Source organism: Odontesthes bonariensis, chromosome 4 (genome assembly GCF_027942865.1).
Source record: "Odontesthes bonariensis isolate fOdoBon6 chromosome 4, fOdoBon6.hap1, whole genome shotgun sequence".
Classification (NCBI taxonomy): Eukaryota; Metazoa; Chordata; class Actinopteri; order Atheriniformes; family Atherinopsidae; genus Odontesthes; species Odontesthes bonariensis.
This window is the reverse complement of record NC_134509.1, coordinates 1,664,600-1,920,541: the sequence shown is the minus strand read 5'-3', so window position 1 is coordinate 1,920,541 and position 255,942 is coordinate 1,664,600. Positions and strand designations below refer to the sequence as shown.

Below are 255,942 nucleotides of genomic sequence, written 5' to 3'. Positions count from 1 at the left end.
ATCCTCAGCCTGCCCAACACCAGGCCAGACCCAGAAGGGGAAACCGGTACAGGCCCATCACACAACAGGCCTCAGCAACTTCATTTCAGCGCACACAGGGGACGCTCGGACGATAATTAGCGCTTTGATTGTCAGGCAAACACGATACAAAAAGCACAAAAGTGTGATTCACCTCTAAACGTCAGCTGGAAGCGAGCTGGTTGGGAGAGAAAGAAGGTGGGCAGCGCTCGGCCTAATGACTGCACGAAGAGCTTAGGGGAGAGGCGAGTCTACGAGACAAATTCCTCTTCTACACAATGACTGTTCTTGGTTTTCCTCCCTGATGATGCATCGCCACAGCAAAGGCCCGGCACACCGGCTGCACTACATGCCTTTATATAGACTCAGGAAATGAATCACTTTGTCAATAACTGACATCAAAATAAGCTGAAATTTATTCGAGGCTCTCTATCTGGAGCAGAGCGCTGTGAGATCTGGCATTTAGCGAGTTATAGACGTTCCTTCCCTCCACTGTGTCTCTCAGCCTCTCTGACGCTCACCACCTTCTCTCGTACTGTCGCCCACAGAGAGTGGGTGACCTGAAATGAGCTCCCCCACAGACAGCTCTGCTTCCAGCCAGAGAGGGGCAGTGTGCAGCGCCTGGATCGCCAACAAGTTTAGGGTGAGTCTCCACAGTCTCCCTCGTTAAAAAAAACAAACAATGTTTTTATTTCCAGAGCATAAAACAGTCAGTAGAAACTGAAAAAGCATTAAAAAAAAATCTGATATACATGAAAGATTTTCACCTGAAAAGGGTTTCAGCTTGGAGGGATAGTGTAAAATAAAAGAGTGAAAGTTTGCATAGATACAGGTGCAGTTAATAACACCAACAAAGGAAACATGCATACTTTCTTTTGTCTGTTAGGTATACATGAAGATTGTCACCAACTTTGCAGAAAACACATCTTCCCTCAATGAGTAACTTGGGAGCATCTTAAGGCGTTTCCACACTTCAGCCCTAATATTTTGGAAATATCATTTGTGGTAAATGTGTGTAAAATTGTTTGTCCGGACCAAAATAGATCTTACGTCTGGAGAATTTGCAGCGAGTCACTCAGTGGGGTCACATGGCTCTGAAAGGATCGGATTATTGGCTAAATTACAATCTGAGTGAGCTGAGCGAGGGTAATTCTCCTTGGATATATGGCAGTGAATGAATGGGATCAGAGGCACAAAGCGTGTCATACCCCGGTATGATAGGTGGCGCTGTACCCATTCCAGCTGTTGCTAATAGAGCCACTTCCTGTTGACCTCTTCACCACCAACAACAACAACAAACTCAGGCATTGGAGAAAGATGGAGAACGCAGAGCCAGATGAAGCTACGTCCCTCTACATTTGGTCTGTGATGAGCTGCTTGTTGCACAAACTCGATGCCCAACGGAGCATTCTCCATCGCGTTGTTTGTTTCTTTCTGACGCCGACAACAACAGGAATATCGTCTCCTTTGACTTCCAGGTCACGACCCCGGGAAAACATCTGGAGCATGCGTACTTTTCAATCAGCCTGTCCAGAGCAATGTTGCTCCGTCCAGCGATCACGCCGACCTCTTATAAAGTCGCCCGCTCTGTCTCTATCTGGACGACATTTGGCGGCGGCGTCCCGCCCCTAAACGCTTCTTATTGGCTGAAATGAACACGCTGCTTCCTGTTGACAAGCTAGTTAGCAACAGGTTAGCATCACTCAGGGAATAACGGAGGAGAAGCTGATCTTTACCGTGGAGCAGCACCCGATGGTTTATGACCCCAAACACCCGAACCACAAAGATCTGAGCCGAAGGGAGCCGGAGAACTCGGCGTTTCAGGTGAGCGCCTTCTGAACCGACAGAATCACTCCCGACAAAATCCTCACGCTGCATATCAGGACTCCCTCGCGTCAGTTTCACTGGCTTTCAGTCAGGATGAGGTGTGAGGTGTCTACATGCACTTAATAACTCAGTCTGATTGTAATTTAGCCAATAATCCGATCCTTTCAGTGCCATGTGACCCCACTGAGTGTGTGCACCATGGACTGGCTCGTTAAACGGGCTTAGCCTCCACCTGTCAGACACAAAGCCGACGCAGCTTTAAAGTGCAACACAGCTGACGACCCCCTAAGCCCCCGCCTCCAGTAGACGTTCAAAAAACATCAACTTCTTTCCAGAAATAAGTCAATGATATTTTTCCCATGGGTACTTGTTGTCTTTTTAGCTCGAGGCGGCGGTCTTTCTGGGCACAATTCTTTGATTTCAAAGATATTTGTCATCAAATACAAGTACCTTCCTTCGTCCATTCAACTTTGAAATAACACTAATGAGGCTCCACTTCATCCAAATATGGTCAATCCTCACTTTCAGAAAGACCACGACATCGATGACCTACTGCTGAACTCACGGATGGCTGATGCTGAAATGACTCTGTCCATCATATCCTTAAAGTCTTCGGTGTGTGCCGATAATATTTCTGTTTACTTTCTAACCCTAACCCATTACTGCGGACACGTCCAAATAGTATCGATATCTCCACAGTCAGATCTAAGTTTAATTACTGACCACTAAGACCAATATAATTGATAAACACGCTATGTTTAGTCTATGTATTAGAAAACCTGCCTTTAAGAGTGACATCTTGCAGTGTCTGCTGGTTGCTGGGCAACCAAACAGAGATGAGGAACTACCCCTCGAGCTTTATAAATGCTGGTCAGTGGGATTAGCCGTGTTTGGACAGCGACACGCGAGCTGATTGGTTTCCGCTTCAAGCAAACACCTGCATTCACCGAAAGTCAAACTGTTTCTGGGCTCGTTTAGAGCGAAACCTGCCGGAGTTTGTGAAGACTTCACCCCAGCTTCAGGAAGCAGCTACAGCTGGTGATGAGTTTACTTTTCCTCCTTCATGGAGCCCAGTGTTTCTCAATTCCAGTCCGTAACCCATCCCGAAACACACAAAAAATACGCAGAAAGTGACGCCACCCAGTTGATCTGAGGGATTCCAGCAGCGTTTATGGCTGCGGCATGCAGCCGTTTCATACAGTGTCATTCAAGTGCTCTGAGAGGAAACTGGACTTGTGCTCCTCCTTCTGGCTCATTTGTCAGGCTTTAGAAAATCTAGTATTGGATCATTTCATGGAGAGGCTGTTGGGTTTGGCTGAGCTGTAGCTGCAGATTTATTTGCTCCCTTCAGATGGAAGAAGGTTTGATTCAGTGGTTAAAACTCCTGCAGGAGAAGCTGCTGCTCCACCAACTGTGTGGAGGATGGACTCAGCTAAAAGCAACACTGCTTTAAAACATTGGACACATACAACTGGGTTACATCCAGTGAGTTCCCGATTTTGAGCCTGCCCCTCTGCTCTTGGAGCAGTCAGGTGCTGACTTTATTCTGCAGAGACATGAAAGACTTTTTCAAATGACACTGAAAGATTCTGCCAGATCACAGCTGCATTTCATTCATTTGTATTCTCTGTGTTGTGGATCAACAGTGTGATTATTACAGAGGCCACAGTCCTCGCTGCAGCTGGCCCTGGTTCGAGTCTGCCCTTTACTGCATGTCGTTCCCCCTCTCTCTGCCCCCTGCTTCCTGTCTCTCTTCAACTGTCCTGTCCATTAGGCATAAAAGCCCAAAAAAAAAAAAAGTGTGACTGTTTCCATACTCACCTGGTTGAAAGGACTTAAAGGGATAGTTCGCCTCTTTTGACATGAAGCTGTGTAACATCCCATATCAGCAACATCATTTCTGAACATCTTCTTACCCCCTGCTGCCTCCTGTGAGCAGAGTTCCAGCCTCGTTTTGGTGTTGATGAAGGTAGTCCAGCTAGTTGGCTGGGGTTTAAAAAATAAAGCGTTTTGCTTCTCAGAACAATATGCGTTCAACAGAGTAATACATTTGCATCACAAAATGGTTCTCCAGGAAAAAGTCAGACCTCACAATCTCTTGGCCCTATTTTCTCTCCCTTCGTATCACTGCCTGCTGCCGCCTGCCGACAGCCGCGCCTGTTACGGTGTTTGCTGCTCGGAAGCAGGGGACTGCTCGGTCTGCAGTTCGGTCTGCATAGCAGGTAAACAAAAGAAAAGGAAAGGAAACGAACGGAAAAAAAACTAAACAAAACGAAACGAAACGAAACGAAAGGAAACAATAGGAAAGGTCTGACTTTTTCTGGAGAACCATTTTGTGATGCAAATGTATTACTCTGTTGAACGCATATTGTTCTGAGAAGCAAAACGCTTTATTTTTTAAACCCCAGCCAACTAGCCGGACTACCTTCATCAACACCAAAACGAGGCTGGAACTCTGCTCACAGGACGCAGCAGGGGGTAAGAAGATGTTCATAAATGATGTTGCTGATATGGGATGTTACACAGCTTCATGTCAAAAGAGGCGAACTGTCCCTTTAAGAGTGAGAGGAGGAGGGGAGAGCGCTCTGATTTCTACCTTCTGTCCTTTCCAGGGCTATGCTGGCCCCAGTCTTAAAGCACCAGGGCACCCTGGTACAAAATGTGACAGCTGAGAAAGTCACCGAGCTTCAGGACGTCCCTTAAATTCTCCAGATTGGGTTGTCAGGACATTGTAACGAAGATTCAGTGTTACAGCATGTAGAAAGAACCAAAATAATTGGTCAAAACTGAAGCAGCTGTAGCTTTAGGCTTTGACTTTAAAATCTGAACAACATAACCAAAAGCCTGAGATGGAAGCACTAACGCAGGTGTATTGATAAAAAGTAAAAAGCACATTTTAAGTGGGCTGGGAAAATGTTGGGGAGGCTGTTTGTTCACATGCAGGATCTGCCTCAGAGAGATGAAACTGAGCATGTGGACCTGCGAATGTTTACAGCTGAACTATCCCACTCCAGAAATGTATTTTTAGGACCCCTTGAACACCTAAAAGCCACAAGCACACTCGTTTCTCCTGTTTTCCATTAACAACCAGTGAAAAAAGCGCATGAAATGATTTCAGTGAGGGGAGCAGCTTGAAAGTTTGCTGTTGCTGGATAAACAAAGACTGGCGAGCCTTTTTCTGCAGATAACTGCCGAGTTATGGAAGTTATTCACACAATAACACGAGCTCCCAGCTCGGCCATAATCCCACTGCTGATTCTTATCTTGATGGTTTAATGCTGGAATCAGCGTTAAAGGTTCATAAGGAGAAACCAATCAGTGGCTGATTTCTCTGGTGGTAATAAAAATGTTGGGCTTAAACGTTTGGAACCAGCGAGAGTAAACAGTGTTCTCAAACTTTTAGTGGAAGTCATGGGGGATTTTAAAGTTTAAACAAAGTGAAGAGAAGATCAATTTGTAGTCCTCCTGGTTGAAGAGTGAAAAGTTGGTGGAAGAAAGGAAACTAACAAACCTGAAATTAAGTGACAGATCCTGACAAATATTCTCATAAATGTGGCATATAGTCTTTGAGATTCATTTTGTCAAATGAGATCAACATTTCTTTATTATTTGTAGGGCTGGGCGAGTTAACTCGTTATTATCGCGTTAACTTGTTAATTATTTAACGCCGATTAATATTTTATCGCGCATTAACGCATGTTTTATTATTGTAAAAGTCTGTTGCTTTCTGCTGCGGATCCACGAAACATGGAGAAGGGTACGGAACGTTTACTCGGCCATTTTCATTTTAAAGTTGGACATCACCGCTTTAGGTGCTCCTCGGTCTCTGTGGCTGTGTTCGAAACCGCCTACTTCTCCCACTACTCCTACTAACTTTAACTTTTTTCAAGTTCCCGGATGCATACTAGATTCTCCTAAATGGTATGCATCATGAGGTTACTACTCATACTCAAACTACCCAAGATGCAACGTAACGTGACGTCGCCGATCGTCATTTCCTGTCAAAACGGCAGTTTCAAGCTAGCTACAACGAGGGTAGGTTCACTTCCTGTTTTCAAAACAAAAGCACCAATTGTATGGTAATGGCTTTCCCTATGATAAAAGGCAACGGGTGTTTTATTTTGTGAAAATAACCGGAAGTGCGTTGCTCACTGCGGCTAGCTTTAGTAGCGCCGAATTCGTGGGAACAAAATTGTAACTAGCCGGTATTTTGTCAGGTTTTCAACACGTTGGGGATCTAAACGACTACTTTCTCACCTGAAAATGTTTCAAATGTTGCTGAAGTTTAGAGCTTAAGGGAAATCAGCTTCAGGCCGGCTGATTTTGGCTCGGGCAGGAGCGAAATGCATTGTGGGTAAACGCTCTGCAGACTGTCTGATCGATCAGTATGTAGCACTGCACGAAAAGAGGGATTTGTGTCACTGTGGACGGCAGTGAACATCCGCGAATTTGCCTAGTTTTCGGACGCACCTGGGCGCTTGCAGGCAGACAAACTTTAAGTTTGTTGAGCGAGAAAATCGTCGGAAACGAACCCGGCGGGCTCTCACAGCGGGGTGCTAATGGCTCAGCGATTAGCACCCCGCTGTGAGAGTGCCTGGACCTCTCACTGGCCTCGCTGGTATTGGACGAAAAAGGCACGTGATTACATAAAAAAGCTCCTGCAAAGCTGACCGCCCATTGGCCAATAAGGTTAATATATACATACTTTATATGGGCATATCATTCAGCAATTATGATTAATAATTGTGATTATGATTACTAATATTCCTGGGATGTTTGTGTACTTCATATATTCACGTCATTCTTATAAGCTGCACTATGACTAGGCTAATGCAGGCATGAATGACGTGAATCTATTGAGAAAATGAAAAAGGAAACTTTTTTTTTTTTAAAGCGCTTTTATTGCCACACCACACAATGCACATAGCTAACATTGTAATAAGAACCATGTTGATAATAAAGAATTGAAAACTATATACACACACTGCTGTAGCCTACAATATACACAATAAGCCTAAACGCCGCCGTTTGGAATCCGCATTACTCCGGTCCCTGCAGGGTCTGCAGGAGTTGTCAGACGTCCTCATCCTGGATCAGAAGCTGGCTTCTGGGAGCTGTTGGAATAACCAATAAATAATCAAAACATAGTCTATCCATGCACAGCATATTGACAACTTGTCTATAAAGTAACAAAAGTCATATTGACAGCGTATATGTTCTTACTCTCTTTCACTCTTCTGTGGTGAGACTGTGAGTATTTCGGGTTGGCTTCAAGACGCGCCTGTAGCACAGCACACAGGTCCGTCACGCAGCTAAAAAAACAACAAGAGGAATGAATAAAATGACCAGTGCTTAAAAGTGTCAGTGCCAGCCGTGGTAAAAGTCAGCGCCGCTCACCCTCGATAGTGTCCCCGTCTGCCTCTCTGAAGTTCGGACTGTTTGACACCGCCTCCTTCAAGCGACTCGTTACATCCATATTGTGAGGTGACAGTAGCCTGTAAAAACAAAAGGCCTATGGTTAATAAAAAACTGCATTGACGTAACGTAACATCGGGTCCAACTCAACTAGATATTGGGAGAACATTCACTTATTCTTACCCTTGACCTGGATTATAATGCCACGGTGAGTTATGCAGGCGGCGAACTGCTTCCTATAAATTGAAAACACGAAATTCATTTTTTTAAATAAAGCAACTCACACTGGTTTTCACGTGATGGACACAATTAAGTTGAGTTTAGCCTAAAGCCACAGTCAATAACCTACTCTTACCGCGATTTTCGGATTCTACATCCGCCTTCTCTTGGGGGTGCGCTCTTCAACTTCTCTGGAATGTAACTCCAGTCCGTTCTCGACGGCCATCTTGCCTCCAACCTAGCGAATCTCTGGTCGATTCCCTCCAGAACCCTCTCCACGACCGTATCCACAGTGCTGGCCACCATACGAGACATCCCGGTCATAGCATTCAACAGGACTTTCATTTTATCTGCCTGTAAGCAAGTGAGTAAGTAAGTTTAATATACAGCACATTTAAAATCAGCGAGAACTGTCCCAAGTGCTGTACAGTGTCAACAAGACTAAAATTAAACAATAAAATGGTCATGTGCAAGTAGAAAAAAACACACAAACCTGTAGACCCGCAGAGAGTTGCTGGGGAGTTGAAAGCAAGTCGTCTTCCAGCCCATTGTATTCCGCAAACCAGGGCAGTTTTCACAGCACGGGACCTCAGCGATTTCTGTCTGCCTTTCTACCGCCAGATCTGCTCCTTAAACTTTTTGTTTACACTGCACGACACAATGTTTGTCATACGTGATTGAACGAGAGCTTATGCGAGCCGTTAAGCTCCACCAATCATATGCGTATACGTCATTACACGGAATACTCGCGAGACAACCTCCCGTCCTTTTGCTATTTAATGTTGTCTGACCACAGCTGGCAATTTGCACTGTTTTGACACAAAAATGGACTCTGCAAGGACAAAGAAAAGACCTCGGCGATATTGTGACCATTGTGACACCAAATTAAGCCATACACAATAAAACACTGAGCGCACTACTGCACATTATGTATACAGGCCAGATTTCTATATTTTTATTTCTATATTTCTATTTTATTTAAGAAACCTTTTAGAATATTGCTGTTGCATGCTTATTTTATCTTTATCTTATCTTTATTATTATACATTTGGACATCCAGTGCGGGCAACAAAGAAAATAATTTCATTGTTCAGGGAAACACGTTTCTAACTGCACACATGACAATAAACCTTTGAATCCTTGAATCCTTGAATTTTGCCCACAAAATGCGGTATTACAAAAGAGGTGTTTGGGAGAAAAAAAAAACAGATATGCATCACCTGTCACCAGCAGACAGCGTGCACCTCTTCTTTTTCAAGACAACACAGCAACAAACTTGGCTGGAGTTGGAGGTGATGGTCAGGAACGTGTAGAAACAGGCCTGCCCACCCCCCACCTCACCTCACCCCACCCCACTTGAAAATGACTGTGGCAGCTCCTGACCTGATCACTGGCATTTACATATTAAAGGCTCTCCTAAGTAGGTGTAGCGTTACCGGGTATTTATATATGTATTAAATATAAGGATTTATGAGATGTTCTTACAATCTCAAATAAACCTTACCTCGAATTCAGGGCACCACCTACCTAGGTTTTTACTTAATTTAAGTCACAGTCAGGTAGGAAAACTGTTCGAAATCTTACGATCCTGGTGTTAAATTAATTAATAATCAATTAATAATCAATTAATATTCAGTCTCATATCTCGCTACTTTCGTGAAGTTCTCGTTTGGTTGGACAGACATTACGTAAAGAAAGCATACGACACAATCTATGATTATAACATATATATATAGATATATGAACTGTTTATTACAATGATATGATCTTAGACATGAACCTTTAAACAAACAGGAGATGCATGGAATATGGGTGATTATATAAACACTTAGTGAATATAAAATAAAATATGGGAATGGAGAGTTACTGGATTTATTCAAATAGTTTGGGTTGGCTGACTATTTGAAGCTAAATACTGACATTTCGGATTAATTTATCATTCTGTGAAAGCCTCGAGACATCCATCAAACCCACTTTAAGGTGAAAACGGGTCGGTCTTACTGTGCTGAAGTTCTGTTCAGTCGGTTCGGACCACGGCAGCGGCCACGCGGGTCCGAGGGGATTTCTCTTCCGCTCTCTGGGCCTTCCTGGCTGTGGTGGCTGACTTTAGCGGACTTCTCAGTTGCTTCTTTGATGAAGTGAACTTAAGTTCACAGAAGATTAATAAAAGGTTGCTTGGAGTTGGCTTCTTGGTAGGAAAAGGTGATGATGGCGTGAAACAGCGGAGGTTAGGACGTGCGACGTAGAAGGACGTGGATGGCGAGGGACGAACAAAAACACGTAAAACGCGCATCTTCAGAGTATTTCAATCTGTTTCTTTGTTCGGGTCTTTCTTTCTCGTCTCCGGGGTCTCACTGGGTTCTGGAGGGTCTCCTCCGGTCGTCCGCTGCATCGTTATCCACACGTCCTTCCGCTCTCTCCTGAGATTATGGGAAAACTCCCAAACTCCGGCGAGCTCTTCTCTTCTGCTTAAACCATCTCTAAAACTCTCTGAGCAGCTGTTCTCTGCTCAAATCTCCTTCTGAAACTCTGGGTTGGAACCCTTCTGGAACAAGAGGCAAGAAGCAAGAGAGCAGACGCCTGAAGCGAGCCAGCAAACGAGAGAACTAGAGAGAACCAGAGAGCCTTTTTCGCGGGTTCCGGGTTTTGACTCTCGGAGGCGGGGCTTACACTACTTTTTCAGCCAATGACATGCTTGAACTGTGTGCATGTCTGTGTAAGGTGATCTGTGCTAAAGGGGATTTCTGGATGAGACAAAGAAAACTCTTATTTCTCCATTACTCCCATCTCATAGAACATTTGTCTCGGTGATTCTGAAAACACCACATCTTGTTAAGATATGCAGATTAAAGATATAACATAGACTTGTAATATAAAGACATCAAAATAACACACATGATAAAGACAATTATGACTTTCAAAATTCAGATGAATATCTATGAAATCGTGACATATGAATAGTGAACCACACAATGTTCATTTTCTGTGTTAACAATGGGGATACCAAACAAATACCAAATAGATACCGAAGGGACATCGTTAGAAGTTACTAGTTGCATATATTGTCCATTTTACTGAGTCCTCTGGGATTTAAATGTTCAACTAATCAACACTGCAGACCACTAGGGGGCAATGTGGTTCCATCAGGCAGGTTGGGCATTTTCCAACAAGTTTGTTTCTTTGTCAATATTTAAGCCAGAATCGTACAAATTGTCTCTATATGCGTCTTGTGATCAAGCTGGAAACCTGAAAGAAATTGTACACGGTTATCAAACACATTTAATATAGTTTTAAGATTCGACTAAAAGTGAGTCTTATGAAGTCTTCTCAGTTCGTATGTAGCCATCTGGTCTCTTTCTCTGGGGGAGAGGGTGTTAACATGTCAATTCGATTCATGGTGAAGATAAGATAGTGAGGTCTCCAACATCTCCAACAGAAAGGTTCTTTGTTCATTCGAGTTTTCCAATTTTTATGGCAAGTGTCTGTTGCTTATTTTTCACTCCCAAAAAGCTTTTAAGAGAGTAGAAGGTTGTCGTAAATTAGGCAGTTTCTGTCTCTTTTTTCCTTTGTGGAAAGAAAATGGAGATCTGTTTTTTATCCACATACGTAAACATCCCCCACAGGAATGTTGGTTTTGTCAAAGTTTGAAAAACTCTTAATCCACACGGCACTGTGACTGCTACATAGGGGAGGGGAGGGGGGCATGGGGGAGCAGTTGCCAGCTCAATTTGCGACAACTTGGGCCAAGTTTTCACTTTTACCACCGCAAATGCAGGGGCTTAACGTATGCGGACATGTAAGGGGCCACATACATCCACAAATCCCTCTTTTCATGCAGTGTAGTATGGAAGTATGTAATATGTAGTATGCAGTATGTGGTTTCGAACACAGCCCGAGTGTAGCTCACGGAGCTAACCGGCGCTACTTCCTGTTTTACGTTTTTCAACATAAAAGCACGTATTTCAAAATAAATTTAAAAAAAACTCCAGCATTTACAGCCAAGTTGAATTGTCTTCTCAGCGTAGTAGTTCCAGTCTAAAATATCACTTAAAGGCAAAACACACAACTGATAGCAGCAAGTCATTCAAGGAAACAGACAGTGGAGCGAGGCTTCTACATAAAAACTACAGAAAGATGCTGATGTTAAAAGTGTGTTTGCACAACAAATGTTATGGCACTTTCATTCATATGGCAGCACATTTAAAATAAAACTAAATGCTAAAAGCTATACACTACTTTTGGATTCATTTTTGGATTTTGCGTACAAATGCGATTAATCGTGATTAATCAGGGAAATCATGTGATTAATTAGATTAAACATTTTAATCGTTGCCCAGCCCTAATTATTTGATTTATTTCTATACTGACTGTGTCACAGAAAGAAGGTTGTGGATTCCAGCCATCTGGAGCTTTCACATGTGGAGCTTTCACATCTGGAGCGTGTAGGAGCTATTGGTATTAGTTTTTGTTTTTTTGGTTCTAGTTGTAAATTTAATTAGCTAATTATGAGTAACTTTATTTGATTTATTTCAGTGCTTTATTTAGATTAGATTTTTTTGCTAATATTCTTTAGTTATTTAGTTATTCGTTAGTTATTTGTTTAGAATATTTTGGTAATTGGGTCACACTGGGCACCTGGAGTCCCAGCATGCACCTAGGTGGGCCAATGGTTTTCTTTGTTCTTTTGTTTGTTTTAATGTTTTGAAATAAATCATCAGAAAACGCAAGAATTCATCTTCTTTTGCCTGCGTTAAACCCTATCCCCACGGTGCATCAGTGGCCTTTTGATTTTGTTTTGGTGTAAGTTGAATCTGTTTTTTACACTACAGAGTGTGTGCATGCTACTCCTGTGCCTGCATGTTTGTCTGATGGGTTTTATCCAACGAGCAGCTGAGTTACCTGCTCACTCTGAATTGGCTGGAGGGGTGAGTGTGTATGCTTTCCTGTTTCTCTGTGTTAGCGCTGTGATGGACCGGCAGTGGCTCTAAGGGTCTCTCACCCAGTGTCTGCCAGATTGGCTCCAGTGTGCATCTGATGGAATACACTTGTGCACACCTAAGCGTTCCTGTTTTGGACCTTTACGACCTGAACAAGGATATTTTCCATCTGCTGCATCACCTAAAGGACCCCAAAGGGAGAGTGAAGTGGCTGCATTATTCTCCTTCTCACACACTCACACACAGACCTAATAATGCAGCATTTTTGTGGCACATCGACATGTGTGAATGTTTGTTTCTGATGGTAATCAGCGCGTTTTGCTCTGCAGTCTCCTATTACTTTTTTATTGATAAATATTGAACAGCTCCAGCTCACTGTTATAGACGTTATTGCTCCGATATCGAGTTTTTTTTTTACGGATGATGGCTGAAAACAGCAGAGGGTGGATGCACCGGCTATACATTAAACATGTGCAGTTAATGAATTATCTTTTGACAGCATTTGCTTGGATATACTGTCGCTACATAAAATGAACATAAAGATGTGCAAAAATGTGCAAAGTGCAAAGCTTCGTGTCCGTTTTTTAAGAGCACAGCAGCTGCTGACAGAGACACTCGCACTCATAAAACTCCTGTTTTATATATTTTAATTAATTAAATGTTCGGTGTCTGTTGTCATAAAAAAAATCTTTGTCGAAATCTTCGTAAATGCCATTTCAGCACATTTTCAACGTTCCCTTTCGGGCATGCCAAGCTTCAAGTGGACAGAAAAACTGGAACAGTTGTGCTATTACCCCTAAAAACATTAACACTATTTCCTGCACACAAACTACTTACATCACAGCTCATTAGGGACCGAGCAGTGAAACTGCAAGGACCCTGTTGTTTCTGTAGGAGTTATTATTCTTTCCGATTCTTTGCAAAAGGTGTTCGAAAACTCTTGAAATTTTGCGAGCGCCACCTGCCAGTCGACCACATGAAAAAATCTGGACTTTATATTTTTGGGAGTCGCTCATTGGCTCTGTAGCGCCCCCTACGATGCTTAAAAATGGTCCCCGCATTGAGGTTAGTTTCGCGTGGGATGACGAAATTCAGTACATTCATTCATCATGCCAACACGATGGCGGCCATTTTAGTGCCATTTTTGCCCGATTCCACGCCTCACATTTGATCAAACTACTCTTAAGACATGGAGGGAAATTCACTCTGAACGGTGTGGGCGTGGCCAGGCGGTGAAAATCATGTGATGGCGTTTGTGATTTGAAAGCCTTATCATCATCGCAAGGTCATGAAACTTTTCAAAAACGCCTCCGTATTGGGGTTATTATGTGCTCGTACGTATGCAGAGGGTATCGTGCGTGTGGGAAGAGCAACATGACTATGGTAAACAAAACATGACTATGGCGAAACAAAACATGACTATGGTGAAACAAAACATGACTATGGTAAAACAAAACATGACTATGGTAAACAAAACATGACTATGGTGAAACAAAACATGACTATGGTGAAACAAAACATGACTATGGCGAAACAAAACATGACTATGGCAAAACAAAACATGACTATGGCAAAACAAAACATGACTATGGCGAAACAAAACATGACTATGGCGAAACAAAACATGACTATGGCAAAACAAAACATGACTATGGCGAAACAAAACATGACTATGGCGAAACAAAACATGACTATGGCAAAACAAAACATGACTATGGCGAAACAAAACATGACTATGGCGAAACAAAACATGACTATGGCAAAACAAAACATGACTATGGCAAAACAAAACATGACTACGGCGAAACAAAACATGACTATAGTGAAACAAAACATGACTATGGTAAAACAAAACGTGACTATGGTGAAACAAAACATGACTATGGCGAAACAAAACATGACTATGGCGAAACAAAACATGACTATGGCGCAACAAAACATGACTGGCGCAACAAAACATGACTATGGTGAAACAAAACATGACTATGGTGAAACAAAACATGACTATGGTAAAACAAAACATGACTATGGTGAAACAAAACATGACTATGGTAAAAGAAAACATGACTATGGTAAAAGAAAACATGACTATGGTGAAACAAAACATGACTATGGTGAAACAAAACATGACTATGGCGAAACAAAACATGACTATGGTGAAACAAAACATGACTATGGTAAAACAAAACATGACTATGGTGAAACAAAACATGACTATGGTAAAAGAAAACATGACTATGGTAAAAGAAAACATGACTATGGTGAAACAAAACATGACTATGGTGAAACAAAACATGACTATGGCGAAACAAAACATGACTATGGCGAAACAAAACATGACCATGGTAAAACAAAACATGACTATGGTAAAACAAAACATGACTATGGCGCAACAAAACATGACTATGGTGAAACAAAACATGACTATGGCGCAACAAAACATGACTATGGTGAAACAAAACATGACTATGGCGAAACAAAACGTGACTATGGTAAAACAAAACATGACTATGGTAAAACAAAACATGACTATGGTAAAACAAAACATGACTATGGCGCAACAAAACATGACTATGGCGCAACAAAACATGACTATGGTGAAACAAAACATGACTATGGTGAAACAAAACATGACTATGGCGAAACAAAACGTGACTATGGCGAAACAAAACATGACTATGGCGAAACAAAACATGACTATGGTGAAACAAAACATGACTATGGTAAAACAAAACATGACTATGGTGCAACAAAACATGACTATGGTGAAACAAAACATGACTATGGCGCAACAAAACATGACTATGGTGAAACAAAACATGACTATGGTGAAACAAAACATGACTATGGCGAAACAAAACATGACTATGGTGAAACAAAACATGATTATGGTGAAACAAAACATGACTATGGCGAAACAAAACGTGACTATGGTAAAACAAAACATGACTATGGCGCAACAAAACATGACTATGGCGAAACAAAACATGACTATGGTAAAACAAAACATGACTATGGCGCAACAAAACATGACTATGGCGCAACAAAACATGACTATGGTGAAACAAAACATGACTATGGTGAAACAAAACATGACTATGGTAAAACAAAACATGACTATGGCGCAACAAAACATGACTATGGTGAAACAAAACGTGACTATGGTGAAACAAAACATGACTATGGCGCAACAAAACATGACTATGGTGAAACAAAACATGACTATGGTGAAACAAAACATGACTATGGCGCAACAAAACATGACTATGGTGAAACAAAACATGACTATGGCGCAACAAAACATGACTATGGTGAAACAAAACGTGACTATGGTGAAACAAAACATGACTATGGCGAAACAAAACATGACTATGGTAAAAAAAAACATGACTATGGCGCAACAAAACATGACTATGGTGAAACAAAACATGACTATGGAGCAACAAAACATGACTATGGCGCAACAAAACATGACTATGGCGAAACAAAACGTGACTATGGTGAAACAAAACATGACTATGGTGAAACAAAACATGACTATGGTAAAACAAAACATGACTATGGTAAAACAAAACATGACTATGGTGAAACAAAACATGACTATGGTAAAACAAAACATGACTATGGTAAAACAAAACATGACTATGGTGAAACAAAACATGACTATGCGAATAAAACATGACTATGGTGAAACAAAACATGACTATGGCGAAACAAAACATGACTATGGTGAAACAAAACATGACTATGGTGAAACAAAACATGACCATGGTAAAACAAAACATGACTATGGTGAAACAAAACATGACTATGGCGAAACAAAACATGACTATGGTAAAACAAAACATGATTATGGTGAAACAAAACATGACTATGGCGAAAAAAACATGACTATGGTAAAACAAAACATGACTATGGTGAAACAAAACATGACTATGGCGAAACAAAACATGACTATGGCGAAACAAAACATGACTATGGCGAAACAAAACATGACTATGGTGAAACAAAACATGACTATGGCGAAACAAAACATGACTATGGTGAAACAAAACATGACCATGGTAAAACAAAACATGACTATGGTAAAACAAAACATGACTATGGTAAAACAAAACATGACTATGGTAAAACAAAACATGACTATGGTGAAACAAAACATGACTATGGCGAAACAAAACATGACTATGGTAAAACAAAACATGATTATGGTGAAACAAAACATGACTATGGCGAAAAAAACATGACTATGGTAAAACAAAACATGACTATGGTGAAACAAAACATGACTATGGCGAAACAAAACATGACTATGGCGAAAAAAACATGACTATGGTAAAACAAAACATGACTATGGTGAAACAAAACATGACTATGGTAAAACAAAACATGACTATGGTGAAACAAAACATGACCATGGTAAAACAAAACATGACTATGGTGAAACAAAACATGACCATGGTAAAACAAAACATGACTATGGTGAAACAAAACATGACTATGGTAAACAAAACATGACTATGGCGAAACAAAACATGACTATGGTAAAACAAAACATGACTATGGTGAAACAAAACATGACTATGGTGAAACAAAACATGACTATGGTGAAACAAAACATGACTATGGCGAAAAAAACATGACTATGGTAAAACAAAACATGACTATGGTGAAACAAAACATGACCATGGTAAAACAAAACATGACTATGGTGAAACAAAACATGACCATGGTAAAACAAAACATGACTATGGTGAAACAAAACATGACTATGGTAAACAAAACATGACTATGGCGAAACAAAACATGACTATGGTAAAACAAAACATGACTATGGTGAAACAAAACATGACTATGGTGAAACAAAACATGACTATGGTGAAACAAAACATGACTATGGCGAAACAAAACATGACTATGGTAAACAAAACATGACTATGGCGAAACAAAACATGACTATGGTGAAACAAAACATGACTATGGCGAAACAAAACATGACTATGGCGAAACAAAACATGACTATGGTGAAACAAAACATGACTATGCGAAAAAAACATGACTATGCGAAAAAAAACATGACTATGGTAAAACAAAACATGATTATGGTAAAATGGTGGGGGTATGCAGAATTAGCTAAAGAAATACCTTTGGTTGCTGCATTTCCTCTGCAACCTGACTGTGATAGTCGCTGCCTGTGTGTTTCAGCATCTGGCGTGGGTGGGCTGACCATCATGAGTGGCCAACTGGGACCTCAAGGCCAGCAGAGAGCTGAGAGAGCCCTGCCCCCTCCATGTGGAGAAGGACTGGAGCGTGGGACGTGGGTGTTGAGGGCATCGCTTGATCACCTGTCCGTGGTTCTCCTTTTTAAACTTCTGTAAATAGAAATAAACAACTCATGAATATGAAACACCGGTGAACTGTGGAGTTCATACGTATCCTGCCACAAGAGTTGGAATAAATCCCACTAGTCAGTAAAATCCTTATAGGATGTGAGTTGATCTAGGTCAAGGTCAAGGTCACGTTTATTTATGTAGCACCTTATAAAAACCTGGGCTGACCAAAGTGCTTTACATAAATAAATAACAATAAAATCCAACAGATACATGTAACAAAGAAATTCAGCAAGAGATAAAAACTATTTACACACAGACAACATTTGTTTCACCCAGGTCTGAAAGCCTGGGAGAAAAGGTGGGTTTTAAGAGAAGTTTTAAAAATTTCCAGAGTTTCTGATGAATGAGTATGCAGTGGTAACCATGGTAACCCATTCCAAAGTTTAGGGGCAACCACTGCAAAAGCTCGATGGCCTTTAGTTTTTAGCCTGCCTTTAGGCACATCCAGGTAAAGTTTGTTAGCCGACCTCAGAGCTCTGATTGGTCTGTGAACATATTTGAGTTCAGCTAAATACTCAGGGGGGCCGGACCGTTTAAAATTTTAAAAACAAACATCTTAAAATCCATTCTGAAGCGGACAGGGAGAAAGTGCAGAGAGGCCAGAGGCATCACACTCACTGAATATTTTTTGTGTGCAACAAATTAAGCGCAATAATCATGATACCTGGTGCTTAGAATTCTGTATATAAATTAATTTTACTTACGCCTAATTTGTATTAGTATTCTGTGGTCATTCCAGCACCAAGCCACTTCTGTTCTATCTGTCAGTTTTCTTCTGCATTTTCACTTCTTCTTAGCAGCAGAATACAGGTGCAGAATGATTTTGCTGGTCTCAAACTGGCTTCTTGAATCCTCCTCCTGAACATTTTTATCCAACAATTTTTACTTAATTTATTAAAATATAATTAAATTTTTTTTTTTAATTTATTATTTTATTATTTAATTTAAATTCAATTTTTTTTATTTTTTTTATTTAATTTATTATCAAATTATTCATTTATTTAATTTCATTTAATTTTTCTGGTTGCAAAATGAAGATGTTTTTAAGCAGATTAATGAAATTATAACGTTAGCCGGAGTAGCAAGAAAATACCATACATCAGTTTACATTATAAACACTGATCCTCCACCTGTTTGCAAGCCCCAACCCCATTCCTTCATTACCCCATAATTTCCTGATAATAAAACCTGCCTGGACGTGTTAGTAACTTTGAAATGAACTACTTTTTGGACTTCTGGCTGCCTGCCTGCTTCCCTCTGGCCTTCTTTGCCTCTGCTGCCTGCCTACCTGTTTCTGACCAGCAGTGTCTCCTGTGTTTTGCCCACTAAAATGTTATTTTTCTCTAACTCAACTCCTACCTGCTCATCCTGCCTTACTAACAGTAATAACCCTGATTTTTTAAACTCAAAACGTGGGGACAGAGAACATCAAAAGCATGGCAGGAATAGTAGTGTAATCTCAGAGCGTTGTGGTATATTGATTTCCATCCATCTACGGTGGCAACAGCAGGCAAAGCATTGAAGTCTGCAGCCTGCGTCTCCACCTTTCTCCGCTGGGGATTGATTTTCAATCTTTATTTAACCTTTTGTTGTCAGAGACTACCTATGAAAAAACAACATCTGCTGGATGGTAAATAATTGAACTTAATATAAAATGCATGACAACATAAAACAACAAATAGTGACAGCTTTTTGTTTGAAGTATCTCCAAACTAGAATTGTACTCACCATAAGGTCAGAGCACCGGGAGGGTGACGGCATCATATGATGGTCACGCTGAAATTCACCACTTGTTTGGGTGAATGAAAGTTTCAGTTTTAAAGTAAACTATAGTATATCTTTCTAGGTCCAAAGTCAACCCTTCTGAATAGAAATGTGTGAACATGCCTGCTCAAATCAAATCAAATCAAGTTTATTTGTAGCACATTTCATGTACAGAACAGTTCAAAGTGCTTTACATAAAATAAAAGCATTGCAGCAGGGAGTGGAAGAAGCATTAAAATACATAAAAGAATATAAAGAGAAACAAATAAAATCATTTAAATTAATTTAAAAACCAGCAACAGTCCAGATAAGTTCAAAGACATCGTGCAGATTTCATGCATAGACACATGAGAAAAGAAATGTTTTTAACCTGGATTTAAAAACGTCTCCATTTGGTGAAAGTTTAATCTCCACTGGCAGTTTGTTCCACTTGTTTGCAGCATAACAGCTAAATGCAGCTTCTCCATGTTTAGTCTGGACTCTGGACTGGACCAGCTGACCTGAGTCCTTGGATCTAAGAGCTCTGCTGGCTTTATATTCTCTGAACAGATCACAGATGTAAACAATCAACAGGCTTTTAAAATCTATTCTGTGACTGACTGGAAGCCAGAGTAAAGATTTTAAAGCTGCTGTGATGTGTTCAGATCTCTTAGTCCGGGTTAAAACTCCAGCAGCAGCGTTCTGGATGAGCTGCAGATGTTTAATGCTCTTTGTGGGAAGTCCAGTTAAGGCAAGGCATCCTTATTTATACAGCGCATTTCATACCACGGGCAACTCAATGTGCTTTACATAAAGACAAGGCATTTAAAAGAACAGCATAAAGCAGCATAAAAACAAGCAATTTCAAGAGAATAAAAAAATAGAATAAAAATTAAAACACTGTTAAAAGCAATCAAAGAAGAGGGGAAAAAGAAGAATATAAACTCAACCATAAGCACACGGAAAGAGAAATGTTTTTAACCTGGATTTAAAAGTGCTTACAGTTGGGTCTGATTTCAGTTCTGCTGGTAGTTTGTTCCAGTTGTGTGCAGCATAACAGCTAAAAGCTGCTTCACCGGGTCCAGTTTGAACTCTGGGCTCCACTATCTGACCTGAGTCAGCAGATCTCAGAGCTCTGCTGGGTTTATACTCTGCTAGCATGTCATTCATGTGTTCTGGACCTAAACCATTCCAGAACTTTAAAATCTATTCTGTATCTGAGCGGGAGCCGATCTGATGTGATCTCTTTGTTCTGGTTAAAACTCGGGCTGCAGCGTTCTGAATGAGCTGCAGCTGTTTGAGACTCTTTTGGGGGAGTCCAGTCAGAACACCGTTAGCATTAGCATGTAGCATGAATCAGCTTCTGCTGATCTGTTTGGGACATGAAACCCTTAATTCTGGATATGTTCTTAAGTTGGTAAAAGGCTGATTTGGTGACTGATTTGATATGATTGTTGAAGGTCAGGTCTGAGTCTATCAGCACGCCGAGGTTCCGGACTTGGTCTTTAGTTTCTAGAGACTCGAGGTGTTTACTGGCAGCAAACCTCTTCTCTTTGTTGCCAAACACAATGACCTCAGTTTTTTCTTGATTTAACTGAAGGAAATTTAGGTTCATCCACTTTTTGACTTGCTCTAAGCAGTCGCACAATGACTCTATAGGACTGCAGTCACCTGGAGACAGTTCCAGATATATCTGTGTGTCATCTGCATAGCTGTGGTAGTTGACTTTAGAGTTCTTCAGAATTTGACCCAGAGGCAGCAAAGAGCGTTACAGTAATCTCACTAAGAATCTGAATGCAAAGAGACAGCTGAACGCCCTCCACACACAATCTATGATATGAACGTGAGTCTCACATTGTCAAAGCGTTGAGTGTTGTCAGGTCTCAGGCTACGGTATCCCCCTTTACCAATTGTCTCAGGCTGTGTTCCAAACCGCATACTTCTCCTACTTCTCCTACTATTCCTACTAACTTTTTTGAGTGAGTATGCCAGTTTGAGTAAGCGAGAAGTTCCCGGATGCATACTAGATTCTCCTAAATGTTGGGTATGCATCATGAGGTTACTACTCATACTCAAACTACCCAAGATGCAACGTAACGTGACGTCACCGATCGTCATTTCCTGTCAAAACGGCAGTTTCAAGCTAGCTACAACGAGGGTAGGTTCACTTCCTGTTTTCAAAACAAAAGCACCAATTGTATGGTAATGGCTTTCCCTGTGATAAAAGGCAACGGGTATTTTATTTTGTGAAAATAACAGGAAGTGCGTTGCTCACTGCGGCTAGCTTTAGTAGCGCCGAATTCGTGGGAACAAAATTGTAAATAGCCGGTATTTTGTCAGGTTTTCAACACGTTGGGGATCTAAACGACTACTTTCTCACCTGGAAATGTTTCAAATGTTGCTAAAGTTTACAGAGTTTAGAGCTTAAGGGAAATCAGCTTCAGGCCGGCTGATTTTGGCTCGGGCAGGAGCGAAATGCATTGTGGGTAAACGCTCTGCATACTGTGTGATCGATCAGTATGTAGTTTGTAGTATGTAGTATGTAGTATGTAGTATGTAGTATGTAGTACGTAGTATGTAGTACGTAGTATGTAGTATGTAGTATGTAGTACGTAGTATGCAGTATGCGGTTTCGAACACAGCCACAGTCTCTGTGGGAAATATCTACGGCTGGACCGCCCACTCGCCTCTAAAAAAGATCTGAAACTGTAATTTGGCTTCATATAACAGGCATATGAGACACATCGGCTTTAATAGAAATTCCATGTCTGTGCTTTTTAGTAGCTCGACAGGTGTTATCTGTGTTCCACAGCATCATCCCTACATGAAAGCATGATCTCAGATCCAAGAGGTTCCTGGTGATCAAATGATCCCCTGCTGTGCGGAAAACAACATGATAATTTCATCTGTTGCCCTTTCGCTTTCATATACCCCACAGTGGAGCAGATCAGAGGCTGCAGACAGCACGACCCTTTGATTGCTTTCCAAACACTAGAAGGTACAGGCTCCGAACCTGTGTCGCATTTAAAGGCAATTTAGAAGAAAAAAAATTACTTTTTTTTTTTACAAAAATTCAAATGTTTTCAAAGAGGATTAACACCACAATCAAATGGACGCTGCCAGTCTGTCCGAAACACAGCCAAAGTGTCACAGGAATATGAGATGAACACATTTACTTTGATTCCCTCTGCTCCGCTGATCATACTGCAGGTTTCCCGAAGCTCCGTGTCAAGACAATATGACTTATTAATGGGTTCCCCGGAGCCGACGGCATTTTAATAAGCCACCGCTTTGGATTGAATCTATACAAAGTTTTACAGATCTTTTGGAAATATTCTTAGTCTAGCTTCTTGTGGCCAGCTTTTATTTTTATTAATGCATAAATGTTTGATAACCAATTAAAAATAAAGGAAAAAAACTGGTCTGTGACAGGAAACAAAGCACAGATGTTGTGTTGAATTCATCTCCACACCTGCATATCATTTCTCCTAATTACTGTACTGTTAGCATGTAACAACCTGCTACTATTATTATTTTGTTTAAAGTAATCACGTCTGCAGAAGCTTTAATAACTAACACATCTACCTGTAAGTGGTCTCATCAGGTCTTCATTGTCTTGCTGTTGCATGTCCATTCACCCACACCGACCCGGCCTCGTACAGATACACATGAAATGATCATAAAGCAAAAACAATTTGTGAATTTACAAAAAATAAGAGGACTATCTTTCAGAGGGGAGGTTTTATCTGGTAGATGTTACACCAAAGTCTTTTTTAAGGCTCAAGGTTTTCCTGTTCCTGTCCACTAAAATTCTCAAGCCTTAAAGGGACAGTTCGCCTCTTCTGACATGAAGCTGTGTAACATCCCATATCAGCAACATCATTTCTGAACATCTTCTTACCCCCTGCTGCGTCCTGTGAGCAGAGTTCCAGCCTCGTTTTGGTGTTGATGAAGGTAGTCCGGCTAGTTGGCTGGGGTTTAAAAAATAAAGCGTTTTGCTTCTCAGAACAATATGCGTTCAACAGAGTAATACATTTGCATCACAAAATGGTTCTCCAGAAAAAGTCAGACCTTTCCTTTCCTTTTGTTTCCTTTCGTTTCGTTTCCTTCTCTTTCCTTTCCTTGTCTTTCCTTTCCTTTCCTTTCCTTTCCTTTCCTTTCCTTCTCTTTTCATTCTTTTTCCTTTCCTTTCCTTTCCTTTACCTGCTGTGCAGACTGAAGTGCAGAGCGAGCAGTCCCCTGCTTCCGAGCAGCAAACAGCGTAACAGGCGCGGCTGTCGGCAGGCGGCAGCAGGCAGTGATACGAAGGGAGAGAAAATAAGGCCAAGAGATTGTGAGCTCTGACTTTTTCCTGGAGAACCATTTTGTGATGCAAATGTATTACTCTGTTGTTCATAAATGATGTTGCTGATATGGGATGTTATACAGCTTCATGTCAGAAGAGGCGAACTGTCCCTTTAACATGACCTGACTCTAACTGAAAACAAGAGTAAACGGCAAACAAACGGAACTTTCCAAACTAAATCAGATCTTAAAAGTGTGAAACAAATCAGGGTTCCCTGGTCACAAAGCGCACCCACCTGACCTCTGAATGCTGGCTGATTTTCACTGTTAAAGCTGATAATTAGACAGTTTTTTTACAGCATACTGAGACTCTGTGCACCCGGGCCAACAGATTACAGAACTGATGTCGAACCAGAAAATTCCTCTTTTTCCCCAACTTAAAACGTTTAATTTGTCTTCTTACACAGAACATGGCAGACGTTCTTAACCATTAAATGAAAGCAGATGAAATGAAGGCGCATGTGGTGTATCCTGATGGCACGATATGTTTAGGGGACAGTTTGAGACGATACATCTTAGCCGTAAAAAAAGAAAGAAAAAGCAGCCAAGAATTTTAAGTGGGCACAGCAGACAGAATGAAACAATGTGCTGCTTTTTACCGCACATTCAGGTTTGGGTGGTGTTCCCAGATAAAAAATATTCCATTTTTCAATGCAAGACAAAGAACTATTACTTTTAAACATACCACTGACAACCTAATATTAAAAAATGACAGATTCTTCTCTGTAAGACTATTCATCACTGCTAACAATCCCGTATCTCTCAGAAACACACGGAACACTTACTCCATCCATCGTGAAGCGGGTGTGTTCAACGTGATCTGTTCAGTGGATGAAAGACAGTCTGTCAGCGGGGTCACATGGCACTGAGAGGATTGGATTATTGGCTAAATTACAATAAGACTGAGTTATTAAATGCATTAGATTAGATTAGATTAGATTGTACTTTATTTATCCCACAACGGGGAAATTCACTTGCCACAGCGGCAACAACAGACATGAACTAGAAATTAAAAAAAGAGAAATAAAAAAAAAAGAGAAAAAGCAAATACTAAAAAGTAAAGTGACCTAGTGTAAATAATATTGCACATTGTGAAGTTGAAATGAATAAAATATAAATAAATACAGATAAAGAAAAATCTCTATATGCGTGGTGGATTGTAGATGAGATGTAGACACCTTAATCTGACTAAGAACTGGATCGGATCGGATTCAGACCCCGAGATAACTGGGTTGAAAGTCACTCTAAACCTGCTTGTAGACGCTGAAGCACGTGGTGAATCAGACTTTGCGTTCTGCGCATGCTCCAGATGTTTTCCCGGGGTCGTGACCCGGAAGTCAAAGGAGACGATATTCCTGTTGTTGTCGCCGTCAGAAAGAAACAAACAACGCGATGGAGAATGCTCCGTTGGGCATCGAGTTTGTGCAACAAGCAGCTCATCACAGACCAAATGTAGAGGGACGTAGCTTCATCTGGCTCTGCGTTCTCCATCTTTCTCCAATGCCTGAGTTTGTTGTTGTTGTTGGTGGTGAAGAGGTCAACAGGAAGTGGCTCTATTAGCAACAGTTGGAATGGGTACAGCGCCACCTATCATACCGGGGTATGACACGCTTTGTGCCTCTGATCCCATTCATTCACCGCCATATATCCAAGGAGAATTACCCTTGCTCAGCTCATTCTGATTGTAATTTAGCCAATAATCTGATCCTTTCAGGGCCATGTGACCCCACTGAGGTTTGGAGTGACACGGCGATCAGGTGTGTCTCTGAACAGGAAGGGTTCATCAGATGGAAAACAGCGGGGACTTTCTGAAACTGATGGCCACTCAGCAGGACTCTGGGCACTCAGGAAGCCTCGTTATCTTCCACCGCTGTCCAGGAGGAGCCTCTGTTAACTTACTGCACTTCCCCCCCTCCATCCTTTGTTTCTCTCCCTCTCCATCTTTCTACCGTATCTACCTCTCATGCATCTGTTGCACACGGACACAGGCTTGTGTCCTCAGTCCCAGCGGGAGCTTTCAGACAGTTGACCTCTGACCCCCTGCGGAGTCGGGCTGTCAGCTGTTCCAGCTCAACACTCAGCCGACTCCCACAGAAGGAAGACTAATGTTGGGGATCCTCCCAAAGACATGTTCCCTACTGTCCAGCCGGACCAGGCGGCCAGCGAGAAAGCTCGCGATTACATAACATTTTCTTTTCTAGTACTTTTATCATTCAAAAAGCTGGAAATGATCTCTGATGTCCCCTCCCTCAGCAGCACTCTGATGGCTTTTTTTTCCCCTTCACCCTTCAATAACACAACTAATATGTCATGTGGCATGTTGATTTTTTCACCTCTAAAAGAGCTCAACAACCCGTCCAGCATTGTAGCTAATTTAATATTTCAGGACCCGTAACAAACTGCTGAGGCGGCACAATTTCTCTCAGCAACTCCTCGTTGCTATGTCATCAAAAACAGCCGAATGATCCCAGTGAGGTTTCCCTCCAGAGGCCGTTAAACAGCAGTGATGTCTGAAAGCGTTGCCACACTGTTGCTCTCCAGAAAGGGAGTGTGTGTCCCAATGTTTGGCTTTTTTAATCTTCAAGGAAGCGCGTCTGCTGTTTTATTATTTATTTATTATTGTAAAAGTCTGTTGCTCACAGGCTTTTATTCTGTAAAAGTCTGTTGCCCACAGGCTTTTATTTTGTAAAAGTCTGTTGCTCACAGGCTTTTATTTTGTAAAAGTCTGTTGCTCACAGGCTTTTATTCTGTAAAAGTCTGTTGCTCACAGGCTTTTATTTTGTAAAAGTCTGTTGCTCACAGGCTTTTATTCTGTAAAAGTCTGTTGCTCACAGGCTTTTATTTTGTAAAAGTCTGCTGCTGTCTGCTGTTGAACAGGAAAAGAAAGTAATCGGCGGAGCCACCAAACATGGAGAAGGGTACGGAACTTTTACTCGGCCATTTTCATGTTAAAGTTCTTCCAGACGGCGGAGTCGACAGAACCAAAGTCATCTGTAAACACTGCCAAGTTGAATTGTCTTCTCAGCGTAGTAGTTCCAGTCTAAAATATCACTTAAAGGCAAAACACACAACTGATAGCAGCAAGTCATTCAAGGAAACAGACAGTGGAGCGAGGCTTCTACATAAAAACTACAGAAAGATGCTGATGTTAAAAGTGTGTTTGCACAACAAATGTTATGGCACTTTCATTCATATGGCAGCACATTTAAAATAAAGCTAAATGCTAAAAGCTATACACTACTTTTGGATTCATTTTTGGATTCTGCGTACAAATGCGATTAATCGTGATTAATCAGGGAAATCATGTGATTAATTAGATTAAACATTTTAATCTTTGCCCAGCCCTACTAGAATCATTTCTTGGGAGTCCTGAAGTCCAACGCTTCTGTTCCCGCAGTCGGGCGACTCTTCCGGCACGGATCGATGCATCTCCTGCATCTTCTCCACGGGGAAAATCTCTGCGTGAAGGAAAACAAAACCAGCGTCACTTCAGAATACAAAGACAAACAAAGCATTAGAGATCATAGGCACTCTGTATGAAGTTTAAATATTTATTCAAAATGATCATCTAACGTCACCCCCGCTGTGGCTAATATACAGAGACATGATTTACTCTCGTTTGGGGAAGGAATCTCCCTGAATGTGACACCTATTCATGTCCATGAAGCGCTTTTTAATGATGCATCCATAGATTTTAATAGCAAATATCTAAATATTTCTTTAAGATTCGTGCTCAAGTTGACATTTTCTTCACATTCAAAACCTGTCACACGTGTCTGTGATTGGAGGAAGATTCTTACAAATGATCCAGATATCATGTTCAAACTGAACCAAGGCAACAGCAACCACATTGTTTTCTGGGCAAAAAAATGTTGATTATGTGACATTATTGTGGTCATTAACTCGTGTTTCCCTGTTCCAACAGATATCCTTTGAATGGTGTTACAGTGTTTGTTGTCTCCTCTTTTCTGTCCTCTCAAACCCCAGCTGGTGGAGGCGGATGGCCTTAGCTAGGAAATTGTTTTTGAATTGGCTCTATATGAATAAATTTGATTATTTTATAAATAATTATAATTACAATTACTTGCATTCCAATTGGCTTGAATTGGACTTTATTATTTAAGTGCCTTGAGATGACATTTGTTTTATTTGACGCTATATAAATAAAAATGAATTGAACTGAATTGAATTGAATTGATCAAAGGCTAAATTATTACATTGCAATTACAACACTTTCACATGTAAAGCTCATGGGTCTCAGCTTAGAAAGAAAAAACAGTTTCAACATCTTCCCCCACCCTAAAAAGAGCTGGGGAAAAAAATGGTGCCCCTATGATGATTAAATTATTGGGTTTTTCAAGACGGAAAAGGGTTGGATTGGTGGGACAAATGCACTTTTTTCTAAATAACATGATTATTGCATTCTCTGTATATCAATAGTTTCATTTAATTTCTGGGCTCAACAACGGAAATTGGCCAACACTAGAAGAGTTTGCCTTCACTTCGGCTGCAACACCGGGTTGATGCTGGGAAATGTTTGACTTCTGTGGTGGTTTGGTTTGCTGCTGCAGGAATGGTTTCTAAAAATAGCACGATGTTAAAGGGACAGTTCGCCTCTTTTGACATGAAGCTGTATAACATCCCATATCAGCAACATCATTTCTGAACATCTTCTTACCCCCTGCTGCGTCCTGTGAGCAGAGTTCCAGCCTCGTTTTGGTGTTGATGAAGGTAGTCCGGCTAGTTGGCTGGGGTTTAAAAAATAAAGCGTCTTGCTTCTCAAAACAATATGCGTTCAACAGAGTAATACATTTGCATCACAGAATCGTTCTCCAGGAAAAAGTCAGAGCTCACAATCTCTTGGCCCTATTTTCTCTCCCTTCGTATCACTGCCTGCTGCCGCCTGCCGACAGCCGCGCCTGTTAGGTGTTTGCTGCTCGGAAGCAGGGGACTGCTCGGCCTGCACTTCGGTCTGCACAGCAGGCAGTGATACGAAGGGAGAGAAAATAGGGCCAAGAGATTGTGAGGTCTGACTTTTTCCTGGAGAACCATTTTGTGATGCAAATGTATTACTCTGTTGAACGCATATTGTTCTGAGAAGCAAAACGCTTTATTTTTTAAACCCCAGCCAACTAGCCGGACTACCTTCATCAACACCAAAACGAGGCTGGAACTCTGCTCACAGGACGCAGCAGGGGGTAAGAAGATGTTCAGAAATGATGTTGCTGATATGGGATGTCATACAGCTTCATGTCAAAAGAGGCGAACTGTCCCTTTAACCCGAGGCTCGTTGCTTTACCACAGCCAGCGGGTGCAAAGCCAAAGCAAAAGCCAGGGACTGGGACCGGGCGCGCTGGTGATGCCGGCAGGCGGCCAGGTCGCCGGGGTTCGGGGATGAATCCGGCGGCTCTGCCCCGGCTGTCGGCGGCTCTGCCCCGGCTGTCGGTTTGTTGTCAGGCGGGTCCATCTGGCGGGCAGCAGCAGGACTGCTCACGCGGAGACGTTGACACTTCTCTCTGTGTTGCACTCTCACCTCCACCTGCTCCATTCACTCATGAAGCCGCGGCATGGCACGCTTTCTCACCACGTGCACAGTGTTAATGCTGAAAGCTTACTGTGGAGGAAACCATGAAGGTTTGCTTTACTGATCATGAATTTAACGCATCTGCCATGCTCATTTACCACTTTGTGTATCAGTGCGTCTCAACGTGCTTCTGAGCGCGCGGCCCACCCGCAGAGCTCATCAAGTCTCCCCGGAGTGTGTGGAACTCAAGCCCCCGGCCGGCCGCCGAAGAATAGCGGTCGTTAAATATTCATCCTCCATTCCCGGTGGCACACTTTCTCCTCCCTGCAGACCGACCCCTGCTGCTTCCAGCACAGCCACAGCAGCAGAAAGGGCGCGAGCCTGTGAGACTGCTTCACTTTTTCTGGGGTTTTTTCACCTGTGAGGGGATGGGGGATCGTGACTATGGAACACCAGTAACCTGAGGACCTCCAGAGCTGGGATGTGCCGACAGTGAGGTAGGTTTTGGGGGGAGTGCAGCTACCCTTCAGCCTTGTTCCCGCACACCCACGCGCAGGATGTCACCGGGCGGCACGCTGGGACTTAGGATTGTATTCATCTCTCCTGCAACATAACATCTTCTCCAGGAGTCTGATTGTACATTGTGGCTCATTGCCACTGGATATATAAATATATATATAAAATCAGAAAACGTAAAGCCTCTTGTTGCAGGCCTGCACACTCACCTGGCCACCCTAACCCAAACTCTGAGGAGTGCTGCAGGTGGAGTGCTGCTCCACTAGATAGCAGCAAATTGCTGTGAGTTTGTGTGTTTGTGCATCTCAGTGTGTGTGTTATGTGACAAAGATGATCTCTTGCTTCCCCCCAGGACCTGAAAGCTCGTTTGATGAGCCTCATCAAGTCCACCTCTGTTGTAATTGGGCTTTATTCTCCCAGGCATGTATCCCAGTCTTCCATCATAAGACGGGGGGCCGCCTGCCAGCAGCGCCTGCTTTGGCATGAGGCAGCCTGGCTGCGGCTCAGAGCTTTACACCTTTGATAGGGTCTTTTCATTATGGCTCAAAGGCACGTGTGCAGTTAGATATGAAGCGTGGGAAAGTAAGAAACACCCTTTCATCCTTTTAAATGTGCACACATGCAGCCCCTACATGTGCTCCTGGCTCGTCGGTAATGAGAGAGAGACTCACATTCCGAAAGATCAGGATCTGGCAACCAAACACCAGGACAGATCTGGCAATCTGACCCCTTCCCTTCTGGAAGAGGGACAATTTGGTTGATGGCACTAATAATCACAGCCCTGTTACTGATCCCTGGCTGGCAGTGGCTTTGTGTGCATGTGTTTGCTCCAGTCAATCCTGTGTCACTGATACCAAGAGGGAAGACGTCATATCTCTCACAAGTGGGTGTTCCTCCTGCCTCTGCCCATCTCCTGCTCTCAACTACGTGGGGCTTTATTCATCAATACAAGGCCGTTTGAATGTGTTACATTAAAGGAAACCTGTAAATACACAAAGAACAACCTCACTGAAAGAAGATCTGTGAACACATACAGGTGTTCACACGTGACTTCTTACTAAAATTTCTAAAGAAACCTACTTATTTAGGATGGCTTTAATACCCAGTAGTATGATGACACTTTTATCTTATTTGATTTTGTTGTATTTTATTGTTTTTATTGTTTTTACTTCTTCTCTTTATTTATTACCTGCTGTAAAGCACTTTGGCACACCGTAAGGATTGTCTGTAAAGGGCTGTAGAAATAAAGTCCATTTACATTTCTCTCATGCACACAAGGTCCATTTTAGGTAGTTAATTACTGGCTATTTCTATCAATCAGGCTGTTCTTCTGCATCCCTCGTCGGTCTTCCTTTCTTTCTCTCTCTCTCTCTGGAGCTTTTGTATTATTTATGCCCCGCCCCCTCAGCCACTCAGAGATCTCAGGTTTCACCTGTAGGGCCAGATGACAAATTAAGACTCCTTCTACAACCCGACACAAGGAACTGTCCACACACACACACACACACACACACACACACTTACACGTATGTGCGCACATGCAAACGCACACAACAGGTCTCTTTTTGCTTCACACACACTTATACACAGCAGCTCCCGCACAGTGGTGAGCCGGGTGTCGTAGTGAGCAACAGAAGACGGGTCAGAGGAAGAGGCTCGCTGTGACCTCAAGACTTTGGCTTGAATTAAAAAAAAAAAAAAAACAACAACAAACCAAAAGGTTTTTGAGTTTCTTTTCTGACGACCAAAGAAAGAAGAGCTTTGCCATCAGGACACAACCGACCTGAAGACCGGACGCCCCGGACTCCTTCTGCAGTGTAGCTTGTTACTGAAGCAGAGGTGACTGTGATGGAAGGATGTTTTGGTGGATGAAGTTTGCTTTAGCTGCTGGAGTAGGACTGAACCACAGAGGGTTTAGAGCTTCAGCTGGAGCCACAGCAGCATGTTTTGTGTGTCATTATCAATGCTCGGATCCACTTCTGCAGAAAGCTATTGCCGCAGGGATCACACTGAGTGGAAATTAATAAAACCAACACAGTAATAATCTCTTTGTAAGAGTTTGCAGCGGGGTTGATTTTGGATCGTACTCCCCTCGTGCTGTGAATGCAAAAGCAGATTCAGATTTATAGAGAGTGTTCAGAGCTCTGACTCACTGAACCCACCAAACGTAAAACATGCTGACACAGGGCTTTTTAAGCTCCTGAGAAGGGTTGAACATCTTTTTAATGGAGCGGTCGGTACTCTTTAGGGAGAGCTGCCTTCAAATGTGATATTTATGGGTAATGTGCACCCATTCCAAGATGTTGGAAAGTGAAACAGTCAGAACTCTAAGACAGTTGTGACTTTGTGGTAAATCAACCCTTTTCTTACTAATGTCAGCATGGTTCCTGAACGGGTTAATGATTAAAATCTCAGAGTTAACTGAGCAAAATTCTTGAGCCACCCCTGATTTCTGTATATATTGCCAAGTAAACAGCAAATGGGTGCAGCAGTTTATTAAAATGTGCTAACATGAATGGAAAAATGGGCAAAATCATTGTTTTTTCATCCTGAACACAGTCTGAATTCTCTTAGACGAGCTGTCTTGTAATTTCTTTAAGTATTCTTCAGGAGGAGTTCTCCAGGCTTCTTGAGGGACATTTCAGATCTCTTTATTTGGATCTTGGCTGCCTTTCATTCCGTTCTCTGTCAATATGACCCCACGCTGCTTAAGTAATGTTGTAGTCTGGGCTCCGGGGAGGATTTCTCACCCTGTAAAGTCTGTTGCAACTGATTTTCAGTTTAGTTCTCGTGTCTTTTCGCATACCTCAGTCTTATCTCCCAGTTTGGCTGCTTGACAGCCACCCTTCCATGCAAATAATATCTTATGAGTTGCCAGAAAAAGGGCCAGATGCGTCTCTTTCTCTCTCTCATCTTTCTCAAGCTTGGCTGGTTTTTCTTCAGATGGCGTTTTTTAGACCTGCCACTTCTTATTCTGTACTCAAGTATTCAGCTAAGGTTCTTTGCGAATCACCTTGTTGGTAAAAAAAATACTATTTTATGTCTGTCAAACTGTGTTATCTATTTTTTGTAAATGTAACAAAAGAAATGGGAACAACAATTTAGTGCCTAAATATACAATTTAGAATAGTTTATTACTCAGTTGTCAGTTGTCTGTGTTGATACCATACTGGTTCACCCTATGAGTTTCTTTTATTTTCTCCTTTCTTTGAATGGGCTGAGGTGGGTAGAGCAGCCAAAAATTGTACTCAAGTAAAAGTAAAAAGTAGTCATCCCAATAACTACTTGAGTAAGAGTGAAAAAGTGCTCGGTGAAAAAACTACTCAAGTACTGAGTAACTGTTGAGTAACGTCTGATTTATTTGTTAACACAAGCATTCAATCAGACAGACAAAGATACTAAATAATCATCTTTAGGCCAATTAGAGTTCATCCAATTGATAAAATAAATTAAAATTAATTAATTAATTACAAAATAGCTTAAATTAAAATAATCCAGGTAAATTCAAGAACTTCAATAAAAAATAAAAGAGACTTAGGAAATGTTTAAAACATATGTAACCCTTATGTAACCTAAAAAACTAACATTCACCTATCCATGGGGGAAAAAACGAGTTTAGGAAACTTAGCGCTACATGTTTCCTCAAGTTAGATGTTGAGTTTCTGCTGAAATGTGCGTTTGTTTTGGTTGACACAGAAGACACATAATGTAGCTGCTGTTTCTCACTCTTTGTAAGGTGAACATGCTTTCAGTATGAGGCCTCGTCTGCGTCTTCATTTCCCACCGTTGGTTCTGACATTTTTCATCTGTTTCTTTGTTTGTTTGCTACGACTGCTAATGCTAAAGCTAACCCGTCCCGCCGCTGAGATTGAGTATGGTCACGTGACCAGACCGCACGGCTGCGTCTGATTGGTGGAAGGTGGTAGAGTCTTTGGTGGAAGTCTCTCTCTCTGTCAGAATAAAACATTAAAATGAGGCGTACGCGGGGGGATAAAAATAATGAGGCGTAGAATACCAAAGAGGTAAGAAGAAAAGTAACCAGCTCATTGTAGCCTAATGTAGCGGAGTAAGAGGACAGTTTCTGCTGCACACATCTACTCAAGTAAAAGTAAAAAGTATAGAGATTTAAAACTACTCCTAGAAGAATCATTTTTTTCAAAAACTTACTCAAGTAAATGTAACTCGTTACTACCCACCTCTGTGAATGGGTCACAGGTCAGTGTTTGATGGTTTTTACGAACAAATATACACATTCGGCTACAAATGCTCATGTTAAGGATTGGAGGGAAAATCAGTGAAAAAGCACCCAATGTCCCCAAAAAAAGAACTTTGAAAGACCTTCAGAAAGCCTGAAAAAAATGCTCAAGACCACTTCAAAAGATTTCAAGAAAGTGTGTCTCCTGGGAAGTAAAATATAAAAAGGGTTCAAGACTTTTTGCATAGTTCTGTATTTCAGTGGCTGTGTGAAAATATCTGTGGATGAATGATTGCTAACTCTAAGCAATGTCTATCTGGACAGGAGCCTTCATGGGGACCAGATTCGGGCAGTGCACAGCTGCGTTGGCTTGGTGGACCTGTCCTCACACTGATTCTGAGCTAATGTGTAGTGCCTTTAGCACAAAGTCAAAAAGGCATATCTAAAACAAGATATCTTTTAAAGGTTTGTCCCTCATTTTGATTTTGAAAACATCAGATTTTCTTGATGTTTATTTTTTACTTACTCTCACATTGTTACCTTAAATATATTATAAATGTCATTCTCTGTGTTTGTGCATATCAAGGTCAGCTGCATTGCATCCTGTACTGAGGGCATGGTGTACTCCTAGCCTTTTGTCAAAATGCCCAGTAAGAAGGACCCTAAAAAGGATGCAAAAAAGGGTGGAAAACCTGAACCAGAGAAAAAGAAAGCCGAGGAAAAGAAAGGAAAGGATGACAAAAAGGGAGGAAAAGATGACAAAAAAGCCATCAAGGATGATAAGAAAGGTGGGAAGAAGGGAAAGGAGGAGCCACCCAAAGGGAAGGCTGATGGGAAGAAAGGAAAAGACAAAGGGAAAAGTAAGAAAGTGGAGTCTGAGGAGGAAGAAGAGGAACTAATAAGTGATGAGGAAGAGGAGGAAGACTTAAGTGAGGAAGAAGACGAGGAGGACTCAGAGGATGACATGAGGGGCAGGGGGCGAGGAGGCCGGGGGGGTAAAGCAAAGAAAGGGGGGAAGTCTAGACGGGGGGAAGACTCTGAAGAGGACGACGAATATGATGAAGAGGAGGACAACGAGGATGAAGAGGTTCTCAGCAAATCCAAAAAAAAGTCTAAGGATGACCGACACCATAAAGGAGGGAAATCCGACGCCGATGCAAAGAAGAAAAAAGGCAAAAAGAAAGAGGAAACTCTGCAAGCTCCTGCAAAGGAAATCCCAAAGAAAGGTCTGAAAAACATGTCCACGATGTTCATGAAGTTTTCTGGTTTCAAGAGGCGCAGGAGCAGCATCAAGAAGCTTAAGAGTACGTCGCGTTTGTTCCTTCGTTTGGGGAAGAGAAAGAGCCGGATGGCTAAGAAGAAACGTCGCAAGTCTATGTTAAAGAATACCTCTCGATTCATGATGAAGTTTAAGGGCAGCAAAAAGAGAAAAAGTGAGAAGGAGGCCAAAGAAAAGGCAGCAGCAGCAGCAAATGATGGGAAGAAACCAAGCTACATGCTGCTTCGTCTTGGAGGGGGAGCATCAAATGAGAAGAGGGGGGGCTTCTTCAAAGGTTTATTTAAAAAAAAGAATGGCGTCGTATCACCTGAGAACTTCAAAAACAGTGGTGTGTTACTGGGTAAGGTTGCAGCGGCGACTAACTGGCTGACCAAACGATTCCTATCGACCAAAATGCGAGGACATCCAGGGCATCGCGGCTCGGATTGTCATAGAACAAAAAGCCGGCAATCCAGTTCCAGACAGTATATTCATGGTAATCATAATGATGGTTATGAGCATGGGGAGGAGACGTATGGATACAACCACCAACGTTCAGTTTACCCGACAGGTTATGGAGGGCATGATGATGGTTATGAGGACGAGGCAGCTGCATATGGAGGCCAGGACCACTTTGGTTACTATGAGGATGGAGTGGGGGGAACTGACTATCAAGACTTGGGGTACTATGAGGAAGAGGGGCTTTATGATCCAAATGCAGAATATTACGAGGATGGTCTTTACGATGATGGTATGGGAGATTACGACAACCCTTATTCCTCCACCCAAGACTACTATGATATCCAGGAAGCTGACTACTATGGGTACCAGCAATATGAGGCAATATATGATGATGAGGCTTTGGACTACTATGCACCAATGGGTGAAGGGCATATGTATGGAGGGGAGGTAGATAGATTGCTTGACCCTCAAACTCAGATTTATTACGATGAAAATGGTCAGGGAGTTTACTATGAAGTTGGACAAATGGGTTACTATGACCATGTGCAAGAAGGTTATCATGAGAACCCCTATGCTGCCACTATGGGAATGCAAGGGGGGTTTTCACCAGACTTTCAGCTTAGTTACAGTGATGCTGGCATTCCCTATCATGACTTCAGCTCCCAACAGATGTCTGGATTCCCACCAGGGAGCCATCATGTCTTTGGCTTTGGAGGAAAAGGTAGTGATCAGGTACAGGGCTTGTATGTAGACCAGTATGTAGGCCAAGCAAATCAATATGGAGATGATACTGGTGGAGTCCAGCAGGGGGATGTTACATTTAGAGTTCCTAGACCTCAAGTGCGGCTGTTTGGGAAAGAGCGTCTTGATGTTCCTTTACCTCCTCCGCCTACTTTGCCACCTGATCCAGAATTTGAAGACATGTCAGATATTCAATATGAAGATCAGATTCCTTTTGCCCCAGGAGGCGTTATGTCACTACGGCAGGATACATCAGTGTCACCACAACAACAAATGATGATGTCTTCTCAACTACAACCTATGTTTCCCTCTCAAATACTATACCCCCAACAAATGATGTCACCACAGCAACAAATGATGTCACCACAGCAGCAGATGATGTCACCACAGCAACAAATGATGTCACCACAGCAGCAGATGATGTCACCACAGCAACAAATGATGTCACCACAGCAACAGACAATGTTTCAACACGAACAAAGTATGTCTCCTCAGATGATGCCGACACAGATGTTGCCACAGCAGCATATGATGCCACAGCAAATGATGTCTCCACAAGAGGTGACGCTGTCTCATCAAATGATGTCACCACAAGAGCAGATGATGTCACAGCAAATTATGTTTCAACAACAACAGATGACTCCCCAACTGATTTCCCCACAGGTAATTCCAGCTCCATTGTCTCAGTGCATGTGACAGTATCTCTAAGTACATTGCATTGTAAGCCTTTAAGTGACAAATTTTAAAAAGAACAATAATATGATAGAATGGCAGTTGTGGAGTATAACAAAATATTTCTATAATATGATCCTATCAGTGTATGTTTTTTTTCAGATTAGAGGTGTAATTTAATTTTTTTTCATGGTAAAATCCTAGCTATCATGAGCTGATGAACTTTTACTGAATACATTCTAATTCTTATTGGCTTTTGGCTCTTACTTTGAATTTATTTTTTGCGCAAAACCACCAACATCCAGGTCTCTGTAGCAATCATCTGCTACCCAGGTGTAGCTGATGGCCAATGACTCAGCTTGCTTAGGAAACATTTGTATTACAACATTAATACAGTCAATGCTAATGTCTCTAATTTGCTAACTTTTTCCATTTTTCTTTGAATTCTATTAACACTTTTTTTGCCAACAGCAGATGATGACTGACCCAATGATGATATCACAGCAGCAAGGTTTCGGGCCCCCTTCCATCCCAACACCATCTGCCATGATTATTAAGCAAGCAAGCATGTCTCCCCTTGCTGCCCGCCGCATAAATCCATCTCCAACTCCATCCCGCCGCTCTGTCATCATGGCCTCCCCACAAATGCAACGGCATCCCTCTGCAATGCCTTCTGCATTACCCTCTCCTATGGTTACCCAGAGGCGCAGCCCTTCACCACAACCATCCATGAGGAGTGGGTTTATAAATGCCCAAAGACCACCATCTGTTATGTCCAGAAGGATCTCACCTCCTGCCTCCCCTATGATGTCCCCACTTTCTCATCGTAGAATGCAACCACAGAGATCACTGTCTCCTCTGGCTCGAGCCCCCTCGCCTCTGGCTCAAGCCCCCTCGCCTCCCCACTCTCCCCGTGCCTCCATGATTCGGCATAGTCCTCCAGCCTCACCAAGAGCATCAATGAGGCAACGTTCTCGACCCTCATCACCCCACGTTTCCATGAGAAGGCGAGTTCCCCCACGATCTCCCACTCCTACTCATAGTCCATTCGGAGGAGGACATATGCGAAAGTCAACCTCACCTCCCCTCTCCCCTGGTCACACATCTCCTACTCTCTCTCCACGTCTCAGCAGAAGACCTTCCCCGCCCCCATCCCCATCTCGTCGAAGTTTATCCCCTGCAGCACATCTGCCCGCCCAAACATCTCCAACTCTTTCTCGTCGCTCAACTCGGCTTCTTAGAGACCCCACACCATTGGCCAGGCCTAGGATGGGGGGGAATATACCTTTAGGTACTGTCAGACCCTCTCCCATGGGTCTCAGAGGCCGTCCAGTGCCCCCTCCCACCCAGAATGTGCGTCCATTTCGTGCCTCGTCCATAAGGAGCAATAGATCTTCTGTTCTTACAATAGACTCCTCCCTCCACTCATCCCCTTTTCAATCTCCTCATATGGTCCATCGTACTCCCCTGGGAAGGAGAAAATCTGGACGACTTCCTTTTCGTCCCATTCCTCGAGGGCGACCTCTCATGGTCCAGCAGTCCATAAGAAGGATGCCTCCTGCTTCCCCACAGCTCTCTGTTAAGCACATGCCACACCCTGCATCCCCACGCCTCTCTCCTCGGCTTTCTTATCAGTCTTCCCCCCTCCCACCCTATGCTGTCCGTCCCCCTTCTTATGCATCAGAAACTTACATGTCAGTCCCAATTGCTGATCCTTACGCTGACCAGTCACATCAGTTTGTTGCCCCTCCTTCTCCCATGTTATCTGGTGCTTTGCAGAACCAGGCTATCCGACAGGCTTCACTCTCGTCCCCCTTTGGACCAGATCCAGGCCAAATGGTGGGCATGGGTGAAACGGCTGCACAATTTGTTCATGCATCCCCTATGCTGTCTGATGCAATGCAAAACCAGGTCATACGGGATGCATCTTATGCTCCCTCACAGCAGAGACCAATGTCACCTTATGAGCAGCCTATGCCCCCTTCATCTCCTCTGATGTCTGGGGCACTGCAGAATCAAGCTTTCCGAGATGCGTCCTATGTGTCTCCATTGCAAAGGCCAATGTCACCTTATGACCAGCCTATGACCCCTTCATCTCCTCTGATGTCTGGGGCACTGCAGAATCAAGCTTTCCGGGATGCGTCCTATGTGTCTCCATTGCAAAGGCCAATGTCACCTTATGAGCAGCCTATGACCCCTTCATCTCCTCTGATGTCTGGGGCACTGCAGAATCAAGCTTTCCGGGATGCGTCCTTTGTGTCTCCATTGCAAAGGCCAATGTCACCTTATGAACAGCCTCTGCCTCCCTCTTCCCCGGTATTGTCTGGAGCTTTGCAAAACCAGGCAGTGAGAGAAGCCTCCTACATGTCCCCACTTCATAGACCTCAGTCTCCATATGCCCCATCTGCACCCTCATCTCCAATCCTCTCCGGAGCAATGAGACATGGTCAGGCACTAAGAGGCGTGGCTTCGTATAGCACTCCACAGTTACGTTCGCCATACGGACGAACTGTTGTTACTCCATATGATTATATCTCTGAGCCTGGCCCAGCACCACTGCTCCAAAATGCGCTGCAAAACCGATCTGATTTACGGAATGTCTCAATTTTAAGATCACCTGTAATGCACCATCGTAATCCTTATGCGCCAGCTGTACCTCAGCTCAATAGCGCTCTTCAGCAGAACCCAAACCTACGCCAAGCGGCTTATAGGACCCCTGTGCAACTTAGACGGCCCTCCCATGGACCTCAACCACCATCTTCACCAGTGTTGGGACGTGCCCTGCAAAATCCACAGCTGATGCAGGCATCATATCGGTTGCCAGATGGAACCCTGGCGTCACATTATGTAAATCCACGCTCCTCCCCTTTACTTGGTCATGCACTGCAGAACCAACAAGTCCTTGGAGCCTCGTATGTTTTGCCTGATGGATCAGTTATTCGGGTATGTATAAAAGTATGTTGAGTATATTGAAAGAATTTTCCCAGGTTTGATTGATTGATTGTCATAAGTAATAACAACTCTATAACTACAATTTTGCTTTTTTTGTGTGACTCCATCCCTGCTCAGGACCCTCGTGCACTTCAGAGGCCAATGTCGCCGAACCTTTATGGAGCTCTTCAAAACCAGAATCTCAAGTCTGCTTTATACACTCTCCCTGATGGGACCATTATAGATCCTACACAGCAAGTAACCAATAACTTGTAGAACTTTATTTTGAATTGACCTCTCATTGGGCCTCATTCAAGAACATTTTCGTATTTTTATTCTAAATTTCTCTCACTTTTTTCGTAAGAAGGTCTCGTACGAACACGCCACGTCAGATTCAACAAACGCTCTTAACTTGGGAAAAAGTGTGTAAACAAACTGCGTAAATGATGAATCCCACCCGTGCGTATTTAAGTGCACGTGCACGAGGATAGGAGATTTGCATACTCCACGCCCAAAATGATACCATATAAGGCTGTGCTTCCACTCTCCTGTGCCAGGAAGTGTTGAGTGTTGAGTCATGAGAATGGCATCAAGGCGCAAAAAGAACAACTTTTGGGGCTCTGAGACTGAAGTTCTGCTTTCAGAGATCCAAAAAGGAAAATCTGTCATTTTTAGCAGTGTCAGCAGTGGAATTACGGGACCTGCTAAAGCGAAGAAATGGGAAGTTATTACGAGTGCTGTTAATTCCGTGTCACCTGTAGTTCATAATGTCACCGAAATAAAGAAGAAATGGTTTGATGGTCCATGAGGGGGGTCTTCTGGCACCACACCTTCTGGTCTGCCTGGGCTGGTTCAGGTGGAGACCCTCGTTCTTGGCAATATTGTGCAAATCTGGCATGCCTTCTCTGGGCTATAGAGCAGTTTGCCGCTCGCTGTATCGAGACACACCCACCTGGCCTTCAGCTCAGTGCGCTCCACGACAGCACAGGTGCTTTGATGCGTATATGTGTGCAGTATATTGCTCCAATTATGTTATGCTGCATCGCCGAGGTCCAAGCATGCTATTAAAATGCCACAGATGGTATTATCTAATTTTCTGGTTTACCATTTTGATTCAGTGGAATATTTGGTACAGTCAGGCATGAAAGTCCCTCTTAATTTGTACTTGTTGGACAGCGGTGTATGGGAATTTGATGACCAAGGGGAGCGCACGACTCACAGAGGACTGTTTCCAATCTCCCTCTGAAAGGTTCCAGTGGCCAAAAATCCAAGGGTGGTGAGGACCTGGACATGTGGCGGAATTGGGTTTGATCGGCGTGTTTCTCTGGAGTTGTGGCTCTAGCAAGCTGCATATTTACAGCAGGACAGTCCTTGGTGATCTTAATCGCGATGTTAGCCATTCGTCTGTCTCTGCAGGATATCTACTCGGTCTCGGAACACACGCTCTCTCCCAAGAGCCTAAGGCTTCCAAAAGTAGCAAGTCAGCCGCTGGTTACGCTTCCCATTGACCTTGTTATATACAGTCAAATTAACCTTCAATTAGTGCATAATTTAAGTCAAAGAGAATAATGTCAGCATCATTATGGGGTATAATGTATATATTTATTTATGTTTGCTTCAAAGTAATTAAATATACAATCCATTAGTCAAGCAAACTTGATTGGAATAACAGCGGACTATTTTAGGAAACTCCTACGACAGGTCTGGATCACTCATAAATTCTGTTCGTACCTGAAAGAAACTTAAAATACGAAAAGATTGGTGAGTGCGCAAATCTCTTAAATCACTCGTACGCACGACTTAAGAACAAATCTGTTCGTACAAACGGTTGTTGCATGAGGCCCATTGTTTTGTTTTACAATGGCACCCTCCCTAGTTACATTTGTTGACTGTGTAGTTATTGCTAATTCATGTTTTTTCTTGTTTTGCTTGTTAAGCAACCTATTTCCCCAAACCTCAACAAGGCCCTAAACAACCCAGCGCTGCGTAAAGCCTCCTTCTCTCTCCCGGATGGGACCATCGTGATCAACTCCAAAAAACCGCATTCCCCAGACCTAACTGCAGCGTTGCAGAATCCTTACCTGAAGATTGCTTCTTACACCTTACCAGATGGCACTATCATCATTGATCCACGCAAACCCGTCTCTCCAAACCTGTCCAGTGCCATTCAAAGCTCACTGCTTAATGTCTCCTCCTTTGCACTACCGGACGGGGTTCGAGACCCCGGTACCCCGATATCACCAAATCTGGCTAAGGTTTATGATGTCTTCAGATCTATTAAGTGTTTTTCTCATGTTTCTCCATTATTTCCTCCTGTCTGTTATAGTAGGTGCCTGATGTCTATTACACTCTATTTTCTTTTTCAAGTAGGACTTGTGTACAAGGGCTCAAGTATAAGGATTTGAAAAGTCTTCACAAATTAATATTGTTCTAGTATTGCTTATTATAACTAGTAATCTAATCTGCTACTTTGATTCACATAAGACTAAACAACTGAATTGCACTTGTTTAATGTCTTAGGGTCACATTAACTGAAACCAGCTGTTCTAACACTCAGGCTCTTAGTAACCCAGCCTTGAAAGGAGCTTCATTTAGCCTCCCAGATGGAAGTGTTATAGTGGACCCAAGGAAACCAAAAAGCCCCAGTCTAGCAGCTGCTCTGCAGAATCCTTATCTAAAGGAAGTGTCCTACACCCTTGCTGATGGAACCATCATCATTGATCCACGGAAACCACATGGCCCCGACCTGTCTAAAGTGTGTACCTGTTAGAATTGTTTAACTTTGCTAACTTTGCACTAATCTAGTCCCTTTGTTTGTCTTTAGTAAAACAAAATATACATGTAGTAGTAGCTACAGTCTATCGCAATGTACAGCAATTATATAGTATAGTGAATTTTAGCAGGTGTAGTCTTGAAGGGACAGTGACTTGGCATCTTTCTTCAACCACCTGTAGGCTCTGATGGTGAACAATAACCTTCGTAGTGCATCATACCATCTTCCTGACGGTTCTCTGGTTATGCCTGGCCAGAGGACCTCTTCCCCAAACCTGGCTGCTGCTCTAAGGCAAAACAGAGACCTCCGTTCGGCAGGTCTCTTTCATCTCTCTGAAAATTCGGTACTGTCTGGTGCCCCCAAACCCACCAGTCCAAACATTTCCTCTGCAATGCTGAATGAAGGACTGGATAGCGTCCGATACAGGTAGGAAACTACACTATCAACAGAAACTGAGAGAGATGCCCACATAGGCTTGTCCAGGTGTTGCACAGAATCAGAGGTGGGTAGAGCAGCCAAAAATTATACTCAAGTAAAAGTACTGTTACTTCAGAATAATATGACTCAAGTAAAAGTAAAAAGTAGTCATCCAAATAATTACTTGAGTTAGAGTAAAAAAGTGCTACTACTACTCAAGTACTGAGTAACTGTTGAGTAGCATACCTCAGTCTTATCTCCCAGTTTGGCTGCTTGACAGCCACCCTTCCATGCAAATAATATCTTATGAGTTGCCAGAAAAATGGCCAGATGCGTCTCTTTCTCTCTCTCATCTTTCTCAAGCTTGGCTGGTTTTTCTTCAGATGGCGTTTTTTAGACCTGCCACTTCTTATTCTGTACTCAAGTATTCAGCTAAGGTTCTTTGCGAATCACTTTGTTGGTACAAAAATACTGTCTGTCAAACTGTGTTATCTATTTTTTATAAATGTAACGAAAGAAATGGGAACAACAAGTGCCTAAATATACAATTTAGAATAGTTTATTACTCAGTTGTCAGTTGTCTGTGTTGATACCATACTGGTTCACCCCATGAGTTTCTTTTATTTTCTCCTTTCTTTGAATGAGCTGAGGTGGGTAGAGCAGCCAAAAATTGTACTCAAGTAAAAGTAAAAAGTAGTCATCCAAATAGTTACTTGAGTAATAGTAAAAAAGTGCTCGGTAAAAAAACTACTCAAGTACTGAGTAACTGTTGAGTAACGTCTGATTTATTTGTTAACACAAGCATTCAATCAGACAGACAAAGATACTAAATAATCATCTTTAGGCAAATTAGAGTTCATCCAATTAATAAAATAAATTAAAATGAATGAATTAATTACAAAATAGCTTAAATTAAAATAATCCAGGTAAATTCAAGAACTTCAATAAAAAATAAAAGAGACTTAGGAAATGTTTAAAACATATGTAACCCATATGTAACCTAAAAAACAAACATTCACCTATCCATGGGGGGAAAAAACGAGTTTAGGAAACTTACCGCTACATGTTTCCTCAAGTTAGATGTTGAGTTTCTGCTGAAATGTGCGTTTGTTTTGGTTGACACAGAAGACACATAATGTAGCTGCTGTTTCTCACTCTTTGTAAGGTAAACATGCTTTCAGTATGAGGCCTCGTCTGCGTCTTCATTTCCCACCGTTGGTTCTGACATTTTTCATCTGTTTCTTTGTTTGTTTGCTACGACTGTAAACTGTAAAGCTAACCCGTCCCGCCGCTGAGATTGAGCTCATTGTAGCCTAATGTAGCGGAATAAGAGGACAGTTTCTGCTGCACTAATCTACTCAAGTAAAAGTAAAAAGTATAGAGATTTAAAACTACTCCTAGAAGTACAATTTTTTTCAAAAACTTACTCAAGTAAATGTAACTCGTTACTACCCACCTCTGCACAGAATGACCTTTTCAAAAAGACAAGTGTTAAGCGAGGAAATGTGACTTCATGTTTTATGTTAATTTATTTCTGCTTTGGAAACAATGCAGGCTTCATCCAGTGGGGAAAGGGAGTTCTTTTATAGTGTCCTCATAAATGTAAATGTATTTTATTTATACAGCCCTTTACAGACAATCCTTACGGTGTTCCAAAGTGCTTTACAGCAGGTAATAAATAAAGAGAAGAAGAAGTAAAAACATTCAAAGAACAGTGAAAGCAATAAAATACAACAAAATCGATTAAGATAAAAGTGTCATCATAATACTGGGTATTAAAAACAATCCTAAATAAGTAGGCTTTTAGCCTAGAAGAGGCCATAAGAATATTATAACGTAAGAATAGTATAATGTTGAAAGTGCAGTTTTAGTTCATGAATTCCTAAAAATGTTCGTGAAAACTCGTGAAAAAAGGCCACAGAGATTCCTCACACACTACCATTATCATATTTTACCACTGTAGTATAACACTGTGTTGTGTACTTTGTTGGTACCCATTGCTCTACAGGCTACCGGATGGCTCTCTTCTTACACGTCGGTTCCACAACCCAAGCTTGTCTGATTCCATCCAAAACCAGCACCTTCGTTATGCCTCATACAGTGTGCCAACAGGACTGCAGGGAGAAGACAATCGTTACGCCGTGATACCTCCGTACGGCCCACGTTCTGGGCATTGGGCCAAGAATGCTCAGGGAGGAGGTGAAGGTGGGGAGGACGTCTGGGCAGCTGAGAGGGTTTTACCACATGGGACAGTCCAGAATCTGTCTAAGTGGTCTATGTACAGAGAAGATGGGGTGTTGGAAGGATATTCACCATCTCACCGAGATGTGGATGGAAAGCCCCTGGACGTAGACTGGACTCCCGATAGAGACAGAGTACCAGGTCAAAGCTGGTATGACAAGGTACCTAAATGTATGAATTCATGTGTACACCGTATATACATTATTCAAGCAATACCTTAAAGAGCCTAACAAAAAAACATGTTGAAATTGTGTGTGTCCAGATCTACTCTGTCATAAGTATGCCCACAACAAGCCACAGAGTTAAACGGTGGGCAGAGGGGATGGAGGACATGACACAGCTCCCGTAAGTGTAGACACCCTCACTGCTCAGTCTCTTTCAAGCATTTTGATCTCTTGATGCTTATCCTTCCAATTTCCTCAAGCAGCAAATTGCTGCTGGGCCATGTCAAATCGTAATTTTTTCGATTAGAAAGTTTCCCAACTCAGTGAAATGACCTGGAAGTATCTAAGTGGCAGCTACGAGAAGAGCTGCTCAAATTGCCCGATTGCTAAGGAAAGGCTGTTTAGCGCTTCCTTTGTCTCCTTTAGCATAGTTTACATTACTGAACCATCCTTTTATGAGAGGAAAGGAGATCATTCCCTCCCATTATTCCCCATAAGCCGCAACTTTATACTTTATATAGTCATTAGGGCTGGGCAACGATTAAAATGTTTAATCTAATTAATCACATGATTTCCCTGATTAATCACGATTAATCGCATTTGTACGCAAAATCCAAAAATTAATCCAAAAGTAGTGTATATCTTTTAGCATTTAGTTTTATTTTAAATGTGCTACCATATGAATGAAAGTGCCATAACATTTGTTGTAAAAACACACTTTTAACATCAGCATCTTTCTGTAGTTTTTAAAACTGGCGTCCTGTAAAGAACTTCTGCTGCAACAATACGACTCATATGAAAAGCTACAGTCTTCATAAGGACGCCATGTTTATCCTCATGTGCAGTTACTCTCACCACAGCAGGTCATATATTCTGTTTAATCATGTAAATTTAGGTAATTGTCAGTTTCTATGCAGATGACACTGACTTGTGTTCCCATCCTGTCAGGAGGTCTGAATAATAAACCAAAACTGTGTGAAACTATAAACCCGTCGTTCCCTCAGCTGCTACAAACCTGCTTTTTTATGTGTTTATTGTCATTTATCCCACCGGCTCAAACTTTTTTGTTCATATTTACTAGGGCTGGGCAACGATTAAAATGTTTAATCTAATTAATCACATGATTTCCCTGATTAATCACGATTAATCGCATTTGTACGCAAAATCCGAAAGTAGTGTATAGCTTTTAGCATTTAGTTTTATTTTAAATGTGCTGCCATATGAATGAAAGTGCCATAACATTTGTTGTGCAAACACACTTTTAACATCAGCATCTTTCTGTAGTTTTTATGTAGAAGCCTCGCTCCACTGTCTGTTTCCTTGAATGACTTGCTGCTATCAGTTGTGTGTTTTGCCTTTAAGTGATATTTTAGACTGGAACTACTACGCTGAGAAGACAATTCAACTTGGCTGTAAATGCAGGAGGTTTTTTTTGTATTTTGAAATATTTGCTTTTATGTTGAAACAAGTAAAACAGGAAGTAGCGCCGGTTAGCTCCGTGAGCGATGTTTGCTGCTAGTTTATCTTTATTTTATTCCTCCATGCTTCGTGGTGTTTGCTGTAACTGTGTGAATGTGATGCATTCAACAGATTTTTACAATAATAAAACCTGCGTTAATGCACGATAAAATATTTATCGGCGTTAAATAATTAACAAGTTAACGCGATAATAACGAGTTCACGCGCCCAGCTCTAATAGAATAGAATAGAATATCAAAAATAGTCATACAAATTGGAATCAATGTATATTGATATGAGGAAAGAAGAGTGAGGGTGAGCAGCCTGTGACATGATACTGGAAAAGTATCTAAATTGCTCTTTGTGGAACATTATTTGAGCAGCTGTAGACCCACATTGCAGCTCGGTTGTATTCTCATGTGTCCCCGTTCTCGTCCACATTAAATCCCTTCACATTGCAAGAAAACCTAGGATTAGATATGTGCGTCACTTCGACTGCAGGCTTTTAAGAAATCCAAGAGATTTTGATTGCCTTTGAAGAGTAATTAATACTCGATGTGAAATAGAGTTTGGGAATGCTACTCTCAGTGCTAATTTCCTCCGTTTGATTTCAGTGAGCTTAATGAAACCACAGTCCTGATGAACCTGAAGAAGCGTTTCGACCAGGAACTCATATATGTATGCTTGTTATGTTGCAAATTAAGTAACTGATACTATCAAAAATACTGCCCTATGTGTGAATCCACTGACTCTTTGTTTCTTCTTCATAGACGTACATAGGAAGCATTCTTGTGTCTGTGAATCCCTACAAGTTGCTCAACATTTACGGCACAGACACGGTGCTTCAGTATGAAGGCCACGGTCTAAGTGACAACCCTCCGTAAGACCTTTGAGTGTGTTTCTGACATGTTAGATCCTGAACTCTTTCTCTAATCTGTGTGATTATGCTTTCAGTCTGTGTCTATTTGTTGGTAAACTGGGTATTTCAAAAACTGCTGAAAGGCTTTTTCTGTGACTGCACTCTTGCACTACATGTGTCGTAAGCAGAGGTGGGTAGAGCAGCCAAAAATTGTACTCAAGTAAAAGTACTGTTACTTCAGAATAATATGACTCAAGTAAAAGTAAGAAATAGTCATCCAAATAATTACTTGAGTAAGAGTAAAAAAGTGCTTGGTGAAAAAACTACTCAAGTACTGAGTAACTGTTGAGTAACGTCTGATTTATTTGTTAACACAAGCATTCAATCAGACAGACAAAAATACTAAATAATCATCTTTAGGCCAATTAGAGTTCATCCAATTGATAAAATAAATTAAAATGAATTAATTTATTACAAAATAGCTTAAATTAAAATAATCCAGGTAAATTCAAGAACTTCAATAAAAAATAAAAGAGACTTAGGAAATGTTTAAAACATATGTAACCCATATGTAACCTAAAAAACCAACATTCACCTATCCATGGGGGAAAAACGAGTTTAGGAAACTTACCGCTACATGTTTCCTCAAGTTAGATGTTGAGTTTCTGCTGAAATGTGCGTTTGTTTTGGTTGACACAGAAGACACATAATGTAGCTGCTGTTTCTCACTCTTTGTAAGGTAAACATGCTTTCAGTATGAGGCCTCGTCTGCGTCTTCATTTCCCACCGTTGGTTCTGACATTTTTCATCTGTTTCTTTGTTTGTTTGCTACGACTGCTAATGCTAAAGCTAACCCATCCCGCCGCTGAGATTGAGTATGGTCACGTGACCAGACTGCACGGCTGCGTCTGATTGGTGGAACACAGTCAGGTGGTAGAGCCTTTGGTGGAAGTCTCTCTCTCTGTCAGAATAAAACATTAAAATGAGGCGTACGCGGGGGGATAAAAATAATGAGGCGTAGAATACCAAAGAGGTAAGAAGAAAAGTAACCAGCTCATTGTAGCCTAATGTAGCGGAGTAAGAGGACAGTTTCTGCTGCACACATCTACTCAAGGAAAAGTAAAAAGTATAGAGATTTAAAACTACTCCTAGAAGTATCATTTATTTCAAAAACATACTCAAGTAAATATAACTCGTTACTACCCACCTCTGGCTGTAACCTCCACTCAGGGATGCAACTTGATGGTAAACAGTGGCGTAAATGCCACCACTCTCAGGTGTTGCTAAGAGGCTACTGTTACACTGTTATTGATTGGTTGCCAAGGGAGAGTTTAGTTATAGTTTTCACTGCCACTTCTTCACACAACAGGCGTGTAGAGTGCGTGCAACTGATTGCCCTGAAGCTTTAAAGATGTTTCACTGTGTTGCAGTCATCTTTTTGCCATTGCTAATCTCTCATATACGACCATGATGGATGCCAAAAAGGACCAGTGCATTGTGATCAGGTATGAAATACCGTCAGTGTTAATATATATTTTTTTATTTTTCGCTGAATAAGACCACGAATAAGCTGATCATTGAAATAAATACTGCATTTTGGCAAAAATGAAAGTAAATAATGACAGACTTTTTTTTTTTTATAAAAAAATCATGTTTTTGCTGTATTGATTGATGTCACAAATGACCAGTAATGATAATAGCCATGACTATTTGAAATACAGACATGTCAAAATATCAAGTGATAAAACAATTGGAAAGGTATGTTTTTCTACCTCGCCACAATTGCAGTTTGAGTGTAAATTAGCTTGCCGAAAAAGCGCTCGTAAAGTTACCTGCTGTGTGAGATATATTGATGATTTATGTTATTCCAGTGGAGAAAGTGGGTCAGGGAAGACAGAAGCCACTAAACTGATCCTGCGTTATCTAACAGCCATACATCACAAACGAAACGTCACACAGCAGGTAGATATCTGCTGCCTTCATTACCTCGTGTATGTCTACAAACAGATTTAAGTTCATGCTATTTTAGACTTGTTCTTTCTCTTTTCCTCTTCTACACGTGCGCCACCGTCCCTCAGATAGAGGTAAATTGTTTTTACTCTCATCACAACCGACAGTCCTGTTTAAAGTAGCCGCGGTAACAGAATCTTTGTGTTACGACTGAGCAGATCCTAGAGGCCACGCCCCTGTTGGAGTCTTTTGGGAATGCCAAAACGGTGCGCAATGACAACTCTTCACGCTTTGGCAAATATACGCAGATCTACATGGAAGGGTGAGAAGTAACTTCCACATGTGTTGGGAAAGAATAAGTTAAAAAAAAAATGACAACCTTTTTGGGGCTTTTAGATGAAGTATTGCCCCTCTTTTGCTCTTATAGTGTTAAACTTCACACTTTCAAACAGAACCGAGCTCTGTCACTTGAGTTTGTGTGAAGAAACTGACCTTCATCTTCTGCCTGGAGAAGCTCCAAAAATGGCGACAGTGTATTAATGATTTGGTTTTACTAATTTGAGGATTTAACACCAGCCTGAGACACTTTAATGGCTTGGTTTGAAGTAGGGCTGAGCAATTTTATCGATACTGCGATATATATCGATATTTCATTTCCCGATAAAGTATAGATTTTTCAGCCACGAGTATTGTTTCTTTTTTTTTAATTAATTTTATTTTTTTTTAAGCAAACTTTATTAAAAAGTCAGACGTTACAATGAGTGAAAACACAGAACATTAAGGTAATACAATACAATGCCAGGGGGTCACATTCTACAAAACAGTGATAAATTAGTTGATAAAAATGTTGTATAAAGTGCACAGCTCTCACGTTTGTGACATGTTCGTTTGTTTCTGTTTGTCTGGCGGTGTTGTCCTTCCGGTTCAAAGGTCGGACCACCGGTCCAATCAGCGACGATTCATGTCAAATCACACTGTCCCTTTTTTCCCCAGAAAATGATGTAAGTGTATCGAATCGAATTGTATCGTATCGTATGGAATGGAGTCGTATCGAATCGAATCGTATCGTATCGTATCGTATCGTATCGTATCGTATCGTATCGGAATGGAATGGTATCGTATCGTATCGTATCATATCGTATCGTATCGTATTGAATCGTATCATATGGAATGGAATGGAATGGTATCGTATCAAATGGTATCGTATTGTGTCATATGGAATGGAATCGTATCGTATGGAATCGTATGGAATCATATGGAATGGAATGGTATCGTATCAAATCGCATTGAATGGAATCGTATCGTATCGTATGGAAGCGTATGGAATCATATGGAATGGAATGGTATCGTATCAAATCGCATTGAATGGAATCGTATCGTATGGAAGCGTATGGAATCGTATCAAATGGAATCTTATCGAATGGAATCGTATCAAATCGAATCGTATCGTATCAAATCGCATTGAATGGAATCGTATCAAATGGAATCGTATCGTATGGAATCGTATCAAATCGAATCGCGTGGAATCATATTGAATCGTATCGAATGGAAATGTAGCGTTGGCTGAATATCGTGTATCGTATCGTATCGTGAGATTAGTGTATTGCTACAGCCCTAGTTTGAAGGGAAAAACATTTAACAGAATACTCGAAAAGAAATTAAAAGAAAAACTATTCAGGAAATGTTAGCTTTTCCTTAGCAACCTACGATACCAAAATACAATTGATTGTTGCTTTGGTGATGCGTTACCATGGTTACTGTTTTCCGCAGATTTAAACAAAATTTTAAAAATCTTGGAGGATCAGTCATATATCGTCGACATTATTTTGTTGTACTCTATCTGGATAAACACACAGTGAGCTCAGTGGAGAAGATGCTAACATGCCCCAGTATCACAGTTAGATAAGTATTTTCTTCTGTTAGGACTGTGACATAGAAGATCCACACACATTACACATGCATGACCTGTTAATTAACTCAGTCTCACTGTGTTTAAATGTGTGTGCCATTCACCAGAGGTGTAATCAGCGGTGCCATAACGTCTCAATACCTGTTGGAGAAGTCCCGCATTGTCTTTCAGGTGAAAAGCACAAGAACATACATGTTGACACGCAGCAGGTCAGGTGGAGTCCTCTTACAACTGAGTCATCGTGAGAAAGAGGAGACCGTAGAGGCTCAGAGCATATGCAGTGTCTTTAGTTAATTCTGCCTTTGGGCCAGTCCAGTTACTTTCCATCCATCGAGCCAATCATCCATTTATTTTAATTACTTTGTATTTCATTTTAGCAAAACCACAAACATAGCTCTAAATTACTTTCAGTTTTCTATTTAATGTTCGAGTGTGTTTGAATGTTTGTCCACATGTTTGTGTCTGTCTGTTTTTTTTTCATCCACAGGCCAAATCTGAGAGGAACTACCACATCTTCTATGAGATGTTGGCAGGTCTTCCGCCTAATGAGAAGCACTCACTGTATCTGCAGGAGGCGGAGACTTACTACTATCTGAATCAGGTGCAAAAAAAAAAAAGAGCCACTCATACAAGAAAAACATGACAGTGACTCGGTTTAGATTAACGAAAACGTAGCCGAACCACGTCCTGTTTAAACATTTGAAGGTCCCCGCCAGGTAAATATTTTTACTTTTTTACAGAAAAAGTGATTATCTTGTCAGAAAAACTTCCAATAACATTCGTGCCTCCCTCTCTCGTCCAGTTTTTCATCCCAAATACTGGATGCAGCGTGTCTGAGAGGCATTTCTCAGTGTTTGTTTCAGTGTTGGTGTCATACGTTCCTAACCTCTGGTTAAGCTTCCTGTCACCTCGATGCTGTCCGACACAGATCAACAGCCTATGAGCGCGTTGCTAATTTCACAGTTTCTAACCGTAGACTGTGACATTGGGTCCTCTATATCAGATCACCATGATGACATTCAAACCCCTGGAAGTTTGCCAAAGCCAGACTGAGAGCTGCTGATAAGTTGCTCCTTAATCAGAGTGAAATTATGTGAGAATAATTATGACAGTGATAACAGTGCATGTGTGTGTGTGTGTGCAGGGAGGAAACTGTATCATAGAGGGGAAGGACGATAGGGAGGACTTCAGGCGTTTGCTGAGTGCCGTGGACATCCTGTGTTTCACCCCAGAGGAGCTGAACGCCATCTATAGACTTCTGTCCTCTGTCCTTCATCTGGGGAACGTCTACTTCCAGCCGCACCAGGTCTCCGGCACACTCTCATAAATATGATGTCCAATCAGTTTCACGGCTGAATGGTAATGATCATGGCTGATTGTTCTGATGTGTGGGCAGGCTGAAGGCCAGCAGGTGGCGGCGGTGGTGAGTGCGCAGGAGATCAGGACAGTCGCTGAGCTGCTGCAGGTCTCACCTGAGAGCCTGCAGAAATCTGTCACCTTCAAAATGACAGTGAGCACACAGCTACTGCTATAAAAACCTCACTTACATCACACATCAGAATAACATTTCAGGATCATTCTTACAACAGTGATAAATAAATGTTGTTAGAAATAAGCTGTGTTTAACCCCCCCAGGATACAGTAAGAGAGAAGATTTACACTCCGCTGACGGTGGAGAGTGCCGTGGATGCCAGGTGAGGGACTGAAAAGATGCTCAACGCGGTCCTATATACAATTTACCGACTTGCTCTTGGAATAACTCGGCCCAGAAGCCTGTTTGACTGTCGTGTTTGAAGCCTTTTAATCTTTCCGTTCCTTTTTCTTCTTAAAAATCGTGCAACGAGACTACAGAGACTCTTTGATATTCTCTTCCAATCTTTGGTGGAGGCATGTGAGGACAACGGCTGGGGGAGAGATTTTTCAGATGTCCTCTGTTTCCATAGGAACCGTTTTTTCTGTTTCCATAGAAACCTCATTGTGTGTTTCTCATAGAGATGCTGTTGCCAAGATCCTGTACTCGCTGCTGTTTGGCTGGCTGACAGAGCGCATCAACGGGCGGGTCTACCCTCGCAACGAAGCCCTCTCCATCTCCATATTGGACATCTACGGATTCGAGGTCACACTGTGAAACAGTCGCTTCTATCAGTGTTACTGAAGTGATGCATCTGAGCTGACTGATGTAACTGATCCACACAACCCCCAATGTCTCCTCTTTTTCTTTTTTTTTTACCCCTCAGGAGCTGCTAGTAAACAGTTTTGAGCAGCTGTGCATCAACTACGCCAATGAAACTTTGCAGTTCTACTTCAACAGGGTGATCTTCCAGGAAGAGCAGGTCAGGGAAACCTCAACTTAAGACTGTCATACATGTTTTGGTTGAGGTCATATAAATAACACGATATATTTGGTACCTCTCCAAAGTCGGGTGATGTGTGCACCTTGTCCTTCAAAAGAAATTAGTAGTTGTGTCCAAATGTCAGCTGGGGGTGGGTGCGATGCGTAGAAGGACACGGACTTTCAAAAACAAGGTTAACATAAATCGCGGCTGAGCCGGAAGACATTGGCTGCGTTCGAAACCGCATACTTCTACTACTACTCCTGCTAACTGTTTGAGTTAGTATGCGATCCCGGATGCATACTAGATTCTCTGAAATGTTGGGTATGCATCATGAGGTTACTACTCATACTCAAACTACCCAAGATGCAACGTAACGTGATGTCGCCGATCGTCATTTCCTGTCAAAACGGCAGTTTCAAGCTAGCTACAACGAGGGTAAATATATATATTTTTTAAATATATATCATCATCGTACAAGATTTAGACTAATTTAGACAGGGTTAGTAGCATCTAATCTGTGTAACGTGTAGCAGCTCATCCTGCTCTACTCTGTAGATGAGGGTCAGACAGTAGCTCCACACGGCGAGGACAGAAAGTGACTTAATATTACAAATTTGGTCCAAATATTTTTGAATTAATTTTATCTTTGCAGTCTTAAATCCCTATCCTAACGTTTGTGATTCTAACCACGAGGTTCACAAGTGAAATGTTTCCTAAGTACTAAAGATCAAGAGTGTAAACGGTAAAAAAAAATGTATAAGAAATCCCATTAAAGTGTGCCTCTAAAACATTTTCTCTCACATATAACCTGGGCTGCACAGCGGATTCTTTTTCCATCTGGCACAAAGCTGTTTGTATGCAACCAGGATGCTGACTGGGGTCCTGTGATGGACCACCTCACATCCACTTTTATATGACTTCATATTCTGCTTCCTAAATGTTCCAGTTAATAAGGTACTGATCAGATCATCAGGAAACGGGATTTCTGGACAGACAGACGCCCTTTTTTGGCAGACTGAGCGTTATCAGAAACAACAGAGAGTTATCAGAGCTCTATGGAAGTCATGCACCTGATTGTTCTCTGCAGGAGGAGTACATGCGGGAGCAGATCGAGTGGCAGCAGCAGCCCTTCAGCAGCAACCAGGCGTGTCTGGACCTCATTGCTGCGAAGCCTCACGGGATACTGCGCATCCTGGATGACCAGTGCGGCTTCCCACAGGTGCGCCCTCACTCGTTACACTGGAATCCTCGTTCCCAGCCTCGCAGTATGTGGGGATATGGGATGGGAGCCATGCGAAGTGCGGATTAAGGCTGACATGGTGCGACTGTGGAATAGACTCATCAACATGGCTGACAACAGACTTGTCAAACTAATTTTTTTGTGGAACCTATCAAAAAATAGTCGTTGGACAAAAGGAACTTTCCAGAATATTTCATGAAGTAGGTCTCCAATACATATATAGAAATAAATTATCCTGTAGAGTTAAACAAATTAAGATAACATTATTTGAAAATTATAAACAAAATTGGACAAAAGAAATTCTGTACAAACCTAAACTGAGAATGTATTGTTTGATAAAGTCTGTCTACCAAGCAGAGGTGTGAGCAGAATGGCATGTGTGGGGGGGCAGTTAGCTCATCTGGGGGGGCAGAGAACAATACCTGAAAAAATCAGTGGAAAACCACAACTACAACTTCAAGCATAATAATAATAATAATAATAATAATAATAATAATAATAATAATAATAATAATAATAATGATGATGATGATGATGATGATGATGATAATAATAATAGTAATAATTCAATTCGGTAATGAAAATATGGTCACACTAGCATAAATCATGACCGTCAATTTTGTTAACAGTGTGGAATTTTTTAATGAAATTTTTATTTTCATTTTTTTTGTAAACAAATGTAGAACTTGTATGATGCATGCAAACGCACCATTACAACGCTTACATTAGCTTTTGTTTAACATGCTCCACGTTCTCCATTGAGGGTTTAAATTCAAGTAGATACTTGGGGCAAGACATTTTTATTACCTTCATTAAGTCTACATTTCAGATCATTATATACAAAAAAACATCCGAAAATGTGAAAATCACCTTTTTTTTTTCAGCAGCAAGGGGTTAAGGTTACAGAGGGGGGAAAACACGATAACAAAAAAATAAATAAAGCTATAAACTTTGCAGATATATGCTTTTTTAAAATCACCACCTGCATTTATTCTATTAATACAAGACACAAACAGAGATAATGAATCGTGGCCTTTTTTCTGGCCAGTTTTCTTTGGATGGACAGGGCATTTCTAAGAGGGGCAGGACTTGTCCCAGCCCCCCCGTAGCCACGCCCCTGCTACCAACCAGAGCGTTATGTCACCCTGAACCTTAGCAGAGCGCAGAGGTCTGTTTGTGCCCAATAGAGAAGTGGCATCTTGCCTCTGGCGGTTGAAACTGGATGTTTTCATGCAATCCCAGAGGAGAACAGAAAGTGTCACCTGTGTGACTTAAATGAGGTGGAAAATTAGATGCATTTTGTGTTTTATTGTCCTTTTTACCATGAAATTAGACTCAAGCTCTTCCTTAAATTAACCTTGGAATGTCATGATTTGTTTTCTATGTCCGATGAGTGCAGACTTACATAATTGTTTAGTGAAAAAGTGTTTTATTTAGCCCAATATGTGTTGGAAGCTTACCAACAGCGCAGGGGCGCGCTTTATGTCTGAGTGGGGTTGTTGTCTACTGAGGACCTCATATGTTGGATTAGCAATAATAGAGATGTTTTTTGACTATTGCTTTTTATTACTTATGGTGTGTCTTGTAAGCTCATGCGGGCCGGGCACCTTTTTGGTGTTTGACACTGTTTAACAAAATAAACCAAAAAAAAGAAAAAAAAAAAAACCTAGCCTCAGAGGACGGACAGCACGGATGTGAGCAAACTGAAAACAACAGCTTTCAGTTTCAGTCGATTCAGCCGGCTGAGACAGAAGTTAAAATTCCTCTCAGGAAACTGCTGCACTGTGAAGTAAAGGCAGCTTCCAACCATCACTTCGATTCCTCTGTTTTGCAATTATGTTGAATAAAAAGAAAATATCTCACTGTAGGATTTGAACCGAGAGAAGCAGCCTGAATCAATACAGAAGCATTATCCACGCTGGCTGGATTCAGACCTGCCGCTGCCGTTGTTCCCCTGATATAAGAAGCTGTCTGACCTCATGTTCAGATAAATTCATTATGAAGCGATCAGTGGGAAACACTGTGAATATTCAATTCAATTCAATTAATTTTTATTTATATAGCGCCAAATACAACAAATGTCATCTCAAGGCACTTAAATATTAAAGTCCAATTCAAGCCAATTGGAATTCAATTCATTGTAATCATAATTATTCATAAAATAATCCAATTAATTTATATAGAGCCAATTCAAAAACAGTTTCCTAGCTAAGGAAACCAACAGATTGCACCGAAACACCGAATATGAACTGAGAGAATCACACATGCATCACCTGTTTGTGCTGTAGAGATTTAGCTTGAATGGCTCACCAACCGTTACCCATTTCCAATTATCGCTAGGCAACGGACCACACCTTCCTCCAGAAGTGCCACTATCACCATGGAAACAGCCCGCTATATGCCAGGCCAAAGATGCCACTGCCAGAGTTCACCCTGAAACACTACGCAGGGAAGGTCACCTACCAGGTATTTTCTGTTTCTCTTCCTTTTTCTCCTCCCTCTTGTCTTCTTTCCTTTCAGTTACACTTTTTCCCTCATTATTTTCTGCTCTTTTCCTTCTGTCTGCCGCTGTGTTCCTGTTTACATTTTTTGCACACTAACCCCATTAATTTCTCTCTTTTTGTTTTTGTTTCTTTGCTTATAATGATTCAAACGATATGCTGTGAATGACGAGCAGTGGAACCAAGTGGGATATAACTCTGACTGGTGGTGGTTACTTTCCTTTACTTTGTCAAGCCAAGTCCTCACAACCTGGCAAACAAAAAGCAGTAAAAGTTTAATATTTTACAAAGTTTAACGTTTACTTAAAAAGGACTTTTGGGGGATTTTAGTTTAGCTGACCCGTTGATCAGCAGCTCCAGAAACAATCAGTTTTTAGCATTCATCTGAGTTTAGAATGCATTATTAAATCATGTCATTAAGAAGTTATTGTTCCACGCGCATCCAGAAAGTTTTCAGCCTGCTCCTGCTTTGTGCCGACGCAGCTGCAGCTTGAGAATAATTGAGAATAATTCTGCAAGACTGACACAGTTTTACTTTTCAAGTTTCCCGTATTTTCCTCTCGGCACAAACCGAGTGCGGCTGCACAGAACGACATCAAGGCGCCGCCGCCATCAGGTCTCTATGGAAACACTCCAAAGTGGATGCACTGATTAGTGACTCGCTGTGTGGCTCTCTCATCTCCATGAAACATCATTAGCTTGTTGGTCAGCAGACTCAGGATTACTGGCCGGGCAGCAGCCGGCAGACATCGTCCATTTGGGCGTGATGGAGTCTGCCATCCTCTGGAGCTCCTTTGAAATTACAGAAGTTTTCTTTCTTTCTTTTTCTTTCTTTCTTTCTTTTTCTTTCCCTTTTCAGATCTGTACCTTGTCACGATCTCTTTTCGCAGGCAAACAGACGGGTCTTTGAATCTCGGGACTTGGGTTTGACTCTGACTTACACTCCACACAAAGGGGGGCAGCTACAAGTCAATAAAGCGTCTAAACGCTTGAGTTAGTCACCTAATTAAAGGACAGTTTGTCTTGTGTGTCTGGAGTTTAAAATGTGGAAAAGATTTAAGTTTCCCTGTAAAATGTCTGCTGCTGTGAAGCGCCAAAGAGGACTCTGACACACAAAGGTTTGGTTTGATTGAACTTTTGACGTTTTCTCTCATGATGTGTGTTGCAGGTGCACAAATTCTTGGATAAAAATTTTGACATGGTCCGCCAGGATGTTTTAGACCTCTTCATCCAGAGCGAGAACAAAGTGAGCCCCGCAGATAAGCTCCTCCCCTTACGCACCACTCTGTTTTTTTTGTTTCTCTGCATCTCTTCAGTTTGTGTCATGAAAATGCTTTTATGTTTCAATCATAGACACGTTCCGTTAAGGTCCTGCGTGTGATATTTAGGGCTTTTGGCAGAAATGTAACACAGCTAATTGTTTGTCTATTTGTATCCATCCATCCATTTTCTATACCCGCTGAATCCGTCCATCGGGTCGCGGGGGGGCTGGAGCCTATCCAGAGGCGGGGTACACCCTGGACAGGCTGCCAGTCTGTTTAATTGTATCATTTAGTGAAAAATACAAAAATACTTTAGAATTAGGATTTTTCACAGACACTGTGTGAGCTTGGGGGGCAGGGGGGGCCTTGGTTTGGTGGTTATTTAGCTAATTAAGCAGGTAGATCAAACTAAAAAACATCGGGATTCTTACTTTTACTTTGACCTTTATTTTATTGCAAACCATATAAAGCCCATGGATTTTTTTTTCTCCTCATCAGCTACATTTGATTTGTTTCTTTACGTCCAGGCAACACTTGCTAAAAAACGTGCTGGTAAGGAGGTAAAAGATGACAACAGTCACGTTATTTCAAACAGGGGATGACAAAAAGTGATCTGGTAAAAAAACAAAGGTTTCCAGCGTGTCAGCAAATATGAGAAAAACATTTAACTGCTAAAAACTGATTCCCAAAGAGCTGAAGAAAGGGTGGAAAGGGTTCGCATATTTCCCCCCTTTATATATCATTAAACCATCCAAACAATCCATTTAAAACTTCTCCGGGCTCGGAGGCATCTGGGATGGACCGTGACTCAGTGGAAGTGCGTATTGTGGTCGTAACAATCAGTATTCCAGACCTTATTTTGAATAAATGACTCTGAATGTAAAATCTAACAGACTCTGATGGTGTAGGGTTGGATTCTTGTCTGTGATGGCAGCATTAATGCAGAAGAGTTCAACATGTGCTGGCTTCAGGAGGAGCTCGTTTCCACAGACACATCCATGTAGCACATTCTGCACACACTGAGGAATGTGCGGACAACTTTGAAACAAAAAAAAAAAACAACCTGCTGTTGCACAACACAAACAAAATGTTAGGGCTGGGCAACGATTAAAATGTTTAATCTAATTAATCACATGATTTCCCTGATTAATCACGATTAATCGCATTTGTACGCAGAATCCAAAAATGAATCCAAAAGTAGTGTATAGCTTTTAGCGTTTAGTTTTATTTTAAATGTGCTGCCATATGAATGAAAGTGCCATAACATTTGTTGTGCAAACACACTCAGCATCTTTCTGTAGTTTTTATGTAGAAGCCTCGCTCCACTGTCTGTTTCCTTGAATGACTTGCTGCTATCAGTTGTGTGTTTTGCCTTTAAGTGATATTTTAGACTGGAACTACTACGCTGAGAAGACAATTCAACTTGGCAGTGTTTACAGATGACTTTGGTTCTGTCGACTCCGCCGTCTGGAAGAACTTTAAAATAAAATGGCCGAGTAAAAGTTCCGTACCCTTCTCCATGTTTGGTGGATCCGCCGATTACTTTCTTTTCCTGTTCCACAGCAGACAGCAACAGACTTTTACAAAATAAAAGCCTGTGAGCGACAGACTTTTACAGAATAAAAGCCTGTGAGCAACAGACTTTTACAAAATAAAAGCCTGTGAGCAACAGAATTTTACAAAAATAAAACCTGCGTTAATGCGCGATAAAATATTTGTCGGTGTTAAATAAATAACGAGTTAACTCACCCAGTCCTAAAAAAAAAAAACCTCATTACTTGGTAACCTTGATGCTGAAACATCCTACATTTAGGGAGAAGCAATGGCAACATTACAGGTGAAAGCTTTACTGCCCCAGCTGTTTTTTAATGCACTGATGTAAGATAAAGGTAAAAATGTTCTGTACGTCTTGTTGCTCTCTGTGTTCATGTCTGTGCGTCTCGTTGCTCTCTGTGTTCATGTCTGTGCGTCTCGTTGCTCTCTGTGTTCATGTCTGTACGTCTCGTTGCTCTCTGTGTTCATGTCTGTACGTCTCGTTGCTCTCTGTGTTCATGTCTGTACGTCTCGTTGCTCTCTGTGTTCATGTCTGTACGTCTCGTTGCTCTCTGTGTTCATGTCTGTACGTCTCGTTGCTCTCTGTGTTCATGTCTGTACGTCTCGTTGCTCTCTGTGTTCATGTCTGTGTGTCTTGTTGCTCTCTGTGTTCATGTCTGTACGTCTTGTTGCTCTCTGTGTTCATGTCTGTGCGTCTTGTTGCTCTCTGTGTTCATGTCTGTACGTCTTGTTGCTCTCTGTGTTCATGTCTGTACGTCTTGTTGCTCTCTGTGTTCATGTCTGTACGTCTCGTTGCTCTCTGTGTTCATGTCTGTACGTCTCGTTGTTCTCTGTGTTCATGTCTGTGCGTCTCGTTGCTCTCGGTCTTCATGTTTTACGTCTTGTTGCTCTCTGTGTTCATGTCTGTGCGTCTCGTTGCTCTCTGTCTTCATGTCTGTGCGTCTCGTTGCTCTCTGTGTTCATGTCTGTGCGTCTCGTTGCTCTCTGTGTTCATGTCTGTGCGTCTCGTTGTTCTCTGTGTTCATGTCTGTACGTCTTGTTGCTCTCTGTCTTCATGTTTTACGTCTTGTTGCTCTCTGTCTTCATGTTTTACGTCTTGTTGCTCTCTGTCTTCATGTTTTACGTCTTGTTGCTCTTTGTATTCATGTTTTACGTCTTGTTGCTCTCTGTGTTCATGTCTGTGCGTCTCGTTGCTCTCTGTGTTCATGTCTGTGCGTCTCGTTGCTCTCTGTGTTCATGTCTGTACGTCTCGTTGTTCTCTGTGTTCATGTCTGTACGTCTTGTTGCTCTCTGTCTTCATGTTTTACGTCTTGTTGCTCTTTGTATTCATGTTTTACGTCTTGTTGCTCTCTGAGTGCAGATGGTGTCGCGTCTCTTCCTGAAGCACTCAGAGCTCGTGTCGCAGCAGCGGTCAAACCTGCAGCGCCACAGCGCGGCTCGGCGTCATCCAGCCAACACTGTCAGCTCAAAGTTTCAGACCAGCCTGCAGGAGCTGCTGGACAAGATGGAAAGGTTTTTAGCAAATCACCCATTTAACTTGTTGAAACCTGAGATATGCACTCAGATGCATGAGAATGTCTTCATATTTTCTACATTAACTGTAAGCTCTTGGCTCTCTTGGATCTCTTGGAGCTCTTGGAGCTCTTGGATCTCTTGGAGCTCTTGGGGCTCTTGGGGCTCTTGGGGCTCTTGGGGCTCTTGGGGCTCTTGGGGCTCTTGGGGCTCTTGGGGCTCTTGGGGCTCTTGGGGCTCTTGGGGCTCTTGGAACTATTGGAGCTCTTGGAGCTCTTGGAGCTCTTGGATCTCTTGGATCTCTTGGAGCTCTTGGATCTCTTGGAGCTCTTGGGGCTCTTGGAGCTCTTGGAGATCTTGGAGCTCTTTGAGATCTTGGAGCTCTTTGAGATCTTGGAGCTCTTTGAGATCTTGGAGCTCTTGGAGCTCTTGGGGCTCTTGGGGCTCTTGGGGCTCTTGGAGCTCTTGGAGCTCTTGGATCTCTTGGAGCTCTTGGAGCTGCTCTTGGAGCTGCTCTTGGAGCTCTTGGTGCTCTTGGAGCTCTCGGGGCTCTTGGATCTCTTGGAGCTCTCGGAGCTCTCGGAGCTCTCGGAGCTCTTGGATCTCTTGGATCTCTTGGAGCTCTTGGAGCTCTTGGGGCTCTTGGGGCTCTTGGAGCTTTTGGGGCTCTTGGGGCTCTTGGGGCTCTTGGGGCTCTTGGATCTCTTGGAGCTCTTGGAGCTCTTGGATCTCTTGGATCTCTTGGGGCTCTTGGAGCTCTTGGAGATCTTGGAGCTCTTTGAGATCTTGGAGCTCTTGGAGCTCTTGGAGCTGCTCTTGGAGCTCTTGGTGCTCTTGGAGCTTTTGGGGCTCTTGGATCTCTTGGAGCTCTCGGATCTCTTGGGGCTCTTGGAGCTCTTGGATCTCTTGGGGCTCTTGGAGCTCTTGGGGCTCTTGGAGCTCTTGGAGCTGCTCTTGGAGCTCTTGGTGCTCTTGGAGCTCTTGGGGCTCTTGGATCTCTTGGAGCTCTCGGAGCTCTTGGGGCTCTCGGATCTCTTGGAGCTCTTGGAGCTCTCGGGGCTCTTAATTCAGGAAGTGTGCACAATGTGCGGAATAGAGATTGATTAGAAGAGGAAGGGATTCTTTATTAGTCCGAATCAATAACACATTCTGTGACCTTTTTTTCCTGAAAAGATTGAGTTCTGGTTTGTTTCACTCTGGTAGAATAATGTGATCAATGCCTCAAATGTGTCTCTAAAAGAAAAACTGAGATATTAGCAGCCCTTTCAGTCTAATACTGTTGACATGTAGCCTCGGCTCGTGCACGTTCTGCAGGTAAAGCTGATTCTCCTTAGTTCCCTTTCGGGTGAAAACAGGCGCAGGACAAATCCACTGAGCCCCTCTAAAATCATTCATTTGCTCATCAACTCTCATCCATTTGTGACAGGTGTAACCCTTATTTTGTTCGCTGCATCAAGCCAAACCATCACAAGGTACATATGCACGTTGGGTGATGTGTGCAGGCTTGCGGTGTGTGTTTTTGCATTTTGTTGGCTGTGATAGCAGCTCCACAGCTCATGTGTGTTTGTGTGCGTGAGCAGGAGCCAGGAGCCTTCAACACGGAGCTGATCAAAACCCAGCTGCACTACTCTGGAGTTATGGAGACCATCCGTATCAGGAAGGAGGGTTATCCAAACAGAATGCACTTCCACAGCTTCCTGTCGAGGTTGGTTCCCAACTCATCCTGATGCTGAGCACGTCAACTCGGGCCTGTGCTGTTTATGTGGTGCATTCAGAAACCTCAGAGCATTAAAGGGACAGTTCGCCTCTTTTGACATGAAGCTGTGTAACATCCCATATCAGCAGCATCATTTCTGAACATCTTCTTACCCCCTGCTGCGTCCTGTGAGCAGAGTTCCAGCCTCGTTTTGGTGTTGATGAAGGTAGTCCGGCTAGTTGGCTGGGGTTTAAAAAATAAAGCGTTTTGCTTCTCAGAACAATATGCGTTCAACAGAGTAATACATTTGCATCACAAAATTGTTCTCCAGGAAAAAGTCAGACCTCACAATCGCTTGGCCCTATTTTCTCTCCCTTCGTATCACTGCCTGCTGCAGACCGTGCAGACCAAGCAGTCCCCTGCTTCCGAGCAGCAAACACCGTAACAGGCGCGGCTGATATGATATTGAATGAATGAATGATGTTGCTAATATGGGATGTCATACAGCTTCATGTCAAAAGAGGCGAACTATCCCTTTAAAGAGCAAAGTCTGAAGCAGAATAGTTCAAAATATGAGCTCTATTAATCTAGAAACCTGAAAAAGCTTTTTAAATACAATGAATCAATAAATCAATGTCATGAATGTGATTAAGCTGTGAGAAAGGAGATGTTTTCGTTGAGATTTTCTTTATCAAATCAAATCAAATCAAATTTATTTATATAGCTCATTTCATGTACAAACAATTCAAAGTGCTTCACATAAAATAAAAGCATTGCAGCAGGGAGTGGACGAAGCATTAAAAATACATAAAATAATATAAAGAGAAACAAATCAAATGATTTAAATGAATTTAAAAACAAGCAACAGTCCAGATAAGTTCAAAGATAGCATGCAGATTTCTTGCATAGACACATGAGAAAAGAAATGTTTTTAACCTGGATTTAAAAATGTCTCCATTTGGTGAAAGTTTAATCTCCACTGGCAGTTTGTTCCACTTGTTTGCAGCATAACAGCTAAATGCTGCTTCTCCATGTTTAGTCTGGACTCTGGACTGGACCAGCTGACCTGAGTCCTTGGATCTAAGAGCTCTGCTGGCTTTATATTCTCTGAACACATCACAGATGTAAACCATCAGCAGGCTTTTAAAATCTATTCTGTGACTGACTGGAAGCCAGAGTAAAGATTGTAAAGCTGCTGTGATGTGTTCAGATCTCTTAGTCCGGGTTAAAACTCCAGCAGCAGCGTTCTGGATGAGCTGCAGATGTTTAATGCTCTTTTTGGGAAGTCCAGAAAGGATTTTACTGAATAGTTAACCAATGTCAGAATGCGTCGGTTGCTAAAATGTACATGCATATTTTAACCTTTGATGGAATTATGTAAACTAAAATTGCCATGACAGATATTTTTTGAGTTCTCTGCCACTTTGTCAAAACAGCAATAGTTATTAACTTAACTTTGAAGGTGATACATTTCACACACACCACTATCTCCAGGCTGAAATAACCATCTGGCATTTATCAGCTCCTGCCGTACGAAGGCAGATTAAATCAATTGATCTCTCAGCACCTCTCACAACCTGCCGCCCACATCATCTGACTTACAGCAGCATTCACAGCCAACGGCGTCCGTAGCAGTCTAACACCCAGAAAAGCAATCAGCCTCATGCCAGAGTTCTGATTCACAACATTTAGACGCACAGGTGGGACACGCGCTCTGCAGCTGCGGAGTCCATCGATGCTCGTTGACATTTGCTTCAGGATAGAGATGGAAGTGTCGTGTGTGACCGCAGGTATAAAGCGCTGCTCTGCCTGAAGGATTCGCCTCCCGCAGATGGAGAAAATTGTGTCATTCTGCTTCACAAACTCTGTCCAGTCCAGAGGAGCTCGTATCAGGTGGGAGTCAGCAAGGTGAGCGTTCCCACTAACACACACACGCTCATGTGCACGCTCACATGCACGCTCACATGCACGCTCACGTGTAGGACAAACAGATGCTACTGAACTGAAATGTGTTTTCCATGTGTGCCAGATCTTCCTGAAGGAGGAGTTGTATCAGCTGCTGGAGGGGAAGCGCGACCGTGTGCTGGACATAGCTGCCATGACGCTGCAGAGATACACTCGCATGCACTTTGTCCGGCAGAACTTCATCAAGTTCAAGCGCCGCGTCACTCTGTTTGAAGCCCGCAGCAGAGGCTACCTGGCCAGGTAACGTGCTCATCCGAGTGCTGCTGCTGCTGGTGAACCTTTAGTAGCTGTAATAACACCTGTGAAAGAATGTTTTTCTCATCAGCTCGTTTTATTTTAAAATAAAATAAAAACTAGGGCTGGGCGAGTTAACTCGTTATTATCGCGTTGACTCGTTAATTATTTAACGCTGATAAATATTTTATCGCGCATTAACGCAGGTTTTATTATTTATTTTATTATTGTAAAAGTCTTTTGCTCACTGGCTTTTATTTTGTAAAAGTCTGTTGCTCAGATGCTGATGTTAAAAGTGTGTTTGCACAACAAATGTTATGGCACTTTGATTCATATGGCAGCACATTTAAAATAAAACTAAATGCTAAAAGCTATACACTACTTTTGGATTAATTTTTGGATTCTGCGTACAAATGCGATTAATCACGATTAATCAGGGAAATCATGTGATTAATTAGATTAAACATTTTAATCATTGCCCAGCCCTAAAAAAAAAACGGAAAACAGACACTTTTGTTACCCAGCTCTTAAAAACCCAGCAGTAGAGAATCCCCGGTAACATCCGTCTCTCCCTGGAAGTTGTCTCATCTAAGCTGAGTCTCAGTCCCCAGATCAGCTTTATAGGCTTTAGTGTCTGGTTTCGCTGAGCCGAACAGGGCCGACCTTATCACAGAACGCCTGCTTCTTTGTCCTTGATGTGAGGAGACAAGGCCAAAGGATTCAGGCTGTGCTCATCCATCAAAGGTGATGGATTTCTCATTCCCTGCCTGGCAAAGCCCACAGGGTGACACAAATTTGCATTATAATTGCAGTTTGTAAAGAACTTTAGTCCGAGTTAAACACAGAGATAGCTGGTTACTATTAGAAGACACATTAACAGACGCATGCACGGAAACTTTAGGTTGCACCTTTTTAACTAATGGAAAATACTTGTTTTATGACAGCAAATGTAAATGTACTTTATTTCTACAGCCCTTTACAGACAATCCTTATGGTGTACCAAAGTGCTTTACAGCAGGTAATACATAAAGAGAAGAAGAAGTAAAAACATTCAAAGAACAGTGAAAGCAATAAAATACAACAAAATCGAATAAGATAAAATAAGATAAAAGTGTCATCATACTACTGGGTATTAAAGCCATCCTAAATAAGCAGGTTTTTAGCCTGGATGTGAAGAGGCCCAGGTCAGAAATAAGACGCAGCTGGACGGGGGGCTTATTCCAGAGCCTGGGGGCAGCTTTGGGAAAAGGCTCGCTCACCCCAGGGTTTGTATTCTGACCTGGGCACTTCCAGCAGAAACTGATCTGTTGACCTCAGAGCTCTACCAGGACTGTTAAAAGCTCAGATAAATACGACGGGGCGAGGCCGTTAGGAGCTTTAAAGGTCCTATGGCCTGAAAATAAATGGAGGCTTTTATGTATTTTTATAGGCTTTAGTGGTCCCCTAATACTGTATCTGAGTTTTTTTCCCCAAAATTCTCCCTTGGTGCAGAATTACAGCCAGTCCCAAAAATGAGCTTTCCTTAGGATCCTCAGAATGAGCTGTTTAGTGGGGGTGTGGCCTTACTTACGCCCGTGGTACCTTGCGCAAATGTTTTGTAAATCGCAATGGCACGTAGATGGCGCGGCAGCCCTATGCCGTAAAACTAGCGAAACCTGTTGATATGAGCTTACTTTGACAATATGGTGAACCAGTTACTGAACAACTCTCCTAACACAGTCAAACATCAAGCAAGTGCTACAGAAGACACAGCAAAAAAGGTGTGCGTGAAGGGGAAAGCAGGAGTGAGGATTTTGACATTCTCAGCTGATTGCTCTGGTTTGCAAAGATGCACGTAGCACGAGTCATTTCAAGCAGGGGAAAGGCAGATATCGCGCGCGCCATAACACCAACAGCAGGACGGCTATGAAAACAACAAATAAGTACACAACACTCGCGTTACAGTAAATGATAAGAGCTTGCAGATGCTATTAGCTGCATAGCTAACCGTTAGCTAACGTTAGCTGCTAACGATACAAACCCTTTCCTGTGGTAACAAGCTATGTAACTATACTGTACATACAGGAAAGCAACACAATAATAGAGTGTTAAATGACTTACTCGGGAATGAGATCCTTCCCCAAGTGAGAGACGAATGGAGCAGGAGATTGACAGTCGGATCGGTGCGGTGTCTGCAGTGGTCTCTGGACCGGCCAGTCGTAGTGAAAAATCAGCTGAGCCAGAAGGCTAAGCTCTCGATTTACTTGTCAGTCTATGTTCCTACCCTCACCTATGGTCACGAGCTGTGGGTAGTGACCGAGAAAATGAGATCGCGAATACAAGCGGCCGAAATGAGTTTCCTCCGCAGGGTGTCTGGGATCTCCCTTGGGCTCGGTATTAGCCCAAGTTCTGGAAACATTCGTCGGTGAAATATTTGGCGCACACATACACAAATTTCTTCGGTTCTGTCGTCACTTTCCCAGAAAAAACAAAATCTGTCCACTGGCTCTTTAGAGGTTCTGATGCAGGAGCTCTAAACAGATTTTTTACACCCATGTACAGCGCAATGAGCTGGCCAAAGAGCTGTGGGCGGGGAAAGGCAGTTTATTGGCTCTGGGTGGAAACAACCTCCACGTCATAAGCGGCGGCAATAATGAACCGGAATAATTTCCAGTGCATGGTTTAGGTCTATCGTCATTTTTAGCCACTGGGGGACCGCAGGCAGGCTAGAGGAACTCATATTAATGTTAAACAACCTTAAAAAGTGAAAATTTCATGCCATAGGACCTTTAACAACAAACATTAAAAGTTTCAAATCAGTTCTATAAAGGACAGGAAGCCGAGGGAGGGAGTTAAGAACAGGTATGATGTGTACACGTCTGTTGGTGTTGTTAGCAAATGAACATGTTATAATAATAATAATAAAGATAATCCATGGAACACTTTTCTCTGTGCAGAAAGAGATTTGCTCTGCGGAGGAAACACCTCATCAGGCTCCGTTCTGCCGTGCTGCTCATCGTCAACCGCCAGCGCAACATGAGGGTATGAACGCAGAGTTTGAGCGCACGGGGGGGTTTATCTGAGGGGAAAGAATGGAAAAGGAGCAAAAATGTGTTAAGTATGATACTTTTGTCTTTCTGTCAGACAGTGGTGGAGCCTGCGAGGAGGGCGGAGGAGGTGGGTAGAGATGGAAATGCTGTGAAAGTGTCAGGCGGAGGAGCAGAGAAGGTGGAGATGTGGCGTTAGCTGATTGTTTGCGTGTGCGTGTGCAGGATCGCATCAACCGAGAAGTAGTGAACGTGACGGCGCTGCCTATCCCTGCAGAGCTGGCTGGCCTTCTGCAGGCTGCTTCAGGTTTGCACACACACAGGAGCTCATGTGGCATCCAGAAAATACAGCAGAGCAGAGAGTGTGTGTGTGTGTGTGTGTGTGTCGTACAGGTGGTGAGGAGCTGCATGCTGACTGCCTGGCAGTGGTCCAGGCACCAAAGGTTCAGGTGGACCCTCAGCTGACTCTGCCTCTGGATGTCAACAACTACCTCATGACTCACTACGTCCGAGCCATCTTTAGGGTACCAACACACACTGACCTCACACGGTCCTGTCTTATATTCAGTTTCTCAGTACTCTAACCTGGGTAACTACTCATCTAACCTTAAAGGGACAGTTCGCCTCTTTTGACATGAAGCTGTATGACATCCCATATCAGCAACATCATTTCTGAACATCTTCTTACCCCCTGCTGCGTCCTGTGAGCAGAGTTCCAGCCTCGTTTTGGTGTTGATGAAGGTAGTCCGGCTAGTTGGCTGGGGTTTAAAAAATAAAGCGTTTTGCTTCTCAGAACAATATGCGTTCAACAGAGTAATACATTTGTATCCCAAAATGGTTTTCCAGGAAAAAGTCAGACCTCACAATCTCTTGGCCCTATTTTCTCTCCCTTCGTATCACTGCCTGCTGCCGCCTGCCGACAGCCGCGCCTGTTACGCTGTTTGCTGCTCGGAAGCAGGGGACTGCTCGCTCTGCACTTCGGTCTGCACAGCAGGTAAACAAAAGGAAAGGAAACGAAACAAAAGGAAAAGAAAGGAAAAGAGAAGGAAAGGAAAGGAAAGGAAAGGAAAGGAAAAGAGAAGGAAAGGAAAGGAAAAGAGAAGGAAAGGAAAGGAAAGGAAACAAAACAAAAGGAAAGGAAAGGAAAAGAGAAGAAAAGGAAAGGAAAGGAAAAGAGAAGGAAAGGAAAGGAAAGGAAAGGAAAGGAAAGGAAAGGAAAGGAAAGGAAAGGAAAGGAAAGGAAAGGAAAAGAGAAGGAAAGGAAAGGAAACAAAACAAAAGGAAAGGAAAGGAAAAGAGAAGGAAAGGAAAGGAAAGGAAACAAAACGAAAGGAAAGAAAGGAAACAACAGGAAAGGAAAGGACACAAAAGGAAAGGAAAGTTAACAAAAGGAAAGGAAAGGAAACTAAACGAAACAAAACAAAACGAAATGAAATGAAATGAAAGGAAACAAAAGGAAGGGAAAGGTCTGACTTTTTCCTGGAGAACCATTTTGTGATGCAAATGTATTACTCTGCTGAACGCATATTGTTTTGAGAAGCAAAACGCTTTATTTTTTAAACCCCAGCCAACTAGCCGGACTACCTTCATCAACACCAAAACGAGGCTGGAACTCTGCTCACAGGACGCAGCAGGGGGTAAGAAGATGTTCAGAAATGATGTTGCTGATATGGGATGTCATACAGCTTCATGTCAAAAGAGGCGAACTGTCCCTTTAACTGATTTTCTTACTTTAAATGAAGTCACCTGCATAGTTTGCATCGTTTCGGACCCCAGAGGAGACGTGGGTCCCCACAGTGTTTGAACACATCCGTGTCAGCTACAACGAGTGCACAAGAGTTGCTGTATCAGCACATTCTACGGTTCAAGTGTGGAAACAGGAAGTGCAGAGATGATAGATGTCAGCCTCTGTAGAACGTTTGTCATCACTGCATGTGTTTGTGTTACAGGAGCCATTGTTCGGGATGCTTACTGCTCCTTTGGAGAGTTCCCTGATTCGACTTGATGAGGAGCTAAAAGAAGGAGCCCTGAACGTTTTCATTCTGGTAGATGCTGCAATTTCACACTGCCGGAAAACTCAAGAAAAGATTCAGTGAAGAAGAAGGAGGAAGTTAAAGCATCTAAACATATCCTGCAGTTACAGGAAGATTCAACTAAATTAATTTAAACATTTCAGAAGTGTACACTGATTTTTACCATCAAATTAGGATGATCCACGCCTCTTAAAAATAAGCATTTTCAAGCCAGTCTCATGAATTTGTAGATTTAGCTTTTATCTGTAAAGTTATTGTATGTATTATAACCAACTCTCTGTGTTTTGATAGATACTCCGGTTCATGGGTGACCCAGACTTGAATGGGGCTCAGGAGAATCTGTTTGGGAATTATATTATCCAGAGAGGACTTGCCAATCCCAGCCTCAGAGATGAGATCCTGGCTCAGATAGCTAATCAGGTAAAAGAAGTTTACCTGACTGAGCTACCTAAAAGAAACTATAATGACACACTCATCTCAGTTTTTCTCCATTTACGTCTGTGCTGGTTTTTTTCTGTAGGTGTGGAGAAACCCTAACATCCTGAATTCAGAGCGTGGCTGGCTCCTCCTCTCCTCCTGTCTGTCGGCCTTCCTGCCCTCTCAAAGGCTGGCTAAGTACCTGCTGAAGTAAGACACGAGGGCTGAGCAATTTTATTCATACTGCGATATATACCGATATTTCGTTTCCTGATAAAATGTCAATTTTTCACCCGCTGAATCGATTTTTTTTAAAAGCAAACTTTATTTAAAAGTCAGACGTTCCAATGAGTGAAAACACAGAACATTAAGGTAATACAATACAATGCCAGGGGGTCACATTCTACAAAACAGTGATAAATTAGTTGATAAAAATGTTGTATAAAGTGCACAGCTCTCACGTTTTTGACATGTTCGTTTGTTTCCGTTTGTCTGGCGGTGTTGTCCTTCCAGTTCAAAGGTCGGACCACCGGTCCAATCAGAGACGATTCATGTCAAATCACACTGTCCCTTTTTTTCCCAGAAAATGATGCAAGTGTATCGAATCAAATCGTAACGAATCAAATCGAATCGTATCGTATTGAATCATATCGAATAGAATCGTATCGTATCGTATCGTATCATATCGAATTGAATCGTATAGAATCGTTGGCCAAATATCGTGCATCGTATCAAATCGTGTCGAATTGTATCGAATCGTATAGAATCAAATCGAATCGTATCGTATCGTATCGTATCATTGGCCGAATATCGTGTATCGTATCGCATCGTATCGCATCGTATCAAATCGTATCGAATCGTATCGAATCGTATCGAATCGTATCGAATCGAATCGCATCGAATCGTATCGAATCGTATCGTATTGAATCATACCGAATCGTATCGAATCGCTGGCCGAATATCGTGTATCGTATCGAATCGTATCGAATCGTATCGAACCGTATCGAATCGTATCGAATCGTATCGAATCGTATAGAATCGTATAGAATCGTATCATATCGAATCGTTTCGTATCGTATGGAATCGTATCGTATCGAATCGTATCGTATCATATCGAATTGTATCGAATCGAATCGTATCGTATCGTATCGTTTCGTTTCGTATCAAATCAAATCGTATCGTATGGAATCGTTTCGTATCGAATCGTATCGTTTCGTATCGTATCGTATCAAATCGTATCGTATCAAATCGTATCGTATCAAATCGTATCGTATGGAATTGTTTCGTATCGTATGGAATCGTTTCGTATCGTATCGTATGGAATCGTTTCGTATCGTATGGAATCATTTCGTATCGTTGCACACCTTTGCTCCTCTGAACGTGTTTGCAGTAATGACTCCACACTCATCGAGTCATTTTTTTTGTTCTCGAAGGCTCGTGTCGGACTATGGCCCAGAGGGCTACAACTGTGTCTGTCAGCACCGCCTGCTTCAGGCTTTGCAGCGGCTCGGCGTCGGGCCAGAGTACGTCCGGACTTACCCGCCTTGTCTGCTGGAGTGGACAGCCAATCGCAAGAGGGCTCAAACTGTCCTGCACATACACTGCTTTGATGGTGAGGAAGCAAACAGAAACGCATACGGCCCATGATCACAGCGGTGATTTTTAATTCCCTGAACTCGTATGAAAAAAATAGTTGGATGACATGAGCTTATATTAGTTGTGAATTTAGAGAGTTTTGTGCATCTTGTCCCTCCTCGTTTACAGTCTCTGCAGCTTTTTCCCACTCATAGTTATACAGTACATGCTGGTTTTATCATTCCAAGACGGCGCAGATAGAAAATGAGGCAAAAAGACAAAAACAAATCCTATATAACTCTTAAAAAAAGGCATCCTGTTTAGATTCCATTCACTGTCTGTATCAGCTACTTCATTTAGTTGTTTCTGACCTCTTGGTTTTGTTGTTTTGCCCATTTTATTCCTTCCTTTCTTTCTTTCTTTTTTTATTTACCTGAGCCTAGTCTGTGTGTACACCATTAAGCATTAAATAGTTATCTGTCTTTTTTTCGTTTCCTCCTTTCATCCAGCTAATCTGTCCTCTGGCCTTTTGGCAAGCCCACTGAGGATTAGACAACACCTGATACTCGCTCTGCTTCGCTGCTTCTGTTTGTGTCTGTCTGTGGTGCTCTTTGTCTTCATGGGCTTCTTTTAAAGTTTTTTATTATTATATTATTATTATTACTATTATTATTATTATTATTATTATTTGCTGTGGTGACTTTTCTCCTTCAGGTGTGTCCTTCCTGTGCCCGCTACATTCATGGACGACTGGAGAAGAGATAGCTAAAGACATATTGCAACACAGGTATCACCTTACTGAGAAGCAGAAGCACTGCATGGATTGGATTACAGAGAAAGATTAAAGGAAACTGAAGGAAACGTGGGTGGAAAATGGAGTTTCTGTTTGGGTTTTAGGGGCGTTGTGGAGGGCCGTCGAGGCTGGTCAGTGTTACTAAAGGAACCGGCTCAGTGGGTCGAACTTGAGGGCTCGGACTACATCCTGGACTTGATGTCAGACCTGGAGCTTCCTGCTGACTTCCCCAAACACAACAGTTACTTTATCATCTCTGCACTGCAGCCAAGCCGAGTGCGGCCCAACGCCAGCATGTGAGACCTCACACAGCACACGTGTTGCTGAGATTTGAATCAAGCCTGCCAGTTACCACAAGAATGAGTCTGTGTTTCAGTGATGGAGCCATACAAAGTGCCTTTATTTACAGCTTTAATGTGTAATAAACTTTAATACAGCAGCAAACAGATCATTTCTGTGTGAAGCTACAGCGGTGCATTCTTTCCCTCTTTCTTTTCCTCATATTTCCTGCTAATTATTGATTTTTTGTCATCTGAAGGTCCTACCCCGTAGAAAGAAAACACGCAAGCCCCCTTTTTTTTGAGGACAAGTGAAGTTCTGGCTTTTCCTCAGTTGAATAATACACTCACTTCAGTGAAAAAGACCCCCACATAGAGACTGATCTGATCTGTATCCTGTTATATCAAAGATGGAGACGTTTACCGGCTGTTTGAAAGGCTGCATCTTCGCTGTCTGTTGTGTCTGGTTTTATCTTAGTTGCTGCTGCTCACAGTTGTTATCTAAAGTCACGTATTACACCTTTAAGTGCTGTGCTCATATTTTATTTCACTATTTTTTCTAAATGAATCCCTTTGTTCTGTTACATTACCCAGGAATATGTGTGTTTTAGTCCACTTAAACCCTAAGCCTAAGCCTACTGGTCTTAAAGTGAGTTAAGAGGCCCAAAATTCAATGGGAAAATGTATTGAAAAGCACTTAACAAGGCCATTTTGAAAATGCCATAAAAGCTGTATTTTAAACTGGACCTTGATAAAAATGACATAACTGTCTTCAGCAGACCTGTCTTCTCCATTTTGGGCCTCACAGTGGCCCAATATTCAATGGGAAAATCGATTGAAAAGCACTTAACGAGCCAAAAATGCCAAAAACTGCCTTGTTTTGGAGGCCTCATAACTCAGCCATACGGCATCACAGAGACCTCATTCAAAGTTTATATGTGACAGGAGACTCTCAACTTCAACTGAACTAAAGGGTTTGTTGATAGGGCGGGCAGTAGATTGGCACCCATCAAAATTTCTTCAGAAATTTTCTCGTTGCATTTCTTCCTCCAGTGCTAAACTTAAGGTCTGCTTTTTTCCTGTTGTTTCATAGAAGCCTGTTGGGCGGTGGATTTGACATGAACGATGCTGTCATTTCTTCAGCCAGAACTGGCTCTGATTCACTCAGCCAAGGTAAATCATTTTGGTAAAAATAAAAGCACAGACCCTCACTCCTATGGGAACAGACAGCAACATCCTCTCCTCTGCTCTCTGCCTGCAGACTTGGAGCCTCAGAGAGGGATGGATCGTTATCTTGACAGCCTGTTTGACCCCGTGCTGTCGGACGGAGCCGGAGTAAGTTACATTATACATTCAATCCTTTATGAACCACTCTTGTTCTTAGAGTTGGCTTAAAGCGAACTTACTCGGTGACAGACAAGACTTGTTGTTTTTTTTAACCCCTTGTCCTGTCCAGCATTATGGCAGCAGAATTGTAATCTGAATACCGTTTATGCCAAACACATTTGCTATGCCAAGGGAAGCTTTATGAATGTAATGCTCCCCTTGATGCCCATCAACTGCTTATTTATTTATTTATTTTTGTTACAATACTTAACATGATGTGATAGTGTGATAGTGCCGAACCGGACCGGGGGATAGAGAGAGGGTCGAGAGCGAAGAAGGGAAAAAAAGGAACAGAAACATGAAGAGACAAACATAAAAAACAATGAAAAATCAGACAACCAGCTGCTACACCTGTAAAAACAAAACTGAAGACAATCCACAGCTTTTGTGGGGAATCCAGTCTTAGAGACACCAGGAGCACCTGTAAGCAGACAAGCAGAGAACAAACACACAAACAAACAAACAAAAAAGCACAAGCCCCGCCCAACACCTGAGAGGGCCAGGCGCCCCAGACAGCCAACCGCAGTGGGCCAGCGCACGCCCCAGTGCCCTGGGCAAGAGCCCCGGGAGTCAAGACGTGCCCACAGGTGGGGAGAGGCAATGCCCCCCCCCCCCCCATCAGGTACAGCACAAGTAGGCCAGAGGACAGCAAGACCCTAGACCCAGTTTTTATTATTAAAAACTAATACTAAAAAACACAATAAATAAATAAATACACAACCACACACACTCCCCAACACCGCTGGGGTGTGGAGCAGTGGGCACATCTGGGGGCCAGCAGCCCCCCAGCCACCACAGACCCCGAACCAGCAGGACAACTCCTCCTCCTTGGGCTCTGATCTTGGGCTCTGATCTTGGACTCTGATCTTGGACTCTGATCTTGGGCTCTGACCTTGGACTCTGATCTTGGGCTCTGACCTTGGGCTCTGACCTTGGACTGAACTTGGGCTCTGATCTTGGACTGAACTTGGGCTCTGATCTTGGACTGAACTTGGGCTCTGACCTTGACTTGATTGACAAATGTCTCGAATGTTTTCCACTTGTGAATAATCTCTCTCTCTGTATAATGCCAGAAAAGTAAAGCTTTGATTGTGTGTTTTTCAGTATCGAGCAGGTGATGTTTGCTCGTTGCACCTGAAATACAGATCGTATTTGCTTCCTTGTCTCTCTTTTATAAAGTCTTAACTGTCAAGGTGCCATATATTGAAAAATAGGGAGATATGTTGTTTTTTTTACCTGCATGATTGCTCACACTACAAACAATACACGCCACTGTTCTAAAGAATCATGAATGAATGAATGAATGGTGGCGATTATTAGATCAGAATTTACCCATTTAATTTGGGCAGTGTTGCGGTGAATGTTGGCCATGTTGGATCTATCAATCTCCCGCTGGGACAGTGATGTGCTTAATCCTGCTATCGGATGCGGCTGACAAGAATTTGCATGTATCAGATGTGGTTTACAGACCGCTCCTGCCCAGCAACCTATTACGTTACCCAGTTACCGTAACTGTCACAGCCACCGGATCGCCACGGTGATTTCCCAACCCGGCAACGTGGGGATCTGCTTACGAGGAACTGACACTCTAGCAAATGAAGAGCTTACTATTTAATGAGACATGGCCCTCAGACACACACACTCCTGAGGATTTATGGGTCGGCGGCTGATTTCTGACGGTCACACGTTTCATTGACGGCTCGTTGTAAAATAAAAGATATTTAAAAACAATTATTTACATCCTTTAGGAATTCTTAGCTGGAATGTTTTGACATTAGTGGTGAAATACCAGCTGATCTTTAGAAAGCAAAACCAAACCATTTATTTTTTCAATTAACTGCATTTTAACATTTAGAAGTGCAGCCAAGCAACTGCACAGAAACAAAGACTTTCAGACGTTTCACGCTGCCTTTAGAGCCTTTAACGCTCAACCAAAGCACTGATTTAACTAGAGTTTGCTTTGATATGTCGTCATTTTTCCCTTCATACCATGATCAGAAGTCTGTCTCTCCTCACAGGATGTAGAATCAGCTAAAGGACTATCCAGCAGGATGAAGGGGGCCGGGGGAGTTGGTGGGAGGTGGCAAGAGCAGGGACAGTCTTCCGGACCCCCACCTCCACCTGGAGGTCAGTCACATGCAAAGATGCACTCGCTAAATGTTCAAGGAATTAAATTGAATTTACAAGCAGAATCTGAAAAACAAGTACATGTAGTAGAGTCGGCCTCAAGTGTCCTCAGTTTGGATTTGAAGGCGCTCAAAGAGCTTCTTCACAAGTTTCTCTATATGCGGCTTGAAAGTGAGGGAGTCATCAATTAACACTTTGATGCGCAACATGGGTCAAAAGTGACCCGGCTGAGTTTTCATTTTCCATATCTTTGCAATAAATTAACTTAATCATTCAATATTCAAGGTTTTCCTCAATTAACTTGTTTTTAATCATCATGTGTCCTTATTTTATTTTTTCCTTTTGTTACTTTTTGAATAAAAACCCTTTTTGTATCACTACCCCTCTAATGACCCGCATTCATTTCCCAGGTCATTTCATGAGTTTCTCTTTGTTCTATTTTTTTTTTTTAAATCAATTTATTTTATGATCGAATATTCCAAGTATTCTTTAAATATCTTGTTTTTGATCATTATTTTCATTTTTTTACATTCATACTTTATAAACAAAAGTAGTTTTTATATTACTGTGCATATGTTGCGCATCAAAGGGTTAAGACACCCGAGTATTTATACCTGTGAACCACCTCTATTTCATTTCCCTCCAGGGATCTTTGCACATGCGTGCCCCCGCAGATAATCAGTGAATGCAGCAGACAGACGTGCTTTAAATCATGTTTGATGCATGTGTGTGTGTCCACAGCTGTGAGGGTCCTTCCTGTGGGGGGCGTGATGTCGCCACCTGTGGCTGCAGTGGCACCTGTAACACCTGGTGTGTATCAAGTGTGATGAGACAGAAATGCTGAACGACCAAATGTGACTTTGCACCCGTCCATCCTGTTTACTGTGTTCCTTCTGCAGGGAACCAGCAGGCTGCTTTGGCCCAGCAGCAGCAGGTGATTGTGAACCAGCAGGCCGTCATCATGGTAACTCCTCAGTTTGGATCTGCGCGTGTTTATCTGTCAGAAACGCTCAGTGGGGTCACATGGCTCTGAAAGGATCGGATTATTGGCTAAATCACAATCAGACTGAGTTATTAAGTGCATGTAGACACCTTAATCTGACTAAGAACTGGATCGGATGGGATTCAGACCCTGAGATAACTGGGTTGAAAGTCACTCTAAACCTGCTTGTAGACGCTGAAGCACGTGGTGAATCAGACTTTGCGTTCTGCGCATGCTCCAGATGTTTTCCCGGGGTCGTGACCCGGAAGTCAAAGGAGACGATATTCCTGTTGTTGTCGCCGTCAGAAAGAAACAAACAATGCGATGGAGAATGCTCCGTTGGGCATCGAGTTTGTGCAACAAGCAGCTCATCACAGACCAAATGTAGAGGGACGTAGCTTCATCTGGCTCTGCGTTCTCCATCTTTCTCCAATGCCTGAGTTTGTTGTTGTTGTTGGTGGTGAAGAGGTCAACAGGAAGTGGCTCTATTAGCAACAGCTGGAATGGGTACAGCGCCACCTATCATACCGGGGTATGACACGCTTTGTGCCTCTGATCCCATTCATTCACCGCCATATATCCAAGGAGAATTACCCTTGCTCAGCTCATTCTGATTGTAATTTAGCCAATTATCTGTGTAATTTCCCCTTGGGGATTAATAAAGTATAACTGACATGAATGCGGACTTCAAAAAACAAGACATGATTTATTAATCAAAAACAAGGTTAAAGCAAAACGCGGCTGAACCGGATGACAAGACGAGAACTATGAAAACAAAACATGACTGAGACAAAACAAAGAACATGACTTGGAAAAAGAAAAGACTTTCCTTAACTTAACTTAACTTGGCGTGAAAGGTAAATGTGCAAGGATCTCACCCTGACTGTGAGAAAACAGGGAACCTAAATACTGTGGGGAAACTAATGACCTGAACATGGGGAGTGAGGGAGAAACAATGGCAAAACTGAAACTAAACATGAGCAGGAAAACTAAAGACTAAACACCAAGGCATGAGAAACTAAAACATGATAAAACACAAAACCAAGAACTAAAAACATGGCGTAAAATCTGATTCTTGTTCTGTTTCTTAGGCTCAGCAGATGACCATGCAAGCCATGTCTATGGTTGGCAGTCCGGTGTCGACCCCTCCCACATCCCCCATAACAAGCCCTCCCATGAGTCCTCTGCTCATTCATCCTCCGAGCCCGTACGCCCCTGCCAGCCCGTATGTCATCATACCTCCAAGCCCATATGCGAACATCCCGCCAAGCCCCTACGCCAACTTCACTCCAACTCCGTATGCTGCAGCCGACATCCTGCCCAGCCCCTACCATCCTTCTGCCATCCTACCAGCTCCATCCCAGCCACATGCTCGGCCTCCTGCCGATCCTCAGACTGAGCCCGAGGCCCGTCCTCAGCTCCGGGGCCCACGACCCGACGCTCAGCTGAGCTCCACCAAAGCTGGCAAAGCTAAGCCAGCTCAGCCTAAAGCTGGTCCTGCTGCTCAGGTCAGTAACTCTGAGACACTGGCAGTGACAGTTCATGCTGACATATTCATTTCACATTTCTATCAGCTATTCTAGGGCTGGGCGATTTTTTCGGTTTAAATATTAAACCGCAATTTTATTTTCCTACGGTTTTTGAAATAGCTAAACCGAAAAATCGCGATTTAAAAACATAGTAGTTTAAAAAACTCTGCACTGCAAATTATTTGGTTCTTACCAAGAAAAAAAACCTTACATTTAGAAGTGCTAGATATTTTTTCTTGTTTTAAGAATTCATTTCTTATTTTAAGTCTTCAACTTAACAGTATAATCTTATATCAAGCAAAACTTAACTTTTTTGTCTCAAACAGGCAGGGAATCATAAAATGACACAATTAACACTTAAAAAACACTTTTTTGTGGTAGGTGTGCCAGAAAGCAAGTCAAAGTACTTCCGCTCAGCTCCCGGGCCGCTCCAGCAAAGTTACATAGCGCAGTTATTCCAACTCAGACCCCCGAAGGGCATAGGAGACAGGCCCATCGTAATATTAAAACTCATTCTAGCCGCACAATTTTTTTCAAGCTGTTATTTTAAGGTAGAAATGTTACATAGTATTGCTTTAAAATAAGATGTATTACGTTTCTCCTCCAAAGTCTCATCAAAATAAATCTTGTTTTAAGATTCAATAACAAACTCAACATGCTTGATTCAAGAGTCACACAGAAAATATCTGAAAACACACTTTATTCCTTGGATTTTAAGCATATGACAAATGTTTGTTCACAAAACTGCCTTTGTTAAATCTAGAAACAAGACTCCTACAATCTTAATTTAAGAAATCTTGCCAAGTCAAATTATCTTGCTGCATGGAAAGATTTTTTCACTTGTTTTGAGTACCTTTCCCTTAGTTTTAGTGTTTTTTATCTTGTTTGAAGAGCCCTATTTTTTGCAGTGTTTAGTAGCCAACTCTCTCACTTTGCCTAATAATACGATCAGATTCCCCGCGGCACCGACAGACGTAGCGTGCAATAAAAATGTCAACAAACAGAGATGAAGAAGAACTCCTTCCTAAAAATGGTTCTACTTCAGGTGTATGGAGGTGGTCCGGGTACAAGCGGTCAGACACGGAACAAACAACTGTTCTGTGGAAAGTTTGTAGAAAGTCGATCACTGCAAAACATGCAAGAAGGGGCCCCGTGGCAGGCGATCACAGATGCGGAGACATATTACATAGCGAAAGATATGGTCCCCATCTATACCGTAGGAAAAACGGGTTCATTAAGATGCTGCAAACGGTAGACCCGAAGTATCAACTGCCCAGGCGCAAGCATTTCGCCACAGATGCCCAATTTATATAACAAAGCAAGAGCTACAGTCGCAGAACAGCTGCAAAACACATTTTATTATTCCACCACTACCGACCTACGGTCCAGCCGAACCACACACCCATATCTGAGTCTGACCGTGCATTTTACTGACGGAGAACTGGCCCTGCGAGGCATGTGCCTGCAGACGTCGTACTTCCCCGACGACCATACTGGCGAAGTAATAGAAAGTAATAGAAAATAATAGAAATAGAAAGTAATAGAAAATATGTATTTCAATTTTGCCTTGGTCTGGTTTGTTTAGAGAAAAACTGAAAAAAACTGAAAAAAATTTAGGTTTAAATCGAAAATCGTCCATTAGTTAGAAAAAAAATCGAGATTTTATTTTTAGGCCAAATTGCCCTAATCGTTCAGGAGCTTCAAAAGTCTCAGTGAAACAGGACAGAGGGATGCTGCTTTATTTCAGTAATGTTACTCAGAGATTTCATGTCTGAAATAATTACTCTCTGTTAGAGCAATAATTCAAATTTGATTGTTTTCAGTCATAAAGCTTAATGTGAAAATCCAACCTGTAATCATTTAGATTAAAAGCAACGGCATCGTCCTTCTCTTTGCTCTGACGCTGAAGAAAATCCAGCAAAATCTCAGGAAATGGTGTTTAATGTCTGCAAAACATCGAGTACAAACTGTCTGTGTTTGTCCCTGCTTAGGTTTCTCAGTCCGGTGAGGACGGTATCCCTCGGAGAAAGGCCCCGGCCGTCCCCAGGAACAAGGAGCCAGCCCGGAAATTTGGTATGAGAATGTGAGGGACACGATGTTCATTCAGTCCCTTCAAATAAAACTTTTATTCAGCAGATTGTCGCACGACAGAGAAAAGATCATCAGTTGAGTTATTTTGTGTGCATTTTAGCCCCAGTGGTCACGTCTCCACTGCCCCCTGCTGGAGAAGTGGTGAAGTATTCAGATCGGCCTTCGGATCACGTCGTCCCCAGCCGAGACATCCAAGGTAACGACTTCTGGTTAAAGTCAAAATCATCATTTATTGAACAAGTTTATGTGTCAGAACTGAACAATCCTTGGCTGTTTACAGAGTTAGAAAAAGAGAAAGAAAGAAGTTAAATAGACTCTATGGTAAGCTGACATGCTTCTTATCATTTTTAAAGAAATCATCCAAAGGTACAACTCCCCCCCACCACCACCGTCAGACCCTCTACCACCCGGAAAGAGGTCAGTTCTCTTAATTAATGCTCGTAATGTCGACTCCATCTGCAGTGCAACCCTGGTTTAAACAAACCACCGATAAACACTCACTGTGCGTTCTTTGTGTCGCTTTCCATGCAAATGAACACAAAGACAGATCACACAGTAGGGGAGAAATCCTGAAAGCTGTAGGGGGGCACATGTTGAAAACTTTCTGCATGTATTCAGGGCACCGGAGGGGAAGTTCAGGAGGAAGCAGACGCCTCGTGATGAAGCTCTACAGATCCTCAGACCTCAGATGGACAGCCCGCCCGCTCCACAGGTAAAGACGTGTGAACGCGGGGGTCGTAGATGCGTGTCAGCAGCACACGGTGACATGAACACATGATGTTTTCGTCTCTCTCCAGCCCAGACGTCCTGACGCACTCTCACCCTCTGCGTCTGCCATGAAAGAAGCAGGTTTTAAACCCACCAAGAGCACAAAGACGAGAGCGTCCGACCGTCCCCTGCCCGCACCTCCACCAGGTGAGGACGAGATCAGTTTGGGAATTATTCTGCTTTATTTAGATTTACTTCTTTATGTAAATTCCCAATGTACCTATGGCATAATTCACAGAAAAAACCTCTTCATCCTTTTCTGGAATATTTAGAACTGAGCCCCACATTTTTCATGTATGGAACAGTTTTTCTCTGTTATGTTCTAATAACCGGACCAACACAGATGCATTACAGACAGGAAACTTCTGGCTCGTCTTTACCTTTTAACTCAGAGATTGGACGATGGGGACAGCTGCAGACAGTTGAAAGGCCTCAGTTTACGTCTTTTGTCACCCACACCGAGCTCTAAAATCAAATATTTCATCAATTTGGATTCTTTATTTCTGTCTTTCTAACATAACGTGTTGAAACTACAGTTTGAATAAAGCTATCAGTGAGACTGAGAGATCTGAAACATGTTCCATGAATTTAAATTTCCCATTCTAAGTGCTTATATTGAAGGGAACTGGACCTTTTTCTCAAATGCCAAGCAGATAAATCATCTAAGTGCAGCTTTTAATAAAGCATTAAGAATTACCGTGACCTGGATAACCAAGGCTAATAATTAAAAAGTGTAGATTTACTGAAGTCTGGTTTGTTTCCCACAGCTGGAGCTCGCTCAGAGCGCTGTGTGTGACACCTGTTGTTGCCAGGTTTGAGCAGGGCCTTGGATCCTTTAACTGGTTTCATCAGTCAGGGCCCCACAGCTCTGAAACTCCATCCTGAATAACTTAAAGGGACAGTTCGCCTCTTTTGACATGAAGCTGTGTAACATCCCATATCAGCAACATCATTTCTGAACATCTTCTTACCCCCTGCTGCGTCCTGTGAGCAGAGTTCTATCCTCGTTTTGGTGCTGATGAAGGTAGTCCGGCTAGTTGGCTGGGGTTTAAAAAATAAAGCGTTTTGCTTCTCAAAACAATATGCGTTCAACAGAGTAATACATTTGCATCACAAAATGGTTCTCCAGGACAAAGTCAGACCTCACAATCGCTCGGTGCTATGTCACGGCCATCTAAGAAAGGCTGTGGGCGGCAACAGGTGGTTTGATTCCTGAACGCAATTCTGACTTGATTGTTTAAAATATATATGTAGTTTATTTCCAACAAAAAATATGAACAAAATGTCAGGGTTTTAGGGGTGAGGGTGGAGAGGAAGGTAGGACACGGATACGGACTTCAAAAAGGAAAACTTGGTTTATTTAACAAAACAATGATCAAACAAAAAGCGCGGCTGAGCCGGAATCAAAAACGTAGCTGTGAAACAAACAAAAGGACTTGGCATGGGAATGAATGAATGAATGAATGAATGAATGAATGCCTAGCTTGGAAACCGAGGAACATGGAACAAACAGGTATCATGACAAGTAGGGCATGTAAAGATCCGGCAACAAGACAGGGGAGACTGGAAACTAAATCGAGGGCTGGGAGTGATTGGAGATTGAGTGCAGCTGAGGGGAAAAACACAGGTGAAGTGAGTGAAACTAATGAACTGGTAAGTGAAGGGAAACTAAGACATGAATTTAAACCAAAATGTAACCTAAAACATAAAACTTAAAACATGGTCCCATGGGCGTGACACAAAACAGTAACTAAAAATCTCTTACAACTTAGATGAAAAACGAAAGTTAACTTAATCTGATTTTACAAGCTCAAAAAATCATTTTACCAAAACCTCCCGTCTTCACAGCGGACATTTGATCAACAAAGAGCTCCTCCAACACGCCCCCCCCCCCCCCCCCATGTGTTCTTAATCTCTCTAATTATTGGGAGGGTCTAAAAGTTACCGAAATAATCAAAACAACTTCAAATATAAAAATTAATTATTCCAAACTAACTAAAGTATATTCTAACTGCCCAAAGAAAACTAAATTGATACAACTTAAGATCTACAAACATAAATGGCCACAACGCACTATTTTCTCTCCCTTCGTATCACTGCCTGCTGCCGCCTGCCGACAGCTGCACCTGTTACGGTGTTTGCTGCTCGGTCTGCACTTCGGTCTGCACTTCGGTCTGCTCAGCAGGCAGTGATACGAAGGGAGAGAAAATAGGGCCAAGCGATCGTGAGGTCTGACTTCTTCCTGGAGACGATTCTGTGATGCAAATGTATTACTCTGTTGAACACATATTGTTTTGAGAAGCAAGACGCTTTATTTTTTAAACTCCAGCCAACTAGCCGGACTACCTTCATCAACACCAAAACGAGGCTGGAACTCTCCTCACAGGACGCAGCAGGGAGTAAGAAGATGTTCATAAATGATGTTGCTGATATGGGATGTCATACAGCTTCATGTCAGAAGAGGCGAACTATCCCTTTAAACCTGCACATTCACATCTTTTTCATGCGAACTTCATCATTTCTTGTTTGGCTTTATTTGCTGTCTGTACCTTCAGAGCTTGCCTGTAATTACAAAAGAAGTGAATCGTTATTTTAAAGACTTATTTGCCTCCTCCATGAGACGCCAATTATCTCATACTCATCAGCCATATAATCTGTTTGCCGTCACAAATTAGCGTCCTCATTTTCACGTTGACATTTTGACGTAATTACGATACTCTAATTCATCTCGAATGGCACGTTTAGGGTGAGATTAGTAGGGCAGAAAACAGGCAGGCACAAAGACGGCGTAGGATCTTGCTAGTTTACATTATTTCATTTAACCTTTATGCAACCAGGAAAATTGAACCTTTGACATTTAAAAGATCTTTTACGAGGCCATAAAACAGAAATACAGAATGTTCGTATCCTACGGGATGAATTACAGAGACAGTCAGAAGCAAACTGAAGGACGTAAGAGTGTTAGTAGATTAGAGCATCCTCATCAGCAATTGTAGGTCAAACGGGATGATTATCATCATCCATAACATTTGCAGCATGATTTCCCCTCCTCCAAACTGTGAATAACTTCTTTGAAAGCGACCAGCTCTCTCAGGTTAAGTTGTTTCTACAGAAGAGGGAGCAGCGTACTTTAATCTGAACACTAACTATTAAAGGTTTTCTATAAATTAAGCTACCACCTGTTCCAGAGTAACAACAAAGCACCGAACATGCTTTCCCATCAGCCTCGGTTAAATGACTTCCCTGCCAATATGCTGAACTAAAACAGGGTTTACCCTCATTGGGGTGTCACTCTGAGCATGCCATCGTGCTGAAGCAGCATTCATCTCGAACAGTCTCCCAGGGCCGTCTGTCCCATCTCGTTTCTGGCTGACGAAGTAACACGAAAGCTTGTTTGATGCAGTTTCTCGAGAGCTTCCAGTCGAGCCGGAGCGCATCCAGACGCAGCTTCATCAAAGCAGCAACGAGGAGCACTACACCTACACCAATGTGCCGTGGAGGCTGTATCTGAGAAAGGAGGTGAGCCTGTGCACAACTACTCCAACGGAAACATTTCATGAGATGTCAGCACAGGTGGGTAGAGCAGCCAAAAAATGTACTCAAGTAAAAGTAAAAAGTAGTCATCCAAATAATTACTTGAGTAAGAGTAAAAAACTACTCAAGTACTGAGTAACTGTTGAGCAACGTCTGATTTATTTGTTAACACAAGCATTCAATCAGACAGACAAACATACTAAATAATCATCTTTAGGCAAATTAGAGTTCATCCAATTGATCAAATAAATTAAAATGAATTAATTAATTACAAAATAGCTTAAATTAAAATAATCCAGGTAAATTCAAGAACTTCAATAAAAAATAAAAGAGCCTTAGGAAATGTGTAAAACATATGTAACCCATATGTAACCTAAAAAACAAACATTCACCTATCCATGGGGAAAAACGAGTTTAGGAAACTTAGCGCTACATGTTTCCTCAAGTTAGATGTTGAGTTTCTGCTGAAATGTGCGTTTGTTTTGGTTGACACAGAAGACACATAATGTAGCTGCTGTTTCTCACTCTTTGTAAGGTAAACATGCTTTCAGTATGAGGCCTCGTCTGCGTCTTCATTTCCCACCGTTGGTTCTGACATTTTTCATCTGTTTCTTTGTTTGTTTGCTACGACTGCTAATGCTAAAGCTAACCCGTCCCGCCGCTGAGATCGAGTACGGTCACGTGACCAGACTGCACGGCTGCGTCTGATTGGTGGAACACAGTCAGGTGGTAGAGCCTTTGGCGGAAGTCTCTCTCTCTGTCAGAATAAAACACTAAAATGAGGCGTACGCGGGGGGATAAAAATAATGAGGCGTAGAATACCAAAGAGGTAAGAAGAAAAGTAACCAGCTCATTGTAGCCTAATGTAGCGGAGTAAGAGGACAGTTTCTGCTGCACACATCTACTCAAGGAAAAGTAAAAAGTATAGAGATTTAAAACTACTCCTAGAAGTAGAATGTTTTCAAAAACTTACTCAAGTAAATGTAACTGGTTACTACCCACCTCTGGATGTCATGGCTGCTTGAGAGCTTCAGTAACTACTACATTTCCTGGCCTGCGTGTCCGTGATTACAATCAAATGCAGACGAAACAGTTCTGATATAAAAGCGATCGTCTCCTTTTGCAGGTGTTCTATCCCAAAGACGGCCTCAACAGTCCTCTGGTGCTCGATCTTATCTTCAAACAGGTGACTGTTGTCCTTATGAGTTTTGCTGATGAAAGAAAGATCACAGGAGGATCCAGTGAAATGACTCCTGAACATTCCCGTCCTGTCCGTCTCCCTCTCCTGCAGATCGTGAACGACACCCTGTCAGAGGCGTGCGTTCGCATCGCCCGGGATGAAAGGCAGAAAATGAAAGCCCTTTTCGGTAGTCTCTCTGTTCTTCCTCTGGGGTATTTCTTGTGACCGTATGCTCATATTCCAACACATCTTTCTGACATCCATGACTGTGTGTTTGCACGTGTGACTCGCAGCTCAGCACGGCGTTGAGCAGAACATGGATCCGGTGGAGGAGCATGTGAAGAAAACAGTTGTGACAGCAGCCAGGGAAACCTGGGAGATTTACTTTTCCCGACTCTTCCCCGCCTCGGTGAGAGTGGGGGGGCATTCACAGAGACTGTGACTGCTCAGTGTGTCGTTCCAGCTGTTAAGCCTCTGTTTGTGGATGTGTCTGTGTGAGTGCAGGGCGGTGTAGGAACAGGTGTGCAGGTGCTGTCGGTGTCACACAGCGGCATCAAATTGTTGAAGACCGTGAAAAGCAGCAACGCAGCTCCAGACTACTTCAGAGTCCTGCGACCGTACACGTACGCGCTGCTTTATCCTTATCATGCTGGTAGCCACTAAAGCACTGTGACTCAGTGGGGTCACATGGCACTGAAAGGATCGGATTATTGGCTAAATTACAATCAGACTGAGTTATTAAGTGCATGTAGACACCTTAATCTGACTATGAATCGGATCGGATCGTATTCAGACCCCGAGATAACTGGGTTGAAAGTCACTCTAAACCTGCTTGTAGACGCTGAAGCACGTGGTGAATCAGACTTTGCGTTCTGCGCATGCTCCAGATGTTTTCCCGGGGTCGTGACCCGGAAGTCAAAGGACATTACATTACATTACATTACGGTCATTTTGCAGACGCTTTTAACCAAAGTGACTTACAATAAGTGTGTTCTACATCGGTAGGCAAAAGAACTTCAGGTCACAAGAAATCATAAGTGCATTTCCTTCCAAAACCAAACAGCTAAGAGCAAAACTAGTGCTAGAGTAAGTGCGATAAGTTAGGTACCTAGACAGATGGGAAGACAATTTAGAAAACAAAGACAATTTAGGATTCAATATAAACACAAGAAACTTGTGCTAAAGAAAATAAAAAATTAAAATAAAATAAAGGACCAGACTCAGTGAATAATTCCCTACACTCCCTATTATATAGATCAGTGAGCAGTGCTGACCAACATATCATTGGGGTCATCAGGTGGGAACCTCCTTCCATCAGTGTTTCGTCTAGTTGGGCCCACGACACCTCCAGGAGGTTAGACAATGACCACTGGCGTCCCAGAGTCACCCCCCTAATGCCAGCCAACACTGCCCCTCACACCACAACCACCATAATCTACCTCAGCCTCTCACCAACTGCACACCAGTCACAGCGGGGTGGGGATGCAAACCCTGGTCCGGGTAGGGGAAGAAATAAAAGAGGTAAGAAAAGCAGAAATGGGATTCAAACCCTGGTTCGGGTAGGGGGTAATGAAAATATAGAGGGTGCCAGTAGTGAGACGATGACTGTGTTCGAAACCGCATACTACATACTACATACTTCCATACTGAATACTGCATACTGCATTCTGCATTCTGCATACTCCATACTACATACTTCCATACTTCCATACTACATACTGCATACTGCATACTACATACTACATACTTCCATACTACATACTTCCATACTGAATACTGCATACTGCATACTACATACTTCCATACTACATACTTCCATACTGCATACTACATACTTCCATACTGCATACTGCATACTGCATACTACATACTACATACTTCCATACTACATACTTCCATACTGCATACTACATACTACATACTTCCATACTGCATACTACATACTACATACTACATACTTCCATACTACATACTTCCATACTGAATACTGCATACTGCATACTACATACTACATACTTCCATACTACATACTTCCATACTGCATACTACATACTTCCATACTGCATACTGCATACTACATACTACATACTACATACTTCCATACTACATACTAAATACTACATACTTCCATACTGCATACTGCATACTACATACTGCATACTACATACTACATACTTCCATACTGCATACTACATACTTCCATACTGCATACTACATACTACATACTTCCATACTGCATACTGCATACTGCATACTACATACTACATACTGCATACTACATACTACATACTACATACTTCCATACTGCATACTGCATACTACATACTACATACTACATACTACATACTACATACTTCCATACTGCATACAACATACTACATATTTCCATACTGCATACTGCATACTACATACTGAATACTACATACTACATACTACATACTTCCATACTGCATACTGCATACTACATACTACATACTACATACTGCATACTGCATACTATATACTACATACTTCCATACTACATACTGCATACTACATACTACATACTTCCATACTGAATACTGCATACTGCATACTACATACTACATACTTCCATACTACATACTTCCATACTGCATACTACATACTTCCATACTACATACTGAATACTACATACTACATACTACATACTTCCATACTGCATACTGCATACTGCATACTACATACTACATACTTCCATACTACATACTTCCATACTGCATACTACATACTTCCATACTACATACTACATACTGAATACTACATACTACATACTACATACTTCCATACTGCATACAACATACTGCATACTGCATACTACATACTGAATACTACATACTTCCATACTGCATACTGCATACTACATACTACATACTTCCATACTGAATACTACATACTACATACTACATACTTCCATACTACATACTACATACTACATACTGCATACTACATACTACATACTACATACTTCCATACTACATACTACATACTACATACTATATACTTCCATACTGTATACTGCATACTACATACTGCATACTACATACTACATACTACATACTTCCATACTACATACTTCCATACTGAATACTGCATACTGCATACTACATACTTCCATACTACATACTACATACTACATACTATATACTTCCATACTGCATACTGCATACTACATACTGCATACTACATACTACATACTTCCATACTACATACTTCCATACTGAATACTACATACTACATACTACATACTTCCATACTGCATACAACATACTGCATACTGCATACTACATACTGAATACTACATACTACATACTTCCATACTTCCATACTGCATACTGCATACTACATACTACATACTACATACTTCCATACTGAATACTACATACTACATACTACATACTTCCATACTACATACTACATACTACATACTGCATACTACATACTACATACTACATACTACATACTTCCATACTACATACTACATACTACATACTATATACTTCCATACTGCATACTGCATACTACATACTGCATACTACATACTACATACTACATACTTCCATACTACATACTTCCATACTGCATACTGCATACTACATACTACATACTTCCATACTACATACTACATACTACATACTATATACTTCCATACTGCATACTGCATACTACATACTGCATACTACATACTACATACTACATACTTCCATACTACATACTTCCATACTGAATACTGCATACTGCATACTACATACTACATACTTCCATACTACATACTTCCATACTGCATACTACATACTTCCATACTTCCATACTGCATACTGCATACCGCATACTACATACTACATACTACATACTTCCATACTACATACTACATACTACATACTACATACTTCATACTACATACTGCATACTACATACTTCCATACTGCATACTGCATACTACATACTACATACTACATACTTCCATACTACATACTACATACTACATACTTCCATACTGCATACTGCATACTACATACTGCATACTACATACTACATACTTCCATACTGCATACTACATACTTCCATACTGCATACTACATACTACATACTTCCATACTGCATACTGCATACTGCATACTACATACTACATACTGCATACTACATACTACATACTACATACTTCCATACTGCATACTGCATACTACATACTACATACTACATACTACATACTACATACTTCCATACTGCATACAACATACTACATATTTCCATACTGCATACTGCATACTACATACTGAATACTACATACTACATACTACATACTTCCATACTGCATACTGCATACTACATACTACATACTACATACTGCATACTGCATACTATATACTACATACTTCCATACTACATACTGCATACTACATACTACATACTTCCATACTGAATACTGCATACTGCATACTACATACTACATACTTCCATACTACATACTTCCATACTGCATACTACATACTTCCATACTACATACTGAATACTACATACTACATACTACATACTTCCATACTGCATACTGCATACTGCATACTACATACTACATACTTCCATACTACATACTTCCATACTGCATACTACATACTTCCATACTACATACTACATACTGAATACTACATACTACATACTACATACTTCCATACTGCATACAACATACTGCATACTGCATACTACATACTGAATACTACATACTACATACTTCCATACTGCATACTGCATACTACATACTACATACTTCCATACTGAATACTACATACTACATACTACATACTTCCATACTACATACTACATACTACATACTGCATACTACATACTACATACTACATACTTCCATACTACATACTACATACTACATACTATATACTTCCATACTGCATACTGCATACTACATACTGCATACTACATACTACATACTACATACTTCCATACTACATACTTCCATACTGAATACTGCATACTGCATACTACATACTTCCATACTACATACTACATACTACATACTATATACTTCCATACTGCATACTGCATACTACATACTGCATACTACATACTACATACTTCCATACTACATACTTCCATACTGAATACTACATACTACATACTACATACTTCCATACTGCATACAACATACTGCATACTGCATACTACATACTGAATACTACATACTACATACTTCCATACTTCCATACTGCATACTGCATACTACATACTACATACTACATACTTCCATACTGAATACTACATACTACATACTACATACTTCCATACTACATACTACATACTACATACTGCATACTACATACTACATACTACATACTACATACTTCCATACTACATACTACATACTACATACTATATACTTCCATACTGCATACTGCATACTACATACTGCATACTACATACTACATACTACATACTTCCATACTACATACTTCCATACTGCATACTGCATACTACATACTACATACTTCCATACTACATACTACATACTACATACTATATACTTCCATACTGCATACTGCATACTACATACTGCATACTACATACTACATACTACATACTTCCATACTACATACTTCCATACTGAATACTGCATACTGCATACTACATACTACATACTTCCATACTACATACTTCCATACTGCATACTACATACTTCCATACTTCCATACTGCATACTGCATACTGCATACTACATACTACATACTACATACTTCCATACTACATACTACATACTACATACTACATACTTCATACTACATACTACATACTACATACTTCCATACTGCATACTGCATACTACATACTACATACTTCCATACTGCATACTACATACTACATACTTCCATACTGCATACTACATACTACATACTTCCATACTGCATACTACATACTACACACTTCCATACTGCATACTGCATACTACATACTACATACTGCATACTACATACTTCATTCACCGCCATATATCCAAGGAGAATTACCCTTGCTCAGCTCATTCTGATTGTAATTTAGCCAATAATCCAATTCTTTCAGTGCCATGTGACCCCACTGAGTGATGCTTAACCTGTGTAATCTCACATTTCTGCACCTTCTCAGTTACGCAGACATCCTGTTTGTGACCATCCCATCAGAGAACATGTTAGAGTTCAATCTGGCCAACGAGAAGCTGATCCTGTTCTCAGCCAAGGCATCGCAAGTCAAACATCTCGTAGACACGTTCATCAACGAGATCAAAAAGGTCAAACGCCCACAGGAGACGTGCAAAGATAAACAGCTCATCTGGGGTTTCTGGACCGGTTCAGCTCCATAATACTGTGGGGTCTTTCTCTTTGTTCCATAGGACTCAGACTATGTAGTCGCAGAACGTAACTTTGTGACAGACGACCGATCGATGCTCAGTTTTCATAAAGGTGACATCATCAGGCTGCAGGTTATGGACGGGCTGCAGAAAGGTGAGGCGCTGCTGTGGAGTGAGTGTTGATAGAGGGAGAATCTGTGCTCTGACACCGATAAATACTGTGTCCTCAGGTCACAGCTATGGCTGCGTGGTGAGGAAGAAGGTTGTGTTTCTGGAGGAACTTAAAAGAGACACTCAAGACTTCGGTGAGTTTTCAGATTCCTGGACTTTAATTACAAACGGACTGTGATTTTTGGTGACAGACGTGAACACGACAGCTTTGAAATGTAAGCCGGACTGTTTCTGTGCACCCTGGAGATGTTACGGTATTTTAAAGCCAAGGAAAAAAGCAGCCGTGACACTGACAGCGCCCACGGCGCTCTTTAAACACAATATTGAATCAGAAAATTATTTCCCAGATGGAAGGTGGCGAAGCAATTTGAAAAATATTGATTGATGTTCTTTCTTGAGGTCATAAAAGATGAAACAGGATCACAGATGTCACGTCAAACAGACCCTACAGAGAAAGCAAATCTGCACATACATTAGTGAGTTATTGTTCATGTGTTTGTTTGTTTTTCTTTGATCGCTGAAATGTGGAAATCCTCCATAAATGGATTCCAATGGGCACTCCCTGCTCAGCCTTTCATTTTGAATCCAACCTGCACCATTTAAAGGGACAGTTCGCCTCTTTTAACATGAAGCTGTATAACATCCCATATCAGCAACATCATTTCTGAACATCTTCTTACCCCCTGCTGCGTCCTGTGAGCAGAGTTCCAGCCTCGTTTTGGTGTTGATGAAGGTAGTCCGGCTAGTTGGCTGGGGTTTAAAAAATAAAGCGTTTTGCTTCTCAAAACAATATGCGTTCAACAGAGTAATACATTTGCATCACAAAATGGTTCTCCAGGAAAAAGTCAGAGCTCACAATCGCTTCGCCCTATTTTCTCTCCCTTCGTATCACTGCCTGCTGTGCAGACCGAAGTGCAGAGCGAGCAGTCCCCTGCTTCCGAGCAGCAAACACCGTAACAGGCGCGGCTGTCGGCAGGCGGCAGCAGGCAGTGATACGAAGGGAGAGAAAATAGGGCCAAGAGATTGTGAGGTCTGACTTTTTCCTGGAGAACCATTTTGTGATGCAAATGTATTAAGCCTGATTTAGACTCGGAAACCAGGTCGTCTGCGTGTGTGTCGCAGTTAACGCAGACACTACGCAGACACTACGCAGACACTCTGGTGCACCTCCTCAAAATTGTAACTCACCGCAGACAGTGCCGCAGACATCGCCGCAGGGAGGAGAGAAAGGAGGCCTCTGATTGGCTCCAGTAGTAGCAATATTTCTTCTATTTCTAGATCGATCAGCTGCATCTCAATCAAAGTGCGCATTCGTCCAGTCGCCATTGTTGTTGAATGACCTCCATAACCGTAACACCCACAATCCTAGCTTGTTCGTGATTGTCCCTCTTGCTTTGTTTGCGTGGGATTAACATAGCGCAGACAGCGCTTCAAGGCATAAATCAAAAATAACTGCGTCGTGTCTGCGACAAGCTCACTGCGACACACTGCTGCGAAGTATACACGAGCCTTTACTCTGTTGAACGCATATTGTTTGTTTTGAGAAGCAAGACGCTTTATTTTCTAAACCCCAGCCAACTAGCCGGACTACCTTCATCAACACCAAAACGAGGCTGGAACTCTGCTCACAGGACGCAGCAGGGGGTAAGAAGATGTTCAGAAATGATGTTGCTGATATGGGATGTCATACAGCTTCATGTCAGAAGAGGCGAACTGTCCCTTTAAGTCATTTAGCTCTGGCTGCCTCTCTAGTCGGTAACATTGAAACTTCTACTGGTCAACGAACATCTGAAGGTGTCCTGGAGTCTCTTTGACCTTACCAGAGGATCCTTTGGGCCCTGTGGGCTGTGGAGAGGCTCTCCTTGGATCGGGCTTGCGTCCCACAGATCAGATCCCATCAGATTGGTATCTGCAGAGTTTAGAGATCAGGGGAACACCTCAGGCTCTATGACATGCTTTTTAGCCCCTCCTGTGCAGTTTCTGCCAGGCTCAGTGCTGTCTGAGCCTGGCAGAAACTGCTCATTAGGGGAGACAGCTGTGGGCTGTGGTTGGTCTGCAGAAATGTTTAGGTAGATGTCAAAGTGAGTCTCAGGATGCAGGTTTTCCCAGCAGAACGTTTCAATGGACCAAGATGAAAAGTGTTGCTCACTGTAAGTGGTTTTAATGTTACGGCTGATTGGTGCATACCTCAGTATGAATGGACGATGTCAGCTGGATGAGACATCAAACATTTCCCATAAAACCCACGGCTTTTGGGAAAGTTGGTTCATAGGTAACGATGCGAGGACTTAAAGCCTGCTGGAGGACAAAAAGCTGGAAAGCTACTTAAATAGCCTGAGGCTGCCCAGCAGAACAAGCTGAGAATAAGAGGTGAGTTTTCTCTGTGCTGACAGCAGTATCTGTAGCTGCGTAATGTGCCGGGTTATCTGTGCAGCAGCAGAGGACTGCTCAGTCTTTCACATGAGAAGAGGTGTGCAGATAATGATCTCACCTCCTGTTATAATAATAATAATAATGATAATAATAATTATTTATATAGCACCTTTCATACACAAAATGTAGCTCAAAGTGCTTTACAAATAAGATCAATATACAAAGTAAAATAAGTACAAGAATAACAAAATAGAGTACAATAGAACATGTTACTCGGGGGGGATATAAATTAAAGATAAAGTACTAAAAATAGAAAAATGAATTTACCAGTAAAATAGAGAAACAATTAATGTAATATATAAATAGTAATAATAATAATAATAATATAATTTATAAAACTAGTAGAAGGCGAGAGTGTATAAATGTGTTTTTAGCTGCTTTTTAAAGTTTGTAATATTTTAAAGTTTGTAATATCTGTTGACTGACAAATATACACTGGTAGAGAGCTCCAGATTTTTGGTGCATAAAAACAGAAAGCAGCTTCACCCGTCTTTTTATATTTTGTTAGAGGAGAGGCACACAGTGATGGGAAAGGTGGTTCAGTCAGCTGGTGTGTAACTACCGGTCGTAATCCCTCAGTTCTGTTTGTTCTGCACCAGGTTGGAAGTTTGGTGCCGTGTTCGGCCGCTCGGGGGCGTTCCCGGGCGAGTGCGTCCGTCCCGTCGCTCCTCCGGACTTCCTGTCGCTGCCGTTGGATCGAAAGGCCGAGCCTCGTGGTGGAGCGGGACAGTTCGCCGTGCCGTCAGCTGTCGCTGTCGCCGTGGCGTCCACCATGGCTGCACACGAGATAGATCAAACCATTGAGGTTCACACTCACACTCACTCAGTCTGTCATAATCACTTCTTTTTTTTTGTTTTTTTTATCATCACTGTTTGCCTTTCAGAGAGTTTCCCTTGATGGATTTTCTGATGGAGAACTGGATGAGAGGGCCCTGCAGGACACTAAATATGACATGTTGGAGTTTGCCAAGAAGTTCTTCAGACAAGCACCCAGCGGGAAGGGGTGAGACCCAAACACATGTTTTACATCCTGTGGTAGAGAATAATCAACTACATTTATCCAACTTCTGTATTAAAGTACGGTTTACGGATACCCCTTCACTTACTTTTATTTTAGTCCCATTCATTTCCCCATTCCAAATCTTTATACCTTATTATCACTGCAGCAGTAACCACAGCCTCCCAAATATTGTTCAAGGACTTGTATCATCTTTCCTTACTGTAAAGAGAAGAGCCCACAAGTCCCAGATAGAAATGAACACCGGTGAGGAAGGAATCGGCTCTTATTCGGTCACCTCAATGCCTGTTAGGCTTCTTATTAGTCCGTTTTGGTTGGATGCCTGTGATGGAGAATCCTCCTGCATAAAGACTGCAAAAGAACAGAATTACTCCCAGAAACTGTAAGCGGGTTAGAAAGTCGATTTTCAGTCCGTCAACTAGGGCTGTAGCGGTACACGAATCTCACGATACGATACGATACACGATATTCAGCCAACGATACAATTCAATACGATTCAATACAATTCGATATGATTTGATATGATTCTATACGATTTGATACGATACACGATATTCAGCCAACGATTCGATTCGATATGATATTCAGCCAACAATTCGATGCGATTCGATACGATATTCAGCCAACAATTCGATACGATACACGATATTCAGCCAACGATACAATTCAATACGATTCAATACAATTCGATATGATTTGATATGATTCTATACGATTTGATACGATACACGATATTCAGCCAACGATTCGATTCGATATGATATTCAGCCAACAATTCGATGCGATTCGATACGATATTCAGCCAACGATTTGATACGATTCGATACAATTCGATGTGATTAGATACGATTCGATACACGATATTCAGCCAACGATTTGATACGATTCGATACAATTCGATGCGATTCGATACGATTCAATACGATTCGATATGATTCGATACACGATATTCAGCCAACGATACGATTCGATACGATACGATTCGATATGATACACGCTATACAGCCAACGATTCGATACGATTCTATACGATGCGATACGATTCGATACAATACGATTCTATACGATACGATTCGATCCGATGCGATACGATTCGACACGATATTCAGCCAACGATACGATACAATGCGATACGATACGATTCGATACGATTCGATACACTTGCGTCATTTTCTGGGGGGAAAAATTGACAGCGTGATTTGACATGAATCGTCGCTGATTGGACCGGTGGTCCGACCTTTGAACCGGAAGGACAACACCGCCAGACAAACGGAAAGAAACGAACATGTCACAAACGTGAGAGCTGTGTACTTTATACAACATTTTTATCAACTAATTTATCACTGTTTTGTAGAATGCGACCCCCTGGCATTGTATTGTATTACCTTAATGTTCTGTGTTTTCACTTATTGGAACGTCTGACTTTTCAAGAAAGTTTGCTTTAAAATAAATTTAAAAATTTAAAAATGTATCAGGTAGTTCATATTAAAAGTTCAGCTGTTTCAGGCTTGTTTCACCCGTGTGGACAGATGTTTCACAGTGTTTGACTTTCAGTTTCATATCTTTCTTCCTGCTTGAGGTAACGAAGCTTCCTCACACTTATTGCACTCGTTGATCTCAGGTGTGAATAATTCAGGTCACCTCTTCCTTCGTTACACAGATACACATCACTCGTAAATGATTAAATCCAGTTTCAAGTTGAAATATGTGCACATAAACTGATATTGGGACAGAATACAAACTTCTCACTGCATAGTTTACTTGTTTCACAGATTCTAACCTTCCATTCAAAACATTTATCACCAGTAGGCTGCAGTACAGCGTCTTAAAGTCCTAAAGTACAATAATATGTCAAAGCATAAATTATAAAGACTGTGAGGGACCGAGCTGGTCAAACACGAGGACACAGAAATAATTTTCAAGAAAAATGGGTTTATAACCCAAAAAAAAAAACTTTAAACAATAATTGCAGGGCCCTTAAAAGAGGTCAAATGAGGAAACTAAACTCAAAGCCAAAAATCAAGGTTTTAACATAAATTAACCTCAAGCTAACGGTTCAAAAGCAAACAAAACTGACCTGACACACAACAAACAAAGGGGACTTAAATATTGGCTGATCAGACCATAGTGACACCAAGGAAGAGGGAAGGGAAACATCAACACAAATTTAACTAACAAAAGTAACTAAACACAGTTAGCTTAAGAATCAGCTTAAATGCCTAATAACTAAACAAAGTTAAAAAAATAAGCAAATCACAAAAGCAAAGAGAACTGATACAAAAATTAAAATGAAGACTCCATAGTCTTCCCCCCTCTAGATGGTATCACCCAATCAATCTGGGATTGGAGGGTGCCAGCCAGAGTCCGAGGTACTCCCCCACAGCACCAACAAAAGAAAGAACAACAAATGAAATATTTGACTAAATTAAACATACAAAAGCTAACTAAATGTGTGCGCTACAAATAGAACTAATGCATTTTAATATCAAATGAAAATAAACAACCTACCATAAACGTGTATCTGTAAACTCAAAATGAAAAAGTGTTGGTGTGTGAGGTTACCGACCGTGTGGCTGCAGGTGTGGCCATCACAAAGACACTGACGGGTGCCAATCTGCACATAATACAGTCCAAAGTACTTCTTTACCTCCATTAAACTGTCATTTTAATGCAGGATGTTCACTTATAAGTTATATTGTTCCATAATCAAATCATTTACGACATAAATCTACTGATTCTGTTCTCAGGGATTCTTTGAAGGGCAAAAGCAAGAACAGAGACCCCAGGGAGCCCACTGAAATGATCAAGTTTTCCAAGGTGCCTCCTCCTTGGCTTCATCTTCTCAGAGCAGTGTGAGTGCAGCGACTTGTTCAGATTACCTTTATCCTAAAGGATTTCGTCCTCTGCAGACTCCTCTGACCGAGTCTCTGATAGAGTTCACGGACCCGGCCATGAACAGAGTGGCAGCTGATCTCTTCCTGTGTAAGTTCTTACCTTTTCTCATCTCTCCTCCATCTTCTTTATCCTCTAGTTCAACTTGGACTCAGCTTCATGCTCTTTGATCACAGTATTTTACCTCGAGCCTTTATCTCTCTTAAGCCCCTGGAGAAAATGGTATCTTTATTTTTGTGATATGGAGCCGTATAAATAAAATTGACTTCAGCCAATAGATTTAAAGCAATCAAAGGATTTATTTCTTTGTATTTCTGTATGTGTTGTTAACATGTGTGTGCATATGTCCTGGTTGTGCATACTGTGTAGCCATCATGCGCTTCATGGGTGACTCTCCACCGAGGGCTCTGGCAGAACACGAAATGGTCGGCACGTTCCTCAAGGTAAACGTGCTCCTTCATATTTCTTTAACTATCATTTTATTCCAGCAGTTTGCTAATTTACTGTATATGTACACTAATAGATTGTAAGTATAACGCCGCATTTTACTGCTGTCACTATGCCGATGAATGTCTTGGTATTTTGAAGTCAGACGTAAACATATTTAGTGATTATTTGGAGATAGAGAATGATACGTGAAACTGGACTGGACTAGATTATTTATATCTGAAGCATTTGAAGTTTCTCAGAAGATCAGACGGCCTCTTCTCATTGGATAAATCATCTCACTCTTTTCAACAGGTAGATTTGATTGGTACAGGACTGGTAGCACCATGCTGCTGCACTCCTTAAAGAAGAAGTCAGGATGTGTAATCACGTTATTCAAAGTCAGCCTTTAAGTGATGAATATGACTGAAGCAACAAAGCCACTCTTGGTGAAATTGGTGAACCTTAAACTAACTTAACTTTTGTAGCTGCTAACGTACAAAAGCTCAGACAGTTTAATTGGTTTAACTAGTTTTGTTCGTTTGTTTACCAGCTAGCTATTGATAGCAGTAAAAGAGGAAAGTGGATTGTAGTACACAATAAATCCCAAAATAGTGTGTATTGTTTAAACTGTGTAGACCTAACAGAAATTAGAGCTGCTTCCAACTCAAAGCAGATTTAAACTCCTCTCAGCTACACAGTTAATTCAAATTCTGTGATTTTCCTGACTATTTGGAATGTTAACATTGTGTAAATATGTACCACCACATGAAACTGCATGTTTTATAGCCATCTGACAGGAGATGAGCAGGTCAGTGACAAAGGGGAGAGGTCAAATGAAAGATACGTCAGCACTTACTCCTCTTTTTCTGCTGTTTCTCCTGAATTATTTTCCCCGGTTTCATTTTCGCCATAGATGTCGCAGATTACATGTGTGTGCCTGACGTTCATCAAACAGTGCAGCAACCTTTGGTGCAGTTCCTGATCCACCGCCTGCCGAACTGATAGTATTTTAGAGAATCGAGTGTTAAGCAGAAGTTTGTCTCTATTTTATTGCACATTTGGCCTCGTGATTTTCATATAATATAATGGGGTACTTACAAGGTAATGCCATATGTTGCTGAGAGCCCATTAAGTGTGATAAGATGCCTCTGGTCATTTTGGAGTTCCACTGAGACCCTCGAGAGTTTTTATAGGCTCTCTATAACTAGACTGTATAGGTTTTATAGTTACAGTCTAAAATTTACACCTTCTGGCAAAACACGGAGGACCTCCAAGGAAAATCTGTGGTGCTGTGATATGTGATACTGAACATATTTGTGTTCATCAGCTGATAGGAGAGTTCACCTTAATGAGGGATGAGGCTTACTGCCAGCTCCTCAAGCAGCTTACTGCCAACACCAGCTCCAGACCGTAAGTCTGCCGGCTGCACACTAACCCTGTGCACATCACACATGTGCACATCACGCATGTGCACATCCCACACTAACCATGTGCACATCACACACTAACCATGTGCACATCACACACTAACCCTGTGCACATCACACACTAACCCTGTGCACATCACACATGTGCACATCCCACACTAACCATGTGCACATCACACACTAACCATGTGCACATCACACACTAACCCTGTGCACATCACACACTAACCCTGTGCACATCACACACTAACCATGTGCACATCACACACTAACCATATGCACATCACACACTAACCATGTGCACATCACACACTAACCCTGTGCACATCACACACTAACCATGTGCACATCACACACTAACCCTGTGCACATCACACACTAACCCTGTGCACATCACACACTAACCCTGTGCACATCACACACTAACCATGTGCACATCACACACTAACCATGTGCACATCACACACTAACCCTGTGCACATCATACACTAACCATGTGCACATCACACACTAACCATGTGCACATCACACACTAACCATGTGCACATCACACACTAACCATGTGCACTTTACACACTAACCATGTGCACATCACACACTAACCATGTGCACATCACACACTAACCATGTGCACATTACACACTAACCATGTGCACATCACACACTAACCATGTGCACATCACACTCTAACCATGTGCACATCACACACTAACCCTGTGCACATCACACACTAACCCTGTGCACATCACACACTAACCCTGTGCACATCACACACTAACCATGTGCACATTACACACTAACCATGTGCACATTACACACTAACCATGTGCACATCACACACTAACCATGTGCACATCACACACTAACCATGTGCACATCACACACTAACCATGTGCACATCACACACTAACCATGTGCACATCACACACTAACCCTGTGCACATCACACACTAACCCTGTGCACATCACACACTAACCCTGTGCACATCACACACTAACCCTGTGCACATCACACACTAACTCTGTGCACATTACACACTAACCCTGTGCACATCACACACTAACCCTGTGCACATCACACACTAACCCTGTGGACATCACACACTAACCCTGTGGACATCACACACTAACCCTGTGCACATTACACACTAACCATGTGCACATCACACACTAACTCTGTGCACATTACACACTAACCCTGTGCACATCACACACTAACCCTGTGGACATCACACACTAACCCTGTGCACATCACACACTAACCCTGTGGACATCACACACTAACCATGTGCACATCACACACTAACTCTGTGCACATTACACACTAACCATGTGCACTTTACACACTAACCATGTGCACATCACACACTAACCATGTGCACATCACACACTAACCATGTGCACATTACACACTAACCATGTGCACATCACACACTAACCATGTGCACATCACACACTAACCATGTGCACATCACACACTAACCCTGTGCACATCACACACTAACCATGTGCACATTACACACTAACCATGTGCACATCACACACTAACCATGTGCACATTACACACTAACCATGTGCACATCACACACTAACCATGTGCACATCACACACTAATCCTGTGCACATTACACACTAACTATGTGCACATCACACTCTAACCATGTGCACATCACACACTAACCATGTGCACATCACACACTAATCCTGTGCACATTACACACTAACTATGTGCACATCACACTCTAACCATGTGCACATCAATCACACTAACTATGTGCACATTACACACTAACCATGTGCACATCACACACTAACCATGTGCACATCACACACTAATCCTGTGCACATTACACACTAACCATGTGCACATCACACTCTAACCATGTGCACATCACACACTAACCCTGTGCACATCACACACTAACCATGTGCACATCACACACTAACCCTGTGCACATCACACACTAACCATGTGCACATTACACACTAACCCTGTGCACATCACACACTAACCATGTGCACGTCACACACTAACCATGTGCACATCACACACTAACCATGTGCACATCACACACTAACCCTGTGCACATCACACACTAACTCTGTGCACATTACACACTAACAATGTGCACATCACACACTAACCATGTGCACATCACACACTAACCCTGTGCACATCACACACTAACCATGAGCACATCACACACTAACCCTGTGCACATCACAAACTAACCATGTGCACATCACACACTAACCATGTGCACATCACACACTAACCATGTGCACATCACACACTAACCGTGTGCACATCACACACTAACCATGTGCACATCACACACTAACCATGTGCACATCACACACTAACCATGTGCACATCACACACTAACCCTGTGCACATCACACACTAACCATGTGCACATCACACACTAACCATGTGCACATCACACACTAACCATGTGCACATTACACACTAACCCTGTGCACATCACACACTAACCATGTGCACATCACACACTAACCATATGCACATCACACACTAACCATGTGCACATCACACACTAACCCTGTGCACATCACACACTAACCATGTGCACATCACACACTAACCATGTGCACATCACACACTAACCATGTGCACATCACACACTAACCATGTGCACATCACACACTAACCATGTGCACATCACACACTAACCATGTGCACTTTACACACTAACCATGTGCACATCACACACTAACCATGTGCACATCACACACTAACCATGTGCACATTACACACTAACCATGTGCACATCACACACTAACCATGTGCACATCACACTCTAACCATGTGCACATCACACACTAACCCTGTGCACATCACACACTAACCCTGTGCACATCACACACTAACCATGTGCACATCACACACTAACCATGTGCACATCACACACTAACCCTGTGCACATCACACTCTAACTCTGTGCACATCACACACTAACCCTGTGGACATCACACACTAACCCTGTGGACATCACACACTAACCATGTGCACATTACACACTAACCATGTGCACATTACACACTAACCATGTGCACATCACACACTAACTCTGTGCACATTACACACTAACTCTGTGCACATTACACACTAACCATGTGCACATCACACACTAACCATATGCACATCACACACTAACCATGTGCACATCACACACTAACCCTGTGCACATCACACACTAACCCTGTGCACATCACACACTAACCCTGTGGACATCACACACTAACCATGTGCACATCACACACTAACCCTGTGCACATCACACACTAACCCTGTGCACATCACACACTAACCCTGTGCACATCACACACTAACCCTGTGCACATCACACACTAACCATGTGCACATCACACACTAACTCTGTGCACATCACACACTAACCCTGTGCACATCACACACTAACCCTGTGCACATTACACACTAACCATGTGCACATCACACACTAACCATGTGCACATCACACACTAACCCTGTGCACATCACACACTAACCCTGTGCACATCACACACTAACCCTGTGCACATCACACACTAACCATGTGCACATCACACACTAACTCTGTGCACATCACACACTAACCCTGTGCACATCACACACTAACCCTGTGGACATCACACACTAACCATGTGCACATCACACACTAACCATGTGCACATCACACACTAACCCTGTGGACATCACACACTAACCATGTGCACATCACACACTAACCATGTGCACATCACACACTAACCCTGTGCACATCACACACTAACCATGTGCACATCACACACTAACCCTGTGGACATCACACACTAACCATGTGCACATCACACACTAACCCTGTGCACATCACACACTAACCATGTGCACATCACACACTAACCCTGTGCACATCACACACTAACCCTGTGGACATCACACACTAACCATGTGCACATCACACACTAACCCTGTGCACATCACACACTAACCATGTGCACATCACACACTAACCCTGTGGACATCACACACTAACCATGTGCACATCACACACTAACCCTGTGCACATCACACACTAACCATGTGCACATCACACACTAACCCTGTGGACATCACACACTAACCATGTGCACATCACACACTAACCATGTGCACATCACACACTAACCCTGTGGACATCACACACTAACCCTGTGCACATCACACACTAACCCTGTGGACATCACACACTAACCATGTGCACATCACACACTAACCATGTGCACATCACACACTAACCCTGTGGACATCACACACTAACCATGTGCACATCACACACTAACCATGTGCACATCACACACTAACCCTGTGGACATCACACACTAACCCTGTGCACATCACACACTAACCCTGTGGACATCACACACTAACCCTGTGCACATCACACACTAACCCTGTGGACATCACACACTAACCATGTGCACATCACACACTAACCATGTGCACATCACACACTAACCATGTGCACATCACACACTAACCATGTGCACATCACACACTAACCATGTGCACATCACACACTAACCATGTGCACATCACACACTAACCATGTGCACTTTACACACTAACCATGTGCACATCACACACTAACCATGTGCACATCACACACTAACCATGTGCACATTACACACTAACCATGTGCACATCACACACTAACCATGTGCACATCACACTCTAACCATGTGCACATCACACACTAACCCTGTGCACATCACACACTAACCCTGTGCACATCACACACTAACCATGTGCACATCACACACTAACCATGTGCACATCACACACTAACCCTGTGCACATCACACTCTAACTCTGTGCACATCACACACTAACCCTGTGGACATCACACACTAACCCTGTGCACATTACACACTAACCATGTGCACATCACACACTAACTCTGTGCACATTACACACTAACTCTGTGCACATTACACACTAACCATGTGCACATCACACACTAACCATATGCACATCACACACTAACCATGTGCACATCACACACTAACCCTGTGCACATCACACACTAACCCTGTGCACATCACACACTAACCCTGTGGACATCACACACTAACCATGTGCACATCACACACTAACCCTGTGCACATCACACACTAACCCTGTGCACATCACACACTAACCCTGTGCACATCACACACTAACCCTGTGCACATCACACACTAACCATGTGCACATCACACACTAACTCTGTGCACATCACACACTAACCCTGTGCACATCACACACTAACCCTGTGCACATTACACACTAACCATGTGCACATCACACACTAACCATGTGCACATCACACACTAACCCTGTGCACATCACACACTAACCCTGTGCACATCACACACTAACCCTGTGCACATCACACACTAACCATGTGCACATCACACACTAACTCTGTGCACATCACACACTAACCCTGTGCACATCACACACTAACCCTGTGGACATCACACACTAACCATGTGCACATCACACACTAACCATGTGCACATCACACACTAACCCTGTGGACATCACACACTAACCATGTGCACATCACACACTAACCATGTGCACATCACACACTAACCCTGTGCACATCACACACTAACCATGTGCACATCACACACTAACCCTGTGGACATCACACACTAACCATGTGCACATCACACACTAACCATGTGCACATCACACACTAACCATGTGGACATCACACACTAACCATGTGCACATCACACACTAACCCTGTGCACATCACACACTAACCATGTGCACATCACACACTAACCCTGTGGACATCACACACTAACCATGTGCACATCACACACTAACCATGTGCACATCACACACTAACCCTGTGGACATCACACACTAACCCTGTGCACATCACACACTAACCCTGTGGACATCACACACTAACCATGTGCACATCACACACTAACTCTGTGCACATTACACACTAACCATGTGCACTTTACACACTAACCATGTGCACATCACACACTAACCATGTGCACATTACACACTAACCATGTGCACATCACACACTAACCATGTGCACATCACACACTAACCATGTGCACTTTACACACTAACCCTGTGCACATCACACACTAATCCTGTGCACATTACACACTAACCATGTGCACATCACACACTAACCATGTGCACATCACACACTAATCCTGTGCACATCACACACTAACCATGTGCACATCACACACTAACCATGTGCACATCACACACTAACCCTGTGCACATCACACACTAACCCTGTGCACATCACACACTAACCATGTGCACATTACACACTAACCCTGTGCACATCACACACTAACCATGTGCACATCACACACTAACCCTGTGGACATCACACACTAACCCTGTGCACATCACACACTAACCATGTGCACATCACACACTAACCATGTGCACATCACACACTAACCATGTGTACATCGCACACTAACCATGTGCACATCACACTCTAACCATGTGCACATCACACACTAACCATGTGCACATCACACTCTAACCATGTGCACATCACACACTAACCATGTGCACATCACACTCTAACCATGTGCACATCACACACTAGCCATGTGCACATCACACACTAACCATGTGCACATCACACACTAACCCTGTGCACATCACACACTAACCATGTGCACATCACACACTAACCCTGTGCACATCACACACTAACCATGTGCACATCACACACTAACTCTGTGCACATTTCACACTAACCCTGTGCACATCACACACTAACCCTGTGCACATCACACACTAACCATGTGTACATCACACTCTAACCATGTGCACATTACACACTAACCCTGTGCACATCACACACTAACCCTGTGCACATCACACACTAACCCTGTGTACATCACACTCTAACCATGTGCACATTACACACTAACCCTGTGCACATCACACACTAACCCTGTGCACATCACACACTAACCCTGTGCACATCACACACTAACCCTGTGCACATCACACACTAACCCTGTGCACATCACACACTAACCCTTTGCACATCACACACTAACCCTGTGCACATCACAAACTAACCTTTTGCACATCACACACTAACCATGTGTACATCGCACACTAACCATGTGCACATCACACTCTAACCATGTGCACATCACACACTAACCCTGTGCACATCACACACTAACCATGTGCACATCACACACTAACCCTGTGCACATCACACACTAACCCTGGGCACTCTTGGCGTCCCTCTTGTGCTCGGCAGCGACAGTTGCCAGCGAGGCTGGAGGCTGCTCTACATCCTGACTGCCTTCCATCGCTGTTCTGAGGTTCTCAAACCTTTCCTGCTGAAATGCCTGCAGCAGGCCTCTCGCAGCGCAGGTCCGCAGTATCAGGGTAAGAATATACTCAACATTACCCGAACCCCGGTGGAACATTACCCCAGTAATATTTCTTTTGAATCCGCAGGCATCGCTAAAGCATGTGAGCAGAATCTAAAGAAGACGTTCCAGTTTGGTGGGCGCATTGTTCCACCCAACAGCATGGAGCTGAAAGCAATGATGGTCAGTGCCTCCTTTTATGTGTCTGCAGTGGTGCAAGAAATACCCAAATCCTTCAGAAAAATGGAGCTATCAACGGCCACAGTCTAAGGATCCTCTATTAGAAAAATACAGAAAAATACACAAACTGTAAATATCAAATGTAAAGATATTCATTGTGCAGGAAAGCCACATTAAGAATGATTGTGTTGCATTCATATTTACTAAGTACTGCTACACTTTTGTCATTGTTTACTTTCAGTTATATGTGAAATAAGCGCATGCTGTAGAAAATATAGACTTCATATAACATCTTTAAACAAGCAAACACCCGATCCTCTTTGAAAATGCGTTCATAAAAGTAAAGAATTACGGCAGAAAAGGTACCTGTTCTACTCAATTTTAATGTTTAAGCAAAGAAAAAAGCAAAACAAACACGTCACATGTGTAAAATAATTGCATCTTTCACACCTTCAGACCCGTGAGGAGTTAGGTAATGCTTAAGTTGCATCATTTAAACTTTCTGATGTACAGCACGCGGTGTTTCTTTTTGAGTTTTTTGCAATTTCTCTGGAGGCATCCGAAGGAAGGTTGGGTATGTGTCTTAGTTGGGCAAGAAAGTTTTTAAAAAAAAAATCTCGAAATGAACTGAAACAAATCGTTTGGCTGCACAGAAAATCATCGATGAGTGGAGCAGATTTCACACAACAGAGAGTCTCTGGATAACAAAAAGCATTTGTTGTTAAAAAAAAAAGAAGGTTTTGAGCAAATCTAGGGTCTGCCAGTCAACATAAAGGCAAAGACCTGGAAAATTGTGCTCCGAACAAATAAACCAAAGACCGAGTTGTTCGGTTACTGTAACTGTATGCGTCAGTGGTGCAGAATAAAATCGCCTTCAGGAAAATAACCTCATGCCAGCTGTGATGCACGGTGGTGGAAAGGTTATGCTGTGTGGTTCCTCCACTCTTTCAGGTTGCTGCTTGAAGATAATGAGAGGTCATCTGTCTGAAAGGTGAAGTTGATCAGGAAGTTCAGCTGGATAATGTTTCATCAAACTTCTTGCAGCTCAGGGAACTGTGCATAGAAGCAGGGAAACAAAAAAAAGACAAAAAACCTACAAGATATTTGAGCAATATCTTGTTAGCCCTTGTGCGGTCTTAACATTGTGTTTACTCCCCTCGACCCGCCCTACCAAAGCCCAAAATAAAGCAACTTAATTGAATTTTAAATCCAAAATCTATTTAGTATGACGAAACCACCTGTTATTTATCTATTCAACTCAATTCAATACATTTTTTATCATGTATTTTTTGTTACACAATACAAAAAGACAATCACCAGTTTTCAGGATTACACTTTTTTTTTTTTTACCACAAACGAACTGTCAGTTGGACCAACAGTTTTCTTTTACATAATAAAGGTTTATTATTGCTATTATATAAAAGTGAAGTAATTACTTCTGAATTAATTATATTGAAAGGGAAAAAAACAGTGAACTTTTTTCTGCTGTTTAAATGTTTTTATAATTCACGGGTCAAAAATGACCCATAAGACAATCTTTGTCCCCTAGTGGTGAACAGCCCACATGGAAACATAAACAAAAATAAAGTGTGACTTTTTCTAATGATGGGGTCCCTTTAGGAAAAGTCATGAAATTTCAAGTTGGAAAAAGATAGTTTAAGGTATTTTTTCTGCAGCTAAACATGGTGGTGGCTCACTTTGGACCCGCAAGACAACAGGAGGGTTACAGAAAAACATTTTTTCAGACCAAGGGTGTGCTGCTCTTTACTCAGAAGAGTAAGACAATCTATTCCTATTTGTGTTGGATCAGCGGCTGATAATGCAAAGTGTTCAGCCACACTGCCTTCATCTGTAGACACACTTTTCAAAGAGGATCCAGCGTTTTCTTGTTTAAATAGGTTGAAAGGTCCACAGTTTCACTGTCAACATGTAGAAATGAAAAGACCAACACAGATTGGATTAAACCAGCAAGTATCGGGAGTGTGTCCAAGTCTCAGAGCTTCTTTGGTTTTCAAAACTTATTACAAAACACACAAATGAGCTCTTGTGTTCAAGTAGATGGCACGCACTGGGGGAACGTAGTCCGGAGATAATCCGGCAAACACACAGCTTTCTACTGTTTCAGCAGTCCTGGGCAGAAGGTGCTGTGCCAAACTATTTTAGCATCTTAACCACAGACTCACAAGCGATTCGGGAACAATTATTTATGAGCTTGGGGCTGAATGACACAAACACTGCAGGGAGGGGAAACCTTAAAGGGATAGTTCGCCTCTTCTGACATGAAGCTGTATGACATCCCATATCAGCAACATCATTTATGAACATCTTCTTACCCCCTGCTGCGTCCTGTGAGCAGAGTTCCAGCCTCGTTTTGGTGTTGATGAAGGTAGTCCGGCTAGTTGGCTGGGGTTTAAAAAATAAAGCGTTTTGCTTCTCAAAACAATATGCGTTCAACAGAGTAATACATTTGCATCACAAAATGGTTCTCCAGGAAAAAGTCAGACCTCACAATCGCTTGGCCCTATTTTCTCTCCCTTCGTATCACTGCCTGCTGTGCAGACCGAAGTGCAGACCGAGCAGCCCCCTGCTTCCGAGCAGCAAACACCGTAACAGGCGCGGCTGTCGGCAGGCGGCAGCAGGCAGTGATACGAAGGGAGAGAAAATAGGGCCAAGAGATTGTGAGCTCTGACTTTTTCCTGGAGAACCATTTTGTGATGCAAATGTATTACTCTGTTGAACGCATGTTGTTCTGAGAAGCAAAACGCTTTATTTTTTAAACCCCAGCCAACTAGCCGGACTACCTTCATCAACACCAAAACGAGGCTGGAACTCTGCTCACAGGACGCAGCAGGGGGTAAGAAGATGTTCAGAAATGATGTTGCTGATATGGGATGTCATACAGCTTCATGTCAAAGAGGCGAACTATCCCTTTAATGAGAGGCAAACGTATAGAGTTTGGTCCTTTCATGGTGTTTCTTGGCAATAAGAACTACTGAGTATGAGCATCCTTGACATTGGGCTGTGTATTTAGTGTAGTTTTTACCTGTAACAGTGTTGCTTTGAGAGTCTGAAAGTTGCAGAGCACTTTGTGTGTAACCCCATCATGTCTGTAGGTTTGTTTCAGCCCTCTAAGTGAGTCATATTTCAGTGCATGTGCAGCATGACACCACATAAGTATGTGACTGTGCTTCCTCAGGCGGGACGCAGTTCAAAACGTCAGCTGTTTCTCTTCCCTGGAGGCATTGAACGTCATGTGAAAATCAAAACCTGTTCTGTAAGTGTTCACCCCCTGCTGGCAGTTCACCGTCCCTGCAGAAAAGACTTGTGTATCTCAGCTGGTGACGCCATGTTTTTCAGGTTGCCCTGGAGGTGATAGAGGAGCTGTGTTATGAGATGGGTTTACATAGACCGGACGCCATGGAAGAATACGCCGTGTTTTTAGTGACCAACAGAGGTGGGCCCACAGGCGTCACACATACGCATGCACCTTAAACTTTGCACTTCTGCATGGAGACAAGTCTCCCTGCTGTTGGTGGTGAAACAGATCCATGCAGAAATAAATGTAATTTCAGCATCTTTTAAGATGCAGAAGTCACATTCAGTGTATTGCAACACTTTAAAAGTGTGTAGAAAAGCAAGAGTACAGGGATCTACAAATAACACCATTTTTATAGGAAATAGTGCTTGATGTTTGCAAGGTATGTCAATAGAAGGTAGTCAGAGGCAAGTGGTTCACCACTCTGTGAGAGAAGAGAGCTGAACAAGTTAAGAACCATGTTTTCATGCACAAAACTGCAAATCACTGCAGAGTTCCATTCCCTACGAGGCATAATACACATTAAAAGGTCCAGAAAATCCAAAGAAATCTCTCCACACATGAAAACCTGTACGGTGAACAATCTTCAGGCCCCTCAGATGCCAGTGAAGGCCTGAAGATCTCTCCTGTTCATTTACAGGTGAGTTAGGACTTCATTATCAAATCAAATCAAGTTTATTTGTAGCACATTTCATGTACGGAACAGTTCAAAGTGCTTCACATAAAATAAAAGCATTGCAGCAGGGAGTGGAAGAAGCATTAAAAATACATAAAAGAATATAAAGAGAAACAAATAATATAATTTAAATGAATTTAAAAACAAGCAACAGTCCAGATAAGTTCAGAGATAGCGTGCAGATTTCATGCATAGACACATGAGAACAGAAATGTTTTTAACCTGGATTTAAAAATGTCTCCATTTGGTGAAAGTTTAATCTCCACTGGCAGTTTGTTCCACTTGTTTGCAGCATAACAGCTAAATGCTGCTTCTCCATGTTTAGTCTGGACTCTGGACTGGACCAGCTGACCTGAGTCCTTGGATCTAAGAGCTCTGCTGGCTTTATATTCTCTGAACAGTTCACAGATGTAAACCATCAGCAGGCTTTTAAAATCTATTCTGTGACTGACTGGAAGCCAGAGTAAAGATTTTAAAGCTGCTGTGATGTGTTCAGATCTCTTAGTCCGGGTTAAAACTCCAGCAGCAGCGTTCTGGATGAGCTGCAGATGTGCAAAGGAAGAGATTCCTCAGCTTCTCTGGGCCCTGACTCATTTATGATTGACTGAAGCAAAGTTAATGAAAAATCTCTTTCCTCTTCCTCTTTGTCATCAGCTCACAGTTCAAAAACCAGCATTAGTGATAGTAGAGGGGGGGGGGGGGGGGGGGGGGATTAGTGATCGATAACTTTCACATCTGCAAAGGCGCCATTAGTGCTGAAAGAGAAGTCAAATAAAGGTGGAGCAACATATTTTAGAATTCTGATGACACCTTTATGAGTGAGGGTCGTACTTATTCCAGCAGATTGCATTCTGTTCATCTTCCAACAGTTTGGCTCTGAAGTAAAAGAGCTCAGGTACTACAGGAGCGGCCCATCTACACCTTTCACAAGAGGAGGCCCTGAACTGTTGAGAAGCTGAAATCAAGCAAAAACAAGAGAATATTTCACTTTAAAACTGCAGCAGCTTCTCTCCTCTGATAAGAAACCCTCACAGTGGTGATAAGAGAGGAGGTGATGCAACACAGGGGTAAGCACGGCCCTGTCCCACCCCGTCAAAAATGTGTTGCTGGCATCAAATTCAAAAGGAATATTTATTCATCAAGCAAAAAAAAAATCAATTTCTCTGTTTCTCTGAGTTACCTTATTTGCAAATCAATGCATCCATAAAGGGGCAAGTAAAGGTAGCTCGTTTTTTTATGTAGCCCGGTTCAACAACGAGGGGAATCAGAGTGCTTTGCATTGAACTTAGAAGCAATAAAAAGGTAAAACAGAGGTATGTCGCAGTGAAAGTTAACCATCAGAGTCCTTCAGTCCAGTTACAGAGTTGATGCAGACCTGCAGTTATCTGAGAGTTTGTTCCACAAAGGTGCTGCATGAAAAACTGACCATGTGGGGACGTACAGCCCACCCGTTCCTGACCACTTAAAGCTTTATGAACCAACAGCTGCCTTTTAAAATGGACCCTTTGATGAATGTGCAGACCTCAGGACTGAAGGTCTCCTTCGCTGGTCTCAGCAGCGTTCTGAATCAGCTTCAGCTGTCTGATGGAGCTTCTTTAAAGGCAGACCAGGAAATACTCTGTAACTGTAATCAAGTCTACTGACCAGAAATGCACCAAACACATTAGCTCTTTAATCTTTGATATGTTCTTTGGGCGACAGTAGGCTGGTTGTTAAAGGGACAGTTCGCCTCTTTTGACATGAAGCTGTATGACATCCCATATCAGCAACATCATTTCTGAACATCTTCTTACCCCCTGCTGCGTCCTGTGAGCAGAGTTCCAGCCTCGTTTTGGTGTTGATGAAGGTAGTCCGGCTAGTTGGCTGGGGTTTAAAAAATAAAGCGTTTTGCTTCTCAAAACAATATGCGTTCAACAGAGTAATACATTTGCATCACAAAATGGTTCTTCAGGAAAAAGTCAGACCTCACAATCTCTTGGCCCTATTTTCTCTCCCTTCGTATCACTGCCTGCTGCCGCCTGCCGACAGCCGCGCCTGTTACGGTGTTTGCTGCTCGGAAGCAGGGGACTGCTCGGTCTGCACTTCGGTCTACACAGCAGGCAGTGATACGAAGGGAGAGAAAATAGGGCCAAGAAATTGTGAGGTCTGACTTTTATGGGATGTCATACAGCTTCATGTCAAAAGAGGCGAACTATCCCTTTAAGATACGAACGCCGTGGCAAATATAGTCAAAGTGTCTTTTGTTTCTATTTTGTCTCATTAACTAAATGCTTCCAAGCTTTTAATCTGTTTGAATAAAACAGATTTTTTTTTAAAGTTTGTTTTAATGTTAAACATCTCCCTGTGACATCTGGCAGCTTCTCCCACGCATGTGAAGCGCAGCAGGTCACGCAGCATGCGACTATAAGAAAGGAAGAAGCAGAAAGCAGCATTTCAGAGCATGTGTCTGTGGACTGAACCAGTTTTTAGGTTGTAGTTACTGACAAACCCCTTGTGACAGAAACGTACACGTCTGCGTGCGTTAAGGACATGTGCATTGATTTCAGAAAAAAAGCCCCATAACACCAATCAAAAAACAGGAATCAAATATCAGACAGCAGACATCGTCGAAAATTACAAATATCTTGGGACTATTCTGGATCATTTCAGTTAAATTTCACTTGAGAACCTGCAAACAAAGGGCCAGCAGCGACTGTCCTGCCTGAGAAAACTCTCCAGCTTTCAGATGGATCAGTCCCCGATGATCTTATTCTACAGATCACACACTGAATCTGTGCTGACCTTCTCTCCTCTGCTGGTTCGGCAACCTGAACACAAGGTCCAAAACTGCTCCGAGCAGAGAGATAAAGACGAGCAACAGGATTCTGGGAGTTGAACACTTACGGATCTGTTCAACAGACAGATAATCAGGAGGGCTGATGCCGTTCTGTCTGACAGCTCCCATCCTTTCCATTCTGAGCTCCAGTTTCTGCCTTCTTGCCCCCGGCTCAGACTTCCTGGTGTGAAGAGCAACAGGTACGAGCACTCCTTCGTCCCTACGGCTGTTTTCCTTTTGAACTCAGGACAGGGCAGGAGGAGTCGTACCTGATTGGTTGATATTGTCAGAGGCGCACCTTGTCAACAGGCAACTGCTTGGAGCCCTGAGCCACTAGGGGGCCCCCGAGAGCTGAGGTGCATTCAATCAAAGATTGTCTAGTTACTTTATAAACGGTCTCAAACAGTGGCAAACGTTTGTGGTGAACATGTTTTCTTTGAACAGTTAAATTTAAATGATTTAGTCAAAGATTGTCTAGTTAACATGCCATTCTATAATTCCATAATTGCATTGTTGACTTCGTCAAACTCACGTCAAGTTCCACTGTAGGCTATGTTCGCGGAGAACTAGCCATACTTATGAAATCGACATGAACAGCTTTACTTGTCACAAAGAATCTTTAAATTAATACAATTATTATTGGATGGCCAGCTCCACCTGGTAGATAAATAGCAACAGGCGAATATCAAGTGCCAACGTAGTCTTTTTTAGTTATTTATTTATTCTTTACATGTATATTTTAAAAATAACAATGTTTTTCATGTTTGGAACATGTTTGGAATAAAAAGAGGTTTTATTTTATACATTTTTCGTTGGTGTCAGATGTTTTGGTGACGAACACTGGTCGGTAGGGCCCCCTAGGATTTTTTTGCTTGGGGCCCCCACAGACTCTAGAATCGCCACTGGATATTGTTTCTGTTTCTTGTCTCCACGGGGACACAAATAAATCTGAATCTGAATCTAACATCCGCTCCCTGTGCACGATGCAGGTCAGAGTGTGCGTCCTCTGAACAAACACGAGTACATCCTGGACGTGGCCACCGAGGCGGAGGCGGTGGACAGCAGCTACAGCCTCTGGTTCAGACGGGTGGTCTGGACTCAGCCGCTCAGGTTTGAGAACGAGCTCTGTGTGGCCATGCAGTATAACCAGGTAAGGATGTCTCCCATGCTGCACCGTGCCCGTTCATTTCCACGCGTCTGCATGCATAACTCCTGTTTCTGTGGTTATTTAGATCCTTCCGGACTATCGGAAAGGTCTGCTGAACGTTCTTCCACATGAAAAAGTGAGCGATCAGCAGTTCCACCAGATCTCCAAACTGGCAGCTTTACAGCACAGAGCCAAAGACGCCATCTTCATCCCCAGCATGTGAGAGAACTGTGGCAACAAGGAAGTGGTGGAAGCTTAAAGGGACAGTTCGCCTCTTTTGACATGAAGCTGTATAACATCCCATATCTGCATCACTAAATCGTTCTCCAGGAAAAAGTCAGACCTCACAATCTCTTGGCCCTATTTTCTCTCACAAAAGGAAACAAAAGGAAAGGAAACTAAGGAAACAAAGGAAACAAAAGGAAAGGTCTGACTTTTTCCTGGAGAACCATTTTGTGATGCAAATGTATTACTCTTTTGAACGCATATTGTTCTGAGAAGCAAAACGCTTTATTTTTTAAACCCCAGCCAACTAGCCGGACTACCTTCATCAACACCAAAACGAGGCTGGAACTCTGCTCACAGGACGCAGCAGGGGGTAAGAAGATGTTCAGAAATGATGTTGCTGATATGGGATGTTACACAGCTTCATGTCAGAAGAGGCGAACTATCCCTTTAATTCCAGTCATCCTCTTACTGTACCGTCTGCAACTTCTAGTTCAGTTTGTTTATCTTGGTTTATTTTTTCTTCTGTGCTCGCTGGGTTCATAGTTCATCTGGAATTCATCCAATTCTTAAGCAAATAGTAATAAATAAAAAAAGCAAAGCAATAGAAGAAGAATTTAGGGAAAAATACATGTTCCATCGATCAACAGAAACATGGTTACATTCTCCATTGTGGATGTCCACCGCAGTTTGGTTTTCCGGCTAAGGCAACTACTTCTTCTCTTGAATTAGAACCATTACAACATAGCTTGTACCCCCACCCTCAAGTTTAGTTTAGTTTCAAACCGGTCTATAGAAACTTGCAGATTAACGTTTGCTTTTTTCTAGGGCTGGGCGAGTTAACTCATTATTGTCGCGTTAACTCGCTAATTATTTAACGCCGGTAAATATTTTATCGTGCATTAATGCAGTTTTTTTTAAAAATGATTATTTATTTATTTATTATTTTTTGGGGCTTTTGTGCCTTTAATGGAAAGTTCAGAGAGACAGGAAGCAGGGGGCAGAGAGAGGGGGAACAACATGCAGCACAGGGCCGTCCGATGCGGGACTCGAACCAGCTGCAGTGAGGACTATAGCCTCTGTACATGGGGCGCCTGCTCAACCCACTACGCCACGGACCCCCCCTGTTTTATTATTTATTTTATCATTGTAAAAGTCTGTTGCTCACGTGCTTTTATTTTGTAAAAGTCTGTCGCTCACAGGCTTTTATTTTGTAAAAGTCTGTTGCTGTCTGCTGCGGAACAGGAAAAGAAAGTAATCGGCGGATCCACCAAACATGGAGAAGGGTACGGAACTTTTACTCGGCCATTTTCATGTTAAAGTTCTTCCAGACGGCGGAGTCGACAGAACCAAAGTCATCTGTAAACTCTGCCAAGTTGAATTGTCTTCTCAGCGTAGTAGTTCCAGTCTAAAATATCACTTAAAGGCAAAACACACAACTGATAGCAGCAAGTCATTCAAGGAAACAGACAGTGGAGCGAGGCTTCTACATAAAAACTACAGAAAGATGCTGATGTTAAAAGTGTGTTTGCACAACAAATGTTATGGCACTTTCATTCATATGGCAGCACATTTAAAATAAAGCTAAATGCTAAAAGCTATACACTACTTTTGGATTCATTTTTGGATTCTGCGTACAAATGCGATTAATCGTGATTAATCAGGGAAATCATGTGATTAATTAGATTAAACATTTTAATCGGTGCCCAGCCCTAATTTTTTCATCAGATCTGTTTCACTTTTGAATGGAAACCTGGTGCTGGCACATGTACAGCCAATATTTCAAGTAATTTCCTCAGCATGTCTGGATAGATTTTTCACAACGACCACTAAAACCCATTTATAAATAAATGCTTTGAACAGAATCAGCCTATCAGATAAAAAGTAATTACTGGAACATCTGAACTGCCGATTCTTTGCTTTTTTTTAAATCCTTATATCTGAGTCAGCTGTACGTCTGTCTTCATACGTGTATTTGAGCAGAATCGGTAACTTCTCCGGTTATTATGTGCAATTAACAGCAGTTCAAATGACATTTTAGGAAGTATTGGAAGGAAATTCAGCTGCAGGTATATTATAGAGAATTTAATGCTACAGAATCATCTTTCGGATACAAAACGTTCACCATGTCATGAATTACTCATCAATTACATGTAATTGTCTTTGAAGCCAAAGAGAAACGATTAAAGGTCACCGCAGAGCTTCAATCTATACACCTAGAAACTACCAACCAGGCCAGAAACCTGGGTGTAGTGATGGACTCAGACCTAAATTTGGAAAAAAACATTAAGGCAGTAACAAAGTCAGCCTACTGTCACCTTAAGAATATATCAAGGTTAAAGGATCTGATCAGGGGGCTTGCTCTTTTTCCAAATTAAAATTCCAGACTTTTTCCAGACTTTTTTAAAACTGATACTTTTTTTCTCCAAGACCTTAACTTTATGTACTTGTAACTTGTACTGTTTTACTGTCTCTGTAAAGCACTTTGAATCGCCCTGTAGTTGCCTGCCTTGCTCGGTTCGTGCAGAGTAATTCATGACATGGCTGAAGGTTTTTGACTTTATTCTCAGGAGCTCACAGTGCAGTCGTCGCTCGTTGTGTTCGAAGGGCGAGACCGTTTTTTTGCACTTTCTCAGCTGTGAAAACTCTCCATTTCGCCGCCGTTATCCCCCCCGCAGGGAGGAAGGAGCCGAGCAGAACAGTTCACTGAGTTGTGCAAAGTGGTTTTAAAAATGTTGGAAATCACAGAGTGAAGCGGACTTCTGTTTATCTGGGTTTTTCTGCTCCTCTCTCCTCAAGACACGAGTTATCGGAGTACATCGCCACGCCTCTCTTCAAAAAGCAGCAACCGCAGCGGTGGGTTACCATGGTGACGCAGCACATCCAGCAAGCTCAGGCCCTGAACCCACACCAGGCCAGAGCCCAGTTTCTGGGTAAGATCGCTGCTCGTATTCTCCTTTCTGGCTGAGACGTGTTAGATAATCAGAAGAAGGAGAGGTTCCGCAGGTCTTTCATCCCGGCTGCTGTCAGACTTTTCAACACATGCACCCACTGATCATGTTGTTGCCTTTCCATGACAATCCACCACTCATATAGCGATTTCCCTTTATCTGTATTTATTTATATTTTATTAATTTCAAATTCATAATGTGCAATATTATTTAGACTAGGTCACTTTACTTTTTAGTACTTGCTTTTTCTCTTTTTTTAAATTTCTTGTTCATATCTGTTGTTGCTGCTGTGGCAAGTGAATTTCCCCGTTGTGGGATAAATAAAGTACAATCTAATCTAAGATGATTGAATCAACTGGACATTCATGTGTGAGCTTAGCAAACACAGCAGAGAAAATATGAAGTAACTGCGAATGCATTGAGCAGTCAGACCGTGAAGAAGAATTTCAGTAACTTTCTGCTGATAAAAGAGAAATTTATGCCAGAATGATGAAAAAGGTTGTGATGTCTGGACATTTCTCAACTTTTATTATCCGTGCTTTGTTGTCAAACTTCTACTTCCAGAAGTTTTATTCCTTTTCAGTTTTTCTTGAGTAAAAAGGTGTGCTCAGTGAATGTATATTTATTTATTTAGTTTTAGAAAAGATTGTTTACTGTCAGTTCATGGACTTTCTAAATGAACACAATGTGCTTGAAATTTTCCAATCTGGTTTTAAAACATTGCACAGCACTGAATCAGCGCTTTTAAGAGTTTTTAACAATATCTTTTTAGCCACTGACTCTGGTCACTGTGTTATTCTTGTACTGCTGGATTTAACTGCAGCATTTGACACAGTAGATCACGACATTCTGATCTCTCGCCTGGAGCACTGGGTGGGCATCAGGGGCCCGGCGCTGGCATGGCTCAGGTCTTACCTGTCTCATCGGACGTTCTGTGTCAGCCTTGGTGACTCTGTGTCCTCTACTGCTCCTCTCTCTTACGGGGGTCCCTCAGGGTTCAGTGCTCGGCCCTCTTTTGTTTTCATTATATCTTCTCCCGCTGGGTTCCATTCTCAGGAAACATGGTATTTCATTCCACTGTTACGCTGATGACACTCAGATTTATGTCCCCCTTAAAAAAGCTGACTCCTTCTCCCTTAAGCCACTGGTAAATTGTTTAGATGAAGTCAAGGCTTGGATGGCTCTAAACTTTTTAAATTTTAATGAAAAGAAGACCGAAGTGATGTTCTTTGTTGGCACCTCTGAGTCCCCCTCAATCGATCTCGGTTCCTTGGCGCAGTACGCCAAACCTGTTATAAGTGATCTGGGGGTAAAAGTGGACGCGTACCTCAAGTTTGACAGCCAGATTAAAGCTGTGGTTAAAACGAGCTTCTTCCAGTTGAGACAGTTGGCAAAAATAAAACCCTTTCTTCCAAGACAGCACTTAGAAACAGTAATCCACGCCTTTGTAATGACTAGGCTTGATTACCGTAATGCACTTTTTATGGGGGTTAGTGGGTCCTCCATCGCACGCCTTCAACTGGTACAAAACGCAGCTGCACGACTTTTAACTGGCACTAGGAAATTTGAGCACATTACGCCGATTTTAGCATCTCTCCATTGGCTTCCTGTCCATTTTAGAATTAATTTTAAAATTCTTTTATTTGCTTTTAAAGCCATGAATGGCCTTGCACCAGTGTACCTCTCTGAGCTTCTGCAGCCCTACGCACCCAGTCGATCCCTCGGGTCAGCTGATCAGCTGCTCCTGAGGGTTCCTAAAACAAGGCGGAAGCTCAGGGGGGACCGAGCATTTTCTGTTGCTGCCCCTAGGCTCTGGAATGAGCTGCCGCTGCACATTAGGCAGGCCCCTTCCTTTTCCTGTTTTAAAAGTCGTCTTAAAACTCACCTCTTTTCTTTGGCTTTTACCACCGTCTAGGTTGTTTATTTTATGTGCACAGTTTTGTTTTATGATGTTTTTATTGTGTTTATTTTAATGTACAGCACTTTGGTAACCTTTGCGTTTATTTAAAATGTGCTTTATAAATAAAATTGATTGATTGATTGATATTAGGATTCGACTCCCTGTGATGAGTAAACTGAATGTCTCTGTGTGAATGCTGTTTAACAAAATATGTAACAGAGGAAGAAAACGCGACAGTTTGCGTTAAATGTTGCTGAACTCTGTGCCTGCAGGGCTGGTCAGCGCGTTCCCCATGTTCGGCTGCTCCTTCTTCTACATCCACAGCAGTAGCTCCACCACCTTCTACGCTCCCTGCATACTCGCCGTCAGTCAGCACGGCCTCCACTTCCTGCACAAAACCACACACGTAAGGAACCGCACACACACATGCACAGTCACGGTTAGTGGGTAGAGCAGCCAAAAATTAAAGTAAAAGTACTGTTACTTCAGAATAATATGACTCAAGTAAAAGTAAAAAGTAGTCATCCAAATAATTACTTGAGTAAGAGTAAAAAAGTGCTCGGTGAAAAAACTACTCAAGTACTGAGTAACTGTTGAGTAACGTCTGATTTATTTGTTAACACAAGCATTCAATCAGACAGACAAAGATACTAAATAATCATCTTTAGGCCAATTAGAGTTCATCCAATTGATAAAATAAATTAAAATGAATTCATTCATTACAAAATAGCTTAAATTAAAATAATCCAGGTAAATTCAAGAACTTCAATAAAAAATAAAAGAGACTTAGGAAATGTTTAAAACATATGTAACCCATATGTAACCTAAAAAACAAACATTCACCTATCCATGGGGGAAAAACGAGTTTAGGAAACTTAGCGCTACATGTTTCCTCAAGTTAGATGTTGAGTTTCTGCTGAAATGTGCGTTTGTTTTGGTTGACACAGAAGACACATAATGTAGCTGCTGTTTCTCACTCTTTGTAAGGTAAACATGCTTTCAGTATGAGGCCTCGTCTGCGTCTTCATTTCCCACCGTTGGTTCTGACATTTTTCATCTGTTTCTTTCTTTGTTTGCTACGACTGCTAATGCTAAAGCTAACCCGTCCCGCCGCTGAGATCGAGTATGGTCACGTGACCAGACTGCACGGCTGCGTCTGATTGGTGGAACACAGTCAGGTGGTAGAGCCTTTGGCGGAAGTCTCTCTCTCTGTCAGAATAAAACATTAAAATGAGGCGTACGCGGGGGGATAAAAATAATGAGGCGTAGAATACCAAAGAGGTAAGAAGAAAAGTAACCAGCTCATTGTAGCCTAATGTAGCGGAGTAAGAGGACAGTTTCTGCTGCACACATCTACTCAAGAAAAAGGAAAAAGTATAGAGATTTAAAACTACTCCTAGAAGTAGAATTTAAATAAATGTAACTGGTTACTAGCCACCGCTGCTCCGTTCACAGCGACAGGAGCTCTGAGGTGGAGTTCTGGTTTCACCTGTGTGCTCTAAAGTTCGGTCCCTGTGGTGCAGGAGCTGATGGCGATGGTCCCCCTGGCGGAGGTTCAGTCCAGCCGCACCCAGAGGCCCACTGCTGGCACCAGCTACCCGTATGTGGACCTCACCTTGGGAGACGTGAACACACAACGGGTCATCCAGCTGCAGCTGGAGCAGGTATCCTGCAAACAGCACAGAAATACCGACGGGAACACGTGATCACATTTACAGGAAGTGTTGTGACTCTTTTTCTTTCTCCACAAGGGCCTCGAGCTGTGTCGAGTTATTGCCATGCAGGTGGAAAACATGATGTCTGTGCGGGAGAAGAGGCTCACGCTGCCACCCAGTGAAATCACGATGTTATAACACTGTGCAGCTTTTCTGCACACGTCCTGTTGGTGAAACCTGAACAATCAGCCCATCTCTACTCCCTTTCCAGTGTTTGTTGTTTGTAGCTCACCAACAGTCACATGTAAAAGAACACATTATGAAGTCAGTCCAACTTTCTTTGGATTATTGTTGTGGACTCTTAAAGTAAGTTTTGGTTGCTTTTTGGCTCCCCTACAGTAGTGGGATGTAACACTGCTGTCGTTAAAACAAATCTCCTTCTGAACCCTGCACACGTGCAGCTGTACAGGAGACTTCTGTCATGTTGAAGAGGCCACAAGGACGCCACGGAAAGCTCACAATAAGGTGAGCGTGAAGCTAAAGGCTGTGGTGTGGTGCAGTGCTGGAGACCAAAAAGTTCTGGAGTGCAACATCTCCGACCCCCAGCGCTCCAGAGCGGCTTTAGGTCTGAGGATGTATAAAACAAAGGTCGGAGTATGTCAGAACGGGTCAGAGGCACAAAGTTTTAGGGCTCAGAAACTTTTACAGTGTTGCTTTAAGGGTTTGATCGCTCCGCTCACTGCTGATCTCACATGTTTAATCTGCACACAAGCTGTTGAACACTGTCAATAACGAGTTTTATAACTGATTCGTACCATGTTTTTTTTAACCGTCATTTTTATCCCTTTGGTTAACTGTAAAGCAATTGTATTTTTTAAACAATGTTTTGTCAAAATAAAGTAAGGGAATTGCAAGCAGTTGTGCAATTATTAAAATGGTAACAATACCTGAAAAGACAAAAAACAAGTAGGGCTGGGCACCGATTCAAATGTTTAATCTAATTAATCACATGATTTCCCTGATTAATCACATTTGTACGCAGAATCCAAAAATGAATCCAAAAGTAGCGTATAGCTTTTAGCATTTAGCTTTATTTTAAATGTGCTGCCATATGAATGAAAGTGCCATAACATTTGTTGTGCAAACACACTTTTAACATCAGCATCTTTCTGTAGTTTTTATGTAGAAGCCTCGCTCCACTGTCTGTTTCCTTGAATGACTTGCTGCTATCAGTTGTGTGTTTTGCCTTTAAGTGATATTTTAGACTGGAACTACTACGCTGAGAAGACAATTCAACTTGGCAGTGTTTACAGATGACTTTGGTTCTGTCGACTCCGCCGTCTGGAAGAACTTTAAAATGAAAATGGCCGAGTAAAAGTTCCGTACCCTTCTCCATGTTTGGTGGATCCGCCGATTACTTTCTTTTCCTGTTCCACAGCAGACAGGAACAGACTTTTACTAAATAAAAGCCAAAATAAAAACCCGGTTCGAGTCCCGCATCGGATGGCCCTGTGCTGCATGTTGTCCCCCCTCTCTCTGCCCCCTGCTTCCTGTCTCTCTGAACTTTCCATTAAAGGCACAAAAGCGCCCTCCAAAAAATAAAAAAAAATAAATAATAATAAAAAATTAAAAAACTGCATTAATGCGCGATAAAATATTTATCGAGCTAACGCGATAATAACGAGTTAACTCGCCCAGCCCTAGTAACAAGTAAATCTTACAATGCATTTTATTTAGTAAAATATCAACTGTTTACCACACAGAAAAATGTGGAGTTTTTAGCACAACTTTTTGTTTCTTTGTCAGTTTCTCCTAATGTACATATATTTGAAAAAAACAACAGGTTGTAATGTCTCTTTCTGCAAATGAATTTGCACAGTTTGTGCTCTGTTCAGTAGGTTTAATTTCCTGTACAACTATGCCTTGCACTTAATGCACTCACTCATATGCAACAGCTTCTGCCAGATAAATGTTGTGGGATTTAAAGTATTAACATTTCCATAGAATATGATTAAAAAGCTCATATGCAAGCACTAATGAAAAAGTAACAGTGCATTTTCACTCAAAGTACTTGTATTTGATAAATTACCATCGTCCTCTTCTTTGTATTTCAACTATGAAATGATAAAAGTGACACAAAAAGAAGAAATCAGCACAATCAATAACTACAGTTCCATAAAAGTCTGGACCGTGTAAGAGCAAATGAGAGGTTACTGGAACAAAATGATCAGATGTGTTCTGAATCCCGTCTTTACTGAGAGTCCCAAAATGGATTTAGTCACGCCCACAAACTGACAAATCACCACGGAGCATGCGCAGGTCCCCGGCAGTTTACACGAGTTTATTTTCAGGTTTGTTCTTGGAGACTGGTTCGTTGCGAAGGTGTAAAACTAACCCGGGCCCGGCTTTGTGCCGATATAACAATGTACGTATTGAAATTTTTTAATTAAAACGTGAGTAGAAACGTCTCCGGAGCGTCCAGGCCCGGAATTTGGCGGTGACATGTGAAATGTTGCTGCGTGGTTTGTCAGTATTTCCAGTCGGGGACAGACTGGCCAAGCCAGGCTAGCCGAGCTAACTAGCTAGCTGGTAGCCGAGCAGCTCAGCTAACAGCATTAGCCTCTTCGCTGGTTTAGCATAGCGCGGTGTGGTGCCGACGCAGTGATTATTTACAGCTCTGTTTTTTTGTTTTTTTTATCTAAGTGTTGGATAATGTCTGCAAATCGCTAAGTGTTGCACCACTGTGTGCCGCTTCAATGCAGAGTCCGGGCGGCGCAACTTAGCTAATATTAGCTACTTGTGTGCGCTTGACGCTGCTGTGTGAGAGTGAGCGGCCACTTGAGTAGAACTCATCCATTTAGGACGTTTCGTCTGTTCATATTAATCAGACTCTGGAGAATCGGTGCTGAAATGCAGCGCTGATGCATGCTATCTGTTAGCTAGGAGCCCACCCCACAGCACAGCGGTCACATTGTTCCGGCTGACATGGCAGCCAGCGGATACTCTGACCTGAGGGAGAAGCTGAAGTCCATGACTCCGCACAGAGACGAATACAAAAATAAATACGTGGACGGGACGAGCAACGGCAGCGGGAAAGGCCAAAAGCGAAAACATCGGGAGTCCGATGACGACGAGTGCGGGCACAGCGACGACAGCGCGGAGCTCCGGGAGCAGGAGGCCCGCCGGGTGAAGAGCAGCATCCAGCAGAGGAGCGCCTTCACCCCGGAGGAGTGCGCCCTCATCGAGGAGAAGATCGACGAGGTGGTCGCCCAAGGGGAGGCCGGGCTTTACCGGGAGCACACCGTGGACAGGGCGCCCCTCCGCAACAAGTACTTCTTCGGGGAGGGGTACACATACGGAGCCCAGCTGGAGAAGCGTGGACCCGGCCAGGAGCGGCTCTACCGCAAGGGAGAGGTGGACGACATCCCGGGCTGGGTGCACGAGCTGGTGATCAAACGGCTGGTGTCCAGCGGGGTGATCCCGGAGGGGTTCGTCAACAGTGCGGTGATCAATGACTACCAGCCGGGGGGCTGCATCGTGTCGCACGTGGACCCCCTGCACATCTTCGCCCGGCCCATCGTCTCGGTGTCCTTCTTCAGCGACAGCGCGCTCTGCTTCGGGTGCCGCTTCCAGTTCAAACCCATCCGGGTGTCGGAGCCGGTGTTCGTGCTGCCTGTGAGGAGGGGCAGCGTCACGGTGCTCAGGTGACTCCCACCATCATGTTTTCTGTCTGCATGTGGCCGCTCAGGCCTGAAGCTGCGGCCCTAAAAGCTTTCTGTCCTCCTCAGTGGCTACGCTGCAGATGACATTACCCACTGCATCCGGCCCCAGGATATCAAGGAGCGGCGTGCCGTAATCATCCTCAGAAAGTGAGTTGGCCCGGTGGTTTTCAGCTGAAGTCTCCCTTCAGGTGAAGCAGCGTTTTTACCTGTGCTTCTTTCTGCCAGGACCAGACCTGATGCCCCCCGAGTGGACTCCGAAGGGCCTTTAACCTCTTTTCCCGCAGTGAGGCCGGCTCCCCTGAAAGCCAAGCGCTCCCGTCGCAAAGCAGATCCTGATGCGGCTCACAGGTAACCTGCCCATCTTATAGGATACACAAGGTGTCCGAACTTATAAAGAAACAGAGCCGAAGGTCTTATCCAGAAACAAACAGATGCAAACAAAGCAGGAGGCGGAGTTATAGTGCAACATTATCTGTTTTCAGTTGGCTTTCATGCCAATTTGAATTAAACTTAATAAATGTTCTAAAGCAGAAAATGTCAAGAGGTTCAGAGTTAATTAACCAGGTTGCCTGTTTTAATTAGTGGCTGCAGAGGCTGAAGTGATGCCTCGAATCAAAATCTTTCAGATGAAACAAATGAACTGAAAACTGTCGCTTTGGAAATATCCTGAAGCGAGAATGAAGAGAGCTCAGAGAGATTCAGCATTTTGGGATTCTTATTCTTTCCCATCAGCAGATATCGACCTCTGTCTGAGATGGCCGATCCGTTGCTTTAAATGTACTTAACATCACAACCTGCCAGCTTGGTGCTGCCAAAGTCTCTTTTTTTTAATGTAAAATCATTCAAACAATTATGCTAAATTGAGCTCATTTGTAATTTTGCAGTTTTACCAGGTAACTTGGAAACTTTGACATTTCTTCTTTAAGAATGTAGATCAAACCTGAAGTTCTGTGAGTTATTGTGATGTCAAAGATGACTTAATTTCAGATGTTTTGAAAGATAATAAAGATGTTAACCTCTGAGCTTAAAGGGACAGTTCGCCTCTTTTTACATGAAGTTGTGTAACATCCCATATCAGCAGCATCATTTCTGAACATCTTCTTACCCCCTGCTGCGTCCTGTGAGCAGAGTTCCAGCCTCGTTTTGGTGTTGATGAAGGTAGTCCGGCTAGTTGGCTGGGGTTTAAAAAATAAAGCGTCTTGCTTCTCAGAACAATATGCGTTCAACAGAGTAATACATTTGCATCACAAAATGGTTCTCCAGGAAAAAGTCAGACCTCACAATCTCTTGGCCCTATTTTCTCTAAGGAAAGGAGAGGAAACAAGGAAACAAAGGAAAAGAGAAGGAAAGGAAACGGAACGAAACGAAAGGTCTGACTTTTTCCTGGAGAACCATTTTGTGATGCAAATGTATTACTCTGTTGAACGCATATTGTTTTGAGAAGCAAAACGCTTTATTTTTTAAACCCCAGCCAACTAGCCGGACTACCTTCATCAACACCAAAACGAGGCTGGAACTCTGCTCACAGGACGCAGCAGGGGGTAAGAAGATGTTCAGAAATGATGTTGCTGATATGGGATGTTACACAGCTTCATGTCAAAAGAGGAGAACTGTCCCTTTAAAGGAGTGACGGGCTTAACGATGAACGTTTCCCTCCGCCAGGCCGAGGGTTCTGGAGATGGACAAAGAGGAGAACAGACATCCTTCGCTCTCCGGTCATCACCGTCACAGCATCAGCTCAGAGAACTACTGGAAACGCGGTCAAGACTCCGACAAACACCGAGAGAGTGCAGGGCGCAAAGTCAAGATGAGACGCCACTGAGTTGTTTTTGTTTTGTTTGGTTTTTCCTCTCGCACCCACACAGCCACATAGATACGTGTATGTCAACGTTGTAACTTTCTTTGATCGCTCATCACTTTTGTCGGCCTACTTTTTAAGCCTGGCACGAGGAGCAAAGTGGTCTCTTTGTTTTGGTTTGAGTCTGGATCAGCTTGAGTGTACATTTGTCTCTGGCAGAGGAAACTCTTCTGCATATTAAACAACCTCCAGTTACCCACTACAGTAAGGTTCTCCTCCAGCTGTTCAGTTCCGTTAAATGAAACCTTTCTCTTTCCTTTGTTCATAGCTACTCCAGAATGGCATGTATTTTTTGTACCCAAGATGTACAGACCTTAAGAACTAAGAGGAACATGTATGTATGGACTTGTACAAAGGCAACCTTGAGCTATAATCTAACTTGTTATAATGTACAATATGTTTGTATAGTCTTTGATTCGGGGGACTTTGATGAAGAATGATCCTTTTTTCCTCCCCTCTCGTCTCTCTGCACCTACATTTCAGACCCCAACCATCGCCAAGCCGTTACAGATCTCCACCTTTTGTTCCTAACGACCTCCAGCTTGTAGTTTAAGTTGCAGCAGCCTTGCTCCTCTGTGCTATGATTTGACCCGTCTCTGCGGGGGTCACAGTTGGTGTATAAACTGAACTGATGCTTTAAAGGAGTGAGGAGAAACTCAGGTCTTGTTTTACACTCCCGGTTCAGTCTAAAGCTGTTTTCACTTTACGACGAGGGCCACGTCATTTGCTCTTCTGAATTAAATTCAAATTTTCCTCACATCGGGTGAAAGTGGAGTCTTTGATTGAAACCAGTGTTTATTACCTCGTGTTTAGCTTGGATCCAAACACGTGGCTGAGAAGAAACCTAACTTTCACAAGTGTTCTCTGCTGTGTAAACACCGTCGGCCATGTTTGGCTGTCGGACGGCGAGGCTGGTCTGGAGTTACACCAACAAAAATAACCTCGCTTCAGAGCAGAAATTGCTTTCTAAAAACGGGACGAGTGAAGCTCTGCTTCGCTTGTGAGCTTGGACAAAATAAGCTGTCTGCGCATGGAAAATGCAGGGTAGTAAACGGGAGGGGGGGGGTAACGTATGGCAGCGGCATGGCTTTTTGAGATCGTGTTTGTTTTGACTTAAAAAGGAATTTTACTGAAGAGCGAAGTCTTCCAAATAAACTTAATAAATCCAGCGGCTTCACCTGGGCAGTGTAGTTTAAATGTGGTATGAAACATTTTTCTATACTTCATGAACTCTTTTCAGTTGTTCATATGGTAACTGTTCTTGGTAATCTGTTTTGGAATAATCTATCTTTAGATTTTTAATAACTCCTTTTGGGTTTGAGCGTGCATCAAGTATTGTTATGTATAAACCTAGATTATCTCTGGCCTAAACCAGGTTTTCAGTCTGCTTATAGTTCCCTGAATCTTTTGAAGTATTTGCAAAGAGTTGAATATTAACTTAAAGGGGGGGGGAAGCTGAATAAAGTCTAAAGGTTTTCTCAGCAGACCTTTTTAAACAGGAATGTATGTGATGAAACGTATTAGACTAGCAAGGCTATCAACTTCTGAAGTGATATTTGACAAATATTTACCTAATTTGTCAATAGGTTTGACTATTCAGTAGCCAGACCTCACAAGGTTTTTTAGAATTGATAAAATACATATAAATAACCGTATTTGCGAAGATTCTTCAAAAAGCCAAATTAAATCGGTCGTCATTTGCTGTGATAGAAGGATTAAAATAATACATTTATTTACTAATTTTTCAAAACAACTTTTTTATAGCAAATGTATAAATAAGTTTTCTGTCATTATTTCTAAATTGGCTTTTTGCCGCCAACGAAAAGAGAGACTGTCAAAAAATGGACACCAGGGGGCGCTACTGCTTTTCGACGCGGAAGAATATAACAGACGAAGAAGAAATTTAACAGCTGTTAGCTAGCTGGTTGTGACAGTTAGCGACAGAAAGACGGCTTCGTCGTCAAATAAAAACACTGAAAGGCATTCTTTCACAAACGCCAATGGTTTGTGATCAGATTTTTATACATCTCTGTGTAACAAGTGGTGAGTATATTTCACAGAAATATAACTTAGCTGTCACCTAGAGCTAATGTTGCTAAATCGCGAGCCAACCAGCTGGTTAGCTCATCAACTGACGTTAGCAGCTAGCAAGAGTTGGTGGTTGTTGTTGTTGATAACTTACTGTTGGTGCTGGTTAGGTGAACAGCAAAGGGAAATAATCGATCATTTTAAAGTTCTAAAGATATTCCAGAGACTTGGCAGAACCATTTGTTTGAAATCTTTTGCATTTGATTGTTTTTTTTTATCGACATCTTGATTGTTCGCAACCGAGATGCGCTCATGTCTGAAAGTGGCAAAGAAATGGACCGTAATTCGATTGTTTTTAAAAGGAGAAAACCTCAATTAAGCTGCATAACGGGGGCAAATCACTGCTCAGCTCAGTTTTTCAGGGACAGGGTGAAGCCTGCAGACCTGGTGAAACTGAGCAGAGGATGAATGCGTCAGCTCAGAACTGAACCTGGCAAAGTCATTTAATGCTTTAAGAGGTCTTGTGAGGAGTGGTCTTTTTTGGAAGACCAACAGCTGTTCCCTTAGCTGTGAAAACAAAGTGAGTAAAAATGTTTGTCTATAACAGACGGCAGTTCACTCAAGAAACCAAGAGTCCAACAAGCTCGAACAAAAGTGAAGCATTAGTGAAGCTTCCTCTGTTTTTATTTTTTTTTAAGCTGCAGTTTTGACAATGAAACCATTTGAGTTGGGACCAACGGTGGAGTCATCCAGGGATCACATGAAGGAGAAGACACAGGATACCGTGAGAGAGTAAAGAAGAAAGGCTGAGACATGTTCTCCTGGATGGCTGAATTAAAATTTGTCCAAGATGTGATGGAAGCTGTTATGTTGCCTGTCATCACAGCTGCTATCGTAAGATGCCAATCAGTGAAACCTTTTACATGTTGGCCACACATGGATTGCTTGGAGCCTGATGAGGCTGATTCTCTCCTGACTTTTGCCTCTGATAACTTGTGGTTAAATGAATTGGTACGATCCTCCGTTATTTTTAAAGCAAGCTGTCTTCACTGTATCTTGTACAAGAGTTAGCAACAGTCCATCAGGCAGGAGGATGTATCATTATATTGCAACTTAGTGGAAGAAGTCGAGGTGCTCTCTGTGCTGCGCCACCTTTTCCAGTTTGGGTCTTGTTTCATGGAGAAACTGGTTATCATTCTGCCCGCGGGGGAAACTGCAGACTGCCCTCCGAAAAGATTAAGTGCTTAACTTTGTGTGATCTTAATGTAACCTCCATGAAACAAAAATGTGACTTAAGTTCAAAGGGCCTGGCTGTACCTAACAAAGAAGGTTGTAACACATTTGATCCTGCTGGTATGACTCGGGGTGGCATGTAGTGGAGCTATAAATAGTGCGTGCCCCCAGCGTTGGTGCCCTCTACCTCTCACAGAGATCATAGATGGTTGACGTGGTCTAAAATAGTGTGTTGTGGCTATTTGTGGCTCTTGGGATGAGATTTTTGTACAATCTAAAAAAAAAAACTGTCAACAAGAAGCCCAGATACAGACGAACTCCACTCATTTAAAAGTGTGTGATCCGATTTCCAGCGTTGCTCTTTTTGATTGGTTCCCCTGTTTGAACTTTCACCAGCTCCACCAGTCAAATGAGAGAATCTTAGTGCGTGTAATCGGCCTCCGTCTGACTGTGGCACGCCAACCGTTCCAGGGCGGGTGGCCAAACCAGAGCCTGTCGGTGCGGAACAAAGGCTCCGAGCATTGTTGGGAATTGGCAGAATGTAATTCCTGTAGCATGTGGAGCCTGATTTACCAGCAGTGGGGATGTTGTTAATGTCTAAATGCTCCTGGTTAAATCTGAGGAAAACTGTCAGGGTGGCGGTTTGCAGCTTTATTGTTAATTCACTTGAAAATTAGTAAAAAAAAAAAATTGGAGCCAAATTAAAACCATGGACTGAATATTTACTTTTAAAAGAAAAAGAAGAATTGCTTAAGTGTGAGAGTTCTGATTCTGTTTCCCCCCCCCCCCCCCCCCCCAAGGCTAACCCCAGAAAGGAAGCTATGTATTTCCAGAGCAACCGGAGGAGAGGAGAAGATGGCATCACCATTGTTATCGACTTCCTGCTGACGAACGCCCGGCTGGTTCTGGGAGTTGGAGGAGCTGCTCTGCTTGGCATTGCTACATTGGCAGTGAAACGGGTGAGTTTTAAAGGGATAGTTCGCCTCTTCTGACATGAAGCTGTACGACATCCCATATCAGCAGCATCATTTCTGAACATCTTCTTACCCCCTGCTGCGTCCTGTGAGCAGAGTTCCAGCCTCGTTTTGGTGTTGATGAAGGTAGTCCGGCTAGTTGGCTGGGGTTTAAAAAATAAAGCGTTTTGCTTCTCAAAACAATATGCGTTCAACAGAGTAATACATTTGCATCACAAAATGGTTCTCCAGGAAAAAGTCAGACCTCACAATATCTTGGCCCTATTTTCTCTCCCTTCGTATCACTGCCTGCTGTGCAGAGCGAGCAGTCCCCTGCTTCCGAGCAGTAAACACCGTAACAGGCGCGGCTGTCGGCAGGCGGCAGCAGGCAGTGATACGAAGGGAGAGAAAATAGGGCCAAGATATTGTGAGGTCTGACTTTTTCCTGGAGAACCATTTTGTGATCCAAATGTATTACTCTGTTGAACGCATATTGTTCTGAGAAGCAAAACACTTTATTTTTTAAACCCCAGCCAACTAGCCGGACTACCTTCATCAACACCAAAACGAGGCTGGAACTCTGCTCACAGGACGCAGCAGGGGGTAAGAAGATGTTCAGAAATGATGTTGCTGATATGGGATGTGATACAGCTTCATGTCAGAAGAGGCGAACTGTCCCTTTAAGTTGTTAGTCTGGCTGTCTATTGTACACATATTAATGTATCTGAAGCATGGAAGAAATGATCAGATTCATCTTTAAAAGCAGTAATTCCACATCAAGTCCCAGAAAAATGCTCATGATTTATTTATTTATTTTTTTTTATGGTTGTGAAATGGAATAGAAATCTATGGCTTCCTTTGCCAGGCAGGAAGTCAGTATAACTGTTGAAAATGTGTTGAAAACGTGTTAAACGGCGCGTGCTTGACTTTTGTTCAGCTGATCGAGCGTGCAGGCCGAGCGGCAGAAGATGAAAAGGTGGAACAGAAGATGGCCGAGAGCTGGGAAGAGTTGAGTTTAGTTTCTGCTTCTCCGACGCTGCTCAAGAAGGGCATCGAGGGCGTGGTGATGAAGCACGTTGCCAAGGCAACCAAACAGCAGAAAGGTATGGCTGACGGCTGTAGAGCTAAGAACCTGTGCTGCATGCGCTCTGATTCTGATTCTCTCTCAATCAGCTGACCTCAGCCAAAAAGCAGAGACGTCCCGTCCAGAGCTGCAGCCTAAAGCTGAGTCCAAGTCCAAGAGGACGCAGCTGTGCGCGCTCACGTTGCAGGTAAACGCACTCCCACTTTGACCAGCTGCACAAAGCTCTCCTTCCGCCCGTCTGACTGTTATAACGCGCAGTGCTTAGGAGAAATGCATGTTTCTGAAGCCTGAAGCCTTCTCAACATGCAGCGTTTGTCTGAAGCCGGTGGAGGAAGTTAAATGAGCCCGACGCAGCATGCAGAGCTTAAGCAAACAGATGATGCACCGCTGTTAAAGATGATCTTTCATCTGATGCTGATCACTTATTTCCCCCTAAATGCCATGGAAACAATGAGATCTGCACTCCAGCCCTTCATCACACTCTTTGAATGAGTACAAAGAGCATCAAATGTACCAAAAACGTATGAAAGTTAGTCAATAAAGGTCATTTAAAAGTACAGCATTATTGACTATGTTTTATCTTTCAGCTCTTATTTGTTTTGTGTTTAAAGTTGTCCTTTAGGAACACGGGTTATTACAGGAACAACACCTGACTACAGTGGGCATCTTAAGGCTTTGTGTAGAAGGGAATCGGATGTCCGATTGAGTGATCTGATTGTGATCCGTTTAAACTGCACAGGAGCGTCTGCAGCAGTTCTATCACACAAGAGCAGCACTGGCTCCACGAGAGATCCAAAGGGCTCAGTCTCTGGCTCTGGACATCTGCACTGAGATCCAAGGCTTTCTCCGCAGCCGGCACCCGGACATGCCTTTGGGAGAAATGAACCTCGGCGGTTCTCTGCTGGATGACCTGCAGGTATACGTGCAGAATGAGCATGTTCACCACATCCTGCAGCTACGCTCGTACGGCAGCGGGATGCATGAGCCCCAGCAGGGTCTATTTTCTAATCCAATCAAATTTATTTGTATAGCACATTTCATGTACAGAACAGTTCAAAGTGCTTTACATAAAATAAAAGCATTGCAGCAGGGAGTGGAAGAAGCATTAAAAATACATAAAAGAATATAAAGAGAAACAAATAAAATCATTTAAATTAATTTAAAAACAAGCAACAGTCCAGATAAGTTCAAAGATAGCGTGCAGATTTCATGCATAGACACATGAGAACAGAAATGTTTTTAACCTGGATTTAAAAATGTCTCCATTTGGTGAAAGTTTAATCTCCACTGGCAGTTTGTTCCACTTGTTTGCAGCAGAACAGCTAAATGCTGCTTCTCCATGTTTAGTCTGGACTCTGGACTGGACCAGCTGACCTGAGTCTTGGATCTAAGAGCTCTGCTGGCTTTATATTCTCTGAACAGATCACAGATGTATTTAATGCTCTTTTTGGGAAGTCCAGTTAAAAGAGCGTTACAGTAATGGAGTCTGCTGGAGATGAATGCATGGAGGAGTTTCTCCTGGTCTGTTTGGGAGAGGAAACCTTTAATTCTGCTGATGTTTCTGAGATGGTAAAAAGCTGCCTTGGTGACAGCTTTGATGTGGCTGCTGAAAGTCAGATCTGAGTCTAATGTGTGTGTGTGTGTGTGTGTGTGTGTGTGTGTGTGTGTGTGTGTGTGTGTGTGTGTGTGTGTGTGTGTGTGTGTGTGTGTGTAGGTGGTCAGCGCAGACCATGCCAGTCTGCTGGTGCCTCTACAGCTGGAAGCCTCTCTGTGGCACCTCGTCCCCGGTGAGGAGACGCTGCTCACGCACCCGCTCCACTGGATGGTCCGACGGGTCAATCTGGAATATTTCCCCCGAGGACACAGTTACTGGGACAGGTAACGACTAACACCTCATCCTGACTGAATGCGAGCGATAAAAAGTGATCAGAATGCGTACTTTTCAATCAGCCTGTCCTGACATTTAAATGTAAATGTACTTTATTTCTACAGCCCTTTACAGACAATCCTTACGGTGTACCAAAGTGCTTTACAGCAGGTAATAAATAAAGAGAAGAAGAAGTAAAAACAATAAAAGAACAGTGAAAGCAATAAAATACAACAAAATAAATAAGATAAAAGTGTCATCATACTACTGGGTATTAAAGCCATCCTAAATAAGCAGGTTTTTAGCCTGGATCTGAAGAGGCCCAGGTCAGAAATAAGACGCAGCTGGACGGGGGGCTTATTCCAGAGCCTGGGGGCAGCTTTGGGAAAAGGCTCGCTCACCCCAGGGTTTGTATTCTGACCTGGGCACTTCCAGCAGAAACTGATCTGTTGGCCTCAGAGCTCTACCAGGACTGTTAAAAGCTCAGATAAATACGATGGGGCGAGGCCGTTAAGAGCTTTAAAAACAAACATTAAAAGTTTAAAATCAGTTCTGTAAAGGACAGGAAGCCGATGGAGGGAGTTCAGAACAGGACTGATGTGCACACGTCTGTTGGTGTTGGTTAAAGACGGGCAGCAGCGTTCTGCACCAGCTGAAGGCGGCTGAGAGAAGACTGGGAGACGCCCACATAAAGAGCATTAAAATAGTCTGACCGTGAACTTATTAGGGCATGGATGGCTTTCTCAAGGTCATGACCACTTAAAAACATTTTAACTTTGGCCAGGAGACGCAGCTGGAAAAAACTAGTTTAGTTAGAAAAAACTAAAAACTACGACATGCCGCGAGCGATGTCGCTCCGTCCAGCGATCCCGCCGACCTCTTATGAAGTCGCCCGCTCTGTCTCTATCTAAACGCTTCTTATTGGCTGAAATGAACATGCTGCTTCCTGTTGACAAGCTAGTTAGCAACAGGCAGTGGTGTCAAAAGTACGCACATTTGTTACTTAAGTAGAAGTATAGATACTGCAGTTTAAAAACACTCTGGTAAAAGTTGAAGTATCAACTTGACCTCTTTACTCAAGTAAAAGTGAAAAAGTATGTGCTCCAAAACCTACTTAAAGTATAAAAGTATAAAGTAACCTTTAAATAATTTTTTTTTTTTTTAATTTAAAAAAAAACCCACACACAAAAAGGTAGATGACACTATATGAATTGCAAGCTTAATTTGAAAACTGGTTAGTTCTACATGTGGCCCAAGACAACAATCATAAAACCATTACTGTCAAAGACAAAGTCACTCAAGGAGCATGTTCTTTCTCAAACTTGGAATTGGAATTTAATTACACGTGAAGTAGTATTCAAGTGGTAGGTCGTGAGGTATTCATGTTCGTCCCATCAAAAAGACAAAAAGAAAGTCTTACTGCCTGAAAATTTCAAAGAAAAAAGATGTACACACGCACGTTCCCCCCTTTGTCATAGCTGACGGTCAATTAGCTCTTTAACACTACATACAGAGCACCTAAAACGGTCTGAAAATGGCACGGAGTAGGAGAGTGCAACAATTTTGCATACACACTAAGATTATGTTAGACGCTTCGTGCAGCTTTGCGTTTGCAGTTTGTAGAACACCTGCTTGCTTCTGAGGAATGACGATTTCCTTGTGTGTCAGCACAAAATTGACGAATAGCCTAACCGATGAGTGTTTGCGTTATATGATTCATCCAATTACACTCGTTCTCACTAGGTGTGGATGGCGCCACTGATCTGTATTGGATGGCGCACATGACGTGAAATACATAAACATTAAACTGAAGCCAAGAGTTAAAAAAAAAAAAACTGAAGCCAAGAGTAATGAGGTTGTTTGTTTTGAAAATGTAAGGAATAGAAAGTACAGATACTTGTGTGAAAATGTAATGAGTAGAAGTCAGAAGTAGGCAGAAAAATAAGTAATGGAGTAAAGTACAGATACCTAAAAAGTGTACTTAAGTACAGTAACAAAGTATTTGTACTTTGTTACTTGACACCTCTGGCAACAGGTTAGCATCTCTCAGGGAATAACGGACGAGGAGAAGCTGATCTTTCAGAGTCTGGAATCGATCAGTGAATCGATACGGATGATAAACGTGCTGATGGAAGCATTAGTCATGCAGGAGATGTGTGAGGGAAATGAGATAATAACCATGATTCATGTTAGGAACTGTCTGCCTGACTTTGAAAGGACTTAACAGATAAAGGAGTTGGGCTGTCCAGAGTTGTTTACAGCCACAAGTGATGGTTCTGTCAGGTCAGTCCACTCTGCAGAGGTTCCACATCATGTAATGGAACAGTTCCTCCTGTGTCCTGCAGGTACCTGGTGGGCGGTTACCTGTCTGCAGAATCTGTGGTGAACATGTTCAGTAAAGCGGTCATGGAAACCGTCAACTGGCCGTCTATCAGCAGCACTTTGGACTGTCTCGTTAGGCCGATACTGGGAAGGCCGGACCTGAAGCTGGAGATCCGGTACATTTCACTCCGTGTTCAAATACTATAGGCGGGAGAAAATGGTTAAAGTGGGTGAGGTTTGATTAAAGGGACAGTTCGCCTCTTCTGACATGAAGCTGTATGACATCCCATATCAGCAACATCATTTCTGAACATCTTCTTACCCCCTGCTGCGTCCTGTGAGCAGAGTTCCAGCCTCGTTTTGGTGTTGATGAAGTTAGTCCGGCTAGTTGGCTGGGGTTTAAAAAATAAAGCGTTTTGCTTCTCAAAACAATATGCGTTCAACAGAGTAATACATTTGCATCACAAAATGGTTCTCCAGGAAAAAGTCAGACCTCACGATCTCTTGGCCCTATTTTCTCTCCCTTCGTATCACTGCCTGCTGCTGACAGCTGCGCCTGTTACGGTGTTTGCTACTCGGAAGCAGCGGACTGCTCGGTCTGCACAGCAGGTAAACAAAAGGAAACAAAAAGGAAAGAAAATAAACAAAAGGAAAGGAAAGGTCTGACTTTTCCTGGAGAACGATTCTGTGATGCAAATGTATTACTCTGTTGAACGCATATTGTTTTGAGAAGCAAAACGCTTTATTTCTTAAACCCCAGCCAACTAGCCGGACTACCTTCATCAACACCAAAACGAGGCTGGAACTCTGCTCACAGGACGCAGCAGGGGGTAAGAAGATGTTCAGAAATGATGCTGCTGATATGGGATGTTACACAGCTTCATGTCAAAAGAGGCGAACTGTCCCTTTAAGGTGCTTTGTTGTCCCGTGTAACGAACGTTTCTCCTGCTGTGTGAAGGGTGACAGAAGGAGCAGAGGGCAGCGATCAGCCCCAGTTCCTCTCCATGCTGCCGGTGCTCAGGGAGGGGGACGTGGTCCTGACCGCCCAGCCTGAGCTCACCTCTCCCTGGGTCAACGCCTGGCACCTCTCCTTATATCCCTGGGAGACTCGGCGTCTGACTCAGCTCGACACGGCCGACGATGGCTGCCGCAGACGCGCGCTGAAAATCCTCAAGGCGGCGTGCAGGCTGAACCCGGCGCTGCGCCCGCTGGCGGCCGCCCCTCTGGCCAACCTCATCCTTCACCTCAGCGACGGCGAGAGCGACTGGTCCGAGAAGAGCTTGGACGTCAGGTTTCAGCAGTGCATCACGGAGCTGATCGGCTACCTCGAGCAGGGGGCGTTGCACAGCTTCTTCAAGCCAGCCGTCAACCTGCTGAGCGGTTTGTCAGAGGACCAGGTGGACCAGATGGGCTTCATGCTGTACTGCGCCGTGTCAGAGCCTGAAATACTGCTCATCTGACCTCCCATCCACAGCTACCCGCATACTGCTGCGATGCACCGGGGACATGTACTGTTGCAGTGACACAGGGCGAACGCCAGGGACTGAGGCGTGGCAGGAGGCCGCAGATCCAACTATAAATGGGACTGAAAGCCAGAGTTCAGGAAGAGTTCCACGGAAAGTCTGACGCAGTATTTCAGGATGAGCTTCTGGGTCTGCATTTATGTTTGCGTGAATATATTTCAGAATTAGTGCTGGTGGACAGCCGCACACGGTTCTCTATATCCATCAATAACAGAAGAAGAGGTGCGGTGTGCGTCTGGAAGGCTGATGCTCTTTATGATCCTCCAGAATCAGTCCTTTCATCAGAAAACCACGATGTTGATCTGAGCAGGACTTCTCTCAGCACGTGTTTTATCACATCGAAGGTCAACTTGTTTGTGTGTCTTGTTCAGTGTTTGTTGCCAATCTTATTGGGCAACCAGCCCTTTCAATCATGATTAAAGTTTCCTAATAATTTTATGCAGTTGCTTTTAAATGCAGTGTGAATACCGAGGGGATAATTCAGTTGTGTTTCTGGATGGATGTAAGTTTGAACGGCACTTTAAATAAAACTTGAAAAACCTTTTTGAGTTTGTCGCTGTTTGTAGGTTGGAGGCGATCAGGGAACTCGTGTCATCGTTTCCTGTGACTTTCTTCTGGGTGATCAGGCCCGATGATGCCATCCTCAGCCTGAGCAACTACTGCTGGATTACCTTTGTTTCATCCTAACGTGCACACACGACCACATAGGTCCCACATATTAACCATACTTAATTGTGTATCAATTCATTTTTATTTATATAGCGCCAAATACAACAAATGTCATCTCAAGGCACTTAGATAATAAAGTCCAATTCAAGCCAATTGGAATTCAATTCATTGTAATCATAATTATTTACAAAATAATCCAATTCATTCATATAGAGCCAATTCAAAAACAGTTTCCCAGCTAAGGAAACCAACAGATTGCACTGAAACTTGTCTTCAGTCCAATCTCCCGTCCTGAGCGTGCCTGAGGCGACTGTGGAGAGGAACGACTCCCTTTGAACAGGAAGAAACCTCTGGTAGAACCAGAACCAGGAAGGGTGGCCATCAGAACCAGAACCAGCTGGGGTTTGAGAGAACAGAAAAGAGGGGACAACAAACACTGTAACACCATTCAAAGGATATCTGTTGGAACAGGGAAACACAAGTTAATGACCACAATAATGTCACATATACATAAAGAGAGTAAAGTGAGGAAAGGTATGACAGATGAGGCCCCCCAGCAGTCTGGGCCTATAGCAGCTTAACTATGGGATGTTTCAGGATCACCTGAGCCATCCCTAACTATAAGCTTTATCAGAAAGGAAAGTTTTAAGCCTGGTCTTAAAAGTGGAAAGGGTGTCTGCTTCCCGGACATTTACTGGCAGCCTATTCCACAAGAGAGAGGGGCCTGATAACTGAAGGCTCTGCCTCCCAAACTGCCAGCTGGTTCCACAGAGAGGGGCCTGATAACTGAAGGCTCTGCCTCCCAAACTGCCAGCTGGTTCCACAGAGAGGGGCCTGATAACTGAAGGCTCTGTTGGGAAAATATCTTACAATGAGATCTTTAAGATATGATGGAGCTCGGTCATTAAGAGCTTTATATGTGAGGAGAAGAATCTTAAATTCTATTCTGAATTTAACAGGGAGCCAATGAAGAGAAGCTAAAACTGGAGAAATATGATCTCTGCTGTTAGTTCTCATCAGAACTCTGGCTGCAGCATTTTGGATCAGCTGGAGGCTTTTCAGAGAATATGTGGGACAGCCCAATAATAAAGAATTACAGCAGTCCAATCCTGAAGCAACAGATGCATGGACTAGTTTTTCTGCATCACTCTGAGACAAGATGTTCCTGATTTTAACAATATTATGTGAGTCAGAGGACAGATTCTGGTCAAAAATAACTCCAAGGTTCCTCCCTGCAGGACCAGAAGCCGAGGAAATACCATCTAGAGTAACTATATAACTATAGGCAGCTTCAACTTCTAGCAGCAGATTTATTAGAGAAAAAATTATTCAAATGTTTCTTTGTGGAACAAATCACCCCAAAAAAAACATTATATTTGGGAACAGTAAAAAGGAAACAGGTGGTGGTTATAGTTCCTCTTTTCCCACATGTCTGTTGACTGTACAGCCTGTAATAGACCTTTAATTTCCACCACTCGTTACTTCCCTTTTTCTCGCTGCAGAGATGCTGCTTTACCTTCTCCTGGTCGGACGCTTCTGTCACGTCTCAGGTAACAAAATCTGCTTCGTCCATCTTTGAAAAGAACTCAACTTAATAAGAAGCTGATCAATATTATAAGAGAGCAGTGAACGTCTTTTTTTAAACTTTTGAATTAGCCTTTTTATGGTTTTCAGGATCTCTGATTTATTTAAATCTTCTGTATTTAAAGTTTGTGCTTTTAATTTTAAACTCCTCGTCAAACTTGGAGCTTGCTGGTCCAATAACCTGATCAGTGAGAAACTATTAGACTGAGGGCTAATAAACGGTTAAAATCACCCGTTTTACCCAGAACAGCTGGGTTAGATTTCAGAGTCAAAGTTTGGGAGATTCCTTCGACTTCTTGGGTAGTTCCAGTTCATTTTTCCCTACTGGAAGCTCAGAAATGTTAAGTTTTTAGCTCAAATAACCCCTTCAGACCCTGCGTCCATTGGAATGGACATTACATATTTCTGTCTCTAAACCAATAAATACTCTGTAATTGAATGATGCCAGCAGTGCACGTTACTGACTGGATCCTGATCATCCAATCACAATCATTTCATGACTTTGAGCTCTGAGAGAGTGACGGACATCAGACTGCTGGGAGGGAAGAGGAAGTGTCCATTTTCAATCAAAAATATCCATTTATGTTCATGCTGGCCAAATAAATTTGCTCTCAGTAGAACTGTAAGTGTTTGAAGTGATAATATTTGAAGTTATTTTGAATATATATCATAGGATTTTTTTCAATGTCTGATGTCCATTGCAATGGACATCAGGAGGTGGGCGGGTTCAGCTAACAGTCACATGTTTAGTTACAGTATATAAAGAAACAACATACCTGTAAGCTTTTCATTTTCATACAGTTTACTGAAGGAAAAACAGATTTTTCAGCTAATCTTATCTACAGTCACACATCTATTGTGATCATGTGTCAGATTGCATAATTTCTGTATCTTCTTGCAGGCTCCGGGTTTTCCTGGTGATGACCTCACTGCTGTTCCCTGCCCACGCTGTGACACACCATCAAGTTCACGTGCACGTTCAAAACTGTGCACAGACTCAGAACCATGCAAACATCCAGTTCCAGATGTGTAGGTCATACCTGATTGGTTACTATGTGGAAAACACTCAGCATTATCATTATTTTCCTTATGTTTTTATGACATTTTACGCCCATTTTGTCATGGCGTCCATTGGAGTGGACGTGAAAAAAATACTATTAAAAACACGAGTTACCAAAAATGTGTTTTTTGCACTTTGTTTTTATGTTGGAGAGGAGTCAGAATCAGTTTGAAAAAAAGTTTTTTGCTCAGCCAAAAAAGTGCAGGTCTGAAGGGGTTGCAAAAGAAGAAGAAAAATGGTCAGAAATGTTTAACTGACCAACTTCTTCCTTTTCAGGGATCCTCCAACAGACCGTGATGCTGCTGTAGGTGCTGTGTTCCTAGACCTTCGAAAGGCTTTCGACACAGTCAAACACCCAGTACTCCTCTCAAAGTTGGAGTGCTTTGAGTTGGCCCCTAGTGTACTAAAATGGATTGAGTCTTATCTATTAAACCGTGCCCAGTGTGTTAAGATAAATGGCAAAACATCTTCCTTAAAAGCATGCTCCATGGGGGTACCACAAGGTTCCATTTTGGGACCTTTGTTGTTCAGCACATACATCAATGATCTCCCATCTGTATGTGATGGTGTGGAGATACTGATGTATGCTGACGACACTGTACTTTTCACACACGGCAAAGATCCAGTACAGGTGGCCAACAAACTGACTCAAACACTCACAAAAGTCTCACTCTAAATATTGAAAAAACTGTAACAATGTTTTTTCACAATAGATTTAAACTAAATATTATTCCAGACATATATGTTGATGGAACAAGGTTAAAGCATGTTGAAGAATTTAAATATTTAGGTGTGATCTTAGATTCTACTCTTAGTTTTAAAAAACACATTAAAAAGCTGGGAAATACTGTGAAGTATAGCATAGCTAATTTTAGACATATTCGTAATTCACTGACTGTTGATGCTGCTGTGACTTATGTCAATGCTATGATTATGTCCCACTTGCATTATTGTTTGTCAAGCTGGTCCCAGGCAAACAAGACTGTCTTAAGATCCATTGATTCACTATACAAGCAGGCCCTGAAGGTCTTAGACAGAAGATCATTTCAGTACCACCATTGTCCCATACTGGGCAAGTATAACATGCTCAGCCTTGAAAACATCATATGATTTGCTGATCTGAGGCTAATTCACAAAATCATTCATAATACAGCACCTCCACCTTTAAAAACATTTGTCCAACCCTGCTCTGAACACATGAGCAGAACCTCAAGATCCACCAGTAGGGGAGATTGTAGTCTCCCAAACCGACAAACTGCCTTTGCTCAATCAGCTCTCTCATTCAGGGCAACCAAAACTTGGAACAGTCTACCAAGGGACCTAAAAAGTATTTCTGATTATCAGGCCTTCTCTCGGGGTGTGAAAAAAATGGATATTAACCAACCAGTCTTGTCAACACTAATATTATGGTATTCAAATCAACATTTCATAACCATATGCCATTTTTAAGTATGTGTGTGGGGGCATGTGTGTGTGTGTGTGTGTGTGTGTGTGTGTGTCGCTACTCTTCCCTGTCCACGTGCAAAGGGAGACATCTCCTGGAGCAGATTAAGGGAAAATGGTGAAAAGATACTTCTTGTCAGCATCATAAACGGCCAGGAGAGCAGGGGCCTCATGTACAAAGGGTGAAAGCGAAAAGACTGTGGAAATGTACGGTGCCACACGCCAACTTCAGGGCTGGCGTACGCACTTTTCTACAGCTGTTGATTCTTTGGTGACACTTAGAGGTGATGTTGGGAAACTGTTATAATAAATAAATGTGAAAACAATTAGTCCTCAGACAGTGATGTGCACATTTGAGACACATGAACAGTTAACACACCCATCTGTCTGCAGTTACACGAGTGGATATAAAAGCAGCGCAAAGTGGTGCAATGCATTCCATTAAAAACAATGGCTGCTTTAGCAGTATTATAAGACTTTGCAAATGGTGAAATTCGAAGAGAGCGTGTGTTCAGAGACAGAGAGGATTAGCTGGCATATGATGGCGACTGATTACTCATTAGCCGTTTTGAGGGAAATCCTCCTAGAACTGTGCGCAGAGCTGCGGCCAGCGTTGGAGCGCAACACAGCGAGGAGCCGTGCGCTGCCTGTGCTCACAGGTGATGTGCACACTGGGGTTCCTATAGCAACCGGGGCATTGCTGGCCAACCGATTGGGACTGTGCCAGTCTACCCTGAGCCGAGCCATGCCAGCCGTGAGGGACAGAATTATCCGCATCTCAGCCACGTATATCAAATTCCCAACAGGCCAACATTAAAGCTCAATTTGAAGCGAGAGCCTGTTTTGTAATCTGAGCTATCGACTGCACACACATTGCTATAAAAGCGCCATCACATGATGAATTTGTATGTTAACAGGAAACATTTTTATTCGATCGATGTACAGATCATATGTGATGCGTAAATGCAATTAACCAACATTGTGGCGAGGTGGCCTGGTTCAACGCACGATTCATATATTCTGAGTAACAGCATTGTTGGGAACAGACTACAGGGTGGCACTGTGCGTGATGGGTGGCTTCTTGGTGAGTAACTTTATTCTTGCAATTGTCCTAATATTATTCCCCGTGACATGCATTGAGCATGTGCGCCCCCAGTTTCTATCCCGTCTTCACAGCATCAGTCGGTGGTTAAAGTTAGTTTCTTGCTGTTTTTTGCTGGTTAAACTTCAGTTTAAGATCTTTCTAACAAGCCCCTGATTGTCTCTGTGGGCAAATGTTAATAACCCCGTGCGTAAAGTGTGAAATGTTTCAATCAGCCTCGACTTTTCCCCGGTGCACTTCTGCACGTTACTGTATGAACACGTTGTTGTGAGTTACACAAAAACATCGGTATTTAGCTTGGGGGTAATCAGAGTCACCCACATGTGCTCCCACCACCCCAGAGAGAGCAGTGTCACCCATAGTTGCCCCGACTCTCTGTTCAAACAGAATCGTCCCCCCCCCCCCGTCTGTTTTGGCAACACTGCAGCGGTGGCTTCTCAGACCCCACAGCATTGACAGCATTGACAGCATTAACAGCCTCAGGCTCTCCCACCCACTCCTCTTAGTTTGCTGCTTATGCCGGAGGACAGCGTGCCAAAGAACACATTTTTTCGGACCTCCACTTCAGAAAGTAGCACCGACATCTCGCTTTACGTGAAGTTCTTCTTTTTTCCCGTCTTAGCTCACATGTCGGGTGCTCCGACATGTGAGCTCAATTCCACGTTGATTGGGATGTACAAACGAAATGTGCTTGGATTGATGCGTGCGCACAGATTCGTACATCCGACGTTGGAGGTCATTTGGGTTTGAGCGTACGCCATGTTTCAGTAGGAAATCCACGCAAGTCTTTGTACATGAGGCCCCTGGTCTGTAACACCTGGTCTGTAACACCTGGTCTGTAACACCTGGACTGTAACACCTGGACTGTAACACCTGGACTGTAACACCTGGACTGTAACACCTGGTCTGTAACACCTGGACTGTAACACCTGGTCTGTAACACCTGGTCTATAACACCTGGTCTGTAACACCTGGTCTGTAACACCTGGTCTGTAACACCTGGACTGTAACACCTGGTCTGTAACACCTGGACTGTAACACCTGGTCTGTAACACCTGGTCTGTAACACCTGGTCTGTAACACCTGGACTGTAACACCTGGTCTGTAACACCTGGTCTGTAACACCTGGTCTGTAACACCTGGACTGTAACACCTGGTCTTTAACACCTGGACTGTAACACCTGGACTGTAACACTATTGACGGCTCATATTTTATTCTCAGGCTTTTCTGTAACAGAGACGACGGTTACTTCTTCATTTCAGCCTTCCTCCACTTCTGCTTTCATGAGGAAACGTGAGCATCGTTGTTGTTTGGTTCACTGCAGAGTTCCCACCAGGAGCTCAGAGAGGAGCCGACTGTTTCTGGGTGAGTCTTTAAAACATTTCTGCTGCTCGCTCACTGAAGCAGACTGACGTGTTAACAATGAGCTTTTAAATTAAATTCTAGATTCATAGAATCGTAGAGTCCTGTCCGGTTAATTATAACTAATCTGTTTGTTCTTATCATTACTTTTATGTACCGCTTGGGTCCTGTGACCCTTCAAGCTCTACGAACTGTAACACCTGGTCTGTAACACCTGGTCTGTAACACCTGGACTGTAACACCTGGACTGTAACACCTGGACTGTAACACCTGGTCTGTAACACCTGGTCTGTAACACCTGGACTGTAACACCTGGTCTGTAACACCTGGACTGTAACACCTGGACTGTAACACCTGGACTTTAACACTATCGACGGCTCAGATTTCGTTCTCAGGCTTTTCTGTAACAGAAATGTCAGAAATGTCGGTTATTTCTTCATTTCAGCCATCCTCCACTTCTGCTTTCACATGAGGAAACGTGAGCGTCGTCGTTGTTTGGTTCACAGCAGAGTTCCTGTTTCCCACCAGGAGCTCAGAGAGGAGCCGACTGTTTCTGGGTGAGTCTTTAAAACATTTCTGCTGCTCGCTCTCTGAAGCAGACTGACGTGTTAGCAATGAGCTTTTAAATTAAATTCAAGATTTATAGAATCACGGAGTCCTGTCCGGTTAATTATAACTAATCTGTTTGTTCTTATCATCACTTTTATGTACCGCTTGGGGCCTGTGACCCTTAAAGCTCTACGAAGTGAACGATCTCGGCAGATTTTGTTTGGAGAAGATATGTGAGCTGTAGCTTGGAGCTCCTGCTTATCCCAACAAGTCATCCTGTCACTGGTTTTAAGTCCTGTCACTGGTTTTTAGTCCTGTCACTGGTTTTTAGTCCTGACACTGGTTTTTAGTCCTGACACTGGTTTTTAGTCCTGTCACTGGTTTTTAGTCCTGTCACTGGTTTTTAGTCCTGACACTGGTTTTTAGTCCTGTCACTGGTTTTAAGTCTTGTTACTGGTTTTTAGTCCTGTCACTGGTTTTTAGTCCTGTCACTGGTTTTTAGTCCTGACACTGGTTTTTAGTCCTGTCACTGGTTTTAAGTCTTGTCACTGGTTTTTAGTCCCGTCACTGGTTTTAAGTCACTGGTTTTAAGTCACTGGTTTTTAGTCCTGACACTGGTTTTTAGTCCTGTCACTGGTTTTAAGTCCTGTCACTGGTTTTTAGTCCCGTCACTGGTTTTAAGTCACTGGTTTTAAGTCACTGGTTTTTAGTCCTGTCACTGGTTTTAAGTCACTGGTGTTTAGTCCTGTCACTGGTTTTTAGTCCTGTCACTGGTTTTAAGTCACTGGTGTTTAGTCCTGTCACTGGTTTTTAGTCCTGTCACTGGTTTTAAGTCACTGGTGTTTAGTCCTGTTACTGGTGTTTAGTCCTGTCACTGGTTTTAAGTCCTGTCACTGGTTTTAAGTCCTGTCACTGGTTTTTAGTCCTGTCACTGGTTTTAAGTCCTGTCACTGGTTTTTAGTCCTGTCACTGGTTTTAAGTCCTGTCACTGGTTTTAAGTCCTGTCACTGGTTTTTAGTCCTGTCACTGGTTTTAAGTCCTGTCACTGGTTTTAAGTAGGGATGTTAACCGATGACCGTATGACCGATGGTTGACCGAATCAACGTCGTCCGGTTAGAATTTTTCTGCCGTCGGTTTAAAAAAGAAAAGAAAAAAAAAAACCCACTATATCTTTAGAAATGTTATGTGAGCATGAGCCATCCCACGATAGAAGAACAACTGCAGCAGAGCTCACGTAGCGCCCTCCTCAGAGGTTCTCTCTTGCACCGGTTGCAACTTGTACGCCGTACGGGTCCTGTCTGCGCAGTTAAAAAAAAAAAAAAAAAAAATTCGCCACTATTAACCTAAATAAAGCCAGTATGGCTGCGTGTGGACTACGACATAATAATAATTGTAACACTGTAATGGCAAAAGACACAAGACTAACTTAGCCTACTTGTTGTGATATATTCATCTGTACTTAAATGGCATCACGACAGGAACTTATTGCAAAGGATTTTGTGCAGCATAGGCTACGCCACAGAGGATGTTGGCATTCGGTAAGTTTTTTTTTTTAACAAAGTCATTGGTTAACCTACTTTCCTGTAACACCGCCAAATGCACCGGTCTCTATTTGTGACTTTGTAACGGGGGCTTTTAACAGCCCGAGTTCGGTGCCGCGTTTGATTCGTGTTTAAAAAGTACCGTGACTGGAAGGGCGCCGTTGCGCGTAATGTGTGGCTGTGCGTGTCTGCGCAGGCACAGCAATTATTTTTCTACCCAAAACCCTTATTCCTCCACAAGTACGCCTAGAACTAGTGGTCAATGATTGGGGAAAATGTATAATACCAAGGGCACGAACTAACATTGATTGTGTGATGGGAGCCTAACCAGTCTAAAATGGGGGCATAACTTGTTCCACGAGGCAGAGAAAGACGCGCGACAGGACACGGATATCATAAATGGCACTTATAGAATTTTCGGTGACCGACTTTAATCGACTAATGGTCGGTCAAGACTTTTTTTAAATTTCAACATCCCTAGTTTTAAGTCCCGTCACTGGTTTTAAAGCAATACAATGTAACTTCTAAAAAAAAGCCCACTATGGAGCTCCCCCTACAGGCTTGGAGGTAATGTGCGGTTACACTGTCGTAAATACAACACCCTTTCGCTTTCACGTTTCACGTTTGTTGACGAACCGGCGAGGAGTCAGAAGGTGCAAGCTATGTCGACCGAGAAGGTAAGAGTAATCAAATGTACCTGGGAGCGTGAGAGGGGTCTATTTGTTTTTGCGGTAGGTTTGCCAGAAAGCAAGTCGAAGTACTTCCGCTCAGCTCCCGGGCCGCTCCAGCAAAGTTACATAGCGCAGTTATTCCAACTCAGACCCCCGAAGGGCATAGGAGACAGGCCAATCGTAATATTAAAACTCATTCTTGTCGCACAATTTTTTTCAAGCTGTTATTTTAAGGTATAAATGTTACATAGTATTGCTTTAAGTCCTGTCACTGGTTTTAAGTCAGTGATTTTAAGTCACTGGTTTTAAGTCCCGTCACTGGTTTTAAGTTCTGTCACTGGTTTTAAGTCACTGGTTTTAAGTCCTGTCACTGGTTTCAAGTCCTGTCACTGGTTTTAAGTCACTGGTTTTAAGTCTTGTCACTGGTTTTAAGTCACTGGTTTTAAGTCCTGTCACTGGTTTTAAGTCACTGGTTTTAAGTCCCGTCACTGGTTTTAAGTCCCGTCACTGGTTTTAAGTCACTGGTTTTAAGTCCCGTCCTGTCACTGGTTTTAAGTCCTGTCACTGGTTTTAAGTCACTGGTTTTAAGTCCCGTCCTGTCACTGGTTTTAAGTCCTGTCACTGGTTTTAAGTCACTGGTTTTAAGTCCCGTCCTGTCACTGGTTTTAAGTCCTGTCACTGGTTTTAAGTCACTGGTTTTAAGTCCCGTCCTGTCACTGGTTTTAAGTCACTGGTTTTAAGTCACTGGTTTTAAGTCCCGTCCTGTCACTGGTTTTAAGTCCTGTCACTGGTTTTAAGTCACTGGTTTTAAGTCCCGTCCTGTCACTGGTTTTAAGTCCTGTCACTGGTTTTAAGTCACTGGTTTTAAGTCCCGTCCTGTCACTGGTTTTAAGTCCTGTCACTGGTTTTAAGTCCTGTCACTGGTTTTAAGTCACTGGTTTTAAGTCCCGTCCTGTCACTGGTTTTAAGTCCTGTTACTGGTTTTAAGTAACTGGTTTTAAGTCCCGTCCTGTCACTGGTTTTAAGTCACTGGTTTTAAGTCCCTGGTTTTATGTCCTGTCACTGGTTTTGTAGTGGAGAAAAAGGAGTCGGAACCGCGCAGTCAGCCTCTCATGGGGAATTTATTGAACAAACCGTCACAGAGACATGTGCATTTCAGAATGTCCGGAAATTCCCTTTGACCTCAGTTTGTGCCAACCCTTTATACCGTCCTGTATCATAAAATGCGTACGTGGCTCAAGCCCAATCTCTCTAAGGCGCCTGGCTTTCGCCATTATCGTAAACCAGCTCATTCTAACCTTAAACAATATTCATATGAACCGGACAACAAGGCACACGGTGTAATTAGGCCATGCCATGACATTTCTCTCCCACAGCTGATGACTCAGTGGTGTTTAGTCCAAGTTCAGCCGGTCTTCAGAAGTTGCTTAATGTGTGTTCGGTATGCGGTGAACTTCGTGATGTTAAATTCAACCCATCAGAAAGCGTCATTCTGATATGTCGCACTACATTTTAAGCTGTCTGGGTTCTTACTGAACATCTCAAATTAAGTAAAATATCTCGGTCATGTGCAGATCAGATGATGAGGACATTTACAGTCAGGTTCCAACGTTATACGCTCAAGCTGATGTTCCAGTTGGGAAATGTGAATATCGCTCTGCTGAAGCTAAACTGAACTTGTTTAGATCATATTGTAGCTCACTGTGTACGGCACACTTATGGTGCAATTCTAAAAAAGCCAGCCTTCAGAGATGGAAGGTGGCTTATAAAGATGCATTCAGACTTTAGTTAAAGAAGCCCAGATGGAGCAGAGCCGGTGAACTGTTTGTGTCGGAGAATGTCAGCTCTTTGATGGCTGCTTTAAGGAAGCTTATGTATGAATTTATTTACCGGCTAAATGAGTCTAATAATAGAATTATCCTACTGTTGACTAACATTAAATATAGTGCAGTAAGATATACTTCTGTATATTGGAAACATTGGTATGATTGCCTCCCAAAAGATTAGGAGTGTTTTTATTATTGTTTTAATTTTTTTTATGAATGTTCTTTTTATGTACTTTTATAATTGATTGTTTTTCTATGTGATCTGGACTACGAGTCTTTAATAAATCCATCTGTGTAATGACTTCAGTAAATCCTGTTCTGGAGGAGCCGACAGGGAGTGTAGTGACTATTTGTCTATGAAAATAATAAGAAAAGAAAAGAAAAAACTTTTGTCTTAAAGGTTATCAAACTAAAGTTAAACAGAACTCAGATAGTTACTTGAGGCACTGCGGGTTTCTGGTTTAGCAGTAAGAAGGTCCAAAAACGTCAAAATGCAGTTCATGGTGGGTTTTATTCCGACTTTGCAGGCAGAACAGAACATGAGGAGCTTTATGAGATCCCTTCCTGCCTCTCCGGCTCTGATTCCCATGGCTTGCTTCTGCTTGCCTCACCTGTTCACCCACTGACTGACCAACTGACAACTGAAACTGCTGACTGGTAAAAAAAAAACATGTGACCACCCAAGTGCGCCCAGAGCTCCCTAAAACCCAAGTATTTATGTGAAACGCCCATTTCCCAAACAAAACATTAATTAGATTAATTACAAACCAATTTATCCTAAACAACTCAAATTAAGCAAAAATGCTAATTATCAACCAAAAACTAAGCAAATAATATAAACTAAATCTAAATCCTCTGGCTTCGCTATAAATAAAGAAATAGCTGCTACAGGGAGAATAAAGTGGAGATCAGTGAACAGAGAGCCTCATTAGTGGCTGTAATGAGCCAGTTAAAGTCCAGCTGAACCGTGTGTGACGCACTGATCTCTCACTGGATCAGAACTCCCTCTCTGGGTGTCTCCTCTCACTTTACTTTCACTTTCCGTCCCGTTGTGGCGCAGCTGCTTTTCTCCGCGTCTGAAGGTCATTTCAGCTGTTTTTAACGCGTTAACATCAGCTGTGGGCGGCTCAGTTCCGGCACAAACCTCCAAACTTCCCGGTACCGGACTCACAGCTGGAACCGTGAAGTCGGGACGGAGGAGGCAGCGGCTCGGCTCGGCTCGGCTCGGCTCGGCTCGGCAGTTCCGGTGTCAGTAAGTGGTGAACGAAGCTGTTAAAGTTGCCATAAGTTTGGGCCTTCAGTAGTTGGATTGCTCAGATCGGGACAGAATTGTTCTGAGAGGCTGTAGATGCATTAATACCCGGATGATGGGCAGCAGGACAGGAAGGACTATGGGATGTCTAATGTGAGCTTTTAGAGGGGAAACAGGCGGAGGCCTGCGTTCAGTTTCTACAGTCATGAGCAGGGGCGGCTCCAGACCAAATTTATCAGGAGGGCCGGGGTGGGGCCGGGGTTTTTTCATGGGGCCCCAGAACAAAAAAAGATATGAAGTGAATTTATTTGGAGCACAAACAAAATGAATTGAACATTGAACAATAAAACATAGAAATGAATTGAAAGCAAAGACTTCACATGGTTTAAATCTGCAGAATAAACCTTTGAAGAGCAGCTTGGCTGGAAGCTGCGTCTCCTGGCCCCCGTTCATGTGGTCGGATATGTCCTTAAACTGGGCTGCACGGGTGGGTCATCCGTGCACCTGCTGATGCCTGAAAAGACCCGAATGCAGAGTGCAGCAGCCTGGGTCCTGTTTGGGTTTATTGATGTTTGGATAGCTATTTGAGTTTACATGTTGAAATATGATTGACGTTAATTGTAATAAAAAAGGAGCTATTTACAGTATTTATAGACAGATAATAATTTAATAAGTTAACAGTTTAATTCAGGTCATTTATGTGTGCATTATTTAAACAGGTTAAAAACTGCATACATTGCCTTTAATTTGTTGTTAATCTCAGGAGAGTGTGGTCACCGGAGTCATTTTGGTCAGGCGGCACAGAGTGGAGCCTCACAGTTTTTTGACCTTTCTCTCTCTCTGCCACTCTCTTTGTTTTTTCTCTCAACTTTTTTATTTTTCTCATATCGGATCAGTGCTGTAACATTCTTTATGTTTTTTGGAAGTAAATTGAGGAACAAAAGAGGATCTTGTGGAGTTTTTATTTTGTCGTGGATGACGAGAGAGAAGAGCGTCGAGCTAACGGCTTCATGAAGGAACCCACACAGAGTAAACATGAGGGTGTAAGGTGCTGTTTACACATACCCGGGTATTTTGATAAACGAAGACCTTTCCCTTCGCTTGTGCCTTTCGTTTATACACAAACGGAGTTTTTTCCTCCGAAAACGAAGCTAAAAAAAAACTCCAGCAAAAGTGGAGATTTTTTAAAAACTCCGTTTAGCGTTTGTATATAAACTGAGTTTTGGGCAATTGAGAATGAGGAGTTGTCGTCATAGTACAGAGCCCCGCCCCTATCCGCCATGTTGGCAGGATGCTAGCGTGAAAACGCCATTCTCTCCGTCCATTGTTTATCTGGAAGGCATGGAGGTACTAGCAGCATTTCTGTTGTTGAGAGCTATACTCGCTTGTGTGATTTTGAAAATTACAGTCATACAATGTATTGACCAACAAAGACGCATTAGGGCTCGGGGCTCATTGTTCTAACACTGCCACCGTCAGGCTTGGCGTAATTTAACAGCTCTTGATAACGTATTTATGCTGATCAATGTAGACGTGTTTTTTTTTTAAAAACGGGGCTGTGTGCACCTAGTTTTTTTGCAAACGAAGGTTAGAAAATATGCGTTTATCAAAATACCCGGGTATGTGTAAACAGCACCTAAATGAGAACAAGATTGATGGATCAGCCATCTGAGCCGTCCAACTGCAGCAGTTTCCATCCAGGACCTCCAGCAGAGCCATCAGCGGGACACAGAGCAGTGAAATGGCCCTTTAATTGTTGAATGGGAGGCCAACTGCAGCGCCGCTGACGTCCGTCAGCAGGAATGGTTTTAGGCTACGGCTACACGAAAACGTTTTTCACTGTAAACGATACTTTTTCTTATCGTTTGGCTGTCGCGGCCACACGGAGCCGGCGTTCCCACTACCCCAAAACGATAGTTTTTGAGAACGGGTTCCAGAGTGGGAAGATTTGAAAACGGCGTTGTTTCGTTTCCATTGTTACAGCGAAAACGGATTTGTTTACATCTGCGTCACAGCCACATGACCAACGCAGTGACGTATACACATACGTCAGTGACCAGAACAAAAAGCGGCTTCCATTCAAAATCCGGAAGAAGAAGACAACACAACAAGGACAGACAGCGATCATCATGGACCCCACAACATTGATAGCAGCACTGCTGCAGACACTGCTAACTACAGCGGCGTTGTTGAAGGAACAACGTGAGCTTCGTGCTGGTAGAAGTAGGGGCGTACACGCATGCGCATTGCTTCTTCTATTGTTCTGGAGTAACCGGTGGGGGGGGCTTACAGCGCACCTAGAGGTGTTTCGTGTGTACTGCATCGTTTCATCGTTTTTCATCGTTTTCGTCTGGACCAGCAGCGTTGCCGTATGGCCGCAATAATTTTCATACCCGTTTTAAAAAAAAACCCTCGTTTCGTTTTCGTGTAGCCGTAGCCTTAATGTTTGATCCACACAGTGTGACAGGAAGATGAAGTTTATCTCTCTGAGCTGGTGTGTGTTTCCACAGAGCAGGACTTTAACTTTAAGTTTCAGACTGAGAATGTGAAGCTGAGCCCCTGCAGCGCTTTGGTTAGCCGCCATGTTGGAGTCCTCCTTCCTCTGAGGCTCTTCTGTGTGCACTGACCCTGAATGCTAACTGCTAGCTGGTGGATGGTGTTTGTGCGCTCAGACTGTGGCATCAGCCTCTAACATCTCCCCCTGAAAGCTGAATGTTGAACATAGGAGTCCACTGCGTGATAAAACAACACATTTCTGATGAGTTTGTTACTGAAACACGTCTTTATTATCAGAGCACAAGATCCACTGACACATGGAGAGGAGGATGTGAGCTGCTGTGCAGATGAATGATGTGTTTCCTCTGCAGAAGAAGGTAGAAAGTGTGTGTGAGCTGATGTGAGTTCAGCAGCATGGATCAGAGTGAGGACACTGAAACCTCTCTGTGTGGGGAACATGAGAGCCAGAGCAAAGCTCAGAGGTGAGGTCACCATCTCTAACTGTCCATGACTCTCCTCCATGTCCCAGCTCAGCGCTCACATCACCAAACCACCTTTAGGGATCCTGGTTGTGTTAGTTGGTGTTTATCAGGTGTTTGATCATCATCATCATTAAAAAGGACTGTTCTGTCAGTGGTAGAAGTGAATTGCGTGGATACCTCACATATTTCCAGTCAGCGGGCTGAGGACGGAGGTCCTGAACAGAAGTTGAGAGTCTCCTGTCACATATAAACTTTGAATGAGGTCTCTGTGATGTTGTATGGCTGAGTTATGAGGCCTCCAAAACAAGGCAGTTTTTGGCATTTTTGGTTTGTTAAGTGCTTTTCAATCGATTTTCCCATTCATAAGACAAGTCTGCTGAAGACAGCATTTTCATTTTAATCAAGGTTCTGTTTAAAACACAGCTTTTATATGCCATAAATTTTCTCGTATTTGAGGCGTGGTTTACGAATGCCTAGAGCCGTTTATTGGGCGCTACGAATGTCTATCAAATGGCGTCTGGTTCTTCCCATGCTGCTTTGCGCGCAATTCATAGCCAATTGTATCCCTTATACCAGATGACGTATGTAGAGCGACAGAAATTCGACGAGGAAGAAGAAAACGCTTTACTGTGCATGAGAAGACTTTGGCGTTTAACGATTATTGTCGTTTGTGCAAAGTTAATATGAGGGTAGAAGGAATATACGGTCATTCTGCAGACTGTTGGATTAACACTCTACAAGCTTCGGTGTCACGCATAGACGTCGTCATCGTCTTGCTGCCCCCCGCCCCCCGTTCTGTGATTGGTTCCCTAACTCAGGCAAAAATAAGGGCGGTGGTTTCCAGGCTGCCTTTGCAGTGTGAATGAAATCGCACGCAAAGCAGCATGGGAATTCCCAGGCTAGGGCTCAGAGGCAATTTGTGATAAATTTGTGAGGCACAGCTCAATAAGTGTGACTTTGTGTGAAAGAAGACAAAAATGCCTACGTTTTGAAGTGAAAATTGTCCAGATCGGGCAGATATTTCGGACATGAGAGATATTTGTTCGAGGAATTGGTGCAGTATCAAATTGAGAGTTAGAAGCAGAGTGGGAGAGACATCTCAGCTGAGATGTAGTCTTCCTAAAACGTAAACTGCCGTTCTTTCAAAGCTGTATAATGTATCAACAAACCCTTTGGTTCAGTTAAAGCCGAGAGTCTCCTGTCACATATAAACTTTGAATGAGGTCTGTGTTATGGTTTATAGCTGAGTAAAAAGGCCTCTAAAATAGGCCATTTAAAATTGGCCCATAGGCCAAAATGGGCTCGTTAAGTGCTTTTCAATGCATTTTCCCATCCACAATTTTCCCACTTTTTCCCATTTTGCCGGAATCCCTTTCGACTAATGAGAGCCAAACATCAATGCACACCGTTCGAGGTCATTGCGCACGCAGCGGTGTGCTTTTTATGCCGGTCGGACCATCGCTGCTAGACTAGTAGCGAACCGAAATTCATGACGGAAACGGAAGAATAACAGTCCAGCACAGCAGTAATATGTGTGTGTAATGCCTTTGGCATCAGCACCCATAATAACCAGTAACACTTGGTTTTATTGATTTGTCTGAATATGTGAAAACCCTCATTCAAAGAGCTCGATGGACCGGCAGCAGAGTAACCGGGTCACCTGCAGGTCTCGGTTCCACCTCCAGATGCTGAAAACTAGTTCCCGACGTACTGCGCTCGTGCTACGGCGTTACCCCGGGAAGTTTGAAGCCAAAACTTAGTTTCTACAGCTTTTTTTTAAGAATATGAAAGCAAACTGAAAACTTTGTTCATTTAATATTTCACAGCCTGTTCTTTTCTTTTGAAGTTGAATCTGAAAGTTTTCTTCTTTTAGCCAAAGTATATGTGCCTCTACTTAAAAAGAGGTTCTGTGTACTTTAGCAGCCTCTGAAGGAGAGTCAGAAACCATCAGTCATACCTGAACACACCTGTTCTAACGCACAGACAGCAGAGAAATGTTTTCAGATCAGTTTGTTGTTCATTAACATGGAGGTGTGTTCTAACATGAACTCAACCTTCCCGTCCTGCCTCCGTCAGAGGTGGAGCTCTGACTGGTTCCAGGAAACAGCTCACCTGTGTCTCAGTCCGTGGAGCGGAGAGACTTCTTCTTTTTCAACTCTGAACAAAGTGTAAGTTCAAACTTTCCTGTTTGTTTCTGCTCTGTAATGTTGGAGAACATGTTCACTTCTTATTTCAGAACAAACTTTGATCAGTTTGTGTTTGAAGACAAATCTACACGATGATCAGCTTATTGATTAACTGGTGTGGTGGAAATTTTAGTAAGGCACAGAGTCGGTTATTCTCTACTGAGGAGATTAGCTTTTAATAATATCTTGAAAGACAGAAACTGTTCTGGTACAGAGCTGCTCTGACCACTGAGACAAAAACTATTCGGTTATAATGCACATTGCTGCGTCAACGCTCCTCGGGTGGAGGTGAGCGTTCTTATCTATTATCTTATCTTGCCAACCTTTCATCCCTAACTGGAGTTAAGGTTCCCCAGACACGGCTGTAAAAACAGCTTCACCCCCCCTAAAGTACAGCTTTATCATTTTAACGCGGGGCAGAGAATCAGAGCCAATCAGAGGAGCCGCTGATCTTTCTACAGCCCAAATGATGGAGAGGAGGATGTGAGTTGCTGTGCAGATGAATGATGTGTGTTTCCTCTGCAGAAGAAGGTAGAAAGTGTGTGTGAGCTGCTGTGAGTTCAGCAGCATGGATCAGAGTGAGGACACTGAAACCTCTCTGTGTGGGGAACATGAGAGCCAGAGCAAAGCTCAGAGGTGAGGTGACCATCTCTCACTGTCCATGACTCTCCTCCATGTCCCAGCTCAGCGCTCACATCACCAAACCACCTTTAGGGCCATGTCAGACCAGAGCGGCAAAGCGTGGTGGAACGGAAGCGATTTTCACCGGCGGAGGCGAAAATACATGGAAACAGATCTGTCCTTGCACACCGACGCAGCGGTAGTCGGGCGGTAGCGGCGCGGGAGACGCCTCCGTCCCGCGCTGCTTTTGGAAAATAGAACTCGAGCGGAATTTGGACGGCAGCGGCCGGCGGTGTCCCGTTGAAATGAATGGGGAATGCAGACAGGGCTGGAGCGGAACTACCGCGGCCGCGGACTGTCCGGTGTGAAAAGCCAAGTAGAACACACCGCCTGATAACCGGTGTTAAGACTGCCCTCGTCTCGCTGCCGCCACGCCACGCTCTAGTCTGAAATCGGCCTTACGGATCCTGGTTGTGTTAGTTGGTGTTTATCAGGTGTTTGATCATCATCATCATCATCATTAAAAAGGACTGTTCTGTCAGTGGTAGAAGTGAATTGCGTGGATACCTCACATATTTCCAGTCAGAGGCTGAGGACGGAGGTCCTGAACAGAAGTTGAGTCTCCTTAAGCTGAAATTTAACCAGCAAGAAACTAACTTTAACCACCGACTATGATGCTGTGAAGACGGGATAGAAACTGGGAAACTTTACGCATCACATATGATCTGTACATAGATTGAATGAAAATGTTTCCTGCTAACATACAAATTCATCATGTGATGGTGCTTTTATAGCAATGTGTGTGCAGTCGATAGCTTCGATCACAAAACCGGTTCTCGCTTCAACTTGAGCTTTAATGTTGGCCTGTTCAACTGCATTGTGGGAATTTGATATACGTGGCTGAGATGCAGATAATTCTGTCCCACACGCTGGCTCGGCTCATGGTAGACTGGCACAGTCCCAATTGGTTGGCCAGCTCCCTCTGGAATGCCCCGGTTGCTATAGGAACCCCAGTGTGCAAATCACCTATGAGCACAGGCAGCGCATGGCTCCTCGCTGTGTTGCGCTCCAACGCCGGCCACAGCTCTGCGCACAGTTCCAGGAGGATTGTCCTCGGGAACCTAAAACGGCTAATGAGCCAGTCGCCATCATGTGCCAGCAAATCCTCTCTGTCTCTGAACACACGCTCTCTTCGAATGCCCCATTTGCAAAGTCTTCTAATACCAAAGCAGCCATTGTTTTTAATGCATTGGAAATCCTCTGCTTCTTCTCCGACATCAGTCCTCTGTGTCTGCAGGCTGCCGTCATTCTGAAACTCTTCAAACCATAAAAGTCTTAAAGCGATCAAAGGTCAGCTGCTGTAGCTTTATATGACTTTAACATCATCAATAATTAACCCGAGTACATTCTGAGTGAACCTGAAAACAAGCAAGTCTCTTTGTGTGGACTCTGTACCTTTTATTTAAATGAGGTTCAGGAATCAGTTTGTCTGTTTCTGGTCTTCTACATCCAATCAGAACACGCGGCTGCAGCTGCTCCAATCACCTTTAATGCCAGCACATGTGACCAGTTTGTCTCTGATATCATAACTGGATCAACACTGATGCTGATCTTTTAATAAACATTATTGATTTGTGTTCAGTCTGTAATGAAGGAAACGGTCTCTTCGTTGGTGGGGATTTGTCTCCCCCTGGCGGTCAGAAGATGAACTGCATGATGTCAGTTTGATGAACACAGACAACATGGCGCAACTCTTCCATTGGCGAACCACCAGGTGCACTGCTGTCCTTGTCCTGTATCACTATAGGCAGAACTTTGTCAACCACTTGTGTAGTACCTGGGTCCTGTGGCCCTGTGCAGGTCACTGTTGGAGGTACCACATACTCCTCGTCATGTGTCAGATCTGGTATCAGAACTGGGAGATCTTCATCATGTCTGCTGAACAGTTGATCCACGTGTCGCCTGATCACTTTACCATTTCCCAGCAACACTGTATAGGAAACTGGTCCTGTGATCTTCTGTATCAGTCCTGGTATCCATTTAGGTCCACATCCATAGTTTTTGGTATAGACAGGATCTCCTGCCACCAAGTTGCGTTCTTTGGCATGCTTGTCATGGTAAGCTTTTTGGTTAGCTTGTTTAGATTCCACCTTTTGTTTGAAGTCTGGGTGTATGAGATCAAGTGTACACCTCAACTTTCTGCCCATCATCATCTCAGCAGGTGATAGACCAGTTGTTGACTGTGGAGTGATGCGATAGCTAAACAAAGCCCTGTTTAACTTGATCTCCAATGTCTCACCGGTGCTCTTTTTTATGAGATCTTTGAAGGTTTGTACAGCTCTTTCAGCCAAGCCGTTAGATGAGGGGTGGTACGGTGCTGATGTGACATGTGTGATTCCATTTCGTGTCATAAACTCTTTGGTTTGTTCACTGACAAAATACTGTGCATTGTCAGACACGATCATCTCTGGAATGCCATGTGTGCTGAAACTGTTTCTCAGACAGTTTATTGTGGTTACTGATGTAGCTGAGGTCACCGGGTATACCTCTAACCACTTTGAGTGCGCATCTACAATCACCAAGAACATTTTACTCATAAAAGGACCTGCATAATCTATGTGGAGTCTTCTCCACGGCTTCTCAGGCCACTCCCAGGGGTGGAGTGGTGCACAGGCAGGTGCCTTTCTGTTTTCTTGGCATGTGGTGCATGACTTTACCTTGTTTTCAATGTCAGTGTCCATGTGCGGCCACCACATGTAACCTCTTGCCAGGCCTTTCATGCGGCTCATTCCCGGGTGTGACTGATGTAGCTGTTCCATCATAGGAGCTCGTCCCCTCTCTAGTATCACCACGCGGGTTCCCCACAGCACACAGCCATCCTGTACACTCAGCTCAGGTTGTCTCTGTCTATAAGGCATAAAGTCTCTTTCACAGTTATATGGCCATCCTCTCAGGACATACTCACGCACCCTGGCGAGTATGGGATCCTTAGTTGTCCATTTCTGAAGCTGTTCTGATGTTGTTAATGGACTCTGCTCCTGGTCCAACATTAACACATGTTCCTCTGGTATTGGACCACTGGGTTTCACTGAAAGTGGGAGGCGGCTAAGAGCATATGCATTCCCATTGTCTTTACCAGCTCTGTAGACAATAACATACTCATCCGCTCTTAACAACACAGCCCATCTCATTATCCTTTGTGATGCCATCTGCGGCACAGCTTTCATCTCATGGAATAAACTTAATAATGGCTTATGATCAATTAAAATCACAAACTAGCTACTTAAAGAACAAAGAAATTGTTTTATTTATATCAAAATCACAAATCTTCACTTTTACACTAAATTCTGCTATATTCTAAAATAAATTGTTTTAGGTATGCAAAGTCTTAAAGGGATATGCCACCCCCAGGCCAAATTAAGTGTATCCCCGCATTCCCGAGACATAAATAAGTGTGTGGGAGCGTTTTCCTGGCGACCCAGGCATTGTCCGAATCTCACAGCACTGACCACTGCTTGGTTGCGCGTAATACATACATGCTAGCGTCGCCAGCGTCGCCACTCGAAATATTTCGCCCAACGTGAATTAATTTACTTGATTTACCTTCTAATTACTGTGTGAGTGGTGTACTTTCACATCGAGTGCAAATGACTGTGTAAATCTACACGGAAGGCGCGGTTTGCTCATGTCGGTTTGGGGACTAGTTTCCAGTGCGGAAAATACAGCCGAAGCACACTCCCCCACTCCCGCTTTCCTCAAACAAACCAGCGTGAAGCAGCCGGGGGGGGGGGGGGGGGGATTCCCAAAGACGTAGCGGGGAGTGTGCTTCGGCTGTATTTTCCGCACTGGAAACTAGTCCCCAAACCGACATGAGCAAACCGCGCCTTCCGTGTAGATTTACACAGTCATTTGCACTCGATGTGAAAGTACACCACTCACACAGTAATTAGAAGGTAAATCAAGTAAATGAATTCACGTTGGGCGAAATATTTCGAGTGGCGACGCTGGCGACGCTAGCATGTATGTATTACGCGCAACCAAGCAGTGGTCAGTGCTGTGAGATTCGGACAATGCCTGGGTCGCCAGGAAAACGCTCCCACACACTTATTTATGTCTCGGGAATGCGGGGATACACTTAATTTGGCCTGGGGGTGGCATATCCCTTTAACAAACAACATTTTTTTATGAGTGTTGTTGTAAGTGTTTGTGGCAGATTTTGATCCTTGATGACTGATATTGGGGGCTCCCATTTAAAGCACAGCCATTTTCACAGTCATGATGGATGACAGAGTTCCATTCAGAGCCAACGTGTTCCTGGTCTTTGTTTTATTGAGCCCCACCATGGAAAAAACTCTCTCTGCATCAGCATTTCAGTGCGGCAGAACTAATACCAGTTTGGCAATTGTAGATAGCCTTGGGAATCTGCTCATACCAGTCACCTTTGAAAAAGATTAAAGGTAGGGTAGGAGATCCTGGATTTTGAGTCCAGCGAAGCTGCATTTTGAAAATACACAGGTAAAAAGTCCCAACCCCTTTCTTCACTTTCCCCCCGAAGGCACGCCTCTAGAGTACATGAACGAGCACGAGCACGAAGGTGCACGAGCGCTGTTCTGACAGCAAGCATCGATCGTTGCCGTATTTAGTATTTAGTATATGATAACTATATGTTTAATAATGCTAGGTGCTAGCCAAGCTGGTTCTAGTTTAGCTTCTGGACGCGTAATTTGTTCACGGAGCAGGGTACGCGCACAGGGGGAAGGAGGGGGAGGGAGGAGCAGATTAAAGTTTGATAGACGCATCAGAATCCAATCATTGTTAACGGTCCGTTCAGTATGATTGGATACTGTTTTTCCTAGATTGTACGTTCTAGAGGCCACTAAAACTTTTCATATTTGTGTCAAAACTTTTAATTAATTGGTTGCAATGGGGGTGTGAAGAGTATTTCAAGCAATATGTAAAAAAATGTTCCAGAAAAAGAACCCCTACCCCACCTTTAACCACGGAAGCCTAATTACACTCCTACATATTTTTCATTAAGTTGCTCATGTCAAAGGGTGTGTGCTGAATATTTAGGCCTACTACTCCAACGAACACTTTAATCGGGTATTGGTCTTTTACAAGGAGTAGGAAAACTATAGTAACTAATAAAAGATTAAAATAAATGAAGATATGACTTGCTGATGATCCTGACAGTTCTCTTCCACCTACAGCTCGTCTACAACTTCTGCACGTGTGCTTGCAGCTGAAAGCTATTTCAGACCTCACCCGGCAACAAGAAATTCTGTTTTCTGATTGGCTGAGAAATTCTATTTTGTGATTTGCCGATGGGTTGCTAAATCAAGACAGCTGTACCAGAGCTATAGTTCTGAGCTGTACGAGCACACAGTAACCTGCCATTGACTCGTTTATAGTATAGGCCATTAGAATTTCTGTGTGACGAAGTTGATCATTTCTCAGCGTGAGAAATGGCATGTGTGGCGTGTGAACTTGTTGAAATGCGTGTGTTTCACGCTCATTGCGTGAGACTTGAGAGCCCTGTGCATTAGTAAAGGTGTTTGTGTTATATTTGCCAACATGATACTGAGTTGTATCTGGACGCTAAGATCTGCGCATGCTCCAGAAACAAAACAGCGATACGTCACAAAACTATTTTATTTAATGGCTGAACAGTTTGACTTTGTAAAACATACCTTCAAATTGTACTTTTCTTATAAAGCTTTGGGGAAAAAAGCCACTCTGGTCTGGTGAGATTGGGGACTGTTTTCTGGTTGTTTCTACTGTTTTCTCTCATTGTTCTGTGATGTGTTATCATTCAGAAAAATGAGCTCAGCATCATCAAACCTCCTTTTGATGGATGGAATGAAAACTCCAATGCTTCCTTCCATGAGGAGATAATGAAGGAAGAAGCATTGAGAGGCTTCAGCCAGCTCTCATCACGGCTGCTGCTTTGCAGGTTATTTCACTCACTGAGGAACTTTCCTAAACAGAAATGAGCAGCTGGAACGGATCAAACAGGTGTTCACACTGACTGCATCCTTTCTACAGAGTCTCCTCCGACTCACGGATCCACCTCCACACCTTCAGCACCACATTCACTGAAGAACCTCTTTGTGCTGCTTTGGTTTCTGCTCAGACGCTTCCTCTGTTCCTCTGTAGAAGAAGGAGTTTAGCTGTGGTTGGGAGAACATCTGGGAGTGATTCAAACACTCTTTGGAGAAGGAAAGACATGATTATCATGAGACAAATGAAACATTTGACCAATACTTTTTGCTATGCAGGCACATGTAAATATTAATGTGCTCTCTCTGAACTTCTATGTAATGAAAGGAAATAACACGATGAAATACTTGTGAGGCTTGGCGTTTCCGTTTCTATGAGGCAGGTGAAGTCCTTTCCACTGTTATCAGATGCTGGCTCAGCTCCACCTTTCTGTGGGGAACTTGCTTTCTGTAAATGAAATTAAACTAAATATCTACAGTCTATGCCTGGAACACGTTTTTGATGAGTGTTTTTGTATTCAAGAGTACAGGATGTGACTTTGAATCATAAAAGCTGTTCTTGAAATATAGAATAAGTGTTTAAAACACACACACAGCCAGCTGCCACTTCCTCACAGTCAGCGCTTTGCTCTCATCATCCCATGAATGAATAAATAGAGTCAGGTTTCCATGACGTCACCAAGTAGGATTTTTAATCAAACAAGATCACGTTGTTGACATTTTAACAGCTTGAGTTTGAAGAAGCCTGAACTTGAGTCCAACCCCTTTTTTTTCTCATTTCCCCAACAGACCCGTTTAACTTTCACTTTCCTGCTCGTGGCGCAGTTGGTTTTCTGTGTCGCGCGGCTGTTTCTCTCCGGGTGAACCTCCCTGTGCAGGTAACATAAAGTGTTTTTAATGTCTCACTGTTGACAGCAGCTCACTTACCAGAGCAGCAGAAGTCTGCGGCTTTATTGTTGTTAACAGACTCCAAGTTTAAAGCGAACGTTTGAGCAGGCTCGCGGTCACCAAATCCTCCATTTTGTGTCAGAAGCTGTGGAACAGGCGGCAGATTAATGTTGGAGTTCTGTTCTTAGACGTTATGTGTTCATATTCTGGATGTTTCTAAATGATCTCTCTAACTGGACTGAATAACGGAGTCAGATGAAGCTTCTCCATCTTGTCAGAGAGGTCTGTTACTTTAGATTCACGCAGAACAGCAACACGCATGCTGTTTATCACATTCTGGGAATAACTGGCCAGTTATACTCGGTCGCGTGTCAGTCCAGCCTCTGAGATGAAGGTGAAGAAGATAAATATGAAGTGTTTCCAGAGCTCGGGGCCCGTTCTGCTGGAGACCCTGCGGGGCTCCGGCCCTCCGAGCCCAGCGCTGCCACTTTACCTGGGACCGAAACCAACAACTGAACATTTCTCCGGCTTGTTCTGGGGCTTCCAATCAAAGAATCGGGCTAACACTAAATTGGTGACCAACACTTAAACACACAGTCGTTTTTAAGGTGTATCTCTATTTTATGATGACTGAATCGGTCTGTGAAGGATGCGGAAATGAGCCGCTGGATGCGGAGCCGCTGGATGCGGAGCCGCTGGATGCGGAGCCGCTGGATGCGGAGCCGCTGGATGCGGAGCCGCTGGATGCGGAGCCGCTGGATGCGGAGCCGCTGGATGCGGAGCCGCTGGATGCGGAGCCGCTGGATGCGGAGCCGCTGGATGCGGAGCCGCTGGATGCGGAGCCGCTGGATGCGGAGCCGCTGGATGCGGAGCCGCTGGATGCGGCCTGAGCGCAGCCGGTGTTCAGTCGATTTCTGCTACTTGTCGAGAATTGCTACTTTGTGGTTTTGCGCATGCGCCGAGCCGATTTTCTAAGTTTCGTTTTCACGCCCATCATGTTTTGCTACCCTGCGTCTGATTGTTTTCTGTTTTGGAAGACATGCAAAGTAATAAAACACTTATCGTATTAACAAGCAGTTAGCTTAACATGCACAAATGGGGTGTCATTCACCATTTGATTTTTGTATTTGGGACACTTCTGTCTTTATTTAGGTGACTCTGCTCCATCATTGTGAATGAATGCATTGAGAAGGGGGAGCATTATTTGACAGCGTGTTATTGGACTATCAAAATATGCTACCCTCTTAAATAAATCAATTTCATTACTCAACTCAACTCAAACTTTATTTATACATTTAAAAAAACAACCGAGATTGACCAAAGTGCTGTACAGGATAAAAGCTGCATTAAAGGTAAAAGTGAATAATGCAACCGTTCCAAGCAGTTAAAATCAATAGATACTAAAACACAGTGCAATAGAATATAATAAAATAAGTTCAAATAAAATACTTTAAAATAAAGATATAAAACAAATCAAGGTTATCAGCCAAGAGTCTACTTAAATATGATTAAAAGCCAGGGAGAAAAAGTGTGTTTTCAAGGAGGATTTAAAAGCCTCAAAAGATCCTACAGATCGAATGTGCCAGGGAAGGTTATTTCAGAGCCGAGGGGCCGCTGCCCCAAAGGCTCGGTCACCTTTGGTTTTGAGTTTTGCTTTAGGGGGGGGCAGTAGGAGCTGATTCCAGGATCTCGGTGATCTGGCGGGGGAGTGGATAGGAAGGAGCTCGGTCAAATATTGAGGGGCTAAGCTTTAAAAACAAACAATAAAATTTTAAAATCTATTCTAAAAGCAACTGGGAGCCAATGCAGCGAAGCTAAGACTGTGTAAGAAGTGTAAGACTAATTACACTTTTTATAATTACACACGAGAGACAAAAACACTTACTTTATGACTTTATTTGATATACAGAGGTAGAAAACCATAAAGTAGGGTAGCTTGAACCGATAGACACGCCTATTGGTTTTTGCGGCGGCAGCATTTCTCGACGAAGTAGCACAAATCGACAGAACACCGGACAGCCGCTGGAGAGCAGCTGTGACTCTTTATCTTCACTGCAGGACTCCTGCGGAGACACTTACATGGCACTGACTCACAGGGCCGAATCTATACCCTCTTTGGAATAATTGAATCCAGATTTGACTATTGCGGTTTTCACACAGCACCCAATCTATTATGAAAAGCATGCGAACTAAGTAGTGAAATGGCCCTTTATGGTGCGTGAATCGGAAGCAAACCTCAGCGTCACAGCCAACGGAAATGACTGCAACCTTCCTTTTGGTATCAAATTCTTCATGTGCAGCCCACACTTTAATGGACAAAACAACGCTTCAGTTCATATGAAAACAGAAGTTTATTTTAAATCTCAAAGATATTTTATCCCCAGATTAACACATTCTCTGCTTTCACATGATTAGTTATATTTCACTTCTCTGCATAAACTCGGTTCACTTTTGTTATGTTGTCCAAGAGAGAAAGAACTTTATACGTCAGCAGCAGTGTGTTGCTGATGAGAAAGGCCCTGGCTCTGTGAGTCATCCATCTGCAGATTAAGGATGAATAATTCAGATTCTCAAGTTAAATTTGAACAGGAAACAAGTGCAGAGTAAATACTTGATAAGAAGAGTAATTTATTAGATTATTGAACGGATTAGGCCTTTACTAACGGGAACATAAAGACGTCCTGGTCGCTGCGACGGAGCTCAGGTTGGACTCAACTGCAACTGTGTTTAGAGGAATAATGATTCATTGTCGTCACATCTTCTGCGAATCTGCAGGTATCTGTCTCCTCTGCAGAAGAAGGTAGAACGTGTGTGTGAGCTGATGTGAGTTCAGCAGCATGGATCAGAGTGAGGACACTGAAACCTCTCTGTGTGGGGAACATGAGAGCCAGAGCAAAGCTCAGAGGTGAGGTGACCATCTCTAAGGCTACGGCTACACGAAAACGAAACGAGGTTTTTTTTTAAAACGGGTACGAAAACGATTTCGACCACACAGGGGGGCTTCTCTGTCGTTTTGGGGTAGTGGGAACGCCGGCTCCGTGTGGCCGCGACAGCCAAACGATAAGAAAAAGTATCGTTTACAGTGATAAACGTTTCCGTGTAGCCGTAGCCTAACTGTCCATGACTCTCCTCCATGTCCCAGCTCAGCGCTCACAGCACCAAACCACCTTTATTCACAGGAAGGGACAGAGACCTGGACCCAGGAGGGGGTCCTCACAGAGCCACTTGCAGAGGGATCACCCACTTTTCAGCTTACAGGCCTCGAACGCAGAGTAAGTTAGCATCAGGTCATTGATTTAGAGGTTATTAAGTATATCATGCATGCAGGCTGAAAATTGTTTTTTTCCCATCAGGATCCACCAGGAACCAGAACCAGAACCCAGCTGTGTGTCCTTTAAGAGCGACTGGTCAAAGGAATTCTTCATTGATTTCCATGCTGATGTTCCATCAGCCCAGCAGTGAGTAGCTGTCAGTATTCAGAGGCTGCATCATGTTTCAGATGATAACCAGTTTCCAGCTGAATTACTTGAGACTTGGATCAGTTGTTGACGTCTCTGATGAGACTAATTAGCTGCATCATGTGTGTGATGTGATGTTTTAGTTCAGTCCTGCAGCTCTTTGTGAAAACAAAGGGAGAATATTGCTGAATATCTGCCCACTGATGTGGCTTCTTCACAGGATGCTGATTATGCAGTGAACAGGGCGGCTGATGCAGAAATATTATGTTTTTACTGATCTGATGAAAAACACTTAGAGCCAATTAACATTTGGCATCAATGGAGTGTGAAGAATCTCAGTTTTCCAACAGGACGTCACATGTGCAGCCACTTCTATACAGCAGGAAGCTGTGCAGGAAGCAGCTGAGGGTCGCTGGTGATTGGTCTGAATCTGAGGGTTAAAAGCCTCAGAGTGTGTGTGTTTATCAGCATTGAGCTCTGTAAGATCACAGAGCTGCCACCAGGGGGAGCTGTAACATTGTTCCACAGCAGCCACACTGACTCTCTGACAGGCCGTCTCACTGCAGACTCAAACACTATCACTGATACTTTAGTTTGAAGAAAACAAGTGTTTTTCTGTCAGGATCCATCAGAGACCCGGACCTGGACCTGGAGCTGGACCTGGACCTGGACCTGGACCTGGACCCAGTTGTGTATCCATGAAGAGTGACCGGTCGATGGGTCGTCCTATTGAATTCCAATCAGCCCAACATCCATCCCCTCAGAGGTGAGCTGAGTGTAAATGCTGTAACAGAGTAAAATGAGTCAGTTTGAACAGTTTTTACTCCAACGTGTGTTTAATGTGAGCTCAGCTCTGTTTCACATCCATTTCTATGTTCATATGTGAAGCGGTGTGTGTTGGATGTTTTCCACCAACACTGATGGAGGTGGTACAAATCTAAGGCCTGGTATAGTCTTGTGGTCTAGGAGTAGAATGAGAGTCTATTTCATAGAGCTGACTGTTCCTTGGGAGGAATTAGTAGCAGAAGCATATGAAAGGAAAAAGCTTAGGTATGTGGAGTTGGGGGCAGAAGCAGAGCAGTGAGGATGGAAGGTTAGAATATGTCCAGTGGAAGTAGGATGTAGAGGATTTGTTGCAAAGTCTGTTGTCTCATTGTTGAGGGAGCTGGGTGTAAGTGGACAGAGTGCGAGGGAAATAGTGAAGGGAGTGTCAGATGAGGCAGTAAAGTCCAGTCAGTGGATTTGGATTAGAAGAAGCAATAGCAGCTGGGGGCCCAGCAGGGGGAGCACTTAGGGTAAACAGACTTTTGGAAGAAACAAAGAAGAAGTTCCACATATTTAAGTGGAGGGTGTGGCCCATGTGAGCCTTTTGAAACCAGGCGGCCATTTTAGGTGAGTTGGCCTGTATGGCTTTGTTTTTGCTGGCATTTTTAGTGATTGTAGGACTGTTTAGGTGAGTTTGTCTGCTGAATCTGCTAGTGTGTCTTGTCCTGCCTCCACCTCTGGCAGCCTTTATACTTTCATTACCCCATACCCGAACCAGGGTTTGCATCCCCTTCCTACTTATCTTTACCTCTTCGTGGGCCCAACTCGACGAAACACTGATGAAAGGAGGTTCCCACCTGATGACCCCAATGATATGTTGGTCAGCACTGCTCTGTATTATAGGGAATTATTCACTGAGTCTGGTCCATTTTTTTTTCTTTAGCACAAGTTTCTTGTGTTTACCTTACATTGATGTCTCTGGGATTTCCAGTGAACACCAGGTTGTCCAGGGAGTCCTCTGACCCACTGCTCACATCCACACATCCCTTCATGGACCTTCACCTTGTGTTGCTCTCTGTGTGGACAGACACAATGTGAGCTCATTCTTCATGATTCCTCCACAGAGTGGACCAGCAGAGCTCAGAGGGTCCCAGCGGTCCGTCTGCCCAGCAGCATCAAACACAGCTGGACTCCATATTTATGGTCTGTACATGAGCAACAACTACTTTTCCATCTGTTCTGCTCACAGCCATCTCCATGCTGCACTCTGTAGACCAGTGGGTTGTCAGTGTGTCCAACATGGATCTGATGTTTGGCTCCATGGTTTCAGTCTGATGGGCTCATTCATATAGTTTTCTGTTCCAGCTGCTGGAGGACAACATGCTCACTTTTGTGAAGGAGGAGCTGAAGAAGATGCAGAAGGTTCTGAGTCCAGATTACCCAGAATGCTTAGAGGGTCAGAGGGAGGGTGAGGATGAAGAGCAGAGGAGCAGCAGAGAGGCATTAGTGAAGATCACAGTTCACTTTCTGAGGAGAATGAAGCAGGAGGAGCTGGCTGACCGTCTGCAGAGCGGTAAGAGGATTCCTCTAAAGGTTTAACCTGCTGGATAAATGACACATTTACTGATGTCTCAGCACACAGAGCAGCAGATGTTCAGATACTCATTCTGTACAGGGTTGAAATGTCTGTTTACTGATGTTATTTCTTGTCTTCATTTAGAACTCGTTGCTGCAGTTTGTGGGCGTAAAGTTAAATGCGCTCTGAAGAAGAAGTTCCAGTGTGTGTTTGAGGGGATTCCTAAAGCAGGAAAGCCAACCCTTCTGAATCAGATCTACACAGAGCTCTACATCACAGAGGGAGGGAGCGGAGAGGTCAATGATGAACATGAGGTCAGACAGATTGAAGCAGCATCCAGGAAAGCAGGCAGAGCAGAAACATCCATCAGACAGGAAGACATCTTTAAAGGCCCACCTGGAAGAGATGAACCAATCAGAACAGTGCTGACAAAGGGAGTGGCTGGCATTGGGAAAACAGTCTTAACACAGAAGTTCACTCTGGACTGGGCTGAAGGCAAAGCCAACCAGGACATCCACTTCATGTTTCCATTCACTTTCAGAGAGCTGAATGTGCTGAAAGAGAGAAAGTTCAGCTTGGTGGAGCTTGTTCATCACTTCTTTACTGAGACCAAAGCAGCAGGAATCTGCAGCTTTGAAGAGTTCCAGGTTGTGTTCATCTTTGATGGTCTGGATGAGTGTCGACTTCCTCTGGACTTCCACAGCAAGGAGCCCCTGGCTGATGCTACAGAGCCCACCTCAGTGGATGTGCTGCTGACAAACCTCATCAGGGGGGAGCTGCTTCCCTCTGCTCGCCTCTGGATAACCACACGACCTGCAGCAGCCAATCAGATCCCTGCTGGCTGTGTTGGCATGGTGACAGAGGTCAGAGGGTTCACTGACCCTCAGAAGGAGGAGTACTTCAGGAAGAGGTTCAGAGATTCAGAGCAGGCCAGCAGGATCATCTCCCACATCCAGACGTCCCGAAGCCTCCACATCATGTGCCACATCCCGGTCTTCTGCTGGATCACTGCTACAGTTCTGGAGGATGTGTTGGACACCAGAGAGGGAGCAGAGCTGCCCAGCACCCTGACTGAGATGTACATCCACTTCCTGGTGGTTCAGGCCAAAGTGAAGAAGCTCAAGTATGATGGAGGAGCTGCGACAGATCCACACTGGAGTCCAGAGAGCAGGAAGATGATTGAGTCTCTGGGAAAACTGGCTTTTGAGCAGCTGCAGAAAGGAAACCTGATCTTCTATGAATCAGACCTGACAGAGTGTGGCATCGATATCTCAGCAGCCTCAGTGTACTCAGGAGTGTTCACACAGATCTTTAGAGAGGAGAGAGGGCTGTACCAGGAGAAGGTGTTCTGCTTCATCCATCTGAGTGTTCAGGAGTTTCTGGCTGCTCTTCATGTCCATCTGACCTTCATCAACTCTGGACTCAACCTGATGGGAGAGCAACCAAACAGGTTTATATCATTCAAAGACAAAAAAGACCTAAAACATCTCCATCAGAGTGCTGTGGACAAGGCCTTAGAGAGTCCAAACGGACACCTGGACCTGTTCCTGCGCTTCCTCCTGGGTCTTTCCCTGCAGACCAATCAGAGGCTCCTACGAGGCCTGCTGACACAGACAGGAAGTAGCTCACAGACCAATCAGGAAACAGTCGATTACATCAAGAAGAAGATCAGTGAGGATCTGTCTGCAGAGAGAAGCATCAATCTGTTCCACTGTCTGAATGAACTGAATGATCGTTCTCTGGTGGAGCAGATCCAACAGGCCCTGAGTTCAGGAAGTCTCTCCTCAGATAAACTGTCTCCTGCTCAGTGGTCAGCTCTGGTCTTCATCTTACTGTCATCAGGAAAACATCTGGATGAGTTTGAGCTGAAGAAATACTCTGCTTCAGAGGAGGCTCTTCTGAGGCTGCTGCCAGTGGTCAAAGCCTCCAACAAAGCTGTGTGAGTACAGATATAGAGGGATGTGTATGAATATCCTGCTGCTGTTTCTATGGGAGAGAAAGTCCCAGATTTATCTCATTATTCCCTCCTCAGACTGAGCGGCTGTAACCTCTCAGAGGGAAGCTGTGCAGCTCTGTCCTCAGCTCTCAGCTCCCAGTCCTCCAGCCTGACACAACTGGACCTGAGTAACAACGACCTGCAGGATTCAGGAGTGAAGCAGCTGTCTGATGGACTGAAGAGTCCAAACTGTGACCTGAAAGCTCTCAGGTCAGGATTCTCTGCTGTTTCAGCTTCATACAGTCTCTGTGATGCAGTAACATCTGTTACTTTTTCAGAGATGTTTAAAATCACAAAGTAAAATATCTCCAGATCTGTGTCACTTTCCTCTGATCTAGTCTGCACACACACACACACACACACACACACACACACACACACATATGAACTCTGGCTGAAACATTTATTTATAACCTTTGAAATAGACATAAAAACAACTATTTTCAGGTTAAATCAGTCGCTGCAGCTCTGAAGATGCCGTCTACAGATGCTGGCCTGATGCCCAGATGTTTGATAATCATGAGGGGAAATAATTTCCTGTTATCCTTTGAAAACAAGCTCAGTTAAGCCAGTTTAGGACATAAACTAACATGTTATGATGAAAAACCAGCTTTGATTTGTGAACAATATGAGATAATCATTCATTTTCAGACAGCAGCATTCAAGAATCACTTCAAGCACGACTGTTTTCAGCCTCTGTGCCTCAACACCTCTGACAGGAAGCTGTAATACAGCAACAGTCAAAGGTTTGGACACACCCACTGATTCAAAATGAATGAGGAGGTCAGTCCAAACTCTGAAGTGGTCCCTGCGATAAACAGAAATAAAGTTCAGTCCTTTGTGCAACTGACAAGAAGAAGACGAGTGTTGGGTGAAATAAAGATGTTCCACCTTGTGTTTCTTCTCCTGGTTGAAACCCGGCCGTCGTCCTTCTCCTTGATGTTCCTGTTGTTTGGATCCAGGTGCTGCAGAGACTCTTGTTCCTTCTCTCAGTTCAGACTGCAGTTCTGTCAACTCATGTGGGGAATGCTGCCACCTGCTGCTGTAGTTAGGAACTGCACCTCACATCGGTGCATCCTCTCTACAGATCAGCTGCACTAAAATGACACAAAACAGTCGCAGCAAAGTAACAGATTACATGTCACACACTGACAGGAAGAGATTCACAGATGTGCAAAACACATTTCACATGTAAAAATGGATCCACAACCTTTTAGATGCCACTCTGCATGTGTTTTTGTTTCATGTTAAAGCATCAATCTGCACATATTAATCTGTAATATTATATTAATATTAACTCTTAAGTAGAAGCTAGAAAGATACTCTGCCCGTCCATAAAAAGTCTCTCTCTAATATGCTGTTTATCATCAAATGCAGCAAATAGGAGCTAAAAGTGAGGAAGATATCTTGGTTTCTCAGAGCAACTTAATGTGATGTTTCCCAGGATTGTCTCCAAGATGACATTAAATGTGACTAAGTTTTGACACTAATGTTATTTAATATTCCCTCCTCAGACTGAGCGGCTGTAACCTCTCACAGGGAAGCTGTGCAGCTCTGTCCTCAGCTCTCAGCTCCCAGTCCTCCAGCCTGACACAACTGGACCTGAGTAACAACGACCTGCAGGATTCAGGAGTGAAGCAGCTGTCTGATGGACTGAAGAGTCCAAACTGTGAGCTGGAAGCTCTCAGGTCAGGATTCTCTGCTGTTTCAGCTTCATACAGTCTCTGTGATGCAGTAACATCTGTTATTATGTTATTATTATCTGTTATAACAGCAGTTGTGTTGCTCTGTGTCTGCAGCCTGTCAGGCTGTCTGATCACAGAGGAAGGCTGTGCTTCTCTGGCTGAAGCTGTGACCTCCAACCCCTCCCATCTGAGAGAGCTGGACCTGAGCTACAACCATCCAGGAGCCTCAGGAGGGAAGCTGCTGAGGGCTGCACTGAAGGATCCACACAAACTCAGGTATGGAGAGGCCTGCTGCAGCCTCACAGTGTCTGACAGAGGAGGAAGAGCAGGGAACATGTTCTCTGTGCTGCACTCAGCCCTGTGCTTCTGCTTCCTGCTGAGTGTTACATGAACAATCACACATGTAGGAGCCTGTTTCCTTTGCTCAGCAGAAACACTGGTTGGACAGAAACAGCAGGTGTTTGAGCTCTCCAAGGAGAACATCTGCAGGAACAACAGTGAGAAGTGTCTGTTGGTCAGAGTTGATTCAGTTTGGTCTGAGGGGTATTACTAGATGTTTGTTACCTGGATTTAAATGGGATGATTTTGTGAAGGATAGAAAGGAAATGTTCATTATACAACTGCAATAGTGCCTGTGGTTCAAAGTGGGCTGAGGACGCAGAATTAAAGGCGTTGCAAAATGTAAATGCAGAGTCAGCATTGGAAATGTGAGAGTCTAAGGTGTGACCTTTGGAGTGTGTAGCCTCTTTCACTGACTGAGGTTAAAAGAGTGGATCAGATCTAAAAGCTTTAGGGCCGACAGAAGGTTGCAGCTCTGGCTCAGATCAGGAGCAGATGGCTGAAAGAAGCAGTTTGTTGGTGTCAGTGCTGATCAGACAGCTTTCATTCTAGTGTCCAGATGCTCCATTCCAGTGGATGTGTCCAGATGTTGGACTGTTCCTTTCTCAGTGTAGAACAGTGTGTGTGAGAGCCATGTAATGTCCATGTTTGATGCTGCTCTGACCCCCCTCCTCCTTTCAGGGTGGAGCCTGCTGGAGAACGATGGCTGACACCAGGGCTGAGGAAGTGTGAGTGTGTTCTTCATCTGATTCATGACATCCAGCCATCTTCACACTGTCACATCACTCATTGATCAAAGTGAACAGATGATGGATCAATAACTGCAGCTGGACTGTGTTTGTTCTCTCCATCAGATTCCTGCCAACTCACAATCGACACAAACACAGTGAACAGAAACCTGAAACTGTCTGACAACAACAGGAAGGTGACATGGGAGGAGGAGGTTCAGCCATATCCTGATCATCCAGACAGGTTTCATGTCTGGTGGCATCAGCTGCTGTGTAGAAATGTTCTGACTGGTCGCTGTTACTGGGAGGTCGAGTGGAGAGGAGACGTTTCTATATCAGTGAGTTACAGAGGAATCGGGAGAGGAGGCAGTGAGTGTGTGTTTGGATTGAATGATCAGTCCTGGAGTCTGTTCTGCTCTGATGGAGGTAAATACTCTGTTTATCACAATAACAGAGAAACATCCATCTCCTCCTCCTCCTCCTCTGTCTGTAACAGAGCAGCAGTGTATGTGGACCGTCCTGCTGGCACTCTGTCCTTCTACAGAGTCTCCTCTGACACACTGATCCACCTCCACACCTTCAGCACCACATTCACTGAAGAACCTCTGCATCCTGGATTTGGGTTCTGGTCACCTGGTTCCTGGTTGTCTCTGTGCTGAGTACACAGAGTGTCCTCCTGTCAGAGAATCCCTGCTGAACAGATAGTTCAGTCTGTTCATGTCTGTCTCTTTCACTCAGAAACACCTTTTCAGATTCATGGACTCAGTCAGTTTCTGTTTGAAACTCTTCTGAATGATTCCCTGGAAACTTCTTCCTCTTCCGGTCCTTTAAAGATGGAAGCTGCCATTCTTCCAGGATGTTGTTTTTCTGTGTGTTTCCAGTCAAAGCTTCACACTGAGTATCAGCAGGTTGTGTTTCTCTGCAGCTCACTTCAGCTGAGCCCATTCAGCTGATGTCAGCTGCAGTTAGTTTGCTGCACATGTGACAAACTGTGACATCAGAGAGGAATCACTGAGCTGCATCAGCCCAGATGGATTCCAACCTGCTGACAGATCTTCACTGATTCTGCTGCAATGAGCAGAAGTCTGGTGAGCAGCCGGGGTTCATCCTGATGTTTCTTCACTTTCACTTCCTGTTAGATGATGAAAGGACACCTGGGCTGGAGCTGCTTTCTGATGGCAGAATGTTGCTGAATGTTGCTGTTGAACGCTCACACAGAGGACTGAAATGATCCTTTACAAACAACATTTGCATGAGCATGAGGGACTGCCCACAGAGTTTAAAGGAGGCGCTGCCACACTCCTCACTTTAGATCACCTCTTCCTCCCGGCTGCAGAGGGAGAGGAGAAGAGCCCAGCAGCATCCTTTCTTTAACTCAGAGCAGCTTTTTGTCCCCCAGCAGCCACCGTCCTGTTTCTACACACTTTAACAGTCCACAACATCTGCTTTGGATTGAAAGTTCCTGATGTTCAGCATCAGAATCCTGCCAGTGTTTCACTGTTAGTCTGTTTGGCTCATTCTGTCTTTATTCTGACTTTCTGACATTTTCACCTGGTGAATTATTGATTGAATTATAGATTTTTCATCTCAGAAATGGGAATTTTTGCTTCATTATTCATCACAATGTTCATTTTTCATGTTTTTATCTGATAATTTTATTCATTAAACTTAGTTTAAACTTAGTCATATTCATTTATTGAAGATCTGTTATCATTCATTATATCAACCGTTCTGTTATTAGCTATATTTTTAAATGCTTCCTCTTAGAGGAAAGTTTATCCATGTTTGTTAGCTTTTATTAGTTTACTCAAATTATCTCATTAACGCTTCACTAAGAGGAAAACTTAGTCATATTCAAATGGTTTATTAGGACCTATTATCACTGTATAAACCTTAATATTTCCTCTCAGAATAAAGTTTTTTACCCAAGTCCCCTTTAATTTATGGACCATTGAACGGCTTCTTAAATGCTCCCTCTTAGGGCGTATTCAGACCAGGAAAGTCCGATAGTTCACTGGCTTTGGTCCGAACCTTTTTTTTTTAATTTTGGTTCGGTTCGCTTTCAGACTGTACATTTCAGTAAACGGACCAAAATATGTCAACAAAGCCACGCGCCCTGAAGTCGTTCGGCTGTTGGTCAGAATAAACACGCGCAACACAAAGTGCTAAGTTCAAAAGTGAATGTAGTCATGGACGCTTTCCGTGCCGTTATTGCTTTTAATATAATCAAAACTATATGTTTTTTCAACGTTTTTCTATTTTCACAACTGTGTAATTACTATGCTGCTGTACAAGTAATTTATCAACAACGACGACAAAGGGCAAGGCGGCCCACGTTTGTCCCTTACTAATTTTCGGTCTAGAAATATTATTTTCGGTCTTTCGTTAGCTTTACCACAGCCGGTCTAGTAATTAGAAGAACGGCGCTCTGTTCTGTTACCTAGCAGCAGACAAACGACGGATGCTCCTGAGGTACAAAAAGCAAAAAGTCTGGGATTAGGTCCGGTCTGCTTTCACACCTCCAAAAGATCCGCACCAAATTAATGTTTTTATTTACCTGTATTTCTGTGTTGTATTTTTTTATGTTTTTATGTAAAGCACATTGAGTTGCCTGTGGTATGAAATGCGCTATATAAATAAAGATTGATTGATTAAAGTTCAAAGTTGGTGAAATTTTGTCTCAGATCTTTTCTCTCATTTTTACTCTTTATCTCAGTCGTGTTTTTTACTTTTTATTGGAAAATATTGAGTATTTATCTCAATATATTTAGGTATTACATTTTTATCTTAGAATATTTGACATTTTTTGCTTTTATTATAAAAATCTGAGTTTTTAAGGCAACAGTAAGAATGAATATTTAATGTTGGACAAACAGGACATCAGCAGGTTGACTGATGTTTCTGTAAAATCACTGATACGTTCACTAACTCAACTATATCATCATTCACACATGAATTCAGGACGCTGCTTTTACACAATGTAGTTTTCCCAGAAAACATCCTGGTGGAACCTGGATTGCCTGTGTGGAGTCCCGTCAGGTCAGTAGGTCCTTCAATGTGGCCCAGGATGGATTTGTGTTCACACTGTTCTGAGAATGTGGACACAAGTGTCACAGAGCACCTCTGAATGTGGTCTGAGCCATCGGATCTGAATGCGTTCACACCTGTATTTAGTGCTGTCCACCTGTGATCGGATCAGCCGGGACTTATATCAGCAGCAGGTGTGTACAGCCTCTGTGTTTATTACAGCCACATCATGCAGTTTGTGGTTTCACCACCAGAGGGCGACATAAAACATGCATTAAAGGGGAAGTTCGGTTTTTTTAAACCTGGACCTTATTTCTGGCATGAAATACGTTCATCTACTCACCGATAACAGTTTTGGTGAAAGTCGGCGTCCTTCGGAGGAATGAATGAATGAACGCGACAATTCATTGGTCTTAAAGTATTGGTGAAATAAAGACAGATAATGCCTTATTTAGAGGCTGTATTGTCTCTGCCCTGTTCTCTCCTGTTATATGGATATACGCAGATCTAAGTGATCTAAATAGCATCCTGTTATTGGTGAATAGATGAATGTATTTTATGCCAGAAATAAGGTCCAGGTTTAAAAAGAAAAAACGAACTTCCCCCTTAACGTTATATCGTAAAAAGAATGTATTTCAGCCCCAAACGTGATGTTTTCTAACCCTAACCCAGAGATTTTTCCTGAACTTGTTTTGTTTCTTGAAAGAAATGCTTGAAAATTAATTTTTGTCTGCTGTTGAAATGTTAAGTAGTCATTCTTTTTGCTGCAGCTCTTTTTAGTTTTAAATTCACAGAGAATAATAAATACTAAATGAATGAAGAATAAAATCAGATGAAATATGAACAAGTTGGACCTTCATGTAGAAACACGTCCGCATCCAGTTTAAACATTTCTCAGCCTTTGTTTTCCACCTGTTTGTGGGAGTCTCCATCCTCTGTGATGTTAAATAACTCAGTGTGCATAAATACATCATTCTTAGATTAAACCTTCTTATCAGCAGGAATCTTGTGTCGGCCTCCTAAATGTACAGTTCATCCTATGTATTCCACATACAACAGAAAATGAATCCTCCCATAGAAAGTAATGAATTCCTTCCCATAAACGTATTGTCATGCAACTCCAAAACATATTTGTGGTTTGGTTCCACGTGCTTACACAATCTCCAACCTGCCTTTTGGTTCAGTAGAAATAAATGTGTATTTTTTAATAAATGTGCCTCTCTCCTAGCCTAGAAATCTAGACGCCCCTAGTGGCCGCAAATTTGCTCCGGGGCTAGTCTAGTCACTTGTGGTCGCTTTGCAACGTTCCAAATCAAAACTTGATCGAGCCAATCAAATCGTGAGGAGCGGGGTCGGAGGCCGGGCTACCTAGTGACGACAGAGGTGCTACGTTTCAGTGTGTAGTTCCAGAGTACGATGGAGTATTGCTTTCACTTAATAATAAAAAATTCACCACGCTATCTCATAATTACGAGATAACTATCTCATAATTACGAGATAAGATCTCAAAATTACGAGATAGTATCTCATAATTACGAGATAAGATCTCAAAATTATGAGATAAGATCTCAAAATTACGAGATAATTATCTCATAATTATGAGATAATTATCTCAAAATTACGAGATAAGATCTCATGAGATGATATGTCCGCTAATAGACTCAGCACAGCAGCTTTAGTTCGACTAGTGTCTGACTGATTTGCAAGTTGTATTGTAATCTGTAGGTGACCAGTGAAGTGTGTAGTGAGTTTGGTGACACTACACTGTATCCTAGTGAAGTTATTGAATATCTATTGATTATTTTTTGTAATGTGTCTCTTCGGTTGCACTTTGTAGACGGTCCCTGCTCGCTGCTCTCACAGCCGGCTGCACAGAAACACTAATGTTATTGGTGTGGCTCCGAGGATGGCTCGTTTTGATGAAAGTTGTAGCTCCTTGTCTGTCTTACTACGGTTGAAAATATGCGTTTTTTGTGTTTTAACAACGTCTCACTTCTGAGTTATTGATCCCGGAAGTCCGAATCTGCCAATATCTTTCCAACTTTACCGAACTAATCTTCAATAGAACCCGAACAGTGTACTGACTAACTACTAAGCCAGCCTGGATGCATTTCAAATGCATGAATCTGTAGCCATGCAACACACCATATTGGTTTAGTTGCTCTTGCACGAAGAGCGCAACTTCCAGCAGGTCAGATTGGGCTTTCCTCCTGTACAACCCCAACGATTTCAGTCGCCTTCGTAGCGTTGACATGCTTATTTTAATCCCATCCATCCTGAGAAATGCTAATATTTCCCAATGCCTCATGCCAAGAAGGAAATAAAAACAAATTCCACGAGAGACGTCCATTATTGTCTTGCAAATCAGTCAGACACTAGTCGAACTAGTGTCTGACTTTTTGAAATTACGAGATCTTATCTCGTAATTATGAGATAATTATCTCATAATTATAAGATACTATCTCGTAATTTTGAGATCTTATCTCGTAATTATGAGATAGCGTGGTGAATTTTTTATTTTTAAGTGAATGCAATACTCCATCGTACCAGAGAGAGGTAAAAAAAAAAAGTTCCATTAGCTAGCTCTCTTTAGCTTTATAGGGAAACGAAGTAAACTTACATCTGAGAGCAATCCCCAGTCAATTGCGAGCATGATGTACCGAATACAGCGGGCCGCTCTTCGTCTCAGAGCTGACAAAACTCTCCGGTAAGGAATTTGAACGGTCAAATTCCGTTGAGTGGACGAGGGTAGTCAAAACGACAAAACCGGAAGTGCGTTGCTCACTGCGGCTAGCTTTAGCAGCGCCGAATTCGTGGGAACAAAATTGTAAATAGCCGGTATTTTGTGTCCATAAGTACCATAAAAGTCCATAGGACTGAGGTATATTTGTCTAGGAAGCAAGACCATTTTCCTTACTTGTTTGTGCCTATAAATTCAGATCAGATATCAATTTTAGGCAATATCTCTTTTGTCCACCAGATGGCACTGAACTAGTTAAGTGTCAAACTTGGGAAGCAAAGGGGAGACTCAATTGCAGAGAGAGGCAGACAAGGGAAATATTCAAGCATGGCTATGATAAACTTAACTATGGCAATGTTAAAACTTAGCACTCCTTTGTTTAATATAAAATCTAAGAAAATACACAGGCTTGATATTTGAGGCAACTTGGGGAGAGAGAGAGAGAGAGAGAGAGAGAGAGAGAGAGAGAGAGAGAGAGAGAGAGAGAGAGAGAGAGAGAATATATCACTTGTACTGGAATTTGCTGCGTCTCTCTTTTAATGCAGCAAAGCTGTCAATAACTCTCTCATTGAAATCGGGCATGCTAAGGACAAGTTTCCTTTCCATTGAAAGCATGGCCAGGGCGTTAAGACGTTCCTGGCCCATTGAGTTGCGCAGGAAGGTCTTGATTCTCTTCAAAGTTGAGAAGCATCTCTCTGCTTCAGACGTGGTCATGGGTGTGGTTATGACAATGTTCAAAAGAGCAACAGTCTCTGAGAATGTGTCCTGGAGGTTGTAGGACATGAGCAGCTGGTAAAGTGCCAGTGCACCACAGCATCCCCTAAATTTGGGGTTTTCGTAGATGAGGGAGAGCTCTGTGTGCAGCTTTGCTTGATCCAGCATGGGGTATGCCTTCACAGTGGCGTGTAGAGCTTCAGTTGGAAATGAATTGCAGTACCTTACAAACAGATCTCCTTGCAGTAAGGTGGCACTAACTAGGTGGTCGGTGAAGGAAAACCGCTCCTTGCAGTGAACCAAGATGGTGTCACAGATCTCTTTGGCCATCCTCTGCTTTTCTTCCTCTCCTAACGCCGTCCTTGATCGTTTGGCAGCTGGTTCTCCCTGGGCCTCCTGATGTGAGGAGGAGTCCCTGAATGCAAGAAAATATACAATATGTTTTGTTAGTTGGGCCATTTGCTGTTGTGTACTCTACATGCTACAGGCTGTTTATCCACTTGAAACACCATGATTTTACTATAATATCCTTTTAACAACATAAAACACACACAGAACTCTTTAGTTCACAACTTCTCTTTAGTTTTGTGTGCCCACTGCCCAGCAAGGATTTTAAGCTAGTATAATAATTTCAACAAACTAGACTACACCAAACAGGCTACTTTTAATTAATCATTATTGGTGTAAGTAGCCTACATTTAAATTAATAAATTAATTCTTATAATCTTACCTTATGGCCTGCACACTGCTTGTGAACCTCTGGAGGGCCCGCTGGATGAGTACTGCATCAATGTCCTTCTGCTGGAGTTGCTGGTACAGGATATCCACATGGGGCATGATGTTGTGAAAAATACTCAAGAAAAAAAAGAAGTCTTCATCTTGCAGCATTCTGATGAACCCAGACGCCTCTCTCACTGTGGGTTGGTCAAAAGAACCGGATGTTTTGATGGTTTCGAAACATTCAATGAGGTCGGCTCGATTTTCACTGACAGTGCTGACGATCCTGCTGTTGAAATTCCATCTTGTGGCTGAAGCCCTTGGCAGTCTTCGAGCGACGACCTGATCGAGAATGCTGGTCCGCTTAGGTGAACGGGAAAAAAAACTGCAGATCCCACTCAGCTCAGAGAAGAAAATCTTCACTTTGCTGATGTGGGATGTGGCTTGCTGCATGATCAGGTTCAATTGGTGTGCGTAACAATGCACATAATGTGCATTTTTGAAGAGTTCACGCACCTTTTGCTGCACACCAGCCTTCTCTCCCCTCATTACACTGGCACCATCATACGCTTGAGCGATGAGTTTCTCTCTCTCGTCATCGGAAAACAGACTGTTCAGTCGCTCCAAGATTACAGTCGCAATCGAGGTCGCCGTTGACTCGGTTAGGGGGAGAAACTCAAAAAAGCGTTCATGCACTGCATACTTGCCGTCGATGTATCTGAGTACAAGAACCAGCTGAGTCTGCGTGCTCACATCGGTGGTTTCGTCAGCTTGGATGGCTACAAACTTAGCTGCCTTCACCTCCTCTACAATCTGTTCCATCGCCACACTCAGCATACACCCCAGCAGTTCGTTCTGAATTGTCTTTGATGTGCCCTTAAAGACACTTGCCGTTTTCAGGTGCTCATCAAACACCTCGTCCAATTGTGCCACAAAATCCACAAGACCTCGAAAAATACCAGGGTTGGTGTTGCCCTCGGTTTCTTCTTTGCCTCGCAAGGCTAACTCGAAAATCCCGCAAAACTTCACACACTGGATGAGCCGATTGAGTATGTGTCGGTTCTTGCTCACCTCATCGTTGTGACGAAGGACTGCTAGCCGATACCCCTCATCCAGCTGAGTGGCGATGTTCACTCTTCCTAATGTTGAAAATTTCAGACAGCTGTCCATATGGTTCTTTGCCTTCTCAGAGAGATGTTGGATGTCTGTTACTCCTTTTATTGTCCACGCTGTACCGTCTGCCGTGTTGTTTTCTGGGTGGAATAGAAGGCACGGGAAGCAAAAAAGAGCATTGGCTACATCACAGCCGGCTAGCCATGTTTTTCTGTGGTACCAGTTCTTGTTAAACGATCGTGTGTAGGCCTTCTCCCCTTTCGTAGACACTTGCTTGATGTTTAAATCAGGTCTCTGGGGTCCTAGCTGTTTTATTGCTTCCTTCTCCGCATTAGTTCGACGACTAAAAGGTACTTCTTTCAGAGAAACTACCTTGTTACACTCGACACTCGCCATCTTGTTCTCCGTAGAATGCTAGTTCAAGTGCAACATGTGCAATATGACGAAAGCACGTCGTTTGTGCGAGCAAGAGACATGTGACAACTGACGAAAGCACGTTGTGCGTCATTTGTGCGAGCACATAAACCCTCATAGAAAATGCATTGGGAGCCGGATTTTTGAAAAAAACTGAGGTCCCATTCAAGTCAATGGGAGCTTCCTGGTGCAAATTCGACCCTGACAGAAATCGCACAAAATGGGCGTGGCAACACCAGGCGAGACCTTAATTTGATTGGACAATGACATATACAACCAGCAGATCAGTCCCGCTTTAGCAACTAGATTAAAAAAAAAAAAAAACCTCCGTGTTTGGTAGTGCGTCGCACAAATCGCCCCTATGGAGGAGCCGCCCCTGCTTGCTAGGCTACCTCTCTCCATGCAGGAGTTGAGTTGTGGATGGTTGTTGCTCAGGCCTTGCCTTCGCCTGTCGCCCAGCTGATATTGCACCCGACCTTGAATATCCTTCCCTCGATTGGTGAGCCAATGTGAGGGTGTTCTCCTGTTTCTTCTTAGGCGCTTGCCGGCGAACCCAGGCCTGGCTCCGTGGGGTTACCCCAGTTTCGTCTTTGAATTGCTCTTAGTCTGAGCCCTTTCCAGAGACCAGTCTGCCATGGGAGACTCTATCAGGGACTAAGACCCTGGACAACACAGCTTGTAGGGTTATGTGGATACACAAAGCCTTCCACGACATTAAGGTAACGATTCTACGGAGGGGATGCATTATGGGATACATTTCCTACACTGTAATGGAATGGAATGTGAAGCACCTTAAAACTCTCGGTAGCTAAGGTGTAAAATAATAATTGTTAAAGTATAATGAAGTGACATAAAGCAATAACACAATTTATCAAATTAATCTGAAAAGATGGTGTTTATTCACTGAAAAGTATGAACATCTGTAGCGCATCAGGTAGAATAATAGTGAACAGTATTTAACTTTCCATCCATGTTTTCCTGGTTGAAAATGATCAACTGTCCTGGGGTCCGTTTCACAAAGCAGGTTCAACAAACTCTGAGTCTGTACCTGAAACCTGAGTTTATCTACTCTGAGATAGAAAACTCTGAGTTTTCGGTTCCAGAAACGCTGATTTGAGTGAGTTTAATCAACTCTGAGTAGGTTCACCTTGAGTTTTGCGTGTGCGTCGCAAGCCAGCATCAATGGAGCCCCGATTCGACGAGTCACATTGGCAACGGGGAAGAGGAGGGGCTACGTTTTTCACCAACCTCGAATTGGAAATCTTAATCTTAATCTTAATACTCATACGGCGAGTTTCAACAGGTTTTTAGAAATAACTGCAACACAAAAGTGTAAGTTTAAATGTAGTCCTTTGCAATCACAATAATATTACAGGGAAACTGCTTGAATGGTAGCCCATTCATTTATTTCATTTAGGTGCAATCCCGCGGGGGAGAAGCACACTCTGCACCAGTTTAAGATGAAATATAAAAACATTGTTCAAACAGGTGAGACCTCGGCATGGAGGTACCGCATTTTGATCATCAAATCAAATCAAATCAAATTTATTTGTAAAGCACATTTCATGTACAAACAGTTCAAAGTGCTTTACATCATCATCATGTTTTACACTGTAAAGTAAATATTAAGTGGCTATTTCACTGTGCAGTTATTTTATCCCCAACATAATGCTGTTTTCACACACATAAATGTCTTATCTATATCATGTTCTCTTAAATAATTAAACCTATTTAAACTAACACAGACTTCTACTGAGCCAACAGAAAGAAGGCAGAAGCCCATAAAACGGGTGGTGCCCAGCACCGCCACCTCTAACGGGAGGGCAGTGGCTGAGGGAATCCACCCCCAAGACACAAGTGCCTTTATAAAATATAATAGGCCTATATATGTCTTTTTTAAGCCTATTCATACAAATATTTATTTGTCTTTTATGTCTTTTTTTCTTTTGTCCCAACAAACTTCTGATGGTGCCGCTCAAAAAGATAATTGTCTGTAAATGCTAAATCTATGATGGGCTGATAACCGTCTCCTGAAAAATATTTATTTCTCTGCGCAGTAATGCTGCTCCTTCATCCACGGGATCGTTGTCTAAAGGACATGTTGGTGAAAAAAGTCGCCTCCTGCTGTGCCTGATGGACTTCTAGAAGTAGAAGAACTTGCTTTGCTGACTGAATGAATGAGGAAATCAAACGGCGTGTGTGGCTGAAAGAGGGCGGAGACAGAAAGAAACTCCAGGTTCACTGAGTAAAACCTGGTCCCGACCACCAGGTTAGGTTCAGAGAGTCTGTTACTATGGTAACTGACTGAGAGGTTAAGTTACACCTCTTTCTCGGGTTTGAGTTACCTCCCTTTGTGAAATGGAAAACTCAGAGTTTCCCTCATTTCAGGGTTAATAAACTCAGAGTTTTCACTAAACCTGCTACGTGAAACGGACCTCTGATCAAAATGAAGGTGGGAGTCAGTGGAACCCCTCACCCTGATAGGATTTGAAATGAGGGATTTGACAGGAAAGCACAAGTTGTTTCCTTCTTCAGGCTCCTGAGGTTTTGCTCGCTGCGTTCTGATACGGACTCATCATGAGTCAGGATGACTGTGAGAGCTGTCACTGGGTTTCTGTCCAGACTTTGTCCCTTTGCAGTCGGTAGGACACACGAGGGAGGTGCCTGGACCATGCAGAGTGTGTGTGTTGGGATGATGAAGGTGTCATCAGTTAGCCCGGTTAACGGGGTTGATGTGAAAAGGACTCGGTATATTCACAGCTAACATTGACCACCAGTGTCAGTCCAACGTCTCCTCTGCAGTCAGGCTTTCAAAGCTGGATGATGAGATGGCGCTGACTCAGTAATGAGATGAATGTGATCCATGATTTGAGTTTGCTTCTGCCTTTTACAGCTGACGTTTACTATGGAACAGTTCTGGTGCTTTAAATAACAGCTGCTCTGAATATTTGTTCTATGAGAGACTCTCAGGTCAATCCCCTGAGTCACTTTGTGCCTCCTGTGAGTTGATGATCATGGGGATCTTCCCCTGGAGCGGCTCTCTGACAGCTCCAACACATTCAGAGAACAGTGTGTGGAACTGGATGTGTTTCAGCTCAGAGATGAAGCCACCAGAGCAAACTTTAACTATCCTCTGAGCTCCACATGACATCAGGCTGATGGAGCACACAGATGCCCTGCCTCTGGAGTTTGTGCTGTTAGTGATCACTGCTCCATCACCTGGGTCAGAGACACTGACATCCCTCAGTCTCTAATGATCAGCTCAGGAAATGAGAAGCATTTGAACCTTCAGGATCTTTAACTGTGCTTTGTGTTTGCAGATTGAATGTTTCTGACAGACGTATCTTGTTGCTTTTTGGATCCTGTGTATGTAACCTGCTGCTGTAGCTCATCGCAGTCAGTCTGCCGTGCTTCCACATGTCAGCTTTCCAACAGGAAAATATGAAAGGATTAGCCATCTTTACTCTGAACAACTGTGCTGCTGATCAGTCTCTGATGAAGGACGTGGAACTCTGACTGAATGAAGCAGAGAACAACCTGGAGGACACAAGCTAACCATGTTTTCTAGCTGAGATAGCTCTGTAGCATGAAGTAAAAGCAGCTGTACTGACACACTCACCACTGTTGTGCTGTTAGCTTTAACAACAGCTCTAATGATCCAAGAAGAGAGGTTGCAGCTCTGGCTCAGATCAGGAGCAGATGGCTGAAAGAAGCAGTTTGTTGGTGTCAGTGCTGATCAGACAGCTTTCATTCTAGTTTCCAGATGCTCCATTCCAGTGGATGTGTCCAGATGTTGGACTGTTCCTTTCTCAGTGTAGAACAGTGTGTGTGAGAGCCATGTAATGTCCATGTTTGATGCTGCTCTGACCCCCCTCCTCCTTTCAGGGTGGAGCCTGCTGGAGAACGATGGCTGACACCAGGGCTGAGGAAGTGTGAGTGTGTTCTTCATCTGATTCATGACATCCAGCCATCTTCACACTGTCACATCACTCATTGATCAAAGTGAACAGATGATGGATCAATAACTGCAGCTGGATTGTGTTTGTTCTCTCCATCAGATTCCTGCCAACTCACAATCGACACAAACACAGTGAACAGAGAACTGAAACTGTCTGACAACAACACGAAAGTGAGATGTGTGGAGGAGGTTCAGTCTTATCCTGATCATCCAGACAGGTTTGATGGCTGTTCTCAGCTGCTGTGTAGAAACGTTCTGACTGGTCGCTGTTACTGGGAGGTCGAGTGGAGAGGAGAGGTTGAAATATCAGTGAGTTACAGAGGAATCAGTAGGAGAGGAGACAGAGACTGTGTGTTTGGAGGGAATCATCAGTCCTGGAGTCTGTTCTGCTCTGATGGAGGTAAATACTCTGTCTGTCACAATGAGAGAGAAACACCCATCTCCTCCTCCTCCTCCTCCTCCTCCTCCTCCTCCTCCTCCTCCTCCTCCTCCTCCTCCTCCTCCTCCTCCTCCTCCTCCTCCTCCTCCTCCTCTGTCTGTAACAGAGCAGCAGTGTATGTGGACCGTCCTGCTGGCACTCTGTCCTTCTACAGAGTCTCCTCTGACACACTGATCCACCTCCACACCTTCAGCACCACATTCACTGAAGAACCTCTGCATCCGGGATTTGGGTTCTGGTCACCTGGTTCCTGGTTGTCTCTGTGCTGAGTATACAGAGTTTCCTCCTGTCAGAGAATCCCTGCTGAACAGATAGTTCAGGCTGTTCATGTCTGTCTCTTTCACTCAGAAACACCTTTTCAGATTCATGGACTCAGTCAGTTTCTGTTTGAAACTCTTCTGAATGATTCCTTGGAAACTTCTTCCTCTTCCGGTCCTTTAAAGATGGAAGCTGCCATTCTTCCAGGATGTTGTTTTTCTGTGTGTTTCCAGTCAGAGCTTCACACTGAGTATCAGCAGGTTGTGTTTCTCTGCAGCTCACTTCAGCTGAGCCCATTCAGCTGATGTCAGCTGCAGTTAGTTTGCTGCACATGTGACAAACTGTGACATCAGAGAGGAATCACTGAGCTGCATCAGCCCAGATGGATTCCAACCTGCTGACAGATCTTCACTGATTCTGCTGCAATGAGCAGAAGTCTGGTGAGCAGCCGGGGTTCATCCTGATGTTTCTTCACTTTCACTTCCTGTTAGATGATGAAAGGACACCTGGACTGGAGCTGCTTTCTGATGGCAGAATGTTGCTGAATGTTGCTGTTGAACGCTCACACAGAGGACTGAAATGATCCTTTACAAACAACATTTGCATGAGCATGAGGGCCTGCCCACAGAGTTTAAAGGAGGCGCTGCCACACTCCTCACTTTGGATCACCTCTTCCTCCCGGCTGGAGAGGGAGAGGAGAAGAGCCCAGCAGCATCCTTTCTTTAACTCAGAGCAGCTTTTTGTCCCCCAGCAGCCACCGTCCTGTTTCTACAGACTTTAACAGTCCACAACATCTGCTTTGGACTGAAAGTTCCTGATGTTCAGCATCAGAATCCTGCCAGTGTTTCACTGTTTGTCTGTTTGGCTCATTCTGTCTTTATTCAGACTTTCTGACATTTTCACCTGCTGAATTATTGATTGAATTATAGATTTTTCATCTCAGAAATGGGACTTTATGCTTCATTATTCGTCACAATGTTCATTTTTCATGTTTTTATCTGATTATTATATTCATTAAACTTATTTTAAACTGAGTCATATTCATATATTGAAGATCTGTTATCATTCATTATATCAACCGTTCTGTTATTAGTTATATATTTTTTTTAAATGCTTCCTCTTAGAGGAAAGTTTATCCATGTTTGTTAGCTTTTATTAGTTAACTCAAATGATCTCATTAACGCTTCACTAAGAGGAAAACTTAGTTATATTCAAATGGTTTATCTTATTAATGAAAACTTAGTCATATTCAAATGGTTTATTAAGAACTATTATCACTGTATAAACCTTAATATTTCCTCTCAGATAAAAGTTTTTTACCCAAGTCCCCTTTAATTTATGGACCATTGAACGGCTTTTTAAATGCTCCCTCTTAGAGGAAAGCTTATCCATGATTCTGATCTTATTAATGCTTCAGTAGGAGGCAAACTTAGTCATATTCATATATTGAAGATCTGTTATCATTCATTATATCAACCGTTCTGTTATTAGCTATATTTTTTAATGCTTCCTCTTACAGGAAAGTTTATCCATGTTTGTTAGCTTTTGTTAGTTTACTCAAATTATCTGTTATAGTTATATTAATCTTACTATTAGCTAAATTTACTTTTGCTCTGTTATAGTTATACAAATCTTACTGTTAGCTAAAATTTATGTTTTTATTTACCTGTATTTCTGTGTTGTATTTTTTATGTCTTTATGTAAAGCACATTGAGTTGCCTGTGGTATGAAATGCGCTATATAAATAAAGATTGATTGATTGATTAAAGTTCAAAGTTGGTGAAATTTTGTCTCAGATCTTGTCTCTCATATTTTTACTCTTTATCTCAGTCGTGTTTTTTACTTTTCAGTGGAAAATATTGAGTATTTATCTCAATATATTTAGGTATTAGATTTTTATCTTAGAATATTTGACATTTTTTGCTTTTATTATAAAAATCTGAGTTTTTAAGGCAACAGTAAGAATGGATATTTAATGTTGGACAAACAGGACATCAGCAGGTCGACTCATGTTTCTGTAAAACCACTGATACGTTCACTAACTCAACTATATCATCATTCACACATGAATTCAGGACGCTGCTTTTACACAATGTCTTTTTCCCAGAAAACATCCTGGTGGAACCTGGACTGCTTGTGTGGAGTCCCGTCAGGTCAGTAGGTCCTTCAGTGTGGCCCAGGATGGATTTGTGTTCACACTGTTCTGAGAATGTGGACACAAGTGTCACAGAGCACCTCTGAATGTGGTCTGAGGCATCGGATCTGAATGCGTTCACACCTGTATTTAGTGCTGTCCACCTGTGATCGGATCAACCGGGACTCCTGTCAGCAGCAGGTGTGAACAGCCTCTGTGTTCATTAAAGCCACATCGTGCAGTTTGTGGTTTCACCACCAGAGGGCGACAGCAAACATGCATTAAAGGGGAAGTTCGGTTTTTTTAAACCTGGACCTTTTTTCTGGCATCAAATACGTTCATCTACTCACCGATAACAGTTTGGTGAAAGTCGGCGTCCTTCGGAGGAATGAATGAATGAACGCGACAATTCATTGGTCTTAAAGTATTGGTGAAATAAAGACAGATTATGCCTTATTTATAGGCTGTATTGTCTCTGCCCTGTTCTCTCCCGTTATATGGATATACGCGGATCTCAGTGATCTAAATAGCATCCTGTTATTGGTGAGTAGATGAACGTATTTTATGCCAGAAATAAGGTCCAGGTTTAAAAAAAAACGAAATTCCCCTTTAACATTACATCGTAAAAAGAATGTATTTCAGCCCCAAACGTGATGTTTTCTAACCCTAACCCAGAGATTTTTCCTGAACTTGTTTTGTTTGTTGCTCCGTGGGGTTGCCCCAGTTTCCCTTTTCCAGGTGAGGTGACTCTCTTACACATGTGCTGACGTCTTTGAATGGCTCTCAGTCTGAGCCCTTTCCAGAGACCAGTTTGCCATGGGAGACTCTATCAGGGACTAAGACCCTGGACAACACAGCTTGTAGGGTTATGTGGATACACAAACCCTTCCACGACATTAAGGCAACGATTCTACGGAGGGGATGCATTTTGGGATACATTTCCTACACTGTAATGGAATGGAATGTGAAGCACCTTAAAACTCTAGGTAGCTCAGGTGTAAAATAATAATTGTTAAAGTATAATGAAGTGACATAAAGCAATAACACAATTTATCAAATTAATCTGAAAAGATGGTGTTTATTCACTGAAAAGTATGAACATCTGTAGCGCATCAGGTAGAATAATAGTGAACAGTATTTTACTTTCATCCATGTTTTCCTGGTTGAAAATGATCAACTGTCCTGGGGTCCGTTTCACAAAGCAGGTTCAACAAACTGTGAGTCTATTCCTGATGTCTGAGTTGATCTACTCTGAGATAGAAAACTCTGAGTTTCCCTCATTTCAGTTTTAATAAACTCAGAGTTTCCCTCATTTCAGGGTTAATAAACTCAGAGTTGTCACTAAACCTGCCTCTGATGAGTTTATGTGTGTGTGTGTGTGCATTATATTTTATATATCGTGTCTTTTGCAAAATAACCCACCTATCATACATGACATATGTTACAGACCAGAATATTCTATTAGTGCTAAGCCTACTATGATTGTTAAAATACGCTGAATCATGTGTCCTGTATCATGCCTACATGCATAGGCGGTTAGTCCATTGGGCAAGGTCGGGCAATTGCCCGGGGCCTCGTCCAATCAGGGGCCTCCTCATCGTCACGTCACGGTATTCCTGTTTCCCTGCATTTATTATTTTAATAAATAAATACAGTCAATAAATTATTAATATTATTGATAATAGTCAATATACACATTTCTGGTCGACATGAGCATCACATTGCTAGGAGAATAATAAAAGCAATATAAGTAAGCACGATTTGCGTGTAATCCTGCAGCTAAATTATCCAGCGAAACCACACAGGCCCATGTGGCGTGTGTGACGTCGTCACGTCACACACAGCAGTCTGGATCATGGTTGCCAATTCCGCTTAATATAAGCGATTTTGTGCAGTCGCGGGTTTCTGTCTTTTGGGCTTGTTTTTGGGACGGTAGTCGCTTATTTCGCGTCCAAGATCTGGCAACACTGGTCTGGATTCGCTCTGGCTCTGGTGCCTGAAGAGTAACTCTGTGAGCAGTCCACCAGCAATATCCGTAGTTGTCATCGACAGCAATAGCGGCAGATCCATCACTCAGATACATTTTTTTTTTGTTTTACATCGGTTTGTCCCAAGTTTCTACTGACAAACAATTCGTGCCCCGACCCCTGTTGTGCCGAATTCGGCACCCCTGCCGTCAGATGCACCCCTTCGCGGGAGCGAGGGCGCCCAGGGGCGTCGCACCCGTGGGGGATGGGGGTGTTTCGACACCCCCACTTTTACAGCAAGATGATTTCATCCCCCCCACATTTTCCAAAGGTAAACCCGTTAGCCCACCCTCGTATTGCACCAACATACAAAAAAAGGAGCACACCTCAGCTCCCTTACGCTGCACGAAAAGGCATTGGTCAAACTGAACGGACATTCACCCAATCACAGACTGTTGTCCGCGACCCGGCCCGGGAAATTTGATATTGCGTCAGAGACGAACAGCCGGAGCTAGTGATGGGAAGCTCAGCTCTTTTGACTCGGCTCCCAAAGAAGAGCCGGCTCCCGAACGGCCACCTCTGGAACCTGATTGGACACCTCAGGTGTCACTCCAGTTGATTGACAGGCAAGTCTCGTTGAAAGATGAGTGAGAAATGCGGCGTCTTTGAGATGAGTAGCAGGCATAGAGAGTGTCCTATTGTACTGTCAGAGTGAACATACTTTCGTGGAATACATCATTTTCAGTTAAGTTTTAATGTGATTTCCAAATGAGTCATTGTTTTTAAAGACTGCACATTTAGAGAAGAGATTTTGTTGCCAATTGTTAGGCTAAACGAGTAGGCTAAAGTTATCAAAGCCTAATGTCACGTTAGCATGAAGCTATGTAGCACTTTAAAAAAACCATATCATTGTTGGTTTTCAGTAAGTGTGTAATCAACACAGTTCATAGTCTGGAGGGAATTCGAGAAAATCATTCACTTTGTGACAAGTTTTTGATTTTTGGCAGGGTATTAGGTATAGGCCCAAGGATTCCAAAAATCATTGGATACAAGTTGGCGGCGCCCCCTAGTGGCTGGTACCCATAAATTCCAAAATGCCCCCCAACGTAGAGAGAAAATGTTATAGATCTGCTCTGTTTGGTTTTACATTGCTCTATAATGATTTCTTTTGAGTTTCTTTGACTTGCAGTCCAAGTTGTGCTACATATTTACATATTTACATATGTACATATACATATTTACACGTCTACATATACATACACATCATCCTCTACACCCTCACTCATCACTCATCATTGTTGGTACAGCCTCCCTCACATTTACACAGTGCAGTACAACGAAGACCGGCTCGGTGGCACTTACAGTTGCCCTTACATGCAACCACGCAGCCACAGTTCAGGAGGATGGCACATCCCTTGCTGACATCGTCCAGGTCTGTCCGATAGGGCACCCACACCTTCATTCGGCCATTCCATTCCCAACCCCAGTCACTCGGGTATGGAATGTTGGGTGTTTTGGAGAGGGATTGCTTCCACACAAAAGCTGCGGTGTGCAGGGCTCGCTTCCCATGCTGGAATAGGGCATGCTGCGTTGGAGGGATCAAATCTAGGGACTCAAGGCCATGACTGAAAAGAAGCTTTCGGGCTTCGTTGACTGACCCAACTCCACAGTTCTTACTGTACATTAGTACAGTCCAGTGTTCAAGAACTTGCATATGCAGTGAATTTAGTGTGAGGCTTGTTGGGTATTGCATGAGTGCAATGAGTGTCAGTGAGTTTTGGGTAAGCTGCCCATGCATTCCATGCTGTTTTTTCCCCAATTCCATACATTGTGGACACAGAATCACATCCTGTGAATGCGTGGAACAGGGGCAGTGCTTGGCTTTTTTGTGGTCCCAGCATTTCTGTGATGTGGTGGATTGGAATATCTTTGTAAGCCTTGCCTGATCCAAAACCAATCCATAATTCTGAGAGTCCTAACTCCTCAAACAAATTGATGGCCAGTACAACCACATCACTATCTACCGTCCTAAGGTAAACCTTGGTGTGACCATGTTTGGCAGCATGACGTAAATGGAGCATCATTCGTGTATCTGCTTCCTCCTGCTGACATGGTGACAATGCTTCCAGGTCAGTAGGTTTGTTGCTGAGGACCAAGTTAGCCTTTGTTGTCAGGAGGTGGTACTTTGAGCCAGCTGTGATCTTGTGAAGCTCAACACTGCTGTACTGAAACAGGGCATCTTTATTTTCACTGTCCTTGAGGAACTTCTGCCATTGTGCTCCTTTTGGCAGCGGTATCTTTGCTCGTGTTCTGTAACTTGCTGTCCCGCAACGCTTAAGACGAGTCTGGGATTTCAGACTTGTCTCTATATACTTATCCCAGACTGCATCCACTCTTGTCGTCTTGTCAGTAATCAGGCTGTGCAAGTATGGCATCAAGTCCATCTTAATGTACTCCCCAAACACTGTGGCACGCTGGGATTTTATGATGTGTATTACTGCTGCCAAATCTAGCACTATCACAGAAGCGTCTTTGGCTGATGGAGAGTGGCCAGGTTCTGGCATTCCTGGTAAGCACCTAAGAATATATGACTTGGCTCCTGAACGCAGCTTGCCTTGATCAGACAAAGATGGGGGCTCACGCTGATTCTCATGCTTGAAGAAGTCATCAATTTCCAGATCAGGACGGGCTTGTAAAATGTTTGGTGACAAGAAGAGTATTTGCCCTGGCAGACCCCAACTTGCTTGCACCTTTCTTCAGATCCACAGGTGGCCGGTTGGTGAATGTGTACAAACTGACCCTTAGAATGACATCGGAAAGAGGCTTGGTGGCCTTTTCTATTCTGTCCCAGGGCAAACATCCTGTCCCTCCAGAGCCAGCTAACAGCTTACCCCCACACTCTTGGGAGATCATCTCAATGTGAAGGAATCCCATGAAGCACACAATTTTTGATTCCCCAACTTCATCAGGGAACTTCCACTGGCATTTTTTCTGTTGCATATACAGAGGGCAGTCAGCCACTATGACTGGAACCTGACCAGGATTTACAAAATCTGTTGCATTCATGACCACAAGCTGTTCCGGAACAGTTGAAGACCATTTTGTTTTCGTTTACGTTTACGTTCCTCGTAAAATTCTGTTCGTTTTCATTTTTCGTTTTTTGTTCCTTGAACCGGTTCGAAGCCCTGGGCACAACGACCATTTTTCAAACAAAAAAGTGACATTTGACATACAAATGAACTTCAAAGAGTGATATGATTTTGACATAACAACCATGTCATTGGATAAAATGGGTAAAGTTGGACTACAGAATAATTTCAGACTAAACTAATGTGGGATACAACCTTTTTTCTTTTTGGCAGGGGCCATTTTGTATTTTATACACACCGGCCAATAGGGGGCGCCGCCAATTTGTATCCAATGATTTTTGGAAACCTTAAGGCTGATTCTTACTCGGCGCAACCGCGCAAGTGTTCTGGCTCGAGAACCATTAATGACGTCATCGAAAGCGCCAGCCCCCTCACAGTTCCTTTAGCTCATAAGCGCAGTTTGCGCCGAGTATGCGTCACATTTGCAGTTCTCTCCAGACCAGCGGGCGTCACTGTTGAGGAAACAAGCTGAAGAACTGGACGAAGAAAAGCATACACAATGCCACCTGTGGTGTCACGTCAGCAGAGGCTGGCACATCTGATGCGGAATGAATTTACTCTGGGTGTAGAACTGAATGTATCTCAGAGCTGACAACTGCCGTGTTGTCCCAGTGTAGCTTCATAGACGTGTCGTACAGATGTTTGTAGAGGCGCACCCTCTCGGTCACCGCGGTCTCTGCAGTGTTCATGTTTCCTTTCTCTTGGTCAGCTGTTTCCGGTTGAGCGCGCGCGAAGTCAGAAAAAAAGTGGTGTGCGCGACCTTGCGCCGCGCGAGGATTTTCTAGCTTACGACGGGGGGCGTGGCGGAATTTTGGGTCATGTGACCGTCTGCGCCATTTGCGACCAGCTAGTAAGAGCGAGGTTGCGCCGAGTAAGAATCAGCCTTTAGACCCATACCTAACACCCTGCAAAAAATCAGAAACTTGTCACAAAGTGAACAATTGTAATGAAAATTCACGAATTTCCTCCACACTAATAAGGATTTCATAACTGTAACGTTAGATGAAACTGATATGATCTTTGGGCATTTGTTACAATGTCCATTAAGCTTGTTTGTTATTATAAAGGTATAAAAGTATAACTTTAGCCGAGCTACTTCACCTGACTAACCTACATGATCTGGTTTAATTTTATAGCAGCTCGGCTTGGAGTTGTTTTTAAAGTAAGTTAAAGCACAAGAATGGAGACAAATAGTTTAAGATTAACACAATATTGAGGTTTAACTTATTTTGTGTAGGGACAGATAACAATGAAAAGACTTATTTGTAAAGAAGCACAAGTCAGACCCAGATCAGGCCCAGACAGACCCCAGCCATGAAACCAGCAGCCCTGGCAGCTCCCAACCTGAAGCAAGCCAGTGTGGGCAGACACAAGGAGCCAGGCTACCACCACCAGGTCAGAGTATTCAAAGGCAGCTAAATGCATCTCCAGTTTATAGAAGTGTAGCCTCACTTTGCCCAGATTGTTAATGTAAAGAGGTGGGTGCGTATGTCCTGCTGGTGAATATTGTGATCACAATAGTGTGAGTGGGTGTGTGAGATGTGTGATGCATGCATCATTTTAGTTTTTTTTCTGTAAACATCAGTAGTGACAGGCCAGACCTGTGGACTGTCAAACAAAAAGAAGAATTTAAATCCAAGTTTTGTTGAATGATTTAAAATAACATTCATCCAAAAAAATTATATTCAATATTTGCAGTGATATTTATATACTGTATATCTAACAAAGTATGCTAGAATAGTGTTCAGCTATTGAAAAGTAAATAGTTTGTTTCAATGTTACGACAGGGCACTTTTGAGTTTATCTGATTGGTTTTGATGTTTGGAAGGGAATGATTTTTGGTGAAATATGAACAAGGATGTATTGTCACTGCACCTGATCAAGTCATAATAATTTTGTTGCTTTCAGTCTTTAAAAGTCTAAAGAGGGGGCGGTCGGTGGCGTAGCGGGTTAAGCAGCCGTCCCATGTACAGAGGAAGTCTAAAGAGTGTACCGATGTTCTTCTAAACACAAAACCGCGTTATAGCGAACGCAAAACAACACTTTTCTGTTCTGTGAAAATATATATCCCAGCCATAAGTACAAAATGAATGGACTTGATTTTTTTCAAAACAAGGTGAATATATTTGACTTGGGGTTTCACAAGACTAAATATGATTCCAGCTTTTGTTGCAAGGTTCAAAAGTAAGTGCTTTTATTTGTGTTAACCTGTAGGCTGTATAGGTCGAAACAATAGCCTTCTGATCCTGAATATCACTATATGAAAATGTAATTTGATCTATGCCTGATAGACAAGTCATAGCATCTGTGTATTTCTCACCATTAAAGGACATATTCTCATATTCAATAGCTGCACTTGTTTTTAAGAAACTAAATATTTTTCTTGCTGCTTTATAAGATAAAATGCAATAAACCAATCCACCACTAACATATCTATTATCAGACCTATCAAACTCATACATATATTGGCACCGAATTAATGCAGTTAAAAGTACCTAATGCTGAGGTCAAAGAAATAAAACTGTGCAGATGGGGAGCATTTCATGGCAGGCCTTGTGTTCCCTTTCCTGTGATACAGCATGTACCCCCTGCTTTTTTTTCTCCCCTTGTCTTTTTGTGCAGGTCTCATCCACTTTAGCCACCACCACCATCCATGAGACTGGCAGGCAGACAGGCAGACTCACTCACTCACTCACTCACTCACTCACTCACTCACTCACTCACTCACTCACTCACTCACTCACTCTCTCTCACACACACACACACACACACACACACACACACACACACACACACACAGCTTATATCCAGATAGTCCAACCGTGATCTTTATTGGGTCCAATTGTTTAATGTCAGCATTGAGCCAGTTGTGCTGCCAATTTATTTCCTAGAAAAGTATACTTGGAGGCAAAGATTCACCTATTTTTGCTCAAAATCCTGTAAAAGAGAGGTTGTAAATTAGTTAACACTTACCTGCTGTGTTTATATGCCTTTTAACAAGGATATACATTTCAGTATTTGTTTCTCAGTGTATATTATTTTTTCAATGATTTCCACATGTTCATTAAAATATGTGCATCAATACATTACTCTATGTCAGGGATGTCCAAAGTTGGTCCTCGAGGGCCGCTGTCCTGCAGGTTTTAGATGTTGCCCTGTTTCAACACACCTGATTCAGATTAAATGGAGCTCTTCAACAGATTGTTGAGTTCTACACAAGCCTGTTAATGATGTCTTGATCTGAATCAAGTGTGTTGAAGCAGGGAAACATCTAAAACCTGCAGGAATGCTGCCCTCGAGGACCGACTTTGGACATCCCTGCTCTATGTGTTAGAGTTAAGGGGGGCCTCAATATGGTTCTTTGCCCAGGGCCTCAGATTTCCTAAAACCGCCCCTGCCTACATGTATCACGTTTGCAGAAACAAAAATCCAGTGAAAATCAGTTTTGTATTCAGCAAGTTGTGATTGATTAAATGCGCTGACACTTCATGGCTCCAGCCAGACAGATTACACTGAGTGGAGCGGTCACGGTACGGCCGGTTCCAAAGGCCTCTGACGTCACCAGATAGTCATCGCCACGCGCCTTGATACACGCTTCACCAAATACATCCGTAGTTACCGCACACACACTACGAAGCCTCGGCTCAAACCTGAGGTAAACTGAGTTACGGTAAGTTATCTGCTCTGACACTATTACTCTTATCTCGCAGAAATAACTCTCTTTACTTTGTATATCTTGTATAGCCTATATTCTTTTTTACACTTTGTTTTAGATTATTCTATATTAATTATATTTTAATGATATATTATATTAATTATTCTATATTATACTGTATTTTAGATTTATAGAGATCCTATGTGTGTGTTTGGAGCTACTGGGGACTTGAATTTCCCTGAGGGAGTCATCCCAAGGGATAAATAAAGTTGAGTCATGGGGCAAATAAATATTTACGTTTTTATTTAAAAAAAGAAATATGGACTTTGTCTGTAGTGTGATAATTATCTCACTACTTTGATGTTTATAATAACCTAAAAGTTTGAGAATTAAGCAAGTTATGTCTTGACTGTTTCACCATCAACACAATGTTGTCGGCGAGAGAGCTGCCTGAGGTAAGATGGCGGCCATCTGCGGACGTTCGACTCCGTTGACCAGCAACGCGGACGAGACATCCAGCCATTCTATACATATCTATGGTTTTTACGGCCGAACATGTAGGTTGTGAAGGCGACTTCACGGTGCATTCGAGTACACCCCGTAAACTCAACCATCCATCCTCAAATAGACGTAGGAATAGTCTGGCTAAAGCAGATGAGAGAAGAGTTTGTAGGTTTAAGTTTCCATCCACGTCTACGTTGTTAAATAATCTAATCAGACTCTAATCTATGAACTTCACCACAACCCTCAGTCTGATGCCAGCAATCTTTGTTTCGTCTTTGTTCACTTTTCCCCTGTAAATGTGCTACTTTCTCTGGAAACTTTACAGGGAAGTTAAACAAATGAATGACAGTCTAATCCAATCCCATGTTATCAATATAATTCTAATTCATAACAAACAATGAAGTTAATTAGTAAGAAAATCGCATCAAGTCATTATGACAAAGATTCAGTCCCATGTTGACCGTGGGTGAACTTCCTTTTACAGTGGATGAAAAACACAGTGCAACAAGGGTTCAGTGTATTAATCAGATGATAACTGGTTTCACAAACTTTAAAAAAAAATAAAGATAATATATGTATTAAATAAATATAACTATTTTAAACACTGTTTTACTACATAAACTGTAAGCTGTCGGGGGAATGGCCTTTAAAATAACGGAATGAACCAGCAACACTCATTTGGCTTATTAAAAACAAACTTAGTAAGCAGCCCAAACTCGAGGTCCACATCCTGAATATCCTGAATAACAAGTGTGGCAAAACCTGACCAATATTGTGTTGATCAGCCTTTTCAAAACCTTAAAGGGATAGTTCGCCTCTTTTGACATGAAGCTGTGTAACATCCCATATTAGCAATATCATTTATGTACATCTTCTTACCCCCTGCTGCGTCCTGTGAGCAGAGTTCCAGCTGAGTTTTGGGGTCCACGAAGCTAGTCCGGCTATTTGGCTGGGGCTTGAAAAATAAAGCGTTTTGCTTCTCAAAAAAATATGCGTTCAAAAGAGTAATACATGTGCATCACAAAATCGTTTTGCATGAAAAAGTCAGACCTCACTTAGCTTGGCACTATTTTTGCCTCCCTTGATATCAATGCGTCCAATGTAAAACGGTGCAGACCGAAGAGCAGACCGAGCACTCCCCTGCTTCCGAGCAGCAAACACCGTAACAGGTGCGGCTATCGCTAGGAGAGAGCTGCCTGTGGTAAGATGGCGGCCATCTGCGGACGTTCGACTCCATTGCCCTGCAACGCGGACGAGACTTCTAGCCATTCTATGAACATAGCAACAGAAAGCTACAAGCAGGTGAGTCCAGAAAAATAATGAATTTAGCGGTCAGACGTTAGCAGAAATGTCTTCAAAGTGCTCTGTGTCATTGGTTTGATTCCTGCTTCTGGACACGGGCAGTCAGAACATGCAGCAGAGAGTAAAAAGTTCAAATAACCTGGCTGCTATTCATAGTTAGCACGTCCCGCTAATGCTAATTCTAATGTTAACGATCGTTAACCGTTAATCGCCAAATACAATGGAGCTTTATCCTTTTAGCTGTGTGTGAAATATACTTCTGGGCCCTTTTTTTCCTCTTTTCTAATCTTTTGGGGCAGTTTTTGACCATCCTGTCACATTTTCCACTAAAGCTGCAGTTTTCTTAACTTCTTTCTGTAGTTTTGCTGAAATCTTTTGTGATTTAAAAAGTTTGATGATCAATGTCGAAAGTAGAATGGTTCTTTCCAGACTTATCTGAGTATCATTTGGCTTTTTGATAGAAGTCAGGGTGTCCGCGGGGTCTTAAAAAGTCTAAAATAGTCTTAAATTACACATTTTCAATTTAAGGCCTAAAAAGGTCTAAAATATAGAGATATTTTGCACTGTAAGTCTAAAATTGAGTTTGAGTAATTTAAAACCTACGTTTCAATGCAAAATATCGACAAAGGATTAATGTTTTTTTTTTTTTTTTGACGTCCTTTTCCACGCCGTTTTTTTTCTGTTATGGTGGCAGTTATGGTCCGTGTAGTTTTACATGACGCGTTGCTGTTAGTGGAACGTACAATAATAAAACTACAGATGTGAAACGGAAATGTACTGCCGTCACAGGATGCAGCAGCAAGCATTTTGATTCTGTGTGCAAGGAAGGCGGGAATCGTTATGAAGTAGGCTCCGAATGGCAGGAGATGGGGAAGTGTAAATTCAACGAGAATTGGCTCTCAAGGGAAGAGTTTGCAGACTGGCTAAAACGTGTCCCCGCTGACGATAGTGAGGCATATTGCACGTTCTGCAAAAGAACGCTTAAACTCGGGACCCTGGGCATCAAGGCACTGGAGTCTCACACGAAATCCAGCAAACACCAGGAGTCGGCAAACACGGCACGAAATTCCCACGGAATTGCCCAGCTTAGAAGCATGTAAAATAATGAAATTAATGGATGTATATACGTTTGTTTCATTGACAATAAATGTTAATTGACCGCAATCTGGGTTTTTGGCTTTAAAAAAGGTCTAAAAAAGTCTAAAATTGCACTTGTTAAAACCTGCTGACACACTGAGAAGTGTGCAGCCAAAACATGTGATTTGATGTGTTTAACGTAGACAATATGCCATATTTCATGATTAGATTTTAAAATGGGACTAAATTATGCTCAATATAAATACCAGAGGTGGGGACTTGGACTCGAGACTTGAGACTTGACTTGGACTCGAGTCCCGATTTTGATGACTTGAGACTTGCTTGACCAAATCAAAAAAAGACTTGGACTTGAGAACAAAGACTTGAGACTCTACTTTGACTTAACCCTCTGGACTCGAGTCAAGTCACATGCAGCAAGCACAAATATTAAAATATTTTTTTAAAGTTTTGCATCAATACTGTAGCAACCAGCCAGAAATCCCAGCCGTCAGTGACACCTGAACGCAGCCTGAACTTCACGCCTCCCGCCACGCCGCCCGCCACGTCATGTTACCTTACGCACAGCTAACAGACCAGAGGCTACGAGAGCATGGACCATGTCTATTCCAGCGATAATTGCGTTTGGGTTCAAGCAATACGAACAGGACAGCAAAGGGCGGAAAGCCATATGCAGCGTATGTGGCGTGAAAATCACGGATGGCACCAAAACTACGTCGAACTTCAATCGGCATTTGGAGATGGGACACAAAGAAATGTAAGTAACATGGTGAAAAATGTTATTATGGTTATTATGGTTTATAGTGAAAACGCGCCTTGTAATAAATCATTTCCAAACCAAACACCCTGAACCAAAGGAACCATCCGACCTCTTACAGTAAGCAAACGTTTTTATAAGGGCTCGTCCGACAAAGACCCTATTTTTTATTATTATTATTCTTTACTCTTTTCGTGCCCCAATTTCGCCCCTTTCCCGTGCTCAAAAACTCACCAAACTTTGGCAAGTCGTGCGGCCGGATCCAAAATGATATTTTTGGTTGCTAGCACACGTTCGACGCAAAATGGCGTTTAAAATTCCCTCTGCATTTGGTGAATTACCGTATGCTGCAAATTCAAAAGCTTTATACATAACCATGTTCCCTGAATAGATTTGAAGATTTTTTTAATTGGCCACGCCCACTTCTGCCTATAATTTTACGGCAGAGGCCATTAAGGCCAATTCATATTGATAGCCCCTTTCACACTGAGGAATAACCCGCGAATTTAGCGTGTCCGCTGTTGCGTTCACACTGCCGACCCGGGCTGCCGCGTCAACTCGACTCGCCTTTCGACTCGCCTTTCGACCCGCGTCGGACCCTAGTCTTTTTGCCGAACCAAGTTTGGTGTGAAAGCAATTGATGCGGGTCGGACGTGGGCGTGGCGTGAGGAGTTTAAAAGACAGAATGGAAAGCTGATTCAGAACAACAGCGACAGGTGAGGACAAGTTTCACTCTGTTTTAGCCTACATCAAGTTCGAGACATTTTTGAAGATGGCCAACTGGGGAGACAAGGAGGTCCGCGAGCTCCTCAGCCTCCGAGCAGAGGACGTTAATTTCCGCCACATGTCGGGGACGGTGAAAGATGGAGCTCTGCTGGAAGGGCTGGCGAGAAAGATGGGAGAGCGTGGTTTCCCACGCAGCAAGACGCAGGTGACCAACATATTAAAGGCCATGAGGAAAACGTTCCATGCTGTTAATTTCAAATAGCTTTATTGGCACAAGAAGGCAATGCTTATATTGACGAAGCATCTAAACACAATATTGATAAAAATAAACAAATTAATAAGTGGCAGAACATTAACAATAAAATATAAACAACTTAATTGAGGCGTGCTCATGATCCGTATCATTAATTATAATCGATTTGTTAGGACTTGGTTGGGACTCGAAACAAAAACCTAGGACTTGGTTGGGACTCGAAACAAAAATCATAGGATTTGGTTGGGACTCGAAAACAAAAATCCTAGGACTTGGACTTGACTTGGACTTGAGAACAAAGACTTGAGACTCTACTCGAGACTTGAAAGCAAAGACTTGGGACTCTACTTGGACTTGCAACATAGGGACTTTCTCCCACCTCTGATAAATACTTTAATTACATTAAGAGTTTAAGTTGTGTGAAGAGGAGTCATAGCATTATTATAAAGACTTGTCTGTGATCCAGGAAAGTATCACAGGAGCAGTAGAAATACAGTTCTCCTCAGTATCAGTGTCTGATTTCTCAGATTTACACTCAGAAGCCCATTAAAAGACAGTCTGACTGTCCTCTTCAGAAGTGTCTCATGAAAGCTTCATTATTCAGTTTCCTTTACATATCCAATATTTTCTTTTATCCATGAATCAACAAGGACTGAGCAGATGATAAAAAGGTTCTGGAAATGAGAACAGGTTTAGAAACGGAGAGAATCTGAACCTCAGTCTTTGGGATGATATTGGGACCCTTTCCTCAAACAGGATCAATGGGCCTCATGCAAGAAACGTTCGTACGCACAGATTTGTTCTTAAATCGTCCGTACGAGTGATTTAAGAGAATTTGCGCATTCACCAATCTTTTCGTATTTTACGTTTCCTTTCAGGTACGAACAGAATTCACGAGTGATCCAGACCTGTCGTAGGAGTTTCCTAAAATAGTCCGCTGTTGTTCCAATCAAGTTTGCTTGACGAATGGATTGTATATTTAATTACTTTGAAGCAAACGTAAATAAATATATACATTATACCCCATAATGATGCTGCAATTATTCTGTTTGACTTAAATTGTGCACTAATCGAAGGTTAATCTGAATCTGTATATAACAAGGTTAATGGGAAGCGTAACCAGCGGCTGATTTTCTACTTTCGGATGCCTTAGCGCGTCAGGCTCTTGAAGAGAACGTGTCGAGACAAACGAATGGCTGACATCGCGATTTAGAATATGCAGCTTGCTAGAGCCACAACTCCAGAGAGAAAGACGCCGATCAAACTCAATTCCACCACACGCCCAGGCCCTCACCACCCTTGGATTTTTGGCCACTGAACCTTTCAGAGGGAGATGGGAGACAGATCGGGGGTGTCCTCTGTGAGCCGTGCGCTCCCTTGGTCAAAACTCTCATCAGTTTATCACCCACGGTGTATCAAATTCCCATACACCGCTGTCCAACTAGTACAAATTAAGAGAGACTTTCATGCCTTGGCTGGACTGCAAATCATATTCGGAGCAATGCACACATATACGCATCAAAGCCCCCGCACTGACGTGGAGCGCACTGAGCTGGTGGGTGTGTCTCCATACAGCTGGGGGCAAACTGCTCTATAGCCCAGAGAAGGCATGCCAGATTTGCACAATATTGCCATGAACAAGGGTCTCCCACCAGCCCAGGCAGACCAGAAGGTGTGGTGCCAGAAGACCCCCCTCATTAACCGCCCCATCAAAGTGCCATCATGATGAGGCAACAACTGATTGCACGGCTTTAGTTGCAGTCATCAAGCGCTTGCCCATGGCGAGACGTTTTTTTTTTAAGCCATTTTCATATCAAACCATTTATTTTTTATTTCGGTGACATTACGAACTACTGCTGACACTGCTAGAAATGACAGATTTTCCTTTTTGGATATCTGAAAGCAGAACTTTAATCTCAGAGCCCGTAAAGTTGTTCTTTCTGTTCCTTGATGCCGTTTTCATGACTCAACACTCAACACTTCCTGGCAGAGGACAGAGGAAGCACAGCCTCATATGGTATCATTTTGGGCGTGGAGTATGCAAATTTACTATTCTCGTGCACGTGCAAGTATATACGCACACGTTGGAGTCATCATTTACGCTGGTCGTTTACACACTTTTTCCGAAGATAAGAGCGTTTGTTGAATCTGACGTGGCGTGTTCTTACGAGACCTTCTTACGAAAAAAGTGAGAGAAATTAAGAATAAAAATACGAAAATGTTTTTGCATGAGGCCCATTGTCTTAATGTAGTAAAATGATTTAAGTTGATCGTGTTAATTCAATTTTCAATTCATTTCATTTTTATTTATATAGCGCCAAATACAACAAATGTATCTCAAGGCACTTAAATAATAAAGTCCAGTTCAAGCCAATTGGAATTCAATTCATTGTAATCATAATTATTTATAAAATAATACAATTTATTCATATAGAGCCAATTCAAAAACAATTTCCCAGCTAAGGAAACCAACAGATTGCACCTAAACTTGTCTTCCAGAGAGGAGCAGAACCAGGAGCAGAACCAGGAGCAGAACCCCTCCACCAGGAACAGAGCCGGCTAATCCTCTGGGTGCACCGGGCCACAGGTCAGTGTGGAGGACGTTTTTATTTTATTTCTTATTTATTTGGTTAGGACTCTGCACATTAATCAACATATCAGCAAAGTATCAATGTAAATATGCCGGAGTTAGCACAGTTGCTAAATTTCATCCGTTGTCCTCAGGCAGGTATCATAAAAACATACAGACAATACACCATGACTGTCACGCCCAGAGACTCATGTTTTTAGTTTTCATGTTTAGGTTATGTTTCTTTTCAGTCCATGTTTAGTTTTCCCTTCACTTCCCTCACTCAGGTCATTAGTTCACTCACTTCACCTGTGTTTTTTCCCTCAGCTGCACTCACTCCCCAATCACTCTCACTCCCTATTTAGTTTCCTGCCTCCCCTTTCAGTTTTGCCGGATCTTTGTTGATGTCACTGTTACTGTTGATGTTAGTTTCCACGCCACGTTTCCACGCCACGTTTTCGTCCAAGCTAAGTATTTATTCCATGCCATGTCCTTGTTCTTTTGTTTTGTTTATAGCTTCGTTTTTCTCCGGCTCTGCCGCGTTTTATGTTGATACTTTGTTTTGGTTAAATAAATCTAATTTATCTTTTGAAAGTCCGCATCCGTGTCCTCCCCTTCTACACCACACTTGACAATGACAAAAAACTAAAGAACAAACAAACAGAAAATATTTTGAAAGATTCACATCAAAGTTAAGAGTCCGCACACAAAAGGGAAAAGACGGAGAGGTGAGCCATGAGAGCAGCTCTGGCTGTTTTCAACCACTGATGGACTCCACCATTTGGCCAAACTTAGTCCTGCATCATTGCACATCAGTCTCCTCTAGTGCTCTGGTGTTTACTCTAGAGGATTCTGTCTTTATGAAATCCTGTAATAGTGGAGGGGCTAATCCTTTGGAAACCTGAAAGATGAGACAGACATCCAAAAACAGCTGATAGGAATTTTTTCTTTCTTTCTTTAACCCTAACCCTTACCCAGAGATCACCAGTTGCACCAGATGCCTTTGGAACAAAGAAAAAAAAAAAAAATTCCCACACCTACTGATTATATCGAATCGCAATTATCAAGAATCGTGATACAATCGAATCGTGACCAAAGCATATCGTGCCACCCCAATTTGTGTCAAATTGTACTCATCCATCAGCTGTTTAATTTTTTTCCTGACTTGATGTCCCGGTTGATATTAAAATCAGTGAGTAGGATGATTTCCTTTTTCGAGTTGCAGTGATTTAAGATTGTCTGAAGATGATCATAAAACACATCCTTTGCTGAGGTGGATCCACACAAATCGCAGTAAAAGACATTGCAGAGCAGAGTGATGCATTTAGACCAATACACTCAGCGTTAGCGTCTTTAGGCCACCTTATTAGTTCACGTTGAAACTTCTCTCTGATTAATACTCCCCCACCTCGCCCTGCTTCTCTAGCCTTTCTAAATACATTATGTCCTGGAATGCTGGTAGCTGCTGTAGATGAGGATGAATGTGTCAACCAACTTTCAGATATTCCAAGTATATCAATATTAGAGTCACTTAATGAATGTTCCATTTGCTCAGTTTGTGTTTTTCCTGGTTAAAAACAGCAAAGTGTTTCCTAGAGATGCACCGATTGCAAAATTCTTGGCCGATACCGATTTCCGTTTTTTAAGGAGGTCTGACCTGCCAAAACCGTTTTTTACGATACCGATTTACTATGTAAGAAATAATTATAATCATAAAATAGACACTATATTTGTTTGGCTTGAGTACCCTTTCCCAAATTTAATACAAGTACCCTTCTCCCAGACAACATTTTGCTTAAATAACTGCAATTAAAACCACAACTAGTGGTAGGCTATATGCTATCATAACCCCCCTTTTCAAGAATAAAACGTCACAAATAAGAAATAGAGTGAGAGTTTCAACAGTGCCTCCTGAGCAGATTTATTTTCAACACTGACTATAACATTCAGTCCAGTTTACAGGTCAATAACTAACTTGCATTCAAACAACAACATTCAAAAACATCCCAGAAGTTGTCTAGTACAATGTATTGACTACCCCTAGGGGTACTCGTACCCCCAATTGAGGTTTTCAACAACACCTCAACACAAGCAGCAGTTATAAGACAAAAGAAAACTTTAAGTCCATCTAAAAAAACAAAGTGCAATGAAATCTTTGTACTTGAAAACTAAAGCTGGTGCTCAAACTAAATTGCACCAACTCTTTTAATATTTCAAAATAAAAAGTGCAGCATATACTGTAATATAGGTTTAAACTAAAATATTAATACAAACAAAAGATAAAGTGCACTATATGTACTTGGAAATGAAAACTGGTTCTCAAAGTAAATTGCACCACATTTCAGGGCTTTGACCTCTCTTGACATCTCTAAATAAAAAAGTGCATCATAATATGGGATAAAAAAAATTAATACAAACAGGTAGCTTTAGGTTGTGAACAAAGTACTCCGTCCCACTCCCAATGCAATCACTTAACCATCAATGGTAGGTTTTTCTTCACAAACAGAAGCATCTCTGGCTTCTTACCAGAAAGCCTGTTTCTTTTCTCATCTATGACATTACTAGCCAAGCTAAACAAGCGCTCGCTATCGACGCTTGTACATGGGGCAGAGAGGTAGGCTTGGGCAAGCGGGGCAAGTGCAGGGTAATATGTTTTGTTTTCGTGCCAGTATTTCAGTACATCATTTACAGTTTCATCTTCAGATCTCTTGATGGGCAACTCGGACAGGTAACGATGTAACTGCACAGATGAAGGGCTGCCCAGCAGTCGCTCTTCCTCATTGCTAGCACTGTCCTTCAGTATCTCAGCGTGCACCCAAAGCAGATGACTTTTGGCTGCAGGTTCCTCAGAAGGCTGATCAGGTGTGGGCTTGCTGGCACTGGTGTCCACTGTGTCCAGCATGTTCAGAAGCACCCTTTTCACTTCATCCTTTACTTCTGCTGAGAAGTAGCAGGTTTTGTATCTGTATCAACAGACAAAAGGAATTTTATTTTTATTATATAGCCACATTAGCCAGGCAATACATAAATGTTGTGCACTCTGAACACACACAAGCAGGCACTAAAAGGTCAACAAAAAGTACCTTTTTTTGTTTTAATTAATTTTATGTTTTGATATACCCATGCAAACACATTAGCCTATAGCTTAGTAGCAAATGCTTATTCATTTAAGAATAGCAGTAGGCTAATTGGGGCCTCCATGCAAATGCATGGCAAGGCACCTATTACTATTCCGTTGGCAAAAGTCTATGGGATTTAACATTGAAAACGTGTCTCTTTATTTATAGGTATATTTATAGGCTATATTTATTCTTCCGTCCACCCCGCACATCCCAACAATATAAATATCAAAACGACCGGCTTGATGAGTTTTCGCGGGCTATTACTTTTATTGAAGATTGGAGTTACCATGGCAACGTAATAAGCAAAAAACAGCCACCCAAAGCCCCCCTAGGAATAAACAGGGGGATGACCTGGAAAAATCATAAAAAACCCAATATTTTGAGCAGTTACTGTGTCATCATGCATTAACCTAGAAACTCCATTCAAATGTCAGTTTGTAGATACGTCCGTGCTGTGTTCAGAAATGAAGACGCCATGTCGATAACTGCTACGGATTTCCCACAGCATGCCTCCAAGTGACCCAAAGTTTTGGCCAAAATCTGCCAAATTTGAATTTTTAGAGCACAACTGCCATTTCATTAGTGTGGGAAGAGCAAGAGTTCTGACCTCAGATTCATTTTCGAATCGCCCTCACGCCTACAAATATCGCTACAATGCCATTATGTACTGTCATAATATAGGCACGCATGTTGGGATTCATAAAATGTTTTCATATTTCATCTAGGGCTGACCGTTTGCTCTCAGAGCCCCTCAGAGCAAAGTGATGTCGGGGCTCAAAGACCTCAAATCCCCATTTTAATTCATCCAATTCTCAGAATCTCAGCAGCTCCTGCAGTCCTCCTTTCTCTCATCCGTGCTTTCACTGTGAATGTGCTACAGATCTGAAGCGCGGGAATATTGAGGTCCAAAGGCGTCCCTCGCTCATTCTGCGAGAATTTTTTCCATAGCTCTTACGGTTTCCAAATGGGAAGCATCTGTTCGTAGAGGTTTTTTGGCTCTGAGAAGCCTGAGTCTCATATAATTAGTGTAGCAGCAGCTGGGGCAGCTTAACCCTCTAGACCCCAACAGAATTTTACAACAATGCTCCAGATTCCTGAGAATTCCGAAAGAAATGGGCAATTTGAGAAACATTTCAAATAACCAAGAATAACTTGAAAACTAATGACAAGTGTTCATTGTAAGTTTCTTTCTATTTAAAGATTGGAAATGGCTCTTTCAAATTATATGTGATCCATTAGGAATTATTCATTCATGTATTCCATAGACGACCATTGAACTGTATCAAAAAGGATATTTTGAGACTGAACAAATATTCACTCTTCTTTTTAACTTGAAATTGATAGTTATAGTACTGTAGGCATATTTAAGTATTATTTTGCATAACATATCAACATCTCAGGTGATTCTGAACGACCTCAGTAATAATAAAATGAGAGTAAAGTGAATGTAATGAAATTTGTTTTAATTGAAATTCAGTGTAATTTCCCCCCTCACCCCCATACACACACACACACACACACATTTACACACACACATTTACACACATGCCTACATGTAATGTAAAGCGACCTTGGGTATCTTGAAAAGCGCTATATAAAACTAAGTTATTATTGTTATTATTATTATAGACGATAGGCTATGATGCAGAGAAATAGGGGCAGCTATTTGGTAACCTTCCTCAGAGAAAAAAAGTTTGGGCCCACTTCAGAACTTCACTACAGTACCATGACAAGACTACCACAAACAATTTTCCACAAAATGTATTAAGTATTGCAAATACGTTTGCATAATTACATTTATAAGATCGAGTTGATCATAGTCTAACTCTGGCAACCTAAATGCTGGGGCTATCACTTGGTGGACGAATGATGGGGACAGGTCCGGTTTGAAATTCTCGCATTATAATCAGGCACGACATCACTTGAAATGTTTGTTGATAGGCGCCTTACATAAACCGGGAAACATGTGTAGGCTATTTATACCCGGCAGGTAGTTAGATTACCAGTAGCAAACAAGGAGTTAGACTTTAAAAAAAATCTACAGTTTCGTTAGACATTTCCTCTCCGGAGATCAGCGTTTCGAGTTGCTCTTGCTAGCACTGTCACTGGATTACATCGCTACAATAAGGAAGGACTTGGATTTGGAAATTACTTCAACTATTACTACTATTTTGGGATCTTCAATGGTAACCAACAGATAAGGTAATGATCATCATCATCTTTGCTTTATTATCTCTTAGTTAAGGTGTAGTCTGTAGTATGCTCTGTTGAAGGACACTGACCGGCAAGCTCGCAAATAACTAACGATAAATCAGCTGGAGTTAGCGTGGCGAATCAAAACGGCTGTAGGTGACAAGGTTGGCCACTACGTCTCAAATTTAGGTTGTATATCTATCTAAATAACATTTACAACTTACGTTAGTGTCACTGAAATCCGAGTCGGACAATTGCGAACCGGTGCAAATTGCCAGGTAAACATCCGCGGTCTTTTCGGAGCTGTCATTTTCTTGATCTTGATTTTCTTGAATTGAGTGGCTGAGGTAATCGAGTAATAATGAACAAAGCTGGTAGCTACAAAGTAATACTTGGCACACTGCGAACCAATATCAAACATAACTACAGTAGATAGCACAATTAGCCGGCTAGTGAAGCTGCGCCCAAACGCAGAACCTCCGCTCTCATATCAGTCTCAACTGCGGCCAAGAGAAATCCCTCAAAAACATGACAATATCTCGAAATAATTGAATACAAACATATATATTTTAATACAACAATCTGTTCATTAAGCTGTTGTGAACTAGTGAAGTGTGTAGTTACAGTTCAGCAACATCATTTTCCCGTAGTAAGACGTGTATTTTCATGCCGGCCGGCGGCGGCCGCTATGGGAGAATAAAGAACGGCCGGCAACGGCCGCTATGGGGTGTAGAGGGTTAACTGTCAGTTAATTGAGGGAGATGAATTACCATAGAAACAAGACTATTAGTGGCCCAGCCAGTCCTTTGAAGTTTCAACAGCACAATTAATCAGTAGGCCAGCTGTTTTTGGGCTGTTTGAAACTACAGGTTGTGAAGAGAAAATTTCCTACAATCAAAATGGCTGAAGCAGACAGCTCAATGTAACCCCACAGAGACACAGAGCTGCTTGTGAATGTGATGAAGACGAGCTGATGATGACGAAGAGCTTCTGGAGGTCTCATTGCTCTGCTTTTCATAATAAACAATGAAGCACATTAAACAACAGCCGTGATTGGTTGAGCGAAACGCACACTTTGGCAGGCCCCTTCTAAATTTTTTTAGAAATTTTCTAGTTTCATTTGCTCTAGGCTTCCATCAGTTTTACCCTCTTTCTCCTTAAAGCCGCACACATCTCTCACATTGTTTTACCGGAGCTTTCTGTACAGTTCTTTTTTTTTATGGACAATCTCTATTACCCTAAAATGGTCTGCAGATGGACTGCAGATTGCATGTACTGATACATAACGTCGGTCCACACCAGATGTCCGTTTCACGAAACAGGTTTAGTGAAAACTCTGAGTTTATTAACCCTGAAATGAGGGAAACTCTGAGTTTTCCGTTTCACAAAGGGAGGTAACTCAACCCACAGAAAGAGGGGTAACTCTAGCCTGTTTCACAAAGAGAGGTAACTTAAGCGCTCGGTCAGTTACCGTAGTAACAGACTCTCTGAACCTAACCTGGTCGGGACCAGGTTTTACTGAATGAACCTGGAGTTTCTCTCTGTCTCCGCCCTCTTTCAGCCACACACACCGTTTGATTTCCTCATTCATTCAGTCAGCAGAGCGAGTTCTTCTACTTCTATAAGTCCATCAGGCACAGCAGGAGGCGACTTTTTCCACCAACATGTCCTTTAGACAACGATCCCGTGGATGAAGGTGCAGCATTACTGCGCAGAGAATTAAATATTCGTCTAGAGATGGTTATCATAGATGTTTTAGCATTTCCAGACAATTATCTTTTTGAGCGGCACCATCAAAGTTTGTTGGGACAAAATAAAAAAAGACATAAAAGACAAATAAATATTTGTATGAATAGGCTTAAAAAAGATATATATAGGCCTATTATATTTCATAAAGGCACTTGTCTCTTGGGGGTGGACTCCCTCCAGGGATTCCCTCGGCCACTGCCCTCCCGTTAGAGGTGGCGGTGCTGGGCACCACCCGTTTTACGGGCATCTGCCTTCTTTCTGTTGGCTCAGTAGAAGTCTGTGTTAGTTTAAATAGGCTTAATTATTTAACAGAACATGATATAGATGAGAAGACATTTATGTGTGTGAAAACAGCATTATGTTGGGGATAAAACAACTGAACAGTTAAATAGCCACTTAATATTTACCTTACAGTGTAAAACATGATCTAAATGAGGTACCTCCATGCCGAGGTCTCACCTGTTTGAACAATGTTTTTATATTTCATCTTAAACTGATGCAGAGTGCGTTTCTCCCCCGCGGGATTGCACCTAAATTACATAAATGAATGGGCTACTATTCAAGCAGTTTCCCTGTAATATTATTGTGATTGCAAAGGACTACATTTAAACTTACACTTTTGTGTTGCACTTATTTCTAAAAACGTGTTGAAACTCGCCGTATGAGCGCATTAAGATTTGAACCTGCTTTGTGAAACGGACCCCAGGACAGTTGATAGTTTTCAACCAGGAAAACATGGATGAAAGTAAAATACTGTTCACTATTATTCTACCTAGCTGTTATGCTGCAAACAAGTGGAACAAACTGCCACTGGAGATTAAACTTTCCCCAAATGTGGACATTTTTAAATCCAGGTTAAAAACATTTCTTTTCTCATGTGTCTATGCATGAAATATCTTTTAACTTATCTAGACTGTTGGCTGATTTTAAATTAATTTAAATGATTTTATTTGTTTCTCTTTATATTATTTTATGTATTTTTAATGCTTCTTGCACTCCCTGCTGCAATGCTTTTATTTTATGTGAAGCACTTTGAACTGTTTGTACATGAAATGTGCTATACAAATAAATTTGATTTGATTTTGATTTGATACCTGATGCGCTACAGATGTTCATACTTTTCAGTGAATAAACACCATCTTTTCAGATTCATTTGATAAATTGTGTTATTGCTTTATGTAACTTCATTATACTTTAACAATTATTATTTTACACCTGAGCTACCGAGAGTTTTAAGGTGCTTCACATTGCATTCCATTACAGTGTAGGAAATGTATCCCAAAATGCATCCCCTCCGTAGAATCGTTACCTTAATGTCGTGGAAGGGTTTGTGTATCCACATAACCCTACAAGCTGTGTTGTCCAGGTCTTAGTCCCTGATAGTCTCCCATGGCAAACTGGTCTCTGGAAAGGGCTCAGACTAAGAGCAATTCAAAGACGTCAGCAGTGTTCGAATTACGGGGGATACTGGGGGGATACTGGGGGGGTCTGACACCCCCCCGATTGAGACTTGATACCCCCCAAATGGGACTAAATTACACTTTTGGGGGGTACTGAAAAAATTGATCTATTATTAAAATCAGGTGTTGAAAATGTCTTGTTACTTAGTATTTTTCAAGGTGTACTATGAATAACCAAATAAAATGCGTTTTGGAACACCCCTTCAATGGACTGTACCACCAGCGGGCGTTTCGTATCATATGTTCGCAGGCAGCTCGTGCATAGTCCAAAACATCGGCAGCACTGAGATGCAGGGTGTTGATGCCCGTTAAAATGATGTTTGAGATGCGAGCGCGTGGAATTAAGCTGTCAAGGTGGAGGTTTCCCGTGATTTGTTAAATTAAACTAACAAATCAGACTAATATTATTTCAACTTTAAAGCACTGAACTTACAAACACTCAAGACAGGTGACCGGCCTTCCCTTTCTCCCATGAGGACTACATCAGAGGAATTCCATCGAGTCAACATGCACAAGTAGTCTCAGTTCAAAGACAGAGGCGGACTGCTCTAATCCAGAATACACCAACCAACATACTTGATGTCAGAAAATAAAGTACAAGGCTTATCATGTGTTTAAAGCACAATTGGAATAATATCATTTAACTAAGTTAGAAGAAGGCAAATGGATAGTGTGACTCCACCAAGCAAGAAGCAAGGATAGCTGTGTCTAGCAAGGAGGCAAAAAGGCTAGCATGCCCACAAAGAGGTAGGAAAAATGGGATTCCTTACCATATGTCCGCCGTGACAAATATAGGATTAATCATAATTTTGACTGTTTGAAGCCATTTCATGTAGCAGCTAGCAGTATACCATGACTACTAGCACCACGGGGCTGTCTGATAGCACTTCAATCTCAAGAAAAGCGCACACTGTTTACAGCGGACATTACAAGCTATGTTGAATTTGGCAGTTGTAGTCTGATAATTTACAGCTTGATTCTGTATGCGTCATTGGGTTCACTTTGCTGATTGACATTTCTTGATTGCGTCTCATGGGCACTACATAATGTAGGCTAGTTGCTAGTTTGCTAGTGGGCTTTTGGTAAGCCATACAGCTGTTTGAAGTTGGGTCGTTGCTAGGTTTAATATTTATGTATTATTCTGCATGTGTTGGTTCTGCTGCTGTGCTTGTTGCTAACTGGAAAGTTAGCAACGTCCTGCTGCAGCAACGTATGTGAGACAAACTTTGGCTAGGTGGTTGAACTTGACAGTGCTGCGTGCAGATTTGAGCTGAATTCACCTGAGCAGCGCGGATTTTGCAGGGTTGCCAGATGATTTCCAAACATGCTCAAACCCCGCCTGGAGGCACTAAATCTAAACTAAACCAGTCTAAACTGAATTCTATTTATTTCTATGGCCATAGAGCCATATACAGATACAGAAAAACTCGCCCAATGCCCATTTTTACCCGCAGACGGTCATCCAAAACAGCCCAATCTGGCAACACGGAGTTTACGGAGACGAGTGCTTTGATGTGATCTTCCCGCGAACGTGGTCACTTGATTCATATGAGGCTCTAGCAGGGAGTTTGCAAATGATAACGTATTGTTGTGTTTGCATATCATGATATTATCATGATATTTTTTTTGGGGGGGGGGGGGGGTTGACGTCATCAATTGAGCCCCCGAAGCCCGGTGGATAATTCGAACACTGGACGTCAGCACATGTGTAAGAGAGTCACCTCACCTGGAAAAGGGAAACTGGGGCAACCCCACGGAGCCAGGCCTGGGTTCGCCGGCAAGCGCCTAAGAAACAGGAGAACACCCTCACATTGGCTCACCAATCGAAGGAAGGATATTCAAGGTTGGGTGCAATATCAGCTGGGCGAGGCGAAGGCGAGGCCTGAGCAACAACCATCCACAACTCAACTCCTGCATGGAGAGAGGCACATTTATTAAAAAAATACACATTTATTTCTACTGAACCAAAAGGCAGGTTGGAGATTGTGTAAGCACGTGGAACCAAACCACAAATATGTTTTGGAGTTGCATGACAATACGTTTATGGGAGGGAATTCATTATTTTCTATGGGAGGATTTATTTTCTGTTGTATGTGGAATACATAGGATTAACTGTACATTTAGGAGGCCGACACAAGATTCCTGCTGATAAGAAGGTTTAATCTAAGAATGATGTATTTATGCACACTGAGTTATTTAACATCACAGAGGATGGAGACTCCCACAAACAGGTGGAAAACAAAGGCTGAGAAATGTTTAAACTGGATGCGGACGTGTTTCTACATGAAGGTCCAACTTGTTCATATTTCATCTGATTTTATTCTTCATTCATTTAGTATTTATTATTCTCTGTGAATTTAAAACTAAAAAAAAGCTGCAGCAAAAAGAATGACTACTTAACATTTCAACAGCAGACAGAAATGAATTTTCAAGCATTTCTTTCAAGAAACAAAACAAGTTCAGGAAAAATCTCTGGGTTAGGGTTAGAAAACATCACGTTTGGGGCTGAAATACATTCTTTTTACGATGTAATGTTAAAGGGGAAGTTCGTTTTTTTTTTTTAAATCTGGACCTTATTTCTGGCATAAAATACATTCATCTATTCACCAATAACAGGATGCTATTTAGATCACTGAGATCCGCGTATATCCATATAACAGGAGAGAACAGGGCAGAGACAATACAGCCTATAAATAAGGCCTAATCTGTCTTTATTTCACCAATACTTTAAGACCAATGAATTGTAGCGTTCATTCATTCATTCCTCCGAAGGATGCCGACTTTCACCAAACTGTTATCGGTGAGTAGATGAACGTATTTGATGCCAGAAAAAAGGTCCAGGTTTAAAAAAACCGAACTTCCCCTTTAATGCATGTTTGCTGTCGCCCTCTGGTGGTGAAACCACAAACTGCACGATGTGGCTTTAATGAACACAGAGGCTGTTCACACCTGCTGCTGACAGGAGTCCCGGCTGATCCGATCACAGGTGGACAGCACTAAATACAGGTGTGAACGCATTCAGATCCGATGCCTCAGACCACATTCAGAGGTGCTCTGTGACACTTGTGTCCACATTCTCAGAACAGTGTGAACACAAATCCATCCTGGGCCACACTGAAGGACCTACTGACCTGACGGGACTCCACACAAGCAGTCCAGGTTCCACCAGGATGTTTTCTGGGAAAAAGACATTGTGTAAAAGCAGCGTCCTGAATTCATGTGTGAATGATGATATAGTTGAGTTAGTGAACGTATCAGTGGTTTTACAGAAACATGAGTCGACCTGCTGATGTCCTGTTTGTCCAACATTAAATATCCATTCTTACTGTTGCCTTAAATGGTCAGATTTTTATAATAAAAGTAAAATATGTCAAATATTCTAAAATAGAAATATAATACCTAAATATATTCAGATAAATACTCAATATTTTCCAAAAAAAAGTAAAAAACACGACTGAGATAAAGAGTAAAAATTAGAGAAAAGGACAGACAAAATTTCACCAACTTTGAACTTTAATCAATCAATCAATCTTTATTTATATAGCGCATTTCATACCACAGGCAACTCAATGTGCTTTACATAAAGACATAAAAAATACAACACAGAAATACAGGTAAATAAAAACATTAATTTTAGTTAACAGTAAGATTGGTATAACTATAACAGAGCAAAAGTAAATTTAGCTAATAGTAAGATTAATATAACTATAACAGGTAATTTGAGTAAACTAACAAAAGCTAACAAACATGGATAAACTTTCCTGTAAGAGGAAGCATTTAAAAATATAGCTAATAACAGAACGGTTGATATAATGAATGATAACAGATCTTCAATATATGAATATGACTAAGTTTGCCTCCTACTGAAGCATTAATAAGATCAGAATCATGGATAAGCTTTCCTCTAAGAGGGAGCATTTAAAAAGCCGTTCAATGGTCCATAAATTAAAGGGGACTTGGGTAAAAAACTTTATTCTGAGAGGAAATATTAAGGTTTATACAGTGATAATAGGTCCTAATAAACCATTTGAATATAACTAAGTTTTCCTCTCAGTGAAGCGTTAATGAGATCATTTGAGTAAACTAATAAAAGCTCACAAACATGGATAAACTTTCCTCTAAGAGGAAGTATTTAAAAAAAATATATAACTAATAACAGAACGGTTGATATAATGAATGATAACAGATCTTCAATATATGAATATGACTAAGTTTAAACTAAGTTTAATGAATAAAATTATCAGATAAAAACATGAAAAATGAACATTGTGATGAATAATGAAGCAAAAAGTCCCATTTCTGAGATGAAAAATCTATAATTCAATCAATAATTCACCAGGTGAAAATGTCAGAAAGTCTGAATAAAGACAGAATGAGCCAAACAGACTAACAGTGAAACACTGGCAGGATTCTGATGCTGAACATCAGGAACTTTCAATCCAAAGCAGATGTTGTGGACTGTTAAAGTCTGTAGAAACAGGACGGTGGCTGCTGGGGGACAAAAAGCTGCTCTGAGTTAAAGAAAGGATGCTGCTGGGCTCTTCTCCTCTCCCTCTCCAGCCGGGAGGAAGAGGTGATCCAAAGTGAGGAGTGTGGCAGCGCCTCCTTTAAACTCTGTGGGCAGGCCCTCATGCTCATGCAAATGTTGTTTGTAAAGGATCATTTCAGTCCTCTGTGTGAGCGTTCAACAGCAACATTCAGCAACATTCTGCCATCAGAAAGCAGCTCCAGTCCAGGTGTCCTTTCATCATCTAACAGGAAGTGAAAGTGAAGAAACATCAGGATGAACCCCGGCTGCTCACCAGACTTCTGCTCATTGCAGCAGAATCAGTGAAGATCTGTCAGCAGGTTGGAATTCATCTGGGCTGATGCAGCTCAGTGATTCCTCTCTGATGTCACAGTTTGTCACATGTGCAGCAAACTAACTGCAGCTGACATCAGCTGAATGGGCTCAGCTGAAGTGAGCTGCAGAGAAACACAACCTGCTGATACTCAGTGTGAAGCTCTGACTGGAAACACACAGAAAAACAACATCCTGGAAGAATGGCAGCTTCCATCTTTAAAGGACCGGAAGAGGAAGAAGTTTCCAAGGAATCATTCAGAAGAGTTTCAAACAGAAACTGACTGAGTCCATGAATCTGAAAAGGTGTTTCTGAGTGAAAGAGACAGACATGAACAGACTGAACTATCTGTTCAGCAGGGATTCTCTGACAGGAGGACACTCTGTATACTCAGCACAGAGACAACCAGCAATCAGTTGTCAGGACTGTAAACCCAGGATGCAGAGGTTCTTCAGTGAATGTGGTGCTGATGGTGTGGAGGTGGATCAGTGTGTCAGAGGAGACTCTGTAGAAGGACAGAGTGCCAGAGGGACGGTCCACATACACTGCTGCTCTGTTGCAGGGGGGGGAGGAGGAGGAGGAGATGTATGTTTCTCTGTTATTGTGCCTGATAGAGTAACCTCCATAGTAATCATCCCCAGAGCACCTCAGACTCCAGGACTGATCATTACATCCAAACAAACAGTCTCTGTCTCCTCTCCTGCTGATTCCTCTGTAACTCACTGATAATTCAACTCCTCGTCTCCACTCGACCTCCCAGTAACAGCGACCAGTCAGAACATTTCTACACAGCAGGTGAGGCCAGCCATCAAACCTGTCTGGATGATCAGGATATGACTGATCCTCCATCACCCATGACACCTTCCTGTTGTTGTCAGACAGTTTCAGTCTCCTGCTCACTGTGTTTGTGTCGATTGTGAGTTGGCAGGAATCTGATGGAGAGAACAAACACAGTCCAGCTGCAGTTATTGATCTATCATCTGTTCACTGTGATCAATGAGTGATGTGACAGTGTGAAGATGGCTGGATGTCATGAATCAGATGAAGAACACACTCACACTTCCTCAGCCCTGGTGTCAGCCATCGTTCTCCAGCAGGCTCCACCCTGAAAGCAGGAGGGGGGTCAGAGCAGCATCAAACATGGACATTACATGGCTCTCACACACACTGTTCTACACTGAGAAAGGAACAGTCCAACATCTGGACTCATCCACTGGAATGGAGCATCTGGAAACTAGAATGAAAGCTGTCTGATCAGCACTGACACCAACAAACTGCTTCTTTCAGCCATCTGCTCCTGATCTGAGCCAGAGCTGCAACCTTCTGTCGGCCCTAAAGCTTTTACATCTGATCCACTCTTTTAACCTCAGTCAGTGAAAGAGGCTACACACTCCAAAGGTCACACCTTAGACTCTCACATTTCCAATGCTGACTCTGCATTTACATTTTGCAACGCCTTTAATTCTGCGTCCTCAGCCCACTTTGAACCACAGGCACTATTGCAGTTGTATAATGAACATTTCCTTTCTATCCTTCACCAAATCATCCCATTTAAATCCAGGTAACAAACATCTAGTAATACCCCTCAGACCAAACTGAATCAACCCTGACCAACAGACACTTCTCACTGTTGTTCCTGCAGATGTTCTCCTTGGAGAGCTCAAACACCTGCTGTTTCTGTCCAACCAGTGTTTCTGCTGAGCAAAGGAAACAGGCTCCTACATGTGTGATTGTTCATGTAACACTCAGCAGGAAGCAGAAGCACAGGGCTGAGTGCAGCACAGAGAACATGTTCCCTGCTCTTCCTCCTCTGTCAGACACTGTGAGGCTGCAGCAGGCCTCTCCATACCTGAGTTTGTGTGGATCCTTCAGTGCAGCCCTCAGCAGCTTCCCTCCTGAGGCTCCTGGATGGTTGTAGCTCAGGTCCAGCTCTCTCAGATGGGAGGGGTTGGAGGTCACAGCTTCAGCCAGAGAAGCACAGCCTTCCTCTGTGATCAGACAGCCTGACAGGCTGCAGACACAGAGCAACAACTGGTGTCTGTTTCATTTTATTCATACAAGTTTCTCACATCCATCCATCCATTTTCTAAACCTGCTTAATCCAACTAAGGATCATGGGGGGCTGGAGCCTATCCCAGCTGTCATTGGTTAAGAGGCCAGCAGGTCGCCAGTCCATCACAGAGACAAACAACCATGCACCAACTTTCTTACATGTTAAATCAATTTTGTAGGAGCTTTTTGTAGAGTTAGTTTTTGTTTTTTGGTTCTAGTTGTAAATTTAATTTGCTAATTATGAGTAACTTTATTTGAATAATTTCAGTGCTTTATTTAGATTAGATTTTTCTTGCTAATATTCTTCATTAGTTATTTGTTTTGAATATTTTGTTAATTGGGTCACACTGGGCACCTGAGTCTATTTATGTAGGTAGGCACCTGGAGTACCAGCATGCACTGGGGTGGGCCAATGGTTTTTACCAGGGAAAGGGAGAGAGCAGTAGGTTTTCTTTGTTCTTTTGTTTGTTTTATTATTTTGGAAATAAATCATCAGAAAAACGCAAGAATTCATTTTTGGACATTCATCTTCTTTTGCCTGCATTAAACCACATCCCCATGGTGCATCAGTGGTCTTTTGATTTTGTTTGGTTTAAGTTTAATTTGTTTTTAATGGACAAATGGCCACTACAAATTTAAATCAGGAACTGTTGATAATGTAGCTTCATTAAATGTAATGAGTTTCAACAACAAACCATTTTATTCAGTTGATGTGATTATTTACAGTTAAATGTAACAGATGTTATTGCATCACAGAGACTGTATGAAGCTGAAACAGCAGAGAATCCTGACCTGAGAGCTTCCAGGTCACAGTTTAAATCAGGTTAAATCAGTCGCTGCAGCTGTGTCCGTCAAACACAAATAAGCCAATAGGAATGCCCCCATCGAAAGCCCACCCACCAGGCAGGTTTGTGTCAGAACCGCAAACAAAAATCAGGGAGCGCAAACGAGAAAGCTGGAGACGTAATCAAAGAAAACGACAACAACCAAAACTGAGAAGGAGGCGAAGGCAAATATTTTACACAATTTCAGTTTTTTTTATTGCAATCATGTATTTTTTGTTTGAATTTGTTTTTTTTGTTTGACTTTTTTAAATTTAGTTTTTGAATTGATATATTTTGCTTGCTCTTATAAAAGTCTTCTTTACACTTATTGACACAAAATAAACTCCATATTCGCGCATGCGCCGTTCGAGTAGTAATGCCAACAGAGTCACACCTGTGACATGTCGTTTGCGCCCCCCCCCCTGGACTCACAGCTTCAGGTTGGTGGTATGATACGCACACTTCAGCTTGGCTACTTAAGGTTAGCCTCTCCGGCTGTTGTTGCACTGTGATTTGTAACGGTAGCGCCTTAACCTACCGCTTTTTCAGTTCTGAAGCTGAGCTAAACAGTTGATTGTTTAGCTCTGAACTGAGCTATTGCTTTGATCGGTTACAGGGCGTCTCGCCCCCTCTCCCGATATTAAACAGCTGATTGTTTAGCTCTGAACTGAGCTATTGCTTTGATCGGTTACGGGGCGTCTCGCCCCCTCTCCCGATATTAAACAGCTGATTGTTTAGCTCTGAACTGAGCTATTGCTTTGATCGGTTACGGGGCGTCTCGCCCCCTCTCCCGATATTAAACAGCTGATTGTTTAGCGGTGAACTGAGCTATTCCTTTGATCGGTTACGGGGCGTCTCGCCCCCTCTCCCGATATTAAACAGCTGATTGTTTAGCGGTGAACTGAGCTATTCCTTTGATCGGTTACAGGGCGTCTCGCCCCCTCTCCCGATATTAAACAGCTGATTGTTTAGCTCTGAACTGAGCTACCTGCAGTAACATCTGAGCTTTGTTTGCCTTAATCGGTTATGGTGGCGTCTCGCCCCCTCTCTCCCGATATTAAACAGCTGATTGTTTATTTCCCTAAACTGAGCTACCTGCTGTAGCCTCTAAGTTTGATTTCTTTATTTGGTGACGGTGGCGTCTCGCCCCCTCTCCCAATTCTGGCCTAAGGCTTATTCAGTTTTAAGACTGGGCTACCTGTGGTAGCATCTGAGTCTGATTTCTTTATTTGGTGAAGGCAGCGTTTCGCCCCCTCTCCCAATTTTAGCCAACGGCTTATTCAGTTTTAGACTGGGCTGCCTGTGGTAGCATCTCAGTTTTACTTGCTTTAATTGGTGACGGTAGCGTCTCGCCCCCTCTCCCAATTTTAGCCAGCTGATTATTCAGTTTTGAATGGCTACCTGTGGTAGCATCTGAGTTTGATTGCTTTAATCGGTGACGGTGGCGTCTCGCCCCCTCTCCCGATTTTAGCCAACCGCTTATCCGGTGTTAGAGTGAGCTACCTATGGTAGCATCTGAGTTTTGATTGCTTTAATTGGTGACGGTGGCGTCTCGCCCCTCTCCCGATTTTAGCTGATATCTCACTCTATTTTGCGCTGAGCTTTAATTGGTGACGGCTGCGTTTTCGCCCCCTCTCCCGATTTTAGCTAATATATCATTATTTTGTGCTGAGCTTTAATTGGTGAAGGCAGCGTCTCGCCCCCTCTCCCAATTTTAGCTGGCCGCTTATTCAGTTTTAGTTGAGCTACCTGTAAGGTAGCATCTATGTTTGATTGCTTTAATTGGTGAAGGCAGCGTTTTCGCCCCCTCTCCCGATTTTAGCTGATATCTCACTCTATTAGAAAGAAGCTTGAGAGTAAACTGCACAGGAACAATATCAGAGATGTGTGGTCAGGAATGAAGAAGATCACAGGCCTCAAGCAGAGGGAGGATCGGATGGATGGAAGTCTGGACAGAGCAAATGAGCTGAACACATTCTTCAACAGGTTCAGTTCAGGAACAAGCTCACCATCCTCCCATCCTGTTCCCAGCCAAAGAGACATCCCATCCTCCTCTGACCCACAGCTTTCCTGTAACATCTCCACCTCCACCTCAGTCATGGATTCTTCTGCTTCCACTAGTTTGTCATCAACCCAATCAGGAGATGCTGCTGTCTCCTTTGCCTCCCCCTCCCACTTTTCTGTTTCTAGAAGTCAGGTGAAGAGGCAGTTGGAAAGACTGAACCGGAACAAGGCTGCAGGTCCAGATGGTGTCAGCCCCCGAGTCCTGAAGGCCTGTGCAGAGCAGCTCTGTGGGATTCTGCTACACCTTTTCAACCTTAGCTTGACCCAAGAGAAGGTACCACTGTTGTGGAAGACATCCTGTCTGGTTCCGGTACCAAAGAAAACTCACCCTTCAGATATCAATGACTACAGACCTGTTGCACTGACATCCCACATCATGAAGGTCCTGGAGAGACTCCTGTTGACCCAACTGTGTAAGCAAACCAGCACATATCAGGACCCCCTGCAGTTTGCTTATCGCCATGGAGTTGGAGTTGAAGACGCTATCATACACCTGCTTCAACAAACCCACTGTCATCTGGATAAAGCAGGCAGCACTGTGAGGATCATGTTCTTTGATTTCTCCAGTGCATTTAACACAATCCAGCCTGATCTGCTTCGTCTGAAACTCCAGAAGACTCAGGTGGAGGCCTCAACAATCACCTGGATTAATGACTACCTGACAAACAGACCACAGTTTGTCAGACTGAAGAATTGTGTGTCTAACCAGGTGATCAGCAGCACAGGAGCACCACAGGGGACTGTACTCTCACCATTCCTTTTCACTCTGTACACTTCAGACTTCCAGTACAAGTCAGACTCCTGTCATCTACAGAAATATTCAGATGACTCTGCAGTTGTCGGGTGTATCAGAGATGGACAAGAAGCTGAGTACAGAGAGCTGGTGGACCGCTTTGTGGCATGGTGTGGGAACAATCATCTCATCTTGAATGTTAGTAAAACAAAGGAGATGATTGTAGATTTCAGGAGAAACAAGGTCAGATCAAACCCTGTTTCCATCATGGGAGAAGAAGTGGAGGTGGTTGAGGAATATAAATACCTTGGTGTTCATGTGGACAACAGACTGGACTGGAGACACAACAGTGAAGCAATCTACAAGAAAGGACAGAGCAGACTGTACTTCTTGAGGAAGCTAAGGTCCTTCAAGGTTTGCAACAAGATGTTGCAGATCTTCTACAAGTCTGTTGTTGAGAGCGTCATTTCCTCTTGCGTCATCTGTTGGGGCAGCAGCATCAAAACCAGGGACCTAAAAAGACTCAACAACCTGATAAGGAAGGCTGGTTCTGTTCTGGGGACGACTGTGGAACCTCTGGAGACAATAATGCAAAGAAGGATTTTGCATAAAATCAAGAGAATTATGGACAACCCTGAACATCCTCTCCATGAGACTGTTATCAGAAAACAGAGTCTCTTCAGTCAAAGGCTTCTTCAGTTTGGATGCAAAACGGACCGCTACAGGAAATCTTTCCTGCCCACAGCCATCAGCATCTATAATAACTCTTTGATTTAATTGAGCTACATCAACATTTAATTTATAAGTATTTTTGAATTGAATTGAATTTGAATTTGAATTTTGCGCTGAGCTTTAATTGGTGACGGCTGCGTTTTCGCCCCCTCTCCCGATTTTCGCTAATATATCATTATTTTGTGCTGAGCTTTAATTGGTGAAGGCAGCATCTCGCCCCTCTCCCAATTTTAGCCGGCCGCTTATTCAGTTTTAGTTGAGCTACCTGTAAGGTAGCATCTATGTTTGATTGCTTTAATTGGTGAAGGCAGCGTTTTCACCCCCTCCCCCGATTTTAGCTAATATCTCACTCTATTTTGTGCTGAGCTTTAATTGGTGACGGCAGCGTTTTCGCCCCCTCTCCCGATTTTGGCTAACCGCTTATTTGGTTTTGGAGTGAGCTACCTGTGGTAGCATCTCAGTTTGATTGCTTTAATTGGTGATGGCTGCGTTTTCGCCCCCTCTCCCAGTTTCTGGTTTGTCGTCCTGTATTCTGGACGTAGCTGACAGTGTCAGCTCCTCTGTTCTTTCTGCCTGCGGTTGGACTCGGGTCAGTTTCGAACATTGATGGCTCCCACTGTTGTGTGGATTGTGGGACCGTGCTTCAGGCAGATGATGGCAACCTGTGCCCTGCCTTCCTTTGACGTGATCACCTGGTGGGGACCCTATCAGATAATTCCTGCATGAACTGTGGTTACATGCCCCGTGCCGTGTGGGTGACTCGGCTGGCCCGATTGCGCCCCGAGGTTGGCAATGACTTCCCACCTTCTGGGAAGGTGACCCTCCCTAGGCGCTCGAAGCGCCGGAATGAGGCCACAGCCTCTGTGGCTCCTCCTAAGAAGAGTCGAGCCAAGTCTGATCAGGGCCTTTCCACGAGAGTTGAGCGTTTGTCTGCAGAACTGACAGAAGTGAAATCCCTTCTTCAGGCACGCCAGCTGGATCCTTCGCTGGTTGGATCCTCTTCTCCACCCATGCCAGAGTTGGCTTCGGAGGTGGATGTGTCGTCTTTGGCTGCCTCTGCCCCTCACTTTAAGAGTGAGGAAGGGGCGCAGTCGTGAGAGACTGACTCACTTTCTTCGTCTCATAGTGCAGCTGGTGGGTTGAGTGGCAGCTCTATGCGGGACGTCATGCATATGGCATTGAGGCAGCTGCAGTTGGACGTCCCGCAGGTGGAAGAGTCCGCTCCTGGAAGTGCCTTTTTCAGGCGCAGACGGGCCCCTTCTGTCTCTGAGTTACGCGCTTGTTGGCGGAACTAGAGCCTTTCACGCCCCTCCACAGATGGCCGCGTGTCGGCGGCTTTACATGAGTCGGTTAAGGCAGGCTTGGATCTTATGCCTGCGGTTGTACCTGAGGTGGCCACACTATGATGTCACCAAATGAGGCTCTGCATCGTGATGTGCCACAAACTCTGGCCGCCGCCCCATCAAGGGCCATGGGGACGGACGATGAGGCCACCAGGCCAATCGTCGAATTTTTTTCCAATCAGCAGCTCAGTATTGGGCTACTCATGCTGGGGATCCATGGGTGGTTCCCACCCTTACCTCGGGTTACCGGCTACAATCCCAACGGCGGCCTCGCATGTCACGCCGGGTCAGGGTGACCATAATCACCGACCCGGTGTAAGCTCAAGCACTGGACCAGGAGCTTTCTGCCCTCCTGGCCAAGGATGCAATAGAGACAATTGATCCTCTGCAGCAACCCAGAGGCTACTATTTTGGGTCCCAGGGGGACTGAATCGATATCTAAAGGTGCTGCCTTTTCACAGGCTCACGACGGCAGAGGTTCTTCGGACTGTTACGAGGGACAAATGGTTTCCCTCAACAGATCTGACGGACGAGTACTTTTCATGTACCTCTTGCGGCAGAGCATCGCCGTTTTTCTCCAATGCCCCCGTTTGGCCTCTCTCTCTCCCCGAGGGTGTTCACTCGGAGTGTAAAAGCAGACCTTTCCCCTCTGCGGAATGAAGGCTCTTCCATACCTCGACGATTGGCTTCTGCACCCCATCCCGGGCGCATGCTTCTCGTGATACGAGTCGTCTGCTTGATCATGTGTCCCAGTTGGGCCTCCAGGCCACCTTGGAGACGAGCTGCCTGACCCCATCTCAGACAACCACTTTTCTTGGGGTGTCTCCGGATTGACCTTCCATGAGGGCTTACCCATCTGCTCAAGGGTGAACGATATACTCCGGTGGGTCAGTCGATTCAGGCTGGGCCGGCAGTTTCCGTACGTCGCCTCCCTGCGGCTACTGGGCAACTGGCGCCGGTCGCTCGGGTTGTGCCCTTAGGTCTGCTGTCACTGCGCCCTAACACATACATATACTGGAGCTGCGTGCTGTGCATCTGGCTCTCAGACACCTTTTTCCCACCTGAAGGGGAATTATGTTCTGATTCGGTCAGACAACGCCTCTACGGTCTACCACCTCAACCATCGAGGTGGCACCAGGTCAGCGCGGCTTCTGGAAGTGTCAAGAGATCTCCTGGAATGGGCCTCTCCTCGCCTGTCCACCCTGCAGGCAGTGTTCTTACCAGGGTGGCACAACCACGTCGCAGACTCTCTTTCCCGCCAGGCGACTGCTCCGGGAAGAGTGGTCCCTTCACAGCGACTTAGTGCTCAGGATCTGGGACTTCTTCGCCGCAGAGGAATCGACTCGATGTCCTCGATGCAATTCCCTTAAGGGGGCTTCAGGTGCATTGGCTCATCCCTGGCCAAGGGTCCTCCTGTATGCTTTCCACCCCTGTCTCTGATTGGCCTACTCTTCGGCGGGTTGCAGAGGAGGGCCAAGAGAGGTTGCTAGGGGCTCCGTGTTGGCCAGCACGGCCATGGTTCCCGCTCCGGCAGGGTCTGTCACGGCATCCCGTGGTGTCTTCCAACCAGAAGGGATTTTGCTGTCCCAGTTGGGACTGCTATGGTACCCCAGTCCTCAACGCCTCCGACTGTGGGTGTGGCCGCTGGGCGGCCTGTGCAGCTGCTGACAGGATATTTGGGTTCCGGTAGACGCACCCTTTTGAGTGCCTGGGCACCCTCGACTCGCCAGTGCTGTGAAGACAGGTGGCGGCTGTTTTCCCAGTGGTGTTCTGCCCGCAATGGTGATCCACTCACCTGTGCAGTGCCCACTATCCTGGAGTTTCTCCAGTCTCTTCTTGATAGGGGCCGCTCTCCTTCAACACTTAAGGTGTAGGTAGCGGCGACATCATCTACTCATGCTGGCTTTGAGGGCTGTACCATGGGGAGCCCTATTCCAGTTTCTCTTTTCTTGCGTGGTGCGCGTAGGTTGCACCCGCCGATGGTTCCGCGGGCACCAGTTTTGGATCTGCCCTTGGTTCTTAAAGCTCTGTGCCACTCTCCATTCGAGCCTTTGGCACAGGCAGACCTCAGGTGGCTCTCATGTCAGACTGCCTTTTTGTCGGCTGCTGTCTTCTCTAAGAGAGTCAGTGAGCTACATGCTCTTTCTGTCAGCCCCTCCTGTTTCAGATGGGGTACTGATGGCTCTGGTGTTACCTTGTGGCCAAACACTGCACTCCTGCATAAAGATTTATCTCGTTGTCATTGCAACAGGCCATTGAGATTGGCACGATTTCAGCCTGTGTCAGAGGGAACGGCCGATGGGTCTCAGTCGTTGTGCCCAGTGAGGGCACTGGAAGCATACATTGCAGCCACTGCTGCTATACAACGCTCAGACCAACTGTTCTTGTGTCACGGAGGCCCTGGGTTGGGTTGTCCTCCTTCCAAGCAACGCCTCTCCCATTGGATCGTGGGCGTCATCTGCCACGCCTACGCTGCGGGACGCTGCTCCCCACTCGTTGGCATGAAGGCGCACTCTACCAGGTGCGTCTCCGCTTCCTGGGCAGCCTTGAGAGGGGTCTGATGGAAGCAATATGTGCGGTGGCATCATGGGCTTCCCCGAGCACGTTCACCCGATTTTACGGGGTTAATGTGGCCTCCCCTCATCCTCTGGATCAGGTTCGGCGGCGAGGGTCCTCTGAGCCTTCTCAATGAGGTATTTGCTCTGGATTCCTCGTGACGCCGCTGGTATTAGTCATTCAGTGCTTTCAGCACCGCCTCTGGCGGTCAGTAGGGATGAAATAGAACGAAAGTTACGTATGTAACTACGGTTCTATGAATCCCGGATGACCGCCAGAGCTTCTCTGTCACTCAGAATCCTTGCATTTCGCGAGAAGATTCTGTAGGAACAGAGTGACGGATGACGTCAGGCTATATAGCCTCTGATTGATCATCCGACATGTCACAGGTGTGACTCTGTTGGCATTACTACTCGAACGGCGCATGCGCGAAGGGACATTCAGTGCTTTCAGCACCGCCTCTGGCGGTCATCCGGGATTCATAGAACCGTAGTTACATACTTAACTTACGATGCTTTAACATGAAACAAAAACACATGCAGAGTGACATCTAAAAGGTTGTGGATCCATTTTTACATGTGAAACGTGTTTTGCACATCTGTGAATCTCTTTCTGTCAGTGTGTGACATGTAATCTGTTACTTTGCTCCGACTGTTTTGTGTCATTTTAGTGCAGCTGATCTGCAGAGAAGATGCACCGATGTGAGGTGCAGTTCGTAACTAGAGCAGCAGGTGGCAGCATTCCCCACATGAGCTGACAGAACTGCAGTCTGAACTGAGAGAAGGAACAAGAGTCTCTGCAGCACCTGGATCCAAACAACAGGAACATCAAGGAGAAGGACGACGGCCGGGTTTCAACCAGGAGAAGAAACACAAGGTGGAACATCTTTATTTCACCCAACACTCGTCTTCTTCTTGTCAGTTGAACAAAGGACTGAACTTTATTTCTGTTTATCGTAGGGACCACTTTAGAGTTTGGGCTGACCTCCTCATTCATTTTGAATCAGTGGGTGTGTCCAAACCTTTGACTGTTGCTGTATTACACCTTCCTGTCAGAGGTGTTGAGGCACAGAGTCTGAAAACGTGCTTGAAGTGATTCTTGAATGCTGCTGTCTGAAAATGAATGATTTTCTCATATTTTTCACAAATCAAAGCTGGTTTTTCATCATAACATGTTAGTTTATGTCCTAAACTGGCTTAACTGCGCTTGTTTTCAAAGGATAACAGGAAATTATTTCCCCTCATGATTATCAAACATCTGGGCATCAGGCCAGCATCTGTAGACGGCATCTTCACAGCTGCAGCGACTGATTTAACCTGAAAATAGTTGTTTTTTATGTCTATTTCAAAGGTTATAAATAAATGTTTCAGCCAGAGTTCATATGTGTGTGTGTGTGTGTGTGTGTGTGTGTTCAGACTACATCAGAGGAAAGTGACACAGGTCTGGAGATATTTTACTTTGTGATTTTAAACATCTCTGAAAATGTAACAGATGTTATTGCGTCACAGAGACTGTATGAAGCTGAAACAGCAGAGAATCCTGACCTGAGAGCTTCCAGGTCACAGTTTGGACTCTTCAGTCCATCAGACAGCTGCTTCACTCCTGAATCCTGCAGCTTGTTGTTACTCAGGTCCAGTTCTGTCAGGCTGGAGGACTGGGAGCTGAGAGCTGAGGACAGAGCTGCACAGCTTCTCTCTGAGAGGTTACAGCCGCTCAGTCTGAGGAGGGAATAATGAGATAAATCTGGGACTTTCTCTGCTATAGAAACAGCAGCAGGATATTCATACACATCCCTCTATATCTGTACTCACACAGCTTTGTTGGAGGCTTTGACCACTGGCAGCAGCCTCAGAAGAGCCTCCTCTGAAGCACGGTATTTCTTCAGGTCAAACTCATCCAGATGTTTTCCTGATGACAGTAAGATGAAGACCAGAGCTGACCACTGAGCAGGAGACAGTTTATCTGTGGAGAGACTTCCTGAACTCAGGGCCTGTTGGATCTGCTCCACCAGAGAACGATCATTCAGTTCATTCAGACAGTGGAACAGATTGATGCTTCTCTCTGCAGACAGATTCTCACTGATCTTCTTGATGTAACGGACTGTTTCCTGATTGGTCTGTGAGCTACTTCCTGTCTGTGTCAGCAGGCCTCGTAGGAGCCTCTGATTGGTCTGCAGGGAAAGACCCAGGAGGAAGCGGAGGAACAGGTCCAGGTGTCCGTTTGGACTCTCTAAGGCCTTGTTCACAGCACTCTGGTGGAGATGTTTTAGGTCTTTTTTGTATTTGAATAATTTAAACCACTTTTGTTTTTCTCCCATCAGGTTGAGTCCAGAGTTGATGAAGGTCAGATGCACATGAAGAGCAGCCAGAAACTCCTGAACACTCAGATGGATGAAGCAGAACACCTTCTCCCGGTACAGCCCTCTCTCCTTCTTAAAGATCTGTGTGAACATTGCTGAGTACACTGAGGCTGCTGAGATATCGATGCCACACTCTGTCAGGTCTGATTCATAGAAGATCAGGTTTCCCTTCTGCAGCTGCTCAAAAGCCAGTTTTCCCAGAGACTCAATCATCTTCCTGCTCTCTGGACTCCAGTGTGGATCTGTCGCAGCTCTTCCATCATACTTGAGCTTCTTCACTTTGGCCTGAACCACCAGGAAGTTGATGTACATCTCAGTCAGGGTGCTGGGCAGCTCTGCTCCCTCTCTGGTTTCCAACACATCCTCCAGAACTGTAGCAGTGATCCAGCAGAAGACCGGGATGTGGCACATGATGTGGAGGCTTTGGGATGTGTGGATGTGGGAGATGATCCTGCCGGCCTGCTCCTCGTCTCTGAATCTCTTCCTGAAGTACTCCTCCTTCTGAGGGTCGGTGAACCCTCTGACCTCCGTCACGCAGCTGACCAACCTTCGAGGGATCTGATTGGCCGCCGCGGGTCGTGTGGTTATCCAGAGGCGAGCGGAGCGTAACAGTTTCCCGCTGATGAGCCTCCTCAGCAGCACGCCGGCTGCAGTCGGCTTCATTACGTCCACAGGGCCGACGTCTTCAGCATGAAGGTCCAGATGAAGGCGGCTCTCATCCAGTCCGTCCAACACAAACAGCAGCTTGAATTTGCTCTTGTCGTAGTTGCTGTTTCCCGATGACTGCAGAGCGGTGAAGATGTGGTTCAGCGCCTCCTCTCTGATGTCCACGGTTTCTGGGATGCATTCATGAATGAGTTGTGCCAAACTGAACTCTCCTCCCTGCAGAGGGTTCAGCTGACGGAAGGTGAAGGGGAAGATGAGATGCACATCCTGATTGGATCTGTGTTCGGCCCAGTCCAACACAAACTTCTGCACCAGGAGGGTTTTTCCAATTCCTGCTATTCCATTGGTCAGCACAGTTTTTACGGGTCTGTATTCTCCAGAAGGATGTTTGAACATGTCTCTGGGTCTCACTGCTTTCTCCGGTTCTGCCGGCTTCCTCGCCCCCTCGATCTGTCGGACCTCGTGCTGCGTGTTCATGTGCACGTCCCACCCTGCTGTGATGTACAGCTCTGTGTAGATATCTACCAGACGCTGTTTATCCTCCGCCCAGCCTTCCCGTGCACACATGAACGTGTCCTGGAAGTTGGACTGAAGCATCTGTTGGTAAAATGTGACGGGCTGCGGCTCAGGAACTGGAACCATTAAATCTGTCTCCAACAGAAAGAAGAAAGTTTCAGTCTGAAACAAACACACCAGTTACAGGTGACTGAGCTCCTGTTAGAAGCTGGAAACACAGCATGGAAACACATTTCAAGCCAAAGTCAGAAATCCCATGAGAGCCAATCACTGAGAGGGTCTGTGTCGAAGCCACGTAGGCTCACCACTGGGGTTCCCCAAGGTTCGGTCCTGGGTCCTCTTCTTTTCTCCCTCTACACATCGCCTGTGTTCCAAACCGCACACTTCTCCTACTAACTCTCTGAGTTAGATTTTTAGTGACTTTAGATTTTTTCCAGTGTGTAGACTCTGTAAACTGTCTTTCTCACTGGAAAAAATCAAAGTCTTACCAAGTACATTTGTCTAATTTCTAGTCAAAATATCTCATTACACTTGATATAAGAAACAACTGCCTAACAAGCACCATTTCAGCCAGATATAGGGTCTTGTTTTAATACAATACATCTTGAATATCTTGTTCAATGAAAAAGTCTTGAAAACAAATTGTTTTGAGTCACATATCATATGAAACAAGCTTTTTTTGACATTTAAAGAGGTTTTTAAGCTAATGAGACAAATATACTTGGTAAGACTTTGATTTTTTTCAGTGCACTTATGATTTCTTGTGACCTGAAGTTCTTTTGCCTACCGATGTGGAACACACTTTGGCTACATTTACACTGTCACAGCACTGGCGCCACGGGGGGGCACTCGCGGGCATTGCCCCCCCATCCACGCCGGTGTGCCCTCCCTGGGTTCACTTTGACGTTTGACCGGAGATTGCCTCAAACACTGCAGTGCATGAGGGGACACGATCTAAAAGTCTTAAATAAAAAATACGTTTTTTAAGGTCTTAAAATGTCTTAAATTTCTCTGATTTTCGAAGAGTGGCATTAAATTTCATCTGGGCGGAATGAAAGAAAGATATGTCTGGAGAGAGCTTTTGTGTGTGCGCCAGTACTTCCGGTGAAAACTTCCGGTGATTTGACAGCTAAGCTAACGCGTCAGGTTAGGGCCAGTGGCCGTAAACAAAGGTTATAGCCGAGAAGAAAGATGATAATATAATGTAACTAAAAAGACAAGCTTTCTTCAGTAGCCTAATGCTTACCGATTTAGCAAGCCTAGCAGCCTCGTTGCTAATGCTAGCCGCCGTAACGTTACCAACCATACCCGACGTCAAGGAGTTGGCTGAGCAGGGGCAAGAGTATGGGGCTGGCAGAGTTAACTTCATAATGGGTGAGTGCAGGTTTCATTCACTTGTTTTCATTCTTTCACAGGATTGATTCACTTCATTGGTTTATCCGATTGCTGGCCACCGAGCCATTATGTGTCTGGGTTTGTGTGGGTTACTGATCATGGTTGTTAGCCGATAGTCAGGTTGTGTGTTGGGTGTGTATTTTTTCTATGGGTACATGCCATTGACTGAGCGGTCTGTGCTCGTTTTTTATTTTTATTTAATTAGATTGGAGATACTAATTAATACTGAGGGGGGGCTGGTCCCGGGGAAAATTGCCAGGGCCGATTTTTTTTCCCAGTCCGACCCTGAACTACATGTTCAAATGCGTTCTGATGTCGGCTCAACGGCAGTCTAAATCCACTGTGGCCGTGCGTGGGCGTTGCTGTTGTTGTTGCGCTCCTGTTTGCTCGTTGTGTGTATTAGTATTAATGACGACTAGAAAGGGGCAAACGTGATCTGGGCTTTGCGTTCAATTTATGCACCGATGATTATACAGAGTGGATTAAACTGTGCAGGCTATTCGAGATGTCTCCGAATGCCTACTTTAAAGGAAGCGTGATGTGTTTGCCAGGGCTGCCTAAACGAGTTGCCAACTGTCCCTTGAAATAATGGAATCGTCCCGTATTTAGTAACAGAAGGACAGTTCCTTATTGTGCTGAAACGGGGCCCACAATTCGGTTAAAATGCAGAAAATTGCATCTAAGAAATACCAAATTTTCTGTGGGAGGACCCCCAGACCCCCCGCTAGGGGACCCCCCTTCTCATTTAAATGCCCGTCCAATAGCTTGTCTCTGCCTGTCAGTTAAATGTTAACCAATTCCGATTTTTTGCTCTCATGTGATACAGATCGGATATGTTTTTTGACCATGTAAATAGGACAAGGACTCATGCATTTGGATATTTTGAGAACGGATACAAGACTGCTTCATATGTGGAAATTTATCAGATACGAATCGGATATGTGACAATCCGACTGCCGTGTAAACAGGCAGATCGGATATTCTTACACATTGCGTTCCACACGTCATTAAATATGCGAGGATCTGGGATCGGTCTCGCACCCAGACACTCCTCTGAACCGCTGAGGAGGCAATAATAATAATGGCCCTTTTCCTCCTTCTCTGCCTTAAAATCCTGACAATGTTGGGCGAACTTCTCATGTACCGCAACACTAGCATCACACCTATGTCAATTTCGTCCATTTGCCTCAGCAGTAGAGTTTGGTAAACACTTAAGTAGGCATGCACGATGTTTCAGGTGATAGGCAAGTGTAATCGCGTTAATCAGATATGAGTCACATTATTAAAGTATGTGTAACCACAGGTTAAAAAAAAAAAAAAAAATCGGATTTAGGCAAAAAATCAGATCTGGGCATCAAGACTTGCAGTGTAAATGAAGCCTTATTGTAAGTCGCTTTGGATAAAAGCGTCTGCAGAATGACTGTAATGTAATGTGATTTTATGTAATGTTATGTAATGTAATGTAACGTGATGTAATGTTATGTATTGCAAAGCAATGCAGTGTTGTGTTGTGTTGTGTTGTGTAATGTAATGTATGCTGCTCTGCACACATCAGTCAAAGGACGTGTCCCCAAAAACATCTCCGACATGAGCCTTCCTGAAGCAGAGAGAGCCCCAGAGCCCAGAGGCTCCATCCAGAGGGCCAGATGCTGCTCTGCCCACAGTGGTTCCTTCATACGCTGGAATCAGGGGCACTGATGCTGGGCGCTGAAGACTCAGTTAGACACACCACCGTCCTTTATTCTTTAAGGCTTTCTTTGCTACTCACCAGAAAATACAGTAGTTTTACCTTCAGTCTGAGGAAGAAGAGCCTGTGGCTGAGAGGATGAAGGTCCTCTGTTCTCTGACGACCCCTGAACATCCCAAACAGCCTCTGAAAGGCAGTTTATGTGGGTTAAACTGATGTAAACTGTTCTCTGATCAACTTTATTATTTATTTATTTTAATTTTAATATTTATTTAAATTAATTTAATTTAATTTAAATATTATTTTAATGTAGGAGTCGGTGACTCTATGAGTTTCTCTTCCTGTGACCGACCTTCTGCTCCTGAGCTGATGGCAGAAAGACTCTGCAGCAGGTCGTTCCTGTTGATCCTCTCTAACACCTTCCTGGTCACCTCCACAGCTCCAGGAAGTCTGTAGGTCTGCACCATCAGGTCCACTGTGTCCGACCTGTTTGCCGTCTCCAGTCGGTACTTTTTGATGGCCGGGAGGCCTCCAAGGCTGTCGGCCTGCTGCAGGAACCACTTGAATTTACAGAACTCCTCATCTCCCAGATCTTCCAGAGTGTTTAAGATGTCCTCTGGAGTCATCGCGGCTCCCTGATGAAGTCGGATACAAGTTAAGGTAAGTTTTTGGTTCAACTATGTACCAAGACACATCTACTCTGAGACACTCTCAGTATGTCACCCATTAAGAGAACTAATGTCCAAACTGGGATCCATGATGCTTCTGATTCTAGAGAAAAGATCGAATCTGTTTGACATTCCTGACTAACTGCAGGATCTTCTTGTAGTTTGTTGAAGGGCTTCAGTGGCTTACTGTGCAGAGCAATACAGAACTGTGTCGTCTGCATATATATCATTTTTTTTCTAGAGGATATAATGTTGTTTATATAAACTGTGAGCATGACGGGACTTAAAACCAGTGACTTAAAACTAGTGACTTAAAACCAGTGACAGGACTTAAAACCAGCACTGGTCTACAGAGTGCAGCATGGAGATGGCTGTGAGCAGAACAGATGGAAAAGTAGTTGTTGTACATGTACAGACCATAAATATGGAGTCCAGCTGTGTTTGATGCTGCTGGGCAGACGGACCACTGGGACCCTCTGAGCTCTGCTGGTCCACTCTGTGGAGGAATCATGAAGAATGAGCTCACATTGTGTCTGTCCACACAGAGACCAACACAAGGTGAAGCTCCATGAAGGGATGTGTGGATGTGAGCAGTGGATCAGAGGACTCCCTGGACATAAACAGCTTTTCCAACACTTTAACACTTTCTGAGGCCCGGGGCTAATTACCAGGATGAGGCCCTTCATATCATGTTCTGACGCATGACCTCACTGACACATCAGCGTACACAGTACCAATCTATGACAGACTACCGTTTAAAGTGAACTGGTAATATGATTTCAATTCAATTCACTTCAATTCAAGGGTAGCTTTATTATCATTGCAGTAGTGTTGACAAAGCTGACAGAATGAGGATGGGAAAACAAAATGTATCTGAATAAACCTATTGGCCTATTTGAAAATGTAGGGAAAAAGAAAGTATAAAATTGATGATTTGGTGACTTTGGCAAATCATTACAGAAAATGTAATAAAATGCATTTGCTATCAAGTTCAGCAAGTTAGGCCTAAACCACATTAACTGAACTGTTTTTTGAAAGTTACTTAATTTATAGAAATGCATCCTGTTTTTGTAAACTCATCAAAAACTATAAAACAATGTAGGGCCTATTGTATTAAACAAAGCTCAATGAAGGCCCTGGCTATGGCTCAAACGGTTTGGGCATTGAATGGTTAACTTACTCCGGGAGTAAGGCCCTGGTACATGTCCGGTTACTCACAACAAACCCCAAGCAAGAAGACAGGCAGGAATGTGTGGCATATTTGGGGTAAACTGTTTGAAATGTGCACACAAACACGCTAAAACTATTTTACACATTAATGGGGCATATTGAGGAGGCAGCCGCGGCCCGTCAGCGAAAAAAAACATGACTCACCAAGCATGCAATATCTGTTGATATATCTATTTTCTTCCCTGCCTCAGAATCAACAGGCTCATCTGCTACATTACCCACTGGTTCTTCTCCATCACTTGTTTCCTCAGTGATTGTAGCACTATTGCTAGCAGACTGGCTAGTTGGGCTGGTTAGTTGGCTAGCGGTGGTAGCTGCTACAGCAGGCTGACTACTCCACATCTTGGTTAATTTGGGTGTTTTCTGTAATAATTCTGTCGCTCTTTCCTTTTTGATTGCTTGTAATTTTCGTTTTTTTGCTCCGCTCTCGTATCCACACAATTCACTTCTACCACTGACAGAACAGTCCTTTTTAATGATGATCAAACACCTGATAAACACCAACTAACACAACCAGGATCCGTAAAGGTGGTTTGGTGATGTGAGCGCTGAGCTGGGACATGGAGGAGAGTCATGGACAGCTAGAGATGGTCACCTCACCTCTGAGCTTTGCTCTGGCTCTCATGTTCCCCACACAGAGAGGTTTCAGTGTCCTCACTCTGATCCATGCTGCTGAACTCACATCAGCTCACACACACTTTCTGCCTTCTTCTGCAGAGGAAACACACATCATTCATCTGCACAGCAACTCACATCCTCCTCTCCATCATTCGGGCTGTAAAAAGATCAGCTGCTCCTCCTCTGATTGGCTCTGATTCTCTGCCCCTTGTTAAAATGAGAAAGCTGTACTTTAGGGGGGTGAAGCTGTATTTACAGCCGTGTCTGGGCAACCTTAACTCTAGTTAGGGATGAAAGGTTGGCAAGATAAGATAATGGATAAGAACGCTCACCTCCACCCGAGGAGCGATGACGCAACAATGTGCATTATAACCGAATAGTTTTTGTCTCAGTGGTCAGAGCAGCTCTGTACCTTGTACTGTTCTGTCTTTCAAGATATTATTAAAAGCTAATCTCCTCAGTAGAGAATAACTGACTCTGTGCCTTACTAAAATTTCCACCACACCAGTTAATCAATAAGCTGATCATCGTGTAGATTTGTCTTCAAACATAAACAGATCAAAGTTTGTTCTGAAATAAGAAGTGAACATGTTCTCCAACATTACAGAGCAGAAACAAACTGGAAAGTTTGAACTTACACTTTGTTCAGAGTTGATGAAGAAGAAGCCTCTCCGCTCCACGGACCGAGACACAGGTGAGCTGTTTCCTGGAACTAATCAGAGCAGAGTTCATCTGTGATGGAGGCAGGACAGGAAGGACCGGTCCAGCCGGTGGAGTTCGTGTTGGAACACACCTCCATGTTCCTTAACAACACACTGATCTGAAAACATTTCCTCTGTCTGAATGTCTTGTTGTATCCAGCCTCTAAATTCCAGGACATTTCTCTGCTGTCTGTTGTCACGCCCATGGACTTATGTTTTTAGTTTCATGTTTTAAGTTACGTTTTTGTGTTCAGTTCATGTCCAGGTTTTGAGTTTCAGTCCATGCTTAGTTTTATAGTTGAGTCATGTCTTAGTTTCCCTGCACTCTGTTAATTAGTTCACTCACTTCACCTGTGTTATTCCCACCCAGCTGCACCTTGTCACTAATCAGAGTCCCTATTTAGTTCCCAGTCTCCCCTCTCAGTTGGCTGGATCTTTGCCATTCATGTCTTGTTACCCTCTTCCTGCCCTCCATGCCATGATACCCGTTTACTCCATGTTCTTCGTTTATGCCATGTTCCTCCTTTTCCAAAGCTAAGTATTTATTTATTTATTCCATGCCATGACCTTTTGTTTGTTTCAGCTAGTGATGGCAAAATGAGGCTTTGTGAACCAATGAGGCTTTCCAGCCCAAAGGTTCATTACCCGAAGCCTCATTGAAATGGTCTCTCTAGTGACACCTGCTGTGCAAAATGAATATATGACAGACTAAATTAACCCTGAGTTAGAGTATCCTGCAATATAAAATAAACAATTGTTGTCACTGTGTCTCAATGAAAATAAATGTGTGAAAACTGCATATATGGAAGTATTATTGAGTGCTATGGTGTTGATCACTCAAATGAAATATATCAATGATGTACACTGACTACAGTGCTTATGGAACTGGGAGTATGAAAGTGCTTATGGGACTGGGAGTCAGGAATAAACTGTAACAGAGCAGTATGGGCAACAAGACAAATATAAGTTATTGTTTTTTATTTTAAAAAATGTGTGTCAATAACGTTGCGGTTTAATATGCCCAGAAGAAAAAAGAGCGACAACAACTACCGATAACTATGTTCTTCTCTCGAAAAAACACACCTGCACCGCGGGCTTTAGAAGAAAAAAAACGCTGAGTCAGGATGCAGCGGCTCAGTCAGAAGAGCAGTGAAATACACGCGAGTCACTATTTGTCCTACTGTAGCCTACTTTGTATTTTGTTTTCATAATCATTTTTCATTTTCTCCCGTTCTAATCCAATGACTCGGGTCGCGGTGGGGCGGTGCTGATCTCCGCAATTTGAAGCCTTCAGTTCGTATTGATGATTCAAATTATTATGTTACAGTAGGCCTACAGTAGTTATTTGTAAAAAAAAAATAAAGGTTACTACTTCACGGATTTCGCCTATCACGGGTTCTTTTTGGAACGTAACCCCCGCGAAAAACGAGGGTTCATATCCTATATAACTATTCTAACACTATTCTAACCTAATTACGATATATTCTAAATGCAGTATAATAGATGACATAATAACTGAACTTAACCACTAACTCTGATACAACCAACGCACACTCTACCTCTCACCAATACCAAAAGCCAACTCAAAACCCTCGAAGTGCCGCAAGGTTCAAACCCTTTTTATGCGATAGTGACGCTCAAAATGAATCAGTGACGTGTAGACTGAACCCGAGGCCTCGTTTGTCATCAGTCACGTGATTTTTATGGAAACGATACAAGCCTCGAACCAACGCTTCATCTGGCTCGCCCCTTTTTGCTCGACACATGCTCCGAGGCCTCGGTTCAAACGCCACATCACTAGTTTCAGCAACGTTTTTAATTCCGGCTTTCTGTTGATACTTTGTTTTTTTTTAATAAACCAAGCTTTCTTTTGGAAAAGTCCGCATCCGTGTCCTTCCCTAAACCCCAACGTGACAGAAAGATCCGGCCAGCTATGGACGCGGCGGACTCAGACCGTTTCTGGGACCTATTGGAGGTCTTCTGGGACACCACCTTGTGGCAGAGGCTGGAGGCAACGAACAAACTCCTGGATTTTCTCTCTGAGGAGCGTATTCTCCAAGCCTGGACTGAGAATCTGTCCCATATCTTGCAGCTGGAGAGGAGTGTGCAGTGTGCCTTACTGATGGAACTTTTCGGTTTGGAACCAGAAAAGGTAGGCACGCTGTGCACATCCTTCCTCACCTCTTTAACACCGATTCTCAGTCCAGAGACTGTTGTGGAGAAAAGGAGTCGAATCCGCGTTGGTCAGCCTTTCATTGGGGAAGTTTATTTGAACAAGTCGTCACAGAAAATGTGCATACAGAATTGTCCGAAGATCTCCTCCGACCTCATTTTGTGACAACCTTTTATACTGCTCTGGATCATAAATGCGTACGTGGCCCAAGCCCCAATCTTCCTCAGGCGCCTGGCTTTTGCCATTATCATAAACAAGCTAATTCTAACCTTCAACAATATTCATATGAACCGAACAACAAAGCACACGATGTAATTAGGCCATGTCATGACATTTCTCTCCCACATAATCCCCCCTGAAATCACTTATCAGTGATTTAACAAAGAAATAATCTAAAATGAAAGAAAATCATCCCACATAATTAACATAACTATTTAATTAACATAATCAACACTAAATTATTCTAACAATTCTACATACAAAGTCAAAGGGAACATATTGAATAAATGAAAAGGAATATATATATGTACCCAAATCACAGTAAATGAAACTGAATTCAACAATAATACAAATTTTAACATTGCCATCACACTTGTCCACTGTTCGCGGTGCATAGGAGCGAAAAACCCACCGGCTGCTACTTTCGTAACTCATGTTCTTCTTTTTGGGAAAACTCTCCTACGGCCCCACCCCACTTGGCGACCGACCACTTTACCAAAGGTCGCACTCCAAACAGTTGACTGACACAACTGGCAATGCACATATTAGTGATCAGTTCTGATTGATAATAAACATAGAATGAATACACTACCATCATCAAATGAATAAATCACAGTTTTGTACCAAGTACAATACAGAAAATTATGGATTATCACACAACAACAGTAATAAAATGCAATGTAATGCAGCTCTTCCAGTCCCGTCCCATCTCCCGTACTCTGGTGTCGTCCGCTTCTGGCCGAACATCCGTCCGGCTGGGTCTGGAACTGCTACGCTAACTCTGGGAGGAGAGGTTGCCAGTACTTCGCTCCCAATCAAAGAGCTCTTTACCATCTCCCCTCCCTGTCAGGCTATACTTGGTTCCACACCCGAGGAAAGAATCTTGTGAACCGTCCGTTGGTCCTCAGACCCGGACTCGCAAGATCAGCTGCATCCTGGCTTCTTCCACTCTTTGTTTGAACATCACTTGCATCAACCACCTTCTCAGAATGGGTATAATGCAACACACCAATAGGGAGACCATTATCAATATCAACAATATTGCTATTCCCGCCTTAACTGTCATCGCTCCCCCTTCTCCCAAAATCCCATACAGACCAGTCCACCACCATTCACTCCCACCAGCATTACTCTTCAGCTCCTCTTTCAGTTCTCTGATCTTCTTCATGGCCGTTGTAAACGTCCCATCCGCTGCAGTGTTCCCGGGTATAAATGTACAACATTTTCCCAACCATCTGGCAAACACCACCTTTCTTTGCTAATATCCAATCTAAAGCTTGTCTGTTCTGCCAAGCCATCCTACTCGTCTCATGTAGTTGTTCTCCACAGGCTGCAAGCCCTTCACTCGTGTAGTTAAGAATTCTCTGTTGGTTGTAGTATATGTAGTTAATCCACTCCACATTTTTGTTAATTGTGATCCACGGCAAAATAGACACAAATCCAGCTGCAATCTCACTGCGTGCTTTGAATCAAATCAAATTTATTTATATAGCACATTTCATGTACAAACAGTTCAAAGTGCTTCACATAAAATAAAAGCATTGCAGCAGAGAGTGGAAGAAGCATTAAAAATACATAAAAGAATATAAAGAGAAACAAATAAAATCATTTAAATGAATTTAAAAACAAGCAACAGTCTAGATAAGTTAAAATATATTTCATGCATAGACACATGATAAAAGAAATGTCTTTAACCTGGATTTAAAAATGTCTCCATTTGGTGAAAGTTTAATCTCCACTGGCAGTTTGTTCCACTTGTTTGCAGCATAACAGCTAAATGCTGCTTCTCCATGTTTAGTCTGGACTCTGGACTGGACCAGCTGACCTGAGTCCTTGGATCTCAGAGCTCTGCTGGCTTTATATTCTCTGAACACATCACAGATGTATTTTGGGCCTAAACCGTTCTGGGATTTGTAAACCATCAGCAGGCTTTTAAAATCTATTCTGTGACTGACTGGAAGCCAGTGTAAAGATTTCAAAACTGGTGTGATGTGTTCAGATCTCTTAGTCCGGGTTAAAACTCCAGCAGCAGCGTTCTGGATGAGCTGCAGATGTTTAATTGAGTCTACTGGAGATGAATGCATGGATGAGTTTCTCCTGGTCTTTTTGGGAGAGGAAACCTTTAATTCTGTTGTTTCTGAGGTGGTAAAAAGCTGCCTTGGTGAACTCAAAAGGAATCCCTCTGGCTGCCCCATTGCATCCAAGTAAACGTGCTTATCCATGATGCAGTTACCACTATATCTTTTAACTCTCCCTTTTTCCACATCCAACCCCAGCATCTCGTTTACCTTGTCATACACTAATACAACTGATGTCTTCATCCTCACAAGTGCACACAGACCTATCCACCTGTTGGGTAACACATTTAACAAAACATCATCTCCACACATCCAGTAACTATCAGCTATTGGGTGTGTCTGATCCCCAAACAGGTAGAGAGTCAGAATTGTCATTTCTATATTTTTACATTTTTGATCCAAAGGAACCGGATTTTCAAACCACACAGGTGTCCTGATAAATATTGGTTTCATATTTGCGTGTGGAAACCAAGATAAAACCCATGTGACATTGCCTTTAACAGTAGTGTTACCTACGTGAGTTCCACTGTCATTAGTAAATCGACCACTCGTAAAGCATTCAAACTCACCATCGTAGTCTACTCTATAATCAGTCGGAGGCCCATCCTGTAATGGACTAAGATTAAATTCAGCACAAGAAGACTCCAATTTGTGGCCCTTCCCTATTTTGAAAACAATTATGTAATTTATTTGGCCCAAACATCAATCTGCACTTAATCCCACACATAGGAAGCTTGAACAATAACCATTTATTCTCTTCCGATGTAAACCTACCTTCTCTGCATTCCCGTTGCTGGACCACTGCACAGTCCCTGAAGGTGTGTGGCTCTGGAACAACAACAGGCAATGCTCCTGGAGCGTCCGCGCATATGAGACACTCTGTCGCTGTCAGTTCTCTCGTAGTGTACCATGCCCATCTATACCACATATCCTGTGCTGCCTTATTCTGTCCTGTAGTGCTAATGGTATCAAGTCCCCCTAAACTTTCACGAGAAATCTTTCTATCATTACAACCATTGTGAACAACTTCTTCTGACCCGAGGACAACATGATCTTACCAGATTGCCCCTTTGTCGTGGCGTCCAGAGGCGGTGATTTGGTCGTCTCCTCCTCCGGACCCATGATCCACACCTCCTTACACTTCCACCATCCTTTATTCACGCTTAACAGATACCTCTTCACGACTAGCTCTAGTGTGTACTGCTGGCAAAGTTTGTGGCGTGGCATGGTCTGAGTGGGTGTGTATTGTTGCATCATACTCATCTGACCCAGGCTGGCTACTGCCCCTGCGGGTTGGCTTCATCACGGGACCCTTCCCGCCTCTCCTGTTTGTGGGATCCCATCCAACATCTCCAGGCTCCGTTCTCCTGAGCCCATGCTGTCGGCCAACTCTTAACCTCTTCCTTCTGTTCATCCTTTCCCTCGGACTCCACTCCGTCTGTGACTTTAGTCCGAACCTTAGTGCAGTGATTCAAATGGTACCATGTGTTGCTACCTTCCATTTGAACTGGTGTTGGCGTTGCTCGCACCATTGTGTACGGTCCTTCTCGTCTTGGCTCGTGCCACTTCCTCCGGAACACTTTGATGTGCACCTGGTAGCCTGGCACCACTGGTCTCTCAACCAGCTGTTCGAGACCTGAGTCTCTGGACTTTTCCTGTAGATAGATTGTTCTGTGGATTGCAGTTAGTTGCTTCATGTAAGCTCTCAAATCTGTTTGCAACTGCTCAAGTGGGGGCCCTCTAAAGGGACCTCTCAACTGAGGTGCCGGCATGGGTCGACCCGTTAGCATTTTATGCGGTGTTAGTGCGTGACTCTATGAGTCTGCATACGATAGCTCATTAGTGCAAGCGGCAAAGCATTTACCCAGTTTAGTTTAGTTGAAGCACAGATTTTATTCAATTTCACTTTCAAGGTTCCATTGATTCTCTCAACCAACCCTGCTTCCTGTTGCATTAGAATGATGTCTTCTGGAATCACATCTGGCTCCAGTGACACCATTGGTGCCAAAACAGCCAGCTGGCACCTTGATGCTACTTTTGCTGCTTCATCAGCCGCGTTATTACCTTTACTGACCATTTCGTTACCTTTACGATGTGCTTGACACTTTATCACTGCCAGTCTCGAGGGGAGCATCATGACTGCAATCAGCTCCTTCATTTGGACCTCCTGTCGCGCTGGACTTCCGTCTGTCCTCCTGAACCCTCTCTGCTTCAAAACTGCTTCAAACAAATAGCAAATATCATGAGCATATGCAGAATCTGTGTACACATTCGTAACCTTACCTTTCACCAGTAGACATGCTACCATTAATGCCTTCAGTTCAGCCACCTGTGCCGAACATGGCTGTTCACCCTTCTCAGCTTTCACCGTCACAAAGTTTTCACCTTCCTGTTTCACAACTGCAAAACCTGCATGATCACCCAAATGATCTCACAACATGATCCATACACAACATAAGTGACGTCAGCCTGCACAAGTGGAGTTGCTCCTAAGTCAGGTCTCAGTTTAATGTATCTCACAGCTCTGCCACACGCTCATGCGGTTCTCCTTCAAACTCACGTGGAATGACATCTGCAGGATCCCGATGTAGTACCCTTCTGTATTCTCACATCTGGATGTGTCAAAAGATGCACAACCTGCAAACATCCTGCCTGAGTCACAACATACCTACTCTGATTTATTAGTTCTGAAATCTTATGGTGTCTATTGGAGACATAAGAAAAATGGCTTCTCATAGTCTCGTGTTGCCCGTTCTGGATGACTTTTGCAAATTTTGTTGCAAACTTTCAAAGGCTAACTTAGCCTCGTTTGTCCTCTCCAGTGGTGCTTTCAACCTTTGATCCTTGGATTTTTTCATGATTCCTTTCAGAGGAAGCACATTTTATTGCATAATCTTCCCCAAAAAGATCATAATTATTTTATTTATTTATACATTTATTTATTCATTTATTTTGGACATGGCGCTTTACTTACTCCCTCCAAGTGGGATGGAGAGATATCAGTAGTTCCCTATGGGATAAATAGATACTCTAATTTAGGTTAACAATGCTAAAATTTAAAATAGAAACTTTGTTTTGTTTAAATTTTGTAATAGTGACATTTAATTTTACATTTAGAAGCTTTGTTTTGTTATAGTAATAGTGACACATTTAAATTTAAATTTAGAACTCCTGGCTGGCTCGCCAACTATGTGGGAGAGAAATGTCATGACATGGCCTTATTACATCGTGTGCTTTGTTGTTCGGTTAATATGAATACTGTTGAAGGTTAGAATGAGCTTGTTTATGATTACGGCGAAAGCTAGGCGCCTCCAAAGAAGATTGGGCTTGGCCACTACGTATAAAAGGTTGTCACAAAATGAGGTCGGTGGAGATTCTCGAACATCCTGTACGCACATTTGCTGTGACGGCTTGTTCAAATAAACTTCCCCAATGAAAGGCTGACCGACACGTATTCGACTCCTTTTCTCCACAACAAAAGCAATTTTAACGTAAATTTAGGGTTGTTATGGGCTGTGTAATCTAATCAATACCTGCTGAAGTGTCATTGATAGATTTGGTGAATACTTTTTGATCTACAAGAATCAAAGCAGAAACTATAAAAGTTGCCCCATGTATGGACGGGTTTGAGGATATTTTCATGGGTTTCAACAGTAAACGGTTTCTGTCTGACATCCCCGGGTGGGTAAATAAAGGCTGGAGTGGGAAGCTGCACAGTGAACCCACTTGAGCTTTTCCAGGCTACACTGTGGGTCCTCCAGTCTCTCTGAGAGCAGCTTCGCTCCAGACTCTCCTGGATGGTTGTAGCATGAAATTAATCTCTTCAAAGGATTGCTAAGTTCTGCACGAACCTGCTAATGATGCATTGATGTGAATCAGGTGTGTTGGCGCAGGGAAACATCTAAAACCTGCAGGACAGCGGCCCTCCAGGACCGGATGTGGACATCCCAGCGTTAGTTGTCCTTCAGCAGACCCCGAGCAGCCAGAACAGCAGGCTCGCTGGGAGAGGTTCGGGAAGAGGAGGCATCGCCCTAAAGGCAAGCCTGTGGTAGCCCCCACCCGCTGAGGACAAATCCCTGGTAAATGGCAGCTCTATAGTCAGAGCCGTGGCATTAGAGACACCAGGCACCATAGTCAAATGCATTCCAGGCGCCAGAGTGGGCACTTAAAACTGCTGGCTAAGGAGAAATGTAGGTATCTCTTCCAGCACGGAGGTGCTGATGCATGCTTTTATTTCTAGTAGAATAGATTATTGTAATGCCCTGCTTTCTGGTCTTCCCAAAAAAAGTATTTATTACCTACAATTAATACAGAATTCAGCTGCACGTGTGCTGACAAAGACCAGAGGGCGGGAACACATTACACCAGTTTTAAAATCGCTGCATTGGCGCCCCGTGCGTTTCAGGATTGATTTTAAGGTTCTTTTAGTTGTTTATAAATGTGTTAATGGTCTTAGGCCTTCTTATCTATCTCATCTGCTTTTAAATTATGAGCCCCCGCGGACCCTGAGGTCCTCTGGTACCGGTCTTAGTCGTTCCTAAAGTTCGAACAAAAACTTATGGTGAGTTCCACTTTTATGGACCTCGTCTGTGGAACAGCCTGCCAGAGAACCTCAGGGCTGCAGAGAATGTTGATGTTTTTAAAAAGAGGCTCAAGACCTACCTTTTTAGTTTAGCTAACAGCTGAATTTTATTTCATTTATTTATTGATTTTATATATATATATATATATATATTATTATTTTTTTAATTTAATTTTTTTTGGTTTTGGTTTAGTTTACTTTTATCTATTCGTCCATTATTTTAAATATTTATTTTTTAATTATCTTATTATATACTTATTTTACACTTATTTATCCAGTGTTTTCCCTCATGGGGATCTTCCACACCGGGGACTATGCCCACTCGGTCTGTGGGGTCATTGCTGTGGGGACCCTGGTTCGGGGGGGCTGGGGGATCCTGCCCTGCAGCCCTGGCTGTGGTGTAGATGCCGGCCTGCCCTGATCTGGGCGGTTCCCCGTGGTGGGGGCCTCTGTGGTCATCGGTGGGCCGGCTCCCGGTGTGGACAGATCCCCAAGATACCGTTTCCTCACTTCAGCGTCAAGACAGATGTTGATGTTGATTGTTGTTGATATTGATGTTGCTCATGTTGGGGGGTGGTGGGGGGTGGTATGTGTGCAGTGTGGTTGTCGGTGTGATGTTGTGTGTGAGTTTATGCATGAATTGTCATCTGGGTTTCTCTGCTTAAGCTGCTGCCCCCGCGACCCGATCCCTGGAGAAGCGGAAGATGACGGATGGATGGATGATTTGATTATTGATTTTATTATGTTAGCACTTTGTGCTGCTTTTTAGTATGAAAAGTGCTTTATAAATAAAGTTTGATTTGATTTACAGTAAGATTGTTATTCATGTGGGGTTGATGACACCCGGTTACTCCAATCAGAGGTCAGTAAATTGAAGGTTGCATCAGTGGGTAACTTTCCCAAAGAAAAAGAAAAACATCTATTAAATGTGGTTTGCTGAATATCAGATCTCTCCTTTCCAAGTCTCTGTTAGTGAATGAGTTGATGTGTGACCATCATATTGATATATTTAGTCTTACAGAAACCTGGCTGCAGCAGGAGGATCATGTTAGCATTAATGAATCAACTCCCTCTGACTGTTTAAATGTTCACCATGAACCACAGGCAGAGGAGGAGTGGCAGCTATCTTCAGATCAGGGTCACTAATCAGTCCCAGACCCAAGATTAGTTTGAGCCATTTTGAATCTCTGATTCTCAGTTTTTCCCAAAGTGGAAATCACTAAAACCTCTTTCACTTGTTGTTGTGTATCGTCCACCTGGCCCTTATTCTGAGTTTCTGTCTTAAATTCATAGACCGACTCACTGCCTTTATCACACTCATGATCTTCTGCTGACGTATGACATTGAGAGTGAACAGTTAACAGTGTTCCCTCATAACTCTGTCTTATCTGACCATTTATTGATAAGCTTTGAGTTCACTATACAGCTTCTGAGAAGAAATGTACATGTAGAAGGTGACTGATTGACTCTTTGAACACACAAAGAAGAAGACAAACTGAAAGAATGAACATTCATGACTCAAAGAAGAAAATCTGATCTAATTTAATATTTCACAGCCTGTTCTTTTCTTTTGAAATTCAATCTGAAAGTTTTCTTCTTTTAGCCAAAGTATATGTGCTTCTACTTAAAAAGAGGTTCTGCGTACTTTAGCAGCCTCTGAAGGAGAGTCAGAAACCATCAGTCATACCTGAACACACCTGTTCTAACGCACAGACAGCAGAGAAATGTCCCCGGGCAGAGTGGACTTTAGAGGCTGGATCCTACAAGACATTCAGACAGAGGAAATGTTTTCAGATAAGTTTGTTGTTCATTAAAGCGGCACTATGCAACTTTCAGTAATACGGGGTTTGTTTACCATGCAATACACACCCCAAAGCTGTAGGGGGAGCTCCGTAGAAAATAAGGCGACAGTCTAGCCATATTATATATTACTACTCTAGAAGCTAACCGCATTCAATTTAGCCGTCGACAGCTAATGGAGAGAGGTGTGTCTTATCAGGCTCCCTGGCTCGGCTCAGAGCCCTTTAGACCTGCCGTGAAGCAGTAGTTCTCGGCTCTCGTGTGTCGCGAGACTTCCAGAGGTAAACAAAGCACGCGGCGCCACAGGCAAAGTTGCAAGCGCTGTTTCGGGCTAGGGCCACCAGATGGAGATGGAAATGTCACCGTTTTCATCAGAACGGGTCAGCCAAGCAATCTGATGATTGCCAAGCAATTTTATGACCATGAAAAAGTTGCATAGTGCCGCTTTAACATGGAGGTGTGTTCTAACATGAACTCCACCTTCCTGTCCTGCCTCCATCACAGGTGGAGCTCTGACTGGTTCCAGGAAACAGCTCACCTGTGTCCCGGTCCGTGGAGCGAACAGGCTTCTTCTTCTTCAACTCTGAACAAAGTGTAAGTTCAAACTTTCCTGTTCGTTTCTGCTCTGTAATGTTGGAGAACATGTTCACTTCTTATTTCAGAACAAACTTTGATCAGTTTGTGTTTGAAGACAAATCTACACCATGATCAGCTTATTGATTAACTGGTGTGGTGGAAATTTTAGTAAGGCACAGAGTCGGTTATTCTCTACTGAGGAGATTAGCTTTTAATAATATCTTGAAAGACAGAACAGTAGAAGGTACAGAACTGGGGGCTCGTGTACAAAGACTTGCGTGGATTTCCTACTGAAACATGGCGTACGCTCAAACCCAAATGACCTCCAACGTCGGATGTATGAATCTGTGCGCACGCATCAATCCAAGCATATTTCGTATGTACATCCCAACCAACGTGGAATTGAGCTCACATGTCGGAGCACCCGACTCCTCCCTGTCCACGCCCCTACTTAAATTTGCAAATCATATTTAAATGAGCCCTGCACCTGTGATTACCCTCGCTGCACGATCAGAAAATAAAGATAAAAGAATGAATAAGACGGGAAAAAATGAGAACTTTACGGAAAGCGAGATATCGGTGCTACTTTCTGAAGTGGAGGTGCGCAAAAATGTGTTCTTTGGCACGCTGTCCTCCGGCATAAGCAGCAAACTAAGAGGAGTGGGTGGGAGAGCCTGAGGCTGTCAATGCTGTCAATGCTGTGGGGTCAGAGAAGCCTCACAAGCAGAGGTGAAGAAGAAGTGGTCCAACATTAAGGTAGATGTGAAGCGGAGACTGGCTGCCCACCGCCACAGTGTGGCCAAAACAGGCGGGTGGGGGGGTGACCGACTGTTTGAACAGACAGTCGGCGCAACCAGGGGCGTCTGTAGCTTGAGCAAACATTCGGGGCTGTAGCCCAGACATGAAAATAATTTTTAACGGGGGTCAGGGGGTTTTTCCCCCGGGATTTTTTTTAAAAAAAGGGGGTGTTAAAATGAAAATTTAACACAGTTCATGACCAGCTGCTTAACATGTTGAATGCCGAGCTGTGAATGTTGGCATTCATGTTTTGATAAAATGCCGAGATCCATATATCCAAATGCTGACATTGTGTCTTTGTTAGCCTAACGGTGCGTTCACACCAAACGCGATGCGAATATTCGCACCGCCTTCATCGCGCGATCGTTGCCGCAGGTGTAAATTAAATTCCATCGCCTCAAACGCCTCTTTCGCGCGAGTAAAAAACGAGTGAATAGCTCAAAGGGCTATCCATGGCTGATCGCGTCCTTGTACCTGCTGTGGCAGTCCGAGATTTGTCTGAAACGCACACGCCGTCGTGTCTGGGTCAGTGACATCATCCGGTGGTGCATTCAGCTCGGATAATTTCATCGCCTTCTCCAGGAGTTGCGTCTGGATGACGGCCGCCTCCAGCGGCACCCCAGGCCCACCAGGACCCCGCCCGACGACCCGCTTGGGAGGATCGGTACCGTGATCGATCGGCGGGACGCCGGCTGCAGGCGCTCCGCAGCTGGGCCGCGGCTCCGTTTCAGCTGCGGGGCGCCTGTGGCATGGTGTCCTGCCGAGAGATCGCGGCGCCGGTCCTCCCGAGCGGGTCGTCGGGCTGGGTCCTGGTGGGCCTGGGGTGCCGCTGGAGGCGGCCGTCATCCAGACGGAA

General features: G+C 43.1%; 5 protein-coding genes across 7 annotated transcripts; 4 read left to right on the top strand and 1 right to left on the bottom strand.

Annotated features, from left to right (window-relative positions):
* Nucleotides 1-35,368: 35,368 nt before the first annotated feature.
* Nucleotides 35,369-125,848, top strand: myo15ab (myosin XVAb). The gene is made up of 74 exons (XM_075462469.1): nucleotides 35,369-37,255; nucleotides 37,736-40,207; nucleotides 40,334-40,453; nucleotides 42,133-42,450; nucleotides 42,753-42,950; nucleotides 43,150-43,394; nucleotides 45,394-45,787; nucleotides 45,889-45,971; nucleotides 47,863-47,926; nucleotides 48,019-48,128; nucleotides 49,538-49,612; nucleotides 49,979-50,069; nucleotides 50,186-50,191; nucleotides 50,276-50,379; nucleotides 52,074-52,137; nucleotides 52,454-52,567; nucleotides 53,111-53,272; nucleotides 53,363-53,476; nucleotides 53,602-53,660; nucleotides 53,959-54,082; nucleotides 54,204-54,299; nucleotides 55,390-55,521; nucleotides 57,883-58,008; nucleotides 59,212-59,289; nucleotides 62,220-62,371; nucleotides 63,798-63,843; nucleotides 63,952-64,076; nucleotides 65,858-65,975; nucleotides 66,097-66,272; nucleotides 69,203-69,287; nucleotides 69,390-69,422; nucleotides 69,518-69,599; nucleotides 69,686-69,816; nucleotides 71,242-71,337; nucleotides 71,617-71,745; nucleotides 71,846-71,952; nucleotides 73,176-73,354; nucleotides 74,032-74,104; nucleotides 74,215-74,406; nucleotides 75,482-75,561; nucleotides 75,650-75,723; nucleotides 77,793-77,901; nucleotides 78,643-78,711; nucleotides 78,801-78,865; nucleotides 79,975-80,391; nucleotides 82,404-82,485; nucleotides 82,604-82,699; nucleotides 82,857-82,920; nucleotides 83,122-83,215; nucleotides 83,301-83,418; nucleotides 86,675-86,790; nucleotides 87,932-87,991; nucleotides 88,097-88,172; nucleotides 88,279-88,394; nucleotides 88,490-88,608; nucleotides 94,133-94,274; nucleotides 94,377-94,488; nucleotides 94,565-94,639; nucleotides 97,538-97,743; nucleotides 97,823-97,941; nucleotides 100,704-100,773; nucleotides 100,866-100,938; nucleotides 101,218-101,291; nucleotides 102,605-102,687; nucleotides 110,012-110,142; nucleotides 110,215-110,309; nucleotides 113,503-113,580; nucleotides 113,664-113,760; nucleotides 118,103-118,263; nucleotides 118,346-118,479; nucleotides 121,285-121,418; nucleotides 123,609-123,742; nucleotides 124,860-125,000; nucleotides 125,088-125,848. The coding sequence occupies exons 1-74, from the start codon at nucleotides 35,369-35,371 to the stop codon at nucleotides 125,187-125,189; spliced, it is 12,876 nt and encodes a 4,291-aa protein (XP_075318584.1). The 3' UTR covers nucleotides 125,190-125,848.
* A 1,471-nt stretch (nucleotides 125,849-127,319) lies between these two features.
* Nucleotides 127,320-131,328, top strand: alkbh5 (alkB homolog 5, RNA demethylase). Of its 2 annotated transcripts, none has more exons than XM_075462467.1 (5): nucleotides 127,320-127,416; nucleotides 127,935-128,695; nucleotides 128,780-128,860; nucleotides 128,939-129,061; nucleotides 130,376-131,328. In XM_075462467.1, exons 2-5 carry the CDS (start codon nucleotides 127,977-127,979, stop codon nucleotides 130,533-130,535), a joined length of 1,083 nt encoding a protein of 360 aa, XP_075318582.1. In that variant the 5' UTR covers nucleotides 127,320-127,416; nucleotides 127,935-127,976; the 3' UTR covers nucleotides 130,536-131,328. The 2 variants fall into 2 exon arrangements, with proteins under 2 accessions (XP_075318582.1, XP_075318583.1); XM_075462468.1 differs by having other exon boundaries at nucleotides 127,325-127,416; nucleotides 127,931-128,695.
* A 1,109-nt stretch (nucleotides 131,329-132,437) lies between these two features.
* On the top strand, nucleotides 132,438-142,122 carry mief2 (mitochondrial elongation factor 2). The gene is made up of 8 exons (XM_075462465.1): nucleotides 132,438-132,614; nucleotides 134,633-134,791; nucleotides 135,723-135,888; nucleotides 135,959-136,056; nucleotides 136,609-136,785; nucleotides 137,584-137,747; nucleotides 140,082-140,234; nucleotides 141,017-142,122. The coding sequence occupies exons 2-8, from the start codon at nucleotides 134,654-134,656 to the stop codon at nucleotides 141,516-141,518; spliced, it is 1,398 nt and encodes a 465-aa protein (XP_075318580.1). The 5' UTR covers nucleotides 132,438-132,614; nucleotides 134,633-134,653; the 3' UTR covers nucleotides 141,519-142,122.
* A 16,110-nt stretch (nucleotides 142,123-158,232) lies between these two features.
* On the top strand, nucleotides 158,233-180,533 carry LOC142378204 (uncharacterized). 2 transcript variants are annotated; one of them, XM_075462463.1, is made up of 14 exons: nucleotides 158,233-159,787; nucleotides 167,215-167,303; nucleotides 170,108-170,218; nucleotides 170,493-170,585; nucleotides 170,667-170,771; nucleotides 171,394-171,537; nucleotides 172,661-172,739; nucleotides 172,902-173,109; nucleotides 173,257-175,051; nucleotides 175,145-175,318; nucleotides 176,623-176,796; nucleotides 176,908-177,069; nucleotides 177,814-177,860; nucleotides 177,987-180,533. In XM_075462463.1, the coding sequence occupies exons 3-14, from the start codon at nucleotides 170,151-170,153 to the stop codon at nucleotides 178,517-178,519; spliced, it is 3,582 nt and encodes a 1,193-aa protein (XP_075318578.1). In that variant the 5' UTR covers nucleotides 158,233-159,787; nucleotides 167,215-167,303; nucleotides 170,108-170,150; the 3' UTR covers nucleotides 178,520-180,533. The 2 variants fall into 2 exon arrangements, with proteins under 2 accessions (XP_075318578.1, XP_075318579.1); XM_075462464.1 differs by lacking the exon at nucleotides 158,233-159,787 and having other exon boundaries at nucleotides 164,548-167,303; nucleotides 170,089-170,218.
* A 41,638-nt stretch (nucleotides 180,534-222,171) lies between these two features.
* On the bottom strand, nucleotides 222,172-242,868 carry LOC142378203 (NLR family CARD domain-containing protein 3-like). The gene is made up of 10 exons (XM_075462462.1): nucleotides 242,798-242,868; nucleotides 242,142-242,252; nucleotides 240,729-240,807; nucleotides 239,996-240,278; nucleotides 239,746-239,829; nucleotides 234,832-236,692; nucleotides 234,565-234,738; nucleotides 224,566-224,727; nucleotides 223,775-223,821; nucleotides 222,172-223,648 (listed from the first exon to the last, which is right to left on the bottom strand). Exons 2-10 carry the CDS (start codon nucleotides 242,207-242,209, stop codon nucleotides 223,107-223,109), a joined length of 3,300 nt encoding a protein of 1,099 aa, XP_075318577.1. The 5' UTR covers nucleotides 242,210-242,252; nucleotides 242,798-242,868; the 3' UTR covers nucleotides 222,172-223,106.
* Between the last annotated feature and the right edge of the window lie 13,074 nt (nucleotides 242,869-255,942).

Coding starts and splice junctions, on each gene's coding strand:
- myo15ab (XM_075462469.1), top strand. CDS start 35,369: ATGTCCACGATGTTCATGAAGTTTTCTGGTTTCAAGAGGCGCAGGAGC. Junction 37,256..37,735: donor CCCAACTGATTTCCCCACAG/GTAATTCCAGCT, acceptor TTTTGCCAACAG/CAGATGATGACTGACCCAAT. Junction 53,273..53,362: donor TCTACTTCCAGCCGCACCAG/GTCTCCGGCACA, acceptor ATGTGTGGGCAG/GCTGAAGGCCAGCAGGTGGC.
- alkbh5 (XM_075462467.1), top strand. CDS start 127,977: ATGGCAGCCAGCGGATACTCTGACCTGAGGGAGAAGCTGAAGTCCATG. Junction 128,696..128,779: donor GGCAGCGTCACGGTGCTCAG/GTGACTCCCACC, acceptor TGTCCTCCTCAG/TGGCTACGCTGCAGATGACA. Junction 128,861..128,938: donor GCCGTAATCATCCTCAGAAA/GTGAGTTGGCCC, acceptor TCTTTCTGCCAG/GACCAGACCTGATGCCCCCC.
- mief2 (XM_075462465.1), top strand. CDS start 134,654: ATGTATTTCCAGAGCAACCGGAGGAGAGGAGAAGATGGCATCACCATT. Junction 136,057..136,608: donor TGTGCGCGCTCACGTTGCAG/GTAAACGCACTC, acceptor TAAACTGCACAG/GAGCGTCTGCAGCAGTTCTA. Junction 136,786..137,583: donor CTCTGCTGGATGACCTGCAG/GTATACGTGCAG, acceptor GTGTGTGTGTAG/GTGGTCAGCGCAGACCATGC.
- LOC142378204 (XM_075462463.1), top strand. CDS start 170,151: ATGGATCAGAGTGAGGACACTGAAACCTCTCTGTGTGGGGAACATGAG. Junction 171,538..172,660: donor CAACATCCATCCCCTCAGAG/GTGAGCTGAGTG, acceptor ATTCCTCCACAG/AGTGGACCAGCAGAGCTCAG. Junction 173,110..173,256: donor GGCTGACCGTCTGCAGAGCG/GTAAGAGGATTC, acceptor GTCTTCATTTAG/AACTCGTTGCTGCAGTTTGT.
- LOC142378203 (XM_075462462.1), bottom strand. CDS start 242,209: ATGGATCAGAGTGAGGACACTGAAACCTCTCTGTGTGGGGAACATGAG. Junction 240,808..242,141: donor AGCCAGAGCAAAGCTCAGAG/GTGAGGTGACCA, acceptor ATTCCTCCACAG/AGTGGACCAGCAGAGCTCAG. Junction 223,822..224,565: donor AAGGATCCACACAAACTCAG/GTATGGAGAGGC, acceptor TCCTGCTTTCAG/GGTGGAGCCTGCTGGAGAAC.